The sequence below is a fragment of the Aphis gossypii genome, chromosome 1 (assembly GCF_020184175.1).
Source record: "Aphis gossypii isolate Hap1 chromosome 1, ASM2018417v2, whole genome shotgun sequence".
Classification (NCBI taxonomy): domain Eukaryota; kingdom Metazoa; phylum Arthropoda; class Insecta; order Hemiptera; family Aphididae; genus Aphis; species Aphis gossypii.
In genome coordinates this window covers 77,547,560-77,835,917 of record NC_065530.1, presented here as the reverse complement: position 1 = coordinate 77,835,917, position 288,358 = coordinate 77,547,560, and the positions used below count along the sequence as shown (strand labels likewise).

The window sequence follows — 288,358 nt, the reverse complement described above, 5'->3', positions numbered from 1 at the left end:
TCTGTCTATTGTGCTCATTATACTATATCTAGTGAGATTAATCTTTAGGCCCAATATATATTTTTAAAGACACATTTTAATATTTCTATACTTTTTTTTAAATTCATTTTGCCGGTTTTGACCTATATGTATTTTGAGTATTAATACTATTTCCTCAATTGATAGCATTAAACCTAAGTAGTGCGGGGTATTGTGTTACAATATTATATTTTAATGTTTTGTATTTGCATTTTTTGAGCGAAATTGTTGATTTAATAAAATAAAAACATTCACTCCTTCAATTATCAATACAGTAGTACCTATCGAGTTTATTGTTATCAAGCACAAAGAAGCACTCAGTTTTTAAACATTTTATAATAACAACGTTATCCCGAGACAGTATTACATAGCTGATCTTGACCATACTAACACGTCGCAATCAAATCAGTTTTAAATATTTAGACGCCGTTGTCTAAACAGTATCTTAATAATATTTCTCTTTAAAAATCCAGATCAGGGGCAAGTTAAAAAAAAAAAACTATTCGTTTAAGCTAATAGGTCTTACCTAAATTGTGAACTACATTATAGAACTGTGGTCTGTGAACATAAACACAATGATAGTTAGGAAATTGCTCAACGTATGTTTTTGTAACAATTTACAGACACCAATCATTGCTACAATGAATAAAAAGCGACGACTAAGAATATATAGATAGAAGTTAGATCCAATATTTATAATTTATATATTATATATATTTATCTATGATCTCATGGACGTCTTCAGCTCTTTAAGCGCTTCAATGTAAGAATAATTTTTACATTTACCCATTTACGTCCCTTTCTGTGATCAAATTCTAAATCATTCTCGTTACAATAAGAAATTATAAATTTACTCGTATTCTATCACCCAAAAAAGTGATAAATTAAAAAAACTGTAAAAAATTTAAATTTTCTTATGACATACAATTATGTAAATAAAACATTTTCAATAAAATTAAAACTTTTCAAAATTATGAATGTTGGCGCTTCAATAGATAACGTTATATTTTATAAATATAATATGTGGGAACACCGTACTAATAACATATGATGGTGCATTAATGAGGAAAAACCAAAGCGAGAAGTTTTCAAACAGCTGGGTAGATATTTTACGTACTTACATCAATTATACATTGAATAGACACTTTGAATTGTGCATATATACATTGGCGAGGGTGTAATTTTACCCTCGCTAAAGAAAAAGGTAAAATTACAATTTAAACAAATATTATAATAATAATAGGTATATATGTATAGCAGTTGACATCAACAGGGCCGGTATACTGAAAGAGTGAAAGCCAACAGAAAACACGTGTCTCTACCAAAATAATGTACGCTATGTTTTATTTTGGGAGTCAAAAATGTGGAAATCAACCTACCAATGTTTACAACAAACACGATAATGGTAGCGAAGTGAAGTAACTGTTTTTTTTTGCCGCGGAAGCCGAAACTGATCGTCAATAAAAGCGAAAACGAATGGTTTTATTTATTTATGCTACCCGTGGGCTGTGCTGTTAGTTATGATGAATAATCCGAAGACAGCCGTCAGCCACAATTCAGAATTATTAAAATATTTGATTAAATTAAACGTACGTATTATACGTCTTTATTAAGATATTTTGGGCTTAGGGTACGTTTTAATGAACATGTTACTTTTATTTTGAAGGTTGTTATATTGTCGATATAGTTAAGTCATTTCGACATGTCTAGGTACGTGTATTTTTTAGGCACAGAAAGTAACGGCCAAAGTCCAAACTATTGAGTTTTCATCACGTCATATATTATGATCTTATATTATAATTTTCAGTAGACACGATACTTCTTTAAATTGACACAGTGATACGTTTATTATACATGTTATTAGCGCGGACTTACAGATATCGATATAGGCCTCGCATTGTAACGAATCAACCGCAGCGCTTCGAGTCATTTGAGTACTAATTTTATGGAATGCACCGGGTATTTTTTTTTATCACAAAAATAGATATGCATTAAATATCTGATTATTTTATCGAATGTCCTTGAATATTGGTACCTACATAAAATATTTATACCTTTTTTAGTTGTTTTTTCGATATGGTAGATATTCTATATGAATTTCGACCGCTATGGTTTTGAAATATTATCATTTATCAAAGACTTTTAATTTATACGCTGAAATGTTCCGATATAAAATATGTTCTATACTTCGAAAATTAATCATCTATCGTAATATCATCACTTTACTGAATTTTGTAAGTCGATCCTAAAAGTATCTGCCACCGAAGCCCACAGGTGATCACTACGTTTCCAAGTGCGTAAAATGTTGTCGAGCATATTATCATTCTAAAAAAAATAAAATAAATAATTTCATATACAAAAACAATATATTACGACACTAATAATTACGATGTTTATGTCGAATCAATTCAAAATTAAACACAAATGACATACTTGAAATATTCTCCAAATAAAAGTCGGCTAAGGTTTCACCAGACAACGGCGTGATATTTGCTAAAAATACCAAGCTGTGATATATTATCGTTGAATCTTCACCATTAAACTTCAATATCTTCGCGTCAAGTACAAAACCAATGCGGATGTAAGTATGTTTAAGATAATTGTTGTATTTTAATGAAAGCACGATTTTGAATGAATTATAACCATAGTAATTTAATTAACTTACTTTTCAATCCGTGAGTGTTAAATCGTTCGTAAAATTCAACGAATACGATTAACTATAGGGCTTATCAAATCATTTTATTTTAAACTTACAGTAAGTCTATTACATGAAGAGGTAGTATTATATCATGGTTTAGCTAAATGCACGGATTGGATATTTTTTTAACTATAGCGTATATAAAAATGTATTATATTATTATTATTTTTTAGATATATTGTATATAGTTAATAAATTATATTTTGTATACATTGCATAGTATATTTTATTATTTTTACGTATTTTAAAATAGTATTCTTATATTATAATGTATAATTATGTTGAAAAATCATAAATGATAATATTATCAACTGTACGTGATGTGTAGAAATCATTTTTTTTTAAATTTTGTAATATGGTTTACTTTTGAAAAAAAAAGTTTCACTTATCTGTGAATAAATGTAAGTATTTTTTCATTTCAAATTCTGTAGTAATAATAGTATGTTATTATTTGATAAGGCGATTTCACGAGAAGAAAAATAACGCTATGTAGTTCAATTTTTTTTTTCAATTTATTTTGTTAAACGCAGATGTTGAATATCATATAAATTGATAAATTATGAAATTTAAGCCCCAAAGGAAGTCGTAAAGTAGGGTTTTAAAATAATTATATTGAAAAGAATATAAATGTAAAATATTGTGGATTCTATGTGGTTTAAGAAAGTAAATAACACTATGAGAATTGCTAAAATAAATTTAACTGTTTATAAACATCGCGATGAAGTGGCTTATAATACCTATTTTGTGTATCAGTTATCACTGTGTAAAATGGTAAAAATCATATTATTTACATAAATTACAACACACAAAACGTGTATTATTTAAGTGTTTGGTATATTATATAGTTTTTTTTATGGAAGACATTATCTCGAAATTCTCTGTAGTAAATTGAAACATTCCAACTAAAAATTTATTCATTGGGACGACAGATAGATATCATATTGTAGCATTGTTTATTTCTAACTGATTTGATAATTAATTTGAGCACTCCATACTTATATAACTAACACTAACATAACATAGGTATTTGTCTACCATTTGATCATGAACTCACTTGGTGTTGAATTACTAAACTGTGATAAACATTATTATTAAAAAGTGAATGTCACATATTAATATACGTAATTTATAAGCATTCATTATTATAAATTACTATCATGTTTTTGTAATGTAAATTGTACAATGTATACATTATATTAAATATATCTAAAACAGATAATATTCTCAATTGTATTAGTCTATGATAACTTTTTTTGTTTCATAAAATAATGGTAAATAAAATATGGGTTAAACAATTGAATGAGTTAGATATGTACCTAATAACTAACAATGTAGTATAATGATAAGTCAATTATAATTGTACAATATTTATTTGATAAATAAATGATTCCTAATCTTTCGTAGAATTTGAGCTCCTGAACTGCCGTCCTGTGATTTATTTTTATAAATATCTGTTTGAGTTATTCTTTTAAAAACTTGTAAAATAGAGAATATATATATAAATAATGTATTTATAATCAAAATTAAATGTAAAAGTTTAACTTTATTTACAAAAAAAAAAAAAAAAAAAAAAGAAAATGAAAATATATTTACAAAATGTACATTAAAGTAAGTAAATAACAACTTGTCTGCAACGGGTACATGTCAGCAACCACTATTGGTTATAGTTTATAATATAGATATTCCTGTGCCTATACCAGAATAAAAGTTGTTAATAAGTTAATAAATTAACAACACTAGTTTTGTGTTGACCAACCACAATAAGGTATCAATCTGTTTTTTAAATTATTTACTTTTTAAATAAAAATATTTGCAGATACTCGAAACTTTTATTCAAGTATATAATTATATTTTGGTATTTTACTATTAATACGAGTTACTACAAAGATATTTCAATATTTCAAAATATTTTGACTGTAATCTATTGGCTACATGTTATACTATAGATCTATTCACACTGTTTCACGATAAATTTAATACAATTAATAATATTTAGTTGCAAATTTAAATTAAATTTTAAATTTTATTCATTTTATGATAAAATTTGATTTAAACCATATAATAAATTATTTTAATAACATTTATTTGAGAATTTGATTATTATAATTATGTATTCTATTCATTGTCACGCGCCAAAATTACGCGTACGATACCACCCAAAAGCGACCCATTCACCCACCTAAAATTACCACGACTAATTTACCGCGAAGAATTCAAGCGACATTGCCTGTGGTAGTCGAAAGCGACGTCATATCATAATATAGATTGTGTCTTTATATTTATTGATGGTTGTGGTTAATAATGTATATTCTACCCTTACCATTTTTTCACTCAATTAGGTACTAAAATACTAGCAGGATATGCCGCAAATACGCGGATCACTTCAAGGACGGTCCTCATTTTCTAGACAGTTATACACAGAGTAGGAATGATCAGCTTAACCGTAAATTTGACAAGTCATCTTCAAGGAGTGCTTAAAAAACCAAACGTTATGTGACAATTTGTAAGTATATTTTTCATATTATACACTTTAGTTGGAGTATAGAAAAAATATATCCATAAATATATATTTATTTATTTATGTTAAGTTTGATGGATAAAATACGTATTTAAGATACTTTCAAACTATACAATGGCATTCAATTATTAATGACAATTAAATGAAAAAAAAAACAATAAACAATTTTATGAGTCGTGGTATTTTTAACAAAAAATTAAGTGTTATACAATACTGTAGTAAAGGTAGATTGGATTAGCATGATATCTTTTTGTATGTACTACTCTTTGTATGAATGTGTTTCTGTATAATATAATTAGAACAATTTGATGAGAATATGAGATAAAGATAAAACAATAATAAATAGCATATTGATTGAAACGAAAATCATTTTCGATAGATATATCAAGTAAATATTTAAGGTTTCTATAGGTATATTTAAAAGTATTAATATAGTGTATAATATATATTTATATAAATCAACTCACTAATTTTTTGTTTTGATCAGATATCATATCAAAATCAAATGGATTTACTAAATGCAATACTTTAATTGTATTTGCTGGCGTCAATGTTTAGATAGATTATATATCTGGTATGGACTTAATTATCAGTATTAAAAATAAATATTTTATTAATAGGACTTTTCCACCTCGATGGCATAAAATTGATCTCTCGAAACAAAGATGGAGGATACAAGGTTGACGAGTTTTTTGTTACATTGATCAACGTGATATTATTATCAACATCTAACACCAAATGTATATGTTTGATTAAAATTCTAAAATAAATTTTTTTCTTATTTTAATATAGGGACTATTGTAAAACAGTCTGTTTTAAACAGACATTATTTAGAAATGTAAATCAGTTCAAGGTTTCCACACTTAAGACACAAATGTCACCAACTATTTCAACACCCAAAACAATTTAACACTATTGTGCTGGATTTTATTTGACTAAATAATAATACATTTCCTACAATGATATATGACCAAATAATTTATCAGACAAAACATATTTTTATTTTTTTCTCACGAGTAGGTATGTTACTATAAATATAAAACTCAATTTTATAGAGGTATGAGTATAATTTTATGAATAAAACACTAAAATTATAGTTAATTTTTTTTGCAGCATATAAAAAGTATCAAAATCTGTAAGCGTACATTTTTATTAAAACGCATACTTGATGTTAAATTATTGTTATTATTTATACTTAAATAGGTAAATAATAATAATTTTTCCTGTAATATTTTTAGTTATTTATACTATAAAAGCAAATCCCGATTTTTTGTCACACATACAAATCCACACCGTTCAACTTATCGTCACCAATTTTTTTACCTACTGTTATAACTGACAGTTTGCTGGAGATTTTAGTACAACTTTTGTTAGGAAACATATTCGATATTTCGACATTATTAGATTTTTACAGGAATATGTTGTTTCTATAAAAACATACTATTTGGTGTAAAAACGAAACATATTTACGTGTTATTATAGTAACAGTAATTAGTATGTGTATCTTTATTTCGGAAAGGAAACATAATAGTTACACAAAATAAGTTTTGTGTCTCTCCTGGAAAATTATGAATTTCGACGTACATGTATTATATATTAAAATAATTGTCTAAAGCGTATAGTTAAGCAATCACGCACGACTCACCTCAGAATGTGAATAAATAGAATCGACGATGAATCAATTATTATTGTCGACGTATATGAGATGTGATAACGGCTCGGTGCTTTGAACGGTCCTGCGGGGTTTGAAAAATAGATCACTGCGTTCTTACTACGACTAAACTACTTAATCTCGAGTCATTAAGATAGGTTAAAACGCATCCAATAATAATAATAACCAATAGAGAAGTAATATAGTTAGTTAATAACGCGCTGATTGACTGTATGATGCGAAAACCCACAGAATGCCATGCCCCATGTTGTTGTTTAATAATAGTAATAATTATTGTTATGAATTTAACGACGTTATAATATTATTATATAATATATTACCTGAGTGTAAGAATAATGTGATTAATGTGAGAAAAAAATTGTTTTTATTATCTATAAGTAGGTATACTTTTTTCGTTTTGAACAAACGACCGGGAGGGGACCGCTTTCGCATTGCTTCATAAGTATACTTATGAGAATTTATAAACACCTTAAATTATTATTATTTTGTATAGGTATGAAGTATCTTAACCTTATGCTATACTTAATAGCATTTTGTGATCGAAATAACAATAAGACAAAGAAACAGCCCCACAATTTTCAAACAACTATCCACGGGGTTGAAGCACGCGGTTGACATGTTAGTTTTGTTACAGTTCAAAAAATATTAATCGTAAAGACTTTTTTCTATTATATGTTTTTTAATTTTTTTTTTATATAATATGACAAAACTCAAAATTCAAATTATTCTTGACTGATAAATGTAATGCTAATGAAACAATGAATCTATTCACAATATTCTGTGGTATGTTTGGTACATTAATATACTCTGTTATTGTCATGATTTGATAAAGAAATATCTTATTAAATTATATTTCAATTGAACATATTTATTTCAGTTGTCTACTCAATGCCGGGATTCAATCAGCATTGTGCAGACAGCGGGTTAGATTAGGTTAGCAGAGCTTCACGATTCGAAATTAAATTACAGGTAAATCAGCCTATTTTTATCAATCGCTTTATAATTTTTAAGTGGTATAAACTTTCAATAGAACATAATATTATAATAAAATTTTGTTTTAGATTTTAGTGAAATGATTGATTACAATAAAATCAAAACATTCACTTCTGCCTCGATTATTGTTACTGTGGTATAAAATCCGACACAAAAATGCACTCTGATTCTAATCCTAATAGAATACCAACGATGTCTCCTGAGACATTCTGAGACATGACTGCATGACTGATGTTGAATACTTTGGGGGGCCGATTTTATGCAATAAATAAAAGAATTATGAGACTTTTGTGAGTTAAAACTAAATGCATGTGTGAGTAACTCTATAGCAACCTATATAAGTTAAGCAAGTGAGCTATTATAGTACACCCCCATTTTAAACTATGATAATCGAAACTAATATTTTACACATAAATTTCATAACATATTATAATTTTATAATATTGCAGATTAAATAGAACTTAACAATTTTTTTTCTAAGTTATTACACATTAATGTACCTATATTGTCTATATGATACGCCGTTAACCACTAATCAGTAATCACTGTAGTAGATTACATTGAAATATAATATTCAGTTGGGAAATTTTTTTTTTCAATCATAGAAAGAGAACCTAGAGAGAAATTATTATAAAAATGTTAGATTACTTAATATTATAATAAAAAAAAAATTAACTTTAAAAAAAGTTTAACGGTAAATACATACATAAATACAAGACTAAACAAGCCAAAACATCTATAGCTTGTAGGTTGTTATTTGATGTATATATTTTGATATAAATATTCGACTAAAATCGGATCTATTAAATATAATTTTTATAAAGATTACAGTTTGACAGTTAATAATATATATTTAAATATTTATTTTTACGAGATTTCATAAAGAATATTGTATAAAAAAAAACCTCCAACAAGATTCACTAAATGCATAGAAATATTGTTCATTAATAACAATCCTTATAAATTATAATATAATAACATTTAAATTAAATAGTAAACTATAGGTGTAAATAATTTTAACTATTTGAAACAAATAAATTTCCAAAATAAAATAATTTTTTTGAATATATATTTTTTTATTTATTTAATGTGCTCTTTATAAAAAATATATATGTTATAATATAAAATTATTTAACGAATAAAATAATATACGAAAATCTTAAACTAAATTATATCCCCTATATTCACTAATTCTAAAGAACACAAACTAGAGTTCATAAATTACTATAAATTACATAAATTACTATCTTTGAGCTAAACATAACATAATACATTACTTAGGACCTTAAAGTTAAGTTTCAATATGCAAATATATTGTGTAATATTTACCCATTATGAAAATTCAATTTTAAACTGAATAATTTTTTTTGAATTTGGTAGTATTAAAGTATTGTCAAAATTGTTTAATACATCAATACCTATTCAGTTAAATGCAGTTATTTCTTCCATTTTATTTTCAATCGGCGTTATTGTTTCGGTTATGGTGGTATTTTTACTTCGATAAGTCACACTAAAATAAGCTAATAATAAAGTTCCAGCAAACATAAGACCAGAATATAGTAGAAATTCGTGTGCCTAAATCAAAAAAAAAAAAAATTGATTTCAAATAAATTTCATTATTAAAACAAAATAATAATTAGATACTTGATTTTTAATGGATATTGATGAAATTATAACGACCAACAAATTTCCAAGTGCTATTGTTGATAAACTAATAGCGGCTATAGACGATTTCATGCTTTTTGGCGCCTTTATTAAAAAATATATTTATTAAGCCATAAAAATATCATAAATCAACAAACATTTTATAAACTATTTATGAATTTTTTAATGAAATAAATATTACTCGTAACATGTAAACTCTTTTATTTAATATTTTTCATAGCATTCAAATTAAATGTGTGATAATAACATTTTATACACACATTTTTTTTTTTTTTTATTCAATATATTTAAAAAAATTATATGTTTCTATTAAAGCATGATAATCAGAAATTATTTTATTTTTAAATAAATTCAATATTCATATATATGTAAGGGCCATAAAAATATTATTCAAATAAAAAAATCATATTAAATTTAATATATTTATAACAGTATTATTTTAGATAGTTAAATAATAAAAAAAAAGTTATAGATCTATTACATAAAATGAAACCATAGGTACCTCGGTAAATGCAAATTTTAATGCGGTGACCTCGAATATGATGTCAGCTATACTTATAAACAAATATTGTGGAAGTTGCCATATTATGTGGATATAGTTTCCTTCGTCTTTATTAAATAATCGTACATCCTATATACATATATTTCATATTAATTATCTATAATACTTATAAAACCTGATATTTGCTTGTGTTTCACAAGAATACAAGATATAACAATCTATAGATAAATCACTCTATGATGTTACCATTTTATCGCCATTTCGTTGTAATGTCAGTGTATAAAACGTGGCTGGTATTATGTCCAAAGTTGGAGTGGGCAACATTTGTTCGTCGTAGAAAATATTATATCTATTTTAAATTTCATTATATTTGTTAAGATTAAGATACTTATTAATAATAAGTATTGGATACTCACTTCCCCACTTTAATGGTATTGAAATTCATCCCTCTAAATGAGGAGAGAGAGTATGATGTTAAAGAGTTGTGATCAGCCTTATTTAATGTAATATTATCGACAAAATCAAAAGTATAATCGAATAAAATTCTAAAAAAAAAAATTGTTTTAATTTTTAAATATAAAATTTATTGTATAACTCACAACAAACAGTATTTAGATACTAACCTAAAGTTAGGGTATCCAAACTTGTCTTTTACTAAACTATCAAAAATGCCAACACGATTTAATGCAATTGTATTCTTATTCAATCGGGCCAAGTGATATGATATCATCTGAAAGTATTTAAAAAACTATTACATTTAAATTCAAATTCCAAAAGCATATAAAATGTAATTAAATAAAATACAAGTTTCATAATTTTACAGTAGGTATATTTAACTTTTGAGAAAAATTTTCGATTAGATATTAAATTTCTCGAAGTTCAACGAATTACAACTTATTTTTAGGAGATAGCGTAACATTATATATTATATTATTGTATTTTTTATATAGGCAGTACAAATATTTACCTTTCCTTCAATTATTGTTACTGTGGTATTTAACTCGTAGTTTTTCGGCACAAAATTACAGTTCGATTCAAAACTTAATGTGATTTCGACAACGTCTTCTTTAGTGACATTCTGAGACACTACTGTATGACTGACATGAAACATTTCAAGTGGGCCGATGTATTCCTGTACTTGTAATGACTTTGACCGTAAAAACACGTTGCAATCAAATCCGTTATAAATGTTTATATGCCCTTGTCCGGACTTTATCTCAGTAGTATTTCCCTTAAACAAAAAAACCCAATCAAAAGTGAGTAAATAATAAAAGTTAGATGTCTGAGCTTAAGTCTTACGACTATTTTAAATTGCAGTAGTGAAGCTATTGAAAATGCTATGACTGCCAGACCACCGCAAAAAGTGAGACGTTATAACGGTTTCCGGATGCCTATTGCCACTAACATAGGATAAAAAACGACGTCTAAAAAGACTAGTACAATCATTCCAAATAATGGTCCTAGCATCTGCATTTGATCGGGTTTGATTGTCCAGTTTAAAAAGTCCACACGACCGTTCATCAGCATGGCTTGTAAAGTCCACCTTGAACCCTATGTCAAAACAGATGGCACATCAAAACGATATATTGATCCATCTTATCACATCTATCTTATATCATACATCCTTAAATAGGTGGATTTTCGATTGGTTTTCTATTTTTTGGCGAGGGAGTACGAAAGTGTAAAAAGACATATAATATTACCATAGATCGATTACTTTAACATGTTCCATGGTTATACGCATACAATTATATTTGGAGCGAATTACATTTTTCTCCAAAAACCTCTAGAGATATCTACATTTACAGTCTTCATAGTAATTAGTAATTGGTATAATAGCTAATAGGTACTGTACCGGTAGTTCGTACAGCGACCAAAATATCGGATATGCAGTGAATACGCAGAGTAAATCCAATATAGATCTCGTGTCTGATATCTCAGATTCGGTGTACTTCTCTTTTGCGTTCTCCAACCAATGGGTTTTAGTTGGAACAGTTGAAGTAATCTTTGTTCGCAGTGCGTACTTAATATACAAACGCAACAAAAAAAATGATGTGGTTACTTTCAAAAATATTTTCGGTCACTTAAAGAACTACATGATTAAACGACACTTACGAAAATACAACCAATCGTCCTGGTTAGTCCGTTTCGTTCCGGTTGTTTCTTTACGTAGATGTTTTTTCCAGCTATGAATATCGCTAAAGCATAATATAAACCAGTACTTTAGCTATAAAATTGAAAAATGAATCTATTTTATAAGCAAATTATGTGATTGAGAATGACTTATGAATGAGTTGTGAATTGTGGTTATGAGTCATTTGGGAAAGAGATAATAATATTAAGTAGATATTTTTCTTCTATTTTTAAATGAAATGGTAAAAAAAAACTTAAATTGTGGATATAGAACTCTCTTAATGATGACTGTTGACAAATATTAAAAATATCAATAATATAATATATAATATATACCTATGGAAGAAAACATCGTAACAGCAGTCACGCCGAAAACCAACGGATAACATGTATCTCTACCAAAGCAGTGTAGGCTTTGTCTCAATTCGGGCATCAAAAATGTTGAAACCAATCCTCCGGTCTTTACAGCAGACGCGAACTTAGTAGTAAAGTATTGTAGCTGTTTTTCTTGTTGAGGCAACTGAAATTGATCGCCGGAAAATGCAAAAATGCACGGTTTTATTCCACCCGTACCGATGGATATTAAAAAAAACGCTAAAAGTGCAATGATTCTAAAAATAAAATTTAGCATTAACATTTTGAGATAACGATTCAAAATCTGTTAGACACGTATAGCGTATAATTTTAAGAGATTATCTGATATATGTACTAGTCACTAAAGAATTTATCATCCACATAGGTACCAACAAATATTCATAATCGTATCCAGATTTATGAAAGTTTTAGATGTAAAGTATTATACAATTAAATAATAATAATATATTGTTGACCATAGCACAATAAATATAAAATAACTGAAATTGCATTATTACATGTAAACAAACAAAAAATATATTCATCCAAAGATCCTTTCCTGGATCGTCATTAACCATTTATTGTTATATGTTATTTAAATTGGTTTAAATCTATATTTTTGTTGTAAAAATAGAAATAATAGAATACATACGTATGTATAATTTAGAAAAACTCAATTTATTTTTAAATGATGTCAAAAGTATAATATACTTGTATGTACTTTGCTGAAACTACAGAGACAAGGGCATTATGTCAACATTTATACAAACATGATATAACAATACAATTCAATTTTTTCTAATTAAGAATTGAATTTATGTGGTTTTAATAAAATTGATATAAGTGAATAATCATATTTTTAACTTTTACAGATATTCAACTGACAATTACTTAAGAATAATTTGAAAATATGGGATGATTACCAAATTTATTTAAGGGTGATATGGCAGGCCAAGACCTCGTATGTTTACATATTTATGAACTGTGGTAAATTTATGTACTTTCTGTGATGTTTGCTGAGTACCACCTATTTAGATAAACATTTTAAAATGTTTCATTTTTTCATAATTAGATTTTGTACTACGTTATTCATGTATAAGAAAAGATTATTGTCGAAATAATTTTGAGATGCAGATAAATATCGATAGTAAATTTCGAATTTCATTATATCAAAAACAGTCGACCGTTTGTTTCCTGATGGAGGGGTAGTTGCTAATATGCAAATAACAAACCTAACCGAACAATTTACTAGGTCAATATATGAAATGAAATTTCCGAACCTATACGTGATTTCAATCGTGGTGATCGATCGCCTGTACTGGATACGTAGTCAAAGTTTAGTCAAAGTAACCAAAAGAAATGTGGTATACTTTTTTTTTTTTTGAAGGACCTAATATTTTGAGAGTTTAGTACTTACTATACATACTGGGTACTGATACAAATATAAATTCAATGAAAAATGAATTACATTTAAGAAATTAATTATTTATATGTTATACTGTAAAATAAATTTTCGACTAACTTTAGAACGTCCAGGCTGAACATAATATCTGCAATTGATGTGCCGTTGAGTACTATGCATCCCAGTACGTAGACTGATGAGAAATATATAATCGTTCTAAAAAAAAGATATTATGAAAACCTTAATTTTAAACAATCAGATAGGTACGTTATTTAAGCAGATTAAATTCGAAACCAAATGTTTAAAACGTACTTGAATTTTCCCCAATAAGAGTCTCCCAAAATCGCACACGGCAGAGGCATGAAGTACGCTAGAAATATGAAACTGTGATATATCACCGTGGACTCATCACCGTTGAACTTCAGTATTGTTGTCAGGTATACAACTAAAACGGCTGTGAATACATTGTTATTAGAATTTTATCAATGAAAAATGAACTTATAAATGTATAATCTCAGTTAAGCTTTTATCAAGCTATTTTATTCACTTACTTCTCAATCCAAAATAGGTAAATCGTTCGCAAAATTCACTGATTACAATTAACCATGTGGACTTGGGGTATTTCTAAAAATTGAATAACTTTTTTTAAAAATTTAGATCTAATATTTTTGAAGAGTAGTAAATTATGATAAAATATAATGATAAATGTAATAAGTATTATGAAAATCACTTAGGTTAATTGAAACAAACCTTTATCACCTATAGATAAATCAAATACATTTTTTAATTTATGCAAAAAAATGTTAAGTTATGTGTGCTTATTGCACTGGAACACATTTATTTGAATATTGCTCTTTAAACCGAATATTAAGACATTAATTTACTGTTAAAAAAACTAATTCACCTATGGAATTCTAGAAAATTATGGATTTTATTTCACTATGTATTTTTAACGATTGCTTGTAGATTTTACTAATTATATTATATATTTTTAAGTTTAGATTCCACCACTACAAATTTTTATCTGTAAAAAAACGAGTAAATTCTGATAAAATTAACATTTGAACTGATAAATAAACGTCAATTCGACAATTCCGATTAAATTATTTTTTGATTTATATCATTTTATTTTTTAAATTTGACGTTGAAAATTAATTTAATTATAATATCGAGTAATGACATACATTTTCCTTCCCAATTTAAAGATAACATTAATTATATAATGTGCTATAAGCCAATATTTTTATTATGTTGGTGTTTAATTTTGTTGTTTATCATCATGTAAATTATGATAGTAGTGCACTTGTAAAATTAATATTTTTTTTTCAATAAATAGTATATAGCGTAATACTAATTTTTTTAAATTAAATATATGTATATGCTCTTTCCGGAAGAACTCGCATAGATTTCGCCTACCTATTCTCAAACGACTACCTACTGTCGAGAACGGTTCCACTATGGAATGGTATCACTCGAGGAATAACCGAATTTCAGTTGAACCAATTTTTGTCTGGTTTTGGAATGTTTACTCATTGAATAGAGTATAATATATTATATAAAAGGGGTGACGAACCTATGGCACCTATGCCAGAAGTAGTAAAATTTCAATGACATGGAAAATGTATAATTACATGATTTTTCTTCAATTTTACTTAGTAAAAAGTCATTTTGACACACGAGCATATTTAAAAAAATATGACTTCAAATTTTAGCACTTGGTCCAAAAAAGGTTCAACACTATTCTATTATATAATATTGTCTATAAAAATTTGATATGGTTATTTTTTATAATATTGGACGAATTTATAACCTAACTTGATATAATTTTCTTTAAAAAATGTCTGAATTTATTTTAAATAATAATTTAAGTTTTTTTAAGCTATTTAGGTAACTGTCTTATATTAAAAAATAAATATTGGTAAAAATAAATAAAATCACTTATAAATAATAAATTGAACAAGTTAAAACAACAAGTAATACATTTTATTAGAACGAATAAACTATATGTGGTTTTTTAAATTGTATATAAATATTTATCAACTCACTGATTTTTCCTGTTGATCAGATATTAAATCATCCATCTTGCGCAGAAAAAAAAACGAACGAATTCGCTAACCAATACTTAATGAATTGATTATATTGCCGAACCGAAAAATTTAAATTTCTGCACTCAATGCGTGTGTTGTGCGTATAATGAACATTCCTAAAATCTGTAGTTTTTACAATTGCTTATTCACTTTGATGAGTTCGTATTTACTTAATATCAAAGCAGTGGAAAATTAAAGATATTATACGACGCCTTACTGAGTCAAAATGTACAATGTACATCTTGTACAAAGTTTTATCAAATGACCATAAAAATATTATAAGCCATTTATTATATAATATTCAAAATTTTAATTGATAATTAATCCAGTACTTGAAATAATCTTTTACTCTTTTATCGTCGAACACTCTTTCATGGACGTCTCATAGATATCTAACATCTCCACTTTTATAAATAATTGTATAGTTTAAATAGCAGTTTTCATACTAGTTGACATATTTTTAAATAATATGGTTTGAACATAATAACATAATTCTTGGTTCTTATGTTTGAATTTCCAAATATATACGTAAACCTTCTCAAGCCAGCATGCTTAATGATATGTTCATTACCGTAGGTCATCATATGTATATATATTTATAATACTTAGTAAATACTCACAGCTCGCTACACCTCCCACCAAAAAAAAAAAGGTTTTTGTTGAAGACAAAAAACCTTTAAATTCACAATTTCCAATATTCACTTAAGTTATACATTACAATATTTATATAATAGATTAATATTTTAAGCATGATATTATTATTTTTAAGTAAGTTATGACCTTTTTGAAACTCTATATTTTAAAATGCACATAACTTACTTAAAAGTAATAATATTAACAAAAGGCTACGTGGGGCCTAGATAATAATCTTTCCTTTAAATTATATAATAGGTTCACTCTAATATCAAAACTAACAGCATACTTTTGAATCTGGTGAACGAAAATTTGCTATGTCATACGTGTGCAAGACTGAGATAACGTATGCGGGTACGACGTCCTCTTAGTATAATGAATAACATACTATCCTTGTAAATAAAATGATTAGTTTTACATTTTAGATTCTGAACGGAGTGATGAATGTATTGATTTTACAATGGTGTATGTTTTTTTTTTTTTTGTGTCTGTGTACAGCATAACTAGTTGAAATAATACTTCAATTTCAAACTTCGGGGGTGGTTTCCGATGGAAAAGTGAATATCCTTGGTGCATTATAGAGGTAAAAAGTAAAGATTTTCCAACAGTTTTCAAAAAATTGAGAAAAACAAAAAAAAAATGACGGAAAAACGGGAATTTTTACGCAAAACCAGTTTTCGACCGAATCGATTTTTTTATATGGTTGTAATTTAAAAACTAATTACTGTAAATACTTGAAATTTTACCAAATGTTTATGTTAGATTTATCTATATACAGTTAAATTTTCAAAAATATTTGACTCTTTTTGAGTTATTTATAGACCACTGAAGTTTTTGATTTTTATGCGAATTTTTTTTTGAAGTGTCGATAAAATATTTTTGGCCCAATCAAAATACTTGAAAATTTTATACAATGTTCCTCATATTATGTTATTCTTATAGTGATTAAAAAATATTATAAGAATATATAGACACAATTTTTTTTTATTAGCATTTAAAGTTAAAATTTTGACAAAAATTCGTCAAAATCATGAATATTTGCAAATTATTTTGTAGTTCAAAATTCATAAAATTGTTTGTATTTATATCTAACGTTAAATATTCTAGACTGACAAATCATCTCCGTTCAGAATCGTTTTTCGTATACAATGATACATTCAAATTTAACCTACCCTAGTCCGAGGTTCACCCCACTCCTAATTTACAGCAGAGCGGTACCCACTTGCCAACCTTTTTTTTTTTGATTATTTAGTTACTTAAAATAAAATGTTGTTAGTTATAATTTCCAATATAATAAAAATTTAATTAAAGTTTTTTTTTTAAAGTTATATAAGTAGAATGTTTGATAAATAGTATTATAATAAATCTTAGTTCAGTATATATATATATATATATTTATCCTATATTAATATAAGCATGACTTCTAAAATTCTATATTTCCTTTCATTCATTCGATTGGTTTAGCTATCTTTTTAATTTAACATGCACACTTAGGCACACTAAGTCTTTTGTATTCATGTTACTTTAAATTGATTTCTACCATTCTACTTATCTGGAGTACTTTATTAAGTTGTCGTATTTAAATTTTCTCACGATACAATCAAACACGCATTTAGTTAATTTCACATCTGTCCTTGGATCATATAAAGATTCCACTCTATGTTTCCTTAGACAAATTAATTTATGTGTTTCCTCTAAATTTAGTAACCTTCTTAGTTTATTATAAGTTCCCAATTCTATCTCAAAAATGATTTGCCTCTTACTAAATTTCTCTAATTGTAAAGTAAAGTTTTGGTTAAAATTCTTATCATAACAAATAATATTTAACATCTGAAAATCTCTTATACCTAATCTCTCTAGTATATTTTTGTCTAATTGACCATTCCAAGTCACCAAAAAATGTACCTTATCCCCCTTTAAAATATAATTATAATATAATGTATTCTAGAGCTAAATTATTTATCTTAGAACTAATACTTCTATTTAATTGATTCAAACATGCATCTCTTAATTTTAATTTACATTTAAAAATTCTCTTAACCTTTCGCTCAGCTGTCCTTAGCTCTTGATCTTTAATTGGTCGCATTATTTCACCTTTAGGCAATAGTAAAGGTCGACCTTCCAGCTTCCTTATTCTGTATAACGATCAAGGCTGTTTGATAGTGCTCCAGATATTAAAACTATATTGGTACGGCTTATCATTGAAAATTCAAAATCTATGATTATGAACTTATGAGTATCGTGTCTATATACACAATGTATTAATTAATATTATAGTTATTTACAATGTTAATATTTTTTTTAGTCCCCAATAATTGTTGGCATACCAATCATCCCCAATCTATTAGGTATATCATTCCTTTGTACATTTCTTCTAACTCCTTCTGAAGGTCTTATTTCATAAAATTTATTTTTATTTCTGTTTCTTTTACCGGTTGTTTATATCCCGTTATTATATTAAATTTAAATCTGTAAATTACATACATTAGTATAATTAACACTAATGTTGATATCAATAGTCCTACAATAACATATACTAAATAATTTTCGTTTACCACTTAAATAGTTTTATTTCTATCCAACTCGTTATATTTACCATTATGACGTCTATGTCGTCTAACAAATGCACCATTTCATGAATATTTTTTAATTTCATTGAATCATTTTTATTTCTATACTTTGGTAGTTTAGTTTATACACTTCATATTCCTAACTTTGGTATAAAATTATTATAATATTTTGATTTCAATTCTCTTGTGGGATTTAATACTATATTATTAGCGTATGCTCTACATTCTTGTTTTAATTTAATAAGTCTTTGATCTTTGATCTTTAATATAAATATTTCACTTCCCCTTCACTTGTTATTGTTAATGTATTATTTATAATATAGTATATATCCATATATTGGCATATTTTAATTTATGATAAACATTTTTAATTATTATTATTATTCCTGCTTTGCATGAGGTCTCAGTAAATGTAGTGAACTGTCTTATATACAATATACATATGTAAATACTAGTAAACACTTAGTAAATACTCTCAGCTCGCTAAAATATATTATTGTTTTACACTTGGATATCATAAGCAAACTGTAGGTTATTATAAAACTGCTATGATCTAATCTAATCTGCGTTAGACAAAATATTATCATTGCCCATCGGTTTGCGCGACACTAGATCTAGACACTGTCTAATGTAGATAATATCACATACCTATAATATTTAATATATTACCTAATCATAGAGCTAGATAAAAACAGTCTAGGTGTCTCGTCAGCCGTTTAGACTTCATACTTATTTGAAATGAAATAAAAATAATTTCACATTTTCTAATAAGTAATGCTTTGTTTTTAAATAAAAATTTCCTACGATATTAATTATAATCGATAAGCATATCATACGTAACAATATTAAAATAGATATTATATTATAAGGTTTCTTAGAAAATATAATATACGAAATACTTAAACTAATATATATATATATTCTAAATCTTATGAACACAATATGGTGTTCATCAATAACGACAAATAATATACTCGTATCTTGGTATATTTTAATATTAAAAAAAATATTTTATTTTATGCGGTAATCTAGTTTAAATACTCCTATTTATTTATATTACTTTTCGTGAAAATGGAAAGGCTGTATGTACTTATGAATTATTAAATAATTATTTGAATTCGATAATATTTTCAAATGTATTTGTTACTTGAGAATCGTAAACAGTAATTTATTTCATTTTTTTTTCATTTTGTACCAGTGCATCAATAGTTATATTTGTGTTTTTATTCCAATTAAGCACATTTATGTGAGTCATTCATAAAAACGTGTTAGCAAGCACAAAAAAAAATAATTTGTCGACTGATATGGCTAGATTAAAATCAATATCAGCTATTGATACATAAAAGTACCATGTAAGAATTAATATCTATTTATTATTTTCCTTTTTTTATAATATGAACATAATAATTATGTAAACATGTAATCGACAAAAGTATATGTTCAATATAAAAGGCTATCCGTGTATTTCGCTAATGAGATTTATTTATTTATTTCCAAACAACGTCTAGTGAAATTTTATGTAAACATTGTAATCGAATAAATTTTAATAGGTAAGTATAGAATATAGATTGAACAATTTTTATTATTTTAGTATAGGAGTTTCATTTTTTAAGAGTATATTATGATTGAATATTGAAATTTATAAAGTAACTATAAAATAAAAATTATATAATATATAATACTTCAATCTGTTTTATTTATGGTGTTCTACTCAATCTACTCTAAAAATATTATTGTAGCATTAAAAGTTCCTGTATTACGACTGGAGTAAAATCAATATAATGTTTATAGGTGGTTATAAATACCAAACAATATAAACTGTATTTGACTTAAATGAATGTGAACTCTAACGAAAACAATTTAATCGACAAATAAATACCTATGAGTGTTGTTAAATAAAAAAAAACAGCTAAAATAATTAATTAATTAAATTATATTATATTCCTATGCTTGTAAATTTTATATTTAGGTAGCTACTGTAGTTTTTGTTAGATAATTTTATGTTATTTGTATCGATTTTCGTATAATGCTGTGTATTTGTTGGCTTTCATTACAAAAATGATAATTATAATAATAAGTTATAACTTCAAACCAAGTAGACATTTATATATTTTGTATGACGTACAAATTAATGTTTGAATATTTAACTGTAGAAATGTAGACCATTCGTTTTCTAAACTAACAGTGTTTACAGTCAACTACTTTTTGTTCTTGATTCATGTAAATTGGGTTCTTATAATTTCATTAAATATGACCGTTCAAAGGTCGACTTATAAATAAATTGTTTGCAATTATATTATCATAATATCTCGATCATACTTTACGGGAGTCAGTAAATTTTAAATGAAGGCCTAATAATTTACCCATTTTACCCTATGGCTATATTATATACACGTTCATTATAATTATACAGTATTATTCAAAGAAAGCAATTTTAGTCAATTAAAAAACATAAATTATACATAATGTATCAGTACTTGTATATGTAGACCCTATCATTTTAACAGAAAAGTTCTGTAGTTAGTATATATTATGTTACATATAATATTTGTATTCAAACATTTCAAACGGACAAACGGAATTCTGTACATAATGGTGAAAATATTGTACGTCGAAGATACCCTTCATCGTTGGAAATGTTCAACAATATTAAAATACATGTAAACTCATTATTTGAAAAGGAAAATGAAATTGAATGTGGAAAAATTGGAAATATTATATGTATATAAATGGAGTTAAGGGTGTATTAGTAAATACGCTTTCATCAAAAGAGGGTACGGCGGTGAAATAAAACTTTAGGAAATTTTACTATCGTGAATTGCCGAGAATTGAGATTGACAAAAATTGAGATTATACAAAATTATGATTAAGAGGCAATGATGGAACTTTATGACTAAAATTACGCTAATAATACGAACAAACCAATATTGAAAAATGGAACGAATGCAAAGATCGTTGGTTATAGTTGACCAAAAACACCAAACAATATTATAATAGTTACTTATTCAGTTTCGTATAACCTAGCATTTAACAATTAAGTTTTCTGTACCAATAAAATTCCACCAAAATATTATCTATGAAGAATGACAACTTATAACGTACTAAACTACTAAAAATTACATAGTATATTTCATATACTCATAGATATGTGCTACGTGCTCTGATTTTTCATATACTAAATTTAATACATGTAGGTAGCGAAAAGTAGACCATAATGGACTATTATTAGTTAAAGATTAAAATATGAATAATCGAATAGTTATTCGTGCACGAACTTATTGACAATAGTTTAAATGTGAGAAATCGTAATATTGTAAATAATTATGCAAAGACGCGTGGGTGAATCGTTATCCGTGACCCAATAAACCACAGTATCATCGCACGACGTGCGCTTATGATCTGACAGGAAGTCATAGATATATGATTGACACAGAGCATGGGCAGGCGAAGGCTGAATGTGCCACTGACCAGCAGGGACCTGTCAGCACCGCGGGGGTCTCTGAACTATATATAAGGGGGTCCCGAATAGGCACGTTTCAAACGTGATTTTCCAGAGTTAGAGCGACCACCTTCACGCCACCCAGTATAATATTTATGTCTCAGAGACTTAAAATATTTTCATCAGTTTAATAAATAAATTGTCAGACACTTAGAAAATATTTTGTAAATCTTTTTTATTTTCAACTATACAACCTCAATTCTACATCATTACTGTTGCTCAGCCGTGGAACGCTACATATGCAAAAATGTATATGATATAAAATTATACATATAAAGTTTTAATAAATAAAATATTGAAGAAGCTATAAAAACTGAACAATATATTTTGTTAAATGTATATAATTTATTTGTGTAACACACAAAAAATCATTTATTAATGACAATAAATGTATTATGAATCGTGACTTTCAATATATAGATACAATAATGTAGTTTGCTACAGTTTGGCTAATTTATATACACGTATTTATTTGCGTAATATACTTATAACTCTTTACACGAATGTATTTGAATAACAAAGAACAATTATTTTAATTTTTTATTGGTCTTATACAATAGTTTTTAATTTTTGTTCGAGGTAAAAACCGTTGTTTCAATAACTGTTATTTTGGTGTTTTTACTTAGGTAAGCTACATTAAAGTAACCCAATAACAATGCTTTGACAAAAATAAGACCAGAATATAATGGAAATGCATGTGTTTAAATTTAAAAATATTAACTATACACTAATTATTAAAACCAATCAATTTATAGGTATTTAATTTTTGATAGACAAAGATATACACGATCAATTAATGAAAGGTAAAAAGACTTTATTTTTATCGAAACCTGTATCGGGTAATCAATACAAACATTATACATTGTGTGCAAATAAAAATTTTTTGGATAAATATTTCAGCAATCAATTGATAATATAAAAATTTTATAATTCAAATACCTAGACATACGCTGAAATATAATTTTAAAAACGGTAATAATAATAAATAAGATTTATAATATTTTACTATAATCAAACTGAATTTTTTGGCGGTGATCACGAGTATTGGTTAATATTCCCATACATAAAATGTTATAGTAGCTTTGTCGCTTTGACATAATATGAATATTGAATATAGTTTCGTTTGTCTTTGGTAAATAATTGTACATTCAGTATAAATTAATTTTTAATTACTTAAAATATTTTATATTAGCTTATACATCACAAGGAAATATTTATAAAGGTTAATTACTTTATAATTTTACCATTATATAACCATGTTGTTGTAAAGTAAGTGCATGAGACATACATAGCTGGAATTATGTCTATATTTGGTGTGGTCAATAATTCTCAATTTTAAAATACACAATATCTATGGATAATTCATAATACATCTTAAAATTAAATTATTATTGTAAATTGAATATTGATGTATTTTAAATTTTATAAAAATATTTGATACCTGCTTATTTTTTTATTTTAATATCATGGTATACAAGGAGGACTAGTATTGTTCTGCACTGGTCAATGTAATATTATAGATAGAATCAAATGCGCGGTTAATCAAAATTCTATACCAAATTTGTTTCGTGTCTTAATATAAAAATTATTTTAAAATAGACAATATTATTTAAAGATGTTCAGATGTATCTCAATTTTTGATTTCCAAACTTTTCTTTAATAAGCTTGTTATGAATGCCAACACGATTTAATATCATTGTATTTGAATTTAATCAAACAAACTGATAAGAAATCTCTTGAAATAATTTAGTATATAATCAAAAAAAAAACAATGTTATCAATTTATAAAATATTTATTATTTAATAATAAATATTAAACTACTGAAGAGTGATTTTTTTTTTGCCAAATATCAAATTTCATGAAGTTTATGACGTAAGAAAGCAAGTAATTTGATAATTGATATTATATTAATACATACAGCGTATACTTATATTATACTCTGTATACGTTATTAAAATATCATTATTATTTATTTTATATAAAAAAATAGGTTTCAATTATATATTACTTATGATTTAAAAAAAATATTTGAACTATTTTAATTCTATTTAATTTGTTGTTAGATGACAATATTACATTGATATGACACATCAATGTTATAAAATTCAATAAAATAGTAAAATCAAAAAATTTCAAATTTATAAGTAGTGTTTTTACCATCGATGAAATATGATGTTAAAATATATGCATGCTATTTTCAAGATAAGTTAACCATAACAATGCACCACATTAATTATATGATTTCAATCGGTAGATGTGGATCACACTGCGTTTTGTTCTTTACCGATTCTAGGTAACCGACTGGTAATTATAACCACTACACTAAAAATAAAGTACAATATATACATGGAAAACACATTGATCAAATTAGACAGATTCTCCGCAATCGTAAAAATATATCGTGATTGTTGTTTCCTGATACTTATATCGGGTAATGTGTTAAAGCACACAAATTTCAATACAACTGATTCCATTATATGAAACTTCGGTCGTAAATTTATAAAAAAAATTTTAAATTTAAAAAAAAAATTAATTTTAAATATTTCGTTCAAAATAAAAAAAAAAATGTCTAACTGTACAATAACAATATAGAAAAAGAAACTTAGGAAGTTTAACATTATCTGTGTATTTGGAACTCGAGTTCAAATGAATATAGCAATGAAAATTTTAAAAAAACATGTTGAAATAAACTTACTGAAAATATGTAGGTACGCAGAAGAATAACCCAATTTTTCTGAAACTGAAAAAGAATCTAAACGTTATGGTGATTAATAACTTAAGTTATTTCGCCTTCTATAAAATCTTCTTCCTAATGAAAAAAAAATAATATTGAAATCAGATTAAACAGATTATACATAGTTTTGAAGATTTTTCTGTAAAACTTATTTTTATCATAAGTTAGTTCCACAACAAATATGTCAAATTCGTAAGTTATAAGTCGTTCTAAATATGTATTAGTATAGGTTAAAGTTATTAGTTTAGGTATTAGTTCTTATAATGTTGACACTAAAGTTCCGAATGTCATCAATGAAACGCTTACATTTTACCCCTTATTTCAGCGGTTCCCAACTCATGGGCCGCAAGCAGCACGGTACTGGGCCGTGAACCATATAATATTAAAAAATATGTATAATAGTATACATATTTAACCGTTGCCTTATTTAATAGACACAAACAAGATTTCTTAATCATTTTGATGATTTATTTTTACCTTAGAAAATATACCAAATACTGTTAATAATTAAATTCTGCAAGTAAATTTCATAATTAATACATCATGACAAACACAGTGAAAACTACACAATAAATCAAACGATTTATTAGATCAATGAATTTCTGTATTAGAAAATGACGGAAGATATTTAAGTTACTCAGGTTTATAGATCAAATAACACTTTTAATAATATATTCTTTGATTATTTAATTAACTGAAACATTTCACAACAGTGTACAGACAATGTATTATACTGTATAGTATATAGTTACACATTTGACATTTCCATAAATTTAATAAAATATTGAGTTAAACAAACATTTCCGAACTTCAAAGAAAGAAGAAATCTATAAATACCGATATAATTAGTATATAATTTAACTGAAGTAAAAGTAAAGGTATAATTGCATTATTTAAACAATACATTTATTCTATTGAAATATATCCTTTATTAAGGTTATTTAATTGTGTAACTAATAACTATAGTAACAAAAAGCAGTAAAATTATAATTTATATGTTGACCAATATAAATTATAGTAGCAAAAAGATTCCATAAGCATTATCTTAATTCTACTGTAATATTAATAATATTATATCCTTTATTAAAGTTAGTTTGTGTAACAATAGTAATATAGGGACATGTTTTGCAACTATAATTACAAAATAATTTCATTTTGGTTTTTTTCTAAAATAAACAACCATCAACAATTTATTTGTTATTTGATTTTCTAAATCTTTATCTATTATAGAATACATTATAGTAATTTTAAATTTTATTATTCATGTATTAAATTATTTGCAAATAATTATCATAATGAAAATATTAGATAATTATTTCCCTCTCTTAAAATGAAATTGAAATTTATTCTACAAAACAATGAGATAGAATGTCCTTTAAGAGGTTAACGAGTTTTAATCTATAGTAAATTTTTTTTGTATTTTAACTTGAGAAATATAAAATGTGTGTATTATTATTGGAAGATACAACTACTTATCTCAAATATGTGTTTCTAAATTTTGTTTAAACGTTACGATACGTTCAAATTTCATCAGGCCAGTAAATAAGAAATATATATTAAAACTATTTGAATTATTTAAGATACAATAAATTGTACAATTTTTAAAATTTAATAATATCTATTTACCTTTTAAAAATGTTATTTTGGTTGAATATCAAAATTCAAAAAGTATTTTAAGACATAGGTATTTTAAATTTATACGTAAACAATTATTAGACAGTGATCAAGATATGTATGATGATTTAAATATGACATATTATGTATCCACAGTAAGAGTCAATGGCTGAAATACGAAACTGAGATTATTTTAGAGTTATCACCGTTCAATTGTGTAAGTATGAAATAAAATCGGCTAAATTAAATCATTATTTAATAAAAATATTAGAAAACACTTAAAACTTTTACTCACTTTTCGTAACTAGTAAATTGTTTAAAAAATGCATCTAGCATGACTAATCCATTACATGGATTTAAGATATTTCTGAAAAGTAGTTTACCATTTTCATTGAATGTTAAGTAAATCAATACACAGAGTATAGTAAATTATTATTAATTTATTCAAATGAAAACCATTTATTTTGTTGTATGAATGAATTTAAAGCACGCTTTTTGTTTTTAAATTTGAATACTTATATATGTATACATTTTTTTAAAACATATTATACATTATAATATATACGATTTTGTCTATCAACCTTTTTGGGGTCGAAATCAAAAGTGTGCGGTTTTTGGATACAACAATTTTAAAAATTGCGCGGTTTTATCCTATAAAACAAGTGCGGTTTTAACCTACCAAAAATGTGCGGTTTTGTCCTGTATTTTATCGCAAGTGTGCGCCTTTAAGAGTCAAAGGTCTAATCATAGGTAATATAGATAAGTAGATTGTAATCGTGTTGTATTGCTGCGTAGGGAATTATACACGTCGATGTAGTTACATATTTGTAACCACTTACCTACTATGTTTCATGTGGGAACTCACCAAGCCCCGTTAGTCGCTACGGGCTACGGGATCTTAATATCAAGACGGAACTAGAACTAACAAATCCATAGCTATAAAAGCGTGTTTCTAAGATCAAAAGCAAAAACAAAGCCAACACTACAAGATCTAATTAGCACTGTTAATTTTGTAATCGTTTCTTCTCACGTTTATATAGAGTAAGTATCTATATTTAATTAATTTATATATAAGGAATATTATGATTAATTTATATTGTAATATTTTTGATTGATGTTCGAGGAAATGACGAATTATTTAAAATATGATTAGAAATGATTGGAAACAATATTACCAAATACAGTCGTTGTTTCATAGGTAACTGTATTAATTAGTAACTGGAATAATTAGTTAATTTTCCCGAATTCGAAACGGACGTTGAAAGTCGTATACATGATTATTAATTAAATCCATTAATACATTTCTATTTTAATATTATACTTATAACAGTGAGTAATTGTGGTAGATGTCATTTGTTTATATAGTTTTAATTACTTCGCCATTAGTGCGAGTAGGTACCTATAGGCTATAGTACTACGACTTACACTAACATGGTACGTGGTAATTAACTATTTAAAGTTTATTGAGTTTTTTCATTATAAAGTGAGTAAGTTATAAAATATGGAAAAATTTAAAATTTAAATTATTGGACTTCTCTGCATTATAAATATATATACACTGGATTATATCTTACAGATCATAAAACAATTTTACAAAACTCTAACCATATAATGATAATTGTTTGTTAATCTTGTTGATAAATTAAGACTGTGCAAGAATCATGCAGCAAGAACAAGACTAAATTCAAAATGAAGCGGAGTAACCAGGACGGTCTATTATTTTATATTTCTAAGAATGATTTTTTATCAGTTTAGCTAGTTTAGATATACTTTTGGCCTGTGAAAATAACACAGACTTTTAACATGGTCAAATAAATGGTTCTAAAGTAATGTTTTTCATGGCTGATGTTAAAATTGAGCATATTTTGTCACTGGTACTATAAATGCCTAATATTATTTGCTCAAGTTTTCAGAAACGGAAGTTAGATAAATAAAAATATATTTGCTAGCATCGTAGTGACGTAGTATACTCTATAAATTAAAAAAAAAAATCTTAACGATTAGATAAGCAGTTCCAAAGCTATCTTCTAGTGGTAAAAATATTCAATTAAATGATTGTTAAAATTTAGCCCCTAATTTCAAAGTTTTTAAATTTTAAGTAGGAAAAAAAAAATATAACTACAAAAGCAAAAATTGGTTGCAGGTGATAACCAAATTTAATAATTTTTAATTCCTATTTTTTCTTCACGAAAATTAACGAAAAAAAATTCTAAAAATTTACTAGATTTTGCACAATTAACGTATTAAATGTAATATAATGTACCTACTGAATGGAGTTAGAATGTAAAAAACAAATCAATTAATTTTTTTACCAATTATATGATTTTATATCTTAGTAATTTTAAAAGATTTTAATACCTGGCACAGATATTCGAATATTTAATTAACTTGTACAACCTCAACAAATATTAGATCATTTTTAGCAATCACTTATTCACACTTTATTTTCCACCAATACAATCAAAACATTGGGTTAATACTTTTTTTAAGACAATATAATAGTTATCATGATAGCAATTTCCATCAGATGCAGCAAAATTTTACAGATGACTATACTATTATCACGTAATTGACTATTTTTTATTATTAAGTACGTAATATAATATAGGTACCTAATTTAAATTTAATTAAATTATATTATTGTGTGTAGTATTTAATGCTGAAAGTTTTATGGTAAATAAAATATTATGCCTTATTAGGTCGATACTTGAATACGTAATCTTTTTTTGAACACCCAGTAAACGTATAATAATTAATTTTGAACATTTAATCAATCATAAAAAAAAAAAAAAAATGGATAATTTTACAAATATGTTGAACGTGTCAATGCATAAATGTTCTATAGGTATACAAAAAAAAATTATAACCGATTAAAATGAATTTTTTTTTTAATAGTTTATCATTATGGTTAAAATGTATTTTTTATATTATATTAAAATAATTGAATATTGATACTTTACTTTTTAGATGATATATATTTTATACCACTAAAATAAACGTCACGTAGGTGTTATTAATGACTTAGGTCTAAAATAATAGCAAACTAAGTCAATAGATTGGTAATAAACACGGTAAGCCGGTGTATATGTAACATAAGGGGCATATGAATAATGGCCTATTGCAAAATTTCAAGTTCAATTCAAATATTTTGACTGTTTTGGATACGGTTAAGCATTGCCCACAGTTTGTTATTTAATGATTTTTTATACAAAATTTTCCTGAGAGCGAGTAATATTAAAGTTGCCTACTAATAATTAATAAGTTTATAAATATAAAAATTTAAAAGTTGCGTTTTTTGGTTGTGGTTTCTTTCCACGAACTTCATATACTGTTTGTTTAGCTATATTATACTACGTATCATGATTTTAGTTGAATAAAAATTAGCTAAGTTTTTTTTTTTAAGTTGATTATACTTAGAGATGAACAAGAATTAATAGTCTGTAGCTAAATTACTAAATGTATATAAATATTTCATGGACATTAAAAAAAAAGTCGTAGTAATATTTTATGTGTCTATTGTCTATACTCTATATTATAGTTAGATATGTACACATTTTCTTATAATGTGTAACTTGTAAGTGTTAATACTACATACGGTAATTTTACATCTTAAGTATTAAATAGTATATTTTAGTGATTTCATTTTAAGAAATTTGTGCTCTTATAATTAACCAAGATTTATTTTTATTAGTTAACAATTTATGTCTCTTTGATAATCAATTTAGAGACACATTTGGCTGTAACATGATTGAGTACCAGTGTATAATATATATATATTACTCGTATATTTAATTAATACACAATAATATATAATATATACAACATACAATACATATCATCTACAATACTTTCTTATACACAATACACAATATGCACTCAATAACTATTAATTAATTTAAGAAACTATTTTTTTCTCAATTATAGCCTTAGGACTGACAACAAATTAATATCATCATTGGCATGGTTAAAAATTGTTTTTTTTTTTTAATTTTTGTTGTAAATGATAATATATTATTGAACTTTTATAAATTAAATTATAGTTCATACTGCATAGTCAATATTTTTTTGCTGATTTAAAAATAAAACGTATAAATCATGATTATAAATTTACTATTATATGTTATTGTATTTAGAAATTATATTTTGTGACTAGCACAAAAATGAAATCCCGTTGTCATTTATTGATATATTATTATTTTTGAATTTGTCGAACTTTAATTTAAATGAAGCACACATACCAGAATTCTGTACATTTTAAACATTTTTTTTTACAAAGTTGTGAGACTTGTTTTAAAATTGAAATGAAAAGTTGATTGATCTAAATAACCAATGATAGTTGTATTCATATATTTATTTCAGTAAATTTCAAACACAATTTTACAATAAATTATAAATTGTAATAAACTTTTAAGCCAGATATCTGAGTATATTAATTGTGTAAGTTGATTTTAAAGTTAAAAAATCAATACACTATAAGAACATAAAATCCATTTTGCATCGTATGAAAACTGAAAAGTATGATTTTATTCATAATGCTTGGGGGAATGTGAAAACGTTTCATCAGAAAATATACGAAAACATCGGCTTAGTGTTATGAGATTATTAGCACAAGTAAACATTAACGGTTTTGAAATTGTTTCAATAATATGACAAAATAACTCTTAGGATTTATTTTAATATTTTCTTGTTTATAAAATACTTGAGCTTTTAATTTTTTAGAATTTTTGGCATAAGTACTTTTATGATTAAAATTATACATACTTTTAATCTTAAGTCAGAATGCACAAGTTCGCTATCATTTTTAGTGTTTTGATTTCGGATTAAATTATATTATTTGGCTATAATAATAAATTATTTTCGCATTTGCTTTTAATATGAGAATTGATAATTTGCCTACTACCAAAGGGCATTTATCAGAAGTTACATCATGATTATGATTATTAGGCAATAGGCATATTAATAACTGTTTTAACATCATTATTGACGATACGTATATACCAAATGTACCAAATTTTAGCAGTATTTATCTTTTTTATTTAGAATTTTTTTTTTGTATTTTAAAGTTCATAGTAATACTTAACTCTCTATACACTTTATACTATACAATCACATGTAGCACCAACACGTTCATTATTGTATACAGTATACATAATACGAATATCCAACGGCCGATATTGCTTATTAAGAAAAGATTATCTTTATCAAATATTATAAATTATTGTCTAATACTGGGTTAACGATTAAATAAAATTTTAAAAATATGATATAAAAATAAATGCTTACTCGCTTACTTTCAAGTTGATTTATATAATTATATGTCATTTATATGTGTTACTATATATCATTTAGAACAAAAATGTAATTTTTTTGTCAGACTTAACACCACTTACACCTATAATTGGAAAAATAAATTGATATTTGAATAAATAATGAATTGTTGACTAATTAGTTAATAATTAATTATTTCATTTATAAGAAAATTATAAATATTTTTGTATACATTGTATAATATTGTATATAAATTATATTTATATAGTATAAACACTTATTATAATTTAGTGCGCAATTGTAAAAAGGTATCGGTGCGCAATAGTGTTACACCGTCAAAATTGTGTGTATTACTCTTACATAAAAAGTTAAGAATATATAGTACGATATTTTAAAGTGTTTTATTAGAGTTTAGACATTAATTAATTAAGTATTTAAAAAGAAAAATCATTAATAATATTTTATTTGAGCCCATTCTCCATTTAATCTAAATTTAATTTTCCAACTACTTAAATATTTGTGTGACAAAATCAATTAAATTTTAAGATTTTATAAAGTTGTGGTGAAATTGGCATTGAATATGCATTTAAATTCCAAAAAATGATCCTATTTATTTCATTATCACTTATTAGATCATTTAATTTTATGTTTTACGGATTTGGTTTTTATAAAACTATATTATAATAAACGAAAAGCTGAGCTTGGGTTTCTATACTTCAATATAATGAATACTGTAGAACAGAGATAATGGCGGTAAAGTACACCATCGCATATACCTACGGATATAATTACTAAGAAATTATAAAATGCTTACAGGAGTGAAAATATACTTATATAGCAACCTTTAAAAGTTTACAATATACAGCTATTTCAATTTCCTCAATTAAAAAAAAAAAAAAAAATACTAACAATATTTTAAAATTTCATAAAAATATTGTTTAATTTTAAATTATGATTGGAGAGATAATTATATAGATAGTAAAAAGAATGCGTGTATACGTTTTCTTTAATGTGTCTGTCGATTTTCCACTTTGAGGATGATTTTGGATAGAAAATTGGATGTAGTTTGTACATATTATGTTCAAAATTTCTAGTACTTTTTTTTACGGAAAAAATCAATAAAACCAATTTAGGTAAAAACATGTATTTTTACTATAAGCTAGTCTTCGATAAAATTGATTTCTTTATTTTGTTATTGTTTAAAAACGAATAATCGTAGAAGTTTGACTTTTTTACAACGTATTCATATTATTCTATGTCTGCTTAAATTTTCGAAATATTTTTATTTTTTTGAGCTATTTGTAAGTAATAAAGTCTTTTATAAAAGATAATTTAATACAAGTAGAAAAAATAAGTGGTGCATATCGGAATTTAAAAATATCGTACATTTATAGTCACAATATTTTTTACAAAAAAAGATGGAATTTTGACAAAATCATAAAATATACCTACACCATATTTTGTAGTTTATTTTGAAGTTAGAAATCAATACAAAAAATTCTATTTAACCTTAAGATTTGAAAATTTAATACTGAGTTTTTAATATATTTCAATTTTCATTAAAAAAAAATTCATTGGAAAGTCAAATTAATTTTTTATAACTGTTTTATGTTTGAATTTTTACAAAAATGGATATTTACCTGCAGTATAATAACTATTTCTTCTTAAATGAGTTTTGTTATTTGCTGTAAATCAAAATCAAATAACTATAGAAACTTATGATTTTCACCAAAATTTACATCATTGTAATAAAATATTCTTCATAAAAATATGTTAACTATACTCGAACTAAAAAATCTAAAAATATATAAACATAATTATTTTTTATAGACATTTAAAAAAAAATATTGTATCTAATGATGAATAATAACCATGACTATAACTATTTTGTTATGGTTCAAAAACATTATTTTTGAGAACTTAAAACTTGTGTATATTGTAAAATATTATGAATTTCACTATACACAATGATATTATTTTCGATTTATTTTAAGATATCATTTACTTATACCTTATACTATGAACCTATTTTTACTCTTTTACTGTATTTACCCAAAATTATTATTAAACTTTGAGTTATATGTTAAGTTATTATAATATGATATACAAATATATTATTATAACAATAATTTAATAAAATAATAAATAAAAATGTATTGCCTTCGAAAAAAAAATATGAACCTGCCCTAATACTAGAAATACAATAAAGTACTTTAATACTTATATCAAAAAACATTATGAAGTATACTTAGTAATAAAGGTTGACAGACTGTTTACGCCGCTAACCATCGTTTTTCGTATACAATGATATATCATTGAATTCAAATTTAACACACCCTCAACAGTGACCCACTTGACATAGCAGAGCGATACTCACTTACCTAGTTTTAGATTCTCAACGGAGTAACGGAGAGATGAATGTATTGATTTTACAATGATGTATGTTTTTTTTTTGTGTGTCTGTGTACAGCATAACTAGTCGAAATGATGCTTCTATTTCAAACTTCGGGGGGTGGTTTCCGATAGAAAAGTGAATATCTTTGGTGCATTATAAAGGTAAAAAGTAAACATTTTCAAATGTTTTCAAATAAAATCGAGAAAAAAAAAATGACGGAAAAACGGGAATTTTTACGCAAAACCAGTTTTTGACCGAATCAATTTTTTTTGTATGGTTGTAATTCAAAAACTAATCACTGTAAATACTTGAAATTTTCACAAAATGTTTATGTTAGTGTTACCTATATACAGTTAAATTTTCAAAAATTTTTTTGAGTTGTTTATAGACCATTGAAATTTTCGATTTTTATGCGAATTTTTTTTTGAAGTGTCGGTAAAAAAAATTTGGATGACCAAAAAAACTTGAAAATTTAATACAAGGTTTCTTATGAGTTGTTCTTATTGTAGCTAAAAAACATTAAAAATCGTTAGTCACAATTTTTTTTTTATAGGCGTTTATAGTTCAAATTTTTACGAAATCTGTCGAAAACGCGAAAATTTGCAAGTAATTTTGAAGTTGAAAAATCATAAAATTTTCTGTGTTAATAACTTAAAATTTAAAATACAACACTATGTTTTCCATAAGTTTTCCTTCAAGTATCTATAGAGAAAACTCGAAGCATCATTATAAGAAAAATTTTAAGTGCCTTTGAATTTTAAATTTTTACGAAATCGCGTAACGATAACGATTTATCCTCAAACGATTTTAAATATTTGTTATTATTCAAAAAGTATAAGTCGTGGATACTTGAAAATTTTACCAGTTATTTAGATTGGCATTTTCCTTACATGATTTAATTTTCAAAATATTTTGAGTTTTTTTGAGCTATTTATAGACAACTGAAATTTTCAATTTTTCTGAAAATTTTTTTGGTCCAATCAAAATACTTGAAAATTTTATACAAAGTTCCTCATATGTTATTCTTATAGTGATTAAAAAATTATAAGAATACATAGACACAATTTTTTTTTATTATCATTTGAAGTTCAAATTTTGACGAAAATTCATCAAAATTATGAATATTTGCAAATTGTTTTGTAGGTATAATTCATAAAAATGTTTGTAAAGGTAGCTAAGAGTTGAAAATTTAATACAAGATTTTTCATAAGTTTAGATTACAATAATTATAAAAGAACTTAAATTTTGGTGTATTCAGGCCATTAAAACATAAACCACCTTTTTCACCAACCACTGGAAATTATATCCTAGGCTGACAAATCATCTTCGTTCAGAATCGTTTTTCGTATACAATGATACCTATCATTGCATTCAAATTTAACCTATCCTAGTCCGAGGTCAACCCCACCCCCTAATGTACAGCTGAACGTTACCCACTTGCTCACTTTTTTAAAGTTGATTTTTGTCATAACTTATATTTATTAATTCAACCAAATGTATTAAAAAAATATATCATATTTTATAATTTTTTTATCAATACAATTTTATGTATTTTTATTATTGTTCTATTATTATTTGTTTCTAATTAATCTTATAATATATAACACTATGCAATAAATATTCTCATAATTTTAGTTATTAAAAAAAATATGTATTATATTATTTATCATATTGATATCTTTTTAGGTTTTTTATTTTATATATTATCAAATAATATTCTGTAAATATTAGAGATATTAAAAATATAATTTATGTAAATAATATTTAATGATTAAAATTGTACTAATAGTTTCTTATTTACAAGCACTTATAATATAAATTAATAACACTGCAGAGGATCAAAAATAAAGTCAATAACAGGAATATGCTGAACTCAATTATTAAAAAATGGTTTTAAATTTTTAGCAATAATAATTAAATTGTTATACCTGGGTATTAATATTTTGATTTATTAAACCGTTAATCAAAAAAATAAGTTAGAGTGTTTTCTAAATTAAATAAGAATTCAAAATAAAAAAACTATTATTACCAAAAGTATTTTAGTAAAATAATATTATAGAAAAATATTACAAGACAAGTTAATGCACTTAATTTATATATTCAATAGAATTTTGGTAATTTTTTTACATATTATATTGATGTATAAATGGATTATTTAAGGGTTTTCCTCTTTTTTTTTGTAAAAATATTATTTTGTCATTTTAAAAACGCTATGGAATTTTAAAAATGTTTACCTATACTTCAACTTCTGTGATCAAAGTGCAATTTATCTTTTAGGGCGTGTAAATTTTCTACCCCCTTATTTTCGACTGATTATTAATGAGTGAAGACCTATCACTACAATTGTTATCAATCAAACGTTTATAAAATGAACATTTAATTCCCAATTAACTAATTTACGTTTGTATTAAGATTTTATTTAAAAGTTAAGTTATATAGTTTTTAGAAGTTTATTGTTCAACTGCTTAAAAGTTTAAAACTTATTGGAGTACAATAATATATTATATCTGTTTTTTATGAATAAATACATGGTATTTTAAGGAGAAAAATATGAAAATGGACAACTTAGAAATTTAGAATTAGGAATTATACGGTCAAACATTTAACAGTCCCAAATTTTAGAAGTGTTAAATTTATATTATTCAATAAAATATTTGTATTTATAAAACGTTTACTCTTGTTTTAAACCAGTACATTTCTTGCTATGTAGAACAAAAATCACAAAAACCAAGAATGAACCAAGTTTACAATCAATAATTTTCCAGGGTCCGGAATTTATAATTAGATATTATAAAATTAAAATATAATTAGTGAAGTGTTAAACTTGTGTTTTTTGCAGAAATACAATAAAAATTCTTACATAACAATATAAAATATTAAACTCAATATATAATTAAATCCAATACAATCCCCAAGTTATTTAATTAATCAAATATAGAATTGTTATTAACTGAAAAATCAAATTAATGATTTGATGACTCGTTTTTGACTTAATAGTTAATACCACTTTTTAATTTAACTTTCAGAGTGAATAAATTGAAAATTTAACCAAAACTATACAATCATAATAAGCCATCGAATTTAAGATTTCATAACACCACTATAATACACTTGTGTTAGTATACATAACTATAGTAAGTTAAGCTCTTTGCATATAATTATCGCCGTAAAGATATTAAAAAGTCAACAATTTACATTTATTTAATTATGTTAATAATAATAATTATTATTATTATAAACAACAATTTTAATTAAAGACCTTTCTGTCAATCTTGACTATCACAGATTATGACTTTTTAGTTTATTCCAAAATTAAAGTTTTGTTTTTTTACTATAATTAGGAATAAAAAGTGTTTTTTAGCAATCATAAATAATAAATCGTTATAGTTCTTCTTCGTCTCGAATATTACAACAGAAAATGATTAACGGTCTGACCAAATTTTATTATTTTGAACGTGAATAAAAAGTTAGATCATAAGAATTGGCCCACTCACCAGGGTTTATAATAATATAATAATATAATTATTAAGTCGATTGTGAATGTTCGTTTATTTTGTGGCACTATAATATTATATAAGCAGTACGTGTGTCACAGCCGACCGATACACACGTGTGTTACCGTCAGTCGCTTATCGCATTTTTAGCTTCCGATAGCAACTACGAGAACTTCACCGCAATTAAGAAGGTATGCTCTTTAATTACGGCCCCCCTTAACCAATTAGGCATAGCACTCACGAGTCCATCCGACATGTCGGACGACCCTGATATCAACACACCTCTTTCCAAACCAAAATCATCACAGCCAGACACGCAAAAAACCTTCGCCGAAACAACCGCAAATGTCTCCTTCCCGAAAAAAGACCAAGCTATAATTTTCAACACAATCCAAGATGTACCACAGATAGAATACATCAAAGCTTTCAGCTCACTTACGCCACCAAACAATATAAAATTCGCATCTCGAGTGTCGAACAATAGGTTCTGTATATACTTCGCAAACAAAAACATCGTCGAGCAAATCATAGCAAAACAACATTACATAACAATAAACAACACCGAAATACCGTATCGCCGCCTTATCAACCCAGCCAAGCGCATAATACTATCCAATGTCCAACCGATAATCCCACACGACATAATCGCTAAAGCAATTAACAATCTTTCAATTAAAATGCTATCACCGATTACGTTCATGAAGGCCGGTTTTACTAACGACGAGTTCGGTCACATAGGCAGCTTCAGACGCCAACTATATATACACCCTGAGCACAGTGATAATTCCGAGCTCGATTCTATTACAATTTGATCAAACGGAATATCGTATATTTTTATCGGATGACACTGTGACATGCTTTTCGTGCAAACAAACGGGCCACACTTCAAACCACTGTAAAAATACACCAGAATATAATGCCGCACCAACTCTCGGCAACAATCCTAAAAATATCATGGACACCAACGATCAGACAACCCAAAACACAGATAGCTCCCCCACCTCCATGGATATACCACACAATGATGAAAACCTCAAGGAAACAACAACCAACCCACCAGTCACACAGGAACCACCCGCCCAGGAAAAAAAGATCCGCACCATCAACATCTAGCTCCAGCTGCCAGGATACCACGTCTATCGCAAAAACCCCAACCGATTCAACACCTCCCCAAACAGAAATCGTAAAGACACGGACCACAACGGTACACTCGAAACCAAATTAAAAGAATCAGCCAAAAACCCACAACCCCCTCATAAAAAACCAAAACGCACAAACTCGATCGAGCAGATAATAATGAACTAGATGAAGCGTTACTCCCTGCAAAAAAGACTTTTGAAAATATCCCAAACCTGAAAATCAACTACAATCAATTTAAATACATTATTGAAAACACACTTTCCGAGCCAAACCCCTCCCACATCGTAGAGAAATTCAACATCACAACCATGGAAATGATTGTAATTATCGACACGGTTCGCCCGAAAATTAATAACCTTAGCATCAAGAACAGACTCACGAGACTTGTTAATTCACTTCTCTCGTCTCTTTCAGCTGACCCCCCGACACTCCCATATCACAACAACAATAATCCACAAATAGCCAACCACCACTTTTATAATATAGTATCTACAATGAAGAACCTAAACATACTACAGTGGAATATAAATAGTTTTAACAAAAAACGTCACGATATACAATTAATTATACAAAAATATTCACCCATGTGCATTGGCCTCCAAGAAACAAACCTAAAAAACGACAAAATACCTAGCATTAAGAACTACAAAATCTTTTATGCTAACCGCCCAGACTGTACTCGGGCCAGCGGAGGCGTCGCCTCCCTAATACACTCCGACTACCCCAGCGTACAGATCCCAATCCAGTCAGACCTTGAAGTTATCGCGGTCCAGGTAACACTGGAATTCAAAATCACAATATGTAACATATACATTCCAAACCAAACACCCTTCAAAACATCCGACCTAGACAACATCATCACTCAACTACCCAAACCCTTCATTCTATTCGGGGACTTCAATAGCCATAGTGTCCTTTGGGGATCTGAAAAAACGGACACCCGAGGCAAATCAATCGAAAAAATTCTAGATAGTGACTCAATAGCACTCCTCAACAATGGCCAACCAACTAGGCTCAACCCTTCAAATGGCACTTTCTCTGCAATTGACCTGTCTATCTCAAGTTCATCGCTAGCCCAAAGAATTTCTTGGTCAGTTTTACAGGAGATATACGACAGCGACCACCTACCGATCCTTATGACTCTGCTCTCCACCAAGACTATATCTACATCCTCCACCCCCAGATGGTTGTTAAAAAACCCAGATTGGGGATTCTTTTCCAACCTAGTTGACACTTTCATGCTGGAGAACCCACAGTCGGATTCCACCTCAATTGACGATGATATCACGTTTATCTCCGACTCCATTACCAGGGCCGCAGAAATTTCAATAGGTAAATCCACAAACCCGCGTAAGAAGAACCAAGTACCCTGGTGGAGCGATGAAATAAGGGACTCAATTAAAAAAAAGAACTTAGCACTTAAAACATTCCAAATCTCAAAAAGCTCCTCTGACTATATAAAACTGAAACAGCTCAGAGCTAAAACCCGTTACCTGTTGTTAAAAGCGGCAAGGCCAAATCTTGGAAACTGTTCTCCTCCGGTCTGGGGCCCCAGGCGGACCCATCCACAATTTGGCGCAGAGTAAGGGCAATCCACGGTCACCCCAAGAATCATCGCATACAGATCATGAAAGACACAGAATTATGTACTGATCCCGACGAAATACCCAACCTCTTTGGTGAACTCTTCTATCTAAATAGTTCGGACGAAAACTACAATGCAACGTTCCTTAATAACAACATCCACATGAGAAACCAACACTATACATCCTGCATTAACCCCAATCTAGACGAGCAGATAAAACTCAACTCCCCAATCCAACTAGCTGAAATGGTCAGAGCTACATCAAAATGCACTAGTCTCGCTCCAGGACCAGATGGGATACCGTATTGCTTCATCCATAACCTACCCATTTCCGCCCTGGATTCAATTATCATGGTATTCAATAAAATATGGTCATCCGAGCAATACCAAAAAAATGGAAACACTCTATAGTCATCCCGATACCCAACCAAACAAAAACAAATTCGAAACCAAATCATATAGACCAATATCACTCCTCAATACCATGGTTAAAGTATTGGAAAAAATCATCGACTCCAGACTTAGATGGTTTCTGGAAAAAAACAATCTGCTAGATCCTCGCCAGAATGGCTTTCGTAGACATAGAAGTACAAGCAACACACTACATGATATACAAGCGGAAATCCATTCCACTCTCGAAACGAAACAAGTGATGGGCCTCATAGCCCTCGACATATCCAAAGCTTACGATACTGCATGGCGTCCTCGCATATTAAAAATCCTGTCAAATATCATATCTATCGACAAATTATTCAATTTCATAAAGAACTTCCTGACCGACAGAACCTTTCAAGTTAGGTGCAACGGTAAATCGTCCAAATTATACACACAACACAACGGCGTACCCCCAGGTTCCACTCTATCGGTATCTTTATTTCTTCTAGCAATCAACGATATACCACAAGCTATAGCACCCCCCGTAAAATGTACACTGTTCGCTGATGACTTCAACCTTTTCTGTAGAAGCATCAGTCCCAAGACAACTATAACACACTTGCAGGACACGCTAACGGCACTACAGGACTGGTCACTTGTATCTGGTTTCTCCTTTTCGGTTGAAAAATCCCAGTGCACTTTTTTCACCAATAAAAGAAACATTGGTACCACCACTATAACAATGAACAACATACCCATCCCCATCAAAAAGTCCATAAAAATATTAGGTATACTGTTCGACTCAAAAAACACATGGATACCTCATCTCAAGGCTATCCGAAGGAGTCGCTCATAAGAATCAACACGCTAAAATGCTTCGCTCACAAGTCATGGGGTAGCCACTCTTCCAGCCTACTACAAATATATAAGGCACTCATCCTATCCAAGCTCGAATACAATTCTTTTCTGTTCATAAAAGCTAAGACATCTGCACTCAAAATGTTAGACACCGTTCACAACACGGGCTTAAGACTAGTCACAGGAGCTTTTCGCTCCAGCCCAATTCCTAGCGTCCTCAACATAGCCGGAGTCGCACCACTCGACATCAGGAGGGTACAAAGCACCATGTTGCTTGCAGTTAGACGCACCCAAAACAATCTCAGAGTATCGAAACAAATCACGGACTTCCTAGATGATACCCATTTCCCGCACTCAGATGTTATTAAAAATGAAATCCCTCTGACGGCCCCTTGGCTATTCAACAACTATGTAAACAGCGAACTTAGCGAACTAGTTAAGAATGACACCCCACCCATAGTCTTTAACCAACACCTACAATCAATCACCTCCGATCTCTGTGACCACACTGAAATATTCACCGACGGCTCCAGAACTGATAACGGCGTTGGAGCCGCAGTAGTAGTTAAAGACCACGTATCAATGCTAAGACTCCCCAATTTCTGCTCAATATACTCAGCGGAAGCAACGGCAATTTCTTACGCCCTAGACCTCATCAAAACAAGACGCATACTCAAAGCAGCTATCCTAAGCGACTCGCTAAGTTCTTTAAGGAGCATCCAAAACCCCTTCACTCCGAATGAAATCGCCAGAAAAATTCAGAACCAACTGCATAACCTCACAAATTCCGGATACTCCATAATCTTGATATGGATACCCAGCCACAGTCAAATCACGGGAAACGAGAGAGCCGATGAAAATGCTCGCCAAGCAATAACATCCCCGGACGCTATAAAACTTAATGTCTTTACTCTACACGACGCTAAATCTCTAGCTAAAACAATCACAAGCAACATATGGCTTCGGGCTTGGAGACTAGGTTCTACAAAACTAAACGAGATCAAACACACCACCCTAACATGGCCCTTTCTCCTTCGAACACATCCAGGAAAATAGAAACGGCAATCAACAGATTGCGAATAGGGCACTCATCGTTAACCCACCAACATCTGATGAAGAAGGAAGACCCCCCTATTTGTACAAGCTGCGGCACACAGCTCACAATCAAGCATATTATATCTGAATGCCGCCAATTTGAGAGAGAAAAACGGGAAGCAGGAATTTCATACATTCTCGCCGAAGCACTTCAGCCAGCCAACATTCAAAACATGATATCATTTATAATCAATTCTAATTTAATTAACCTTCTGTAAAATAATATGTGTATTAATATTAAGCAATTATCTTCCAATATAACATTTCCAATGTAACCCCATAAATTTGTAGTAGCCAATGGCCCTAGATGCCGAGGCTTTATTAATAAAAAAAAAAAAAAAAAAATATTATATAAGCAAATAAATATGCAATTATTATAAGTAAATTAATGAAATTTATATTTTTAATATTATTAAAAATTAATTTGGTTGATAACAGGTGTGTATGGTTATAATCGGTTATTATTAGTTACTTTTACACAATATTATAACATTTTGAAGTAGGATGTATACAATTTTAATTCAAAAAATCAAAGATTAGAGTGCCAGAATTAAGTAATATCTGTAAAAAATTGCAAAAATGTTGGTAAATATTAAATCGTAATTATTTTCATGAACTATGTTAATAGTTTTAGTGAAGAAAGAGCGATTATTTTTTAAGTTATAGAACAACGTAGGTGGGTAATGTCGATAGGTTATTAAGTTTTATCTTTCTTTTGTGCTCTAACTGAACTAGTGAACAATTTTTTTTATAAACTAAAACTAATTATTATAAACAATCTTGTTATTAATATTTTCACAATTTTAATCAGCAACATTTTGAAATATTTAACATCATAAGAAAATTCATGAGTTTATAAAATAACATTAAAACTTAAACTTAAGATATTATTTAAAATGTAATATTTAAAAAATCTAATAAATTTTATTAATTAACTGGTTTAACTTATTAATTTCAGCTAAATAAATACATAAATATTATTGTAATTTACAATATTATCATTGACTTTATAATGACGTGTCACATCATTACAGTATTTATATATTACTATTATAATTTTATAAGATAGGTACATAAATATATAATATATATTCAAGGTGTCCCGTGAGGATTTATCCGTTGTGATATCTCCTAAAATAATGGAGATATTATAATTTTTTATTTTTTTCATAAGACTCAAATAGACAAAAACAAGAACTTCGAGAAAAATGGTGAATTATTTAATATAATAGTGGTAGTGATATCAAACATGTGGCCTGCGGGCTCGTGTGACCGTAAAATGCTTTCGGTGTAACGCACCATCCATAATACTATTCTCAAAATTAAAAAAAAATATTAATAACTGTGCAATTTATGAAAATAAAATGTTGAAAGTTAACATTTTCAGAAAGATAAACTCTATAGAATTGGTTATCTTCATTATTTGGTGACTTTTTTGCCAATACATTAAATCAAATTAAAATATAAAATTTTCGTAGTTCTTATATTTAAGAGTCTTATGAAAAAACAGAATTATGATATCTCCATTATTTTAGGAGATAGGTATCACAATGGATTAATTCTCACAGGATATCCTATAATATATCCTTTACCGACGTTTCTCAACCTATGATACGCGTACCACTAGAGTGATACGCAGAAAACTCTAAGGTGGTACGTGAAGAAAAATAAATATTATTATGTAATACATTGAAGTCAGATATAGACGTTTTTGAGAGTACAAAACAACACCAACCATCTCACTAAAATGTTAAATGTACCTATTTATAATAATTTAATTTGATTCAAATTTATTTTAATAATAAATTGTACATATTCATATTTAATTTTACTCTTATTCAATAAATGTTAAAATGTTAATATTCCATACAAAGCCGATAATGTATATACATTTTTTATAAGCAAAATGCAAAAACAAAGTTTCTATAGTTATGTGGTACGTGAAAATTTTAAAGATGTGTAGGCGTTACTTGAATATTAAAAAGTTGAAAATCGCTGAACATGGCTAGAGACATGTAATAGGTATCTTAAAATTAATTTTATATTATCACTAAGTCCTACCATATAGGTACCTATAACTATATAGTTGGATTGCTTACCAAAATGTATAATAATATAACCATTCGGTCTGCTACATATTCGTGAATACCGAATTAGTCTGTTCGTTTCATATCTTGTATTGGGTGTTGCTATCAATTAGTAAAGTAAAATTTATTATATTTACATTTTATTTCATGTACGTTAAATTTTATTCGGTATGACTAAGTGTCTTGTAAGTATTGGTTTTTTATGTGATACCATCACATATGAACATAATAATATTACGATGAATACCACCAATAGAAAATAAAATATATTGGTTTTACGTTCTCGGCAGAGCTAAAGAAAAGCCGTCTACTTCTTTTATTTATTTATTATTTGTTTTTTTTTTTCGTTTTGCGTATACTACGAAATTTCATCAGATAGACACGTTCTCTGTTATAAATCGAACCTAAATATTACTTTTTAAAGTAGGTACATCGTGCGGGCCGAAAAAAAGAAAGAAAGAAAATAAAGTAGTGACTGATGGTCGTACGCTGCCTATAAATAACGGTCTGTAATAACGACCGGGCGACAGGTGACCGACCGATGGTTATGGAAATTTATCAAACACGTGCGCGAGCCGACGGAATCGATGATAAACGATTTGTGAACGGCAGCAGCCACGGCCCAACATCCGTCAATTTTTTTTCCTGGATTGTAACCATATACCGTTACGGCCTGTAGTCTGAAAATGTTGATCAAGTGATATGATTATGTATACCATTATCATTATTACAGTAACAATGCGCACAAAATGCATCACAAGAGGCGCTTATTACATGTAAGTAAAAAATATGTACAATATCATTGCAGTGTCCGTAAAACGATGAAATGTTTAGGTATATCATTAATGTTATGTAAAAAATTGTCTTATACGACATACATACAGCAATTTCGAATTTTGCATTTATTGTAAAATAATATGTTGTGCACAAAAATCTCTTATTGCTGCGTTAAAGAGCGTTCTGAATCTAAATTTCAATACAATAATAATTAACAAACATATCATATTATTATAATAGGTATCAAGTAAAAACACATTATCAGTGATGTTCCTAAATCTATTTGTCGGAGTGAGGAAATATAAACTCGGTTATTTACCTATAATTTTAAATAATTTTAAATTGCATATTATAAAATATATAATAATATGACGTCATATTAGTTATTTTTTAAAGTAAGTATATTATGTTTTAATAAGACGTCGTATTCGCATGTGTTATCGGTCTCAACATAACTCTAAAACCTAGGTAACATATTAACAAATATGAATATATTTTATTAACAATACAGCGTTATTGTATCATTTTTACCAATTTGTTATTTATCGATGTGGTTTAAAAATAAATTATTTGAAAATTTATGGTAAAAAAAAATATTTTTGATTATGTATATTTTCAATAATTTTATAAAAAAATAAAAAAAAAAACTGTTACTTATTCAATAATAGTTTATAATGCATGAGAAATTTGTGAATATTTAGTCGCCATAGTTTCGAGAGCTGGAAGATATTCAATACTAGCATAAATTAGTTATAAGAACTGTCCAGCATATAATAATAATAATACACCAAATTCTACATTGTGTTCAAGAATTTTGACATATCTGACACGTCTAGCAAGATCATGTAATATGTTATTATCAAGAAATTCGACAATGACGTTTATTTTTCGTAAAAGAGATCTTTTGTATAAATAAACATGACTATTGAGAAAATATAGTAAAAGGTTGTGCAATCGAAAAATCATGATAATTTTGACCACATATCCACGTATTAAAACAATAAAATATAATCATTTATCTAGTATCACATTAAATATACATTACGATAATTTTAATGTGGTAAATTGGTCACAATTTGGGCGCTTGACGTTAAATACTTATAAAAAAAAATATTTTAAATAAATGTTTAGTATAATCAAAATACTTAACCATAATACATAATTATAATACGATGATGTTAATACTACTTAATACACGAGGGAGATGCCATAGTCAAAACACATTAAAACATTATTCGCTCAATGAGTTTTTTTATTTTTAGTTTTTCTATAGTAATATTATCGGGCAATTTGCGAAAAATTGGTATTTACTAAATGGAAATGCCTAATATGGAAAAGTCGTACTTTGAGTTGTAACTAACCGATTTTGAACGGTTTACGAGTCCATATGACCGTTGACCGTATAAATTATATTATTATACAACATTGTTAACATAAAAAATAACGTTATTCGTTGCTTTTCACCACGGATCTAAAAGCATTTCGAAAGAGGGTGTTATTTTGATTAAAATATTTATATGTATTATATACTGTACTGGCATTATTATAGTACGGTTTACGAATATGAATAAGCGTGTCGGGTCTCAAAGTGCAACGAGCACGACGTAAACGTATTTATTTCCGTCTCACTGAAATGAAAAAAAACCATCAAATATACATTTATATACGTACACAGTAATATATTACATGGATCAGTCTACGACTAATACAACCGACCGAAATATAAATAAATTTGTGATGTAAGGTATGTATTTGATTATACGAGTTTGAGAGGAATGCATTCAACAATTTGATTTTAAAAGAATAAACTCATTAAATAAAAAGAGGGCATGATTAAAAAATATATGTACATCAATTACAAACATTATTGAAGAAATTATTTTAGTAATTCAATTATGTGTTGCATGTTATAATATGAATTATTATACATATTATAAGGTATGTGGTAATTATTTGAAAAGTAAACATTAATTTTTCAAAATTCATAATCAGTGTGTTAGTGTTTTTGGATATTAGGTATATCTTTTTTTTAAGTTTTTAATTTTTTACTTTTTCTGAGAATTTTAATATTCAGCTGATAGATAATTAATTACTAGTATTTAAAGTATACTAGATGAATAGATGTGTGGAGTGGTATGACTCAGGGGTGAATACCTCGCTAAATGTTCATCATACATTTTAAATAATTAATTAACAACTCGTTCTAAATTCGATTTTTATACATTATTCATTTAGAATAAATCCTGCTTAGAAATATGAAATTAAAAATACATGCTGTTATTAGATTGAGTAGAAAATGTAGCAAATTATCACAATAAAAACAAAATTTAATATGAATAATGTGATAGGTATAAAATATGTTTTATAATGGTTTCAAATTAATAAATATTTTTTAAATCATTTACTAAATCTCACATAACTTACTGTATCTAGTGATTGATGAAATTGAAATATCTAAGAGTTTGTTGTCGATGTTCGATGTCCTATTTATTTCTCACTTTAAATTAAACAATTTATACATGTTTTGTACTATCAGCTTGAATGATTGACAAGGTTTTTACAAAAGGCTTTACAGGAAAAGACACCCCGCTGAAGACGTCCTTCAATGAATCTTATTGCAATTTGTATACGATATTTAGCTAATACATCTTCCATGGACGCTAATTGGAAAATTAGTATTTTCCACTCTTACAATGTTATACTAATATGCATACCACTAATAATATTGCCGATTTTTTTAACATTTATTCTACAGTTGACTTGATTTAAGACATAGCAAATAACTTTAAACGCTCTTGAATGTAAATTGACGAGAACATTAATACGACTTTTGATGGAACTGCATGCACCTATTTATCTATAATTGGCTACCTATTGAGTATCCGACCTCCAATCAAACCAATTATGATAAAAATTGTGAGGTTGATATTGTTTAAGTAGTAGAATTCGATGTACAATTTTGTGTTGAAGTTATTTAAATGTCACGATATTGGAGTTTAAAAATTTTTAAGTTTGATATTTTATATAATATATGGCTGATTGCGGCGCTTTGCGTACGACCCAAACCAAAGTTTGTCGACATGATGCTTGCGCAGGGGAGGTAGTTTTGATTCTCTCATGGCTATTTTTTTTATATATATAGGGCATTATAAATTCCTAAAACGCATTTTTTCGATATCATAGAAAACCAGTGAGAGAGAAATGTGCAAGTCCAAGCTGGTGTTACAAGAAGGGTTAACTGAGAATAATAATCATAAAAAGAGAAAATTGCGTTATAATATAATAACATAATATATTATTATATTGACAACGTCAGATGAAAAATCGTTCGAAATCGCGTTTTTCATCCCGTACGACATTATAATATAATATATATGTGTGTGCGTAATTTACGACATCGACATGTATAAATAAATATTTATACCTCTGCGTGTGCGCATTATATATTTTTTGAGCTTGCGAAAATTGTCTACAGCGAACAATACCAACACACATACACACTTATATATAAGTGTGCGTATATAATAATATTGTGCCACCCATATGACAATAAATTATAATATTTTACTCATCTATATATTGTGTACATTATACAGGGAGGCTGCGAATGTGTGTTTGCTCGGCTGTACAAATATTCGGCCTCTACTAATGCGTACACTTTGCGTGACCCACCATAATACAATACTTGTACGCGTTTACGCGATTATTCGCCATATAATATTATTATAATTTATATAATAATTGTTCGGTCGTGTATGAACACGTCACGTGTTGTTGAAACGCGTGGTCGGCATATCAATTTATTACGAAACCGTGCCAAACGCAGACCGATTTATCTCCTTTGCGAGTCGTTTAAAAAAAACCCCACGTTTCACACCGTAATGTTCACACGTGTTGTTGTACCTGCAGTATGTACGTTAAAAGTCTAAAAATATGGTATCCAATAGTTGCGTTCCAAAGTCGAACTCTGTGAATAACAAAACATTTTAGTGACGTTATATTTTGGAATATTTTTTTTTTTGTTTTGTTCTTATTTTAAGTGTACACAAGATGACGTGTCCATATTAAATAGTTTACAATAATCATAATAAATGTGTGAATGGGGAAAACAGTGATTGTAGACTTTTGGGAAAAATCCATTCAATGGTAGAGTTTCACGGTAGTGAGGAATGGTTATTAAAGAGTTTTTTTAAGAATTCTTTATTAACCAGATCTCAACACCATTTGACACTATTTGCGTTTTAAACGTCTTCTGTGGTCACCTGAGATGTCGAGTATGTATGAATTTAATATAATAAGTTTATGATGGGTGGATAGATTCAAGTGGAAGTATCTATAAAGAGTTTTAGCTACGTATTGAACTGTCAAAATGAAGAGGTCATTATGGAGTTTATTGTTTGATATATGGAAGGAAACTTTGAATATTTATTGGAGGCATTTGGATTGGAAAGTTTAGATTTTGTTTATATTTAATAGCTTGGCTGCACTCTAGATATTCACTCTCAGATTTTTCTGTTATGATATATGTGTTTAGAGAATAGCAGAAGTCGTAGCTGAATAGATTCAGTTTCGATCGGTATAAATATGGTGCGTCCAGGTTAGTCGATAATCTAGATAACGAATATTTTGTTTTAGGGACGGGTCTGTAAAGTTATTGAAGGTTATAGAAATTCCTTATGTAAAAGTAAATGTACAACTAGCCGATTCATTTTGATCCACTATTTTTTATACTTGTTTTGTAATATTTTTAGGTGTGATTTTGGATTGAGTTTGATGCTATGTCAGGTTTTAAGTGGAGTGCCATCATAGTTTTATTGTCTGCTAAGTCACCAGTGATTTTATGTTAGTTGTGGATTGATTTGAAGTATATAAAATAAATAAAAGTGGTGCCTTGAGAGACTCCATCATGGACGAGATTTATTCCATATATGGAAAAGACCAGAGCGTAGAATAAAGTATTCGTCTTCAAGGTATGATTTGAATAATAGGTAGTTATAAGACAGGAATATAGATTTTTGTTTGAAAAAGAGATCCTTTACGACCCTAGGTTAGAAAAAACATGAAGTCTTTATAAGATGCCTTCCATCAAAAAATACAAATACAACTCTACACATATATATCATTTATCTCACCCATCTCATGAGGTTCGGAAGGATCTAACATGTCCAAATCACAATGTTACCACAACTCCACCTGTTGGACCAAGCAGCGAGCAGAATATCGCGCTGTGCTTTTCAGACTTCAACCTCCGAACTCTTTTTCGTTCCAGTGCGAGGAGATCTCGGAGAAGTTTTAGCCAGGAATAACTTATTTAATGCATATTTATAGTTTGTTTATATGGTTCCCACTTGCTATACAAAATAAAATAGTTATTATATTACCAATGGATCAGAAATAAATAAATCAAATGGAGAGGAGACTTTTTTTAAAATATAAAGATACACTTATATTATAGCATCATATTTTATATGACTGTTGGCAACAAAATATTCTCTCTTTTCATTTTATAATCTCAACTGCAATTATTATTTATATCGACTATGCAATATACTTTTCAAATGGCTAAAAATTTTATTGAAATAATTGTAAGTTTACGATATACAGGATGTCCCGTGAGGATTTACTCGTTGCGCTATCTCTTTAAATAATGGAAATACATTCGTAATAATTCTGTTGGTTTTTTTTTATATAAGATTTACAAAGACAAGGGCTTCAATTATTTCATATTTTAATTTAATTTCATGTTTTGGTAAAAAGTTAATTTATATAATCATTTAAAAAAAAATTAAAAATAATCATTTTGTAAAGTTTGTTTTTCTGAAAATGTTGGCATTTAAACATTTTATTTTCATTCACATCGTGATTTTTAATATTTTTTTTTAGTTCACTGAAAGTATTCCCGGCTGCACGAGCCCTCTTCAGCGGGCCATATGTGTGATATAACTGGTACATATTATGGTAAATAATTCACAATTTTTTTCGAAACTAGAAAAAATATTTAAAATGTGAAATTAATAAACATAAAATGTAGAAATGTCAATTCTTCAGAAAAACAAACTACATAATGACTAACTTTATTCTTTTTTGAAAATAATTTAATAAAATATTATTTTTATATTAACTTTATTTATTACCAAAACATTAAATTTAATTAAAATATGAAATTATTGTCGTCTTTGTCCCTGTAAGTTTCATAAAAGAAATAGAATTATGATTTCTCCATTATTACAGGAGATATCATAATGGGTAAATCTTCACGCGACTCTTTTATATAAGTGATTGAAGCAATCAATTGGTTTGTATATTATATTTTTGAGGTGCAGGATGTAACATTATTTATTTTGAACAAAAATTGTTTTTAATCTTCACAGAGATGGGTTATTTTGTCAACACCACTTACAAAACGCATACGTCATAAAATTAATGTCAAATTATGTAATATCATTTGCAATCATTTGTAACCGAAAAAAAATTGTAACCCACCTCCTTTACAGTTGCCTAACTAAACAGAAACAAAGAACAAATATTTTATAACGACATAATTTTTTGATATAATTATAGTACCTAAGTACCTATAAAAAATTAGATAATATTAAGTAGTATTAGTATAGGTACTATACAGTTTAATATATTATTTTTTTGTGACCCTGACCAATTTTTTTTTAACAGAATTTTTTCTAACCACGCATTACAGTTGCCGTGAAACCAAAGAATACCTTTAATTATATCGATTAATCTTATTCAGTCTATCGTTGAATATGCAATGGCAAGTGGTAACCAAATATTAATAAATACAATATTGTTAACCGATTTTGTATTATGCACAATAAGCGTTTTTTTTTTTTTTTTACATAGGTATTAAAAGTTTTTCCACGCTATATAATTTATTACATTATAACAGATACTGCTAAAAACATAAAAATGACTTAATTTTTTTCCATGTGACGTAGAAAATATCAAATTAATTTTCATAGAAAATAATGCTAAATGCTAATAAAGTTTTAAACAGTAGAAGATACACCCACGAATTTGAAATTATTAATACCAATAGTAAATATAAGTAGGTATTATTATTGTTTTAAAATTCATTATATTTATATTTTACAAACTTAAATAATTTTTTTACACTAATGATTTATAACATAAATACAAAAAATTATTCGTAACGGTAAATATTGTTTTCTGTGTAATGCATACATTTAGTTTACAAATCATAAATAATGATTATATACAGCGTGAATGTTTATTTTATGCGTGAAACTGTTTCTCTATTTATTAGATTCTCGTAATAATTTCGCCCCAACCAACAACGTTACTGACATTATAACCACTTGTAAGATAGTTTGAGTTAGTATTAAAATATACACTAGGGCTTAAGTTTTAAAATACTAATTTTTAACAAATAGTATTAGTAAAAATATCTACTTATATTTATATAAAATCCATTAAAAAGCGCATGTAGTGCAAAAATCCAACGCACTATGTTTTACCAAGTTTCATATTAAATACGCGTAAGCTATACCATCTATTTATCCAAGCGATGTATTTTATTCTATTCTATGCCTAATTTACATATCGCATTATAATTTTATATTTTTAAGAAGCTCTAACTTGTTGCATGTATGTAAGTACACACATACTGTTGTTTTGTTTTATTGTAATTGGAATTAATTTCCATGAATAAAGAGATATATATTAATGTCGAAACTGTAAGAAAAAAAATAATATTAAACTAATACTCTATTTAATTATGTAAAACAATTCAGCACCTTCTACTCTGTCAAATGCTAAGGGCCGTTCTTACAATGTTCGGTTAGTGCCTGATAAACGTTAACCGGGAGAATTTATCATGAGTCAACCGATAGAATTCTTCCGGTTAGTCTTAACCAACACTTAATCGGACATTGTAAGAACGGCCCTAAGAAAATTATTATACGTTATAATTATATATTTGTATTATTATGGCGCTTACTCGTTAATTAACCTCTGTGGCAAAACCGATTCTGGAAGAATGACTTTCATGCGATGTAACAGTCTTCAGACTTATCGTTGACTTATGTTATAGTGCTGATCAGTAAAATATCTGCAGTAGTTATTCATAATTATTCGAATTTATTTTTTTCTGTTATTATTGCATCAATGCCGTAAAACATTATAATAATATTATGATGTTTCGAAGTAGGTACTTGAATTTTAAGTATTGTACTGTCGAGCAAAAAAAAAAAAAACAAATAAATTTCAGCACCAATTCGCCAACAAATCTTTTTAAAAAGATCACCTGCTTGGATGTTCAGTTAAAAAAAAAATTATATTTACGTTTTATTGTGTATATACACTGTAGTTTACCTTCCTATATACATTATGTGAAAAAAAAATATGAAACACACTTAAAACTTTCGTGGGTCCTTCTTGAATAGTTATTATGATGTTATATACTGGGCAGTGCTGCAGGTAAACTTAACCTATATAATAATATATAATATTTCGTGGTATATATACCGCGAGTATGCGCGTATATTAATGCGCGAACCGGCTACGCATAATTTATGCGGCTCCCAAATCGCACAGTGTATCGCGAATCATCGTCGCGGTACAAAGACGGGATCGATATGATAGCGGCAGCAGTAAAACCGTGTATATTGGCTTAGAGGTTGGGCGGTGAGTAGATCGTTGTACTCGAAAGCCCGAGATATTCTTACGGAATGCCGCGAAGTCCTCCTGTACATTCGCTATTGTATGTACCACCTATACAAAACGCAAAAACATAATACGTAAATTACGTATTTACCTAGTATATAATATGTTTATATATATATAGAATAGGGTAGGCTCGACGAAAAAAAGGAAACGCGAAACTATGCATTTTAAGGATAGGGTCCCGCGAGCGTTTAGTATTACGACGTTGTACGCGCAATCGTCCACACTAACACAATACGGAATATGCTAAATTTACTAGATATATGTAGTATGAAAATACAAATGGAAATAAGAGACAATAAAGAAATACAAACTGATTAAAAATTTAAAGCGATGGGACCGCGCCGAGGGGCTTTGTAACCAGTGCTGCCTAACCGTTGAGTGCGTATAGCTGCGCAGCATTTAAATCCTCGTCGGGATAATCCAGCCCGGTTGCAGATTCGTTTTTCAGCAGAATTGATCGTACCAACCGTGATATTATATACAGCATAATAGCATTATTGTATACGTGTATGTAGAACAATTATTATGTATATCAATATCACCATACAACCATAATGTTCGAAAGTTTGAAAAGTTTTAGTGGTTACAGGAAAGTCTTATTTTCATAAAACAATGTCGAGAGGATATTATTATAGGTATTATAGGTAACAGGACCACTGATTTGTAATAAATTGTTATAAATATTATATCTAATAACATAAAATGAGGAATATTGCAATGGTTAGAATATGTGACTAAACTGAAGAAAAAAAATTACAGTAGTCAAACAATATTATGTGACCAAAAAAAAATATGTACTCAGTTATAAAATATGAAGTTCTGGAGTTTCACACATAAGATAAAGTAGTTGATTTAAAAAATGTTATCATAGCTATTCGTTAAAAAATAACAACTATACGTCTACTAATGCGAAATTTGTATTTCAGCAGTACATGGTATATAATAAATCAAAAATATATTTTCAATTTATAAAACATAGGAAGATGCTGCCACAAAGAACAAGTTTGTATACAGTTATTCTAAAAAAAAAAACGATTTGTTTTGTTTATAAACCACTTCCATGTAAATACAATCGGAAATAGGGAAAATTATTTAAGTAATATCTAATATACTTGTGTACGGTAATTAGTAATTATTATTCATGAGCAATTAAAATGTTTTCTTAAAGGGGAGAGGGTGTATAGTGTACATGTTTATGACAAATAGATTCGTAGTAGCGCGAGGCCCACCTACTCCCCTTTAATTTACCTTAAATAATTTTTTTTAACTTAACAAGATTTTCACGTCATCAACTCGCGTAATTACAAAGCTAGAGAGCTAATTGCGGGGGTGGACTAAAAACCGGGACGTGTTTCATACTACTAGCGCTTATACATATTATACTTATTATATTAAATCGTTGGGACGTATAATCGATACCCACTTGAATGGACCGTAGAGCGACATTCGTGATGGTATTGTAAGGTATGTGTGTGTGGGTGTAAGTGTGAGTGAGAGAGTAGTTTGGAAATAGGTAGGGGCATTAAGGGGAAGGGAAACTCACTTACGCGTCTCTATGCCCTGAGTAATTTTCACAACCACTTAAAATCAGCCTCAATTATAACAGTCACTGGAGCTATATATATTTATACACATTATATTGCGTAATAACGTTATAAAACTTAACCCGACTAAACCGTTTATTCCGTATTCGTTCCAAACAAAACCGATATGCTAGCTATGACTATATAGACAAAACAGCTAATAATAACGATAATAATAATAATAAATAACAAATAGTCCGAGCTGTGAGTTTAATAATATGAAATAAATCAGCGTACACCATACGGGATCAGACAGTAGCTGAAAACATGTACGATGAATTGTTTTGATACAATATTGATTACTGTTCAATGTTTATTCTACGACATCGATTATCAGATTTTAAATGAATGAATAAACGCGTCAAAATATTATAATTCAAAAAACTGAAGCTATAAACACACGGAAATATAAGATATTTCGTCGACGTATAGACTATAGGCACATCCAAAACCATAATGTAATTTTCTATTATAAAATTATTACAGTTGTACCACACATCCTTTATTACGTGAAATATAATACCTAATACATTTATAAAATAATTATTTAATAACACAATGATTTATTATTGACATTAAACTAATTTCTACAAAATGTCATGTGTTAACCTACTTAACCTTTGAGTTACGAATTTACTACACAGAATTTATAATCAAAAGCAAATTATATTTTAAAATATGAGATCGTAATTATACGACGGCTGAGATCATATTAACATATTACATATTATAATATAATAACTATAAAATAATTATGTAATTATTAAAGTATGAATTTTATGTAGTTTTATTAACCAAAAATTGTATGTTATGATATTATAATCATTGATGAATTATTTAGCTCGGTTTAAAGAAGATAATATCAAAAAAAGTTATGGTATTAAAATAACAGGTGTATTAAAATAAATGGTTGGAATCAATAAGGTCAACGGTTATTATTATTCTTTAGGTTTAAATGATAATAGCAGAATGTAAAAAAGGATTTGTTGAACATTATTTTTTTAGATATTACTATATTTCTTAACCTATAAATTTCCGGATTTGAAACACCGACTTGGTTTATCCATCCACTCCTTACATACACAATAATAATGGATTGGCAGTTTCACGGTATGTATACTTTACGATTCCAACAACGTGGTTATTTCCTTCGGGTCCTTTTTATAAAAGTAAACTTATTTTTGTATTTCTTTTATGCTGGTTTAGGAAGATGGCAGTATATTTCCTTAAACAATTGCGTGCTTAGGTCTCCATGTACAATAATAATACATTGGGCGTAAAAAGTTCTAAGAATGGAACTATAATTTCAAAAATATCTTGAAAAAATAATATGCTTTTAAAAAAATCGATGATTTTTTAGCTAAGTTAAGTAACTTAACTTAATTTATACAAACTGAAACTTAACGAGTAAAAAGAAATAATTTAACTTGGTAAGCCTTAAACATAATATGCAACCACGTATTTTAACTACACATAGGTAATTACCTACCATACGTTTTGAGTTTATGAATTTCTATTAAAATGATTGTATACTTATTATTATTTTCTAATATATTTTCTAATATATTTTTTATTATTATTATTATTTTTAAATGATTACTATTTAGAACATAGTATACTACCGTAAACTTTTGTTTTTATTATTTTTTTTATTTAAAATATTTTATGAATAAATTTCTCTCGAGTTTGTAAACATAAAGCTGAAACAAACAAGTGCCCATAGAACAGGTACCTATATTTTATGGTATATTCGCTATATTATATAAGGCATGTTTATAATTATATAAATTATTATTATTTGCCAGGTTACGGTACGTAATGGTGGTTTTTTATTTCCCCAGTGTATACAAAATATTTATGGTCCCGGTATTGTGTTTTTGGTATTTATAATGGACGTTCATTAATTCCGAAAATAAAAATAATTACGGAAACTCGATTGTATTTTTTACCGACTAAAATGTTTCGTAAATATTTGAAATACTTTTACTTAGATCCTCTGCTTTATACGCAAACATTTTATCATCAGGCAAAACAGTTTTAACACGAGCTTCAGTGCATCTAGTATAATAGCCAGCTGCCAACTAATATTATACTGAGAACATAATATTACTGGTATTTATCGATGACACAAGTTCAAGCAGTAACAAGGAATCGTCCATATTATCTGAAAATAATATAAATACATAAAATATTAATCTTACCTGCATATGACAAGTAGTTAGGTAAATGTAACTATGTTACATATTATGTTACTTACATAGTTTCATAGTTAATTATAAATATGTATTTAACTTGTTATAATATTCACAACATGCATGTATTTATGCATTTACAAAGTTAATTCATCTAACATTATTAAATGTGATGTAAATATTTTAATTAAATATACTCACTTCAACATATTTACATTATTTTAATTACGATCAGCCGTGGATCTAAAAATCTGAAATGTGGGAGGCTATACATTTTTTTAGATAAAAATACAATTATAATATTTTTGTACACAATAGATTATAAATAACACTGTAAGTATTGTATGAAAATAATTTTATCTATATTTTGAATTTATAGATTTAAAGTTATATGAAAAATAAATATATATGTATATATGTATGTATAAATTTCAAAGAATAAGCCGATTGATAAAATGTTGCTAGATTATTATTTTTAGTACTTACATTTCTCACACATTGATCTTTTATATTATTATGCATTATATTTTATAGGATCGATATTTGAATTATGTTTTATAATATAAAATTTTAAATTTTAATTTCAAAGACCTGGTAATTTAATATAAAATAAATGGTAACTATTAAAAAATATCTTAAGGAATGTTAAACATATTTTTTCGACGATCATTTATAGTTTGAAGTATTCATCCCTTGAATCAAAGAATATTATAATAAGATAAAATGTGATGTATAAATACCTTTTTATTTTTTTTTTGTCTTGTGACACTCAACTACCCACTCTTGATGTCTAATGAATAAATTGACGTTTTTGTCCTCGCGATCCTCTAGGAATTTGCACTCGTGAGCGCCTTTGTGCGCTGTAATCAACGCTGAAATGGTTTAACATCTAATTTGAACAGCTAATAGAGGCGAAAAATGTTAAAGGACGATGAAAATATCGTTTGAACAAAGTCAACAATTACATTATGCCAATATGATATATATATATTAAAATATAGATTATAGATTGACGGGTAAGGTTTAATTAATGTATAAATTCATAATAATATATTATACTTATTATATTATTAAAGTCGTATATTATGTAGATATATATCTACATAATCCATGAATTACGCATTTGCAAATAAATAATTTTATTTACCTACATTTAAATTGATAAAAAAGTGTTGTAACTTTAAGTTGCACATATTTTATTGATTGTTTATCTGATTAAATTATAATGGAATTTTTTTTTGTCACTTATTCGAGTAAAATGTTATCGACTCAAAACAAATGCAATTCATTTCATAACTTTTTTTATGTACACAATGATGTAAAGGTTAATAACAATATAAATTTATAATATAACTAATCACTATAAACAGTAAGACAATAATACGAATACAATTATTATACTTGTGATAAGGCATTAAGTATTGGTCACGTTGGAACTTATACATTTAATTGTAAATACAAATAAATATACATAACTACCTAAATTGCAAACGTAAATTGTAGCTAATTATTATTAGAATGTACTAGAACAATAGTAATTCAAGACTCTTAATTGAAATTTCCCATTATTTGTTCACGAAAATCAAAATGCGTTAAAATTGTATTATATATCTACCTCGAGTGATTTATTATGTTACTGTACATAATATAATTTATTATTCATACTTCATCCATCATCGTTCGGTTTTTCGGTTAATGATGTCTGCTTAGTCAGAAATAATAATAATTACATAAATACTACTAACAATGTCTAATTGTATCAAATAGACAATTAACTGTGTACTTACGTCTATTTATTAAGAATTTTGTCTGATACTCTGGTTCACGTAATTTGTAAATTCAAGTCTTCCAGTATTATACAAATACTTTTTCTAAACATTCAAATATATACATATTTTGAAATACATTTTTTATAAAACAAAATTGTACACCATATAATTTAGCGCGATTAGAAGTTACTCATTTTTTTTTTAAGGCATTTGAATTTTAGATTGGTATGATTTTCACTTTTCAGTAAAACAAAAAAAAAAATGAAGTGATATTGATTAAAAAATTATAATATACGATTATTATATTTTTATTCAACAATCGGTATAACATTTTTAACAAATTTTTATCCGCCAATCGTTTGGATTCGTTCGAATATTTGTATATATCAATCACCAAAATATGACGTATTAGGAATATATACGAGAAACCATATTTTTTTTTTGCAACCGAAAGAATAAATTATTGTTGATACCGATTGGTGTATTACCTACCTACATACACGTATATTTAGACATAATCATTACCATTGTGTAGAGTACTTTTTGTATAGTACCCTGTATATAATTGATTAATAAAAAGCCTATTAGCGAACAAATAAAACGTTAAATTTACTTGACAATTATTAATTTGTTAGTAAAACAATTAAATTATTGATCGATTATTCTGTGTATTTGAATACTTGAAAATGATTTTATACTTACTATTGAAGCTCGAGTATTGTATATTTGTATGTTTTGAGCACTTTTGGACATGGGAATTTTCAAATTTTAAGCTGGAATATCCAACTAAAAAGACATAATGTATTTTCACGGCACTTTTTGACAAGAAGATAATACAAATTTAAAATGGTATTATATACACCCCTCAACATCTTTTTTTCCATGTAACACAAAATTATAGTCAATTCTAAATTAAATTATCGTGAAAACCTTTTTTTTCAAAAATGATTTATTTTTATTTATTTTGCTATTTACTTATTATTATATCAGAACATGGATTACAGTAGAAGTCATACTTGCAAAATAATTATATGGTTCAAATTATTATGAAAAAAAAAAAAATCAAATGGGAAAGCGAAATTTAATGTTTAAATTCTCGGTTTCAACTTTTGGTCCGTCGTACAAGCATTTTATTGAATCGACAAAGTTGGGTATCTAAAACGGTAAGTAATAACCAAGTCGTGGGTCGTATATACTTGTATACAATATATCATTATTATCATAAAATTATACGTAAACATAAACGTATCGACGATTACTATAAAACGCTGCGTGCTAGGCAATTTAGCGGGTATATAAAAAAAATTACCAAACGTCAAATAATATTTGATGGATGGCACGCCAAAAATACACTTACGTATATTATACGGGGTGATTCACCGACCATGCACATCACCATGTTTTCATTTAATAATGAATTTATTCGAATCTTTTAGGTACAATTTAAGAAATGTTCTTTGGCGATAAAAATATATTTTTAAATGAGAATCGGCTTTTTCTGTTACTTGTTAAGTAGATGATTTATTTAAATAAAAATTTAAACTATTAGTTTTTAAATTATTCAACTTCATAGACCAGATATATTTGTTATAATTGTTATATGATAATAGGTTTAGATGATATATGGTAGTTAATACTATGGTTAATTGAAAGTTATAGTAATTAATATTAATCCATTAACATTTTATGTTTTTATAAAACTATTTTTAAAAACTATATTATTTTCAGTAAAATCAATTAATTCAATGACTGTTTATTAGAATTTTGATTTAATTACCTCAACATTTTCAAAAACATCATCTGTTTCATTATATAGAGTAAAAAAATGGTCGATTATCATATTGAAAAAAAATTAGTTTATATCGCCATAGGGTACTAATTTGAATAAATTAATTAGGTACTTATTAACTATTAATAATAGAGAAGCCACACGAATTAAAAACGAAATTAAAGAAAAATTGGGAATAAGCACGGTTGGCGAATCGCTCTGTATAGTGCATGTGAGCTGGAAGTTTGCAGTGACTATATTATTATTTAACACGTCCGTTATATGATTAGGTATAACAGTGCAGAGGATAGTATTATGATAACGCGCATGTCGCCTATAAACAATATATATATATATATATATTTATAGAGCTTACATTTAAAACAATACACCTGCCCATTAAATTACCAGTCGTTGTAAGTAGGAAGGTAATATATTATATCGTGCAGTAAGAATCGTGGGTAATTCATTGTTCATTTGTGGTCTTCAAACTTTTTACTAGAATCCGAGCAACATTGCACACGCCGATGGAAATAATAATAATAATGTTATTATTTAGACTTACTTAGTAGGTACTTACTGTGTTGTGATACGAAGGTCAGAAGGGATTAAAATTATTAAAAATCAAAATCAAACGATAAACTTAACTAGACACATTCTCAACGAATGTCAATTACTTATTACTAAGCCATGATATTGAATACATATAATACGCTCACCACCGTATTAAACGAATAAAATGAACCGCTCAAATAAAGAATTAAAGCATTTCATCGTATTCCGACCCATGTAATTTCGTAATAAATTATCCAAACAGTGTAAAATCGCATCCGCCTCAAGAGCGTTATACGTTAATAACTGGTAAAGAGCTGATTGTCACGAATAATTATAATTTATCGGTAATGAGCTCGCGTAAACATTGGACGCAAACAACGCTGATCCGCGGCGTACACGTTATAATGTTATATATATTTTACTGCTCGCTGAGTTATATTTTGTTAATTTCCCCTAAGTAGAGATGGTTGGGAGAGTCAGGGTAAGTATAAAAGACGCATACAAATAACTTTTATGCATAGGTATGATATAAAAGCTCAAACAAAATAGCTATGAAGTGAAACGTTTTGATACGATGTTTCATTAAGTAGGCCAAATTCGTTATCAACGTTTAGACCAACAATCACCTCGCACTATTTAAACGACACCTCGACCGGAACTGCAGACTGCACTGAAATGAAATGAATTTTTAATAGTCTGTATACTAAAACAAGCTACTCAGCAATCGCATGTATAAATGAGTATAATAATCTTTAATTGAAAAAAAAAACAAATAAAATACAACGTATTACATTTTAAAACTATTAGTTATATTATTATAATTTATTTTAAAATGAATTAAAATCTAAACAATTGTTAAAATCTATATAGGTGTAATTTATTCAACAAAACTGAGAGAAACTTTGGCACATTAATAAAATGTATTAAAGAAGAAGATAAAATATTGTGACAGAAATTACTAAGTGATATTTGATTGTCAGTATTATAAACAATTAATAATATATTTATTATTTTCAAATGGTGTATAATTTTTTAATTTAATGGTGTGTTTAACACAATTTTAGCCTATTGACTAACTTGTGTCTAAAATTATTTAAAATATGAAAAGTGTAATGATAAGAAATTAAAAAAATTAAATTAAAATAACCATGGATTCGGTAAAATTAAACATAGTATTTATAGCTGAATATTTAGAAGCTGACAAGAATACTTAGTAATTGTTTATCAAACTATAAAATAATAATGGTAGAAGTTTATAAAATAGCAACAAATTATTAATACGTAAATTGACTACAATGACAATAATAATGATTGAATGGTGTACCAATTTTAATATTTATAAATATGAGAGGGAAAATAATACGACCGAAAACAATAAAACAATTAAGTAAAAAAAAAGTGCACAAAATGTAAGTTACAATAATAATAACATTAAAAATTATCAACAATAAATACGAATAAAATTCCCCCAAGCCCGTATTATTAGATACATAATTAATTATTTTTTTAACAAAATTGTTGTACATTAAAAGACTTTTTTAACAATAAAATGTGATTACATAAATATAATGATAAAAGAATAATTAGGCGTACAAAGTACAACACTTATATACAAACTAGACAACACAAAATAAACTAAACATTTATAGTAAATACAATTTTGATCGTTGAATATTTTTTTTTAGAAATTTAACACCAGATCCTACTTTAAACTTAAATACAAATAGACTTAAGTTGTGAGCAAGTTAAAGTTAGCTAGAAGTAAATAATACATAGTTACTACCAATTTGATTTACTATAATATAGTTTAGTAAAATATCACTTAAAATGTTGTTAATCCCAAAATCACCTAAATATTATATCATAATATTATTTAAAATATGCAAACACATAATATGAATAAATGAGAAATATAGATCGTTTGACAAAAATGTACGTTGTATTATTTAAAAAATTGTTAAGTACATTGCGTCTTACTGTTATCACGGTGTTTTGAATTATCATCCATAAATCTCAGACACTAAAAAATATTCATTTAATTTACTTTTATTTCAAACGATCGATATAAATTAATGTCTTTTACGAATAATAAACATTAATAATGTTTCAAAATTATAATCTCGAAATATTTAAACGAGAGTGACTAATAATATATTAATATATGTAATTTAATAATAATTTAAATAATAACGTAAATATTTAAGCAATAATAATAATAATTATTATATTATATATAGGTACGAATAAGTTTTCACTAAAATAATTTTTAAACGAGAAAAAAATATTTAGACACAATCTATCGTTTCTACACAAAAACACGTTTGTTCGTATTTATCATAAAGGGAATAAACGGAAACAAGGTAACTATGTTTGTTTAGGATATTCTAACGTTGAATATTATGTAATATAAAACGAGAGAAATAATATTTAAATTTAATGACATCTTGTGTCTATTGCACTTGTTTAGATCACAGATAAAACTTGTATTTAATTTTGAAAGATTTTTTTTTTTAGAATGTCAAATTTATTTCTAAAAACTACTTTACTTTGGATTAAATCTATGCAAAACAATTAAAGCCACACATCATATCAATAGGCGTAATGGTCCCAATTTTATCCTATTACATGGAACGATGTTCTTTGGTTAACGTCTATACAGTATACACCCTTGAAGTACCACGTTAAATTAAAGAGCTATAGGACACATTCGAATTGCCTTCAGTGATTTTTTTTTTTGTTTTAAGGTAACTTAAACTAGTTCCTGATTTAAAAATCACTTAAATAATTGCCTCCTAGCACCCTAGGTTAGAACTTCTACCAATACAAAAAAAAAGTTGGGAAAATTATTAAATATGTTTTATAGAGAAAAAATATTTTTTTTCAACATACTTTTCATTATATAAGTATAAAAATGCACAACCTTAACTTCCCCCCTTCCTTGAAATATTTTTTGTATAGACGATTAACAGAGCAATAATAAGTAAAAAATAATGTGTGTATTAATTCATAAAAATAATATTTTTGAACATTACAATCGGCTATTGGTACTTGAAATACTTCCGAAAACACCCCGATGATTCAAATGAAAAGAGGTCATTTAACTAGATTTGGAAGGCAATTCATGTGCGCCCAAATTAAAATGCGTACACTTCAGTTCTGAAATACAGACGTTTGCTGAATAATTATTCTTCATCACTACTACGAAATATATGACAATACTCTAAACTTACGATAGACAATACTGTGAATGGTATGACAACAAAGGTCAGACATGCGGAAAACATTCCGTAGAAATTCCGTGTACTACTTAAGTAAATTAGTTAATTCATGATAACAAGGTTGGCCGAAATGGTAATAAATATAGTAGTAGTAGTAGTAATAGTAGTATAATACTGAATTGTAAAACAGAAAATGTGTGTTTCTTTTTTTTGTTTTGATAACGTGATTAGGGATTATGATCAAAAAGTATATCAGTTGAAAACACTGAAAGAAATTCGATGGGTGTTGTGTAATGTCCAATTGACTATAGTGAATTCGGAATTGGTAGACAAAGACGGGATAAGATAACAGCGAAGGAGTGTAAAGGAAAACCCTGTAATAAAATTGAAAAAAGGATACTTATAAAGGAAATAAATAAATTATACATGCTGAATGAATTCTGGGTTGAGAAATGAGAAACCCATGAACTCTGTTTGGTCTAGATTCATCATGAACAGTTTATCGGTGGGGGTAAGATCTGTTTTTTCACCAGTGAATTGCTTATCGAAATTGCTCACGTCCTTACGGTGTTTCTATAACATAAATATAATATTAATTTTTTACGGATTCTAATGCCATGTTGTGAGGAATACTTACGATTTTTGGTTTAAACGGCGGTTGCACTTCCCGGTTTTCAATTTTTGCCCAATCGATACGTCTGAAAAATACATGTCCCCGAATGTCTTCTTCGCCCCTGGGACCTCCTCCCAATCTTTTCATAGGATTTTTAGTTAAAAACTAGAGTTTTCAAAAAATAGAAATATTTCAAATGAAATAAAATAATAAATAATATATTTCTATTAGGTTTCTAGTATTAGCGATTATAATAACTTTACCCCTTTGCATATTTCTTTAGCTTCTTTTGACATTCCTTTTGGGTAACTAACGCTGTGATCAGTGATAGCCGCAAAAAGTTCTTCTTCGTCTTCTCCATCAAATGGTGGCTGTCCAACCAACATTTCATACAGGAGAACCCCGTAAGCCCACCAATCGACAGACTTGCCATACGGTTGGTATAAAATTATCTGAAAATCAATATTAAGTGTTTGTATTGTATACTTCAAAGTCCTAGCCTATGTGTTTTTGAGTAAAAATATAACAATTAAACAACAGTGAGAATACGTTAATAGAATATTTATGACATATCTGATATTGCCGAGTTGTAACATTTATAATATTATTGGATTATAATTTGCGTATGGTTTAATTATGTCATAGGTGTACTATATATAGATATGCAATACGGATGTGTATTGTGTATTATTAACTATAACACATATATAACCGTCAGTTTGTAATAGCAGTGGAAGTTGATTAGGGCTTAATGGTAAACCGTCAATTGTTTGTATTGATAATAGACGATATTATGTATATGATAGTAAGGTAAAGATACAAGTTGTAGGGTGTTGTTGATTAATAATAGTCCTAATTAACTGCAGGTATGTGAATAATATTAAAACGACAAGGTTTATTATTAATCGAAACATAATGTTCATAGAATAATAATATAATATGGTACGCAAGCTCTTACAGTGGACTTTGATATTTTTGATGTCCTATTAACACTTTTATAACAAGTATAATTATTTATAATTATTTAAATCTGTAGTAACTCATCAATGTACATTGTACACATCAAAGCTTTTAAAAACAATCAACTCAACTATTAAATGTGACTGATGTGTGATTGAAATGAACGAAATTATAATCATAAATATACGCATGATTCTATTATAAGATTGTGTTATTTCTTAATTTACTAAGCGAGTAAGATGTATGGTATGGAATTTGGAACTACCGACAATTGTAATTTAATAGGTATGCACATTACACATACAGTTGTTGTGTAGTTGAAGTTTCGAATGCTATTAATTTTGAAATGTAAAAATTAAGGAAATTTATACATCATAATATGATTCGTGAGTCACGATAAGAAAATGTCTGTACAATATTTGAAAGATCGAGTACTACTAGTTACTAATAGACACATGTAAAAATAAAAAAAAACGGTGTAAAATTCAATAGGTAGTTAACAGAAATCACAAAAAATAATAGAAGTTCTAATGCAAATTTAAAAATAAATTGTTACACTATGGCTTACAAAAAAAGGCTGTCGAGTGAAAGTAAGATTAATATATTTTTATTATTTATTAATCTTTGCATTATTATTTGATTATGCGAATTTGGTAAATCGCGTACTAAACTTTTAGCAAATATTCATGTATAGCATATGCATGGTATATTGGTTTCGTTACATAAATTTAGCGCTAAAAATGTTTTAAATAGGTACATAAGTGCATTTAGGTAAACAAGCGTAGGTGACATCTATAGAATTGAATAGAACCAATTAAATAATTTTTTCTTCGTAGTACAGCAATGCAATTGATTTTCACTTATAAATTCAGATAATATACACAAAAAAAAATCATCTTAATAACGAGAGCTTGTTTAAAAGACAATATCGTGTTTTTTAAAAGTCATATGGTTTACAAGCATAATTAACAATATTTTTTGTTCTTTTTAAAATTTAAAAATGTTAGTTGATGTAAAACGAAATAATAATTAGGGTACATTCAAGATTGTGAATGAATACAGTTAATGAACTTCAAAAATGTAAATACTATTGAATATCGACATAAAATTAAATTTATACGAAGCTGAGAATTAAAATAATATTATTTTTTCAAATTCTGTTTTAGAAAATAATGGAATATTTATTATAATGATGATACAGGACAGATGATCGTTTATATCGCTTTACTTTCAATGACTAAAAGTCTATAATAAATAATAATAGTCTATACTCTGTTGAGTATAGCGTTTTTAATGGGTCACTATACTATAAGCGGATAATATAAAGAAGTTTTGTTTCATATTCAACTAAAAACGAATAATTGGATGTTTGGAGTAATTAATCTGTAAGGGTGGTTTTATCGTAAAACTCGCATTAGTTTGAGAAAAACTCAAACAAAACAACAAAAAACAGTTCTTGCAAAGTAATAAATAAACTAAAAAACAAAAAGGATATACCTACTATCAAATTATTTACAAAAATCTATAATAATATTATGAAGGTTTGAAAAAAGTATTTTCAATGTAGTTATACCATTTTTACACACCTATAATGCTTGTATTTTTTATAAAACTTTCTAAAAAAATAAATTTTACTACGAATGTAATAAAAAATTTGAAGAAAATAATGAAATTTCACGTTTTTTCAATATTTCGTAGTTAACACTGTATTATAATAGTTAAATAAATTAAGGAATTTATATTTTTATTGTTAATAACTACCTCTAGAATATAATATATTAAATTAAATATACAAACAATCATTCTAATAATATTTTACTACGTGAATTACACGAAAATCCCCAGAAAGTAGAGACTAGTGTTACTTATAGTAAGTCTAACGGTGTATTGGAAATATCTTAGAAGCAATGAATTTGGCTACGCGTTACACGTGAGTTATAAAAAAAAGCATAAAAACAATCAAATCTACTTTCGCGATATATATAAAAGAGGTATATATATATATATACATCGAAACTTTACAGTAGCAATAATAAAATCTGATACCAAAATAATAAGGTAATCAAGCGCATTATCAGCCATAAACATAAATATTTTACCTCTGGGGCAATATAATCCGGTGTACCGCAAAATGTCTTTGTAGTCTTATCGCCCATAATACCTTCTTTGCACATACCAAAATCAGCGATTTTTATGTGACCATCTTGATCCAATAGTACGTTGTCTAATTTCAAGTCTCTATATATAATACCATTGAGATGCAAATAAAAAAGTCCAATGGCTATTTCTGCGGAATAAAATCTAAAAAAAAAATAAATATATTTATGAGTTAATATTATACGAATAAACTTTACAGGAAAAATGACGTACACGGCGACAGGTTCTTTAAATTTTCCACATTGTTGGATTTGAAACATTAAATCTCCGCCATTTATATACTCCATTACAAAATATAGACGATCCTGAGAAAAAAATATTTTTTATTTACATGATCTAGTTTCTCAAATCGTTATTTACAATAAACGCATTAATTTAAAAATAATGTATAACATAGTCAGGTTTCAAGTTCAAACAGATATTTATTATTATTAACACTAAATGGCTTGAGTAAAATACGAACAATTGTTTTTAAATAGTAGATAATGTTTTATTAATTATTGTTGAAAACATTTCTATTGTTAATTGTTATTATAATAGTATTTATTATACATACCCAATATATTATTAATCAATGATAATAATATACAAGCAAAACAATTGAGCATTAATCAATTGCCACAGTATAATGGAAATTTAACAATTATAAGGAATTAAACGTTTTACGTTGAGAAGAAATTCTATATCTACGTTATAAATCATAACATAAAAGTTTAATTCAAATTCCCCGACATCAAAAATAAAACTCATAGTGCGTTTAAAACTCTAAAATCAATATAATTAAAGTTGTCTTAAATTGCATTACCTCTATGATTATAAACATTAACCCTAGCTTTACCAAGAGTGGATAATAATGTATCAAGAATAATTTTATATTGATTACACTAAGTAGTTAATTAAACATAGAAAAAAAAATTATACCGAAAATGGTAATAAAAAAATGCCAACATAAATGAAAGAACGGAATGTAAAAATATTTTGATCTTATTCGTATTTATTTTTATGATATAATTTAATTGAAAAAAATAAACCATAAAACATAGAAAATGCTTATTGACATAATAATATTGATAACCATATAAAAATGACTACAAACAATGTAAGATAATAATTATTTTTCAACAAAAGCCAATATTCAAATAAAACCAATACATAATAAATCGGTAGAAAATATGAATACGAATAAAAATGAAAATAATTACAACAATCGAATAACATAGTAGTATTATAAAAATAAGTAAATGTTTAAATAAGTTCAAAATACTTTAAACAAATCATTGGTTAAAGTACCAATACATTTTATGTATTAATACGAACCTAATCGTATATTTTTAAATATTAACATCATCTTATTAATTGTTTTACTAGGATCTAGTGAGCATCAAATATCGTATACAATTTTATGTATATAGCAAAAATCTAATCTTTTCAGTGAGATAATTTCCGCGAAAATGAAAAAAAATTACTTGTGTTCCAATGATGCTTTTTTCCGGCTATGCTTTAAAGAGCAATAGTTTTTCATATAGTAATATTTTTTCAAGATGTAAAAAATATATTGTTGGTCTCGGGAAAATATAAAAACGAACCCTTCTTAGGTCTTAGAATTATTCATAGTGTAAGCAGAGTAGTTTTATTTAATGCTTTGTACTCAAAGTTTGTGTTGAAATTGTATACATTATAATAAAAAAGTAAGAAAAACATTTTATGACAACAAAAAGTATGAAACATATGATTTATTGAAAACGTTCATAAATTCCATTAAATTTTGTATAATATTAATAAAAATCATGGCTATATTGTTTATTTAGTTTTCATTCGTAATAATATCAAAATAGGATACATTTCAAAACCCATACAAATATATGAAATTTTTTAATGAGTAAAAACATCTATCAAAATATATGTAAAAACTCTTTAAAAAGTTTTCTTTGAAAATAAAAACAATTACGTATACAACATAAAAAAGTGAACAAGAGAGTACCGCTTTACTGTATGATAGTGTTGAGTGGATCACTACGATGGATAAGTTAAATTTGAACTCAATTATATAACATTATGATTTATACTTCATACTATGCTTTATTGGACAAAGTAATTTATTTTACTGTTTAATATAATAGGATGAATTAATTTTGAACAAAAATATTGAATTTGAAATTATCATTGTGTGTATAAAATATAATAATATAGGTAAGAGTTTTATATCCACTCGAATGTTTTTGAACTCTTATGAAATAATTAATATCGTATTCGTAGTTTAAATATGTAATTTCAAATAAATTTTAACTTCAAGTGTATAAAAAAAAATTATGCTAATATATTTTTTAGATTTTTTGTTTCAGTATATTCTACATAAAAATAACTTTGTATTACATTTTCAAGCTTTTGATATAAAAATATATTTCACTTTCTATAAATTTTCATCTTCAAGATAATGTAATAAATTTACAATCTATATGTTCGTGATTTTTACGAATTTTGTCAAAAATTGAACTTCAAATTATTATAAATAAATATATAATTAAATAAATTAAATATATTATTATTATCGCTATAAATAGTGACTATTTAAATTTTTTTGATATATCTTTAGAAACAACTTATAAAGAATATTTTAATAAAATTATTTAACTTTTTTAACTAGACAAAAAATGTTAATCGACATATATTTTATGAACAATTCAAATTTGTACGGTTATTTATTTTTGAATTACAAAAATAAACAAAATCGTTTGTAAACAGTTTGTGAATAAATTCCTGATTATTTCGAAAGGTGGATACTGAGAATATTCAACTTTTGACCACTGAAGTACAAATTATATCCAATTTTCTATTCAAAACCACTTTCAACGTTGAAAATAAAATTTTTTGACTACTATTATTTTGTGTAAACAAAAAAAAAACACACACACACACACACACACACACAAATATCATTGTAAAATTAATATACTCTTTGTTCCGATCAGAATCTAAGTTGATTATATTATATAGAATATAGATAAACATTTATAATCATATTAATATGTTTATAAGTAAATATATTTTTATCTATTTAATAAACAGAAGTATAAACCTCAAAATAAAATTTAAAACAAAAATAAATTGTTAATTGTAAAAAATTTTAATGTTAGTGCATTCATTACAAAACAATTTGAAGGTGACATTACTTTATGAAATTGGCCTAACTGTTTTATTCACTTTTACTTATTATAATATGTTTAAAAAAACTATTTTTGCTTGTTTCCGTATCACATACGTATTACCTACACTGTACTCGAAAATAATGAAATTTACATTTGACATAATAATTGATTCAGATTTGTTATTTTTATATAATAAAAATAATATTGATCAGCAGAAATTACCTATAAATCAACTAGATCATAAAACTCCAAGTACTCAAAATGAAACATAATAATATTTAATCACTAGTGGGATTTATGATATTTATATCAACGACATAGGGTAAAACTATTTTTAAACTGTTATATTTTTTTTTATCACTATGACTTAAAACTAAAAATTGGAAAAAAAAATAATGGAAGAATATAGATAATATTCTTCTATTTTTTTTTCAATTATGTTAGACTTGTTGAAGTCTCGATTAGTTGAGATAAATGATGATTAATATGTTATTATCTTCAAGTTGGTTAATAGGTCAATTTACCGTTATATTAAAACGATATCAATCATGTTGAACGTGCATTTTTCATGTTTGGTTGTTAGGTATAATATGCGTATTTAAAAAAGAGATAAAAAAACGAGTAATACATCCTTTAGGGGAGACAGATAAAATGTTTTATAGCAAAAAAAAAAATAGGAAATGATGAGTTCTTATTTAAGATAATACGAGTACTTAACTTCTGATATTAATACTTTGGGATTTTTTATTTGAAAACTATTTTTAAAACATTTTTATAGTAAACAATTAACATAATAATGCATCTTAAGAATAAAGACGGTATTTTTTTTAAATATTACAGAGTTAAATTTTAAAATAAGTTGAATTAATAATAATACAAACATAACTTCTACTTTACTTCCTAATCATTGGAATAATTCGAATTATTTAAAATGTTTATTTGTGATGATAATTTTTATTATTACGCGTTTATATAACCATTTGTGAATACTTACCATAGTCTGAAAACAAGAGTGTAGTTGTACGAGGAATGGTGGTTTACTTGACAACGCTAATACACGTTTTTCTACCATGGTGCATTCGACATCATCGTCTTGAATAATTATATCTTTTTTCAAAATTTTTATCGCATATAACTCATCAGTTCCCTTACGCTCAGCCAGCATTACCTTAATAATTAAAATTAATTAATTAATGAACGATAATAATAAACAAAACAGCAATTGTGTTGCTAATAATTACTTTTCCAAAACTGCCTTTTCCGAGCACTTGTAAAAAGTTGAAGTCCGACGCTCTTATTACATCTTTTTTCCCCATATTATGAGGTACATCCTTGTCAGGCACCATTGGTTTTCTACTGGTTAATGATGTCTTCTAAATGTGTCAATATAATTTGTAATATATAAAATAGTTACAATAATAATAAAAATATTTTAAGATTTTACTAGCAGAATAATCTACTTCTAAAGCTCATATTGAAAAGAAAACCAACCAATGTGCAACTACAGTTTAAGATAAGCCAGAAAAAAAAACACAAAAGTCATTTACTAGCAAAATATTTTTTTTAATATATTGTTCAATATATTTTATTGTACAAAAGCATTTAAAAGTATTGGAAATTCGATATAAATTCTGAATAAATGTCATTAAATAAATATAATTATAATAAATTGTTTTAAAAATAAGCACTATAAATTGTAGAAATTATATGAGTTTACTTTTAATAGTAATAATAAGTACTATAGTAGTATGTTATTATGTAAAATATTCAATTTATAAAATGTATAAAAATGATTTAAAATTTTTATTGCGATTATTGCATTATATGTTATAACATATTCATAGATAATAAAGAAATGGATGGGCCATGCTATTGTATTTATCTGTGACAGAAGAGAACTTTTGTTACTAATATGGTTACAAAATGTAGCACAGGTTAATGAATATTAGTATCATAGGTTTTATCAGCTTATCACCATAAATAATATATATAATAATACCTAACCCGGCAACCACTGTCTAACCACTGTGGTAACATAAGTTCTCTACGATCACAGAACGCTCCGTGTATAAAGTATAGGGATGGCCCATCCATTTCTTTATTATCTATGAAAATATTAAATTTAAATTAATAAATGTAAGTACATAAAAACATTTCAAAATTAATCATAACATATTTTTTTTGGATATTGAAATCTTAAAATTCTTATAATCTATTAGTACCGAAGTTGAAGCATACATCATATTAGTTTACGAGTATACTTCAAGTTAATACTGACGAAGAATTGTCAAATATTTTACATTATTATTAAATTAAACTTGTATTCAACTACATAATAAAGAACAAACAAAGCATTAAATATATTCAAACTTATCAGTACTCAGAAAAAACATATTGAGTTTACACTTCTTGACTTGTTGTTAAAGAGATTTAAAAAACTTCTAAACTTGCTCTCCTAATTTCATTACAAATGTATAAAGACATTTTTATGAGTATTACAATTTTATAAAATTCATATGTTGTATCATGTATTTCTTTATCGTAAAAATCATTTTAAACACTTGATGGTACAGAATAAGTTAATCTAAATCAATAGTATATTAAATAAAATAAATTCATAACATTATAGCTGTCTAGTATATTTAAAAACATAATATTGAATTTACTATATCATAATTTATAAAAGATATTTCTAAGAAATATAATCATACAATATGAAAAACGTTTTGTTTTAAAATCGTAATTACACAAATAAAAACACTTATTTATGAAAATATTACAATAATTTAAGAACCTTAAATATTTAAAATAACTGTAATATGGAAAATGTTATTAAAATATGGTTTTCAAATTAAGTGAAAATAACTCGATAATTTGAGTAGAATATGTTTAACTGTTTTATTGTTATCATCAATTAATCGAATTGTATTACATACCTATCTAAGTACATAAAACAGTTAAATTAATTAATTTATTGGAAAAAAAATCATTTATTTGTATTAGGTAGGTATACAAAATAAAAAACAAATAATATAGATATATATTTAAACTTGAGTCTTTCATGTCCTTATAATTATGTTTACTCAAATATTCACGTTTAAAACAACTTTTCGATTAAAAATGTTTGTGAAACTAAAACCACATTTAAAATTTAATGAAAAAAAAAAACATAAGCAGTTTTGATTGACGGTAAAGTGAGTTGATGAATAATTTATTACACAGTTTTCTTCGTAGTTTACTTCTTTCATTTCAATGAAGGTTTAAAACTATTACCAAAAACAAATTTAACGTATTGTTAGTTGGCCTTCTTTTGTTTTCTCAGGTTGATAAATAATAATAATAATAATAAAACAACTAACATAAATGTCTGTATAAAGACTAGAAATTAACAAAATAATATTATCATCTACCTAAATTTTTAGTTTTTAATTATAAATAATGGAACATGTATATTATTTATCATAATAATAATAAGTATTATAAAACGCAGTAACTAAAAGCAATATTTAAATATTCAAGGTATGCTAATTTATATTACACGGACAAAATATATGTACGTATATGTATGTACTTTTCAACGATTAAAAAAATAAAGTAAAATAGCCAATATAGAAGGATTAAAAAATACTAATTTTCTTTATAACTAAGTTTTTTAGCATGTCTGTATAATTTTTAAGAAATTTAATAATACAACAATGAAAAATTTATACTATGATTTTTTATATTTATTTTGTAATACATAAAGTTATCTTTTTTTATATTTTATGTTTTAAAGTACAGCATATGTTAAAATTATAATCAAAACTGTTTTATTAATGGGATTAATATGATTAATTAAATTATTAATTTACTGGTATTTGATGTATACGAGTACTAGCATTAAATTTAACATCATACATTTAGAATGATTAATTGATTTTACTTTTTACTTAAACATGTTTACCAAACATAAATATACGTATCTACCTACTCTTTTTTTGATTGTTCATTAAACGAAAACAATAGATACTTATAAGAAACAAAATAATTTACAAAAATCAATAACTAGAGTTATGAATACAACACAACAAAGGATATTCTGTAGATTTAAACTATAATTTATTTTATTTCTAGATAATATTTTGTATTATTATAGCATTTTGCAATGAATAAGAAATTATTTTCTAAGATAATATAAAGGCAATATTAAAAAATATAAGACGTGCTACTAGGAAAATATTAGGTCATAACTCATGAGTATTTACTCTATTTAATTAGCATTAATTATATTAATTACTAATATTAAAATTCTGTTAAAATGTCCTAAAATGAAACCAGAAATATTATTAAATTTTGAAATAATTTTAAAATTGATATCCTTCGAATAGAAATTTAACCTGGTAAATACCTATTTATAGTAATATTCTAGTAGAAAACTTGAAGTAAAACTGTACCGTACATACATGTTATCTGCAGTGAACGGATAAAGTTTGATAAAGTTTATGTTTAATTAGGAATTTAATTAAAATACATTTTACAGCTATACAAATATTCTCTAAAATATATACATGCTATTTGCTAATACCATATACCAAATAAAACTACATAGTATTTTATTAAATTTGAAACGAACCAAATTTCGACTTTGCGTTTTTGAGCCCTGTGTTAAGAGAGATATAAATACAAATTAATAAATGTGCAATGCTAACATAAACGTGAATGACATTGATTGTTTAACAAACACACAAAATTAAAAATACTAAAAAAGACATTTTTCAGTAGCAAAAAAAGAAGGAAGATAGGAGAAGAAAATAGAAGTACAAAAGTGTCATCATGCTGCTCAAAGTTAAAAGATTTTAGTTCAACATTTTGTATAGCATTATTATCAAGAAGAACCAATTTCATATGCCATAATCATATTTTGCATGAATGTTCTCAAAATTGAACTGCAAACGTTTAAATATAGATTTACAACACGCAAACGTACACCCGCAGATAGAATTAAATGAAGGATAAATCAAAATAGGTACCATCATGTTATTTAAAAGAACGCTTTACTTACAAGTGTGTCTCCGTCTTACAAACTTAAAACATATTAAAAATCGTTTTACGTGAGCAAGAACCACTCAAGCTGTAGTTCAGCTGTGATATCAAAAAATTTTATTCTTTTTATAGTGTGAAAATTTGGTTGCTAATTTGGACGATGACCCGAGTGGTTCTTGTACGCATGAAACGATTTCTACTTTATAGAGATGTTATACATTTGTAAGACGAAGACAACCTATGCGGGTAAGGCGTCTTCTTAAAAGAATTACTTATAATTTCCTTACCCGCATTTGATATTTTAGTGCAGCTAGATCGGCACCTTCTTCGGGCACGGGTACATTATAGAATTCCCCTTCTTCTTGAGTCAATAGTTTGAACCAACCTTCTACTGGCGATTTGATCAATTCTGATATCCCAAACGACAAAGATCCCATGAAATCGTTTCTTGACGTTCTGTCCCAATCCCACACCTCAATCAATAATCTGCGATCTTTATCTTCAGGCTTCAGCTCACTGCACAAATCAATACCATAGTTTTATCTTTGCTGTGACGTTTTTACCGGAACAATAGAAAGTAAGTTTTGCGATTGAATTTCAAGATCCATAAGTTTCGTATGTCAACTTTGATGTCAAGTAAAGACAGAGTTTATAAATTGATTTGATTCGCATTCCTTAAACACTCATATCTCCTAAATTATTTATTGTCTCTCAATTTATTTTACATTTATTTTTCAACTTTAAAAAATAATTTTTATGTTAAACATTTAATGTAATAAACAATTCTAAAACTAGAAAATTATAAACTAAAAAACCATTTAACATTACATTATAAATTACATTGAAACTATTCTAGTTAACACACATTTTTTATCATTAATAAGTTATATTAATGAAAAACAATAATTTTCACGTAAGTAAAGAAAAAAAATGATTTGAGTATTTTCCAGAGAAAAGAAATCATTTATTTATTATTAAGATCAACATTTTTTTTTAAGTTTCTAAGTAACCTTCGTTATTGAGTAGCTCACTGTAATAGATATTAGAATGTTTTAAATTTAAATTCAATGATAAATAAATAAATCTTTGCATAAGTACGAAAAATGGTTTTGAGTAACTTCTATATTTTTAGGATATTTTATAATTTATTTTTCTAATCAGTAAAATCAACTAAACTTTGACTAAACATCACAAATACCTATTATAGAATTAATATTTATATTATATCATATAAGATAATAAACTAACCGTACATAATCGTATTAATAGGTTAGTGCAGGTAGAATATCTAAAAATTAGTTTAAATATTTTTTAAATTGCATTTCGCATAAAAAAAAATAATTTACATAAACACGATAAGCTTCTATTCCCAAAATTCCATAATTAAATTTTAAATCGAAAGAGAAAAATCATTATTTCTACTAATCAAAAAAAGAAATTTACATTTGTATTTTTAAAATGGTTTAATTGCTGTAAGAATTACTTATGAAGAACCTTGTATTAAATGTTTATTATGTTAACAAAAACTTTAAACACTTATATAAAAAATTTTAACTATGTACATTCAATACTTTCAAAATTATATCATGTCTAGAAAATGCTAATATAAATATTTGATGAAAATGTCAAGTGTCTACCGTTATTTATTTTGTATTACAACAAAAAAAGCAAAATCGATTGGAAACTATTTTGCGTATAAGTATTATCGTTTTCCATAACTTTTTTTTAGTTTTTCCCGATTATAATGAAAGGTATATAGGAATATTTAACTTTTGACCTCCCGATGTACTAACTAGATCCAATTTACTACCAGAAACCACCCTCAAAGTTTAAAACTGAAGCTTTTTTTACTGATTCTAAAGGCGACGTCAGATAAAAAAAAACAGACATCATTGTAAAATCAATACGTTCATCGTTCTTTTCAGAATCAAAAACTGTTTGCCATTACGTCTTGAGTTTGCATTTTATGCAAAAATCTATATTAACGTTAAAAATTATGCGCAAACAATAATATAAAGATTATTTATCTAAAAAACGTACTTTAAATATAACTAAATTAAATATAAATACAATAAAAATAAATGTTTATAAATATGTTTATTAACTTGATTTAGCCAATGAAATAATTGAAACATGTAATAGTTCAATCGCATTGCTGTGTTAACATTCAATTGTTCGATAAAACTGAATGTAGCGTGATACCTCATTAACATAGAACCTGACACGCGGAGAATCTGATTTTATTAACTAAGTATAGCTACCAGTGTATCAATTTTACATTTATATATTTAAAACTCCAGTCACACTTTGATTTATATTGAAATTCAATAAGCCACAAAATGATTTGGCAATTTGAATTCTCGTTTATTATACTCATTATCATAAACTCACAAATTCAAAGGGATATTCGTATATTTTTTCCTTAATCTCAAAACATTCAATAGCAAAGTAAAATTTTTAATACTCACAAATATATATGTATGTGTTTTTATATATGTATGCGAGAAGTAAAAATCAAAGAAAGAACATAATAATAATCCTAGTATTTATGACGGACTGAGGGTCTTTTAAGGACACCATCAATACGTCGGAACAGATGAGCACGTTACAGTACAGTAATACATGGTACTATATATGTTTTAGTGCACACCGAACACCGATGACAAAAGAAAAAACCGCAGTGACATCGTCAGTCGTTCGGATTAAGTGGATTAGATATTTTAAGTTCCTGGAAGATGGGTACTTAGATTTTATGTTAACAATGAATTGACGGATGTTCCGCATACGACACATTTATTATCAGGTTAAAGAGCGCCTCAACGTATGTGTAATAGGTAGATAGTTGGATGTATGTACGTACTCAGCGCTGTAATTTGTAGGATGATTGCAGGTAAATTACCTGGACGTTTCTAGTTAAGAGATAACGTAATTCTACCGTATACGTGTTACGTGCAATAACAACGCTCATGAATGAGAGTCCAGTTTGATTGACAAGTAAACACAATTAAGGCATTTTAAAGTTTTCAGAAGTTTATCATACTCACACAGTGACACCAGTACATTGTGGCAGATATAATATATTATTTTGACATTTAAAGAAAAAATAGTAAAAAATAATCATAAATCAAAATAATATAAAATTCTTATTTCACAGTGCACGTATATTGGCTGCAAGACAGTGGGAGTGGTCTTTTGAAGAGTTCACATGCCAGTGGTTGGACACTTGTTAAGGTTTTGCGGCAAAATTGGTGGGAGTTCTGATGGTGTATATCGAAAAAAATAAACAAATACCACAGTATTTCATATATATTAAAGTATCAATATAATATCGAGCGAGCCGAACAGCGTTTTTTAAATTGGAATTTGAGTAAAAACTATATTTTTATTTGATTTCGTTGTATAATTCGACACCGTGAAATCACAACAACAGGGAAATAAAAAATAATCAGTTACCAATGCTGCTGGTAATTTATTTAGCAACTAAATATTCTTGTAATATAGTCATTATTAAAAAAAAAAGTAAAAATGAAAAACTATATTTGATGGTTTTACTAAAAAAGAACTAAGGAAGTCTGTTTATATTGAAAACAAAGGTGATTGGTTTTATTCATTGCATGTTTTTTTGACGAGATAAATATAAAGTGGATAAAACCAAAAATTAACAAATTTACTAAGACACAATATTGAATGGAGTTTGAAGATGCAAAATATGCTGCATGATATCCTTATTATAATTAATAAATATCAATAGTTACATATTTTTTTCTCTTTAGAGTTTTCTTTTGATGTTTGAATATTTAAATTTAAATTAGCATAAATAACATTTTGAATTAATGTAGTTTATTGTCCAAGATTAAATAGATTGTTAAATAAGTAAGTCTGAAAACAAATATATAAATATAATATAATTAAGAGAAGTGAAGATTAATTCGTCTTGTGTATTTTTCAAATTATAAATATTGCATTGAGTGTATAAGAATTCCCTAGGAACCAAAAAAACTTTGAGTTATCGAGACTCGACTGTATACACAATTCAAGAACATATAATAAATATATTTTTTGTTGTATCTTCATTGAGATAAAAAAAATTATTTCAAACGGCATATTAAATTTAAGACAGTATGAGCTTCCGTATAGAGCAAAGAATAATTGATTTTAACGGTAAGTATATTTTTTTAGAAATACATTTCTTAGTTTCAATAATTAATGAGTGAGTAATATTATGAACACTGTATTAAAATAATATGAACTATGAATTGAAAATCGTAAAATAACAATAAAATTACAAAATTCAACAAAATTTGTTTTTTTTTTATAAATATGTAATTTAAAAATATTGCAAAAAAAAAATTAACCTTTAATCAAATTATTTTTATTTGAAACAGAGTAAAAATATAATTTGTAACACTAATTTATAATCACTTATAAAAATAATTAAATAATTTAGTTTTACAAGTAATACTGAATTTATTATTTATAACTCATATTATAATTTCTTAACTTTCTATTTTGTAGCTTATTAGACATCAATTTTAACCTCGGAGATACCTAACTAATTAAACTTATGAAAAAATAAATTAATAAACATAATATTAGATTATCATTTTTTAATAAAATAATAAAAGTATATTATAACCATTTTTTTTTTCAGAAATTGTGAACTACAAAAATTGGATCAATAAGCGGTAAATTGTATGAAATAGAAACACAAAATAAAAAATATAATATATCCCGATAAAAACTTCTCTTCGATACAAATAATTTTATTTAAATATATAAATAATACGCATTACACAAGATATCAAATTATTTTTTCTATTTAATTCTTATAAAACATAAATTTAGAAAGTTTTATCGAAAGATTTACAGTTATTATAATTTATAGTTTATTTTTTAGTTCTACGTTATTTCTAGAAACGTAAAAATTTAATTTTTACGTTTCTAGACAATTTTAGATAGCCAATTTATGAAGTTAGTATATATAAATATTTTAAAAGTTAAATTACTGATTTTCATTATATATTCAAATAATTATGTAAATTTTAAGTTTAAGCAGAGGGTTGATTTATAGAAGGCGGCTATGTACGAGGACTAAGTCTACCTTCTGTATATTATAATTTATTATATTGATATAACCGCGGCATTTTAAATACTTTTCAAAAAAAAAAAATATTTAAAACGAGATTGTTTAATATATAATAAGTGAATACAGTTATTAACAAAATATTTATAATGTGCTAATCAGCCGTAATAAATAAATAAAAAAAACATACAAATAAAACATAACACGTCAATTATATAATATTATTAAGATAAGCAAAATTTTAATATTTATACATTAAATACGAATGCAATCAGGTTAATTTTATATGATTTCAAGTTAATTTAAATATTATTTATTTAAAATTATATTATTCAAAAAATTAAGTGAATGAATAATAAATTCTGAATGAAAATATATATTAGGATATTTTTAATCATCTATATATTCATATAAATATAAAAATAAAAATCGTCTCAAAAACATTGTGAATAGTAAAATTAATTATAAAATTACTATTTCAGTAAATAATCACTGTAATAATTTATGACATCAATTATTTAAAAAAAAACACGTGAATTTGTTTTTAAACGCATTAAGATTATACTTTCCTAATATTTCAACAATATATTTCATCGTTATATAATCAAAAACTTTAAAATATTTACATATAAGCACAGAAATTAATTTTCAAACAAGTTTGTACACTTCAACTTTATACCTAGTCCTTTATTGTTTGTTATTTTGATAGGATTATAATAATATACTCGTATATTCACAAATCAAAATCCCCAGAGACTAGTCCCAAAACGTATACTATTGTATTTTAACCCAAGATATCAAATCTATTTGTTTCCGCAAGTTTCATTCATTTCATCGAACAAATAATATAAACGCTAATAGAATTCCAAGAGAACAAATGAAATGAAAATATTTAGGTTGTCTCGGCTTTTTTGGGCGTTAGGGGATGGAGGTTTAGGATAAAATAGCAAGATACGATCTAAAATGGAACCCATAGACATCAAACAAATTAATAATACTCCACCACACTCCGAACACAAAAACTCATGTGACATTCTTAATCAATCAACATCGCAGCAGGTATCTTTTATCCTAATCTCATACACAGTGGATAGAAGTGTTATTGGAATTTTGAAGCAAGGAAGATTAACTACGAAAATAAATTGTTATTACACTTTTTGTTTGTATCCACAAAACCTAAGTGTTGTATGTAGGAATAATTATATATAACATTGTTTAAAAAAAGCCATCATCGCAAATCAAAATAGCTTGGCATTAAAATAAAAGTAAGATCGTACTCACAACGTAATTGTCTCATTCCATACGGGATTTAACGATGATTTGATTGTCTTGGTTTTCTTCTTTATGTTGTCTGTATCTGGTATAAGTTTCAACTTTACATAGGGGTCTGATGACCCGTTAGGATCCATGGGAATGAGATTTTTTCCTTGGCGAACTAGAAACATAAAAGTAAACAATAGTACATTGTCAAATAAAATATATGATACACACCAAAAATTATTATTTGTAAAAATTAATGTATAGAAGATGGGCATCGGGAGGAAATAGGCGTAGTATTTGGGTAGAAGACCATTAATATTATTACATCAAACTGATGGTCTTGTACTTATTTTTTCCTTCAGTCTCATAAATAAATTCACATCATACAAACTACGAATCTTTTTCGAATCAAGAATCGTAATCGAGAATTCATTGAACCGCCAGACCACTATTCTTAAATGTAATTTATTACGCGTCCACGAGTCACTTATAAATTACTACTTTAATATCAATATAATAATAAAGTAAATATAATAATATAAGTGAATTAAATATAACATAAATGTATATAGAAATTAATGTTTTAAAACAGCTGAGCAATATCGTTGAAAAATATGTATCAAACACAGGCACCACTGCTACAGTAGATGTGGTTGTTTAGCACGTATAAGATTGGCAATTAAGAGACAACATAGTAAAATTTCAATATAATAGTTTTGTATACAACTCGTGGTCTATAGCGATTATCAGACAATATAAATAAACAAATCACATACAATTACTTTGTTATTAAAAAAAAAAAAAATTATAGAATAAAATAAATGTACAAAATGACTAATTGATAAATGGACCACATGTTATGCATAATTGATAATATTCAATGCGACTGCCGACTGTTGTACCTACATTAATAACAGAAATATGTATAGATAACACAGGCTAAACATTTAATATTTGCTGTATAAAGATACACGCTATTGTAATTATTAATAACGTTTAAAACGTATTTATTACAAATTTGAAATGGATTATATAATATTCTTGAGTACAATATATATTATGTATTATACATACTACATAGATATTATGGCTCTTCAAAGTTTTGAACCCTTAAATTTATGGATAAATCATAAATAATCCGTAACCAATAATTTTTACACTAATATTTAGCTATTTAGGTATACGATTTACATGGCTATCAAATTATTACTTACTATAGAACATAAAATTATTTAATTCTAATATTATATTATGATAAAAAAAAAATAATAATAAATAATAAAAATGATTTTCAAATATATATATACGAATATATTATTTTTTTACTTAACATCATGTTGTTTAATCGCGATCCTGGTAGTCCCAAGATTTATTAAAATCATAATTTTAAAACAGTTTAAATTTTCATTAATTGATAAATAAGTTATTCTCACTTAGATAATTCATTAATTAAAACAAAAAATATAATTGTAATTTATAGTTGAAAACTCACACAACCGAAAATCGTTCACAAATATATATAAATGTGAAAATGAAAACCAATATATATATAAATCGGTAATCAGTGTTCATTATTCATATTAAAATAAATCTAAGAGATTGTTTTGATAAATTCAAATAAAATTAATTTAATTGTTTTTCCCAACCCTTTTGTCAACATTGTTAACACACCGTCATTATCACGCTCACTGGTATAACGAAGCTAAACAATTACTGTCACTCTAACCAGTAAATGCCTTATTCACGTTTTGGCAGGCACAACAAAAGGGTCTCCTTCAAATATATGGATATAAAGTGGGTGCTAGCAAAAAAAGGACTTGTCTAAAGAATCCCCATAAGGATTTGGTTGAAACATTCAGTGAACACCGTGCCAGCAAGTCGTGGTATCGTGAGCCAACAACCTTTTTTTTGCATGACTGTCGAATAGCTTATAGTCAACCAAATTCATTAGAGACGAGAAGTCATAAAAAATTAGAAAAAATACGCTACTTAGTTTTGTCTAACTTAACTGTTTACTATTGTGAAAATATCAGTGTGTCAACTATGTATGTGATAACATATATAATACATAACTAACTAAACGTACTAATGAACAGAACATTATATACAAGAAAGTTCTGACTTGCTGTCATAAATTTTAATTTTAATCTAATCTGATTATTTCAAACAATTTTTTTTTATTAAATTAGCATAAAATATCTTTTTTTATCAGAACCGTGTTTTTATATTGTTTTAAATTGAATATGTTTATAAAGTTTTAATAAATTTTAGATTCATTAAAACAATCTAGAAAATATAAGCTATAAAATATACATCTTGTAATAAAATTTTATTTTCAGGCAGAATGCAACCAATCTCGTCGTAATTAAAATGAAAACAATCAAAATGCCATTCTACAATAGTTTAATGAACTAATAAAAATAAAAATGTGTATCTATTATATAAATAGTAAAAACAAATAATTTCACAGTTAACAAACAAAATTTAAACAAATCATTTTTGAAAATCTTAAATCATATAATAATAAACTGTTTGTTTTTATATTAAACTTAACTTTGGTTATGCATTGAGCTTAAACGAAAATACTCTTCATTGATTCATAGAATATGGTTTAATTCTACACCTCCCATAGTCTCTGTATCCTATCTATCAATTTCTTCTTCAGTTTTCCCATCTCTCTCTATGACCTATATTTACCTCAATACCACTTTCAATACACATATTAAAAATGTTAAAATAAACATATTACAGTATAAACCCTAATAAACCCTTATTTTAAAAATGGCAATCCATCAAATCGTAATTAAAAGTAAAACTTGCGGTATAAATAACCTTTAACAGCTTGTTTTGAAATGTCATATTAGTTTTTACACTATATACCTAAAATATCTAAGAACATACATTTTCATCAAAAAATCTGTTTCCTGGGTATCATACATACAATCGTTTATTTTCAACAAAAAAAAAAAAACAAATATTATAAAACTATTTTTCTAAAAATTTTGTTAGCTTTGAAATATTTGTTTTAAGACATAAGTAATATTAAAAAAAAAAAAAACAATATTTATGTGTTAAATATTCTTTAAACTATTTTAACAATTTTAATAAATTTCTGTTAGTTAAGCCATAAAACATTTCTTATTTTTTATATTTTAGATATAAATTATGATTAGTTGTACATTTCAAATTAAAAACATGTAGATCAACGAGTTAATCATATCTTATTTATATTTATTATATATATAATACGTACGTTAAATTATTTATAATATGTTTAAAATTAAACGTTACCTAATAAATAACTAATAATTGTATAAAACTCATCAATAAAATATTACAACATGTAAATATAGCAACGACGTGAACATTTAATATTCAAACTAAAAATGTTATAAAGTGTGAACCAATATTGAATGAACAAGTATAAAAAATGTATAAGATTCAAGATTTTCCTACACCAATTTTATAATTCTGAATAACTTCTAAAACACGTTTGCTGAGTTTCAATGTTAGCACAATTATGCGATTTACAACGATAAACCAAAAGATATATATGTACAACGACATCATTTGAACGAAGATAAATTTATAGAACCAATTTACTGTATTTACTTTAAATCAAATCGAGTTGAAATAGGTCTTAGATTTATTAGTGTCAATTAATTAAACAATTAATAATTCTAAAGGGATAGAAAGAAGAAGTTGTATACGTATTTGTAAGACTGTTAAGAATTGCACATTTCCATGGAACATAGATGAAAATCAATTACTCGTGTCACATTGAATGCAGACAAAACAAAATTGATCCAGTTTGTTCGTCTTCACTTATACCAAATCCTAAATAAATATTTATGAACAGCTTTACGATTTTAAGTTTCCATTTATTTAATTAATTTTAAGGGCAAAACATTCAACATTTTCCTAATTGTTTTAATCTTTCTGTAATCATAAATATTAAAAAAAGTATCACAAGTTTAAATATTAATATTACATTTTCTAAAAAAAAAAGCGATTCTTATTAGCAACGTATTCATTGGGAATTGCTACATATTACATTTTAGATTAGTTTTATTTTCATAAAAAGAGAATCAATGGGGGAATGAAATACATGTTACATAGGTAGCATGTAAGAATTATTATAGATAGAAAAAATAATAATATATTTTTTACAAATGACTAATTAATAAGTAAATAAAATGTAGAAAAAGAATATTATAGAAGTTAGTTTATTATTATAGTAATATAAATCCAAAAATAGTATTAATCAGTATACACGTATTATAAAAATTGTATTGTATTACTGAAATAAAAATAAAAATAATATTTCAATATAATATATAAACTATTCACAGCTGAGAAATACAGCAAACGACAAATTCATATGGCTATCATGACAAGGCACAGCCTTTAGATGATGGTAATGATAGTATAAATTATATATATATTATAAAAATTATACTATTTTAAAAAGTTTTACACTTTAAGAATATTATCAAAAATATTAGGAAATCAATAAATATAATAATAAATATATTAATTTGCGATTTTTATTTATGTGTATTAACACATATAGTCTATTATATTATGAAAGAGAATATAAATTATTTTTAATCATATTTTACGTTTAACAAAAGATTGATAAGAAAAACTCTTAAAAATAAAACATGTGTTAAAATACAATAAATAAATAGCTACATATTATATAAGTATTACAAGTATAAATTATAAATCTTAAGATAACTTACAGATGTACTGTGCAGTATCGAATAGCGTACAATTAATCAATAAAGTAAAATAAAATTGTAATTAAGCAGCTGTGAAATTTAAAGTATCATATTATTACTTTTATTAAAAGTATAAAAGGTGTACCTACTATGCTACCTTTGTTATAACGTATTGGAGTTATACCGAAAACCCTAATGGTTAAATTCTACATAATATAAGGGTGTAGTTTAAAATCACGTTTCCATTATGCAACAAATATTTAATTATTTAGAAACATAATACAGTTGAAACATATATTTGACAATAGCTATGCAAACTCTAAAAATAATAAAATACTTTTTTTCGGTTAGCTATTTTATTCAAATTAGTCCTTTAAAATCCATTAAAAATTTCTAATAAATATATTATATATATGTTACGGGTAATGTTAAAATTTGGATAATTTCAACATTAGAAAACTGTTATCGTTGCCCACTATGAATATCATTAAATGTTGACTAATGTTAACATTAACTGTATAATATAATATTAGTCGAGAACTTTTTGATAATGTCTTAACAACCATAAAAAATGTATCATGCATGGAAAAAAATCATTTAAAAATATTAACAATATAAAATGTATTTAAGATACAATTAATAATTACCATTGAGTTTATTTTTCATTTTTAATAACCTAACCTACTAATGATACAATATTACATTTTATTTTATATTTCAAATTATTTCTTGAAATATTATTTTAAATATAGAATTAAAGTGTTAATGTGTTATCCTTTATTATTACAAGGCATACTTCCATGAAATTTTGAATTGCATAAAATGCTAGATGATTTACACTACTATCAATTGGTGTCATATTTCACCTTACATGAACACCTTTTTGTATCCATGACCCCCACCGTCTGTTATTAAACTAGTAATTTCGCAAAAATTTGAATCAATCAAACAGCAAGTTATGGCAAATAATATAATTGTACCAATTACATTTTTTTCAGTATTACAAAAATTGGAAGCCTACCTAGTACCTACCAACTTGCCCATCTTTTTATTCTTGTCTCATAAGATTTTGATCTGTAGAGTACCTACTAATTTACTGTTTAATTAAATCATTATTTATTAGTAACAACAAATTCAAACGAAATAGTTAATTAATAGTAAAAATTAGTAGTTTAAGAGAAAATTATACTTGCGAGAATTCTGATTAGTTACTTCTGAATTAACAATACGAGGTATTTTTCAATCGTGAACAGGACAAACATTATTGCCCTATTATACAATATAAGTTAAGTTAACAAATTTTAAATAACTACTTTAGCCGAAATAAATTATTTAAATTATTTACTATAAAATAAAATCTGATATCAAGCGCAAAATTAATTTAATACATTTGAAGTCAAGAGAAATAGCAATATAATACATACACATTTCTGTGAAGCTTCACGATCAAAATATTGACATATATATATTTTTTTTTTTTGAAATTGGACAATGTGCCGATGCTGACACAACAAATTAGAAACTTCCCTCGGAGACGATAGGGGTCTTAGTAAAACCTTAAAATTTCAAATCAAAAACTAGCGAATTCAGTAGAATAATTCGATAGTACTCTTTTTTTATTAGAATCGGACAATGTGCCGGAAAGCCCATAAAGATAAAACCAGCATGTTTGTAGATTTGCAAAGTTTAGGACCTCTTGAAAAATTTAACGAATTCCTAACAAATTTTTGAAACTAACTATAAAGCCCTAGTGTAATGTTCAGGTACCAATTTGATAAACATGAAAAAATTTTGTAATTTCCGTAATTCTAATAGTTATCTATATTCTAGCACCTATACTGGCTAACAGTAACGCGTTTATAACACAAAGATTAAATGACTAAGATAAAGTGTGTCACTAATTAAGTTAAATGAAAAGATATATTTTTAAAAAAACACTTATAATTTTATTATGAAAATATTTAAATAAAATGTTAAGAGTATACATATTATGAATTGAATGTGTTTTTTAAAAATGTATTCATCCGGTTTATCCAATCCACACTATTTTAATTAAAAACATTAACTTTACAGACAAAGTTATTGAATGCATTTGTAAACAAGAAAATATACTCATTAGAAAAGTATTTAAATTGAATGTTTAATTATTTAAATCATGATTTATTTTTTATTACACACAATGTACACATATATATTATATACAGAATAAACTACTAAATTTTATAGTTTTTATAAATAGTTTGTTTGGAAAAATTCAAAAATACTGGTCTCGTTCGCTTTTTAAAAAATATAATTATTTTTATTTTTATCTAGAAATTATAAAAAAAAATAACGTTAACTACAGGTACAAAGCCAATTGATAATTTAAAGTTGACAGTATTTTAATAAGATATAAATATTTTAATAATTAAAAGATTAGAAAAGATACAGGATCGTGTACTCTTTTGATCTGATTATCTCAGCACAGGAATAGTTAAGTATTTTTTTATAATAAAAATTTCAACTATAAAATATTTAATTTTCAATTAATATAGCTAAGATATACACAATTAATACAATGTTCTTTATAAGTAGTTCACATTAGGACTAAAACTTCTAAATAAAATTAGACAAATACAATTATTTTTTATACAACGTATAATTGGACGAAATTACATATTTTAACGATTAATAACGATATTAATTATTTTATTTTACTTCTCAAAAACACAATTATAAGAAATATCAAATATTATATAATTTATGAACTTTATGCAATGAAAAAAATATGTACATTAATTTTAAGATATTATATATTATTTATATTATGCCCTAATTCATACTATCTTACGGTTTTTACAGTAAGATATTATTAAATTTTTAATTATTACATATCATGATGTCTCTATTCACAATCGTTTTTCATATACAATAATATATAATTGAGTTTAAATTTAATAAATTCATTACAGTGACCAACTTGACTCCTAATGTACATCAAACTGTGGAACTCACTTACTTATCTTTTTAAATTATTATTTATGATAGAGCTTCAATTTCAAAGATTTAACCTTAATATTTTAAAGAACTTAATTTATGCACCGATAGTCTTAGATTTTTTTTAAGTTCAGATACAACTCAAAATAATATTATTAATATAAAGAAAAACAGATTGGCATAAAAAAAACGAAAAACAGCATGAACGATATTTACACTTTCATATTTTTAAAAATATTTGTATGTATTCAACTTATATCAAGAAAAAAAATAAGTAATCACTTTTACTCTCAAATTAATTTACGACATATTTTGGCATAATCTATTGTCACATCATTAATAGTTATAAAAAAAACATCATAATTATGTAAATTTTTTTGAAAAAACTATAACGTTTTAAGTTGTTGAATGTCTCTAATGTACTGCAATGAATATGGAACAAAAATTAACATTAAGCCTGACATCCTGATGAATTCCCACAAAGTACCTATGAGTATATATAAATACATAATAATAATTACCATGAATAAATCTGTAGACAATACGCATTAATAATTTAAAACGTAAAAAAATAATAATTATATTATATATGGGTTATTTAAAAATGGCATAGTAAAATGTACTAGAAGTAAATTAATAAATATATGAACACAAATTGGTTAAATAAGAATTAATAATATTTTAGAATTTTTAATTTATAAAAATATCGATTGATATAATTACATAGCTCAATAAGAAAATAGAAAATAAATACTTAATAGTGACGATTATACAGAGATCCGTGTATGAACGACAACTCCTCTCATCAGTAAAAACCAAGATCGAAAGTCTATTCTTGATTATCAATAATGTTGGTTAATATACATAAAGACTAAAAAGACTAAATAGGAACAGAATGCAACAAACAAAGAAAATTTCACTGCAACAAACAAATGTAAAAGTTTAAAGAGAATGAATAAAGGAGAACAAATAAAAGAAAGAAAATACTTTTTATATTGAAGCATAAAATAAAATGCATGTTCAACAAAATTTACATTTAATTCAAAAACTTTAAATCAAATTACTAGATTTTGTTTATGGGTTCATATTAACCTTAAGGGTAATAAATAATTTGAGATTTAATCACATAAAAATGTATAAATAAAACAATAAAAATAAAATAAAATAATTTAGAATTAAAATTAAAATTAAAATAATGGCGTTATAATTCAAATTATAAAAATATTATTATTGAAAACTTATCATTATAATAATTTTATATTTTTTATGAAATATTAATCATTGAGTAGTAAAAATAAAACTCCTAATTAAATAAATAACAAATTTTTAAATTAAAATTACATACAAATTTAAGGCAGTTGTAAAAATATTTGAAAAATGGTCAATTCGGTATACAAGTTAAGGAAATAAAACTATAAAAATTTAGACAGTTATGTATAAAATAATTATAGAATATTGTATACCACTGAAATGTGGATATTTTTATAAATAAGATCTACCTATAATTCACAAATAAAAAATGTTATGCAAATGATTCTTACAAATAGTAATCAAAAATTCTTTTTTTGATTTTATAGTTTCAATATTTATAATTAATAAGTCATACTGTAAAAGCATAAGCAATAGAATTGAGTAGTGAATTCTAAATGTTATATTAAATTAATAAGAAAAAAACTGATGAACGATGAGGAGAATACTGGTACTATTAACTATAGGACATATATATGTATACAACGCGATTAAGGTCACAGAGCAGTAGTCAGCAGATAAATTTGCAGAATATTATGCCAACTTATGATAGCAAATAAATGAAACAGAGAAATGGGAAGTAAAGTAAAGAGAATAAGTAAAATATTGATGCAAGAATATACTGATAAAAACTATAATATGTATTATAGTAACTATGTATAACTATTATATGTTAACTATTATATAATCAATAATTTAATTTTTATTTATAGTACAGTATAGTAGTTATAAGTTATTGATGAGCTAAATAATTGTGAAAATTTAAAATTAAATATAAAATAGGTATGCATATATATTTTCATAAATTAAACATTAAGTAGTAATAGTTTACATGATAATTAAGTTAGTGAGTACAAATAGTCAGTTAAAATAATTAATTTATAAATAAACAATATTCTACTGAAAAGTGTTCACTATCGGGAAAAAATATTTAAATGTTAAATATAATATTACAATTTTTTTTATAAATTATCTATAGTTTTTGCTTGTTTCTAAAAAAACAATTAAATATACTAATAATTTATCAATATTATTTAGTTATATTATATATATATTTTTTTTTTGTTTATTAATATAATTAAAATATAATTTCTTTTCTTATAAATGTAATTATTTTTCCTGGTTGTGGTTTAATATAAAAACCTACAAACACATTTAGGCAATCTATTATGCCCCTTATAATAAACGTTAAATTTAAAACGAATATTTTCATTACATCATTATTGTTTATTGAATAAAAACTCTGTTAAGATAAATTCGTTTTTCTTTTGTACCCCTCTCCATTTCGATGGTACAAAACATAAAGAGAAACTAATTTTTATATGCTTTTCATATATGTGTACTATGTTCATTGTCCAATAATAGGAAGTAAATACATTTTAAAGTTTGTATCGATTTTATTACACCTACATGTTTACAGTCTACAATAAAGATTTTATAACTATTATATTATATGAGTATTTGTTTCGGAAATTTAAAGTATTCACTTTTTGGAAGTGTTCATATAGGACATTATATTCAATAAAAGTTTTATAATATAACTAACTATTATTCTATTACTTAAAATACAACTATGTTATTATAGTTAGCCACAACAATTTAATGTTTCAATGAAAAATCACTATAAATACAATTTTTATATTTATTTAACTTAAAAAAAATTATATATTTTTTAATATAAAATACCTAATTCTAACATTCTAAAAAACAATTCAATATATTATGAATTTTAGTGTATATATTTAGCTAGGAAAAAATCTTATCAATGTAAAACAACAGTAACTGATTCAATAGGTATATATTGTCAAAATTTTCCCTAAAGACTAAACTAAGATAATTTTTGAAAATAGTTTGTTTTTACATAAATTTATTAAAATCAAAATTTCATAGCATAAAAAAGAACTAAGATATTTAATTCATGCCTATAATGTACAAACACAGTTTTAACAGTTTCGATATATTCAATAAATTAAAACAAAAAGTATCACCGTCCATCATTCATTAATCCTTAGTAACTATAGCAGAGCTGAAACGAACTATAAAAGTAAAACTGTAGGTATATACATTTATGAACAGTAATTGAATTCGCTCAGAGGAAATATAATATAGACGTTAGGTTTTACAATTTCAAAGCCTCGAGGGTAAGTGAGTGAAATAAAAAACAACAAAAATACACAAAGGTTGTAAGCAAAAATTATACAGGTTAGGTTTTTATACTCACTATACAGTATACACTACCACTATACATAGTCAAAATGTTTTGCATTGTGAGTTTTTATTTAAAACAATAAATTATGCAATCGCTTTCGTTTTCGTCGGTTTTGCTGAGGGAATGCCATATACCCCAAAAAACATAAATACCCGTTCACTACCTAAGACCGAGCATGTGGGTACACACTACATCTATAAGGTATTATTATAGTTTAATGTCTAACATGATTACTACGAGTATATAGTACACAACATGTTGTAATCAGAATATAGAAATTTTCGTTTTATTTTCTAAATTGATTTTGAAAATTCTCAATGTGATGAATAATTTAAAAGAATGTAATATATTTATTTTCAATTTCATATTGATAATCACATTGAGTATTTTTTAAATCAATACAGAAAAATAAAACGAAAATTTCTATACATTCTGATTACAACAAGTATAATAAAAGCATTAAGAGCGTAACTCTATTAAGTCATCAATAATATACAAAGTAAATTCAATAAACATTGTTAATTTGAAAGTACGTTGGTAGTTATTTATCTATACATCGTTTTTATAGTAAAAAAAGTAATAATAACATTTAGATTTATTTAAAAACTAATTTATTTAGAGAAGAAATAATTCAAATTATTAAGTATTTCATAATGTAATATGAATTTGTTTAAAAACGCAATAAGTTGAATACAACTATAATATAATAATATATATTAGACAATCTACATGGATATTATTAGTATTACGAGATTAAACATAAGTAATATGTAATACAAAATTCCTCGAAACGAAATATATAATAGATAATTAAACTTTTAAAGGAAAAAAATAATCTAAACAATATGAGTAAATAAACTAAATATATATATATATATATAAATGTATGGAGTATGAAATTCAAATCCAAGAGTTTTTGTATCATAAACTTTAGAATGGCCAATTCCGTAAAATAGAAAGAATGCTATAAAATAAACTAAAAATTAATATAAAAAAGTTAGGAAGTGGATACCGTTGTGATGTACATTAGGTTTCGATTGGTTTACTATTATGGGTGTGTTAAATTTGAATTTAATAATATATCATTATAAACGACAAACGATTCTGAGTGAAGAAAGTCTATCAGTGTGTCAGAATATATCACTAAGTAAATTCCATGATCTATTAAAGTTACTTGTTTTATTTCTAGTATTACAGAGTAAATTGATACATTTTTTACTGAATATATTGCATTTATTATATTACTTCCACACATTTGCAATACTTTTTAATCAACAAGATGTCAACTAAAAACAATAGTCAGAAAAATATATAACTCAACATAAACCTTATACTCTTTTACACCAAAATCAAAGTCAAACAATTAAAAAAAAAAACCATACCAAGTCTCGTGCAGTCAACTACCAAGCTTACTGTCATGCTTGAAACATTTGCGGCTAGTACCCGTAATGCATGAAATCATATCCCAACAGGGAGGATTGTATTAGGGATTTTATTCATTCATCTTCCCTTTATGACTACATAAAACTCTTAAATACCAAGTTATAATGCGCGCATGATGTACCTTAGCTTGTCCAAAATTTAATAAAATATATTTTCTGTTGCTAAAAAAACACTCAGTCATGTATTCCAAACTTCTATTCAAATACTAAAATTATAATATGTCAATTCAATAATATTTTTATATTATTTTTAGTCCCATTTGCTAGCCGATTTCTCGGAATTTAAACAGCTCGAAAAATAGAAATCAATAAAAACTATTACAGTATTCCTTGCATTTGTTTTTTGTTAATTTAGAATTTAGGTTATGGATCTCTGTGAATATTTCATAGTTAACAAAACATCGTCTCATGTTATGAATGTCAAACTATTTTATAAACAATAAGTAAAATTTATATTCGAACTTGTATTTTCAAAAAGTATAATATCTAAAAAAAAAAAAAAGCTAGAGTTTATATTAACGAATGCTGTTTTTGCATTTATTAATATTAATAGATATGAATTTAAAACTGCTCACAGTAAACTGATAAATATAATCAAAACAATTTATTATAACATTTATTTGATAGTCAAAACACAATTTTGTATAGAAATTTAAATTTAAACAACCATAAAATTCCACGTAAATTAATTATCAAAACAAAATTATTTGGAACCTAGAATAAATTTACTTTGTATAATAATAATAATTTATTATAAAATATATAAATTGTTCGTGAAAACATTAACTGATTAGTATAATAAAAAAATAAATACACTTTTATAAATACTTATTTACAAAAGAATAAAGTGAACTAATAAAAATAAAAATATTTGATTTTTATTAAAATTATCAGAGAAAAAATGTGTTGTTAAAGTTAAAATATACGAACAATTAATAAATAAATGTATACGATTCATATTATCTAATAATTAATAGTGTCAATTTTATTTTTCTATAAAAGCTAAATAAATTAAATTTTATTCAAATTAGTTTTCAGAGATTTAAAGTATAGAGTTAGGCTGAATTTTTATCTATTACACATATATTCTTATTAACTCCCACAGGATCTAGAATAAATCAGAGATAAAATATTTTTTATCTACCAAACTTCACAAGAAATAAATAATTTTTGTATTATGACAATAATACATGCTTTTTTCAGAAATAATACCTCCAATTATCAACTGGATAACAAAGCTTTTTTGCACTGGTTATGACCGGCGTTATTTTTAATCAATTTTGGATAGATTGACAGGTATAAAAAGAAAAAAACGGTATTATAATATCAATATTTTTCGTGTCAATAATTAATGAAAATTATTTATTTAATCAAGTATCAATTTGCACGTTAAACATATTTATATAACAATATCAAAATATTACGTGTGATATTTTTAGATGTTAATATTCAAAATTTTCCATTTTTTAGTTAATATGTCAACAACTCAATGTAAAACAATCATCAAAATTAATTTAATAGATTTACTTACTTATAAATCACTAATATTTATAGGCAGCATATATAATTTAATTTAATACTATTGTCTATTTTCTACAGAAATAGATATAAATTTTATTTTTTCTAAAAATGATGCTACTGGCTGTTTCTAATTAACATTTAATATTATTGATGCAATTTCAATAATATATTATAATAATAATCACATACTTCAATAAATTGAATTAAAAGCAAGTTATAGGTAGGTATAATACTTGAGCGTATTTTAATTGAACATAAAACGATTTAATGAGATACTAATTTTTTATTAATAAAATAAATTAGAAATATTTAGAACTTTCATCTACCATTAATTTTTATCAACCATTAAATATGAATTTATCAAGCTATCATCAAACAAACTGCAGCATATTCATATTGTATTCAAATATGGGGTAAAACTTTCTTAAGAACAATATTCAGTCAATATTTTGTCAAATCGTCAATGTTGCTTAGTTCATCAATAACTATAATCTTCAAGCTCACTTAAAAATGTTAACATTAACACAATAAACCAAATCCTACTAACTTTTATACAAAAGTTAATCCATCATCAAAACCCACTAATTAATGGACTTTCCTCCTGCACAATTATCTCCAATGACATCTAAAACGAACATAGCTTAGAGTTTTTAATTTAAACCGTAGAGTGACACTGGTTTCAAGCTCTGGTTATTCCGTATAATAGTCATTCAATTTATCATGACGTAACAAAAATCACTTATTACACTTTTTGATTCTCAGTGAAATGATGAAGGTATTGGTTTTACAAAAATAAATGTCTTTTTTTTGTCTTAAAACATTTTTTCATTAGAAAAAATTATTTTATCTTAAATTGTGAGAATGATTTCTGACACAACATCAGAAATATTTCTAGTTTCTACTTTGGGGGATAAAAAATAAAAAATTGTAAGAATATTTAAAAATAATCGGGAAAAACAAAAAAAATAAACTAAGAAAAAAAGGTATTCTTTTATTACATTGAGGACCACTTTGCAGTAATTATTATAAGTATAATAAAAACTATAAATGAATAAACTTTATTCTATTTTATTACCTAACCACAATTGTAACATAATAATAAAATAACGTGCACAGACTTGTGTCTCTTGAATTGTGACTTATAACAAAAGGTAATAGTATAATACATATAACACAACCTTAAAAAAATATAATAAAGGAACATTAAATAAGTCTGACCACCTGCGCTACACGCAAAACCAGATTTTAAGAAAATTTATTTCGCTATTTTTGTACATTAAAAATAAACAACTGCAGTTGTTCTACATGTAAAAAATTCAAATTTACAACTATTTATTTAAAAGTTTTAAAATATTTTATCTATTTTAATAGCTATAACCATTTTTAATATTCTATATTTTTAGTTTTATTTTGATAAATTCAACATTTTTGTAGTCCAAAGGCTTCAGAATATAAAACAAAATGTATCTTAAGTTGTACGGATAAAAGCTTAAAAATATTAAAGCTGCATAGGCACGATCTATTTTTATAGACGTTTCAAGTTCAAATTTTGAAAATACAAATTGTATATCCAAACGGAAAAAAAATAGGCATGTGGGTACCATTCTGCTATACAGTAGTAGTCGAATAGGTCACTGCTATGGATGTAATAAATTTAAATTCAATGATGTATCATTGTGTACGGAAAATGATTGTGAGTGGAAACGTTCCATAAACCTGTATCATTAATTATATTTCATGATATGTTTTTGGATATTGCTGTCAAAGTAATTTATTTTACTATTAGTAAAATGCTACTTGGTATAATACTAGGTTACTATAGAACATAAAATGTACCTATAATCTATTCAATTATTTTAACAAATATAAAAATGTATAGGTACGTAATACGTTTTATAAACTTAAAATTTTGAAACATAAACATGTATATTAATTTAAATTTTTTTTAAATTCTTATTAACATTAAATACCGAAAACGTTCATAATTAACATATTTTATCAGATTAAATGCGTTTTATATGCATTGCCTATATTATATTTCCATAAATATACTTCTAGATTACTGATTAAATTTACAAACATCAATACACTACCCACAGATATTTTTATGTCAAATAAAAAATCACTTTAAATTTACGTGATTTAAATTTTGTAGAACCAGAACAATCAAACTTCGATATCAAATATAATATAAATACATGGAAAAATACAAATTACCTATATCTTTAAGCCACTGGTAATAAAAATACTCAAACTGCGTACTCATAATTTACACATAGAAAGTCATAATGATAGTTTATTAAATTAATATTTAATAAAAGAATTACTACAATTAAATATTTAAGGCGACAAACATTGCAATAGCTAGCTAACAAATATAAAATTATTCATGTCTACACAATTATAATACAAGCTAAAACTTGTCTATATAATTAATTAATTAATTAAGGTGTTTTTGTTTATTCATATAAAGTATAATATTGTAGTTTCAAAACAATATTAAAACCAATACCTCCAAATTATTGAGTTGTCTAAAGAAAAGATTAAAATATGTCAACCTAGTATATAGATTATAAAAAATTCGCACAATGCACATATACAAGTTCAGGACTTATTTTTACCATATAACAGCAATACAGTTTTAATAAATATGTATCATTTTTTATATATATTTATTTTCTTACAAAATGCAAAATATTCTTATGGTGTAATAACTAAGTTTGAATTAAACTAATATTACTTACTTTCTATGATAAGTTTCGTTCCGTGGCACGTGACTTTCACTTCTATTCGTCCACGTCGTTCTGTATGATCGCAACCGCATAAATTCGGAACACTCTCTTGACACCGCTTATGTACATTCATATCACATGCTAATTTGTTTAAGTATAATATAAAATATTTAATTAAAACAGACATTTTTTAATTTTAAAATATGTTTACTTTAAACAAATCGTGTTAAAATACAGTTAAAGCTCAAAAATATAGTAAATAAAATGTGAAAATGTCATGCATAAAATATTATAAAAAACTGCCATGCAGAGGTATGTATTAATACTGAATCATTAAATAAAATTTTAAAAGTTGTTAATAATATTGACAGTACCTAAATCTATAAATCAGTATGGAAAAATTTAAGAGCCATATCAATAAGGCTAATAATATTTTCGTGAAATAAATATCTAAAATAAATGAATAATTGGAGATTTGAATACATGTAGATGATTTAAAATTATTCAAGTACAAAACTTAATTAGTTTCTATTCGTGTTGATTAATTCTATTACGTGGCATGTTTCATTTAAACACTAAAATAAAGCAAAATAAAAATGAAAACAAAAACAAATTATAACTATACCTTTTGAACAAAAATTAAACTTATTAGATAAATCTAATTTTGTTTAAAGTCGATTATAAAGTATGTGTTTTATTGGTTTATTTTTTCTAACCTGTACACTTGAGACCCTGGTGGGTAATGCCGTGCAACATAGATCCACAATGGTCGCAAAAAGAAGGTGTGATATACGTATGAAGATCCCATTGATGTTTCGCCGTTTCGGCCTAGATATATCCGTTCATCAGGATAACATAATTGGATAGTTTAAGGACGTGTTGTGTTTGGTCAATAATTTTTTTTTTGTTTTTTTTTCATTATAATAAAGTTACGTTGGGAAATTAATCGTTAACCAAATGTTTCATACAAATAATAGCAAAAAGAATATCGTGCCATACGTCAGGATGACCACATACAAAAATAAAATAAAAATTGAATAATAATAGTTATAGTACAGTATTATAAATCAAACAAAAGATAAAACCAAATAAACTAGTGTAATACTACTGTAATATTATTGATCTACAAAAATAATTTAATTTTACCGAGAGGAAGTGTAGTTAAGATTTTTTCAGTTAGTACAAATGATTACTAAAAAACAAAAATAAAAGAGAAGTACAATAATTTTAGGCATGATGAAAAACGTAAAATGTGTCCAAATGTATAGTTTTTGGTTATCGTTAGTAATGATAAATAACCAATCATAATTTTCTTGTATTAAAATTTTATATATTATACATTAATATATAATAATAAAAATTACTTATTTAGTTTCAAAAAAATAAATTATTGATAACTACAACTAATACAAGGAAATTGTTTTGTGAAAAAATTTGAAGTGATATTATTACTTTCTATAAAATCTATATTATGACTTTAGGAGTGTTATTTTATAAATTAAAAAAGTTCTTCAAGATATCCAATAAATATAAAAATAAGGAATATAATGGTTGAGTTGACAAAGACGGTTGAGAGTTAAGAGTTACTAAAGGAAGTGACTTATTATTAAGAAAAAGAGATCGTAATTTCCTTTAATATATCAAAAACCTATATGCGCCTCTAAAAACTTAGCCATTAAGTGACCGATTTAAACCATAATAGGTCTACTCCTAGATCAACAGAAAATAAATATATTAAATGTATAGGATATTTGAGATTTTGGGAGTATCTTAAAAGAACTAGGGAAACTTATTACGGCTATAAATTAAAATACTGTCATTGTTGAATATAAAAGTTTTATCTTATCTTATTTTAAAGTGGAATAAGCTTAAATTTTATACCACGTAGTGTTATATTCAAATAAACATTTATATTATGAATATTTTAATTTTAATTTAATATTAGATAGTTATCGTAAAACAACCGAATTTAAAAATAAAGTATAAAGTTGTAAAATTACATTTAACAATATGTACTATAAATTATAACTTATAATAAACCACATGAATTGTTATTGTAAATAAAATAATTAAAATCATAATTTGTTAAGATAATATCAAGCATAAAGAACTTGTAATAAAACATTTATTGGTGTTAAGATAAAGCATAAACAATCTAACATGTATCTAGTGCATATTTTAAGAATTTTATTATAACAAGACAATTGTGTTTTAGTTAATAATTAATCCAAAAGTACACTTCCTCTAATAAAAAAAAAAAAAATTAAAAATTAAAAATCGTAAAAATATATTTTTAAAGAAAAATGTTTAAATGAGGTCATAGACTATAATAATAAGCTAATGTTATACATTGTTTAGGTTAAAATTGTTTAAACATTAAATGGTTTAAATCGTTTATCGAGTGTGGGTGTAAAGCCCACACTTGATACGTGTTTAATAAAATATATTTTTCAAATATCAAAAACATTAATCAAGTTTGTAACAATATATCGATAAATTCAATGCAATTACCTATTATAGTGCTATTTAATATAGTTTATTTACAGTCATCATCAAATATCTTAGCCCAGTCCGGGCGGCGTTATTCAACAAAAGTTCCCAAAATGGTATTGTCCCTATACTACCACTGTATTACCAATTAATCCCATACTCACCACCACAACATGATTTTCTACTATACTTTGCGTATGGCTATGTGATATTAATATAACTCAATAATAAATTCAAAAATAGACCGGAAAATAAATGTTACGATATTATTTAATGCTATATTAGCCATAGTTAATTGTATAAGATGTCGAAAAGCTGCACTGTATCACTGGCTATCATACCGCCCAGACGGTGTCTAGATACGACGATGACTACGCCTAAATGTAATAAATACCAAATAAAATATATTATTATTTATTTATAAACTGCGTATATTATATCCTAAACAATTGAGAAAAATTGGCTTAAAGAATAAATTATGCGATTTTAGGTGTCAAATGAAACGATAAGTAACATTTATATTAAATTAAATTGATATAGGTACAATACATAACCTACCCTTAAACCAATTAAAGTAATTATTACACTATAATTCCGCTAATATGATATTATGTTTAAATTTGATATGCTATCAGAACAATTTATAATTTGCACATTTAACCGTTAAGGAAATTAAGCAAACTTGTGTCAGACGAAACGAGATATTTTTTAATTTAAAACAAAAAAATAAAGTAAACCTATTATAATAACGTACTATCAAAAAAAAAACATAATAATAATAATAATAAATAGGAGTATCATTATTAAGTATAATAATAGAATAAATATTAAACACATATCTTGAATATATATCGGTTAGGTTAGTTAATAATATATCGGTATTTATCGAATTAAAAAAATATCGTAATATAATAAGTTAAGTTAAACCGTTTAAAATATAATTAAAACCACTGTTATTTTTTTTATTTTGCTTAAACCTTACGATACCTACCCAATTTAAAAAACAATGTTTTATTATTTTCATTTCACCAAGTTCTACTTAACAGTAATTCTGTACATCAACCATTAGTTATATAGTATATAATACATATATACTTCGAAACTTGAATCCGAGGCTAACCGCCATGACAATGTTATATCCTCAAAGATGATTCAAACCGGGAAAAATGAACATCTCCCAAACTGTATTGTATATATATATATGTATATATACATATAAAATGTACACGCAAAGTGTATACAAAATGTATTAGTAGTTAATTAGGGCTGTTGGCTGTTGGTTACGCAGAAATGGTGGTTACTGGTATCTCTCTATACACTACACCACCGTTTTTGTTAATGCATCGCGATTATTATTTTGAAAACTCTCGTGCAAGCTTTAAGAAGAGTATGTATAGTGGTTTTAAATAGCAAGTCTATGCTTAAATGCTCATTGTAATTAAAAATTAAAATTAAAATAATGTTATAAAAAGTAATGTAGAGAACACAGGCAGGCATTCAGGTAGAATTCAGAACAAACAAAATAATAAGAATACAAACACATGAGTATTTTTTTCAAAAAATGAAGAAATTAAAAATAATATAAATATATATTAATATAGGTAAAAGATAAAAAAAAATGTATGTTTCGGATTTGCTGACCTTCGCATTTCATTCCCTGATGTATGATACCGTACAATAATGAGCCACAATGGTCGCAAAATGCTGGGCTAGCGTAGGTATGCACTTTGAACCTGTGCTTGGTCCTGGAAGACTAGCCAGAGAAAATATTTGTTACAAAATAAACAAAATATATTTATCGAAGAAGAAAATAAAATACACCAAAACGATTTAAAATCTTCAAACCCTGCTGCCCTAACTAATACAACCATATTAGCAGAAAAGTAATATTTTTACCATACCTTTTAATATATATTTAAAGTCATCGATCTTTTATTAACTCTTAGATTGTCTTTTATTCGACTAATTGAAACATTATAAAAAGTTATCTATTTAAACGAACATATTTTTAATTAAGTTATGATATCAAAAATAAAAAAATGAATATACCTATACGAGTAATATTTATATACATACATATAAATGTATTTTTATATTAACATAAATAATACGAGTATTCTAGTTCCTAAATATTATTGTTATTTGAATTAACTATTTCGTACGGTATTTAAAAACAATATGACAATATTTAGCATTTATCAATGAATTATGTAAATAATTATGTTTGGTGACCAGCTATTAATAAAATTAAAAATTATAACAAAAAGGGTTATTTTGATTTTACGTGAAAAACGTATATTTAATTAATCAATTTATGTAACAAATACGTCACGATTCATACTAAAAAAAAAAAAAAAATTGAATTAAATGTTCTATAAAAATGTCGAAGATAAGACATTAAATTTACAAGAAAATAGCATATCTAAAACTTACTTAATTTCAGTATTAGTATACAATATACATAAATGACACATGCATTTATTTATATAAATAATAAATACCTGCGTCCTGCATATATTGGATATTATTAAAAAATTGAATGTGACTATTACAGTAATAAGTTTATTTTTATAAACAAGTATTAACTCAAACTGCATTTGAGTTATTTTAATCAAGTAATTTTAAAAAATAATAATTAATCACAAAATTAATACAAAATACGATATAGTAATTGTATACAAAATTATATAATACTGTTTACATATTTTATTTTATTTGAAAAATACTAAGTCTATGCTCTCATTTAAAAAAAAAATTATTTACGGTCCGGAGTATTTTACACTTTAAATAATTTCCCAACAAAACGTATTTATTTATTTACAAATAATATTATACTATTTTTAACCGAATTACAAATATAAATAAATGTCACCTTTCTTTATTTAATTGTAATTTAACTACATACAAATGATTAAATTATTATTCTAAAATTAGGTTGACTTAAGAATTATTCATATAACTCAAGTACATAGATTGTAAAATTTATTAGTTGTAATATGCCTTAATTACTTTAATTTAAATATCATCTCATAAATTAATATAAACTTCAATTATTTATTTTTCAATTTGTTCATCTTACAAACATAATATGACACGATATTATAAAATAATTAAGTTAAATACATTTAACACTGAGAAACGTTTAAAAATATATAATATAATGTTGTATCTGTAAAGTGAAATTAGGGAAATGACTCTATTTATAAACTGAATGTCAAGATAGTGAAATTCGTGCAGATCGTGAATTTTGACGAAAATACATTATATGGACATCCATTTCATGAAATAGACAATACCAATATTTCACATTTTATGTACCTAACTGCCATAAAACAAATTATTGTAAATTATTAAACAATTAAATAACATATTTTATTTTAAACTATAATTGTCTATATTATTGTATGTATAAAAAATAAAAATATAACAATAAATAATACTATATTATATTTTACTAAATCATAAGTATTATTTATAAGTGATACTGATATAAACCATATTTATTATTTATCTATACCAATAAAAATACCTATACTCTATTTTATATGAAAAAAATGCTACCGTGTATGGTCACCCGAAAGCGTCTATTCAGTCGGTGAAGAATTGACAAGTCTAACCAGGATATAGAACACATATTACGAGCATAAATAGCTGATAATAAATAAAATAAAATTAAACGTTCAATTCCATCAAATTGAAAGTAGTCCTTATAAAAATGTATTAAGGAATGATCCAAAAATTGGACTAGGTATCAAATTTACCATCTGATCTGTTAAAGAAATTAACAACGAAAGATCTTAAAATATATCTCAGTTAACGGAAATTAAAAAATATTCAATTGCCTGCAATATTTTTAAAGTTAAAATTAATCTATTGATTCAAATAAAAAAATACAAATTCAACATTAACGTAGACACGAAGGACAAATTAAAGCTGCAGAGAAAATTATCAAAGTAGATAAAATAAAACAGTTATAATGTGTTTTAATAAAAAAAAAAAGACAAATTTTTAAACTAATCATTGAGTTGTATTAGGAGTACCAAAAGTTGATATGGGACCTACAAAAAAGATAACATTAACTTGAAACGAAGTATAATTTACCTAAAGAAAGGTTCAGAATGAAGTGAATGTTTGAACTAATTAACAACTTAATTTGTCGCTAACTAAAAATCCTTGAAATCAAGTAGATGTGCACATTTTAAAAATAATATGCTATTTAACAATCAATATCATTATCAATCATTAAAAAAATAAATTATGAGATAGAAATATACAAAGCTCATAACTTAAAATTAATTTATTATTACCATATTATTATTTATCAATTTCATTTATAAATAATACGTATAGCTTAATATAATATAAAATAATATCATTTGTTGTTGAATAACTTACAACTATTTACCTTATAATAATTATACTAACTACTAAGTGTATAATACAAGTATTGTTCAAATTCATGAAATGAATGTCCATAAAATGTATTTTCGTTAAAATTCCTTCTACAAGAATTTCATTATCTGAAATTCTGATTTATAAAATTAGCAATTTCACCATATGGATGCGATATAATATATAATAAATAATTAATACAAAAAACTATTTTAAACAAAAATGTATAATATATTTTTTTTTAATTTAGGACTGCAGTGTCAAGATAGACAATATTATTAAAAGCTATTCAAATATAATACATGGCAATTTCCATAAACTTTAAAAATCCTAAACATTTTTCAAAATATTTATCAATAATAAACAAAAATACTATGATCATAAGTAGTTATAGATATTTGATTTTTTTTTTATCTACTCCAAGAAAAAATTATGAAAAATCTAGTATTACATTTATAAGCATTAAGACCATAAAAAAATAAAAAAATAACATAAATTGGAAAAATCAAGTATCTATTCATAGCTTAAAATGCTAAGATATTTTGGAAATTAATTTCTAGATAATTCTTTCATAAATTATTTGAAGAAAATGTAATATTCAATAAAACCTATAACAAATTACAAACACATATCTTTTTTGAATAAATTTCATTAAAAACCCATTAGCATTTATTTATTTTCCAGTGTTTTATGAATTAATAACACTACTATAAAATTATATTTTCAAAGACTAAGCAAAAGATAAAAGTAATTTTTTTTTTTTTTTAATTAAACATCTAACATTAATAATTCAACTTTTGATCATTAATAAAGCTCTAAGTTCGAACTTGTATTACTATATAAATGGGTTAACTCAAATTGTATTCTAAAAATCGAAATAAACTAAAAATGTATATTAATAAATATTTTATATCTTTTATGTCTATCATAAAACCAGTTTTTTGATGAATGACAACAGATAATATGTATATCACATTATCACATTCATATAGGGACTATGTAACATTTGCATACATCAATGATAAAAATATGAAATAAATTTATTTTAAATTATTAATATTTTAAGCTATTATATAATTAAATATGTATACTGAATAAAATATACACGTTAAATGTGTAATAATTTTAATCATTTGATAATCTTTGCATTCAAATAAAAAACAATCAAATAACGTGGTAACAACTAAGTAACAACATAAATTAAGAATAAAAAATGTCTAAAGCATCATTTAAAAAAATAAAGTATATAGTAAGATATTTATATCATCAACATTTATACATTAGCATACACTTTAAAATACGGTTAATGTTTTAAGAGCATTAAATAATAATTAATTCGACTTTATTATTTAAATGGCAAAACTTAACTTAAAATTTGTATAATTAGTGAAAAAGCTAGTATATGTTAACAGAACAACATAAAATTGAATAATATAATTATAATAATAACTAATAAGACTAAACTAAAAAAATATTAATTTGTATGAAAAAAAAACTGTTAATAACTATTAAAATTAAAAGCATTGTAAAAATCCTTGAAGAAAAACACTGAATTTTTTTCCTTTAAAATGTAATATTCTGTATACACATAAAAAACAAATAATATTAAAATTTTAAAAATATCTTATTTACTTCCAAAACAAAAATATAATTTATGTAAAAAAAAATAAGTACCCACATTTTAAAAAAAAACTTCTATGAATTATAATTTAAATCTATTAACAATATTTTGAAAAATTATTGTTAATAATTATTAACTCAAATAAATTTATAAGTCATATTTTTAAAATATATCTTAAATCTTACAACATAATGTTGTTAAACTTCAAATAATGCATGAAAAATCTCATGTAAAGAAAATCACATATGTAATTTGCGGCTATTTGCATAGGACATGTAGGAGATGTGTCCATTTTTATTACATAAAATCCTAAAATTTATAAGAATGATAGGACAACACGTCAAATTATGTAATAAATAAATAAAATAAAAAATAAAAATGAACAAGAGTTTGATTGCATTTAATGAATAATTTCAATAAATATTTAAACTACATTTAGAGGTGAATAAATAATTATAATATGAAATAAATAGATGGTATTTTCCATATATAAACAAAAATATAAATTTCATATAATATATGAGACGAAAAATGTTAGGCATTTTTGTTTATTTTTAGGACATATTTTGTGATATTTTAGGGTACAGGCATGCTTATTTTATGATTTTTTTTTGAATACAAAATGTTTAGCTTTAGTCATAAGGTATACTAAAACATAAAAAATAATTGAAAAATCTATCACTAAAATTACACGTTGAATTTAAATCTAAGATAATCATAATTGGGTTCGTTTACATTAAAAAAAAATTCCGTAACTCAGCATTTAATCATACGCATTTTAACAAAAACAACCTTTAGATGAAGTTCATCACAAGACAAATTAAATAGTTCATTACACACAGATAATAAATTGAACTTAACTAAAATTTTGGATACTTAACAAATAATACGCTACAACAATACTATACACTATATTATAATATTGTAGGTCGCACATATTGCACGCATGTTGCCATCTGTTGAGCTCGGTCATCGATCGCCGTTTTACAACAAGGCGTGCTTGTATGTGGTCGCTAGCGAGCTTACACCTTTTTAATGTGCGTACTTTCACCACCAAAGACATGACCCAATTCTAACCCTATGATCTCAAAAAGCTGTAGCATACATATTTAATAACGACATAATTGCTTCAGAGGGCATTATAATATTAAAACACAAAAATTGTATAAATTAAATTTTATAACTGTATGATCTTCAGTACATTGCGGCATAAAAATATACACCAAAGTAATTTGTTCAGCAAAACACAATAAAAACAATTTTACAATTTTAAAATAAATGATCATATTAATCGAAAAATCTTAAAAACCGAAAAATGTAGAAACTTTTATAACTTTTTTTTTTACTAATGAAATTTTCTTGTAAGAAATAAAAATTGAATAATATGAATTAAAACGAAGTCAAAAATATTTTTATCTACACACCAAATAGGAATTTCAAAAACTCTTAAATAATTTTAGTATTAATTAAAATTTATAAATAAAAATTAGACAAAAAACAATTTAAGATAAAAAATATAGCTAAATAAATACAATATTCATGTTTTATTATACTAATGCTACCTATTATATTTATTTATATCACAGAACTCACTTTAAGAAACATATTATGGTTCTCTCTAAATAAAATGATAATATTCACTTACTTAATATTTAAAAAAATAAAAATAAATTGTAAAAGGATTTTATATTTTAGAACACAATTAATAATTTAAATTAAAAAAAAGAAGTGGTTAAGAAGGTCACGCTCAGCTATTAAGTATCGAGTGGACCTCTGTTATAGAGGAAGTCACTATAATGGATGTGTTTAATTTGAATGCAATGATATATTGCATTGATCATTGTATACGAAAAACGATTCCGAACAGAGATGATTTGTCAGCCAAGATATATTTTTCACTAGGTGGTGAAAAAGATAGATAATGTTTTAATGACCTGAATATCACAAAATTAAATCATGTACCTACAGAAAATTCCAATTTAAAAAACTGGTGTATGTTTCATGTTTCTACGACTAGTAATTTTTAACTATAACAAAGTCCTAAAATTATTTGATAGTAAATCGTTATTTCACGCATGAATTTTTGATTTCAAAAAATTTTTATGATTTAAACTTAAGATAAAATTATTTTAATTGACCAACGCTCAACTTTTTTTATAATTATTGTAAGCCAAACTTATGAAAACCTTGTTTTAAATTTTCAATGCTTAGCTACTTATACAAAACATTTTATAAATTTTTAACTAGGTACAAAACAGTTTGCAAATATTCATGATTATGATGAATTTTGTCAATATTTGAAATTCAAATAACGCTAATAAAAAAAAAATTGAACCAATATATTTTAATAATTTTTGAATCACTATAAGACTACCTTATGAGGAACATTGTAATACATTTTTAAATATTTTGACTGAGTCAAAAAATATACATACATCGATATTTATAAAAAAAAAAAAACAAATCGAATATTTTAAATCCCTAGAAATAGCCTTAAAATAAGCAAAATATTTAAAAAATTAAATTATGTAAAGAAAATGCCAACTTAAATAACTAGTGAAAGTTTCAAGTATTTACGACTTATACTTTTTGAATAATAACAAATATTTAAAATCGTTTGTGGATAAATCGTTATCGTTACTCGAGATTAAGTAAAAATTTAAAATTCAGACGCTTATAACATTTTTTCCTATAATAATAAGGCAGGAGTTTTCTTCATAATTATTTAAAACGAAACTTATGGAAAACTTTGTGTTGAATAATTTAACCTTTTATTTAACCTTAGATATGAATACAAACAATTTATAAATTTTCTACTAGAAAATTACTAGTGAATTTTCGCGATGTTGATATATTTCATAACAATTTGAACTTTAAATGCTTATAAAAAATTTGTGACTAACGATTTTTGATTTTTTTTTTAACTACAATAAGAAAATAAGAACAACTTATATGAAACCTTGTATTAAATTATCAAATATTTTGGGTACCAATCATTTTTTATCAATATTTCATTTGTCTATAAATAGCTCAAAAAAGCCATAATATTTTGAAAATTTAACTATATATAGATAATTATAATATAAATATTTGATAAAAATTTAAAGTATTTAGTGTTTCGTTATTGAGTTACAACTATATAAAAAATCGATTTTGTCAAAAACCAGTATTGCGTAAAAATTCCCGTTTTCCGTCACTTTTTTATGGTTTCCCCGATGCTTTTGAAAAAAATATACACACACACATTGTAAAATCATTAAATTCATCCTTCCGTTCAGAATCTATATATTAATTAATGTATATATTAATCAATATATCTAATATTGGTGTAATAAGTTTGGAACAAACCTAGTAGTTAGTTTAAAATAGAATTTAAAGTATAAAATAATTTTAATTTAAACAAATCATTGAGTTAAATCCAAAAAAAATAGGTTTATATATTTTAAATACATTATTTAATACAGGTTTGAATTCATTATTCGAAACATTTAACTCAAGTTTAAAAAATACATACTACATAATATTGCACTTACGATTAAACATAAATTAAAGTAATACTAAGAACCATTTTATCAAGTTAACATTAAAAATGTAAAAAAAAATACTACTGATAGTATCAACTATTTATTTTTTTGTATTTTTAGTACATAATTATTCACTAATAAATACGTTTTGTTGGATCGACTACATTAATGTATCAATATTGCCTATACTAGCCGCCGTTATAAAATATATGAAAAAAAAAATACTAAATGCAAGAAATGTTTTTTAGATTGCTACATAACATGACATAACGTAATATATTTTATTCTATAATATAATATCAATTACAATATTAGCCCATTATATTAGCAGTCTAAATAATCTGATCTAAACGTATAGTGGTCGTCCTGCACATTATGTTTGTAAAAAATTGTCAATTTAGAAAAAAAATAATGTTAAGTTTATTTAAGAAAAATCATAATAATTGGATTACTTACATCAGAATCAGGTCCTTTATCGGCTCCAGGGCAAGTAAAAGAAACAAATTCATGACATCGTTTGTGCACAACAAAACTGCATACTATAAAAATAAAATAAAATTAGTAAAATATTTATTATTTAAAAATGTATTTATTATATCCACGAAGTTTTCAGTTTTACAATTTAAAGTTTAAATTTTTAATTAAAATAATATATTTAAGTCTTATACATTATATAGCTTAATATTCAATTTAAACTGATTCAGAACATTTATAAAATTAAGGTAAATATTTGTTTGCTTTCTCGTGAAAAAATGTTTTAAGTTATTAATTAAAAAAATTATTATATCTTTTATTCAATAAAATAACATTAACTATTAGTTTTTCAAAACAGTAACTTTTCTATTAAATAATCAAAAAGAAAGTTAATTTTAGTAAATTATTATGAAGTGTATTAATCAAATAATAACATAATTTTTAATACAATTTATAAGTTTCTCTAAATATTCTAAAATCTATAAAACCAAACATATTATTATAGTAATTAAATTATTTAAACACAAAAATTATTGAGTTTTTAGTTTGAAACAAATAAAAATATTTCTTGTTTATTATATGATTATCTCTTTTAAAAATATGTTAATTTATATGGCTAAGAAATAGCCCATGAACTGTTCATGAACACTGATCAGGTGGTTATAAGATAGACCAAGCGCATTATCTATAAAAAAATATATTTCTCAGCAAGATTAAAGTTATGCAAATAAATACAGAATATAAATTTAATAATTATAAAATATTTTTTTTTTTAATCACGAAATAAGTTTAAAAAAAATAAATCATAATACCTATATACTTTGGAAGATAAAAAACCAACATTTTGCAAACCTTAATATTTCGTCTCTTACAAATTAATCATAGATCTATTCAAATATTAATTAAGTTTTCAATAAGAATGAACACAAACTTGAATTGTTTTTTAATATTTAAATGTTATCCTTTAAAACTACAAAACTATAAAAATTAACAGCAAATTATGGAGAAAAAACTAAATTAAGAAATTTCATTATATATTATAGTTATATATCAAAAACGTGTAAAATGTGAATAATATAAAGTTATAATATTTAAATTCACGACGGCTCAATAATCAGCAGTAATAATAATTCGAAGTATTCAATTATGTAAAGTGAATATTATTATATGTACTGTTTTCATAAATAATAGATTATACTCGTTAAGAAAATAAATCTAACAATCGATACAAACATATAAACGATAGTGGATCAAACAGTAGATACATATTTAAAACAAACTTTAAATATTTTCAAAAATAACACAATGTAGATTTTACATGCAGGTATAAAATGAATGGGGAGATGAATCAAGAAATAAACGATGGTAATTAAAAAAAGAGCATTCTCCGTATAGGAATATCAGATATATGATAGTTTGAATGGTGTTGACAGTTGATGTTAAATAGCTATTGGTTGTCAGTTCCTCATATTTAAGTGGCCAAAAAAAAAAAAAAAACCTGCGTAAAAATATTACAGACAATTTATTAAATAATACGGATCAGTTTAATAGTAGTGATTTACCTGTAGATATTATAATTAATACAACCAGGATAATTTTTGTTCCCATACTAATGAGAGGTAATCGTCTTATCTGATAAATTATCCATTTATAAATTATTTGATTAATATTAAACTATCATGAAACTGATAATACAACGTTATGCCTTAAACAAAATGGCGAATTGCAGTAGGAGAAAAAGAGAAATTTGGTAGTTTTGTTACTAAACAGATGAATTATTTGACATATTGAATACAATACATTTCAACGCCTGACTGAGCAATTCATGTATTGACATTCGGGATTTTTCCAAAATATATGATCGGCTTAAAATGACGTAGAATGAAAATATATTTCAATATTGTGCAGTTTTTGTATTTTAATCCCGGCTATTTATCATTCTTTAACTCTTTACATAGTTTTTAGTTATCAATATCCAGGGTACACGATAATAATTACAATTAATAGTTTCAAGTGCATTTATAAATATATTATATATATATATTAAAATACTTAATAAAATACATTAATCTACATTATGTATACATGAATAAAATGAATATTAAATAAGATTGTTATGCTGTCAGGTAAGATATAAATCTTACCATACATTTATTATAATTTATAATTTATTAAAATTCATGACTGTTATTTCCATAATTAAATTTTAGAATCACATGTTTACAAATAATTGTTGTATCGGATATTCACATTTAAGTGTACTTAATTTTTCTTTTTTTTATGTGATTTTTTCTTAATATAATTTATACGTCTAAGTTTTAAATAACGATTTATTCAAAAAGTATTAACTTCATTCTAGTTGATAAAAATAAAAGAGGAAACAATAATTTAATGTTAAATATAATTTGATAGTCTATTAAATTAAACAGCTTTCTAAAATACAATGCACGTCTTTGCAAAAATTATATAATATAATAACTAATAAGATTATCTGATTATTACTCCTATCACGTGCCTATTATGTATATATGGGTATGGCACAAACTCTTAACACTTTAAACAAAATTTAAAAACAATCGAACTTCATTGTGACATTTTGACAATTAAAATAATATTATAAAATTAATAGTCTTAAAAATTATACAAAGAAAACACATCAACTAAAAGAATAATTGACTACTATATAATTTTTGTATTTTATTTTTAACAATCTAATATATAATATATTTATGCAATAGCTAATTTTAAGAATAGTAACAATTTTTATAACTTGTAAGTAGAAGACGAAATATAACACTATATTTAACTTTATGTTTAAAATATACATAACATAGAACATTATAAGTTTTATGCTTTAAGTAAGGTAGTATTAGTTGTATACCTAGTTATATATGTAATATGTATATTGTATAAATAGGTACTCTCATTTACGAATATCAGCAGTTTTTTGGAAAAAAAAATTAGCGATAAATAACTTATAAGTATTTGAACAAGTATAGTTAATACACTAAAATATTAATTTTGAACGTTTTCTTTTAATGTAAAATTGGAAATTTTAACTTTGGAACATTAAGTATAAAAATTCATTCCCAGTAAAATTTAAAATATCAGTTAAACATTTTTTTTCCATTAAAAAAAGTAAAAATACATTACGATTTCAATAGCTTTGAAGTTTTAAATTATTCAGAAAAATGACGATTTGTTATAAATGATTAGATAAAACATATCCTTAACCATGTATCAAATTTATTTATTATCGATTATCAAAGGCTATATCCATAACTATTCAGTAATTAATTGAAATAACTAAAGAAAAAAAAACTGTACTATTATAACCCTTAAAAAACTAAAAACACAAAAACTATACAACTAAAATTAATATATAATTATAAAATAATTCGATAATTATTATATTGGTAAGAAGTTATTTTTCTCAAACATACTCCAAAAAATGTTCTGCATCAAATCATAAAATTAAAAATATATGTTATCATACAAAAAAGTAAAAAACTTAGAAAATTATAACGATAAAAAATATTTTCAAAAACGTTTAAAAAATTTTAAATAGTGAGAGTAAGTAATGAGTAATCTAAAGAACTGGTGAAATTTTCAAATAATTTTTGAATAATAACAAATAATAAAAAATTTTAGAGGATTACGTATATCGTAATTCGCGATTTCGTAAAAATTGAAAATTCAAACGCTTATAACATTTTACCTATAATGAGACTTCGAAATTTCTCTACAGCTATTTGAAGGAAAACTCAGTGTTAAATTTTTTAACCTTAGATATAAATACCTAAAATTGTATAATTTTTTACTAGAAAATAATTTGTAAATTTTCGGGATTGTGACATATTTCATAAAAATTTAACTATAAATGCTTAATATATTTTAAAACGCTTTATTAATTAATATAAAAATAAAATTGTAATTAACGATTTTTTATTTTTTTTTTTTTTTTTACACAGTACGTTTTACGAAACTAGCGTCTCTGCAGTGGCGAAATTTCGGTTTTCTGCGGTTTCTCAAACTTCCGCACAATGCGCGGGAATGAAGCTATTTTTTTTTAATCCCACACATTAGGAACCCCTTACGAAAATCTGCCACCGGAAGCGCTACTGCGGAGTCGCTAGTTTCGTGAAACGTACAGTACAATAAGAAAGACATAAGAAATCTTGTATTAAATTTTCAAGTTTTTTTAGGCGCCCAAAATTTATTTATCAAAATTTCATTTGTTATAAATATCCCAAAAAAATCCATAATATTTTGAAAATTTAACTCTATATAGGTAACACTAGGTAGTATAAATATTTTATAAAAACTTCAAGTAGGTATTTACATTTTCATTTTTCAATTACAAACTGTACAAAAAAAAAAATAATCGATTTTGACAAAAACTGGTTTTGTGTAAAAATTACCGTTCTCCGTCACATTTTTGTGGTTTTCACAAATTGTTTTAAAAACTACTAGAAAATTTTTACTTTTGACCTCTATAATGCACTAAGGATATTCACTTTGCCATCGGAAACAACCCCTGAAGCTTTAAATTGAAACAATATTTCAACAATTTATGATATACACAGACACAAAAAAAACATATCATTGTAAAATCAATACATTCATCACAACTTCGTTCAGAATCTAAAAAATATTTAAATATTTTAAACAAAATTAGAATGTAACGATATTATTTTTTGATAATGTTTCAATAAAAGTTTGTTATTTTGCTTCCACCACATAATCATTTTTTATCAACTAATATCGTTTTATATAAATAAAATAGTAACAAAATATTTCGAAATTCAAATGCGTATATACAAATAAGTACAAAAGTAAAATGTCCTATCAAAATATATGACAACGTGATCTTCATGATTTACAAAATTTATTAGACATTTAATTTAAATTTTACATAAAAATGATTACCATAAAATTAACCAGAATTAAATTAAGCTTAACATAACTTTTAATTTAATCATAATCATTATAGTAGAGTTTATTTTTCAAGAATCTTATAAAAATTAGTATTACAGTTTTCTTAAAAAAGAAAAAAATTAAATACAAAAGCGTTTTTATTTCATTATTTTCCATTAAGTAATTTTAAATTGAAAGGTGAACTATAAAGTAATATTTCATTCAATCGATATTTTTTCAAAATTTACTCTAATTTTTGTCACTATTAAACAATTCGAACGATAATGACAAAGTCAAGATGAACGATGATTAAATGGAATCCGTATTTTCCTACACCGCGGTAATATCTAAGAATGTGTGAAATTTATAAAATTTTATAAACTAGAAATACATTCTTCTTCATCCATTAATCATCATAAAGTAATAAAAAAAAGGAATTTTTAGATTTTTCTCAACTCATGAGGTAAAAATTATTTTTAAATAAAAAATAACGGCAGCTATAAAATAGAATTTATAGTTAGCACAAAGAATGCAATAACTACGTAAAATAAATTATAAACTAATAATATAATAATAAATAAACGAAACAATAATAAGTTATTATCTTAGTAATACATTTCATTTATAGGAAATTAGAATAAATGATTAAATATCATAGTTCCATTTGTATTAATAAAATATCATATTGTATTAAATTAGAAAAATATATAAATATAAAAAATAAATCTATATCTACTGCTTAGAGGTTAAATTTATTTTAATTTTATTATACTTAAGATTAATTTTTAAGTAATTACATTTGATCAACCTTTCGCTCAAATAATAAGCAATATTGTAATATACTGTCTTCGACCTCAAGACTAAAAATTCGCAATTGTGTTACTAAAGAAATTATTAAGTTAGTACGTATTTTGGAATTGGTAAAAGAATTAACCATCTGGGTTCCTTTTTCAATATATAATAATACTCAATTTCATACTACACAATATACTATATTATAGTATAATAAAATTGTGTTACTAACATATTGTTAGTAAATTTCATTATTTAGAAAGAAAGGTTGGATATTTTTTTAACATTTTATTTTCATTAATGTTTAATATTTATTTAAAGATTATTTTTATAACAAAATATTATAAAACTAATTTTTACAGAAAATAATTCTAGTGAAGTTAACATTTTTAAAATAAATGACACCTCTACACCTTTATAAATTATAAATTAATTTAAAGTTATAGTTTTTTGAAATTTCATTAATAACCCTCCCCTCCCATCCGACAATCTACTGTTAGTGTTAAACCAGAATCTTTCGAAAACTATTTTAATAACTCTTTTCAAAAATTAAAGAAGTCGATATAGATGCATATTATTATTTCAAACCCATTTAATGTTGTAATACTACATGAATATTTTTTATTAGCTTTGAATAATTCTAGCTTTAAAAATTAAATGTTAACACCTTTCATTATTTTGGCAGTACTCAATCATTTTAACTCATAATTTTTGTATGAACCTTGCACCATTAAATTAACACTGCAATATAACTGTCTATATCTATCTATATGTACATAAGCTCGGTAACTATTTTGTCCAAAAGTATAATATTCCAAGTTAGAATAAGACTCACGTTTGTTTAAACAATATCGTTTATTTTTGCATTACTTTTTCTGTTACTTAAGCAAATAGTGCAATAAAAGAAGCATTGAAGTTGAAAATAATAGTACACTACTGTAAAAAATAAGGGAAACTCCTTCATTTTTACATGCATAATATATGATATTATATACCAATACATTTTATCTGAATAAACTTATTTTTAAATTTGGTTGTTATTAACAGAACATTTATTCCAACCTTTTATAATAAAGAATATACTACGAAATGCATACTTAGTCATAAATAGAAAATATATTTCTATAAGCTTAACTAAATTCATAATAAATTATAGTGTTTGCGTTGTTATGAATAAAAAAAGTAACAGTAATCAATCATTAGTATATGTTTGACTTCCTTGGTTTTTTTTTTAAGTAAAATTCGTTTTGATATTTACATTATTTTCATATAAAAATAACAAAAATACTTAATCAACATGTATATTTTAAATCAAATTGTAAAATCCATTAAAAAGTACAATATTTTCTATACATAATAAATTATTATCGAAGTCACGTCATACATACTTCAAAGAATTGTAAAGCAAATTATAAATGTTTATATTTCTATTAAATATTGAATAGAATATGTCGAAACAAAACAAAATAAAATAAGACAAAAATAATACAAAGAGTTATTTTATATAGGTATAAATATATATATCAAACACTGATAAATAGTGAACATAGATTTTATTTAAATGGAGGGGAATTACTTACTTTAACTGTTTTACAAAAGGTGGTTTATTTACAAATTTTTAATTTATTTAATAAAACAAATTTCACAAATCATGTTAATTAGAACTTCAATTTCATGGAATAAAAATAACAAAAATTTATTTTAATTAAAAATGACATTCTTAAAAATTAAATTATTAATTATTTAAACCAATAATAACTTTATTTTATACAATTTACAAGTACTTAATTTAAAATGTTAATAATTTCAATCTACAAATAAAAGAGTACAATCATTTGAAACAGGATTGTTTTAAAATATATTAAAACGAATTTATTCATATATGTATAATGTATATATTATATATATACTAACTACTAAGTCAGAATATTTTAAAGTATAAATAAACTGATTACTTATTAAATATACATAAATAAGTGAGAAACTATTAATCAATACAATAAAATTTCACATATTATTTATAATTCATAGGTTTCAAATTAATACTAACTAAAAAATGTGTTATGATAACAAAGTTGAATTTATGAGAAACAGTTAAATAAAAAATAAGTATCATAAACATGTTAAAACAAATAATAAATTAACGCTCAAATATTAATAAATAATAACTTTAAAAAATTAAAAATGTCTAAAACAGATAAAATGAAATAAATAATATTTAATTAAAATGAATCCGTTTTAAATAACTTCATTATACTTTATTAAAATACTATTATATTTATTTTATTGTTGTCTATGATAAGCTATTCTAAATGTCCATTCAATTAGAATTAATGAATTATTTTATTACATGAATAATTAATTAATTTTATATTTATATTAAAAAAATTCTAATAAACTTTCTAAAATATTACTCACACCAGATATAATCTATACCAATAAACAATAAATATATGTACAACGAATGCCAAAATAAAATTTAATTGAACAACAATGCTGCTGCGTTGGAATATTTTTGTTGTCTATTTTCTCACCGCGAGATTTTTTTACTATATATACAGCATCCAACGAAGCAGAATACATTATATACCAATGCATACATAACAGTTAGGGTATAACGAGCGTCATTACGTTTTCCCCAACATAATGGACCACCGAAGTTGTGGCGGAGTAGTGTCAAAATCAATTTCTAGGGTCACCCCATGCACAACTGAGTCAGTACTAACGATTTAAAAAAAATGAAGGACACGTTTGGGATGGAGGCAAATTATTTTTCACAGGAAATAAATCACAGTGTATTATGTCAATAATATATAGGGTAATATCCATTTTATATTGGTACACAAAAAAGAAAAACCTATTTAATATTCTCTAACGCTTATAATTCGATCAGTAAAATATCAAGATAGATGATTTAGATGGGAAAAATATAAAACAAACTTCAGAGACTGATTACTGAATATTAAGCAAACATCGCTCACTTTAGCACTAGGTATATTTAAGAGTAAAAATTTAAATTAAAGTTAAAATGATTTCATATTGTTTCCAATAATAAATTTCATAGTTACTTAAAAAAACAATGATTTAAAATAATCTTAGATAATAAAACATAACCATCCAGTATTGGTGTATAATTTATCATCACATTTCAAATACGCATTATATCATACATGTATAATAAACCAACTATAATTTAATGTAGGATATGTTGACAATACTTAATTATACACTCGAGATTTTAGATAACGAATTTTAAGTAAAAGAAAAATAATTACATTTTAAGCTCATGTCATTAAAATATACCCTCAAAAAGTAATTTAAATGCAGTTTATATGAATCATACTATATACTCGTATTCTCGTTACTATAATTTTAGTTTCGAATAACACCTATACTATATTATATACTTAAGGACTTTATTATTGTAAGTGTTAAATCAGTTGTAATATTTTTAAATCTAAATGAGAAAAATAATAATAATAATAATAAAGAGTATTTTTTTTTTTTTATTATTATTATAATTCAATAATAAAGTAACGACAATAACTCAATATGAATACACTATTGTACAATATCTAATCAATACAAATTTACTAGTATTTCATATAAAAAATGAATGGTTTTAAATTATAATTTTCTTTCTAGAAACCCTAATTCGACCATTGATGAAGTTCAAAATATTTTATATAACCCACAACTAGAAATCAAATATAGTTGATACTATCAAAATGTCGGTATAGTAGAATTTCCCAATCTTCAATGCCATAAGAAAAACTATGAAAACCGTCGAAAAATCTTGAAGAAATGTCAACAAATAAAATTCAACCTAACCCCGCTTTGAATCGTTTTTGAACGCAATGATTTATTATTGTTTTCAAATTTAATATATATGGACATACGGAATACAACTACCATTGATCGGCCAAAAATCAAACTTCGGCGAAATTCAAGTATTCCATAATATTATACTCTGCAAAATCACAAACGCTCTACCCTTTGTCTCTTACTTAACTCTTCACAAAAACCTTGGCATTAAATCAATTGAAGAAAAAGCTGCGCCATTTTATAAACGAGTTTTTTCTAGACTATAGAAAACAACCATGAATCCACTCATAAATAGCTTACATACCCATTAACTTCCTGAAAATTCTCATCACTGACTCAAAAGAAAGTGGTGCCGTAATCTTTTGATTTAATTTTCTTATAACCTTATAAATCTAAAGCTAAGTGTTACTATTGAGTGGCGGCTTCTTAATCATATAACTCTCATTTATATTTTTTTTCCTTTTATCGCAATAGTCGTATGCAGACACTAAAAATAGGTAGTGTCCATATATTATTATCGGCCCTCTATATTTTAAAACTATTAGACTTTTTTAAACTTAATATACTTTTAATAAACATATAAATATGTGATAGGAAAATACAAATTTCACTCATCAAATATCGTTTCCGAAAGAGCAGTTATGGGGATGAACATTAAAATTAAAATACAATCAAAAATCAAAATAATAAATAATGATAATAATAATAAAAAAATCACAAGTAAAATATAGAATAGTTGGTTTTTTAGCTCATAACCATTTTTAATATACAATACTAGCCACTACCCATGTATAAGTTAAACTATATACTCACGTTCAAAAATAGAGGGTACACATTGAATTACTTGTATTCTAATTTTTCAAATTCGCTTTAAAAATGTAATCTAAACTTAAAATAAGTAAACTATAGTAATTTAGGTATATTTATAACGATTAATATATGATCTGAAATATTGGGCGCATAGGTTCATACAATTTAGCAAGACATGTTACCTAGGCACACGCTACACGCCTATGTCACATAAACTTACTGTGTAGAATCTGCATAGATTATAAATATTGATATGCAATTATTTAAAAAAAAAATAATTTAATATATTTTGCTAATACTGTCAAAAAAAGAGAATACAAAATTTTCCATACACAATATATCTTTATCCGCTGTTATTAGTGCTTACTATTATTCTTTAACCTAGTATCTGCAGCTTTTATGTCCCTGTTGGTGGTGTTCTTTTAACTAATTTATATTCAAATAATATCTTTGAACTATAAAATAGCCCCACATTACTACAATTATTTAGTATAATTAATTCAAAAAATGAGGTTAAACAGTTCGTAAAAAATTTATTTATTTATTATTTGAACATAATATGAGGCAAGTGTTGCATAATTAAAATCCAGGTTTAATATTTCTAAATATAAACTTTCAATTAACATACTAATTTCTATTAAATATTAATAAAATAACGCGTTTTTCTGTTTTCAAAAAGAATGAGGGAAAAACAAAATTATTAGTGTTTTGTAAATATTTTTTTTATTTAGTCAAAAATACTAGTAATAATTTTTTTTTTAAAAATAGCACGATTTATAAAAATAACAAAGCATATGTATATTTCTTAACAGTTATGTTTTATCGTTTATTTTAATTTAATTAAGTTCCTACAGTACCAAACCTAGAGATAATAAATAATAATGTACCTAAATCGTATTCAAATGATTAAAAAAAAGTCCAAATTTAAACTTGATTAAATTAAGATTAAATAGTGGTGATCAACATACATTTAATAATAGAATATTGAAATGATTATTGAAACACGTATAATTTTATTGTTATAACACAAATAATGCCAAACTATATAATAAAAGAAGACACCTGGTAATCTAATTCTAAACCATCTGAAAACAAACACAAATTATCCAAATATTATTTAATATGCATATGTAAATTAACGCACAGATGTACTTAGATACTTTAAAAAAAAATTTTCAATGACATTAATGAACCTCATACAAAAAATATGTAGATATGCTTATTTATATGACAAAAATATATATTACATTAAATGCAATTGTTGCTTTTTTCTTATTTTTTTTTACTCTAAAGTTAGTAATATTTTATTTTATTTTTACAAATTTATATTAATATTATGCACGATAATTATAATATCTTGCTAATAACTTGTCAAAACAATATTAAAGATTGACAGTAAATATAATTAATTCAAACCAATGTAAAATTATAAAACAATATAAAATAAAATAAATATGTGAAATAAGGTTAAATACAAATTAAGTTAAGCAACATATTTCTACAAATACAACTCACCTTACTATAATCAAAAATTAAAAACACTACATATTTACTACAGAATATCTAATTATTCTAGTCATATGCATGGTATACAATAGAAAATTGTTACAATACTAATGAGATACATACAGTACATTTTAACAGTATAACCGTTTAACTTTTCCAATATTTATAAGTGATCTAACAAAAAATATTTCATACGTACTTCATGCACATAATATATTGTACATGTATACTATAATTTAGTCAAATCTATAATTCATATTGTATTCATAAAGTACTACTGGACAATACATATGCATTTTTAAGTCAGACTTGGTTCTTATCAATATAATCTCTAATTCATAAATTGCTTTTCCACTTTGATTTAAATGTAATTATAATTAAATAACAATATCTTGCTTCATTAGAGACAACTAGGAACAATAATAAATCGTCCATAAAGGTAAAATTACATTAAAATTAATGCTTATGGTCATAAAAATATTAATATCTAATGTATAAATAATATAATGTTTTTATCTTTACTCATTAATGGATTTAAGGGGATAGGGGAGGGAAGAGTATTGTCCAAGGGCGAAATATTTATAGAGGTTACTATTTTTATATGAACATTTTTGTATTTATATATTTCAACTAAAAAGTAAATTTATAAATATGCAATACAATCGAATTATTATTAAATCCTTATTATATATTATTTTTTAATCATTAAGATCAGTCGTAGAAGCGTATCTGAAGAATTTAACTATCTTTTATCTAATGAGTACAAGGAATCTATGAACAATATAAGTTAATGTATCCACAATATCCACACCTTACCTTAACGCTAAATGACGCGTAAACCTCAATTCCTAATCCTAGGAAAACAGGCGACACGGTTCGTCAGACTAAAAATAATGAAGCTCACCTACACTGAAATATCATCTCACTAAACACCATCAATTTCTTACATAAATATGCACTTCTAAACTACGTAAACTAAAAGATTGGCAACAACCACGTTTTCTAAGAACGACTGATCAACTAAGGAAAATATCGCAGTTACCCATATATGTGAACTTATGAACATTAAGTAAACTGTAATTTAAAACTTTAAAATATTAATTACATATTCTAAATAATAATAATTATTTATATCTTTTTTTTTTTTGTTATTTTATATGCTTGTAAAAAAAAATTTTCGTTTGATTCATAAAAGTTATCTATACATATAATATACTTGTAGTTTAATACTCTAAAATTAAAGGCAAAACCAAACAATCTAATGTCTACATATTTAGTTTGTCCATAATGCAGTACCAACCAACATTAATTACTGTAATTAAATTATATGTGAGGGGTATTTGAGAGAAGGCAAATCCCACAAGTCATAAAAAAACTTATTGGTGGATATCTGTATAAAATTCATATTTTTTCAGCTTAGAATAAACCTTTAGACCGCCATTTATGTTACAGTTAATGTTATTTACAAACGGATAAACATAGTGTTTTAAGTTGGTCAGTCATACGTAGAAATTTATTTATTTTTTATAAACAATGAAATCTCAGATAACGGATACCTCTAAATAGCGGACGATTTTAGGAAACAAATTATTATCAACTTTCTACAAACTGAACATTTTAAATTGTAAACCAAAATTTATCGACCGAGAGTGTTTGGTAATCAAAAGCTTCACTGCTGTAAGTATATGTAGTCATAATGGAAAACAGTAGCTGCCTAAAGTTTTCTCCATAACCACCACGTTACGATTCTCAATTAAACCGTATCTGTTCGAAAATGCTTAAGTATTGTACAGTATGACAAGTGACGATATTTTGACAAACGAGTCTATTGTATACGTATATTAAATTTGAGAGCCTCATCACTTCCAATTGGAAGAAATGCATCATCAGTATTCCGAGGATTACGAACTTGGTCGTAGAAAAACACATCCGTCATCTATGCATCTATGTATACCTCAAACATTGCTATTTAAAATTGATTATAGTTGCAAAAAATTACATAATATATCGTAATCTTTATATTGATCTCTAAAATCTGAAATTAACTTCATAAAATAAACGTGTAATTAATTTCTTAAAATTCCATAGTATATCTATATATATATACTTAAAAATAATTAAGAGTGCTTAAAAAATTACTCTGCATGCCTTAATATTCTACGTGGAAACTTGTGGCATATTTAATGGAGGAATCACTATGGACATCATTTATAATATAACGTAATATAAAAAACATTTAATCATAAAATTCTTGTATTTTAGATAGTAAATTTAATTTAATTTTGATACTTTGATTAAAATATCATTTAATAATATAAAATTTATATTTTTAGGTTGAGTGTGATTACTAAATAATTACAGCACTTAAACGCATAATCAGAAAATGTATAAAAAACTAAAACAATCATCATTACCCGAATATTTATTAAAAACAGCTCACTAGTTTTGAGTACTACCATTGTCTAATTTACAATTAATACATTGAAGTAAATTAATATATTGATTTATTATAACATTACTTTTAAAATAAAAAAATTACAACAAATATGATTAAATAAAATATATATATATATCGCTAAACACTGTTCAGAATTTTCCAAATAGGTGTACACTCAATAGCATTTAAAATCATAAGACGCCCTTATTTTAGGCTATAAACTCTAGTTTATATTCGATCTCCAATAAATCCAATACGAATTTATGTATACACTATGTATATTAGTAATGGACAAATAATTCAGAATTCCAAGAAAAAAATATAAATGTGTTATATATTATATAATATTATAATAATAAATAATAATATACTACTGTCTAAAAAAATATTCAATAACTCTTAATACATAAATAATTATTTATTTAACTACAGTTTGATTTACTGTATAGCAAACTATACCCCAAATTTATTTTACAGCCTAAAATATTAGAGGACATCACACCTGCATGGTGTAGTCTCAAAGTCGTGGAATATCACATTTTTATCTCTCTGACTTATACACTTATATACCTAACCTAACCTATACATAGTTAGGTAATATTGTTAAAAAACTGTTTTGAACGGGATGACTCACTCCCTCGATATTTTTATTAAAATTACCAAAATTTTAAATTTCATTGGTAAAAACTTTATCTGTGTTGTAGCGTTTTGATTTTTTTAATAACATGTATACAATTAAAGTTATAGGTTTGAGAACTTGAAGAATTTTTGATTTTTAATTTAATTGTAAAAAAGTCATAATTACTACTAACAAAACAATTAAGACACTACAACACATAAATTTCTTCCAATGCGATTTAAAATTTTAGTAATTCTGATATAAATATTGAGGGAGTCATCTAACGCAAAACAGTTTTTAACTAAATTACACGTGTATACGACAGAGACATCGTAAGCAAGTATACAACGTCCTCTTAAAAATATTATGTGTACTTTTTGGTTGATTTTTTGTGATATCTTAATTTTGATGCAAGTTATAAACAAATAAAATATTACAACTAAAAAATTCTTATAACTCCATAACTTTCTAAGATCAAAATATCGTAAAACCATAAGTTATTTGTAAAAACTTAACTTTAAGTTTAGTAAAAAATCAATTGACTAATTATTAAAGCCTACTACATAAAATTGTAACTGCTGAATATAAATTTGTTGTCTATGCATTCTAAAACAGAGACAAAAATAATGCGATATAGTATCCACTTAACGCTTAAAAAAGTGTAATAAATTGAATTAATCAATCAATCCTTTAGTTGATGAATGTATTCTAAATAAGAATTGTAGAAGGCAAAAAAATAAAAATTCATATCATCGATCAAAATTGTCAAACACGCATTTAAACATATATTTTTTCAATAATGAATTTTAAAAAATGTGTTGTATTTTATAGCTAACTTATTTAAAATAATATTACTATTTAAATACAATACAATTGAATAATCCAACACAGACTATTAGAAATGTAATCATACGAAGTAAAGTAATATTGGATGTTGGAAAACAACCAATAATATGTATATTATAATTATAAGTGTAAAAAGATAGGTAAGTGGGTACCACTCTGCTGTAAATTAAATGTCGAGTGAGTAACTATTATGGGTGTGTTAAAATTGAATTAAATGATACATCATTGTACGCAAAAAACGAATCTGAACGGAAACGGTCTATCAGCCTATATTATTAATTGGTATGTTTTTTTGATATACATATTAAAGTCATTTATTTTATTTTTAGTATTATTATAGGTAGTAAGTTAATATATTTTTTTCGAAATTATTGCATTTATTACAATGTTAATATTTATTAATATTATAATATATACCTATATATTTATTATTTACACTACGTCACTACATTGTATCAACGGATATTACTCAAAATTTGATAACACCTTTCTTTAAACACCTTTAAACAGAAAAATAGATAATATTTTAAAATAAACCAAATATGTTATTATGTATAGTAAAATTCATAATAACATAAAATACACATAAGTTTAAGTATTCTCAAATAACGTTTTAAAATTATAACAAAATAATAAACATATCGTTAATTGCCTTTAATTTTTTCCAAATTAGAACTTAAAATGCCTATAAAAATGAATTTTCTTTAAACGTTTTTTTAAGTTTTTCTTTCAGTGTAAACTACTTAAGAAATATCATATAATACATTTTTTTTTTCATAAGAATAGAAGTATTTTTATGAATTTCATCAAAATTCTAACACTTAACCGCTTATAAAAAATATTGTAACTACTGACTTTTAATATTTTTTAATTAAGAAATTAATAACTTATAAGGAACTTAAAACTAATTTTTAAACAACATTTTTATAAAATAAACTAAAAATATTGATAACTCCTTATTACTATAAATAATTAAGAGTCAAAATATTTTTAAAATGTTATCTTAAATAGAAAATTATTACAAAAAACTTTGGTGAAAATTTCAAGTATTTATAGTTATTTGTTTTCGAGTTACATCAAAAAAACAAAACCAATATTGTCGAAAATTGAATTTGAAAAAAAATTCCAGTTTTTTTTTTTAATTTTTTGTTAGCTTTTCCTAATTATGAAAATGAGTACTGTGAATTTTTAAGTTTGACTTTTCCGAAATAAAAACTAGATCTAATTTGATATATCCGAATTCACTCCCTTTTTTGAAAATCAAAAAATGTTATGGACAACTAATCGTATATATTCATTCATAAAAACAAAAAACACATCATTGTAAAATCAATATATTTATTATTTATCGCTTCACTTTGTATCTAAAAAGTAACTTTATTTTTAGAATGCATTGCGTTTAAATTTGTTTATTTTATATTTTTTGATAAAAATTCGTTTAACTATGTATGCAACATTATTTAATTTATACCAATTTTTCTTACCTTGACATTGAAATCCTTGTTTTCCAAAACCCCTAAAACAAAAAAAACGATAAAATTAGATTCATTATACTAAATTAATAAATATAATGAATAATGATATATAAGTGTTAACATTTTCAAAATGAACAAACAATTTTTTTGATAAAGGAGCTTGCATATATGTTATATATAGAATAATTTATTTATTTAAAATTAAAAATGTATTTAATTAATATTTTAATACGTAATTAATTTACTGTTACTAAACTTTACTTCATCGACTACATTTAGTGATATATATAATTTATTTAGTTTATAAATCATATATAATATGTAGGTATATAGCAAGTTGATAATTAATAAAATAAATGTAACACTATTAAAAAATAAATAAAAATGTATCATAAGAATATGTTTTTAAAAAATATATAAGACGCTTCTGTTATCAATTCCAAAAAAAAAAATTATATTAATATAGAATATTAATATATTTTATGTAAATTCCTCAGTTTAGACAAAATTAAATTTTAACCAATTTTTGTGGCAAACATATTAGATCAAAAATTAATCCATTTAGTTAGTTCAAAGAATTTATTATACATAAATACAGTAGTATTTTGTGTTAAACATCTGTATTTCAGAATATTATGTTTACCACCTACGTCAACATTAGATGTAGCCACAGTTCAAAAAAATAATTTATAAGATATATCTACTTAAAATTAAATTGAAAAATTAACAAATTTCAAATTATTACCTATTTAAATATTTATAATCTTAAATTATAACTAACAATACAATATTAATATACAATTACCATTGATTATATATACATAATATATACTATTATTATCACTTGCCTAAATAATAATAATATAGGTTTAATCTATCATACTTCTATTGCCTAGTTATATAAATAAAAAAAATAATCAACTTTCCAAAAACCACCAATACTTTAACCGAAGTTCACCACAATTAGCCTTGCCGACACTTAATTAAGCCAGTAATATTATAGATTAACTAAGCCAACAGTTGAACTTAAGCATAAATTATCACATAGGTTAGAAAACATAAATAGATAGTCTGATAACAGTTATACTAAAAAAAACGTAAAAACATAAAAAAAAAATTTAGAATATAACCTATAGTGATTACAAACATACAGAAATAACTAATAATAATAAAAGATACATAGAAATAAAATGAAGAACACAAAAAATTGGAATACGAAATAAATAATTATTTTAAATTACTTATTCAAAAGTATCATATTTGTATTTAAAATAAAATTATTGTTTATTATTACAACTTTAATACTAATAATAATACTATAAATATATAAATATATTCATTATCATAATATGTTAAATTTAAAGATCTGTTTTGGTATCACTATATCACTATAGATCTAAATAAAAAAAAAATCAGATATGAAAAAATATTTCAAAACAGGATTAGTCAAGTACCTATATATTTATTTACATTTATTGTAGTACAAAGATACTTAAAAAAACAACTGATTTTTAGTACTAGTAATAATCAAAACATAATATTTATAAATATTGTAAATTTAATGATTTAAATTTAAATAAAACAGTATAGATACAAAGGACAATTCATTGTCGTAATATCGTTTATAAACACTTAATCACACATACATTCATACATTTATTAAATACATAATTAAATTACAAACATTACATACATCAATTATCATTTTAAAATCTCATATAGTAGTAAAAAAATAATCAAATCATTATAAAGTATAAATTGTGTATGATATTAATAAAAAAATCTATATTTTTCAATAATCAGAAATTTTTTAATTGGAAAATATGACCTTGTTGAAGTAGATTAAATAGCATAATATAATATTATTTTATTTTTGATATTTGATAAGTACATAATGTATACAAAGATTTAGTATTATATCAATTATTTATAATACGTCAATATATAAAAATATAACTAATTACACAATTGAACATACTTGCTAGATTTAAATTAAAATACTGAGCACAAATCAAAAAAATGTCGTTAAATACCCATATACATTAACATTAAAGTATTAATAGAAATGCTTATCCTTAAATCAAAACCAATCGGCCTTGAGGTCGACAAAATATATACAAAGCAGTTAATCATCAAAATGCTCTTTTGCTATTGTTAGTTTAAAAGGAATATTTCAAACTACAAATTTATTTTTAATTATTAAAAAAGTGTTAAGAAAGTGGTAAAAAATATTATAATTTAATAGAAATTAAAAACTGATCATAGTTTATAACATATCATTTCTAAAAGATACAAAACTTTTCTGCAAATTAAAATTAGGAATATTGTAAAATTGTATGACAACAAAATAAGTCGTTTTATTTTATCAAATTTATAATTTTTTTTTTAATTCTAAAATGTATAAGATTCTGCGTTATATTATTATAAATGATAAACAATTAAATATTTATTTAGATTAACTACATAATTTTGGGTTATAATAATTCATAATTATACACAAGATTCATTCTATTATATTTATTAATGTATAAAATATCTTATGAACCTTAAACTAATATTTTTTTAAAGCACTTAATACTTTTGAATTAGAATACAATATTGCTTATATTGGCATTACTGGAAGTATAACTTAAAATTATTTTTTCAACATACGAATTCTATAATATATTGTAGATTTATCTATTAAAATAGTACAATCTAAGTTAAATAAAACTAGCTCTCGGATTGGGTAAATTACTGTTATGTGTATGATAAAATTATTGATTTGGAAGTAGAAAAAAAATTATACAACATTGTTACAACAATTTTGAATCCTATGTAGAGCTTAATTGGTTTAAAGTAAAAACTAAATAACTGTAAATCTAAAGAGGAATTACAAATGAAAAAAAGTTCACTACACAGCTTTTATTCACAAAACACCACATTTTTTCTTGAAATTGTCTGAACAAACATTATAATAGTAAACACTTAATTATTATACACATACAAACCATAAAATAAAGTAAAAATCAAAAGATACTAATTTTTATTTCATAATTTGATATAAAAAAATTCATAATATTTGAGAAAAAATTATTTAAAATAAGAAATATCAATGAGTCAATGATGTCGCATATCTTAATAAAAAAGTATAGAATATTTCAAAACTGATTTTTTTACCAAAATAAATGTGTTTATTGTTATTAGTAAAAGGTTTTAAAATATATGCTAACGAATATTTCATTACCTACATAAACGTGCTGATAAAATCATACCACTTTTTACAAGAAAATATTTTTTTTTGACTGAGAAAATTTAAAATAACAATTTGTTATGCAACGATAATATAATGCTTACTGATTTCAAATTATTATGAACGTCATAATCTAAGTTCATAATTTATAAATAACTCATATGTTTCTATTTATGAAGATAAATGAAGAATAATCTGATATACTTACCCAGATTTATATACAAAACAAACCCGGGTGCATTAATTTTATACATCACAAAATTTAAACATTATATTTAAACAACATCAACAAAGGTTTTATTTTCCCTGATATTTCCTTGACCTATTTTCTAAATTACCTACCCCTACTATCACAAAATAGGGTAATTAAATAAACTAAAAGCCCAGAAATAAAAATTAAATAACGAAAAATCATTTATTAGATTCGATTAATGGTTTTCTAATCACATAAGCTTTTCTACAAAATATTATGTTGTTATTTTAATATATATCATTATAACGTTAATATAATAATATATATATCACAAATAAAATTCATTGAATAAATTACTACAAATCTATTTCAAAACCTCTTTTTTTATTAACATATTCTATGAACTATATCAAGCTTCAAAAATGATAAAAATATGATTATTATAACGTTTGATAATAAATATTTTTAGAAAAAAATAAATACTAGGTTCAAATCTCTTAAAATTAATTTAATATTTTACAAAAACTTGTAAAATGCTCTTACATATAATATACTTAAATGACTACAAATTCATCTCACTTATTACAAATACCGCCATACTAGTATACATATGTATAATATAATTGACTCTATTATACAAATTTAAGGAATAAGTTTTTCTTAAAACATATTAAGAGCAATTTGTTCTAGGCGTATTTTTATACATAGTTTACTCTTTAGTTAACCTATTATAACAAAATTAATTAATTCATACAAAACATAATTTATGCAAATTTTTTTATTGATTAAGTTGTCTTAGAAAACTAGTTAATAGTTATAATACTTAATCCTTATTGGTAGGTTAAGTGAAAAATAGTATAAAAATACAAATAATAAAAAATACATGTAATACTATTATATTAAATATTGCTTTTAAATAATTATTTTGTAACCATACTATTCAAGATATAATGTTCAAAATAAAAATAAATGTTTCAAGGCAGAGCAAGATAACACGCCCTTTACCGCGTAATAATCGATTATATTCAATATTTTATAATAAATAAATACTTAAGGTAATTTTCTATATTCGTTGATGTTACATTAATTTTTACTTACAAAACAAAAGGTTTTTTTTTTATTTAATATACCTTAAATTGATTTATTCAAGGTTATGGTTGGTATCCGCTGCTTTCCCGGATGATATTTTACTCGAAAGTCCAGAACCTTTTTTTCTGAACTCCTTTTTTCTAACAGTAATTGTTCCCAAAATAAAAAATACAAGAAACTTAGTTTTTTTCTTTTATAAGTAAAATACAACAATTACTATAGGTACTTTAAATCTATCAATAATCGCATTTATTTCGTGCGATAAAGATAGTTTTTACAAAAAAGTACAGGTATCATGCCTTTATAGCACTTTCCGATATTATAACGACATAAAAATTATGTTCTTGGTGTAATAACTCGAGGAAGAAGACGAGGGATTCTTCCACGTTATCAACCAGAAATTCGGAATCAGCACCAAGCCGTTCTGGCTGGTTCACATAAAACAAATAATCTCGCAAATAATGTAAGGGATGGGTAGCACAATAGCTTCCAGCTCGTTATTGGAAAACATCATCCCGACCTATACTCTATTCTCAGTGAGTTCCAAAAATAACAAGCTGATGCAATGATAATAATCGCAGAGCTGAGTCTAGGAAGAAAGTAAGAGCCTAAAAGAAAATAGTAGGATTTTCAAATGCGATTTATGTCCATACTCCTGATTTTAATACATTCCAAGGCCCAAGAGTTACAATTTCTAAGGGCAATCGTGCTTGAAATTATTTTGTAAAAGTGTTTTGTAAGCAATAAATATTATATTATTAATATAATTATTATTTTAAATAAAAAGCCTAGACAACATAGGTTATTGGTCATTTATATGTATTATAATATTTTATCAATTTTAAAATATTTAATTATTACACTACATTATTTATTATGTTATTATTAATTTTATTAATTTATTTTTTATACCAACATATTATAATTTATCGACTTTAATATCGATCCGGATAAAAAGTATTCGAGAAAAAAGGTTAGGGGTCTACAAACTTTCGGGTAAAATATCATTCGGGAAAATTACCGATAACCATTATGGTTATTTGTTTACATTACCAACCTATTATGCGATAATTAATACAGTTTTAATACTAAATAATATTTGTATTGCTTATTTTTAGAATTTGAACAAGATTACAAACTCCAAGAAATGATGAAGAAATCTCAACAAGCGAATGTCTAAAATTCTCATTTGATAACTATCTTTATTTTTTAAATAAGTAGTAATATAATGTAATAAGATTAGAAGTTTGAATTTAATAAAATGTATCTATATAATATAATATGTAATGATAACTATTGTTTAATGAAGTCAGCAGTATCTAAATAATACGAGCTAAATAAACAAATAGAATATAAACTGATATTTGAACACAAACGCTTATTGCTAAGTAATGACTTACAAGTATATTCAAAAACTATTTATAATTTTTAAACAATAACTCATTCAACATATCAACAGCTATTATTTGAATAATTAGTCGTTAGTAAAATCTAGGTAATAATTATGCGGTTTTAAAACGAATAGATTTTCGATTGATTGTTATTAGAAGATAACTCTAACACAAAAAACGTTTGAAACGCTTTTTAAAACACAATCATACATGGAATACTGATCTGTTTTAACAATACGTTAGTATAATATTACAACTGTTTAACGTAAGCCCGTAGATCACAGCAGCACGCCAGCAAATAATACATTAATTAATTTAAAAATTAGTATTAAAATTAAAGCAAAATAATTTTATAATAATATACACACGTATCTGAGTATAAAAACCATTATTAATATAATATATTATATGCATATAAACTAATTAAAATTTAATAAAGAACTTGGGAAATATTGGAACAATTGTCGGTAACTGGTTAGTAAATTCGATTTAACTACAGTTGAATATGTTTACCGTGATATTTTTGGAATAGGCATTATCTACTGTAAGTAGCTGTAGTAAGCGTTTGCTTCTGAAAATCGTTTTTCATATAATAGTATTTTATCGAATCTTTTTTAGTTTATTTCTACTGCATCAAATTGCACGACAGATGTCAACTTACGAATGAGCATTATATAAGTATTATATTCTACGTTGGTTGTGATGTGGAAAATTTAAAAATATTCTTTCCTAGGTACTAGAATTTTTCTAAGCAACAATATTGTGGAATCATACACGAGTTAAGTTTTATTAATTTAATATTATTTACTAAAAATATCAACATAGCTTTGATAAAGAAAAGACAAATCATTAAAATAATATTATATATTTTTTATGATTATTCTTAGATTATTTCAAATCAACTATTTTTAAAATACTGTGATGTGTGATAAAAATCAAATTATGTAATTATTTTATTTTTATTAGATATTATAGTTTCCGTAACATAATATTATATTTTTTTATAATTATTTTTATTAAGTATAAGTTTATTTGTCTATTCTATTATTAAAATAGAGATAGATTATTTTTCATATGATTAGTAATATGTTTTTCAAAAATATTAGAAATATATATTATATACCTAGCTGAAGAAACTGTGTATACTTGAGTTTTTGATTCTACGTATATAAATATTTTAAATCTACCGAAAAATTGATCGTTTATTAGTCATAACTTATAAACGTTAGGTATATATAATGGTTAATTTCCCTAGAGGGACAATTGTTATATAATACTCTCAAAAGTTTGTGTTTCTTATAGAACCCTTAAAAGTTCCACGGTTGTCGGTTGTATTTAGGTCACCTCAGTTAAAGCCATATAAGTGAACATTTTTTCCATAAGTCTTTTCAACATTAAACATATTTGGATTAGTAACTCACTTCAATAAAGTTCAAAATTCCATAATACTATAATAGTATATAGTTTAAATTATTATTGATACTAATATTATTGTCTTTAGAATATAGGTTAAATATAATTTTTAGGTATTTAATATTAATTATTATAATTTTAATCATTGTTTGAATAAAAATAATTACTTAATTATTTAATAAAAATAAAACAAGAAATAATGTACCCATTTTTTATATTTAACATACCTACTAATCAATAAGTTTCTAATAAATAGTAGATACCTAATAAACAATAGTGCAGTTGGAAAGTAACTTTATTTACCTACAAATCTACTTATCTTATTATTGTAAATAGAAAATTAAAATAATAAATGTTTTAATTATAAGTTGAGTATGATATAGAATCAATGATTATCTCTAATGTATAATTTCTAAAAGAAACAATACATAAATGTAATAATTGCAAAAGAAAACAAAAATATATTTTATATATTTCACTGTAGGCCAAATCTTATACATACTAGACTTTTGTCTACAAGGTCCACAATGATTGAAAAAGAATGGAAATTCGTCACACACATTTTATTTTTGCCAGAGGGCAATGTAACGTAAATGATGAAACCCAATTAAAGTTATTTTATACCCAAAAGGTTAACACATATAATTAGAATTTGTAACAAATTAAAAGTGTCAATAAGATATTACATATTGTAGATTACTACAGATAATTAATTGTTAAATACAAAAATAAAAAATACTAAACATGTGAACTACAATGCTACAAAATATAAAATTAACATTAGGTATATTAATTATTGTATTAAAATTAATTAATACGAAATTTACCATACTACCAAATGAATATAAGCCCAAGACTTAATAAGGAACGGATTTTAAACTATTGTACATTTTTAAGAAAGCATTCAATACAAAATATGTTTTAATTTCAGATTCTAAGCGAAAATTTAATATATTGGTTTTACTCGTACAACTACGTGTTTTTTATTTATTGTCTGTCATTACTTTTTAGAACGTAATAAATATTTAAATCATCAACTTGAAGGTAAACTAGGTAGCAAATTGTATCTAGTAGTTTTGGAGTCAAAATTAAAAATTCCCAATTTAAAAATAATACGGAACAACCAAAAAAAATTACGGGGAAACTATTTACGCAAAACCAATTGTTGGTAAAAATCTATTAAAATTTTTTTTATAATATAATATATGCAACATTTATTTTTAAATTAGTTAACATAAGCTACCTAATAAAATATTAAATACATAAAAAATAACGAGATATAATTTAACTTAAGCAAGCACGTATCCAAGAGGGTTCATAGTACATGGGATCTGACCCACCCACGGAAATTTTTAAAATTTAAAAATATAAGGCTTTGTTTATGAATCATGAAAAAAAATTTAAATAAAAATCATATTCAAAATTATTTAGATTTCTCCTTCCGCTCACAAAAATATTCTAGCGACGTGCTTTAATTCGAATTATACTTTTTTTTAAATAAAGTATATTTTTAAATTTCTTAAACATTGAAATATATTAAAATAATCTGATCAATACATAAATATTTTAAAACTCAATCACGAAAAAAAATGTAATACCTCAAACCTTGAGGCATAGTGCAAAAAGCGAAAGTTTAGAATATGTTATTAGTTATTAATATTCTTAAATGAAAGCTAATTTGCAAACATTTTATTATTGCTAACAGGCTACACGACTGAATTGTAATTAATTCACATGTGCTATAACAGAATTCACGTAGAAATCAACCTGTAATAGTTTTATATCAATTAGAGACAATTATATACGTACGTTTTAAATTTATTATACATTTGTTTTTAGAAAAACTAATAAAATTATAAATTTATTAAATTAATTACAAGTTCTATTCTAGCATTTCTAACCTCTTAGTAAAAATTATAAGGTATTATAATATCCTAACAAATAAAGCATATACCTAAAAATAATAAATATATTATTAATTACAATTATTTTATTTATATAAAATAAGTTAACGTCTAATTCATGTTTATTCTCGCCTTTAGAGTAAGGATAAAACTATAAAAGTAGGGTTTTCGGAAGGCCCTAGAGAACTAAAATCCACATTTTAAGAAAAAAATTTTTTTTTCCAGAATTTTCGGTACACACACACGCAATACAAATTGATTTTTAGATTCTGAACGGAGTAATGAATGTATTGATTTTACGATGATGTGTTTTTTTTTTTTGTGTCTATGTACAGCATATCTAGTCGAAATAATGCTTTAATTTCAAACTTCGAGGGTGATTTCCGATGGAAAAATATAAAAAAGTAAACATTTTCCAACAGTTTTCATAAAAATTAAGAAAAATAAAAAAAAAGTAACGGAAAAGCGGGAATTTTTACGCAAAACACGAGTTTTGACCAAATCGATTTTTTTATATGATTGTAATTCAAAAACTAATCACTGTAAATATTTGAAATTTTCACCAAATGTATATGTTAGTATTATTTATACATAGTTAAATTTTCTTAACATTTTGACTCTTTTTGAGTTATTTATAGACAACTTAAATTTTCGATTTTTCTGAAAAAAAAATTTTTAAGTGTCAATAAAATTTTTTTGGCCCAGTCAAAATACTTGAAAATTTAATAAAAAATTGCTTATAAGTTATTCTTATAGTGGTTAAAAAATTATAAAAATACATAGACACATTTTTTTTTATTAGCATTTGAAATTCAAATATTGACAACAATTCGTCAAAATCATGAAAATTTGCAAATTATTTTATAGGTATAATTCATAAAAAATTTTGCATAAGTAGCTAAGAGTATAAAATTGAATACAAGATTTTTCATAAGTTTAGCTTTCAATAATTATAAAAAACTTAAATTTTGGTGTATTCAGGCCATTAAAACATAAACCACCTTTTTCACCAACTACTGAAAATTATATCCTAGGCTGACAAATTATCTTCGTTCAAAATCGTTTTTCGTATACAATGATACCTATCATTGGATTCAAATTTAACACTCCTATAATATATAATAGTGATCCACGCGGCACCTAATGTACAGCAGAGCGGTACCCACTTACCCGCTTTTTTTAATATGAAATATAAATAAATAACAATTTTTAAACGATTTCAGTATAAAATAGTCTTTTTGATTAAAAAATTGACAAGCAAAGTTGAAATGTATAAATAATTTAATAATTAGTTACAACATTTCTTCGTTTTCGTAATTTACACATATCACAATTAGGTATTTATGCTTACAAAAAAAGATATAATATAATACCTACAAGATAATTAAAGTTATAAAAATCAACACATTGCAAATTTATTTATTTATTTTTTGTTATTCAATAAATATTAATATTTATATAAAGTATTTACATCATACCTATTATTATATAAAAAAAAAATCGTATTTATAAAAAAACTAAAAAACAATATTTGTAATTATTTTTCCTAAATTTAGTAACGGAAACGATAAATATCTATTTTAATCACTATTTACAGTGATAGTACATACCTAATATTAGCTTCTTCTACTTAGTGTAATTATTGATATTTTATAAAAATAAGAATTTAGATTAGTTTTTAAAATATTTTTTTTAAATCAACAAATGAAAATTATTTTTAGTTATTTTTAATTCTATCTAACTTATTTGTCTATATTTATTTCAATATTTTATCATTAACATAGTAAAATCATAATTATGAAAATAATTATCTAATTGTACAATAATTTTTCGTCAGATATATGTATATATTTATATAAGCAAGTAATAAGAAGAGCGGTAGTAGTCGATGTCAACAGGCGGTATTTCGCTGCAGTGACACGATATATATCCACTCTGATAATAGATTGTGACATTTAATAATTGTAGGTATATTTGCTTGGAGTTCAATATAAGCTTGAATACATTGTGACAGTTTGAATAAAATATGAAAAAAAATGTACTTATATTTAACTATATTAAAAATTATTATAAAAAACGAATCACAACGTATTAATTGTATAAACACGGGTAAGTTTTTCTATAACATTCAAAATATACAAATTTTAATTGCTAATATTTTTTTTGTCGAGAGAGGGGAGTAATTTTAAAATATTTTGACCCAGCCATTTACAAATGTCTAGTTTTACGTATAAAAATAGTTAAAAATTTAACTGACAAAAATGTTGTTTATAAAATAATAAAATACCTATACGTAATGACTAATGACGAAAAGCTTCAACTCTTTAAGATTAATATTTTTTGAATAAAAACAAAATTTACTAAAATCATAATAGAGAAATATCGTTATTTTTTAAATAAATATCCAATTTCGTAAACATTAGTTCCTTTAAAAATAATTTGTCTTTATATTTATGATAATTTTAAATTGCTGTAAGAAACTTAAGAGAAATTGTCTTTCAACTTGTATTACTTTTTAAAGTCTAAGGTATCAAAATTAAATTTTTTATAAATTTTAACTACTTGAAAAATAATTTTTAAACTGTAGTAACTTTTTGACAAATCTTATCAACATTTGAACTTCAAACGCTTTTAAAAAAAAAGTTGTAACTATGTATTTTGAATAATTTTAAACTACCAAAAGAAACAGTTATCGGGAACTTTGAATAACATTTTCAAGACTTTTGATTAAATAAAATATATTTGAAAATAGATAGAAAGTTGTTTAATAAACAATTAATCAATAATATATATTAACAAAATACTCCACTCACAAAACATAAACAACCTAAACATTGTTTATAACTGGGTTCCATAGACTTTTATGCTAAAATTCCGTATGTTTTTATGTTTAACATATTTCAAAAGTTAAAATAAAATACTGAAATTTAAATTAAATAGCAAATTAAACACAAATTGAAGAATTGATCATACGTAAAATCCTTTTAACTTTTTTTTAAACTCAAATAGATACATTTAGGGGTTTAAAACAATATATTATTAATCTTATCTACTTATTAACCATAACAAACTGTATGTTTCATTAAAACTTCGAAGTGTATACTTTATAAAATTAAAGAACTAATGTTTTAAAAACAAATTAAATGTAGGTATACCTAATAAAATCCTAAAAGTAATAAAATTTTTAAAAAAAGTAAAAGAGTTCATCAGGTTAAAAAAAGTATTCAACCAAAGTTTGAGCTATTTTTGTCATCACTGTATAATCACATCGTAATTAGAATAAATTATGCAATTTTAGTATTGTAGATACTATAGTGGTACTGTACTCTTTAACAGTGTTTTATTCAATTTTCTCGTAAAAATATGACACAAATGAAATACAATTAATATACAATATGCTTTCCTAAACAAATTTTATGAATCTCATAGGTATCTTTTAAGTACAAAATAAGAGAAAACTGATGATTAAATAAAATAATAAGGATTTTTTAGGTTTTCTCCGCCCACCACCATAACAAAAATAGGTAGGTTTGACTTCAGATTTATAATTATAGGTATTTATAATATATAACACATAGGTAGGTAATTTATATTTAACTAAAACTATAACTATAACTTTAAAAGATATTCCAAAACTTTCCTCGAGATCTATAAAAATCAAATCTAAAAACGGGAGCTCTTAATTTTTCAAAAATACCATTTCAGTTGTTTTCCCGCGTTTATATTTGAATATTACGTATATTTAAATAAATAAGTACAACAAACACAAATTAATAAAAAAAAACGATAATGTAAAAATATATTTCTAAATAAATTGAATAATTTTTATAACAAATAAAAATATACTATTTACTACTTTGAAAATATACATACATTTTTTCATCAGACCTATTAATGAAAAATGTAATAATCTCTAAACTCTATAGTATTGAAAAAATTTTATTCACAATAACATAAATATTTTGACTTAAAATTTATAACAACTAAAATTATTTGTACAGTGTACAACTCAGTGCATCGCATAACACTCGCCTACATAGTTTTCACACGGTTAATTAACATGACAATAACATTTAAATATTCGTACAATTAAGTACAAAACATAATACTACTAAATAAAAATATTCGGAATACCTACTCAAACGATTAGTTTGATTGGCAAGCTCAAAAGGCGTAATAATTAAAATATATTATATAAAAATTTGCATAATTTACCATAATATTACCTATGTCAACCACGAAATTTATAAAAATTATTTGAGACAAACACCTATGATATTTTTGTTACTTATCACAGTGTAATAACATAACAGTTCCATAATACTACATTTTACTAGCTTCACACAATTTTTTTAAGTCTGACTAAAGATCAGAGGTGAGTTTTTTATATGGTCTTTGTTATATTTTTCTAAGTAACGAGTAAATCGAAAGAGCTTACAGAAATAGAATGACATTAAAAATAAATATGTTTTAATATTTACCATATAAAGTCCTTGCAATGGCTACAGAAAGTCGGCTGCTTAAAGAATCTCGGTATAAATTTGTGATCTTTGACGTTATAGACATTCTTCTTTTTTAAAGCTCCTTTGCGCCCACGCAATCGCAGCCCAAATTTGGTGTTCATATCACCAGAATTGTCCTCCATACTTCCGTAGTCGTCAGCCATAATTTTCCCAATTTACCACTATTATCCTCCCGGACGATTATTTAAAAACAACAATGATCGTTAGAGTATCAATATAACTAAATATTTATATATAATATAATGATGTCGAACAATCAGTGCGCTGCAATACTGATAAGAAAGTGAAAGAGAGAACGAGGGATACACACAAGCCTCGACGCATAGTGTAGTAACTGGCGACTGGCGAGCACCCGACAGAAATTATTATACTAGCGACTGCCCGCGGCATAAAGCGTCAGAGCTTGCTGCGGAAAAATATTTTGATGAGCGCTATCATCCAGACTTAGCCGAGGTCGCCAACCTAGTCACACAGTGTGACACGTCCATAATACAAGCCGTGATACGAAATTATATGGTATTATAGCAACTTACTGGTTATACGCATACCTTAGTTTATCATGACGTTGTAAGCAAAGAACGTTTGTAGGACCAGGATCACGGTCTTAGAAGATAACGCCGTGCTAGTATTTAATAATATTCTGAGTTATCAATTTTTTATAAATTATAATATAAAATATCCAAATTCCAGTCAATTGTATTTTATAATTACTGATTTTTACATTTTAAAAGTATTTATACAATGCTTCACTATTTTTAAACTCGTAATAAAAACTGAATCTTAAATAATTATTATTTTAATAAGTAGTACCTAGATATTCTTTAAATACTAAAATTAATTTTAATAGTTGAACAATGTCTATGCCTGTATTTCCATCAAATACACCTCAAGTTCCTCAAGCCATGCAACAAGTACAACAGCAGCAACAGCAACAACAACAACAACAACAACAGCAACAACAACAACAGCAGCAGCAACAACAACAGCAGCAGCAGCAACAGCAACAACAACAAGAAAAGTTGGACAATATATCAAAAGTGAAAACTCAAGTGATTCAACTCAAAGAATCATTAAGTTGTGTTTTACGTGCAGCTTCGTATACTCTTCAACAAAATCATTACATAGACACAGGATTATTAAAAACAGTAGAAATTCCCGGTCCCCGATTTGAGAAAACCATTGAAGAATTTTTTTCTATTTGTGATCAAATTGAGTACAATCTTAAGACTGCCATTGAGTGTCAACAACAAGGTATACTACTAAGTTATCTTAATTAAACTATACATTATTAGAAAGAAAGTTATTTTTACCTAACATTTTGAAATAAAACTAGATTAGAATGTCTTTTTTGATAGATATTTGATAGTAGGTAGATTCCTATTTAATATAATATACAAATCCTTTCATTGCATAATTCATACATAAAATAATATTTAAACTAAATTAAAGATTTGTTTAAAAAACTTAACTTAATAAATTTTATATGAAAACCATACTAAGATTTTCTATTCATCTACTATTAGCTATATTTACTATAAAACCTTGCTTCTACCTTTTACAGTATGTCAGTTCTCAGTATAATTCATTTTCTAAAAATATATTATTTAAATCTTATAACTTTTCAAGCTCTTTTACAAACTTAATCGTTTACTTAAAACTGACCTATATTGCCAATATCGAGTGGTGTATTTCAGGGGATGTCCTGACTCCTGGCATTACTTTCTCTCCTCAAATATCATGATTTGTATCTGTTTATAATACACCTTTAAAGTCATAGTTTCCTTGTAGAAAAATCTTTGAATTTCTTCTTTAAATTTGTTGATTATAATTATTACAGGAATAAAGTATTATTTTAGTTTAATTAATTTTGTATACTCGTATATTGTTATCAATATATTAAAAAAAAAAAAAAAACACTCATTTTAAAAACCTTAATCAAACAGTATTTTGAGGTATATGTCTTTTTTTAATGCCAATTCATCTATTACTTGATTTCATTTATGATATCCTTCCAATTAATTGATAACATGGATAATCTATTTAGCCTTTTCTTAAGGAAACAATACATTATTTTATTTTCAGCCTTTTTAAAATATTTTGTCATTCGTCAACAATATTTTAAGATATCTCGGCAATGAAAAAAAACTAAAAAAATAATTGAAAAGGATTTTATAACTCGTGCAGTTCGTCTTAGCCATTGGCGACCTTTACAATTAATATCTTATAATGTAAAATAATACCAACTATAATGGTAGTTTGTGACGTTAGCCAATGGCCTAGATGAACTTGACAGGTTATAACTCCCTAGATTTCCCAAAATATTCCATTAGCTATATCTATCTGAATTTAGTCACTTTGTTTATCATGATACATTCATACACATTACATTAGAATTATCGAATCCACGAAATGTCCTCCAAATTGGGTTTTAGAGTCTTAAACATTACTTAGGTTATCACAATGAAAACAAACATTTTTTTTATCGAATTAACTAACTTGAACTTAAATAATAAACTCTATTAATATGTTCATCAAAAATATTAATCTAAATAATTATTAATTAGTACTAGGTAGTAGGTACCTACTAATCAATGAAAATTTTATATGATGTTAATTATTTATTTTTAATAGTAAATTGTACCAATTCATACAAAATGTATCTCTAACAAAAAAACATTCTTTTAAACCTGTATATTATACTTCCTTATTCAACATTTAAAGTATAAAATATCTTTTTAATTTTTTGAAATATTAACCATTTTAAAGAAATGTATATTGAATAATTGTATAACAAAACAAAAAAGTTAGGCAAATGGGTACTGCACTTCTGTACATTAGGTATTAGTTGAAACTTGTTGAGTAAATCACTATAATCGATTTTGTTAAATTTGATTTAAATGATAATCAATAATTTTATTTTGTATATGATGAAAACAATTATTTTAATAATAATGAATTTGTGTAAAAATTACTGTTGTTCCTTTATTTTTTGTTCGTTTTTCCCAATTATAAAAAAAGGATAGGAAATATGTAATTTTAACCTCTCTAATACACAAACTAAATCCAATTTTCTGTCCAAAAACACCTTTAAAGTGAAAAAAAATTGATGAATTTTATCAACTACTTATTGTGTTCACAGACACATTATATAGAAATATTTATACTTATTTCAAACAAACTAATTTTAATCAAATTATTTTAAAATCTTTCTTACTGAAAACTGGACTCAGATTTGTGTAAAATAGTTTTGGCATTACTCTATTACTAATTATAATATTATCTTAAAATATTTATTTTATTGAACTTAAATTATACTTCCAATACTTTCTCTACTCAACCATTTTGATAATTAATAAATATTTTCTATTTTTTGATAATCTTCAAATAAAAACAAAACCTCAAAAATATTATATATTTATATATATATAATTTATTTTATACTATAAAATAAATAATTGATAAATTAATAACAATTTTACAAAAATGTTTAGCAATATTATGTTAATAACAATATTGAGTGATTTGAAGTTCATACCACTTTTCCTCTCCCCTATTTGAAAATTAATAACATTGTTAAAGTAATATAATTTATTTATTTATATCTATAATACATTTGTTATTTAATATTTATTAGCTTACTTTAAAAATGTATATATTTTTATGAAAATAATATTTCAATGTATTTTATAGGACTAAGCAGTCAACGCTATATACCATTAATGGTGTATCCTACAAGAACAGAACCATTACCAGCTCAGGAGTTAAGTTCACTCACATATCCTCAATATTTAAGTACAGTTCGATCACAGATTTCTTATTTAAAAGAAATTCAAGAATTATTGTTATCTGCGACTCAAAATAATTCTAATGAATAATAAAGAAAAAATGTATATTTAAACAGCATAATGTTATAATGTTTATGTATAATATATTATATAAGAATTTTTAATAATAATAAAATAACTAATAAGTGTTCATAAAAGATATATTCTTAATGTTCAAACTATTTCATAATTTCCTGTGTATAAAGATGTCTCAGATGTAAATTTTACCGGTGTATTATCATCAATAAGTCTAATTTCCAATGGCTTAATTTTATTGTATGATGATTTTGACACAAAATCAACCTTAATTGGGAAGAAATCAGAGGCAATCGATTTAGGTGCTTCAAATTCAATTGATCCTGTTGGATTAGAAGAATCAACTACAGCAACTGACCATATCAAAACATTCTTTTTAGGTTCATAACTATAAACTCCACTGCACTCTTGAATAACAGGAGCATTGCCAAATGGCAATGGTACTGTAACAGTAACATTATTCAATTCCAGGTCAGCATGTTCCAAATTATATTCAATGTTTACATCACAACCACCGTAACCATTTTCACTAGGCCAGCAGTTAATTGAAAGCGGTATTGCTGATTCTTCTTGTGACTGAAGTGTCCATTTTAATAATCCTACTTCAGAGTCTAATGGAAATGGTTTTGTTGGATTTTTCAAACCTATCAAACGGTTAGTCTTGAAAAGTTCCTTATCAATATTAGGATGAGTTTGCAATGGAATGTTTCCAGATTCAAAATTAAACTGTAAAACAATTTTTTGATAGAGTTCATTTGAAATTCTTAAGGATATCAATCCATGTAATTCAAAATTTCGGACACCTCCATCACGACCAACAATAGCAATTAAACGTTCTTCTTTTTTAATATGAATGTCTTTTTGAACAGTTGAAGAAGTAGATGTAATAGTTGATGTCTTGTTATTTGTAACAACTTTTTCACCTTCTGATTTTAATTGATCAACAAACAAATCAACATCTTTCGATTTAGCTCCTAATTTCAAAGCTTTATTGCTTGTTGTGTATTTTGGTGTTTCTGGCTTGGATACTTTTATTTCATAAATTGAATCTGCAACTGGTGTCATTGACATATAAGAACCTGAAGATGTTGGCATACGAACACCCTTTTTGACAGCATCAATTCTTTGACGTTGTAATTCTTTTGCTTTCTCACGCATTTTAACCTTAGCATCGCGCTCTTGTGATTGACGTACTGCTTGGTACATTTTTTCTTCATGAGAATCCATTTCAACAAATGTTCTTACTTGTGCTAAATTAACACTCTCTCTATAACCAAGGGCAACGATTTCATCAAAAGCAAATATTAAATCAAAAGATTTTTTTGATACTTCACTCTCATCAACTAATCTAGAACAAAAATTATTTATAAAATTGTTAATATAAGATACAACACTTTCAAATAAAATTTTCAATTACTAACTTGCAACAATCCAAAACTACTTTTGAAAATAGTCTTAAGGTTTCCAAATCTTCTAATATATTACTGGTCTTTGTAGTGATTAATAACATGTATAATTTTTCCAATGGTTGATATACATATCGTACAGAATCTGTTTCAACAAATGTATGTTGTATATGACGTTTTTCTGTCGACATCAGCTTAGGAAATGCCGCCAGTAAACCTTCAATCCGCGCTTTAGTCATTTCTACAAACTGTCGTGAGACTATGGTTTTTCCTGTTTTTGTGCATACGGCAGATGCCAACAGCACCATTTTGGCAGTGTATTTACGCAAACTAAAAAAAAATTTATACATATTATTTTATTAAAAAAAAATTGATTTGTTCAGTAAGTAACAAGTAACAAATTATTACGTACCTTAAACGTAAAATTCAATCAGTAATAAAGTTTTTACGGAATAAATTGAAAAACCTTACCAGTCGCAATTTACTTTATGAACTTAAAAAAAAATTTGTACACACTACACAATTGTTAATGATCAAGCATCTATCATCAATCAACATGCCCCCGTGGTACGAATAACTGGGTATACTGATTCCACAAATCCACTAAAAACACTGAATATCATGGAATAAAAAACAATTATTCGACGTGTATTCGGCCCATAATACAATTCGGTGATTCGGCAGATGTGAGATAAAAAGATAATATCTACCGCGATAACGGACAAACGAGTAACGACGAGGTTGATAGACGTCACAGACCAAACCAAGCGACTAACAAACCTACCTCAAACCTAAATTTTGTTAACATTTTTTCTCCAGAATTCGTATATTATTGCAATTTCTTATCACAATTTAAATTATCAATCTGACATGTGGCATGGTATACGGGTTATGGTTGGTAGCTAAACCAAACCTAACAAAAAATAAATAGAGAAGTTACGTAAAACGCCTTTAAAAGGGAGACGACTGGGCGCCGAATTTTAGTCGGAAAAAAATAAAATTTTCACCATGCTCTCTACAATAGAAAACAGAGATCAATATAAACTATTATAATATAACATTATTATATTTACACTTAACAATTATTTTTTTTTTTTTTTTTTAATCAATTGAGTGTGATTATTTAAATGCGAAGACAATATGCAAAAATATGTACGAAAACAGGTAATTTAAAAGTTACAGCATTAAAATGTACGACTAATATTATGCATTTATATGGGTGCTTATATAGGTGCGTATATAAGTATACTCTTGGTGGCCATGAACTATATGACTATAACCTTTGTCATACTAGGACAATTTTTACAAATTATAAAATTTAATGTTTATAAATCGATATAAATAAAAGAAAATTCAAAAAAATGTTAAACCATTTATGACTCAAAAACGACTTGACCGATTTCGATAACCTTTGATTTGCTGAAATCGTCTCCGCCTCGAATACCAGAATAACTATAAAAATATAGAGAAAATTCAACCCGAAAAGGTACTCAAACAGGAATTTTGAGTTTTATGATTGAAATGTTTGTTTATTAACGGTCGCTTTGGTTTCTATCTATACATTTGTATATTTGTTCATTTATTTATTTATTTTCCGCCACGCACCTATTTAAGTTAATGATCTTTTATTTTTTTTTCAATAATTAGTTATTAAATGATTAAATAATAATTTGTCTGATATTTTTTCAATGGATATCCTTTGAATTCGTCTTTTTCTTGAAATCACTGTATAATTATTGATAACATTAATTGCTGAGTTTTTAAAAGTGCGTCCATGTCACTGTATGTTGGACGCATAATAATATGGCATGTGCATCTATCATAGATGATCTATGGCACTCAAAGTTATAAATAAGTTAATAAAGTTAAGCTTATGCTTAATAGTTAATATGCTTTATCTTAACGACAGTTCGTATGTTTTTGGTGTTTTCTTTTCTTTTTTTTTTTGCAATAAATAGCATCAATCGAAAAGTTATTAATATAAAGCTGTAATTTTTAATGGACAACGAAGTGCACGGAATAAGCTAATAAGTTAATATTAAATACTTTAAATTTTAAATCATATAGCTCAGCCCCATATTTCTCTAAATCTATTATAACTATGGACCTTAGTACATAAAGTTATGAAAGACTCAATAAATTTACTCTTTTTAAATACATCAACATTTCCAAACAATTATCAACTTAATAATTTATAGAAAAAAAGGTTAGATCACAATTCAAATAGAAATTTTGTCACATGTCAAATGGTATGAAAATTAAAATATGAATAAATACATACCTATTATTTAAGCCACTCAATGGAAAATAGGGAGTGTACGCTACACTCCCTGCACACGCTGTGCACTGTATACAATATACATGCTTATTGAATTATCCTCTTATACTTTATCAACTATAACAAAATAGTTATTATTTTTGAAAATTTACAAATATTAAATAACTTTTATTCATGAGTCATGCAAGAAATAATTTTATCAATTTTATTATTGTTAAATAAAGTATAAATTGTATTGTATTCCTTCGTCAATATGGATATTCTATATCTAAAATAAAAATGATTCAATTTTCGTTGTATCGTAATAATAAAGTAATAACGATTTTATTGATTTAATTTTATAAATTGACTATATTGTCAAACATATTATAATAATATATTAGTATGATAAATTTAAAAAAACCTTATTTATATACTCCAAAATTAATATTGGGAGTGTAGTCCGAAAGGTCCAATAAATCACAACAAGGTAACAACTAACAGCATCGTATTTTATATTTATTTGCATTACGTATGTATATTAGGTGTCTATATTATAATACCTTTTAAATAATCCAAATCATAATATTATATTATTAATTATTACCTACTATGAGGGTTAGTGATAATAATTTTTAAATTATTTAAAAATAATTATCTTGAAATATTATTTTATAATCGTTTGTATACAATATGATTGGAATTTTTAAATTTGACCATGACCAACAAATAAGGTCAAATAATAAATTGATTGAAAATTAGTTTCACTTTCTTGAATTACATCAATAAGTTAACTTATTGAGACTCACTCTCTACGTACGTTCTTAGTAGGTTGCTTGATAACAATTAATCATTTAAAAAACAGACAGTTAAATCATTTTTATTTTATCTTGTGTATTACGTCTGCAACATTACACTCACAACACAGATTCGGAAGTTTACTAAGTACGTTTTTAACCAATAATTTAATTACATTTATAAATAGTTATTTATTTTGCTCAAATATAACAATAAATTAAAGTCTGTCTATAATTTTGATCTGGTTAAATAATTATATTACTAGTTATAAAAAAAAATATTGATAAACTATATATCTATTTTATGAATACACAATTGCTTAGCAGATAGGTATAGGTAGGTATATATAAATTCTTTTTCGAATCTATTATAATTGATGTAGATGGCATTTGTGAATTCTGTTAAACCTAATGTTTTTTAATATGTATATTATTGTACTAAGGAATTATTAAATTATAGGTGTAATTTTTTTTTACTCAAACATAATCTAAAGGTAATAAAAATTGAATTTTGGGTAAGTAAGTACTTGCCATATGGTAATCTTAACAATTATTATTGCTCAGTGATATCGCATCAATTTTTAGTTCATAAATGACATACAATTAAAAATAACATCACGTTGAGACTTCATCAATAAATTAAATTAAATAATATCCTTATAGTAAAATTATGATAAAAAATATTGCAAATTTGCAGATAAATCACTGGCATAAAAATTACCTACATGCTTACCAATTGGCAATTACTGCAGTAATTATCTAACCAGCGATTTAACATTTTCTCTAATAATTAACATATTAGGTATTAACATCAAATTGACAAATTATCGATTTTTTATTTTAACTTATTCACAAATATATGCTAGGTATAGCAACTTGGTTTATTATCTATATATTTATATTTTTTTTTTTTATCGAGTGTATATAACAATTTAAATTTAACTTAATCTTAAATCCGAAAGGTATGTACGAGTATATTATGTCACAATACATAGTGAATTAACATACCTAATTTATTAGGTATAATATACAAATAAACGAAAACATACCTATGACATATTTACCTATTTTGATTTAACCTGCAAAAATTTAAATTGTAAAACCATTAAGCGGTAAAGCACGATTCCATACGATTTTGATCAAACAATAGATTATCAAAAACACCCCAAAAACAACACGATTACGTACGAATGTACGATTGTCTGTGCAATGCTGCCATTTAATATATATTGCCAATTTGTATAAAGTATAAAAAATTTTAAAATTTTAAAAATGTAAAAAAATAATTATAATTTAATACCTTGATATTTGTTACAAATTGTTGACCAATATTTTATACGTCGTTATTTAATATTTTAAGTCAATTCGTTTAAAAAATATAAAAAAAATTGTAAAATAATAATTAGGTATATAATACTTGATAATACTTGATAAATACTTATATACTTATGATATACAACAAAAACTTATCTGATAGGTATATATCATTGTTGTACGTCAAGTATAGAAATGTTATTAAACAGACGACCGGATTTACAGTCCGATTTTTTATATGTATAGAGTTAGATTGTGGTAAATTGACTGCAGTGCCGTTTTTCGCTGGTATCAGTAAGTTCACCCAGTACGCTGGATGCCGGATCCAGCACACTGTACTTGGAGGAACAGGGCGATCGGCCGGCAAAATATAATCGTGTGTTTGGACCCTTACTTATAGTTAAGTATAAGCGAAACGTATGTAAAACGCTCTAATTAAGGCCGGAGCTGTACACGGCGTTTTCCGTCGCGGATTACAACGCGGATTAGCTACTCCGATATAAACTTCCAATTGGACGGAAAGCGACGTGGAATACGCAGCGTACGAAACGCGGCGGAAAACGACGTGTCTGGCCCCGGCCTAAGTCAAATAGACTAATACCATATGAAAATCTGGCAACATTGCATCAAAATCTTGGGTACAAAACGTACGGAATCGTGTGTCTCAAAATGTGCACGATTCCGTACGCTGATAAGGACCGTACGGAATCGTGTTCTTATTACGTCTTATAAGACTATTTACTTAAAGGTGTTACATAGGTCAGTGTTTCCCAATATTTTTGTAATGGTAACCCACAAGATAACTGCTTGTTAGTTGGTGATCCCCCCCCCCCCCACACACACACAAATTTTACTATAGAGGTATCAAATAAAATACAATTTAAGGCTACAATTATTTTTATATATTTATTTATGGATCGCGGCTGGCGACTTATAAGATAAATTTCGTGACCCATAAGTTGGGAAACACTGACATAGTTGGTATATAAGGGTAGGTATGGCAAAAACATGTTTAATGGCATTTATTGGTGGATATAATTACAATAAATATACACAATTTCCTATAACATCTAGTTTAACAGGTTTATTCTTTACATAATATAATATTATATAATCATTTATTTTCATCATTTTAAAAACAATAATATAGATAGCTAATTTTATCGGATCAAACATGATACCAATAATGAAATGGATGTTTCTACTTGTTTTGGCGGCCGTCCCCATTGCAACAATCATAACAATTATGATCAATCAAACAATGGAATTGGAAAGGATTCCAGAAAACGAAAAGCTTACAGACATTACATCAGCTGGTTATTTAATGACCCATTACAATTCGGTAAGTGTATAATATATGAAAAAATACAAACAATAATTAAACATATTATACGAACATGAATACACGATAATTATAATTGTTTAAATCTGTTGATTCGCAACGTTATAAATGGAGCTACTGAAAAAAAGCTAGCCTATTTAATTTATTATATACTGAAAAAAGCTAGCCTTTTTCATTTATTATATTATAGTTTATAATAATATATTTTGGGCAATATGAAGAAGTTTTTTTCAAATTTTTCATAGGTACTGTACAAGTGCTTGTTATCGTATATTATAACTTCACATATCACTATATCCACTGGCCGTCTGACCATATCAAAAGAAATATACAAAATACAAATAATACAAAAATAATATTTATAATATATGATTATAGCTTATTAAAATTATTTTATTTTATATTATTTCTTACTTATAATTATACTTATATTACCTATCAAATTATAATTGATAATTAGTTTCTATCAGTATATGATACTATCTAAATCTAAGTACTCAAACTATATGCCTACCTACCATTTTTGAACATCATAGCTTATAAGTCATTCTTGAATTGTAAAATGTATATAATACACCTTACCTATGATCGCAAAGTTTGAAGAAAAAACAGTAGATAAATGGAAATAAGAGAAGGAGGGGTTATTCAAATTGACGAATCGTTGTTTCAAGGAAAAATAAATTATGATATAGGCGGTCTTTATTGTGAACTGTGACAATAAATAAATTTCTAATTTTATCTCAGAGAAAACTACAGACCTAAAATACAAATTAAAAGAGTGTAACCACTAACAGACTAATTAGCCAATAACTTATATTATGTTAAAAAGTATATTCAAGGCCTTTTATACAGGCGCTGAAGCGCGGATCTAAAAATCACAAATGGGGGGAGGGGCTTGTTATCAAAAAATGATAAATAAAGAATTTGTAATAAATATTTTTTAAAGTAACTTCATTGAAAGACCCTTCAGCCCCCCTCAGATCCACGCCTGCTTATATACTGGATCGTCTGGTTCCATAAGCCCTAGTCATTATTATAGTACAGTTAGACTATGACGTCTTCACACTGATGACATTTTAGAAAGATTTTATTTTGTATTTATTGAATTAGATCTGTATAAAATTCCAATGTTTGAAAAAAAATACAATTAAATATTTAAATCCACCTGATAATTTTGGAACATTTTGAACATTTTTAAATTTATATTAATTATATATGTTTCATTCATGACTAATAGACTACACGGTAGGTATATAAAATGGTGCAACTAAGTATTATAAACTATTAAAGGAATTTGAAATTTCGTAAATAAAAAATCCTTAGGTACCCACAAGATATTATTCAAGCCAAGAGTAAGAAAATAGGCATTAGGCACTATCATATAATTATTACGTAATTAATATCAGAAGTTAATTAATCAAAGTATGGTATTCACTATCAATCATTAAACTCTTCAAAAATATTTGAATATAAAAATACATAACTACTAGTATACCTATATATCACATAATATAGTATATATACACATGTGGGTATTTGATGTTTATCGTTAAATATGTGACAATACTATACATAATATATTGATACCTATATTGTAGGTTTTCCTGTTGTTAAAAATAATGAGGTGGGTAAGATTGTAAGAATACTTAAATCTTCAAAAATTATAAATATTATTATAGGTTATAACTTTATAAGCACTTAATAAATATAGACAAGTTTGTATGATAATAATAAATACATCTATACCTTTCGGCTTTCGTGACGTTTTGAATGACAGCAAAAGAATAATAAATATCTACGCAATTTAACTCAATTTAACATTCTATTCTATTTATTGACGAACTATTAAACCATTCATAAACTTATAATTTTAATAAGTACACCACTTTACTCGTCGTGTGTATTATTTATACGGGTTAGGGGTGACAATATATAACCAATGGTAACAAACTAAAATACAGTGCAAACACTTAAACATCACATTTTTTTCGGTTTATTACATTGAAGATCAAATTGTACGTAGGCACCTAAATCAATTGTAAATAATATTATAATTTATTATAATGTTCAGACTTCAGTTTTTATCAATTGCCGTGTGAATTACCTACATTATACCTTTAACTATATACTATAATATATTAATATGTTATCTACCTATAGGCTATAGGCTATAACTTTATTTACCTAATATTGAATTATAACTTATAAGTCATAAAGATAACGTCACGTGGGATATTTACTCATTGTCAAATTATCATAGCTACTAACTATAAAGTTGATATTTAAACATTTAATACTATATAGTACTTACAATACATTAATTAGGTATATAAGTTTGAAATAAAAATTACCAAATCAATAATATTAGTATTAGAGAAGTTGTAATGGGTATTAGTCACAAATATTTGGAAAGTGCGACGAAAGATCTTAAGTAGGTATAATAAAATCCATAATATATTACAACGATCGAAGACGATATAAGTAACTATATTATAATGGACATTCTGGCTGTGAAAAAATATTTTAATAAGCTAAAAATGTTTTACCGACCTTTTTTGCTAAAAATAATTTGTAGAAAAATTAACAGCTCGAAGTTATAACAAACTTTGGACCCATAATCCGACAGCCAGCTGGTTAGGTGGTTTTTACTGTAGTTGTAATTATGAACATTATAAAATTACTTACAAAAATTTATAATATGTACTATACAGGGTGATTTTTTTATCGTTGAACACTTTGCATACAAAGTGTATACAAAGTGTTCAACGATAAAAAAATCACCTAGTATACATATAACTCGTCCCAGATACCTGATACATAATATTTACATAGTATTAATATGTGCTATATATATATATATATATTTAGTTTAAGATCATAGGCGTGCGCAGGCTTTGACCGCAGGGGGGGAGGCCTTAAAAAGGTCCGAACCAAAGATTCTTGTGTGATGATAACTGATTAATTAATAACTTTATCACATTTATTTCATATTTATACTATTATAGATTAAAACTGGCTTCACTTTTTTCATGTAAAAATGTTCACTATCTAGTATAATATAGATATCTATACATTTATTAAAGAAAAAACCAGCGAACGCAGGGGGGCCGTGACCCACCCGGCCTACCCCGTGCGCACGCCTACGTTTAAGACTTAATATCCTCTAAACGTATACATAATAGGTAATTGTAAATCATAAAGTTTTATTTAATTTCATTGTTCTAGACACAATTAAATTGTAGTACGTACCTATAAGTACTACGAGTAGGTATAAGTACTCATAAACTAGAAATGGAATAATTTAATTATATGATTTAACAATTAACCCATATAATATATGTATAGAACTATACTATATAAGTACCCTATGCCCCTAACCTTATAAATATATTTATTATACTATATTATAATATAGTATAAATCATATATTATGATGTAAGGTACCATCAGTGACATAGGTAATTATTACGTGTGGCAAGAGGATGGGCGAGACCACTTTCGACCAAAAACGTACCCTTCCCCTTTCGGCCGATTCACTTTTCGACCAAATTTAAAAAAGACTGATTTCATTTTCGACCAAAACAACATTTTTTGTAAAATTATGGCAATTATACGAGTATAATTATGTAGTTTTGAAAAATTATTAAGTATAAGTTGCATAAAATATTGTAAAATAAAATGTAGAAAATTATTCAAAATTTAAGACTATCCATATCAACATTATTTTATATTAATATATCACTATATGTATAATATTATATAAAATAATAATTTATAGGTAATTAATTTGTTAAAAGATACAAGCTACTTTTATTGTAAATATTTGTAATGAATAGTACCAAGAGTGTCAAAGACATTTGAATTTGATTTTCAGAACCTTTAAAATTTAAATATATGAAACAATAGTGATAATTTTTATTGTGTGTGTATTATTAATATTGTTTTGTAAATAATTTCGTCAAGAATTGTATTTTTACAAATAATAATTCTCCAGATGCAATTGTAAGATAAATGGAAAACCTAAAATTAAAATTTATACTATTTTTAAAATTTTTTTGTATAATATTATACATATATTGTGGCATATTAATATAAAAATACTGTTAATATTATATTAATATTTTAATATTTTAAAAATGTTCTAAGTATATATTATTTTACAACATTTTATGCAACTTATAAAAAATTATACAACGCAATTATTTTATTTTCTATATGTATTATATACATTTTTGTTTTGGCCGAAAAGGGAAGGGTACGTTTTTGATCGAAATCGACTATGCCCAAGAGGATATTAATATTATAAAATAATAATAATAATATTATAATTTTAATATTAGGATATTTTGTCTCCCTGATATTTTTGTAGGGGGGGGGGGCAAAGGTATCTTTTCACCTAATTAATTTTGGATTATTTTGCTCCCCTTTTATTTTTTATCCAGTTACGCCAATAGGTAACATTCATTATATCATAATTTATAGGTAGGTACCACTTTTCTTCTATACCACTGTATGCTATGATGAAATTCGTCCAATGAAAGTTTTGAATAAACAAAATTAAACTTACTTGTTTACCAATATAACTGTTATACCAACTTAATTAGACTTTAGACAAAAAAACAAAATCTTATACCTAGTATTATAGTAAATACAACAGCTGTCATTATTCATCAGTTGTATTAAGTAAGTTCCATTAGGTATGATTTTATAATACATAAATAAGGAGTAGTCCGTAATTTGTTACTTTGAGGAGTGGTAAACTTCTACAAAGATAGGTAATTTTCTACACTATAGATTTAAGATTGGTAGTTTTTTTTATTTATTTAGCATCGACATCGATGCCATTAGCTTAGCGTATTTACAACAATTACTTTAAATTATAGCTTAAATTATATACATGCACACTTCACACATGGTTTATAATCATTTATCTAATTTTGAGCTTATTCGGTTTTGATATAATACTGAAAATTTGAGTTTCTTATCTCTCATTTATCCGCTATTCGATTAAAATGTATGTCCTGTTGAATGTAAGGATACCGAAACTAGTAATAGTATGTAGGGGGAAGGTTCCTTCATCATGATTATGTATTGGCGAGTTACCAAAACTTGGTCGATTATCTTTCTGTCAATGGAGATTTCTAATTTTTTAAAGATTTTAGATGGAGAATGAAGATAGCAATTTTTGTGTGTGCATTTAAATTTTATTGAAGTTCCTTGGATCAATAACTGTTACTAATTTGCCATATACCTATTTTTAAAAAATGAAGATTACTCTGATAAACTCTGATACTCTTTAGCGTTGTGTAAGATAAAGTTGGTTAAAATAAGAGCCACCGATAATGTGATTATCTCACGTGATTTTTTGTCAGCTCGTTCGTTGCCCAAAATTTGATTATGGCTAGGTAGGATATTGGTAGGAATAAAAATTCCCGACAAAAAAAACCCGACGAAAAACCTTGGAAAAAAATCCCCGACCCTATAGGCTATAGCAGGGGTCTCCAAACTATTCAAGGCCCACAAAAAATATTATCATCTCTTAGCGGGCCAAAAGTTTATACACATACATTATAATACATTAACACATACAATTTTAATTTTTAAATGTTAGATATATCATCTTGTATATTTATTATCCTATAAGGGCCGCGGGCCGGTTAAAATTTGTTCGAGGGCCGTAGTTTGGAGATCCCTGGGCTATAGGATAAAAAATCCCTATACTTCAATATTACTCTCAATCACATGAAAATAATTGAATAAATATTTTTTAACGCTAATAGCAAAATTGTTAATAATTAATAAAAATTAAAAACATACAGGTTTTAACAAAACAAAATATATATAGGTAAGTTATCTGTATCAATATAATCGACTATCGAGTATTCGAAATTAGATAAATTATATCGGCAGATTGTTATTTTTTATTTTTCTATACATTTCAAGCTAAATTATTATCAAACTATAGGTACCTAGATAATGATAATTTTTAAAAACCCTAAACCACAGAATAGATGAAATTTATTGAATAATATATAATATTAAATTATTAAATATTATCTATTATGTGCCTAAACTAGGCATAATCATAACTCCAATATACATTTTTATTTATTATTAGTCTTATATTTAAGATTTATTCATTAAGGTATTATATGTTTTAATGTTTATAACCAATTTAACTAGAAAAATAAAAAAATAATTTAAAAACTATTCTGGCAACATAACTTATATTTTCTATATTTTTTGTTGCTGTGAAAAAATATTATCTTAGCTGTTTACTAAGACCTAAGAGTTAAGACTTAAGAGAAAACATTTTATCATAATACACTATAAAATTAAACTTTTTTATAAATAGTACAAGAACTCCAAAAAATTTTGAAAATGATATAATTTTTTAAAAAATAAATAGTACATTATAAAAAAAAATACACATCTATGGTTTTCTTTTTTAAATAGGTAATCAATGTATAATTATGACAACTCAGACAATTATTGTGTTTACTAAAATATGTTAGGTATTTACTTATTTAGTTTCTCAATTAGCCAATAGGTATTTAATTACTCTAAAATATCATCAAAATTTAATATTAAAAATTGTAAAAGAATTGTATTTTTTCCACGATTTGTGAGAAGTAAGACCAATTATTTAAAAGAGATAATATAAAGGTCGTTCGTGTAAGAGATTAAACTTTCTTTTATTTTGCGATAAAAATAATTCATTCAATCCTATCCGTTATTTTTAATAAAACAACTGAACAATATATAATAATATATTATAGAACATAACATATACATTATAAACTGTAAAGTACCAAAGTTGTTAATTGTTATGATAAACACTAAATTTAGTAGATGATATTTTAATAATATGAAATAAAATGAATAAACAATATTATTAAACCTTGCTTTTCAATTAATATTATTTTGATATGTTATCAAAAGTTTCTAAAGATCAGTTTTTTTGTGATTGTTTAGGTAACGCCCATTTGTGATTTGTCCTAGATATCATATTTGATAATTGATACCATTCTTTTAATCTTTTATTTATTAATCATTTGAATCTGTTTCTGTTCGTTGTTCGAGTTGGTACTTCAGTACTTGTACAACATAACATTTTTTACAGATTTTAATAAATATTCTACTTTCCAGAGTTGAAAAGTGCTACCTATCTAGTGCTTAAAAGTTTAGATTTTAGTGAATTTACTTTGATTTCTGTAGTTTATAGACAATAAGCAATTTACATACCTAACTAGGTACTTTTTATTTTCACTACATGATTCGTAAAACCATGGCAGTAAGTTTTGAATTTACTACCCACATTAATTTTTTTTATACTTTAAATTATAACTTTTACAATTATATAATATTACCATACCTATATTTAGTGTATATAAATAATATATAATAACAAAGTATAATTTATGGCTTATTGCTGTAATTCTGTAATATTATTTTATTATACTTAAGTATTTTATTCGTTTATTGTTTAGACTATTATGGCAGCTAAACCATGGGAATCTACACATCGCTTATCACAGTATATTCGTCCTCAACAGTACTTTATTAATTTGTTCCCAAATCTTGAACAAGGTTCATTTGTTGGTTCCGTTGATATTTCAATAGTATTGGACACTCCTCAAAGTTATATTAAGCTACATTCAAAAGGATTAAATATCAAGGAAACCAAACTAAATTCCAGTTCTGTAACAGCGTTTTCATATCCAGAACATGAATTCTTGGTTATAGTACCTAATGAAGAACTAAATGCTGGGGAATATAAATTACATTTATCATTTGAAGGTAGTTTATTAAACAAAATAGTTGGATTTTATCGAAGCGTTTATACAGATTCAAAAAGCCATGAACAACATTATATTGCTACTTCAAAGTTTGAACCAACCTATGCCCGTTTAGCATTTCCATGTTTTGATGAGCCTCAGCTTAAATCAAAATTTAAAATAAGTTTGACTAGACCATCTGGAAACAACTACATAGCATTATCCAATATGAACCAAGAGGTCAATATAACAATTAATTATGTCAAATTTTGAATAGTAATAATAATAATTTTTTAGTCTGAAGAGCTCAATGTACCTTCAAATGGATTAACTACTGTTCATTTTGCAAACACTGTGCCAATGTCTACATATTTAGCTTGTTTCATAGTGTGTGATTTTCAATCACTTGAATCTGTTAAAGCAGATCAAGGATTTCCGTTAACAGTTTATGCCAGAAATGGTCAGTCTGAAAATATGAAGTATGCTCAACAAGTAGGTCTCAAGGCAATTAACTTTTATGTTAATTATTTTGGAATTCAATACCCACTACCAAAATTAGGTATGTGTTAATATAATATTTGCAGTATTCAATTTTATATTATATTGCTCATATAATGATAATTTATTTAACTGTTTAGATTTGATAGCAATACCAGATTTTGTATCTGGTGCCATGGAGCATTGGGGACTTATAACTTTTCGCGAAACTAGTGTTTTATTTAAAGAAGGTGTAAGTTCTAGTACAAACCAAGAGCGAGTAGCTTTAACTGTTGCTCATGAATTAGCTCATATGTGGTTTGGAAATCTTGGTTTGTAAATACATAATATATTTCCAATAAAAAAAGTAAATCCAAATTGTGACTAATTATACCGAAATACATTTTATAGCTACTATGAAGTGGTGGAATGACTTATGGCTTAATGAAGGATTTGCTTCCTATATGGAATTTAAAGCTTTAGAAGTTGTCCATCCAGATTGGGATGTTGTATGTATTTAATATATTAATTTTTTTAAAGCTATTATTCTTTGTTATTATTAATTTTTTCTATTAGGACACATTGTTTTTAATTCATAGTCTTCAATCCGTACAATATCTAGATAATAAACTTAGTTCTCATGCTATAGTGCAAGATGTTTCTCATCCAGATCAAATAACAGAAATTTTTGATGTTATATCATACAATAAAGTAAGTTTATTAAGTTTCAGTGTATCATATTTTTTCTGTAATATTGTTTAATTTCTTAGGGTTCTTCTGTAATACGAATGTTAGAAGGAATGTTAGGTGAAGAAGTATTCAGAATTGGTGTAAGTGCTTATTTAAAACGTTTTGCATTTAACAATGCAGAAACTGATGATTTATGGGCAGAATTACAAATAGCGACTCAAAATACAGTTGATGTTAAAAAGGTAAAAAATTATTACTTATTATTTTATATAGATTTATAATTTTTAACTTATAAATCTAGTTATAATTATTTTACATAAATTAAATAGCTTATGGATACATGGACGCGACAAGCAGGGTTTCCAGTAGTATCGGCAATAAGAAATGGAACTAAACTTAACTTAAAGCAGCAAAGATTTTTATCCAATCCAAGTGTTGATTCTTCAGCCAACCCATCTCCATATAATTACAAATGGGAAATACCTATCACTTATATCACTTCAAACAATAATACTGTGTATAAGTTTTGGTTGACCAAAGACGTGGATTCGAGTAAGTATTCAAGTTTGTTGAATGATTAAATTGATATTAATTTAAATGTTTATTTATAAGTTACGATAGATATACCTGATGTTGAATGGATAAAACTAAATCATAGACAAGTTGGATATTACATTATTAACTATTCAGAAAATGATTGGAATTTACTTAACAAATTATTAGAAAAAAATGTTGATGTAAGTGTTTGAATTAAAATATTTTTAATCATTAAATTATTATAAAAAAAAAAAAATGTACATTTAAAGGCATTAAGTGCAGCTGACCGTTCAAATCTTATTCACGATGCCTTTAGTTTAGCAAATGCTAATTACTTACCATATGGCATAGCGTTAAACATGACCAAATATTTATCTTTGGAACATCATTATGTTCCTTGGGATGTAGCTGCTACTAACTTAGATGCATTAAGGAATAATTTATATCAGCGCCCGGCATACCAAAATCTTGAAGTAAGAGTATTGAAAAACTAATATTTTCAATAATATTGTGGTATTATCCATTTATACATTATACAACAATATAAATAGGTTATGTTAAGCTAAATATTCATGAAATTTATTACACAGCTACAAAATACATAATCTTAATTTGGTTATCTATAATAGGTAAATATATTTTCTGCTAAAAGCATAATTTTTGCAGTATATTATCCAATAATGTTGCAATTCTGTACATTTCAGTGCTGATACCAAATCAAAATTAGTAATTAATACAATCAATATAATAAACTTAAAAATATTTTATGCCAAAAACATTGTTTTTATACATTTACCTAATAAAATGAAATTATGTTTTAACAATGGTAAAATGTGGGAATTAAACATTGAACATTTTTTCATATTGATATCATTTCTTAAAACCTTTAAAATTTAATAAAAAAAAAGGCCTACTAAAGCATTTTTTATAATAGTTAAACAATTTTAAAATCACACTTTCATAATTTGTTGATATATATTTATAATCTTGATAATGTAAGATTCACTTAAATTTAAAATTATTTTTTATTTACAAATTCTTAAGATAATAGCAATGCATTAGTATAGAAATTGTTATTTTTAATTTTTTTATAAACAATTACATTATTCAAACTTATAATTTTAAGTTATTTAACATCAAATAGAAATAAAAATTTTTTTGACGCATCATCAATCATATTTTAATATTTAATTATTGTATCTTAAGAAAATAATCGATTTCATGAATTTAGCAATTTCACTAATTTGGCTCAAAATTTTATTTATTGTTTATTTAAGAAATATGTACAAAATTTATTGGGAAATCTAAAAGAAAATTTTTGGAATGATTCAAACAATAGAAACTTTTTGCAACGTAGACTTCGAGGTGTTATTCTTAATATGGGATGTTTATATGGTTTACCAAATTATCAAACAACAGTATATGAGTTATTCAAACGGTTTTTGGTTGATAAAATCCAACCAAATCCAGATATTAGATATACAGTTTATTACTATGGTTAGTATAATTTTAAAATTGTAATTAAAATAAATAATTCATTAACTATATTTCAAATATTAATAACTTATTTATTCAGGAATGTCTCAGGGTAATGCTAGTGAATGGGATAAGTTATGGGAATTATTCTTAAGTGAACAAGAACCTCAAGAAAAAATCAAACTTATGGTAGCATTGACTGCTATAAAAGAAACAGAAATATTAACTAGGTAAATTACTCATTTAATTGAATTTGTATGGAATAAAAGATATTTTATTATTTTCTAGACTTTTGCAATATGCAAAAAATGAGAGCTACGTTCGTTCCCAAGATTATTTCATAATCATATCACAGATAAGCCGTAATCCTGTTGGAACTCAACTGGTATGGGACTTTTTAAGGTATACATTACATATATATTTTATAAAATTAAATTTAGAATATTATCTTATATTATAAACTTGTGTTATTTAGGGATGAATGGCAGTACTTGGTTGATCGTTTTTCTCTAAATGATCGGGCATTTGGAAGACTCATTCCTTCAGTTTGTTCTAATTTCAATACAAATGAACGCCTTGAAGAAGTAAATGTTATTTGTTTTAAATCAGAATTCAACTCTTAAATAATGTAGTTTTATTAAACTACCATTTAAGGGTTTTTATTTTTTAACATAATTAATATTTACACATGAATGTATTTTTTTAAAGATGAAAGTATTTTTTGATAAATATCCAGAAGCTGGAGCTGGAAAAGCCGGACGAAAAACTGCACTAGAAGTTGTATCTAACAATATTAAATGGTTAGAAAATCACGAAGCTGCTATTAGTAATTGGTTAATTAATTCCATCTAATTTTTAAAAATTGATCGATTTGATTGTCAATACTTAAAATATCAACATTCAATTTTACAGGGTCTTATTTTTATTATTATATGTTTACCCTTTATATTGTTTCCATGGCTAAATAACTAAAATAAAAGGTTGATAAGCCATGATTGTTCCTATTTTATTTCATTGTTTATAATTCAAGAAAACAATTCTTTATAAAAATTTTAACTTGAAAGTTACAAGGTTATGTTGCTGTTATCAAAAGCTAATTTACTTACTTTTTTGTGTGAAATAATTATAAGCATTTTGTGTATTTAAACTAGTATAATATTTATTTTTTTGATAAAAACCTTCTAATATATTTATTTTTAATATGTTAAAAATATGTTCAATAATAAAATCAAATAACAGATAAATGCTTAGAATTAAAAAAATAAATAAGTAATTTTGAGTCATGGGTAGTAGAAAAATTTCTCTCACAAATTTGTGGACATAGTATTCTATTTATTTATCAGTGGCGTACTTGCTTTTTTTTTTTTAATAAATTATATTTAATACAAGAATTAAATGTAATATTAGTGACTGAAACAAGAGTTAAAATAAATTGTATGTCACCATTTACAAAACGTAACATTTTTATATTGCAATATCATGTTATTTTTTTAAATTAAGCTCAATAGGCAGTGGTTGAAGTGGGGGGGGGATATGAAGGGATGGAATCCCACCACTATTATAATCTACATTTGTCATCCCTCCACTTATAGGTATAGGTATAATATAGGCGTGATATAAACAATAGTATAAAAGTTGAAGCATCCCTCCACTTATTTTGAGCCACTTTCGATCACTGTCAATAGGGTAACACTAGACTTTAATCCTTACCAAAATAATTTGACACATATTTATAGATACATTTTATATTTTTATTAGAACAATCCAAAAATGTTATGCCTTATCATTAATATAAATTTCAATAGTAAAAATAATAATAACTTAATTTTTATTTTTAGAATCTAAATATAATGTTTTACAAACTTCTGAAAGATCAAGGTCCGAAACTGTTGGTATACCTCCAGGACGGACTTCATTAATTGTTTCTCGAGCAAATGAGTCTGTTAATATACGTGGATCATTCATAGGTGGAACAAGCAGCATATTAATAGCTGGATATAAAAGAGTAATGACCACAATGACAAAACATACCCATACAGGTATAGTTATTGCCCAGTACTTTTGTGGTAGGTATGTTAGACCAATATATTCCAACCAATGACTTGGTATAAATGCCCATGCTAAGTATACAACAAATGCAGTCTTAGAAGCTAAGTATAAGGCGAAACCATAATTGGCTCGACTTTCGGTTGGTGATGGAGTATTTTGACGAGGAGTTTCAGAAGTGATCATAATCAGCTGATGAAGATTTAAGATCAAATTTTTGTATTACTTCAGATAAAATTTTAAGTATATCTAATAAACCATTAGAACTTGCACGTAAGGAACTAAGTTCTGCAGATTCAAGTTTTCTGAAAAAAAAAAGAAAATGTTTTCACTACCTATAAGTTTATAATGTAAGGAGTATAAACTATATACTTACACATTTAAAAATTTATCAGCGGTATCACAAATTCTTTTAACAGAACTATTTGGCTCTTTTTCTACTCTAATAGCATGATAGATAGCTCTAGCTCGATGGGGAGTTCCAGCATCAAATTTAAGAGTTCTGAGGTATTATTATTTAGGAAAAATTTATTTTTAAAAGATGATTAGATAGTAACATTTACATATAATACAGCCAGTTAAATTTCATACAAACATAACTATATTGGATTTTATGACAATTTAATCAAAAAATATTTCTTTTCAAAGGATGTTCAAAGAAATAATTTTTTTCAACAAAACAATTTTGGCCAATAACTTTATAATGTGGATCCACAACATTGTGTGGAGCATCTAGTATTTCGTCTACACTTTGACTGCACTTTTCACGGATGCTGTTGCAAAATACATTGGCGAAAATTAGTTCTGTAGGATATGGTTGTGTATTTGAATTATAAAGTTTTTGTGATACTCTATGTAACACAGCTGCTAAAGCAAACAAATCCATAGCAACACTGTTAGCTCTTTCGAGTATCATTTGATAATAGCAAGTGTCTGGGCCAAGATTGATAAACATGTTCTGAATACCAAATTGCAATCTACTTAAGCAATACTCTAGGTCCAATGCTTGTTTCTGAAGTGATGGATGCAAGTGCTTCTCAATGTAATGATTCAATTTTGGTTTATTTTTCAACGAACGTTGGATTTTCATAATATGACTTAATGTATACTTTGGAAACATAAGTGGATTTCTTAGTTGTTTTACATCTTCTGCCATAAACTGCCCAGCATACTGAATACCAAGTAGTGCACCAACAACTGGTAATAAATTTGATCTACCTTCAAATAATAACGAATTTTCAATATATTTAAATGACTTCTTGGATAGACCTAAGTCATTCAACAAATTTAAGCAACTACGTGTAGTTTCACTCACAAACAAACGAGCAAGAATCAGCTCATAGTCACTTTTAGGGTCGTAAGTATCTAATATTTGACTAGTAAATTCCAAAACACAGTCCATAGTGTACAAATGGCTATTAAGCTTTCCTAGTTTAATCAAACTAGACCGATCGTGGGTATGGAAATGTTTAGAAGTTCTTTGAACAATATTTTTTACTTCACCTAATGTAGCAGAAGAAGACTCCAAAAAATCACTATTGAACAACATTGTATAACAGTTTAGGCCTTCATTTTCTGATCCTAATATACAATCAGCTTCAACATTATTGAATGTCACATTATAGTGATTTCCTTCAGCAGTAATTTTAATACCACTATTTTGTGACTTCTTAACCAAAAAGGTAGTGAAAAAATTGTGTTCACTCTCTGGACGATTGCATTCATCCATGGTTTTAGCGAGTACCAGAAACATATTGGCTCGTTCTCCATTCATAACCCATTGTTTTGAGCCATTTATTATCCATTTTCCATTTTTTTGAGTGGCTTTAGTTTCATTGTTTTGAATATCATATCCATGTTTGTTTTCATAAATACAAAATGATGCTACGCACTCACCAGAAGCTAGTTGTGGTAAAATTTTTCTTTTTTGTTCATCAGTTCCGGTCATATTAATGCACTTCACAACACTACCATGAGCAATGTTTTCTCTTAAGTCAGCGAAATTAATTCGCTTATAAGCTTCCGAAACTGAAGCTGAAGACAGTTCTAAACCTCCAAATTCTTTAGATACACAGATGCCGAATAATTTATTCAACTTTGGTAAACTGACTTCTTTGGTATTTTTGGTAAATGCTGCATGTACAAAATTTCCTACGTATAAACTTTTTGCAAAAGAAGGATTTTTTTTATCAACGGCTTCCCCATAATTATGGGGCTGGTTAGAAACCGCAGCGGCGGCTTGCGAGTAATTGCGATACAGAGAAATAATCTTAAATCTATACAACGACATGATAAATATAGGTACTTATTATATAATTATAATTTAAAGCAACTTATACTACTGAATTAAGGATACACGGTGTGTAGTTTTGCTTCGACTGGTTCAACCGGAGTTCCTGAAGACATCTCAAATCAGGCACAATTGTAAATAATCTGAAATTCAGAATTCTAAATACTAAAATCATATCATTTTTTATTTCGGTTTTGTTAGGTTAGAAGCATGTTCAACTTACTGGCAACAAGAACATTCTTGCAGAACATTTTTTATAACATTCCACGATGTAGAGAAGATAAGGTGATACCACTTCCCTATCTCACAATGTAAAAAAATGGATGCCAAATTGTACGGCAAACCAGGAGTTCGGAAATCTCTCAACAGAGTACGCCACTATTCGCCCGGAGGCCTATTTTATTTTAAGTTGTTATACGAAAATATATTATTAGGTATTTAAAAACATATTTAAATGTAAATATTATGTTTATAATATGAATATAAAATAGGTGGAATATAGTTTTATTTTAAAGGTATGAAACAAGCTAATATGCTATTACGTTAAATAGGTATAAATACTGTTATTGAACATTAATTTAAATAAAATAAATACAATTTTCTAATATTAGTTTATTTATTTGTAAATACTAGTAATAAAATTAGTTACAAAGTAATTGAATGATCATGATTCATGGTTTAGATAAGATAACTTACTATAACATTGAAGATTTTAAACAACATTAAAATTTGAAACCTTGTTTCTATATTCAGTTGTTAAAATAAAAATAATTTAACAATGCCGAAAAAATGTTATGTACCTGGGTGTAAAACAGGTTATGCTAGTGAGTCAAAAAAATTAAAATTGAGTAATGAAAAAACCTCAACATTATTTAGTTCACCAAAGGTATTTAAATTTTATTTATTTTTCAAGTTGATAATTTATTAGTCCTTCTAAATATGTGTGTGTGGCTGTGTTATTACTTATATAGATTTTTATAAATTGAATTCATAGAGATTTCCATTTTAAATAGGTATACAATAATATTAATATACCAAAAAATTATACTTATTATTGTGTTGATAAAATCATTTAATATAAATTATAAATCATAGGATTGTCATAGGATGATAAAACTCGAGAAGTTTGGAATAACAGTATTCTTTTAGATAATAGAAAATTAACACAAAAAGACCTCGTAGTTCTCTATATGTTGACCCTGACAGTATTATTAAATATGATGAGTTTATAATAAGTGAAGGTGTAATAAAAAAATTAGAAAGAACTACTCCAATTTTAAAATCTGAGGCAGTTTCAACAATTGTTCCGGGTCTTCCAAAATATTTGACCAAAACTATTGCAAAACGTCTAGCACCAAAATTACAACCACAAAATTCTGGGAAAATGAAAAAATAAATGAATTAAATATATTTAATAATGATACTCCTGAGGATTTACTAGTTTTATAATTTAATTAGTTTATAATTTTTAAAAAAATCTAGCCAAGGAATCAAAATTATAATATAATATATAATAATGATGTACCTGACCAATAAAAAAGAATATTTTTAATTTTATAATACTACATTTTACTTACACTTTATAGTTTTATTTTTAGATAACTATTTATACTTATTTAATAATTGTTAGTTTTTCATTATTTTATTAATTATACAAGGAACATGTAAAAAAATGTTTATTTATTAGTTAATAAGTTATTGATATATTTTAATATTACTAATTTAATGTATCATGACTCCTGACTGACTTATTAATAAATATAAATATTAATGAAATGTAAATAGTAGGTAGGATATAGGTAAGAATAATAGGAATAGATATTCCTATTCCATTATTTTAATTATTGAAAATAGTTCTTACTCAATAAACATATTGAAATATGAATTATAAAACAATTATTAGTCAGTGAGTCAGGTTCAACACTTGATAAATTTTAACTTCAAAATCTTACGTTATTTTATAAAGAAAATCCTAAATCCTACATAAACCTCATGATTTTATATGTAACAAAAAGGAAAAACAGGCCTCCGGGCGAATGGTGGCGCTTCCTATCGCGCTCCCGCGGTACTATCAAACTGCCGTCCAAATTGGCATCCGGAATGTTTACGAGTGGTATCACCTTATCTTCTCTACATCGTGTAACATTCATTGATTGTGGTCAGGTTTATAGATAATGTTATCTAGAATATCGTTATATTATCACAGAATAATATTATTCTGTGATATTATGTTATGTTATTATCATAGATAGGGTTGCCAGATTTTAAAATTACCAAACCAGGACATTATTAAATTACCTTTTTATTTTTTTTTAGTATAATTATATGGAAATAATACCCGTTATTTTATTTAAAATTAAAATTAATAAACAAATACAATTTTTTTTTATATAAACTATATTTAATATTTATTTCATTTACATTTATTAGGTAGTTATAAGCTTATTTTGATATTATTTTGTTTAATGGATTTTTAAATTTTTTTTTAATACAACTATATTATTCTTAATTTTTTAATAAAATTCATTACAATTTAGACCAAAATTGTTTCGTTCTTAAATAATACAATATTTAAATTATTTTCGCTCAGCTTCCATTAATCGGGACAAAATAAATGACCGGCCGGGACACCGGGACATGATGTTATAAAACAAACGGTAAGCCTAATCATAGACCTTATATCTATCTATTAATAGTAATAATAATATTACGGCCCTTTTTGGTCCAATAAAATAAAATATATGTAATTGGCACAACCAATAATAATAATATAGACAATAATAATTACTAGTTCAATTATATAACATGTTTGTATTAATGTATTATAATATATTATATATTTATATAAAAGCATATACATGTGTTTTTATATAATATGTACCTACTAATTTAAGTGACTTAACAACCGACGAAGTGCTTCAAGATATTGTGCACAATTTAAAATTTTATAATTGGTAAATTATGTGTTTAAAAAATTATTATAAGTTACTCTATATGTATTATAATTTATATTATTATTATTATGCTTATATAGTTATATATAGGATGTGTCGTGTCTTAAGTCGTTGTACCTACGCGGGATTTTTAACGATTATCGATCGATGACATGGAATTTAAAAAAAAAGGAAAAATAAGTGTTTCTTTATTTTAAACGGCCAATTGCTTTATATCAATTTTAAAATTTTTAATCAAGCAATTTTATCAACATCAAAATCAACTTTTTTTTCAAATGGTAACAACCATATTTTTTAATGGATTCTTACAGCTTTTCGGAAAAAAATTTTAGTGTGAAAATCATACATTTTGGTTCACTGGTTTATTTACTACGTTGACACTAAACGTTAATAAATTGATTTAAATGAATTGTATTTCTAGAGCTAAATAATTTTTTTAACCATCTTTTAATGCAATTTTACACTTTTTTATAAACTTAAATTGAAAATCTTATCAGACACGGAAAAAAATGTTAGGAATAATTGCCTACAAAACCGTTGAAGGAGTTTAAACATACAATTATAAAATAGGTAGATATACTTATTAATTATTATTATTGTATGATCATAATTCATAATAAATCGATTAATTTAGATTTTTCTCCGTAGTAATTTTGTTTATTTAAAATATTTTAAATTTGGATACTTAATAAGGTAGATAGCTATGTAGATAGTGATTAGATTATCACAGTATTCAATTATTATAATAACATTGGAAATCTTTAATTAACATAGGTTATTCATGCAAAAAATCCGTGTACCATGTTTTTTCAAAAATTGAATTATTTTAAATTTTCAAAAATCTGTTGGCCTGTAGATCTTGTCAAAAAACTATTTGCAAGAAATTTGTGTACTTAGTATTTAAGCGAGAAACCAAGGAAAAATTGGAGGACGTGGTAAAATTGTTGAAATAGACGAAAGCTTATTTTCCAAGCGCAAAAATAATGCAGGCAGAATGGCACAGCGCGTCGTCATCTAAAATCATACTTGGCGGAATTCATGTGGAGACAAAACATAAAAGAAAATCAAGGAAGTAAATTTACAAAAATTTTAAAAACAATAAAAACTCAATTTCCACCATTACACTAATATTATTTCATTTTTTTTTTATACATAAATATAATATATAATTTGTATACCTATATGTGGTCATAATTTTTAATTATTTATTTTTTTTTTTTTGTATTTATAATTTATAGTCTGGCTGTAGCACCTCTGGCGTGTGCCGTGAAAAATATATTACAAATGATTTCAATATTTTCATTTAAATACAATTCAAATGTGGCCATCTCCACATTACCTACAGATTAAAAAAAAAATTAATTAAGATCGCCTCCACATGTACGACGTTCTCTTAATAAAAATAAGGTAGTCTTAGATATCAGGATTGTGATGTTTTACAAAAAAATAGCGGTAGTTGCGATAACAGAGGTAGTCTCGTATAACAGGAAAGTACCCTTCCTTATATATAAACATGCAGAAGCATATGATTGTTACATGTTAATCATACATTCATACCGTTATAATATGTTCCAGGATATGGCATTAGATAAAAAATATTTATGCAAGACAAATATTTGAAAAAAAGTAGGCATTTAAAATCTAAAAATCCAGGTGTAAAAATACTGTTTCTTTATACTATTAAAATGTTAATATAAATAAAAAGAAAAAACAGAAATTAATTTATTTTAAATGATTAATAACTTAATAGCATGCATATTAATTTAAAAAAAAATCTTTATACATTTCTCGAAATAATATTATCGATTCTATTTCAAAACTATGTTATTAAAATATATTTTACTGTTTTATGAAAGTATATCTGCGAATAAACTAAATATAGTTAAATGAGTAAAAAAACCTCCAATGATAAATGACAAATTTTTAACTATTTTTAAACTATGTTTAAAATAAAAATATTATATTAGGTATACTAAAATATCTATAAAATTATTTATATAGAACTCATTAAAAAATCGCAGGTGTTGCGTCCTCTAAACTATATTAAAATTATATTTAATTACCTTTGAAGAAATCTCTACTAATAAACTTCGTGTAGGCGTAATAATTATTGCCGTGATGGCATTTTCTTTAATTTTATTGATAGTTTTTTCTTACTTCGATTTTTGTCTTATTTTGTACATGGTTATTGGTGATGTTCCTTGTATTTTATGACGCTATCTATTTAATAAATAATCAATTAGAATACCAATACTAAGAAATTAAAATTTTACCTTGTATTGTATGAGCATGGCCAGTACAATTTTTAAACCTGTTACATCTCCAAATAATTTTATCTCCAATAGTTCTTTTTCATTTATGAATAAAACCATCATGAATTTTAAACCATGCCCTCGTTGACTTTTCATAAATTGTGAAGACATAATTTTTATAATTTGTAAAATATAATTGTAAAGGTAGTAAAATACTTACCTAATCGCATTAAGATAAATAAGATAATGAAATTAATGAACACCTTAATACCCTTTATTATAATACAAAATTCCAAGTATAACCTTCACAAAATTATAATTTCAAATGGCAGGGGACTGCATCAATAACAAATATGTACCACCAATATTATATTCTTGTTGACCATTATATTTTTAATTTTGTTATGTTTTGACTTGTGGCAGCTGATGGTTTATTGTCTTTTTACTTTTTAGTAGTATGAGATGTGTAGATAATTTACTTATATAGACATTTGAGCAAATATCTCAGCGATTATGAATGAAAATAAATCATTATTTACAATTCCATCGTATTTTGCTGTGTAAAAATGAAATGTTTTGCCCTTCGATGGTGGGGCCGTGGCCCGTGGGGGTAACTTCAAACGCGACAGCTCGTTTTTACGGGACTTTTTACGAGTCCGAGCTTTAGTATATCTTAATTCTTAATATCTATCTCAGCGCCTCTAATCGTCTACAATCCCGTAGTTTTTGTGCGCATGTGCGGTATATTATCAATCCACCTTGCGCTAATCATTGTAAGAGATAATATCACAGTTATTCTGTGATAATATTATAGCAGTTATTCTTTTTTATGGCAGTACTTCACGACACGAACTCATAAATAATATCATGACGAAAATTCTTATATTATCTATGCACGAACTATAGTCTAGGGACTATATAGGATGCTTATTACTTCACGTCTTCACTAGTTCCGAGTTCGCTGTATGCTGCTGCTGTGTGTTGAGTATTGAGTTTACTGTTCAATCAGAATCAAGATGTAACTCTCATTACTTAGAATAAATTACATGGCATATTTCTCTATTATAATTTCGTTTTCTGTAGGTCTGTACTGTTTTTTATTCTTTAGGATATAGGCATTCGGCATTTCAGTATTACATCTTATTAATTACTCTCTAAAATATGGAACAATTGATCTTAAATGATAGATGCTTTACAAGTAAAATATCAATATGATCTACTTGATTATATTATTGTATAATTTTTATTTTTATTAGATCATAATAGTATTGTTATTTGTATCCAATGTTTGAATGAAGTGAATAAAAAACTGTATAGACAATTATTTTAGTCTAAAAATTTGGTGTATGTGTTATTATTTTTGATGATATATAATGTACTTAGCCAAGCTTTAATAATCAGACTATAAAACAATACACTAATAAATATGCATCGATTTCAAAAAGACTTTAGTGCTATTATTTTGGATGAAATAGCTCTTGAAGGTTTAGATGGAATTACTATTGAAGGTAAAAGCTTTTACTAAATAATACCTTGTCTTATTTGACTGTTCTTATGTCTTATTCTGTTTAATAGCTTTGTGCAAGAGATTATCAAACAATTGTAATTGGCCCTTAAAACCAGTTGATGATTCAATTAAAAAGATTATTTGGTCGTTTGTAATTTGTCTGAAGAATGTAGATTTTTATAGACTTGATAAACCTAGAGATCCTTTGATAATATTTAATCGATATGAATATATTCATAGTGAATTTGGTTCAATTTATGAGCCGGTATGTATTTTAGTAATTTTTATACTTGAACTTTAACTTTCTATTCAAATTGATCCTCAGGATAATGTACCACAAGATATTTATCCAAATTTTCCTGTTGAAGATGGTACAATTATGGGATCGTGTAAAGAATATTTTACAAGATTCAATCTAGCATCATTCCCGAGGAAAATATCAGTTGAAGAAGCAGAAAAACGGTTTGTACATTATTAAATACTATTCAACTTAAAAGAAATTATTAACAGCTATATTATTTCTCAGATGGGGTAGGTGTTTGGTTATAGTGGCCAATCAAGAAGTACGCACAAAAGCTTTAATTCCAGAAGATAAACAGTGTACCTTAAATATATCAGTTCGTTATTATTTAGTATTAGAGAGAATTGGACGCTCACGTTATTTAGGAGAAGCATCCTATGGTACTCATTCATTAAGAGCTATTTTTCCTGATTCTAAAGCATTATCTTATATACGAAACCGATTAACTGATGATGGTTTGATAAAAAATCAGGTATCTTCTGATCTCTTCACATTAATTTTAAATGTATAGTTTTTAGTTTTATATTTTATATGATTTAAAGGCACTTGCTTTTTCTGGAAGCAGTACACAAGTAGCTAATCGTATTGTTATTTCAAGTTTGAATCGATTTTTTGTTAAACGACAATCTATGATTGATGCAATGGTTTCAAGAATTGTAGAGTATTTGAAATCACAACCTAATTCATTGGCATCATATGATCAAGTAAAATCTGAATGCAATATTAGTTTATCTAAAACATTTAAACAACCTCAGATCAAAAAAATATGTGATACCAACTTAGTAAGATAAATATTTTTTCTTAAATTTATATTAAAAATTGTAATTCTATGAAAAAAAAACTATTATTTCAGATGCTCAAGTATCGTGAGTTATATCCAAATGCTACTGAAAGTGAATATTTGTATAAGAAAGAACCTAAAAATGAAAAGGTTATTAGATGTATTAAATTAAAGAATAGTGTAGAAACAGAACATGAAAACAAAACTGCTGTTGAAGGTAGTAATAAAAAAATTAATATAATTATTCACATACATTTAATCAAACATAATTTTTTTTTTCATTTACAGGACGTGAGTTTAAACAAGATTGTACATTTGAACGCCAGATTCTTAGATGGATTGAAAAACATGGTGACTTAGGCGTAACACTTTCTGACATATCTCGTGCTTTTAGATTTACTACTGATGGTAATTTAGAAGGGGTTTTGAAGAAGCTTACTAATTTAAATTATTTAACTAAAAGTTATTGTGATCGAGGTAGAACAAAAGTTTTTAGGTAATTATCTTTTTTAATTTAGTAAAATAAATTTAAAATCTACTTATGTATACATTTTTTTTTTAGTTATATTGCTAATACTTATAAATCGATATATGTGGATGATAATGTTGAAATAGAAAATTTACTTGTAACAAAAACTCAAGAACCAAAGTCAGAAAATGTAATAAATGATTTTTTGATCAATACTTCTGAAGATAACACAAGAAATATATCTTTTAATACAGCACATGAACAAACTTCAATAAAAATTGAGTGTTGTGATGAGTCTAGTCAGAATTTGTATAGCTATAATAATCTAGATACAGACAATGATAATACATTAATTAACATTTCAGCCCAAGTATGTATTTTACTCATTACTTAATTTCTATATTTTTAATAATCTATTAAAAAAAGTGCTAGAAGTTTAAAAAATGTTCAATTGTATTTATATGTATTTAAAAATTAAAATTATTACTATTGTACGAGAAAAAAAATATAATTATACAAAAATTAATAGAAATTAGAACTGTGAAAAAATTAAATTGTATTTATGTTTATTAAAAAAAAATTATGTTTAATTTAACGCATGACTATATCAACCATAAATCTTTTTTTTTTAATTTTAATAAATAATTAAGATTAATATTATATAAAATTATTTTTTAATATATAAATTAACTTTGTTATTGTTTTTTGAATAGGATGAAAATACTAAACAAAGTGACGTAGAACAAACGATTACACGAATAATGGAACATGGATATTGCAAAACAGTATATGAAAGATCAAAGTAAACAAATTAATATATATTGTTACATTTTACAAAACAAATTAAATAATATTCTATGCTAATTATTTTATTTTACTTTTAGGCAGACTGTGAGTTTGACTGATAGGTTTTATTTTCGACAAAATATCATATTCAATATGTTATCTGCAGATAATATAATAAGCTTGCTTAACCTGAAAAAAGTAAATACAAAATAAATCAATTGTATTATTAAATATTCCTAGAAACAATAGTACAAATTGTATTGAAACAGATATTGATAATTTTAAGTTAAATTACTTTTTTTAGAGCATAATAGAAACTGAAAAAGAAAATCCAAAGTTTATTGGAACCCTTGATATTAAAACATTAATTAAAATTATTGGTTATTTTGAAAAACTGGGTAAACTTAAATCTGTTCAATATCAAGTTACTTATGATACAAAAACTGTGAATCAATCATTTATAGGAACTCCTAGTGTTGATTTTAGTGAGTATAATGATTTAATTACTATTATTAATTTGTTTTTATTTAGATAAATTTCTTTAAATTTAAATATTATTTAAACATTTATATATATTTATTACTTTATTAGTAGATACTTAAAGTTATATCTTATTACCTGGCTTGTCACAGCCCTAATTGATAATTTACATGGTGCAACTACAAAATAAATTTGTTATAACTTCGAAAAAAATTTGCTAATCAATACTACAAACAATTTTGTAACAAATAATGACCATATATAAATCTATTGAAGGGCATTATACCCCCTTTGTTGTCTGTATGTTACAAGTATATAACATAGTAAATTTATGTTTAACAATAATATTCATAGTTAGTTTCAATATTTTATATTTTTAAGTCAATTATAAGTATTTTTATTTGCATGTTTATCATATTTACAATTTGGTTTTAAATATAAAAAGTTTTCTATTAACATACAAATAATGTTGCAATTAATTTAATTTAATATTAAAATATATTACCAAAAATAAATGTTAGCTGTTAAATATAAATTTTTTATGCTACGTGAGTGTGGTGTACTTGAGATCTATCTTTGTGGTATCTCTTTTAAATAATACACTATGTAGATACTATAAAAATTGCCAAAATAAACCATAATTTGTTCAATATATTATACTAGGGAACAAAATTTTAATTTGCATGAATTAAAATATTTTATATTCAAAAAAATAATTGATACCTATAATTATTGCATATCGTAATATTGTAATGAGCTATTTATTCTTATTTAAATATTAATTATATTTTGTTATAAAATATAATCGTTCTAAATAGTTTTATTTTTTTATTATTTAGCGACCCCAGAAGCCATTTCATACATGAATAGTTTCTTAAATAGATTTAATAACACTATGAAAGCAACTAGAGCTGACAAAAAATGGAACCTAATAGTATACAAATCCCCAGAGCCAAAAATTGTATGTTTAATTAATGGTTTTCAAATCAATCAATCATTGAAAGATATTTTATTTTATTTTTAGAATATATCAGAACTTAAGCTTCCAAGGTTTATGAAAATGAGATCATTGCATGAGTATCTATATTATTTAGTTTATGATCATCCAGGTGAAAGTTTATTAAATACATGTAATGAAACTGAGGCAACTGTCACAAGCTATAGAAATGATATTATTCAAGGAGAAAAAGCTCAACTACCAAAAGTTTACTTTCCCACGGTCGGTTGGAAAATGTTTGTTCCGCCCTTACCAAAATATCCAAGTAAAAATTAAAATAAATAGAACAAAATCATTTATTTATTTTGGTCTATCTTTTGGTCAACCTTCATTTGTGTACTACCTAACTATAAATATTAGTATAGTATGCAGTCTACTAATTTTTTGTGTTCTACCATAGATAAAATTCTCACATTGGTATTTTATACAATTTTATTAATTGTATCTTTGTACTTCCCAATTTCTATTTTCTATATGATTAATAATTAAAAGTAATCTAAATCTAATTTCGCCAATCATAAGCAAGTCGTATTTAGGTGAGAGTTTACTGCCAGCATTAAAATAATTTAAATGATTTAATGTCATTTATGGTGTATAAAACTGAATACTATGGTAAATTATAAATATAGTTAATAATTTTTTTTTTTTTTTAATGCATTCATGATTTTTTACAAATATTATTAATAAATAAACTGAACACATATTTTTTTTCTTCTATAAATCAGTTATTTATATATTTTTTCATAAAATACATACTTTTTTTTTTTATAAAATGTAGGTAGATTGCATACTATACTGTAGTTTTTCTTGCTTAAGGAAAATTATCATTTTAATGTATTGTGTTAAATATTCTAGAATATCCTGATGGTTGGTTTTTTGTGAGTGACATTATTCATCATATGCCCTTAGATCTGATGTTAAAAATTGTAAATTTTAACAAATCTAAGGTAAATCTTGACAAACTTGTCACATATGCCACACATCCTGTGTTCAAATACTTACCTTTGATGACACTTTCATCTGAAGTACGTAGTACTTTATCTCAAGGATTAAAAAAGTAATATTTATAAATTAAATTCAATGTTCAAGAAATAATTTTATCATTTAAAATTGCAGACACATTCGACATACTTTAAATGTATTACGCCTACTTTGTACAATTGGCTTAATACAGTTTGGTCAAAAAACATACAAAGATACTGAATTGGTAAATAAAAAATACTGTAATGTTAGAAAATAAATAAAAGTTTATCAGCAAATTAATGATATTTTTGCTATTAATTTAGATTTATGCATACTTGAATAGACGAGCAAGTTTGTTGAATACTGTGAAAAGTAGCCCCAGCTATTATAGAATATCTGATATGGACTATGAAAAACGTTCTTATGAATTTTTCAGCAATTATGAATTAGAAACATTTTGGTTAGATACTTGGTACTTTTGTACAAATACGCCATTAGGTATAATGTACAAGTCATGACTAATTTACCAATACTCTTATGAATAAATTTTAACCATTTAGTATTTTATTATTTTAGGGTATAGGATTTCAAATGCTTTGAATAAACCTAAACGAAGGGAAATTATTGAAAGAAGTAAAATAGCCATAGATCTAGCTTGTTCTCCTATAGGTCCATTAGAAGCTGTGTCCCAAGATGATGGTACAATACCTGGTGACAGTAAAGGAGCAGCTGGATTTGACAGTCATTTATTTGCGTAAATTTTATATTTTTAATTATAATTTATGAATCTAAAAGGGGTTTTTACTTTTTTCTTTATAGTTTCTCATATTTTATATTTATTCTATAACTGTATAAAATAATTTTATGTTAGATTTATTAAAAATTAAATATCATGACTAATCCTAAGTGGGATAATTTAATTAAGTTCATGTAGAATTGCTATTTTTCTAGTATTAAAATTATAATATTTTAACAAATTAATTAAAATTATCTTAATATTAAAAAAAAAAAAAAAAAAGATGAAAACTAATTGTATAATATTATTGAACAGTTTATTTTTATAGTATTAATATCAAACATAATATTATTCTTCTGGAAAAGTTTAAATATCTACTTATTCAAAATAAATACTATGCTGAACGAATGTGATGTCATACTGTGTTAACTAATAACTTTTTTTGTAAATTGCTAAGTCATTTAATAGGATGGTCATATTTATTTATTTTATTGAGTTTAAGTATACCAAAAAATATTTAGTCAATAAACATTTAACATAAATATTCAAAAACACAAATAGGACTTATATAGAAATATAATTTACATCTGTTATAATTATAGGCATTAGGTAGTATATAAATAAACTAACAAACCATAATATTCATTTAATATATTTTTTTTCTTTTTTTTTAATATCAAATTTCTTTTGTATATAATTCCTGAATATTGTTTAATTTAGGCACCTTGCTCGCAATTGGAGCTTAAAAAAAAAATCTATAATGTCAGCATCTAGAAGAAAAACCAAACTTAATCTTTTATTAATGCAGAGAACAAAAAAACATAGAGCAAAAGAAAAGAAAAAATCAGAAATGACTAAAAATCAGTTGTATACAATGTGAGTATTTATGAAGTTAAACAACCTTATAAAATTTAATTGTCAATAATTTAATAACAGGAGATTTAAGTGGACAGCAGTTGAGGATCAAGTACTTTTATTTTGGAAATTGGGTGCAATGCTCATAAAACAAGTTAAATCACATGCGTTTCTTTCTTATGGTATTAAAGATGTGTTCAAATCAATATTTGGAAAAGTATGTAAAGATAAATACTTGATTTATATTCATTATTTGTTAATTTAACTTTAAAATAACAAATTTTTCTAATATGAAGTACACACAGCTTTAAAAATATTTGATTTGATTTTAAATTTTACATAGGAATTTTGTTAGCTTAAAACTTATTATTTTTTAAAATTATTATTAATATATTATTTTATTTTCAGTATTATCGTTCTAAAAGTATTGATAACTATTTGAGACGAATACGGTATTTAATGCGACATTCGTCTATAGAAACTAATGTAAATACTTTGTACAAGGAATTGAAGAATGATGAAGAAATACAAGAATTATTCAAAGTATTTATTGTTTATAATATTAATATTTTGAATAAAAATTGTTTCTTAACCATTCATATTATTTTATTCACAGAGGGATATTGAGAAACAACATGAACTGTACAATACAAAAAAATATAAAGCAATGAGGGATCTTATTGTTTCTAACATTAAACAGTTTATAGTGTTATTACGTGAACGTGGTACTACTATAGACACTACAAGCGTAATCAATAAAAGTAAGAAATCAGCTATCATACAACCAGTAGATGTGGTACAAGAATCAGATATCTATGTTGCGAAAATTAGCCAATTTACACCAGACGTCCTAGAGATGGAATTCAATTATTCCGAACCTATTTGCAACCAACTGGACTGTGTACAAGAAATTGATTATATATTCACTGTGAATGAAATCGCCACATCAATTGTCAGTTCACTCATACACGTAAGTTTATTAAACATTAGTTTAGAACTATGTTGAAAAATAACAATTTATAAAGAAATGATATGTACATTTGTCAATTTATCTTAGAATCTTTGAAAGAGTATGTTTTTTATTATTTAAGTCTACACCTAGAGGTATAAATGAGAAGATTAGAAAGCTTAACCATAACTTGTTTCAAATAAAAAATGTTTTATATATTTATCTGCTTTAAAAATATTTATTATTCCTATAACAAAGTTTTTTACTAGATTTAAAATGTCATCTTCTTTAAGATATTATAATAATAACAATTGTTATGAAAAAAAATTGTATCAATTTATAATATTCACAAAATGCAATTGAATTAAACAGGTATTTTAAATTTTGAGTGGAATAATTAATGTATTGGTTCTATAATAATTCATATTTTTTGTTATTTATTTGTAATCATATTTTGTAACAGAACATTTTTTTCAGTCTATTTTTGTTTGTTATAATTAAAAATAAACTACATTTTAAAAAGTTTAATCTAATATGAAGCTATTTAAACCATACCATTCTATGATATGTCAGTATTGACTTATGTATAGATATGCAATGTTTTAGGTGAATATGAGTTCATCATACAGAGTTAATAAAATGATAATAATATAAAATTAACTATTGTTAAGAACAGATGCTGTGATTTATTTGTATCTTCAAACAAAATCGTTTTTTGTGTATAATTTTTAGTTCAAATTGAATTTATTATTTTTTTTTATTTTGGGAGCAAGGAAAACACCTTTCTTTTCAATGATTCTGTTTGATATTAATTATATTAGCATTTTCTAAATTTACAATTAATGTGCATTCAATGGATTAAAAAAAGCAATTAATTAAAATCTGTGTTAGGATTTTTTTTCAGTCACATTTCTAGTTGTTATTAAATCATTTTATAATTATATAATTAATTACATATTATCTTATTTTTGTATTTTGTTTTCCCATTTAACTCGTCATATTATGAACAAAAATGTCAAAAAATTACAAAACATAAAAAAAAATATATATAATGATAGGTACATCAACATCTGAGTACTTTGGTTATTGTTGATGATATTATTGAAAGTATTTGTTGTAATGATATTTCCAGAGTTCATTGAACAACAAGACTGCGGACCCGAGGATCTCATTATGCTACTTGCAGGCATTTAAACAGTACCCGGAAGACATTTTGAGACAGTCCTTTAGCACCCTCAAGGACTCCAGTATAATAACATGCAGCCAATACCACAAGGAGTCACTACAGATTTTACTATCAACTCCACATATTATCCAGTCAAGAACTTATAATTATGGTCCAAAGTATGCATTCTAGTAGACAAGCTTTGTTTGTTATCATTAAGTTTAGAAAGATTAAGAGATGTTTGTATTCATAAAATTGATCACTTTCACAAATTATGACAATTTTACAAAACTACATTCAAAAATAATTTAATCAGTAACCTTAGTTTCTATTAAATATTATTCACTTGAGCAAAGTGGCAGATTTATCTTAAATTTTTGTTACCAATTGTTTATTTTCAAGAACGGATGAAAATCATTTTTATTTATTGTACAGAAAGAAGTATTTTCAAATAGCATTAATTGTCTTTGACTTCTAAAACATGGTATTTTCTTAAACTATAAATATCAATGAATTATTGCAGTAAAATGTATGAAATACTAAATATTTAACAAAATTACACTTAACAAATCAATGAAGAATTTCTCATCTGTTGCTTACTTAGCAATAAAATGGATTATATATAAACATAAAAACTAAATAATTATAACTTCAGTCTTAGTTATTATTATTTATTGTCATTAATCAATAAATTCTTTTAAACTGTATCTTACAATTTTAGGTTTTATTCAACATTAATTGGCACCAAAGATGTAGAACGTTACAGAAGTGCGTTTATTGCATATTCAAATATCAAAGAAGACCTTTCTGAGCGCAAGATTTTACTGCTGTATCCTTCATGTGGTTTATGTACAGCTCTTACCAGTATGTCATTGACAAATACTATAGATATTTCCATCGAGTTTGATAAAAAGGTAAGTGAACTTATTTCTTATTTTATATATTATTATTGTATACAAATTATATATAAAAAAAAAAAATTATAATGACAATAATTCAAATCATCAATTTTCTATATTATACTCTGAATTTTAGAGTGTAAAACTAAACAACAGCTTTTTCTTCAGATTAACCTCAATATAAATTTATTTAAAACATTAAAAGAAAATTAAAACTGATTTAAAAAGGAGTAATTATGTGTCGATATATATTTGTAAGATATATCAAGTAAATTATTATAATAAAAATATTGGTAAAACCTAAAATATATGTATCTAGTTAAGAAGACATTATACCCACATGTGATAAGATGTCTAAATAATATTGTTACCTTTAAGTTAAAATAAAAAATAAAATAAAATTGTCTCTAATATTAAAGCTAACAGCATAACATTGATTCCGCTGTATGTAAATTGGTATATTTTAGGTTTTAGCAATATTTCTATTATAATAATTTACTTGATGTATTTTACAAATGTATATTGACATAAAATAATAACTCTTTTATAAATCGGTTATAATGTCCTCTTGTAGGATGTTACCAAATATTTATAATAGTAATTTATGTACATTTCTGTAAATATAAATTTTTATTATGTTATTATGGTGATAAAAAAAAGAGAACAATATAAAAATTATATCTAGGGAGTAGGGACTAGGTTATTATTTTTTTCTCCCATTTGGATATCTTGAAAAATTTTCTATTTTTTTTTTCTATTTACAGTACTTAGAATATATGCCTGATGAAAATTTAGATAAAGCATCTAAGTGCTTGAAAAACACTCTAAAACGGTAATTATTATTTACTCTATTTTTACTAATGATATATTTAATTTTGCATTTATACTATTGTTTTAATAACTAGATTTTTATAAATACATTCGAGTTTCAATAACTCGAATTTCAAAAGATGTAAAAATTAATTCGACTTAGGTATTTTTTGAGTTACAAATATTGCATTGAGTTTATAGGAATTCCCTAGGAACAAAAAAAATTTGAGTTATCAAGATTCGACTGTATTTTATATGTATGTAATATTATTGAATATTTTTTTTTCCTATAGTATGAGAAGTCGTCATTTTGATTTACTATCAACCAGTAATGATTCAGTTGAATACATCAAAATAATAACTTCTGTCACTAAACAGTTAAAAAATTATGAGGTTAAGTGTTATTGTATAAATATATAATATATAAATATTATTAGTATCATGGACGTAGGTAGGAAATATTTTCAGAGGGGATTTGGTCTAGATATCCATTAAATTTAATTCACAATATTTATCATAAAATTGATTTATCTTAAATTTTGGGGGGTGTTTGAACACTCAGCCCCCCTTACCTACGCTCATGATTAATATTATGCTATACAAATTTACGAACCTCTTACAACTCATAATAATTAACTCTTTGTGTTACTTATTTTAGGTTATTTGTAAACTAAAGCAATCTATACAAAATATAGAAGAAGAAATTGATTTAGTAGCGCAAAGTATTTTCTGGTATGTGATTTATTTTGATATTAACACGACTTGTACTAAGATATAATATTATTTACATTATGTTTTTCAGTCGACCAACATTCACACCACAACTTGAATATCTCACAACCGGACTAAGTGAATTATGCATGCAAATTCTCAAATTTTGTCATACCAAGGGACAATGTGGTGCTTCGCAACTAGAAATCAAAGTAAGTGATTGTTAAATTTGTACATAATATATACAACTAAAGTAATACATTTTTATACTATTCTGTCTAAATATAAATTTTCTATTTATATATTAATAGAAAAACTTTGAAGATTTATCTCTGTTTGTTCTTACAACGTCTGTGCGATATCTGACGGATAAAGATCTTTTATTGAGAGCTGGCATCGAAACACCAGTATATGTGCATCATGAATACTCAGATTTGTGGCTGGTGAAAATACCCAGTGAAAATTGGTCAAGTGCTGTTAATTATGATTCAATAATTATGGAAGATGAAAATGTATCACATTTAGAGTTAGTTGTATAATATTTGCTATGTAAAAATATATAAATTAAATTATTTAATACATTTTTTTAATAATTATTTTTAGGTCAGATTCTGAAGATGCAGATTCAATACTTCCACCATTAAAGAGAATGCGTGAAGAGCATCCAACAGAGTAAGTATATAGTACTCATGTTCTGATTATTATTATTTTTGCTTATTTATCATCAAATACAACATTTAGAACAAATACTAATACCTTTGATCGCATTAAAATTCGTCCTTGGACCCGATTGAATTTAACTATCAACAAAGAACTTTTGGAGAAGTTTTTGAACTCTGTTCTAACTAAAATAATTGTCAAACCCGGCATTTACTTGAAAACCCTGAAAAAAGATTATTGCACCATTTTACAGCCAATGGTCGTTAGGGAACTTGTAGAAGTATGTATACTGTTTGTGTATATTATTTATGTTTTTACTCATTATTTAATATGAAAAATTTTTTTTATTAAAATAGATGCTTGAAGCTATGAAGTGTATAAAAATGATTCACGTAAAAAATATATGCAGACCTTCATTTTTTTCTAATCCGTCACCTTTAAACCATAACTTGGTGTTTAGTAAGTAAAAATTATTTATTGAATCAATTTCAATAATTAAAAGATAAAAGGTTCTTACGAGAATATTTCGGGAGCCATTTTATACTGTCTGTACATTTAGAAGTAGAAAACTTTTTTTATTATTATGATTATTTATTTAGAATCTGTACAATTAGCACATTTTATGGAAGTAAGGAACCAAGTTCCAGGATTATGAGTGATGTCAGTCCAATAGCGACATCCTACAAAATATTTTAAAAACATTTTACTTACTACTCGTCACATAATCATAATATAATACATAATAACTAATATTATTTTCATCATTTTGTTGTTATGAAATGAAAATTTTTAAATGCAAATCCCAAAAACTTCTTCAGATTTAATGCTTTTTGTGGCTTTAACACAAATAAATAGAAATATTCTCTTGCCTACATTTAACGATTAAATACATTCTAAGCAAATTAATGAATAATCAAAAACTAAATTTTCTTCTTTTCTAAATGAAAATATATGATAACAATGATCTTAGTGTCGGATGTTAATAAAAGTATTTATTGTGATAATTGTTCAAGCTATACATTTCTCTCTCTATGGTTTCAATCCGTAGATTGGTTTGCAGCCATCTTCCAGTCTTCTCTCCTGTCTGCCTTCCTTTTCATTTCCACATACGAGTTACATCCTTGGTCCTTTATTATCTGTTGAATGAATTCCAATCTTGGTCTACCCCTACGGTTATTTCCCTCTATTGTTCCTTCTATTATCGATTTCAACAATCCTTCGTGTCTTATGATATGGCCTATCCATTCATTTCGCCTTCTGACTATGTTATTCCATAGTGACTTTCCATCTGATAGTCTTTCCAGTACTTCTACATTGGTTACTCTATCCACCCAGCTTATCCTTAGCATCCTTCTATAGCACCACATTTCAAACGCCTCAAGTCTTCTTTTTTCCTCCGCTGTTATTGTCCAGGTTTCACACCCGTACAGGGCAATGCTCCATACATACGTCTTTAACATATTCTTTCTTATTTTCAGACTCATGTTTCTTGATGTAAATATATTTTACATTTAACTATACATTAAACTGTCAATAATTCTATTTTAGAAAAAAAATTTTAAACTTAGTTTGTGTTGACAATTTCAGTACAACAATTGTGTGGTTGACACATTATTAAACAGTCTTTCAGTTTCATTAACAAACATATTAATGAAGGATAATCTAAAAAGTTTTTTTTTTTAATCTAATGGGTAGTATAATCAAAAATAAACTCGTATTACATTTTGTATGTAGAACTCATTTATTATATTATTTAGTGAGTGAATTTTTATAACTTATATAATATAATTTCAAGTTTTAATATACCTCTATAATATAATTGTTTTATATACTGACATAACATAATGTAAATATAATTTTTTTTTAACTAGAATTAATTACAAATATTGTTTTACAGCTGATGTGAAGGGATTGGAAGATGACTCATTAATAATACTGGAACCAACTCTTGATTGCGAAATCAGATTTGGATATTTTTCAAATAAATTTGGTGATTATGTTAAGTAGATTAATATTAAATATTTTTCTTATCTTAATAATAGTTATTCTTAATAAAACCCAAAAACAGCATTTTTTTAAATGTTTTTTATTTATTGACTACTTTTATATAATGTACAATTTTTTTAGTAATTAATAAGAGATTAGTTTAAGACATAAAATAGTTAAATACATTTTATTGTAGAACATATTTTATAAATAACAAAATGTAAAGTAATAACTAATAACGATTAATTAATCTGTAACTAAAATTGTATTTTCTGTGTATCTTCATTACTGTTAGGATATCCTTTACACATAAAACTCGAGTCCAATTAAGTTTATTTCAAAGGTAAAAGTATTTATAATACATATAAAATTGCTTTAAAAGACTAAGATTTAGTTACAAAATAATGACAAACTCAAATAAACATTATCAAATTACTAAAATAATATTTTAACATAGATCTATTTACATTTATGGAGAATTTATAATAAAATATACTTATTAAAAACAAATGGTCAACACTATAGTACAATATTATGTCTTGACACTAGAAGGAGAGTCTATAAGTTCTGTTTTTTTTTCACTTTCATTATATGTTTTCATATACCTTTTCAATTCTGCTGTAGCTTTGTTAATCCTAGAACAAAGTGTTATAATTTATAAATATTAAGACAATTGGATACATTTACTATAAAAATTGCAATGCCTAGTGGATATGCTGGCTCAACCCGTTGTTTATAGCCTAGAACATAATATATATATGTTTATAGTAAACATTATGCAAGAATTTTATGTTGTGACCCTCACTGGTTTGTTTTTTAAATATATTTTCTTCAAAATCATAGAACCTTATCATGAATTATTTAATAAAACACTGATATTTTATTTCAGTATATTTAAGAAACCATATTGTTTAAAAATTCAACAAAAAAATATGTATTAATATACTATAAAACCATTAAAATATATTACGATACATGAAAATTTAAATAAAAAAAAAAACAATTCATGTAATATATTAAAATTTATATTCTTATTATTTTATTTTATTTTGCTGGAAGAATTTTGCTGACACAGTTGCCAAAACCAATTTTGTATCCATTTCCTTGACAAAATCCAGATATTGTTACTTCGTCGCCATCTTCGAAAAATTTCAACTTTCTATCACCCAGATCTATTAATTTTTTCCCTAATAGATTTCTTTCTACCAAACAAGCACGCTGATTCTCTTCAGGACCACTAATTGTTCCAGATGACAATAAATCACCCGGTTTCAAATCGCAGCCAGTAACGGTGTGATGAGCAATTTGTTGTATTGGAGTCCAGTACATATATTTATAGTTGGAATTACAGATGACGTGAGTTTGCGGTGATTTTGGACCATAAATACTTGCATTTAAATGTATATCAAAATTGTACTTAATATCATGCTGTAAATACTTTAATGGAGCTGGATCTTGTTTAAAGTTGTCTGTTTTGAATTCTTCTAAAGCTTCCATTGTTACTACCCAGGGTGAAATAGTCGTAATAAAATTTTTGGAAAGGAACGGTCCAAGAAAAGGTGATTCCCACAACTGTACGTCTCTGGCGCTCCAATCATTCAACAGCACCATACCAAATATATAATCTGAAGCTTTGCTGATCGGTATCGGTTCATTTAAAGAATTCAATGTACCACCCACAAAAAATGCCACTTCAAGTTCATAATCTAACATTTCTGTAGGGCCAAATGTCACTTCACCATCTTTTAAATACTGTCCACTTGGTCGAACAACTGGCGTACCAGAAATTCTAAATGATGATGTTCGACCATGATATGCAACTGGCATGTTTCTCCAATTATCTGCTATAGGTTTATTAGGTGACAGGAGAGTACCACAGTTGTAAGCATGATAATAAGATGAAAAAAAATCAGTATAACCACCTATTGAAGTGGGCAAATGCATTTGAACTTCATTTTGATCCCAAAATACACCGTTTTTCAAATTTTCAGAGTGTTCGATACTTAAATAAGATTGAATCGACTTACGAGCTTGAGACCATGTTTCCTTATTTGAAGCCATTAAACTTTGAAGTGATGGTTGTTGAAATATTTCACACAAAGGATAATCAAAAACATTTTTGGAATATTTCAAATCCAAAATTTTATCACCAATAGCAACTCCTATTCGATGTGTTGAATCATCAACAGTTGAGAATACACCATATGGGAGATTTTCTAGTGGAAAATGTGATTCACTAGAGTATGATATATAACTTTTCAAAGGCATCTTAACACAATTTTGTAATATTATAAATTAAAATTATAACACTCTAAACACTGTCAACTGAATACTAATTAGTGATAATTAATTTCCTTTTTATATAAATGAAGTTTCTTATCATTATATAACCTGATTGGTTAACAACTGAAAAAACTGAACCTAAGGTCAATATTAACAACCAATGTAATCACATTTTTTTTTTTTAATAAAAACGGAAAAAAGTTTGAATAATTTTTTTTTTTTTTAGTATATTATACATTAAATAAAAGGCGTTTTGAAGTGTTTAATTTCAAAATAACATCAGAAACTAAGATAGTTGTTTTTATAAATGTCTGCAACCTCTAATGAAGGTTAAATAAATAAATTTAATTGATCAGAAGTGTGGCATGATCATACATAATACATATAATTATATAAAAATATATATTATGTTCAACCAATTTTTTGCATATTTATTGACCTAGAGGGTGGTGTGGAATTTATGCAATTTTTATGCATGCCCTTAAAATATTTGACATTTTCCCTAAAAAAAGGGTCTATCCTGCCTTGATTAAATAATTCATATTTTTATTATAAAAATGTTTAATACTTAAGATGAATTTTTTCAACCTATGTCCTTTTCTAATACCTAATTTTTATCTTGGCATCATTTAATGAATTCTTTAATACTTACAAAAGTATGTCCTTGCCAAATTCTTCTAGGAATTCAACTTTGCGTTGAGCAAAAATAACTTGTTGTTCGACATCAATGGACTTCATAACTAAGATGCTATCAATCAATTGGACTACCGCAGAAATATTTATTGGATTGTCGCTCATTTTAATTTCAATTAATTGTAACAGCAGACGACTACTTTTTTGAACATTCTATAATACAAAGAAAAATGTTTTATAAAAGAAATAATATTCAATAACTATGATATACTAACATTTATTTTTTCTACTCCAGCCAACAAAATTTCAGAAGCTCGAATACTGTTGTGTAACATCTAAACAGATACATTTTAAACAAATATTTTATGTAGTTTATTAAGGTTTTTATAAAATTCTTACTTTCCAAACAAATCGAGCATATTTAACTGTCAAAAGAATAGAAGTTAATGAAGAGTTTGCTGTACTAATGTAATGTTCATATAACTCGCATACTCTATCATTACAATTTCTTCGTCTTTCCAAATTAATCCTTCTTTGTATTATTAACTTTTTATCTGGAGATACACTGTCTAACATGTCTAAAATTTGAGCAGCCTTATCATATTGTCCTAAAAAAATACAAATTGTTTATATATATATTATATATATGAAATTTTAATATTAACAATATTTTACAAAACTTATTTACCATTATTTTCTAAATGCAAAGCCCATGTTAAGTTAATACCAGGTTTATTCTTATGATGAACGGTGCATGCTCTAATGTATATATCTTCAATACGGTCTTTAACTTCCTGGTCATCAGATTCAAGACTTTCCAAATAACTTACATACTATAGGGAAAATCATTAATTATATTTATAAATAGAAATTAGTAGTCATTAAATGATTTATTTAGTTCATTAAATAATAAATTATTTATTACCTTAGTCCAAAATTCTTCATATAAAGCACAAGCAATTAAGCACCTTTCAAATAACACTACAATACGTTTGTAATTACCATGACTAATTTCAAATTCCAAATATTCTTTCCAATTTCTAATCTGAGATCTTTCTAAAGGTTTTACATGGAAGTATGGTCGTTTAATCTAAACCACAAAAAAATTAAACTAGTGTTCTTAAATAATTTAAGTAAAATTAATCTAAAACTGACCATTTCTTCATAGGGTAATCGTAATGCAACCATTTCTGCTGTGTTCTTATGTATTACCATACGTGATGATATCATTCTCTCTTTCATTAAATTTTCTTCTTTAGTTCGCTAAAAAAAAAAAAAAAAAACCAATATATAAAATTATTTATTTTAAAAACTTAAAAATTTATTTTTGATTACTTGTTCTATAGGATCAGCCATGTCATCAGAATCAGAACCTGAATCAATTTTTCTACCATGTGATTTTTTAGCTTCAGCTTCCTTAATCTCAGCTAATACTTCTTTTCTTAACTCCAAAAATTTAACAGCTTCTAATATTTTGTTTTTAGGATACTTTTTTACATAGTCTTTGAAACTAGAAAAAAAATAAATAAAAAAATCTTTGTTAATTTCAAATACTGCATAAATACTACCATTCAAAATTATTTAAAAATCCATGAGTGGGAGTAGCAATTAGGCGTTCGTAAATATCTGTAACTCTTGAATATTGTTTACATTCCAATTCAAACTTAATATAATGATCCCATAAACGATCCGATCTTAAACAATTAATTTCTAGCATTATTACATTCATTTAAAAAAATTTAATTTAAAATATAATATATTTACCGAAATTCAATTCCACAAGCTTCCACTGCTCTTTCAAATTGTTCCCTTATCATGTCTTCATCATCTGGATATGCTGATTTCATATAACCCATATAATGAATCCATAAGTCAACACTCAATGGTATAGCTTTTAAACCACGATCAAATACCTGTGCACAATTTATAATGAACAAATCATTTAAGCCAAGTATAATATTAATGATCTAGAATTCACTTAAATATTATATAATCATGCCTTTAACAAAAGGATTTAAAATCTGTGTTTATCTAATACATATACAAATAACCTTATGACTAATTTTATAAATCACCGCTTACCCAAAATATATCCAAAACAGCTCTTGGCGTGTGTCGAAATGCCGGATTATGTTTTCTTATCATTAAATTAAATTTAACAAATATTTAACTTAATTAATAAAAAAATAAATAAATAGTTATTATAATAATAATACCTAATAATAATAACAATAATCACAATGATCTATCTTAATTACTTAATTGTAATATAAAATATATAAGCTTAATACACAATTATTTGTATTACACCTAATAATTATTTATAACCACGCCATATCATTTAATTAACAAATACAGTATACAAATTAATGATATTTAAGATTCAAATAAACATATTTTTCACACTTTAAGTGGAATTCGTGCTTTTTTGGGCCACGGTGGAGCGTGCAGTGTTTTGTGCTTTATCCAGCAGCAACCTGATGAAAAATATCTAGACTAAAATCATGTTAAATAGTTATAAAGAAATCTTTGATGAGTTTTTACTAAGAGGGAAATATATTTTGGGCAAAGGATAAAATCAATCACAACACCTGAAAAGTTGAGATATTTTAAGTATTATACAAAAACATTAACAATAATAATTTAAAAAAACAATACAAAAAAACAAGTATCACTATAATATTTTATTAGCAAAATTATTAATACTAAAGTTATGTTATTGAACTGTTAGCTTGGTTTGGATTAAATGTGTAATGTATGTTTGAATAGTGTTGATGTTTTTGAAAATAAAACTTCATTGAGAACAATATTAAGATGTAGAAACTTCAGCCAACTTCATAATTGTATCTTCGTCATCATATCAGAAAATGTATTTAATTTGAATTTATAATTTATTAACTTATATTATAATTATAATAAAAATATTTATTTCAACACAATTTTTAGCAAATTGAATAGTTATAACAATGCTCAATAACTATATAAAAAATACAATATAAGGTTTATAAAATAACTACCTTTATAATAATTCATATTCAGAAATACATAGCAAACAATTGATTGTGTTTTAAACAGTAATAAATAATAATTATATAATTAAAAGATAAAAATGTTAACAATACAATTATTAACTACTAACATAAAAATAAATACTTTTCTCTTTATGGTGCTTAAAATAAATAAACAATAGTACAATTAAAAAAATATAATCTATAGGTACATTGATTTATGTAATAATTACCATTAATAATCATGTATGATATATTTACTTATTAGTTATTATTGTTATCATTAATCTTATATATTTCTTACATTAAAAATATATATATATGTAATTATAAAACTATACAATAATATTAATAGTTTAAATTAATTTAAAAATCAGTATGATTTTAAATCTTCTTCTTAGTTGTACTTTTTTTTATTCATATAGGTATTATCAATCACAACACAAACGTGTAAAAAAAATGAATAATACAAAATTATTCAAAATAATATTGTCGTATAACTGGCAGTAATAATACTGAAGATAACAATATTATAAATATAAATTTAGTTATGCATCCCATACTAGTCCCAAACAGTATTTAACATTTTAATACCATTTCAGTTATTAATTTTCGGATTTAATTTAAGAATATGGAATTATCTGTCATCCATTCAATTGATGAAAAAAAAAAAAAAAATTTAACTCACTTTTTCACAGTTTTCTTTGGTTCCATTTTTTCTCTCGTAGTCTGCATATTTTCTCCAGTAACCATAACAATATGGATATAAATCTAAAAACGCATCATAAGCTTCACGAGCTGCTTCAATATTTTTCTGAAAACAATAAAAATTGCATAAGTAACTTGATTGAACTTAAAAGATAAACTTTATAATAGTACCGCTCCATCAACATATTGTAATAAATAGGTCCAACCAATAAAGTCAGATGGATCATCACGTACAGTTTGCCAAAACTTATCAAGTTCTCTAAGTTTTTTGGATTCCTTTTCTTTATCACTCTAATAAAATAAATTAATATTAAAGTTTACAAATCATACAAAAGAATAAAATAATAATTTAATTAATTAATAAACATACAACTTTTGATCTTTTCTTCAATGAACTGTCCTTGCTTGATCTATCTTTGCTTGGTGTTCTTGAACGTTTTTTATCAACTCTTTTTGAATCTTCTTTTCTTGATCGATCTTTAGACTTAGAATCTAGAAAATAATAAAATGTTAAAATATATAAAAAATTAATAACAAAATTTTAAGACCTTTAATATTAGAATTTCATATTGTAATTCATGTTTAGTCCTTTAGAGGTATTGGGTTGTTAAGAATAAAAAATTTAACAATTCTTAAACTGTGTATATTATGGTACACATTAATATTTAAAACTTTTACTTATGTATATTATAAAATTATGAATTTTACAATAGGTATGATGACATTTTTGATTTATTTTTAGATAAAAGTAACTATTTCTACTATTAACCTATTTTTACTTTTTTACAATATTTACAGAAACATAAAATTAATTTTTGAGTTTTATAAATTAATATAATGGCATAAATATATAATATTATTACAGCAATCAAATACTAATTACATAATAAAAAGCAATATTTTCAGAAAAAATTCCATCGACCTACTATAATACTAAATATAAAATAAATGACTTTAATAGCTACATCAAAAACATATCACAAAACATACTTAGTAGTATTTAGTAATAAAGACTGACAGACCATCTCCATTCAGAATCGTTTTTTGTATGGAATGATACATTATTGAATTCAAATTTAACACTACAATGACCTACTGAATAGAAAAGTATACAACAATGTCTGGTTTTTTGTTTTTAATATTTTATAATTTAAATGTTACTAGTCCACTACAAAATTATTTAAATAATCTACTTAATATTTAAATATGATCATTAAATCGACTAGTTTCTTTATATCGGAGGCTTAAGAGCCAAACATATTAAGTCTCAAGTATGTTTGGGTATCTAGTCTCCACATTATAATATTAATTATTATACATATTGATCAAAATTAAATAACATACTACTAAGTATTAGATTACTTGACTTAAACTTAAGTACTTGATAATAATTAACATCAATAGAGCAGTAATATTATACTTAGTTGAAAGTTAATAATTCAAAAAAGTATTGATAATATATCATAGACCTATATTAACAAACGATTTTTGTCTATAAGACAGCTATATTAATCAGTGGTGTAGATACAATTTTTTCTGGAGGGGGGGGGGGCTAAAATATATTTATGATACAAATTACATATTATAGTTAAGCTAAAAGTAATTTTTATTTTATTCTAACCAATAAAAAAATGATTTTTGTTTTGGGGACGGAAACCTCTTACCCTCCCACCATAACTATGCAACTGTTGTTAATCACTGGTTAAAGGTAAATCAGAGGTATAATATACATTATAATAGGTCGATGTATAATATCATTGACAATAAAAATTAAATAACTACAAAATAATTATGATACAATAATAAATTTATAATAAAAAATAATTTCTCATAATATATTTTTAAAATATTAATATTTAATAACTATTTCATCCATTTATTAATGTTAAATTATTTTATCCCAATGATCTATCAAACAGAAATAGATAGTAAATATATGGATTAATTTTTTAAATTCTTAATAGTTTTAAATGTTTTAATAAATGTAGCTAACTTGTAAAAAAAAAAGAATATTTGTCAAATATTGTTATCATTAACAAAAAAAATACATGTTCTAGTAACACATTCAACTCCTATAAACCACTTTTATCTTTGATTGACCTGTAATTAAATTCAACAATAAACATATATATTAAGTATGAAAATTACCTGATTTCTTATCATATTTTTTCTTGTTGCTTTCTTTTTCTTTTGAATCTTTTTTTATTTTTTTAGTATCTCTTTCGTACTTATCTTTATCATTAGTAATTGTTGCTTCAATTTCTATCTTATTATCATCCTACATAAGTATTAATAATTTTAATTGTATTTTAAAGTAAATAAAATGTAATCAATAATAAACATACTTCATCACTATCACCAGCTACTTCGTCACATACAATCATTTCAGATAATTCCAGTTCTTCTTTACCATCTTCAGAATTGTTTTGACTATCCTTAGACTCCAGATGATTATCATCTTCGTTAATTCTTTTCTCTTCATTTCCATTTTCATTTTTCATTGTTACTGTTTTATCTTCTAATTCATTTTTATTTTTTAACTAAAACATTTTATATATTAGTTAAATTGACTTATATATTTTACAAAACATACACACATTAATTTTGTACCAAACATACATCTAAAAAAACCAAAACTTAAAGTTTAAATCTAATTTATAAAATAGGCTAAGATAATTTTATTTTTAGAATATGCACAAAGTAAAAAAATAAAAAGATTTTACTAGTTTAATTTCACTCAAAAAAATTTAGTATTTTTAAATATTAAACTGGTATACATAACATAATGTTACCTCATTTTCATTTTTTAGATCAGCTAAACCATTTGATTCTTTTATTTTGTTTTCTTTTCCATTTGATTTTTTTTTCTCCATTTTCATCTAGTTATTTCACAACAAAATAAAAAAGGTAAATTATCAAATTAATGCATACAAATTAATTTATATTTAATAATATACATTTTGATATTTAAAACATAACACTAAATATCTATAGATAACTAATGATTTTTTTTTTTAAATAACAAAATATTATTATTCTAGAATAAAATAACTGAATAATTTTACTGAGGCTCTTAAAATATAGTTTTAAAATTAGGATACATCATATAATTATTTTAAAATTGCCATATTATATAAATAAATATCTTTCAATTAAAAATCTGAGGTATGGTAATGAATTGTTTTATATTAATATTGAAATAATTATTTTTTTAAATTGTAAGCAGGCTTAATTTTTGACATAAACCACCATTCATTTAAACCTTATTTTTTCTCATAAACAAGAATCAATTTTTTCATGCATTTTAGAATTTAGTTAATGAATATAAAATACAGAGAAATTCTTTATGGCTAGTATATACCTAATGCTTCTTATTGTTCAAGTGTTAGTAAAAGTTTTACATTAATTAACAATTTAACACAAATTAGTAATTACTATTATAAAAAAATGTATAGCATAATATTATTATTTTAATTAATAGTAAATTAAAACTATAAAAACAATTTCATGTGATTTTTGGACTTGCGTTCCCAACAAAGATTAATAAATTAATTTAATTAATATAAAAAAAAACTAAAATATATTATTAAATTTTGTAGATATGGTTCACGAAGCAGCATACGGTGTCTCGAGGACCATAGGTTGTGAACATTTAATTTAAAGTAACAAAAGTAGCATGAAATAATTCGGTATAAGACTACTTTACTGGACGACCCTATTTTTCCAATTTTTTTTTTTCTAAAAAGGGGTTTTTAACGAGTTAAGAACGATGGTGCTAAAATAAATTAATGGAAATAATTAGTTTTTAAGTTATGATGATTTACAATTATTACTGTATATTGAATACACGTATACCTCAATACCAGCGACTTCAACACCGCGATTAATAATTTTAGTTTTTGCATTTTTTTTTTATGTTTTGAATTGTAAAAATAATACCCTAAGATGTATTTAACCCAATGCCTACTTGAGGTGGCGTTGCATAGCAAGTTGAGGGATATTTTTGATTTGCGAAGTGCTCGGCGAAGTGCCTAGCGACGAGTGCCAATACACGTGCACAATTTAAAAACTAATTATTTCCGCCAATTTATATTAGCACCATCATTCTTAACTTGTTAAAACACCTCTTTTCTAAAAAAAATTTGAAAAAATAAGGTTGCCCGATAAAGTATTCTTATTTCAATAATTCTATGGATAGTTAATATAACAGAAACAAATAATAACTTATGATGTAACTCTTCAAATGAATAGTTTTTAAGAAAATTACACCAACATAAACATAACTTTAAAATGTATTAATATTCATCCCAATGGTTCACCCAAATTCTAAATACACTCATTTAAGTAATATATTTTTATAATATGTATAATTTTTATCTTATAAAAAATTATGGTATATTTTTACATATAAAATACAAAAATTTTATTTTATTAAAACTAAATAATTTAATATCAGGGTACAATGCTTAATTATATTAAAAGTATAAAACTTAATATTTTCAATAATTCATACTATGATGAAACAATTGGCTATAGTCCTTAAATAACTTAATTTTGTCTAAAAACGTGAGCAACAACTGAAGTATAATAGAGAATAATCATATCTTATGATAAAAATATATTTTTTACTACTAATTTAAAAATAAAAAAAATGTATGTAATAAGTATATGTTAATTACAAACCTTTAGTTCTTTTTCATCAGCATCCACGGAAGAAATTAATTTCTCCAATTCATCATAAACTGTCTCAGATTTCCTTGCATGATTAGTGTTTTCCGAGTCGGATGACATTATACTTCAATTTAAATATAATTCTTCAATATCCTTAAATAATTTTTAGCTGTTTTAAATTCTTATATTTGCAGCTTACTATTTTGGGACGTATTATTACTTCATTCAAATTATTATGAGTCGTTAGGATGGAAGGTAATCAATAATTATTGTATTTGTACTTTTAACACTTGTATTACAAAATTGAAAATACTAATACAGAAAACTATAACATAATATATTTTATAACAATACACAATGTTAACAAATTTGCATGTACATTAACTCTTCATTTGGTTAAAAAATGTAAAATTACATCTGTAGACACTGTACAGTATTAGTAAAATTTTCTTATAGGTACAGTTGAAAACTACAGGCTAGTTGCTAGTGTCTACAAAATTATTAACTATAAATATTGAGAGAATATAAGAATGCAAAATTATTAACAATTTAAAATTAAAACATTAAAAGTACCTAAAACTTATGTAAAAATTGTAAATTTGTAATAGCAATTGGCATATAATTGGCGTAAATACTCATTAGTCCATTGATAAGCAGTAAGCAGTATAAAGTTGATAATAATCGCCATTTAAAGAGTATACAACACAATATTTTCTCCAAGAAATTCATTTTCTCCATGAATTGTACATTTTTCAATTTACATTGGTAATTTTATAATTTTTATTTATACATTAGAATATTTTACAGCAGGTTCCAATGGCGGCTATCATGTATCTTGTATTTAAATAGTAAATATCTAAAATATCGCTCTAACACCCTTTTCATGGGTAATTAAAATAAATGTAATCACACATGCTTAGGCCTTAGATTTGGTACATAATATTATGTGTGAAGTAAATGCATTTTAAAACTCAAGGTTGTATGTGGCCAATTCTAAAAAAAATTAGAAACTACATTATAATAAATTTTAAATGTTGGTAGATTAAAAAGTTTTTTTTGAAATAAATATAATTTGCGTTACCCGAAAGTGGAATTACTGATAGTTCTTTTAAATGAGCATCTGTATAATTTTTTGAAATAGCCTCAATTAGAGAGCCTATATAGGCTTATATTGTGCTTATATAGGCTCTCTAGCCTCAACTAATAGATACCGCTCTACTGTACATAGATGATAGATGTCGAGTGTATTAAATTTGAATACAGTAATATAACATCGCAAGTATACGAAAAACGGTCTGTTAGCATTTAGTTTAAAAAATGTTACCCATTTATTTTTAATATTTTTTTAGAGATGTTAGAAAAACTTTTATGAGATAGGTATTGTATTCAATTTTCAAAAATTTCTACGCGATGAAAAATTTTAATTGACTATTAATATAAAAAAAGCGAAATATTTAAAAATATTTTATGTCTATAAATAGCTTTAAAATAGTCCAAATATTTTGATAATCTTATAGTTAATAAAAAACAATAATAAGTAGATAGTCTAAACATTTTGTGAAAATTTCAAGTATCCACGATTATTTGTTAACGAGTTAAGTACATTAAAAATAAACAATAGTTAGGTACCTAAACCTATCAATTTTGTTGAAAATTGTATTCTGCATAAAAATTCTTATTTCTTCTTAATTTTTTGTTTGTTTTTCTTGATTTTAAAAATAAATAATTGGAATTTTTAAATTTAACCTTTCTAAAGCACTAACTAGTTTTTATATAATTAAATTATTGTAATCTTTTTTTGTATAATTTGTTTAGTTAGGTTGATTGTCGTTTGGATTATCGATTAGACGTCTTGATTGTCTTAAACATTTACCTAATGCAAAGTTTCTCATAAGTTGTTATTATAGTTATTTAAACATATTCAAACTACATATTAAGCTGAATTATTGTATAAGCACGAAAATTCGGAAAATTTAAAAATTATTTTGAAATGAATTATTTATAAAATGTTCAGTTTGTGTTTATAATTTATATACCAAAGCCTTGAAAATTAAATATTTACAAAATTCCTCACAAATATTATATAGGTACTAAAACTAAAGTTTAAAAAAATATTTTAACAGTTTTTTTCATATACATTTGAAATTCTATTTGGACAGTACTACATACTTAAACAATTAATTAACGATGTTAATTATTATTTTTTTATAATTAAAAATATTATTTTTGAAAACTTAAAAAGTTAAAACTTAAACGTAGTTTACCTATTATATTATTATCAATTGACCCCAGTTGTAAATTGTTTAGTTTTCCCACATACCACAGTCAGCTATGAAATAATATAATAATATAATATTAATATTTGTCATTACTCATCAGCAGTATTGATTATATTATAAGTTTAACATGAATATGAATAATATGATCATTATGATCTAACACAGCATTCAGAATAATAATTTACGAACAATAGGAATTATTTATACTTTATATTTGTAGTTCTGTCACTTCTGTCACTATAAGACATGACAAATAAGATTATTTGTCAATTTGTCATGCTATAAGATATCACATGTAAGTAATCACAAAAAGCAAACAGCTGAGTATGAATGATAATACTTTATCAACATAATATTCCTATAATAAGTATAATATTATATTGAATTAAGATTGGAAAATGGTAATTGGCATTTAAAAGAAAGACTACGAACCAAGATTATTATATTACAACACCTTAGTCCGTGTTAAAAACAAAATATCTATTGCTATTATACCTATTATAATACTAAAATACTACTAAATTTTCAGTTTTTTTGAAGTTGAACTTTAAGTATTGATACATAATAGATTATAATAATTTATATAATTCTCATATTGAAGTATTCAATGAATTAAAATGAGTAGTAGTTCATTTGATTATAATTCACTGTCATTTGGACGAATAGCATCAATACCAGAAAAATCAGACGTAAGATATTATTTTATTTTATTAGTTTCTTAGTAATGTATAAGTTTTAGGACATATCTATTATGCTAATAATTGTATGCCATTAAAAAAGTACAGGCCTATTTAGTTGTATGCCCATTACACGTCTTATACCTTTAAGTGCAATCATGTATTTTAAGTCACACAAATAGATTGTATTTTGTATTAAGTATTTTTGTTTTTTTTTTTTTTTAATATGCAGTACCTATTTTTATTTATATTTTATTATTTGTAGGTTTTGGAATGTCGTGTTTGTGAAGATGTATTCACTCTTCAAGGAGACAAGGTTCCACGTTTACTCTATTGTGGACATACAATTTGTCATTCATGTTTGATACGTTTATATCAACAATGTTCTTCAGTTCAATGTCCATTTGACAGACAAATAACCCCTATAGGACCCTCTGGAGTTTGGGGCTTAAAAAAGAATTTTGCATTATTAGAATTGCTTGAACGTTTACAAAGAAACAATAAAGCAGAAATGAATATTAACTCATACTTTAATGCTGAAGCAATGGAAAAAGAAAAACAAGTAATATACCTACTGTAACAAGCAAAAATATATTAATTTGAAATTTTTTATAACTTTAGTATATTGTTTAATTTACAGTTGCATATTATTTGCGATGAAAATGAAAATCATATTGCTGTTCTGTATTGCACTATATGCTGTACAAATTTATGTTTTTATTGTTCTGAAGAAACTCATAGTACTCGAACATTAGCTAAACACCGCCGTGTTCCATTATCAGAAAAACCACAAGAAAGACCTCGATGCCCATTACATCCTTCTCATGTAGCTGAGTTTACTTGTTTGCAAGATAATTGTCATCAACCATCACCTCCCTTAATGTGTTTTGTGTGTAAAGATTATGGGACACATAAAAATCATAAGGTATTATTGTATTAAGAAAATACCATAGTCATGTGTTTTATCTCTATCTTACAAACATACAACATATCGATTCATTAAACTCTAAAGTACCAATTTTGTGTTGTCAACATTAGTTTTTTAATATAATAAAATGTATATATACAAACGTCCATTAATTTCATATCAAATTTAAAGCCTAGAATACATCAAAGGTTTATATTGATATTTTATTTTTAAATTAAGTTAATAACTATATTAAGTATTACAATTTTAAAATGTTTATAACTCTTCAAGATAAAAAAAAACCTGTGATGCACTTATATCGTATTCCAACCATTAAATTTAATAATTGGTCAATTCGTTTAAATATTAAAGTTAATGATAAAAAATTGATTCTGCTAAACGCAAATTTGATATGCTATATGTTTGTAAAATGGGTACATCACATACAATTACACCTAACTCTTAAGAAATGTCTGATCAAATATTAATTGTTATGCTTATACATATACTATGCATATTTTAGCATACACTAGTAGAAACTGAAGCTGAAAATATACGATCAAAAGTAAAAAGTGCTGGACCTTTGATGCGTAATTTAATGGAAGAAATGAATGACACTATTCAAAGATTAGGTAAGCGTATGTAATGTTCTAATATTAGGAACAAAGAACTATTTGTATACATTTTTTTTTTTTCAAATTTGTAATAAATAATAATTGGAATATAGTAACATTAAATTAAAATTATTTATTATTAATATTATAAATAATTAAATTTTTCAGATCAAGTAATGATACGTTTAGAAGGTTTGGATTCAAATGGTTCAGTTGATGAAGAAAGTAATCCGGGCACATGTTCTTTAGCTCGCGCTAGAGTTCAATTGTATTTCCAACATCTTCGCGAAACATTACAAGTACAAGAAGCTGCTGCTTTAAGTGCTGTTGATACACATGTAAGAGAAAGATTAGGCTCACTGAGAAGTTTACAAGAAGATTTAGCATCATCGTTATCACAAGTGGCTGTCATATGTGTGCAATGTGAGCAAGCTGTTCGGCAGGATGATTTCCGTGTCATATCTGCTAGTGCAGATATTAATCAAGCTCTAAATGTTATTGAAAAACATAAACAGATGTTTACTGAACTTGGTCCAGAACAATTACAACCTGATCCCAGTATACCTATAACTTTTACAAAAGTGAGTACTTAATAATTTATAATTTATAATACCAATTAATTGTTTAATTGCTGTAGGATAATAGAGTGCATATTGGACCAAAAATGGAAATTCGTGTAGTTACTTTAGGATTAGATGGAGCAGGAAAAACTAGTGTACTTTTCAAATTGAAGCAAAATGAATTTATGACTATGATTCCTACCCTTGGATTTAATGTTGAAACAGTTGATTATAAAAACATGAAGTTTACAATATGGGATGTAGGTGGACAACCTAAATTGAGACCATTATGGAAGCATTACTATCTGAATACACAGGTTTGGTTTATTAAGATCATAATATTCTATTATTAAATTAATAATACCACATAGAGCATCAACATTGATCTTTATCTTGTATTATTAAATATAAAATAAACATTGACTGTAGAGTATTGACTTTTACATTTTTGTAATGTTTAGGCAGTTGTTTTTGTGATTGACTCCAGTGACCAACAGAGATTGTTAGAATCATCTAATGAGTTATCTAAGCTGATGACAGAAAAAGAATTGAAAGATGCTGCATTATTAATTTTAGCCAACAAACAAGTATGATATTATTTTTCTTCAAATTAATCTATTAATTATTTAATCTTTTTTTGTTTGTATTATTAAGGATATTCATGGATGTGTTTCAATTGAAACCATTACTGAATTATTTGGTTTGTATAAATTGTGCTGTGGACGTAGCTGGCATATACAAGCTTGTGACGCACAGAGTGGTGCTGGTCTTCATGATGGTCTTGATTGGCTTGCTAGACAGCTGGTTGCTTCTGGTGTCCATGATCTCAACTAATAATATGATGTTTAAAAAATATATTTCTAAAATCATATAGTTTGCTTTAAATTTTATACATCAACTATTTATTTTCCAAAGTTTTTAATACAAGTATTTATATTATATCTGAAAATATATTTTACTTTTTGTTGAGGTTGCCTGTACAATTCAACTTTTATTGTTATTGTTATTTTGTTTTTCCATTGATTTGAGAATATCATGCTGTAAATTATTTAAAAATATTCTTTTAAATATTATTATTTTATATTATTGCCATGTAAATTGAATACTATTTGAAACCAAAAAACTACTTACTGTATACTTAATATAAGAAAGAAAAGTATCATACATAATAGAAACCATATTTGTAAACAGGAGTCTGTATTTTGGGTCTAAAAACTTGAAGTTAATGTATTGTGTTGGAACAAAAACAGCACAGTCAACCTAAAAGTATCCAATAATAATTAATTAATTTATACTTATAGAAATTTAAGAAAGATATTTATTAATTATAAATAAAAACTATTTTTTAAGTAAATAACAATTAAAAATGTATTGGTAATTATTTTAATAATCAATTATACATTTTTGATTACTAATAGTTCGTAAATAAATGTTTGACTTATTTATTGTGTAAAAAAAAATCGTTGGCACTTATTTTTACTACGAGGCTACAATGTTAACAACTATTTTAGTACCATATTTGAATGTTAGCCAAATAGGTAGTGCAACTTAAATTAACATAAAAACATGTGCGTTTTTAAATAAAAACATTTAACGTAATATTTTTAGTTTTTTTTTATCAATAATATGTTATGCAAAATAATTATTAATATTTTAAATAAAATAGGTACCCATTTTTAATTCAAATGCATTATGATTTGTTATAGTATAATATTTTTAATCAATGATTATAAATAATATTAACAACATTTATCTTCAAATCACTTGAGGAAAATAAAAAAATATTTCCAAATAACACTGTCCTAACTCCTAGTGATGATTTAATCTATTATTAGTATTTATGATTGATCAAACCTCATAATGTATTATTTTGAAACCAATTTAGGGGATTTAATGAATCCAAATGAATATTCACTGTGACACTGTATGTAGTGTCGCTCAGGTTATCATAGTCAACGGCTGCAGCTTACCAAAAATATCATTGCACATTTGTCTTTAAACTCTTCGTTGATCTTCTCCAAAGTCTTGTTTTCCAGGAAACCTAGCCCGTAGATGAACACGGCGATTATAAGTGGTGTGCACAGCGTTTGGTCGATGAATAACTTTTTGGATATCGTGAGTGAGTCCCTGGCTGGATATCGGTTGTCCAGTGACCGGTAAAATATATGCTGTACCGAACCCAGAATGCTGCCTATCACAGCGATTCGCGCTAAATACGTTCGGAAGCATATCAACACAAACGGTACATTCATTAAAATCTTCAAAAACACCTAATGACAAAAAATCGTCTTCGCCGGACGCCGATTGTAATTAGTTTATTAAAGTAGGGAAGGGAGAAAAGCTTATCCACATAACGTAGATTTAGCTTTCTAACATTTTTACGGTTTTAAAGAATTGCTAGGAAAAAACATCCCCAGAAATCCACCCCCAACCGGTAACAAAAAAATTATGCGCTGTAAACAATGAAGAATGCAGATAGTAGCCATACATTTATTATATTACTTGTATACAAACAATAATAAGATAAAACGTTGGTAAAGAATGCTATTGAATCATTTTTAATTTGTATATAATATTTCTAAAATGATTTGTTTTATTTTTTATTATATTTTACTATAGTACTTATTTACGTTTGTCTATAAATGATAATAATAATAATTTCAGCTTTAGTTTAACTTAATTTATGTACCTACAGTGCCGGATTTAGAAGAAGTACCCCAAGAAAAAAAAAAGTAATAAATATTTAAATGATTTTTTTTTTGCAATTTCTTACAAAATTTGCCGGCCTAGGTCTAGGCGTAAATACGGCCCTGTGTACCTAATTAATAAATTATTTTATTAAGAGTTTTTTCCTACTGCAGGGCTATTTTTCCTAAATCCATAATATTACATCATAAGTAATTATTATTTTGCCAGCCCTCCTCCCTCCAAAATATTGACCATAATTATCATGATCATATGCATATAGGTACTTGCCGGTTCTCGACCAGTCGTAACCCTCGGACAACCCGTGGTAACGTTCTACGTTCTGTTGCGCGACGTCGCCAACACACATCATCGCGGATCCGCTGAACGTGTTGACGGAGTAGTGATATTTGTCGAACACGTACACCGCCGTCCGCGTCATTACCGCCCACACTTTTCTCCCCGCAGACATTATTATATGAATATAAATATATATATATAATATTATTAGTTTATTTAAAATATTTTATGCCGGGAAACGTGCCCGGTAACGAATAGAGACAAAATGAAAAATGTTCCGATCGGCGCGCGAATTTCTGTTTATCGACTACCGATAAATTAATAATAATATATATATACGGCAGTCTGCAGTAGTTCACTACAAGGTTTATTATTTTTAAGTAGTTTTTCATTTTGTGTGCATACATCGTCAAACAATTTTGGCTAAATGCCGGCCGTTTTAAATAATAAAATACCTACAGTAAATACCGCGTAAGTAGTTACCTATTTAGGAAACGCTGCGTATTGAAATCAATGAAATCGATGTGTTATTGTTCTATACACCTACGTGTTAATTGTTGTACCTTTGTATTTGATCACGATGATTATGACTTCAAGTCTATTGCATGTAAACAACGAACAATAAAATATGAACACACGTCTAATTTTAAAACTGAACTATTTATTTTGTTGGTTAATCGTTATAATTACTTTAAGCAATAGGTACCTACCGACTTCCAAATATTATAGGTAGTATGAGTACCTATGTTAGTAGGTATACTCGCTTAAAAAATTTTCGCGTTTTTTTTGTTAGAATTTGTTATTTATTTTTGAATTTATCAATTTGTTGTAATATACTAATATATAAGTTGTTTACCGCCAATTTTAATACAACAACAATCATCAGCTATTATATGTACATAGTAGTTAATATATTTACCTATATAAGTCACCAAATAGTAGTACTGGTGTAGGTCTAAGCATAGGTGCAAAAAGTCTAAATTATTTAGGGAGGGGACTATGGGAGGTTCTGCAGGAGAACCGAAGTAATAAATTATAATACAATTAATATGCCGACGAACAGTATTCAAGACGTTAAATTTGGTATAAGTGTATAACGATGTAATAATATAATTTCGGGAAGGAGAGCTAATGATTTTTTAAAAACTATATTATGTACTTGTAGGTATATTCCTAAGGTACCCTATAATAAATTATATCCATTAATTTAGATGTATAGGTACGTAAAGTGTATTCTTGCGTTATTTTAATATTAATCTGTTTAAAATCAATGAAAATCAAACTTTAAAAAATAATAACAATATGTATTGTTACCTATCTAATTGTTTCATAGTATAGTGTCGGTGGTTATTAAAACTTCCATTCGCTTTTATATAATATGGCTCATAAATCATAAATATGGTAATAACTTTACAATCGCATAAATAATCTTGTATACGTTTTATTTACAAGTTATTAATTAGGTACTCAATACTTAATAGTATTATTTAATATTATTACACATATTTAGCTGATATGTACCTACTATAGGTATACAGTAGGCAGCTGCGACTTCGTGTCTGTATTATGTTTATTGTTGTTTCATGTTTGTTGATAATAGGTACATATTAAATAATGAATACTGTCATGATGAATAAGTTACCTGATATTATTGATTTTATGGTTTTTATGCTGTTATATAAACACATTAATAGAATAGATGGTAATATTTGCTATTTTAAATTATGTTTAGGTATTTAATTTGAAATAACTTCGTTTTTATTTTTTATATACCTATATACCTAACCTACATGGCTATACATATGTACATATATCATTTTGATCAAATGTTTAATGTTTATAATATATTTACTTCCTAAATAACTATTACCAATGATATACTACATAGGTACCAACGACATGTTTTTTTTTTATTTAAAGACAGTTTACAATCTATACACAACAATTAGTAATTACAATAAGCAAATCTGATATGTATACCTACAAGTCTTAGAAGATTAATATCGTATTGAGGAAGAAACCCATTGACAACAAAACTCTTTTATTTACTATAATGACATGTATAAATGGTTGATATGTTGCAGCCTTGTAGGTAAATCTATTACTTTTTATTTTTTAAAAATGTATTTTTCTTGCAATCTTGCATTATAAATAGTGCCGTAAAATTTAGGTTACCTAGGTCAGTTAGAATGTTAATACTTATAACTTATAAGTTATAATTGATTTTAGTTTTAGATGGCATTAGGCCATTAGGATGTTTTTTTTAACAAGTTCTCAAAGTCAAAGGAGATAGGGAGAGAAAAACATTTTGCTTAGAATTTAAATTTAAAATTTAAACTGCGCTGTACTAGATTATAGGTATCTACCTAACTAATAACTAATAAGTAATATTTACAGTTTTATTTCATGTCAGAGTATTTGTATACGTTTCATCATCTACGACTAAACTTAGGCAATTAATTTAATTACGTTTATACTGTTGTAGCTATTTTATACTATGTAAATTATGTAATGCTACATTATAATATACGTATTCTATCGTAGGTATATTGGTACCTAGGAACATATCACGATTCACGGTTAACACTTTACGTACCATATGTTACATGTAAATAGTATTTAATATTAAACATATTAATCAGACATTTCACTACATCATAATTATTATACCTGTTCTATAATATTGTCCTCTTAATTTGTTGTAATTTATTACTATATTGTGTCTACTATATATATTATACGACTATACTTCAATACTTGTTTATTACTTGTACAAAATTATCAAAAAATCGTGGTTTTCAAATGGTAGATATTATTATACAGAAACTAGGGCTTAAATAAAAGTTTTAGTTTTTTAAAATTTTCATATTCCCTGTCTCACTTTAAATGGGAAATGAATATAAGTTCCTATTTGCTAATTTTAAATTCTTAATAATTTACTGTATAAACATTGACATTGTTACCCATCTACATATTATATTATAATAATTAATACCAAATTCTCGTGGTAGGTATTATTTACGAGAATATGAATATTATTTTAAATAAACACTGTTAAATTATTTTATATAATTGTTAGATAATTTACGTTTATGTAGGTATAATAGCATAATATTATTATTGATTTAATATAATATATGATGGTGGGTAGGTAATTATACCGTATACTTACCTATTCGTGTATGCAATATTGCAAACCTATATAACTTAAGGATTAGGAAGAATTAACGATACTCTATAGTAAAAATTAATAAATAGGTAAATACCTACGCATTAAATGTTCATATAATATATATATATATATATATATATATTATGCTATAGCCAATAAAGTGCCTAAAACTGTAATGATTTTTAAGTATAAGACGATTTTTATTACTTATAACTTAAGTGAATATTATATATTGTCATCAAAACACGTACAAATATATATTAGGTATATTAATAATTACTTGTAAGTTACACTTACATTAGCTGATACATGAACTGTATTAAACTATAAAATTAAACTCTGTGGAAGTCTTCGCTCTGTTGTATATTGTAAATTTAGGTTCCACGTAATTGAGTAACTAATACAGCGTATAGGTTATTGATATGTTGAATTTTAATTCAATAATAAATAATGATTTATGGCTCATCTCTCGGGACTACAGAGGTTAAGTGTTGAGCTGCAGTTAGCTTAGGCGGTACATTAAACCTTTGACTCGTGTCTAAAATATCACATTCGATGTAAGCCACGTTATTCCCGTGATACTTGAATAATTCTTATATGCTACTAAGCCTACCTGAGCCAACGAGCCGTGATTCTAGTGACTGAACTAATTTACTAATTTTTCTAAAAATTTTACATTGCATATTAAATTGTATAATAATAATTGTTATATTATATCATGATTATTATTGCTATAAAATTATTTAAATCAATATACTGATTGATACTGATGTACATCATAGAATGCTATAAATAATTATCAAGTAGGTATGTGTTACAAATAATTTAGAAGTATATAGGCTTATGCCCTATAGCTAGTATAGGATAAATATTTTGAAAATTTACCTTTGGAACAATAATAATAAATTTAATGATGTAAAAAAATTCCAATTACTTTCAAAAATCTACGGATAATATTTTTTAACAAAGTTGATAAAATCCAAAAAATTGTCAATTTTGAAAATGTTTGTTTAAATGTACAATTTAATAATATTTAACGTTTAACTTCATATTATGATTAAAAAAAAAAAATCAAAAGATTAGTAGTGTATGTGTATTTTCCATAATTTTTAATTACTGTAAGAACACTGATTTTATCAACATAACTTAAAAAATAATTTCAAAAAATTCGTCAATTTAATTTCAAATGTTTTTCCAAGTCTTAAACAATAATAATTATTGAATGTATTCACAACACTCACAACCCATTATACCGGTTATTTGGTGCGTAATCGTAGTAGTTCAATCAATTTGTTGAGTGTTACTGGTCAGTAAATCTGTGACATTGTGGTACTAACATATATATAAGTAATAAGTATATAGTAATATATATTATATATATTAAATTATTTCTAGTTATTACTTATTATAATATATAGTGTAACTTTAACAGTAATCAAATAGTCTATATAAATATATAATATAAAATAAAATATAGTCTCAATATATATTTTAGTCATATAATATGTTTTTTTATGGCTTCACGCATTATAGGTTAGCTATATAATGTTTATCATCTAAGGTCACGTAATAATATAATATGTTAACATGCGCGTATTTATATCGATGTATTATTTATATTTTATACATATACCTACGTGTATGATAAAATTAAAATGATATAAATCTGTATATTTTGTACAATGCATATTATAAACCTGTAGGATGTGACCACGTATGCGTATAGCTCAGCTATAGCCACGTACATAATATATACATAATATAAGCGAAACTTTATAAACTTATAATTGGAGAGGTTAAAGTATCGTCACTATTTTTTTTTATAAGCGTTCTTATTTAAATGACTGAAGTAGTCTATATTAAAATAATTTGGATTAACTCGCTTAAGTACCTATAATATTTCCATAAAGTACGTTTATCTAAGTATAAATAGGTTATATTATAATTTATATAAGATTTGATAATTGTTTTAGTCCCCCCCTCATCAGATCCGTCAATAACCACGTATCTATTATATATAATATACAGCTATAGCTATATATTGTTTATGTGTATTAGCTAGGACAGAGGTATTCAAACTTTTTCATCCCAAGGCTCCCTCAAGTCTTCACAAAATATTGACGGCTCCCTAATTAAAATTGACAAAAAAAATCAATGTTTGTATGAATGTAATTTATACTTTATAATTTAAACTAATTATTTACCATTGATGGTTACAAACGTACAACATGGGCTATTATTATTATAACAATTTAGCCGCTATATTGCTATAATAATAATAACTGGTTGTAATATTAAAGTACTATAAATGTAAAACTTCAATTTATCGCTATCGCTATAACATTATGGAAACAAATTAAAGCTATATTTTGTGAATTATTTTTGTGGACAATTCAACGTTTCCCTACCGGTGTGCCTTAATGATAATAATAAACGTTTTTCATAAAAATATTTATTGGTTTTCAATTATATGACGTGGCTCCCTTTGACAACTCCCTCAACGCCCCTGGTAGCCGCGACACACATGCAGTTTGAATACCTCTGAGCTAGGATAAATAAATTGTTTTTATTCTTTTAAATTATTATAAATAAAATAAGAAGAAATATTTTTATAAATTGGAATGGTTTATTTCCTCATTTTCATTTTTGTTAACAATTGACTTAATAAGTACTTTATAAAACTTTTAAATACATAAACTAGCAGTACCCGTTGGAGTGAAAACGAGGAGTGCAGGCTACATAGTTTGCAACTACTTTTTATTTACCTAAACGCTACTAGTACTCATTAGCTTTATTGTTGAACAAATCAATACAACTCAATGTTTATAAAAATATTTTTTTCTGTATGAGAATAAAACCTACATACATATTATATTTTTTGAAAATATCCTCGAATTTTTCTGCCGCTCATTCATATAATATATTATAATTTTATAACCCATACTATAATACAACTTCAAAATTGATCATACTGACATACTGTTACCATCTGATCTGCCCATATATTTATTAATATATTTGCGATTTGCCTACATATTTATTAATTATTATATAAATCTAAAACAATTATTATTTATTTTGTATTTTGCTTATAGTCATAAAACGAGCTCTTAAATAAAACTGTACCTATACATTTAAAAAACTCTAAGTTGCCCTAGAAATACAACAATATAGTTTTATATACCCACCATATAATTGTTATTGATTATGATTTTATGAAATACAATTTAGTATAAATTAGATATTTTTCAGTAAACTGGCTAAATAATAAAAAGATTATAAAAAATACAAAACCATAAAAATCTCTGGCCTATAACTATATTAAATACTTATAGGTACTTCTAATTTATAAAAATTACAAGGAATTATACATAGAAGTATAGAACTTTTATAATTTGTATTTGATTATAATCAAATTAAAAAGTAGAAAAATGCAGTCACCTACCAAAGATTACCATAACTTATAAATCACAGTTTAACTGGGTCTACTCTCGTTTTGAATATAATATGGTCCTAGTATCCCAATAATTATATGTTTTGGGACTGCAAATTATCTCAGAATTAAATTTCGTTATATTTTGCTTTTTATTAGAAATTATTTTTAGTAGCAAAACAATATTGTTTTGTTCAATTATATATAAAATAAAAAGTTATTTACTTGGTTGTCTTCAGTCTTGATAGACCAAAGATATGTATTTTAAATTGTTTTTCTATCTTGGTGACGACTATTTCGATGAATATGTTTATGTTTTTTCGTTCATTTATCGGCTAGCGTTAATTGTAATTGATTGTTTTAATTGTTGGTTAGTCAAAAGTTATTCCAATTTATTACATTGAGTACCTTTTTACTTTATAACCATATATGTTGTAGAGAATTATACTTTATAGCAACACAGAACACTATCTAAAGGCGGAGTTTTATATAAGTGCCCCGTGGCCCTTGGTATCAAATTTATAAATTTGGTTATGAAGTAGGTAGCCAGGTAGGTACCTACATTCATATCTTTCCATGGTATCAAAACATTCAGAACTGATTTAACCACGATTATAGGTACCTATATCTATCTATGAGGTAGGACTGTATAGGTCGTAAGAATTTACAAATTACAATTAACAGCTTGACAGACTAAGTTACCTAATTTCTGAGTTTTTTTAAAATAATTATTATTTATTAACTTTAATTGGTATTAGTTAATTAATCTCATACTATTTTCGAATACCTAATTTAGATGTTTTATTGGAGTATTACCAGAAATGACATTACTCAATATAAGCTATAGATCAAATTTCAATAAGGTATTTTAATTATATATTATTTTTTATTTCTATTCTTTATACAGTTGTATTAATTTGGTGTGTAATGATTTATCATTGTACCTAAAACTTGCATCCAAAGAGTAAATATTTACGTTTTATTTTATAACAAATCGAAAAAACAAACAAAATGGTTTTCCCATTTAAACTGAATATCTTGATAAAATGGAATAATACACGAATGATTTATTTATTATTAATAGCTTAGTATAAATGAAGGGCGAACACTTGAATGAATGTTTTAATATATTATTTTAAATACGATGCGTTCAAATTTTGGCGGTATTTATCGTCAGAGGTGATAGTTTCGTCGGCGGTCGCGGTTGTGTCGTATTTATTTTTTAGGTTATTTGCGGCGTCGGCGGTCGACCGTCACGGCGTGTTGTGCGCCGGTTGGCTGAACGACCCGGCCAATCGTCGGTGTCCATCTGTCTTGACTTCAAATATCCGAAGTGCGATATCCCGGTTGCCCGCCGTCGTCATCACTACTCACTAGTGTTCGCGTACGCATTACTCTTCGATCCCCTGGAACGTACCTGAACCCGCTCGTCACTGGCGGTCTCGTCTATTTTCCTTTGGTCGTTGACGTTGACACCGTCGGTAGAAGATTTGGTTAAGTTTGTATTTATTTAAAATACAGTAAAATATACGTTCAGAATGCGAGCATCGACGAAGTTGCCGCTATGCGCAGTTTTCTGTCTGGCTTCCGCCCTAGCTGTCAGTGCGGAAGTTTACTTTGAAGAGAACTTCCCCGACGGTATGTATTATTATTGTTATGGCTAATGTTAGACAAACTCTCCGCCAACTAGAATGTTAATTTGATGATTTTATCATACCATAGATTCGTTTGAGAGCGAATGGACGTACTCGGAACATCCCGGCAAAGAGTTCGGTAAGTTTGTACACAGCTCGGGCGCTTTCTACAATGATGTCGAGGCTGACAAGGGTATACAAACCTCGCAGGATGCTAGGTTTTATGCCTTGTCCAAAAAATTCCCGCCCTTCAGTAATGAAGGCAAAGACCTCGTCATCCAGTACACAGTCAAACATGAGCAAAATATTGATTGTGGTGGTGGATACGTTAAGCTGTTCAATTGTGATTTGGAACCAAAGAAAATGCACGGTGAAACTCCGTACGAAATTATGTTCGGTAAATATGTTTTTACAGTATTTTTAATTGGTTGTAGATATTAGATTTTAACAGAACTTTTCAAAACTGTAATTTGTCCATATGTATGTAAAAATTGAATTGAATATTCATAACAACACAATATAATATATATAATATATACCATACCTACATTCAAGTACAAAGTTAGTTTATCAAGTAACTAAATAATATACTTACAATAAAATTTCTTAAAATGTGTTTATTGTAGGTACCTATGTGGCTATATGTTATTTATTATAAAAAATATCAACATTAAATTCCTTACTTGAAATAATATTACAGAAATACCTATTGATTTTTTGAATTTACATTACTCCAATTTATTAAAATAGGTTATTGTTTAAAATACTTGATTAAATTATAACTATGTTTGTGGTTTATTAGTATCTGCTATAGATTAGAGAAAGTTACTTGTTGTAATGAAAGTAGTATTTGAAATAGAAAAATGTATGAAAGTAAATAATTGATTAAATTCAAGATAACATTACACGTTTAATTTTCTTTTCCAATATTAAAAAAAATAACAATAAATTAATTGCTAATTTATCTATTTAAATAAGTGACATATCTACAAATATGACAATTAAAGCAAAAAGTGTTACCTAAGTAAACCTTAAATTAAATAAATAATTTTTGATTTGTAGGTATTGTTGTTTAAAATTTGTTTATTTAATCAAATTGTAAACAATAACTTTTTTATTTCCTTTTGTTACTGATGAGTAAACATTATGATTTTATACATGGTTTTTTTATTGAATTGATTTCTGTCAATTTGCAACATGCAATTAATCTAATTCAAATGTATTAATTTTTTTTAGAAAACTAAAAAGAAATGTGCTGTAGGTATTTTTTTTAAGTATTAAATTATTGTTAATATTTGTATTATAAATTTAATCACTTTTTTTTTTTTTGTATTAAAATAGGAAAATAAATAATGGTGTAAAAGGTGAGATAAAATGTTGAGTAACTATTAATTATTCAATTTTAGTTTATTTTATTGCAAAGACTATATTTTATAAAATTAATAACTTTTATTTGATGGATGGTATTATCTAATAAGGTGTATACATTTCTTTTAACTACAATCTTCAATATTTTAGTTTTATTAGTTTAATTGCTACTGCATACTACAATTTCTTATACACCTTAATTTGTTTGGTAATTATTTGATTTCTTCATAAATTTACCCAATCTAACATGATTTGAGTTTAAAATACATATTGATGATTTAGTTAAATATAAATTACATTTAAATTGTGTTTTAATAGGTTAGGGTACTTAACACTTGAAAATCAAAATTCCTTATAAACCCTTATGCTTTGTAATCTTAAAACTGAAGCACTTTTATAACTATTTAAAATGACTCATTGATTGATCACAATCGTGTTCAAGTATTCTACATAATGAGTTTTAAACATTGTATTATAAAATAGTCTTATACAATTATACATAAGTGTTAATTTTTGGAATATGTTTAATGTTTATGTACTTAATGGTAGATTTCTGTTATGTTACGCACATACATTCTACAAATAAATGTTTTTTATAGTAACTAAAATAGTTTGAATACTTCATACCCCGATAATTGTTTCTTAAAGATAGTTAATATTATCTGTTTATTTGAATACTATACACAGTATACATTAAGTACCTTTAATATTGAGTAATTACATTAATTTGAGTACCTATTTCTAGAAAATTATTATTGACAAATAACAAAATTGTTATTTGATTATGAATAAAATCAAGAGTTAATATAATATATGAGTACATAATATAATACATATTAAATGATAAAAATCAATTTTTAAATAGTAAATATTTTTCCCTACTAAGATGTTATATTTCATCAAAAAAAATCATAGTTTTTACTAATTGTTTTAATTTTCAATTTTTTAATCAAAAGTTTTATTTATTTCTAGGACCTGACATTTGTGGACCTGGTACAAAGAAAGTGCATGTTATCTTCAGCTATAATGGCAAAAACTTATTGATCAATAAAGACATTCGTTGTCGTGATGATGTTTATACTCATGTTTACACACTTATTGTAAAATCTGATAATACTTATGAAGTATTAATTGACAATGAAAAGGTAGAATCTGGTGAATTAGAAGCTGATTGGGACTTTTTACCACCCAAGAAGATTAAGGACCCTGAAGCTAAGAAACCTGAAGATTGGGATGAAAAGCCTACTATTGATGATCCTACTGATGAAAAACCAGAAGATTGGGATAAGCCAGAACACATTCCTGATCCAGCTGCCACTAAACCAGAAGATTGGGACGATGAAATGGATGGTGAATGGGAACCAGCAATGATTGATAATCCAGATTTCAAGGGTGAATGGAAACCAAAACAGATTGATAATCCAAATTACAAGGTATGAATTATATACAAGTTATTCTATTTGTATGTATTGTTGTTAAAAATACCGTGTAAAAGATTTTAAATTAATGAATTACATTATAAATTATTTATGATATTTATAGGGAGTATGGGTACATCCTGAAATTGACAACCCAGAATACAAACAAGATGATAAACTATACGCAAGAAAAGAAATTTGTGCTCTTGGTTTTGATTTGTGGCAAGTAAAATCTGGTACTATTTTCAACAATGTTTTGATCACAGACGACATTGAATTAGCTAAAGAAAAGGCAGATGCCATTTGGAAATCAAGATATGTAAGTACAATCAATCAAATTTTTTAATGTTGAGTGCAATTTTTAAATTATGTTTATTTTTTAGGAGGGTGAAAAGAAAATGAAGGAAGCACTTGATGAAGAAGAAAGAAAGAAAGAAGAACAAGAAGCAAAGAAATCTGATGATGTTCAACCTGATGAAGAGGATGAAGAAGAAGATGAAGAACTTGCATCCAAATCTGAAGAACCCCACGATGAATTGTAAAAAAAAGACTGTGTGTATAATGTCATTGTTTAAGTTGATATTTGATTATAATTTTACTGTATTATTTATTTTAAATTTTATCCGACCAGTTTAGGACTGCCACATATTGTTTTTCATTGAGCACTCACTCACACCTATATTTTTTTTAACATAGTGTGCGATTAATGTTAATTTTTTCTAACCCTCATATATATCTTCTAAGGAGCTCCTTGTTAATTTGTAATAATTCAAATCATGTGAAAAACAAAATAATTTCAGTCGTATTGTACATTGTAATTTTGATGTTTCAATGTTTGTATACATATATTTGTTTACATTTGTAATTAACTTCCTAGGTAAATTCATCCTACTTAAAACATTGTTTTTCTTAAGGTCATATATGTTTAAATTATCTTCTTTTTCTATATATTTATTTGTCAACAATATGAAATATAATATTTGGCTTGTACATTTGTAGTACTACAGTAACAGAAGAAAACCACTCTACTTAAGGTTTATACTATTTTATAAAAAAAATTGTGTATAAAATAAAAATTAAATAGGATAAAAATAAAGTTGTAAGAATGTCTTTATTTGTTTTCCCTTTAATCTAATCCCCTACATATGGATTGTGTACATATTATTTTGTATGGTTGCAATGAAATTATATAATATAATTGTGTATAATATTGTGTTATTTATTTTAATGTACATGTCTATGTTTGTATGCGGTTATTGAAAACTTAAAAAAAAAAAATTATTAGTTTCACCAGAATATGAAATCAATTATTTTTTTGAGCTAGACTTTTAGCTCTTTTATCAAACAATAATTATTTGATCTTTATATTATATATTAATATTCTAAAAAAAATGTAAAACTATCTTTTGTTATGGTTAGGTGGCACATAATATATTATATTTCTAAGTGGTATAATCAATAAACCACATTGATAGAGAAATTTGTGGTCATATCATTTCTTAATGCAAATAATGTTATACCTGAATTGAATGTTACTGTTATTCTTGTCACATGGCAGTTTGAGTTGATTGGTGGGTGCTTAGATGTTTTGTCAATCACAACCAATGTTTGTGCAGATTTATAATAATTGTTTTAATAACTTTGATAGGTAATAGCTGAGTAAAACATGTATCAAATATGTTATAATATAGTGTATGTTAACATGATAAGAACTGGTATAGTACAGTTAAATTGGATAACACTGACTTGCCAGTGGAGTAGCACATCGAAGATGATTTGTTAGTTTTGCGTCTGATCCCTTCTAACCGTTTGTGAGACGCTACCGAGCTGCTACATTTTATAGTTATCTTAACCTGTTCAAGTTACTGTGCCACAAATATAAATCATCAATGTTTACAAATATCATAAAACACCAGTAATGAGAATACTAAAAAAAAAAAGTGGGCAAGTGAGTACCGCTCTGCTGTACATTAGGTGCCGTATGGATCATTATTATATATTATAGGAGTGTTAAATTTGAATCCAATGATAGTTATCATTGTATACGAAAAACGATTCTGAACGAAGATGATTTGTCAGCCTAGGATATAATTTCTAGTGGTTGGTAAAAAAGGTGGTTTAAAAAAACCAGCTTATATTAAAAAATATTTTGAAAATTAAATCACGTAAAGAAAACGCGAATCTTAATAACTGGTAAAATTTTCAGGTATCTACGACTTATACTTTTTGAATAATAACAAATATTTAAAATCGTTTGAGGATAAATCGTTATCGTTACGCTATTTCGTTAAAATTTAAAATTCAAACGCACTTAAAATTTTTCCTATAATGATGCTTCGAGTTTTCTCTATAGATACTTGAAGGTAAACTTATGGAAAACTTAGTGTTGTATTTTTAATCCTTAGTTATAAACACAAAAAATTTTATGATTTTTCAACTTCAAATATTTCGCAAATATTCATAATTTTGACGAATTTTCGTCAAAATTTGAACTTCAAATGCTAATAAAAAAAAATTGTGCCTATGTATTCTTATAATTTTTTAATCACTATAAGAATAACATATGAGGAACTTTGTATTAAATTTTCAAGTATTTTGATAGGGCCAAAAAAATTTTATCGACACTTCAAAAATATTTTTTCAGAAAAATTGAAAATTTCAGTTGTCTATAAATAGCTCAAAAAAAGTCAAAATATTTTGAAATTTAAATCAAGTAAAGAAAACGCGAATCTTAATAACTGGTAAAATTTTCAAGTATCTACGACTTATACTTTTTGAATAATAACAAATATCAAAAATCGTTTGAGGCTAAACTGTTATTTAACGCGGTTTTTGTAAAAATTTAAATTTCAAACACTCATAAAAATTTTTTGCCTGAATCCGGTAGAGTTTTTTTTACAGATATTTGAAGAAAAATGTATGGAGAACCTTGTACCAAATTTTCAAAACTTAGTTATAAAAGAAAAAAATTTTATGATTTTTCAACTTCAAAATTACTTGCAAATTTTCGCGTTTTCGACAGATTTCGTAAAAATTTGAACTAAAAACGCTTATAAAAAAAAATTGTGACTAACGATTTTTAATTTTTTTTAGCTACATTAAAAACAACTCATAAGGAACCTTGTATTAAATTTTCAAAACTTTTTGGTCATCCAAAAATTTTTTATCGACACTTTAAAAAAAATTTTTCAAAAAAATCGAAAATTTCAGTGGTCTATAAATAACTAAAAAAAAGTCAAAATTTTTTGAAAATTTAACTATATACGGATACCACTGACATTAACATTTGGTGAAAATTTCAAGTATTTTCAGTGATTAGTTTTTGAATTACAACCATAAAAAAAAATCGATTTGATCGAAAACTGGTTTTGCTTAAAAATTGCCGTTTTTCCGTCATTTTTTTTTGTTTTTCTCGATTTTTTTGAAAACTGTTGGAAAATGTTAACTTTTTACCTCTATAATGCACCAAGGATATTCACTTTTACATCGGAAACCACCCCCATAGTTTGAAATTGGAGCATTATTTCGACTAGTTATGCTGTACACAGACACAAAAAAAAAAAAAAAAAAAAAAAAAAAAACACACACATCATTGTAAAATCAATACATTCATCACTTCGTTCAGAATCTAAAAAAGCGATCAAGTGAGTAACGCTTTGCTGTACAGTAGGTCACTATTTTCAATGTGTTAAATTTGAATCTAATGATAGGTATCATTGTATATAAAAAACGATTCTGAACGGAGATGATTTGTCAGCCTAGGACATACCTATTTTCTTGTGGGTGATGAAAAAGGTGGTTTATGTTTAAATGACCTGAATACCCCAAGGTTAAGTTAGGTTATGTATTTTAGTAACCTTAAAAAAATCACTTATTACAACAAATATAGAGAATAATATTTTCGAAGGTTTGATGTATCTTATTTCATATTTGTCTAAATAATTAACAATGTACCTAATGTTCGTTTAAATTTTAAAATTTAAATTTAAAATGTTTTTAAATCAAATATAGTCAAATCATTATAAAATATTATTCGCTACAATTTATGCAATAAGTAATTTTGTTCTAAAATTCCTCAAATCGTAAAAAACAATTTTATGGCAATGCCTTTATTCTATATAGCGCGACATCTCCTTAAAAACTAACCCTTAACTTTGTTCCTTATAGAATTAGTTTTTTTTTTTTAGATTTACGTGAGATATAATTGTATTAATAAGTTCACAAATGCATAACTCTTCCCCTCCACAAAAAAAGCTGATTCCTATTAATCCATCGACGTACTATATTCACAATATTCAAACACAATTATTTGTGTGGAGTACATTTTACGTAATATGTTTAAATAACATTGAACATGGCGTTTCATGTAGCACTATTGCCTATATGCTACGCCGTCATACGGACCACAAACGCATGATCGAAGATGGATCTTGCATTCTTGCTCGCTTATAAGTTTTAGTGTTGATTGATTTGAGTATTTTACAAGTAAGCGTTAGTACATTTAACATGAATCGGTGTAACTTTTACCTTTTAATAGGTATCAGCTCATGAAAAATGATTTTTCAAGCTATACAAACAATGTGACAAAAATAACAGGTGTCGATAATTTTTTTAGATGAATTTTTAAAATTTTGAATTGAACTTAAAAAATTTAAAAACTGATTACAACATTGAAGTTAGTTTATTGTATTTCTTGTTCTTGCTAAATATTATAAATATTTAAAGTATGTATAATAATATGATCATATAAATTTTCTTAAATTTAATTTCTAAATATAGGAATAATTTAATAAAAATCATATATTCATATACATACTACATTTTTAACCAAACGCTGACGCGAATATCATTCAAATTAATTAAGTGATTATCAGTATTGTACTAACCTATTTGCCATTTAAAAATATAGTCTTGATTAACTATTAAAAATATAATTTCATACATTATAATTTTGTATAAGTATAATTAACGTACCTATGGATTTTTAATTTAATTTATATCATAGATAGTATCTTTATGAAATCATATTTGATCCTCTGTAGAGTTTTTTGTAATTAATTTAAAGTTTAAAGCATTTATTGAAAATAAATCCACGATACTCAAGAGTCAAGACCCACAGCTTTCAATAATATCAGCTTAAATAATTTCAAAAAATTCCAAAACGATATCAGCATTAAATATTTATTAAAAATTAAAATATCAGAATCGTATTAAGTATTTTAATTTCAATACTTAACAATTTCTCTTTAAAAAAATGTTTGTTATTTAGTTCTAGTTCAAAAAAATATTAATCGTAGAAACTTACAATTGATTTAAATTATCTTTTTTTTTATAGTATATGCAATTTTCCATATATCTATGTACATTAATCGTAGGTTTATATAATTCAAATATTTTTTATTTTATTAATGTTAAAAAATATTATGCTCGGGAAAAAGGTTGCAAAGTTAACAAGGTTTCTTGTACATTTTTTTTTATTTCTTACTTTTTCTTTCTGCAGTATTCAATAATTTCAATCTAATGATTGGTTTGCAGCAACTTCCATGATTTTCTACCAGTAGCATTTATCTTCAACTCTTGATATGAATTACATCTTTGATCTCTATTGTCTGACATATGTATTACAATCTTGGTCTTCCTCAATTATTATTCCTTCTAAGATTAGTCCTTACAACCTAACAACCTATCGTGTTTTATAATGTCACATATTAAATATTAATTCATTTCACCTTTTTATGTTCCATATTGATTTCCTCTCCAATATCTTTTCTAAAACTTCTTCATAAGTAATTCCAAATTTTTCAGTCCAACTTATCTTTTCCGTCCTCCTGTAGCATCATAACAAATACCTATATTCATCTCATTTCTTTCTTACAGTAGTCCATATTTCACATCTACATAACATAATGCTCCAGATGTATATTTTAGTAATCCTTTTTGACATTAAGGTCAATATTAAATGCCGCCTTAGCTTGAAATTGACAGCAATTTAAAAGCATAATAATTTTAAGAAAAATTTGAAAGTATAAGTTTAAAAAATAAATACATTTTTTAGTTATTTTGGTTTAATTCTAAAAGTATTAATCATACAGAAACTTGTAATTTTTGCAACTACAAATATTTTATCAACATTTGCCAAATTTTTTCAACTTATGATTCCTATTTGCAATTGAGATTTCCTCCATGGCACCCTTTTTCTGTTGTTTATCAAATATATGATCTTTAGACCAGATAACAATCAGTAACACACGATCCTGCAAATAAATATAGCACACATTTTGAGAACCACTATCAATATTGACTTATTTAATGATGACATGGGTGTGTTCAAGGTTCAACACTTATTGTACAAAAAAGTAGTCATCTACATTCGCCCTTTCTTAGAAGTTAAAACTCCATAATGAGTAGAAATTAATAAACAATATTTATATATCAAAAATATTTATTTCGACTACTTAAAAATATTATAAGATCTATGATAGTTACGAAAGAAACATTTATCACAACATTGAAAAAGATATTGTAGATATGATATTATAGTACAATAGTTTAATATTGATCGTTGTTAAATAAGATGACAAATCATTTAAAAAACCAACTTCTATAAAAAAAAAGGTTAAATATTTCCAAAATTATCTACTAATCGTTTCCTGTATATTTTCTTTAGGATCACACGGTCTTCTAAACTCTTGCCCTACTTCATGTAACCATTTATTACACACTAGAAAAAAAAACAAAATATTAATATCAATTGTATTTAAAATTTGTTAAGTAAAATACCCCATTTTGAGCCTTGAAGTACAGGACATGCAGCGTGCCTAGTTCTAAGATCCCCATTTCCGCTTGGATATAGATTAAACCATACAGCAGCTGTTCCTTTGACAGGTTGTAATGCTACGCCTAGCCAAGGAAATACGGTAGCACCTCCTTGAGCTACATCACTCATCTATAATTAAATGGTAATTAAAATAACATTCACATGACTATATATTATAATTCATAGTTTTTAATGTAAATTCCTTACATAAAATAAAACAGTAGCAATTCTATTTCCAGTTCCTAATGACTTGAATGCATTGGTTTCTTCAGACTAAATAATTTAAATAAAATACAAAATTACTAAATATTTAAAATGTATTTTTATTCATAATTTAAAATACATATTGTTAAAAATGAATAATCAATAATAAACATTGTACATACTCTAGCGAAATCATAATGTGGATCATAATGTCCACCAACTCCATAGTTAACAACTTGAAGTTCCTCAGCTGTTTCTGTAGTAAGACCTGTCATCACTTCAACTCTTTTGGCAACAGTTGCTACCACAACATCTTCGTGTTCTTTTAACCAAGCCGATTTGCTTATTCGGTAATCAGCGAATTCTAATTCACCAGTCTTATAATTTTGAACTGTAGCTCTTTTGAGCTACAATATAAATATAAATTAATACTTTAAATTTTAAATTAAATTAAAAAAAAACTTACTCGAGGCTGAGCCATGCGCTTGATAACTTCTATTTCATTGTCATACAGGACATCTCGATAAAGAATTATTCGCGGACTGAAATAAGCTTCTTCTTCTTTGAGTGGAGCGATTAATAAATGAGGATCTCTATTGTTGTTTGAGTAGCGACATCGAAGTTGAGAACTAATTTGGACTGGCATTAAATTTTCATTTCTACACAGCATGTGATATCGCTCTCGTTCTTCGGGGTCTAACATTGCAGAAGCAGCTTTTGGAGTTTGTTCACTTTTATCGATTTCAGTTGTTCCATTTTTTATTGCAGCTTCGTAATATGCCAAATTGCCCAATGCACGTTCGTGATTTGGAAGTATCGATAATAATTCAATAGTTAAATCTAATGCTTTTTTTAAATTTCCTGCAATAAATTAAACAGTTAAAATTGTGTACATGAATTATAAAAAAAATATTTTATTATTTACCTTGCATAAAAGTGGAATATGCAAGATATTCCAAGATTTCCCAACGAACTGTAACATTAGATCTCTCTTGTTCGTGCCTTTTTAAAGCTTCGTTCATCCATAATTCTGTATGATAAAAATCATAGCCATTATATGACTGGCGGCCGAGTTCAAAACAATCACCAGCTAAAACAAAGCAATAATGAATGATTTTTAAATATCTATAAATGTTGTTTTGGGAAATCGAGTAGATCATTTACCTGATAGTTGAGTACTGTATTGGATGCCATTCAACTCTCCCCTGGCAACTGATGCCGTATCGAGTTTATACGTGTCTTGTAATCTAATAAGTGCTGTTGCCGCACCAGTTAAATCTTCATCTGTAGGGAACTTGAGGAGTTCACGATATTGAGTCAGATTTTTCATAGCAGCTAAACGTGTACAGTTTAAAAAAAAAATATATATATATATATATATAAGTATACATTTTTAATGTTAACAGTTTATAATCGTTTATTTGCACCGTACTACACTTATGAGCTTACTTTCATAGTATGGATCTTGCATCAATTTTTCTGTTTTATGCCAGTCGCTAGTTAATCGTTTCACCAATAAATAATCATTGATCGGATTTGAAAGATAATTAGTTACGTCTCTGGCTGCAATTGAATGTTCTTTTTCGTAATCCACAGCATGTCTAAGAACAAGAAATCATTGAAATAGTTAATCGTAATCAGTTCTACTTTTTAATATTTAACTATCAACATAATTAGAGGAAATTTTCAATACTTTTTTAATACTGCTATTCTATGTTCTTGGTCGGAAATATATTGATGCAGAGTTTTTAAAAGAACAGATTCGGTGTCCAACAACTCCTCCAGTTCTGAGAGTGCTGTGTACACTTCGCCTTGTAGAGGTGTGCATAGGGCCAAACATAATGGCAAAGCCACCCATATAGGGGGCATTCCTAAAAAAATATTAAAAAGTACAATTTTAACAATGCGTATTAATTGCGGAAATTTGAATACACAGTTTAAATCATTAAAATTTAAAAATAAAATCTATCGAAATAATAACCCGCAGTATAGTTCTAGAACTAATAAAATGAATATGCTGTAATTGGTATAAGTAAGTCATAAGTACGTATAGGTACACAATTATACAGAAAAACCGGACTTAATATTAGCGAGGATCCAAAGGTGACCCTCAAGCTTAAAATATAAATTACAACATAATTTTATTACACGTTAAATATAATACAATGAACCGGTTAGAAATTTAATTTGTATCTACATTTTGAATAACCTAAAATACATTATCAGAAATTTTAATAATTTCATCAAGTATATCATAAAAGAAGAAGTGTTTTTTCATTATTTAGTCGAATTTAGAATTTGAGCCATATTAATGGTGTTTTTTTTTAACGAACACCACTCACATGTTAGAATTTTCATAAATAATTCCCTTTTTAGGGTTCCGTACTTCAAAAGAAAAAAACGGAACCCTTATAACATCACTTTGTTGTCCGTCCGTCCGTCCGTCTGTCAAGAGCGTTTTTCTCAGGAACGCGTGGAGGTATCAAACTGAAATTTGTATATGATACTCAGGTCTACTGTCCCTGGAAGTTGTAGAAAAATCAACCTTCTAAGCCAACGCAATCAAAAGATACAGCCATTTAGGCCGCAAATTTCCGCAAATTTTCGAAACTCGCACGGGAATCAAAACCTACAGGGTACTTCCCGTGAACTTAGAATCTTGAAATTTCGTACGAAGTCACGTCATATAGTACAGATATAGGAAAAATTACGAAAACCGTAAATTTTTAGTTTCATCATATAAAAAAAAAATATTTTTGAAAAATATTTTTGACAATTTTGAAAATTTCAAGTTACTACTCCTTATCTCATGAACGCGTTGAGGTATTAAATTAAAATTCATATTAAATACTTAAGTCTATAATACCTTTAAACTGTAACAAAATCAAACTTTTATGTCAACGCAATCGAAAAAAATAATAACAATTTAAGCCGCATATCGTCCGTCCGTCTGTCAAATTTTCGAAACTCGCACGGGAATCAAAACCTACAGGGTACTTCCTGTGAACTTAGAATCTTGAAGTTTCGTACGAAGTCACGTCTTATAGTACAGATATAGGAAAAATTACGAAAACCGTAAATTTTTAGTTTCATCATATAAAAAAAAAATATTTTTGAAAAATATTTTTGACAATTTTGAAAATTTCAAGTTACTACTCCTTATCTCATGAACGCGATGAGGTATTAAATTAAAATTCATACTAAATACTTAAGTCTATAATACCTTTAAACTGTAACAAAATCAAACTTTTATGTCAACGCAATCGAAAGAAATAATAACAATTTAAGCCGCATATTTTCAAACTCGCGACTACTTGCGAGGGAATTAAAACCTTCTCTGTAAACGATATTTGATGTTTATTGAAAAAATACAGCCGTGAAATTTCATTTTGCAATAAAAATAAAAAAAACTTTTACTTATATACCTACAGGTTTGTACGGAACCCTCGGTGCGTGAGTCCAACTCGCACTTGCCCGGTTTTTTTTTAATGTTAATCATCATAGTTGAAAAAATCTGTGATTATACTAATACGAGTACAACGATTATTATGCGACAATATACAAGTGATATGAATAGTGATAATTGACCATCACATTCGTCATTTTCGTATTTATTATGGTTATTCATCGTCATAAATATCAACTTTACTTACTAGATACATAACGTTATTAAGAAATAAATAAAATTGTACCTACATATAAAAAAAATTTGAGTGTCTATTAGGATGTGAAATAAACCAGTCATTGGGTAAAGTTACCTATAATTTATGGTTAAATGTTTTAAGACAATAGTATACTACTATATTTCATGTTATATTGTGATAAAATTATGGAAAACATTTAAATATACCTACAGAAACTAGATAATCGGTCAGTTAGTACACCGTCACAGTCATCAATTTTATTTCTATTGTTAATTGAACTAAAAAATAAAAGTATATAACACATATTATTAAAAATAGGGGCAATGGTTGAAAGGATGTGGCATTACTTCCTAGTTCCTATAGATAAAACACATGTGTAGAGAGTGAGAGATAAACGTTTTATATAACATCAGTATTTTATTAAAACTAACATTATAATAGATGAACACATATCTAAAAATAATAAATATGTATTAACATATATTAATATATATTCACAAAGATAAGAAAAAAACATATATACCAAGTGTTTAATATGAACTTATATCATGAACATTTATTATTGATATATGTGGATGAATATTGTTAACATCTGATGATTATAATAAAAAAAAGATTAATACTTCCAAATGCAATAAACCATTATCAATATTTAGTTATTTTACTTTCTATAGGAATATTTATCAATAGCCTATGTACAATCGTATAGGTGCGAGTAGTAAATAATACGTACATTTAAATAATTAAATATAATACAATAAATAATAAATATATATGTATTACACCATACATTTTATAGACAAATAGAATAAGTGGTAGGTACACTAACATATTACACCAAGCGGTAATTCATAATAGGGAACAGCGTGTTGTCGTTCAAGTACAGATATTAACATAGTTAAATAGATTTAAATATTAATACATAATAATTATTTTTTTCTAAGTGTGTAAACTGTAAATAAATATTTCTCTTGAACTTATTTTCACCAATTAACTGTTTAATCAATACATACGACATAAAATGTGATAGTTGATTTTAATAAAAATAAAAATTGAATTTTCATACTATAACACAAAAAAAAAAGATCGACTATAATTAAATATAACTACCTACAAATAAATAGAAATTTAAAATTTTACTGGTGTAATGGAAACGTTAATCGATATTGAATAAAAAATAGGATCGATCGTAGAGCTATTAAAGTGCAGCTTATCTAAATTAATGTACATAAAAAAACAGAACAAGTCTATAAACAATAATCTTAAAGCGTATAGGTACGAGTACATTATAATAACTATGATATATCAATAAAGGTAGATTCTTAATTTCTCCATATTTTCATAGCCTCCAGGTATATTTGGAATCCATCTGGATGGATTAACTACATATTTTACTAGTCGTGAAAAGAGTAAAAAAAAAATTCTATGTGTTCCGATTGAGAACAAAATTTTAATTAATTGTACTATTTAAATGTAGTATATTTTATGTAATTTATTTTAAAAATTAAACATTATCATAAAGCAATAATTTTTTTAAATATAAACCGTTATTACTTGTTCACGAATCACTATAAAAGACAATAATATCACGTTGGAACTTGTTAGCATACGCCATACTACATTGTTATTCGCCTAACCTCATGCAATACCTGGATGACCTTACATCGCGATCGTGACATCTTGTGCCTGTGGCTATAATAGAGATTATATTTTCACTTTTTACACGTTAGTAAACCATTACTTATATTATTCACCGAATAAATTCGATAAAATGTTTATTAAGAAAGATGATTGTACAAAAAAGTTGGTATATTCTATTTGAAAAAAAATCCATGCTTAACTTAAAAAGAATAAATACGAAACTATCGCTAAACTAGATTTATATTAGATACAACTTTACGAGTTTAAATATATTTTTATATAATCTTATTATAGATCAATCATAATTCAATTATTTATTCGTGATATATTTTATTGTCCTCACAGTTTTTTTCATCAGATAGAATTATAATTACCAAAATTTGGTAACTCCGTTAATATTATTTTATGATAAAAAAATGTATAACTTTATACTAAGTATATATACTTAAAAAATTATTCTATTTTTGTACATAACTTATTCAATAGCTATACATTTTGATATGTTATTTAGATAATATTTATTAAAAGTTACAATAATAAGTGTATATAATGCGTTACTATCATTGATGAAAAACAGTTATTGAAGACCTATATTATTAATTATTAACAATATATAATTTGTTCAGACAATTGCTGAATAATATAATTTATTATTATCAATTATCATTAACAATATAATCTGACCTTAGCAGACAAATTTATAAAAATAATGTTAATTATTAAGTTTAGCTAGACATATTATTGACTAACCGTTTTCAGGTAGCATCGAAATTATTTAAGAGCATGTCGACAGTAATCACTAATCAGATAACAATTTTTCAACTTTAAACTTTTTAACTCCTTGAAATACTACTTCTCTTGAATTAAAAAGTTGTTGTTTTACTTTTAGTTTTTTATGACTAGTATTCTTTTTTTCAAATAATACACTAATTTTTGAAATTCCATTTTATTAATTAATATTTTATAAAAATAATAAAGTAATATTAAATGTTAATATCACCTTAAGACCTACGGTTAATGTTAATAGCATTTCATTTGATGCTTACAATTCTATATATTAATGTTTTTTATGTCCATAAAATCTATAAAATACGTAAATGTTTTAGAAAATAATACATTTTAACATAATTGGCTACCAATGTGAAACTTTATCAACAACGGCTATTTAGTATCATAGTTTTCTTCGTTTTTATGATAACTGGGCCAGAATTAAGACGTAAGCAGTGTAGGTCAAAGCTTATGGAATGGCAGTGAATAACCACGGGTTTAGTAGCACCTTTTAATTATTTTTTTTTGATTGAACACCAACAACAGTTTATGGTAGTAATAGATTAGATTCTATCTTTACCAAAAGTGTCTAAAGCAGTATAGTACTATTATAGGCACTAGTATACTACAACGTTGTAGTACTTTCATTTAATTGTAATTGTTTAGGTACATTATACGTCGAACCACAGTACAGCGGTGCGTGGTTTTAAATTTATTATGACATCAGTATTAAAAATCCTTTGTAATTTTATTTCACTGTTATCGTTTTACTTTTTGTATGTATTATTTATTTCTTTATCTATTTTGTATTATTGGTTTAATTTCAACAATGATGAAGTTTTGTATATTGATTGGATAATGAAAAAAGTTTGTACTATAAATTGATAAATATAAATAAAATATTAGAAAAAAATTGTTTAGAATGGCCCAGAAAAATTAGCGCCAAATTTTCAGTAGCAAAAGTCTTAATCCGGGAATAAAATAACATTAACATTAAATGAATACCAACAAATCTGGATACTGATAATTGGTAAACATATACCGCGAGAAATAAGCGTAAATAAAATTAGGTATTATGTCATTATACTATTTATTTTTATATTTTACAACTTAACTCATTTCCTATATTTTTTTACAAATATGCAAAACATCTGAATAATTATAGTTTGCTCAATAAGTACCTACAACGCAAGCATAAATAAAATATATTATGACTAAATTTTTATTCTGTAACTAAACTGTTTTTTTTAACTTTTAAATATAGAATACAAATACAATGATAAGAATTTAAATAATTAAATTTTTAAAATCAAGTCAAATGTTAATTATAATTAAAACGATAAGATTTTATATGATACTGTTCCATCTTACATAACACATGTATCTACCTACAATCTATTATTATCTGATATTCTAGTTTTTTATTATATATTAAGTATATAGTAAAAACTATAATGGTGTAGAAGGCACATAAATATACAGTATATGTATTTAATCTACAATTTAATCAACCATAATAAGGATCCACACATTTGAGGACCAATGAGTTTAGAAAATTTAATATTTATATATGCTGAAGAATCCGCCGGCTTAAGGTCCCACCCATTTCAATTAACATAATATACAGTATTGTTCTGGCCAATTGCCACTGGGTAAAAAAATAATCACTGGTAGTTGACAACATGTACGGACCATTTATTAATATCAAATTAGATGTATATTTACGTACTTAATCTTTATGTCATATTGTCCAGTGTCCGTTCGTACAAATTGTTTTAATAAAACTAGTGTTATACACGTCTAACAAAATCGATTAAACAAAAGTAAAATTTGTATTCTGCAGTTAATAAATATTTACATTTATATGTATTCCATGTTTGTGTTTATGCGCGGTATGATAGTTAACTAAAATTCAAAAATAATCTGGTTGAAATTCTTAAATGTATAGCAACGTATACAACGTAAAATATCAAGTTAAATAAAATAATATCATTGTGTTATATACATTTAACTATTTAAAAAAATATATTTATGTATACTTTATTATCTTATTTAATCCGGATGATGAGTGGGTTAAAAACTAATCTGTAAAGAAAATGTCAACATACTATTTGTTTTCTCTGTTTGACCTACACAGAAAATATTAAATTTTCGTTCAAGTAGAACCAATCTTGAATTTAAAAAAATCAATAAAAGAGTGAATATTGATTTATTATCAAATTTATAGTAAAGAGTATTCTCTGTGTTCGTATGTTTGTTTTTTTCGATACTTCAATTTTTAACGATATACGAGTATCTTTAAACCGTAATATTGTACATACTCATAAGTTATGAGTCATAACTAGCGTAATAATTTAATATCTTAAAAATCCAACGTATATATTGAAAGATAATATTCGTAATTTTAAATTTGATAATAGGTCAATAAAATTCACTTTAATATTGCTTAAATTAAACGTAAATTTGCTACGTAATGTAAGGGTCAGGGAGAGAAAACAAATAGTGCGCTGTCATAATCTTTAGTATAGTAAAAGTAATATTTTATCCATCTTAGTTTTTTTACAAACACATTTTAAGAAAGTGTAGGCAGGAACATTATTTATTACTTTACTAGGTATAATATTTTTTCTTCTAAATCTTAAATTGATTAAATTAAAATTTATCTACATTGGTAGTTAATAGTTATATGCTAATACAACATGCGAGTGCACTGTGCAGGTTATCCTAGTAAGCCTATCACATATTCACATTCATATTAAGTAATCCCGAATTGGCATTTATAAAATATACACAAGTTGACCATGAAAAAAATATCATCTTGAACGAGTTACATAGGGAAAACCGGTACGTCACGCAGCGAACTGGAATGTGTACTTTTTATTCGTGAGTAGTGAGTTCATAACCCCTGAAGTATGAAAGCATGTGACTTATTCATCCCTCAGACAATTAAATAATAATATAATTAATTGACAAAAACACATTAAAGATGTTATTATTCATAATCATAAAATGCCACTTAAAAACAAATAGGTAATATTTAACTAACCATATAAATGTATTATTATTACAGACAAATAATTGATAAATCGTATTAAAATGTATATAATTGATACCTACAAGCTACAGTATTAGATAGGTTAGGTTAGGTGAGGTTAGTATTTTTAAACCATAATGGGTAAACTTATATCTCTTACAGTGGTATACAGATTAAACGTATCTAAAATATCATTATTTATTAGTTATTACAATACAATTGTAAAAGCGAAATTCATCATGAGCCATGATGTATAATTACATTAACATTTCAATCATTTTAGAACAAATGTCAAATACGTTACACGAATCATATTATGAAGTATACATCTGTTTGTATTCATATTCTTAGGGTGTCGACTATTGATATAAATATATATAGTATAGGTATTAGTGTATTACTAATAATATATTCACATATTATATTATCGTAATACCTACTGTTACAAGAGAAAGTTGTACTACTATAATATACATATGATATTATGTTGTTATTAGTATCAATGATAATAAAATGTAGTTACTCATCCGAAGTCAACATTTTTCGTATTTACTATTCGACATAATGTATATGCATTTAAAAATTTGCTAAACAATACAGAAGCCTTGTCCCACATATAGCACTAGAAAAGATATACAAGAGCTAGATGAAAGTAATTCCTCTAAATAGCACGGCAATAATTGAATGGTATCGGAATAATTATACTTTTAAGGTGGTACATTAACGAATATTAATGTGATTATGAACCGTAGTAAATACTATATATTATTGTGACATGCATACAAATTTATGGATTTCAATTTAGTAAAGATCAAATCGAATTAATTAAATTTCAATCTGCATCAATAAAATTTAAAAATAATTAAAATTTAAGACTGCCATAAATTCAATCTTCGATGCATATAACATTATAACATAGTAAAATAAATAGGACTAGATAATTTTTTTAATATTTTAAAATACATAATAATACAAGCAAATCCTAAAAATACATTTTTTACAAAGATATTTTCATGCATTATACATGTATTTTGGAATTATGCAATTAAATTTTTTGTGGGAACGTGAAGAGCACAACGTCCTATTACCATCCTGTGAGATGTGAAATTCGCAACACACGATAACCGTGTTAGCAGCCAAATGCCTTTCTATCATTATAATAAAAAACCTATCGTTTTTCAGGATATTCTCTTTGGATATCACGATTCTTTTGAAAATTTTACTTTTAATGTTTAGTTTTCCTGATTATATACAATTTAACTTATCGTTCAGCACGTTTATAAAATGTCCAGTATATCTTCATTACTTTATGAATTTAAAAACAATACATTTTTTTTTTTTTTTTTGTAACACTATCATTACTTTGAGGATAAATAATATCAAACAAAATAATATAAGAAAAAATTTCAAAACAAACTACGACTTAGGAAATTATATTTTGTTAGATGATTAACTATTATTTATTACTAAGATTATCTATACATATACTGATATGTCTACATCAACTTAACTATTACTATTAATTTTTAACAAAAAATTTTTTTTTTATATTTAGTAATTTAAAAATTATAGAATTAAGCCATAGTGTTTCCTATAATTATTATTCTGAGAAAAAAATACGTGCGGTATTAATTTACAACATAAATCATTTTACAAAATACATGAAAGAAAACAGTTTAATAATTGTAATCAATACTTACGTATTCTTTTAATTTAAAGTAATATAAAATTTATAATATAACCATAGTTTAATAAATAGTAAATTTGATTGAAATTTATAAAAGAGTATGTAATGTATCTCTATATATATATTTTGGTCTCTAGACCATTATATTTTTAGTTTTCTACACTACTGGGAAGCTAAGAAGTGAAACGGAGAATAATTATTTAATTAGTGGATTATTAGTATGAGAACTTAAATTTGAATAAAAAATAGATTTTTGGATTGTAAAATGTAACAGGTACCTTTTATAAATAAAAATATCTTAGTAAAAAAGTTACTTGGATAGATATAAATTCATTTATTTGAATTTCCCTGCGCCTATTATAGTCCACAAACTTATATTTAAATGGTTTAAATTATTGACCGGCTATTATGGAATTTTTTGTTATATTTATATTCATGGTTTAAAAACAATATCCAGATTTCGAAAGGTGTTTATGTACCTAACTATAATAATAACATAGGGTTTCATTGTAGTAAATTATGTTTCTTTTAAAGATATTGCAAGTTATTTTTAATTAGTATTTGTTCATTATACTTATTGTTATTTCTAATAATTACAATGAATTACTCTAGTTTTATATGTCAGTTAATCTGAAGTAATAAGTGCCAAGTGGTTAGAGCTGTTAGAGGATATGATTGATGAGACAAATAAGTATTATTGTATAGGTACATTATGTACCTACCTATTGTGTATTTGTGGTTTACCAGTGGGTATTAATTTAAAAATTTAACTTGTATTACGAGATCTGTACGAACCGAATTATATTTTATCCTTCTAAAACTAGAATGTCACTATAAATCATAGAACATAATAATACAATGTATGTTTATTTCATACAAAAACGATTACGTTCTAAATTAACTATAAAAAACAATATCGTACATGTAAATTGTTATTATAATATAACACATTTTGCTTAATAATAATCGTTCAGTTAAAACATAAGTAGGTATATTCTAAATAATTGGGTACATTTAGCATATTTTTCGAGGAAATAATGTTAAGTAGACTATAAAACTATAAAATTATTCATAGCTAAGTATACTTTTAAGTTATAGGGTCAATTCTTATTTAATACAGCTATAAAAATATATTATAAAGACTGGACGTGTCACATTATTTATCCAAATTTAAACACTCAGATTCTAATTCAAGCTACATCGAACCGCATTAAGGATTATGTTTAAATTTGTCTATGAACATATATGGAGGGGAGTGTAGTTCCACAATAACACTACGCATCGTGTCGTGTCGCATCGTTAAACAAAGTTACAATAATATATTATTTAATTATTTTGAATTGGAGGCATGGAATTAAGTGACATATTACCTACCTATTATAGCATTGGATATTGTAATACTCATATGGTCATATACATGCAACACCACGGCAGAGCAAGCTGAACACGTTTTATCGTTACGGACCAATCATTTAACAGTCATTTGCCAGAAAATAGTAATATTTATAGTTTATACATAATATAAACGCATTATTACGCAAATTCACGCATAAATAAATGGGCGAGAAAATGAGAATATTAATAACACTATAAAATGGAAACACTAACAAATGTGGTACTTTATACTTGTTTATATAAAATATAAAATTATTTTTCGTAATTTTTTAAAAAAATAAGATTCAACCCTTCTTGATAGTTAATATTGCCAATTTACACCTAAACTAATTTTCCTTAGCCTATTTATCTCCAATTACCTTTACACGTTCCATTTCCATATTTCTTTTTTTATAGCCTTATAGGAGTAAATCAAATTTGTATAAATACATGTAACATGTTATAACCAATCAATAAATAGGTCCGGACAAATTGTTTGAGCCATACAATAATAAATCCAAAAACAATTGAAAATTGTAAAAAATGCAAAAAGATAGTAACAGACAATAAGGAAACTTTTTATTTTGTGAATTTGACTTTATTTTTTTAATGTTTATATAAAATTTGAATTTTGTATGAGCCGAAAAATTTGTATTTTTGGGCTTATTGTCCGATTCGAAAAAAATTTATCAGGACTTTTTCAAATTGAACTTTTCGTTCGGGATTTATAAATCTAACTGAGAGTATTATTTTAGGCATATAATTTTAAAAATATTTAGTTGAGAACGTTTTTATAAAATTTTAAGAATTCTGAGCAAAGTAATGAATTAATTAATCTTACAATAACACGTTTTTCTTTGTTTAGTGGGTGTGTGTACACGATAGATAAGTAATCGGAATAATACTGTGGTTTTTAACTTAGAGGGCGATTTTGGTAAGCAAAAGAAGTCTGGTTTCCGAGTATTTTTCATATTTTTCAAAACAACCGTGAAAAACTAATTTTTACACAAATCCTAACTCGAAAACAAATAACCGTAGATACTTGAAAATTGAAATTTTATCCAAATGTCAATAAAATCAAAATATTAGTCATCAAATGTTTATAATCATTTTTATAAAATCAATTTCTATATTCTAAACATTTTAAATTTTTAACCATTTTAAAATATTTTGACTATTTTAAAGTTATTTATAGACATTTGGGATTTTACATTTTTTTAGTTTTTATACAAATGTTTTTTTCATTTGTTTTACTTAGATAACAAGTTTGAAAATTTAATACAAAGTACCTTTTAAGAAGTTCATAGGTAAACTAAAAAATCTAAAAATATAAAGTATTTTTAGTTCATGTTAGCATCACATAATTAAAGTTTGAACTACAAATAAAGATATTCATTCATTTTTTTAAAGTTCAATAACATTATATGCGAGGACATAAAACGTTTAGGTATATTATTATAATTTATATATTTATACACACGATAGTATTTTCAAATGCAATGTTTTTCAGTAAAAATTAATTCAACCAACTTTTTAACTAATAATAAAAAATGTCTTTACTTAATAACAAAATCAAAAAACATAATATGAAATATACTTATAGGTATATGTGATATTGGCTATAAGACCGTTTCCATTCAAATAATTTTTCGTAAACAATGATATTATAATTTATAATCCTCATTATATCATCAAATTTAAATTTAACATATCCATCACAGTGACCCACTCGGTACTATTGTGCTGAGTACAACCAAGTGGTATTCACTTGACCATATTTTTTTTTTACCTCAAAATTTTTTAATAAAATGCTTTAATTATACTAGATAAAATAAAATAAACGAAAGCTTGTAATTTTAAAATTTAAAATATGTATAACAAAAAATGAATATAAAAACATTATTTTCAGTACTGTAACTATAGATGGTTTGGATAAAACATTTTAGTATTTTTAGATTAGGTACATTAAATATTATTATTTATGTACTTAATTAAATTAATCGAATTTAAATAATATATATACAATGTATAAAAAAACAATATTTCACTGTAGGTATCTATCATGCAAAAGCGCAACAACTTTTTTTCTACGGCGTAAAATTTTTCTCGACATCACTAACTATGATCAACAGCGCATTATAACAGGTGAAATAATATTGGCGTGTGAGAACATACGAGTATGAGTAAAAGGCATTTTCACCAGTGGCTCTGAACTTTCGTAAAAGTATTATAATATGCTCGGGGACATTCACTATAGTACCGTACAACGGTCCTAAACCCGCGATTCGTATAACTGTACCTACCAACCAGCCTATCGAGGTGATCTCAGTAGTACTTAAATGGAGTCGGTGGCGGGCGTTTTCCTAGGAGAGCAATCAGCCCGATCATCCACAACTGTGATTTCGTTTAAGCGTACTTACCGCAAAGACGTGACGTTAAACTTTCGGACGACGGAGATATTCCGAAAAGCGTCTGGTGACAGCGGAGCGGGTGAGCGTGAGCCGGACGCGACCCAAGATTAAACTGATTGGTGATGCACTGGAGTCTGGAGTCTGTGGCCGGATGTCGAAGGAGGAGAATAACCGAATCGGAAATGATATACGTCGACGGGGGAAAAACGCTGTGCACGGACCGCGTAATCAACACCACACTGTGACAACGACTGATCAATTTTACGATTGTTAGTGGTTATCGCCGAATGTGTATTATTATTATTATTTTTTAAGTGAGCTTCATTTATATTGTCGTCGATAGTCGATACCATAAATTATCGAACGATACGGATAAAAACTAAGAAGACTGATGTTTTCGCGGTTTGGCGATACACCGAGACAGTCACATGAAATAATGCATCAATCAAAAAAATCAAAAAAATGACCATCGCAATGGTTTGCATATATTTCCTACTCGTAAGTCAAAAAACGACGATAATATCAATAAATGAATATTATGTAATTTTTCTAAGCTGCGATTTTTTACCGAATACACTATTGCTATCGATATTATTTTCGATCCAAGCATGGTTCGTTATCACTGAAAAGATAAAATGTCGTGATAACGTTTAAATCCAAAGCATTAAGCAACACGTTTTCGACTTGTCCCCTAGAATTCGACCAAAAATATTTAAATAATATTATTTTGTGTAGTTATAATTTGTAAATTGTAATTATTTTACTCATCACTAATCGTCAACTATCAATGTTTCCCTACTAGCTGTGGTGACAGAATTGTGTTGTTCATTGTTGTAATACTTCAGTTTTTAAGTCGTTCACATGAAGCGTGTTCAATATTTACTTTGGTTCGCTCATGAGCATGTATCTTTTCGGTTACACGTAAGATTTTTAAAATATTACAAAAAACCACAACAAAATAATAATTTCTTTGTAGATTCAAGTTTTAAATAGGTATATTTAATTTGTAACTGGTTACTTATAGGAAATTGAATCTATTGCTTCTGTACTGAAAATACCAATAAAATGGCTTGAACCTCCAACTGATAAAGTAAGAGCGACTCCTGATCATTTATTAACTAACCCACTTGATTATTCAATTGACATTTTCGTTTTCAATTCTAAGAAGTTAAATCTACTTTTATCAATATTAAGGTTCTAAAATTGTTTTGTTTTTTCATTATTAGCCATGGTATTTGGTTGAACTACCATCAGAGGAGGATGTACAAAAATTGTCTGCTCGTTCAGTAACTATGAGGCGTGCTATACAGTTATGGGCTGATGAACCAACTGTGCCAAGACTTCATGCATCACTAAAAGAAAAATGTTTAAATGGTTTACTTGAACCATATAAATTAAAATCATTCAAAGTAGATGTAGATTTATTTTGTAATTCACAAACGCAGGAAGAAAAACTTGAACGTATAGAAGTAAACCAATATAAATATTGTACGTTTAATCTAGGTGGTTTGATGATGTTATATTGTTCCACTAGTCTTTCAGTTATATGCCATTTCAAGGACACGTAGATCTTAAAAATCCAGATGTTACATTTCAATTTATTGAGTATTATGGTTTAGATCCAAAAATTATACCTGAAAATCCTATACGCACATTTTTTGGACGAGTAGTAAGTATATTATATTTCACAGTATGACTTTATTTAATTTTTTAAATTAATTAATATTATTATTGTAGGTATCAGAAAGTGGACGCCCATTAATACACGAGTTGTCATTAAAAAAGCGCAAATTTATTGGCAATACTAGTATGGATCCACAACTTTCTTTATTGATGGCAAATTTGGGAAAAGTTTCTAACGGTGATTTAGTATTGGACCCATTTGTTGGAAGTGGTATGTATCTGAAGTCAGGTTAAAGATTCTTAACATTTAGTATATATATTTTGTATTTATGCAATTAAGTATATTGTTAGGTTATATAATACAAAATAACTATTTTATTTTTAGTTCATAAAAGAATTATTTACAAATTTACTCTATGTATAATGTAAACAATATGTATATTTATATGGCTTATTAAACTTTTTTTTATTATTAATTTATGATAGTGCATGTTAAAACATTTAATAATAATAAATAAGTTAATATTGTACTTACATGAATGTAAATACTTTGTTAAATCACATATTGTATTAAGAAGACATCGTACCTGCATGTGTTGTCTCCGTTTTACACAGAAACAACATTTTAAAATGTATAGTTCAAAAAAATCATAACTTAATTAAAAATAATAATATCAATTAAAGCCTAGTGGGATATTACATGGTAATTTAACCTTAAATTTTATAATAGGTAAATCAAAACTAACAACATATTATTGAAACTGTTGAAGGAAAATTTGGTTTATCGTACATATGTAAGACGGATACAACATATATGGGTACGACATCCTTTTAAACAACTGGCAATATATCACATATTACACTTGTTTTACACAAATGTAAGGATAATATTGATAAAATATATAAAATGTGTATATGTATCAATGTATAAATAATCAATGAGGATGTTTAATTTTTTAGGTTCATTGTTGGTTGCTGCTGCAAAATTTGGCGGCCATGTAATTGGAACAGATATTGACTTTTTAATGCTTCATGGGCGTACAAGGCCTACAAGAAAGCAGACAAGAGTAATAAATGTTTAACATTATACATTTTTACATATTTTATAGTTAGATTTTTTAAATGTATTATTATTAGTATGTTTCTTGTAGAAAATTTATATCTTCTCTATTTAATATTTATACAATATGGCTATAACTGGCCATATAATTAATACATACTTTTATTAATATTTAGATTTATTTTGTTCTCTAACTTAAAATTTTCAAACTGTTTAAAATTCAACAAAACTATAACCTATGATAGTTAAACCATTATCAAGTTTAAAATGTTCAAGTATGACAACAGAATCAATTTATTTTTTTTAACACTTACTTCTATTGTACGATACATTTTGTTATGGTTATACTTTTAAAAGTTTGAAAGTTCAAATTATTTGAGGAAAGTTAAAACTTGATCCAACCATACTAATATAAAATAGTATACTTAATTAATTTGTATTTTTATTTTCAGCATATAGCTAGAAAAGATGAAAGTATTGAAGCAAATATGATACAATATTCTTGTCTTGATAAATATATTGATGTAATTGTTGCTGATTCAGCTTTACCATTTTGGCGCAGCGACGTAGAATTTGATTGTATCTTAGCAGATCGTAATATAAAATTTAATCAAATAATTAATAATACAATAAAAACAGTAATTTTTTTTTTTTGTGTCTATAGCCCCATATGGTATTAGAGAACCAACTGAACGAATTGGTTCTAAAGAATCTTTACCTATTCTTAAGAAGGAAGGATCTCCTGTACATTTCCCATCTAAAGTAGAATATGGATTAAATGAAATTATCAAAGATCTTATGTGGTTTTCTTCCAAACATCTTAAGTTACATGGAAGATTGTTATTTTGGGTACCAATATTTAGACAAGATTACAATGATGATCAGATGGCTAGACATAGTTGTTTTAAATTAATAGGAAACTGTGAGCAGGTGTTGACCACATTCACAGCTAGACGGCTTTTGATTTATGAAAAAATTAAAATACCTCAAGTAAAATCAACATACCTACTTAGCAAAAACAAATAAATATTTATTTTTATTTTTATTTCAGGATACTGATGAATGTAGTTCTGCAATACCATCTGCAAGTACTTTTAGAGAAAAATATTTTACTCATGGAGATGAGTATCGTCTTACACGAAAGCAAAAAAAAGCAGAGGCAGCAAAGAATAAAGAAATTTGGTTTGCAAAATTAAATAATGTTAATGTGAAATAAGATTAAATTGTAAGTTCAATGATCACTAAATAAAGAGTAACATCAGGTCCATAAGGATAATACTTTTATTAGTTATTATATTTTAAAACTTAATTTACAATGATTGACATTTGATCAAAATGTATTCAAATATAGTTATTACTTATTACTATATATTATTTTAGTCAACCAGACTATTTTTTTTTTATCGAGAGTCTGAAAATAGTACTATTATTATTAAAATAATATTTTATTATATATAGACATTATTTTTTTCGTGTTTTAAATTAGTATGGTTCCACATCATTAAATCATGTAAAATAACTATTGACAAATGAACCTGAACTAAATATTATAAATACTTCATAAAATACAACTCAATATTTTTTTAAAATTATTTTCTATGTATACACAAGTTACATGCATTAAATAAATACAATTATTTTATCGCGTATTATATAAATAGAAGAGAATTGAAAAAGTATTTGCATTAAAACCTTTATAGATGCATCATATCAATATCATGTTAAGTTGTTTTTATATTTTACATTCTTAAGATGATAACCAATCATGATCACTCCAATTTTTCCAAAAATAAAATTTTAATAAAGAATTTACACAAATTCTTGACATTTTTTGTATTTCTTTAGGTATGTCCAGTAGTGGTATAAACTTTTGTTTGATCTCCATTGGAGACTTCTTATGTAGTATATAACATTTTAAAATATGGTCTTAAAATGTATTCAAAAAGTCCAAAAATTATATTTAGATTTTTAATAACCATATTAAAAAAAAAAAAAAAGCACGCTTAGTGAATTATATAATATATAATATATTATAGTAGAAATAATTTAAAAAGTTATTCGTTTAAAAAAAAGATTTTTGAATTATTTTCGTATAACATTTTATAATTATTTTAAAAAAAATATATCACAATTCAGTTACAGAAAAAATAATAAAATAAAATAATTATAATGTATAATTCTATTTATATTTAAAATTTAATAAAAAAGGCAATAAGATACCTAATATAAACTAATCTTTTTTTATAGACATTTAAAATCCAAATTTGGTGGTCGTTAGATGTTTAAATGAAAAATAACAGTTAGTTATTTTATTTTAATTCAGAAATATTATTTTTGAGGACTTGAAACTTGCATGTATATATTATTATTATTATTAAATCATATATACATAGTAGGATTTTAAAAACATTTAAATAATCAATTGTGAAACAGAGCAACTATTTACATTATCCTATTTTTATTTTACTAGCTTAGTAATATTATTTAACTAAGTGATTCAAGCGATAAGTTAGGAGACTGCCATAGTAAAAAAAGGTGGTATTTTTAATAGTATTCAGCACTCAGTGATTGTAGAAACATATTGTGTTTTCAAAATAAACACAAAACATTGTACTATATAATCGTTAAACATAATTATTGAAATTAAGCTTTATACAAATTTGATTTGAATTTTAAGTTAGTAAAAAATAATTATAAAATGTAGTTATTAAAAAAGTCTAGTGCAAGATTTTTTTGTAGAAATTCTCAAATTAATGTTGTTTCAAAATTATATTACATGACTAAGACATTTTATTATTTGGATATTTAATAATTTATTTTAAACCATTTTTATTCTTTAAATTTATAACTATAATTTCGACTCATTACTACACATTATACATTTATACCTATTAGTTTTGTTATGGGAGATTTTAATATTGGATATTTGGTCATGGATCGCTTGGTGCAAATCATCATTTAACGGATCAAAGAACATATCACCACAATTAATTATTTAAATTGTCCAAAACCAATTGATTAAAATCCAACCGGCAATCATATAACCATATTATATACCTACACATATATAATTTGTAAAAGTGTAGTACACTAGTACCTGTTGGCTGTTATACTGTTATAGTATAGTTGATAGGTCAATTTGTCATTTGAGTTTGGATATTAAACCTCAAAGATAAAAAGTAATAAAAAAGTACAAGTTTAAAATAACATCTCAAAAGTACCTAAAATTTATCCGGTTTCACAAACTAACAACTAGGTCAGGAAGATACAAGCAAATTTTAATAATTTTATGCAACCTATTCAAAATTTAAGTTTTAAACAATCAGTTTGGTAGGTATAAAAAATGCTCTTCAACACAGTTAACTATACACTACATGTTAGTATATTAAATAATAATACACTATAGACTTCAAAAGGGCGCTCCAGACTTACCCATGGGATCCTGATGGCACGAAAGGAACCACACTATGTCCATCTTGAGGTGTCAATCTATCAATTAAACTCATCATGACTGAGTGTAACACATTCTGCTGTGCAAGGGTTCGCAACCAACTATCAAAAAATATATTTGAAAACCTTAGACCAAACCTGCCAGTCCCCAACAAACTCAACTGTTCAAACTAATTTAAGTTTCATGTACATTGGTATATACAAAATTATAACTTAAACATTATTTATCACTTAATACATAACATGTTGAAATATATATATATATTGCTCAATGGCCTTGATGCTGAGCGTTTATTTTTATATTAGCAATAAAAAAAATAAATACGCTATATTAAAAATTGAATTGATTACTCTGCAAAGATTTAAATGGTGCATTGCATCTCAAAACCCACTGTTTATTGCAGGACTGAACCAAACATATGTCTATATGTAAAAAATATATAATAGCATTATACATTTTATCACAATCTGTAATTATCAAGTAAAAATTAAAAAATTGTATTACTACGTTTAATGTTAACTTCTCCTAAAATAATGTTATTTTTCTTGCATCGGATCGTTATTACATTTGTAAGTAATTTGAAGAAAAAATTTAGTTAGGTACTCCTTTAAAATGAAATTTAGGGTAGGCTTTGAATGAAAAATAATACAGCAATTAATTTAACTATCTTGTATTTACTTATTTAAACTAAATTATGAAAAATACAAGGATAGTAATGTAAATTAACAAAATATTAATTTGAGTGCGTAAAACAACATTATAATAAGATCAATTTTATAAAAGAATATATTAATATATAATTGAAAACAAAATAATGAAATAGTGAAGTTATTTCATTGCATGTTAATAGTTGGTCTAGATCATTTTTCAATGAGATTCTCACATAACAATAAAACTATTTAGTTTGAGTGCTATAAATTAATAATTTTCATAAACAATGTGATGAATAAAAACAATATTTTAGGAACAAAAAAATAAATAAGTATACATCAATAATAATAATATATTAGAACAATATTTCAACATGGTGGATCCTTAGGTAATTTCTTTTCTTCTCGCTAGTTTATAAATCAGATCGACTAAATTAGTACGTTTATTTTGCAGATCATCCACATCCACTGGATCTACTTCACGTATGTCTAAATTTGCACAGACATATTGTGCGACATTTTCTGCATTACATATCAGGTGTATTCCACAGTCATAACTATTCTGTTGCTGTCTGGTCACCAACGGAGTGATGATATCTACAATATCTTTAAAATAGAATTTCAGTTTTAGTGCCAATTTTCTCGCTTGTTTTTCATTGGAATCAAATATCGAATCCATATGGAAGAGACGTCTGTCTTGCGCTCCATACACTACCAGTGACCAATGCGTACCACCGACAGTTTGCAATTGTTCCTGGTCGTTTAGCGGGAAGAAAATGTATGAATAGTTTTTGTCTTTGACCAGTGGATCAAGAAATACGGCAATGTCATCAACATTACACTCTTTAATGCATTGTACTATTTCCGGGCTAATAAAATACACTTTGGGATTATTCTTGAACACTTCGGTGTTTAGGTATTCCATGTAGAAACCAATAACGGAATCGTTTAGCCATTGGTCGTCGACGAGCAGACGGACGTCGGATTCGTGTAGAAGAAAATTTTCGTAACTCAACACCACTGGATCTTTTTCTTTAGACGATGTACGATTGTTACTCATGGTGGAGGTGGTTTTCCGCGAGAACCACAATTGTAAATATATAAATATTGGGCGATGGCAGGATATACGCTATATACGAATTGCAATAATGATCATTGCATTACATTTTCTCACTTGTTTTTTCGCGTGAGTAAGTTTACGTAAGAAAACGAACGACTATTAACGTTAAATAATAATAATATAATAAAGGTACCTATTACAGTATTATTATTATTTATTATTACATTTTACAACAATGAATGAATAATGATAAATTGATTTTATGATAAACGCAAAACGAAAAGTAAACAAGGAAAAAATAACAGTGTGTTCGGATTAGAGAATGAAAACTATGTTAAACTGTTGAAAATGTAGAAATCGTTGACTATAAAACAGATTTATTTTATAATCGATAGTGAAATATTTATTTTTACTTTTTTATTATATGACATTTTTCATCATAGAATTACCATTAGTTGTTTAAACTTAATTTGCATAGTCTATTTGAGTGTCGATTTTTATCGATTAGGTAGTGTAAGACGAGGATTATTTTTTAATGGAAAAATAAAGATTAAATCATATTTTTCACTCATTTCTATAAATAAGTATAATATTATAAATGATATTTTTTAAATAATTATACAATAAAACTATTGTTAATAAAACGTATTGTTACATTTATGTATTAATAAAATAATTCCAAATCATTAACACTATTCGTTCAATTAAATATTTTTTAAAACACTGTTATTAAATATTAAAAAGTATTTTTTCACTTTCAGTATGAACATGATTAGTAGCTAATAGTATGAGGTACTCGTGATTGTCGTGAACTTTAGAAGCTGTAACAACAAACAGTTACCTATTAAAAAGTACTGGAAATTAAAGGCTACAAATAAAAATAGATTCAAACATTTTTCGATCGTATTTATCGTGTTCAACAGAATTTATTTACCTATTAGGTCTTAATAGTAGAAGAGAAGTAAATTTATGGGCATAAAATACTTTAAAGCCATTGATTATTTTATTTTTAATCTATGTTTATAAAATGTATAAATAATATTATGTATGCCATATTGGATAATTATTTGACATATTATCATTTTTAAAAAACCACAATTATTCATTTTACATAATTTTGTGTTTTAAACAATAAGTAGTTATCGTCATAATTTATAATGTTAGTATTATTTTAATCTCCGTCTTAACCCCGTGGATAAAACGTCATTATAAACGTCCTAATAATTAAATTTACTCATTAAAAAATGTAGTTACGTATATTTGATTGCCTATCTTTGGTGCCGTGTATTTATTGCGGATTTTACTGATATATTACATCATTTCAATAATATTGTTATAGTATTGAATTAAAATATATTATTAGTTATTACCATTTTGAATAATAGACATGTTAACATTATTATCGAAATTCTCATATAGAATATTGAATTTCGTATAAAAAGTGAAAATGATCATGAAAGTATATATTATTTTCATTAACCACAGAACCGTGTTATTATAACCTATATGAAATATGAATATAATGTTCTTATATTGTTGGTCTACAAACCTAATATATTATTAAAAAAACGATTCCATCGTATCGATGATAAATTTAAAGAGAAATGTCCGTATTCCGTAACGTAGTGGGGCAAATATGGCTATTCTGTCGATTTGCCGGATTTTATCAGTTTCACCGATGATGTGTTGATAACGTTTTGATAACTACTGTGACTGCTGTTACTGGGTGTCTGGGTAGGACGTCCTTCGAGGTTATTTGAAGTTCATTTTTGCCTTTTGGGCGCTGATTTTACTGTCACTTTTTAACGTACAATTTCATTACCAATTTAGTCTATAATCGTAGAATATGTCTGGATCCAACACCATCATGAACAACGTGCGTCTGTTACGGAATTTAAACAGGAATACAGTGAAAACAGTTGCCACTAAATGTCCCATCAAAGTTATTCAAGCATATAGGTAATTAATTGATTATTTAACTTAGGTACTGTAGTGGATAATAATTTTTTTTTCTTGGGGCTATTTAGGTGCCAAAGTTCCATTCACTGGCGCACTGGCAGACGTCCGTCAGTGAAAAATGTCGGCTATCGTTTCTATGCCACTGATTTCCCAAGCCATATTAAAGTTTCTCTTCCAGCTTTGTCTCCTACAATGGAAAGCGGCACCATTATTAACTGGTCTAAAAAAGAAGGTAAACTCTATTAGAACTTCTTAAAAGAATATCAAACTTTTCACGAGCATTTTGTAGGAGAAAGGTTAAACGAAGGAGACAAACTAGCTGAAATTGAAACAGACAAAGCTATTATGGATTTTGAAACTCCTGAAGAAGGATATCTTGCCAAGATCCTGGTGCCTGCTGGTCAAAAAGATGTTACAGTTGGAAAGGTATATTATTTTTTAAGTATTTTATGTTTTTATTAATTATGCAATAGGGTCATCTTAGGATATAGTAAAAATTGTGACCTTGCATAAGGGTCAAAGATGTTATTAATTGGTATATTAAAAATAAATTGCAGATTTATTTTTATCACCTATCAGACTTTAAAAATTATAGCTTCAAGAACGCTTTATTTTAAATTAAATGTTTGTTAATAATTATTAGAATTAACAGCATATTTCTAATTTAATGTTGATGACTCTAAGGTTAAATAATACATAACATTTTTTTAAAAATAAGACATTAAATTTAATGTTGTACTTCATGAATTTAAAAATTTTGATTTTGATTTCAGCTTGTGTGTATTATTGTAGAAAATGAATCTGATGTTGCTGCTTTTAAAGACTTTGTAGATAATACTCCAGCAGGTGCTCCTGCTGCTGCAGCACCATCACCCAAGCCATCTACTTCTGCACCTGCTCCTCCACCACCTCCCACCCCTGTAGCTCCCAAAGCTCCAGCACCAGCAACAGTACAAATTCCAATTGGATCTCGTATACTTGCTAGTCCTTTAGCCAAACGTTTAGCTGTTGAGAAAGGATTGGATTTAAGTGTAAGAATTACTGCATTCATATAAAAAATTTAAAATAATTATATATCTATAAGATATTTAAATTTTAGACAATCGCTCAAGGTTCTGGGTTGTTTGGTTCGATAAAATCTACAGATCTGGACAAAGCTTCAATCGCCAGTAGTACGAAAACGGCTGTTGCTGATGGAACTCGCGGTGATGGATTTGTTGATAAACCTGTGACAAATGTTCGAAAGATCATTGCAAAACGTTTACTTGAGTCAAAACAAGTAATAGAAAAATTACTCATTTGTTTATCACCAATATAACTTTTATATTTTATACTTATTTTTCAGACTATACCCCATTATTACCTTACAGTTGATTTGGGCTTAGATAATATTGTTTCATTGAGAAAGCGTATGAACGAACTTTTGGAAAAAGAAGGAGTCAAATTATCTATAAATGATTTCATTATTAAAGCTGCAGCTTTAGCTTGTAAAAAAGTCCCAGAAGCCAATTCATCTTGGATGGATAGTTTCATTAGACAGTAAATTAAATTAAGAATTATCTAAACTTAAATCAAAAAAATTATATACAAATATTGTTAACTATAGATATGACGCAGTTGATGTAAGTGTGGCTGTGAGTACTGATACAGGACTGATAACACCAATTGTATTTAATGCAGATACTAAAGGATTAATAGCAATAAGCACTGATGTTAAAGAACTTGCAGCTAAAGCCCGTCAAGGAAAACTACAGCCTCAAGAATATCAGGTATTTATTATTTCTTGGTCAATTTTAGAACTTGTATAATTATCTTGTAACATAATTTAACTCAAAATTTTCTATCATAGGGAGGTACATTTAGCGTTTCAAATTTGGGAATGTTTGGTGTTAAGAGTGTATCATCGATTATTAATCCTCCTCAATCGTGTATACTTGGCATTGGTGCCATGACTCAACGACTAGTACCAGATAAAACTAATGGAACCCGTGCACAAGATACTTTACAAGTTACATTAAGTTGTGATCACAGAGTTGTAGATGGTGCTGTGGGAGCGCAATGGTTACAAGCATTTAGGCGATATGTAGAAGAACCACATAATATGCTTCTTTAATATTGACTCATTTGTCATAAGAGCAATTCAGTCATAAAATGCTTTCCGTAATATTTTCTCGTTTCTGTATTTTTTTTTTTTTTTATGTTATTTGTTATAAATAGTTTAAATGTTAAATTTATCAGCATATACTCTATCTGATTTGTAAGTACACTCTTAGTTGTTTAAATGCAATAAGAGTATATTAATACGGGTAGACATAGCTCTAGTGAATTATAAAAACTAAAAAAACACATAAAAAGAAAAGAAATATCTTGATGTTTCTTGGATGTACAATTTTTATCAATTTGCAAATGTTCACAGAGTGGTACCAAATGGTATTTGTCTCCAATTCATCTGACCTGAAAATTAAAAAAAAAAAAAAACAATATAATATAAATTAATTAAAAAATTATTAACTTTCCTATTCTTAATAATTGATGTCAAAAAAAATATGTACAGAAAACTACTTGAATCCTAATTACATAAGTAATTTATTGAATTGTATATCACAGCTTATTTTTGTGTCAATGGCTCAAACAAAAAAACTAATGAGTACTATTGTTTGTTATGTCTATTGTAGATCATATTAACACCTTTACTAGAAAGTTATACATTAAAACAACTATTGTAAGACCTTATAAAAAACACATTCCATGTTAAGCGTAAGCCTACATAATTCTTTCTAGTTGCAAGGAATATTGATGAGAATAAATAATTTGTTTGAAAAAAATATTAATTTATATGAAAGAAGTCTTTCATTTTCATATAAAATATCTATAAAAACCTATTTTTCTAAATCATTGGCAAAATTACAGTTACTCCTCACAATAATCATTGAAATAATACTCTATTAAGAGGATGTCATACACACTTGGGTTGTCTGTCTTATTAACGTTAAACTTAGCAAATTTACATTCAGCAGAATACATTTTATGTTGATAGCATAAATAGAGTAAATTTACTTATTATTAAATTTAAAGGTAAGAATATTATTTAAGATATCTCATAAATAATTATTTATATTGTAATTTTAAAATAAGTTATAGCTATATAATAATAAAATTTTAAAACAAAAAAAATTTACACATTATTAAAGCCGACATAAAATTTTTTTGCTGAATTTGAATTTGTTGTGATGCACATTAGTATGATGGAGACAATTTATTACATGGATATGACATCCTGTTGTGAACAAAATGGTATCTTATGTATTACATTAAAATAGTACATTTGTAAATATTTAATTGGTTCAATTTTACAAAAAACATTTTGAAAACATAAGATTTATGACAATATTTGGTTAATGTAATAATAAAGTCAAATAAAATAGCTAGCTAATGAATTGAGTACCTCTGACAAGTATTAAGTTAAGAAAATATATTATACTCGTAGATGTATTGTATTTCAGTCTAATAAAAATACTCTAATAAGAACATTAAGCATAAATAAATTAAAATAACTATTTAAATATCAACTTACCAATAATTCTTGACCAGTGAGATTGATGATCACCTTTGCTAATTAAATCATTAACTGTAAATATATTATGATCAATATTTTTAGAGCTAACCTTCACTTTGCCTGTATACAATGATACTAATTTGACAATGTTGAACTGTTGTTTTATGTTCAATGGATTCAATTGTATTTGTAACAACCTAAAATGCAATAAACACATTAAAATGTTACTAAAAGCCGATTTGATATTTAGTATAAAATCACCATTTTAAAAATATAATTGTGTGTGGATGTGGTGATTGCAATGCAGTTCTTAAAACAAGATTTGTATCCCAATTCAAAGGCTTACAGTTCATACAGTTGTTTTGATTATTTTTGAAATCAATTTTTTTGCTGCTTTTATATGCAATTATACACAGTTCCAAAACCCACAAAGCTGCAATTCGTGAATGCTGAGTAACCAAACACTGTAATACATTTGTCATCAAACCACAGTTATTTAATGTTTTTAGTAAAACATTCCACAGTGTTTTATCAGTCTTGGAAATTCTACCTATTTTAATATTAAATGATTATCTTAAATAAATTAACCACTTACATTGGCAATAGCTTAAAAAACAAAATTAGAAAACTACCTTTAGAAACATTGCATTCGCGAGCTTGAAGTAAATACTTTGTAGTAAATATATTGACTAAATCTGAAGACCAACTCTTATTTGCTAAAAGGTCTTTCATTTTCTTTGTACATTCTTTGTTTGAATAACAGTCCGACAGTGTTAACTTCTCTCTAAAATATTGTAAATTTGAAAAACTTGTTCTGTTTATATTCTTAATTATAATTTGATTTATTTTTACCTCAAAACATTTAATTGTTTTTCTTTAAGGTCAGAACTAATTTGACTTTTGCTTAACATATAGAATTCCAATAACTCAATAAATTCTTCAACAACATTCATGTTTGATTTTTTCCCAACAATTAAAAAATTAGCATCTACGTTCCAATATTTTATCTGAAATGATTACATAATGAAAGTAACATTTAGGATAACTATATTTCTTCAATTGTTTCTTACAAATATCCATTCTAGTATATATCCTACAGCTGATCTTAAAGATTCTAGATTAGGTAAATCTTGGGCATGAGAAACTGTATGACGCATATCAACTAACCATTTAGGAATATCTAAACGAGCCGCTCTATAATACATAGACCTCTGTGGACCTGGTATCATTACATCAGATGTCAAATTGATAAACCTGGTTTGTCATGAATATTAGAAAAATCTTTTATTTATTAAATACATATCAAATTTTCTATCTTACTTCATTATAGCTATAGAATATGATTGAATTAAATCATGATCGTCGGTGGGTTCAGCATCTTCATTAAAACTAACATCTTTAATGATGGCTTGTAAAAGCATTTCAGTGATAACTAGACCTCGAAATAATGTTTTTCTTCTACAACAGTATGTTATTCTTAGTGTTTGAAAAACCGAAAAGGCATCTTTCTACTTACCTAGATTTCCAAAGTGAAAGTTTTCTTAAAGCTTGTTTGTAGTTTTTATTGCCAAATATGTCTTCCCTAAGCGATTGCCACTCTGAACTAGAATTTAAAATAATACATTTATGAATTAAACCTAGATAATATTCAATACATTGTTATATCAAATAAAACTATAAATGTATGAATCACGCTTAATTAGAACAGTGTTTAATATTTAACTTTAGAATTAATGAATTTAAAGTTATTTAAAATAAATAACTGATACCTGTTTATAAAACAGTGTTTACAATTAAGTCAGTAGTAAAACTAATTAGTAATTACCAATAACTTTGACTAATCATGATAACTTTTATTAGATTGTGCTTTGTTAAGTAATAACAGTTAAAATAAAAATAAAAATCTAAAAAATTTCTGGACATATTACATAACAGAATTGAGTATTAAATTACACTGTAACTAATATTGGTTATTATTAATTATACTTCCTCCAAAAATGATTCAATAAGTATTTAGATTTTAGACTGGAGTGGTTCTCAACTTTTTTTGGTTCATGGCACACTATTATACATCACAAATTTTCACGCACACTCACACACTTGACAACCACAACTTTGACAATTTCACCGAAAATACTGTTTTTAAAATTTAATAACATTTCTCGCGGTAAACGGTTAAGAACCACTAATTTAGAGGTTTGTAATTAATTGACTGTTGTAACCAAGTACAAACTCATATAATATATACTTCACTTACTCGGAAGCCCACATAGTCACTATTATTTCATCCTTTACTTCCATTATGTTGAGGTAATGAATTTCGTCTGAAAACAATAAAATTAAATTAAAACCAATTGAATCAATAACATTTTAATCATCAAAAACAGTACAAAATACTATTTAGGGTTAGATAATTTTTTTAATTTGAATATTCAATTATAAATTGAGTGATTTACTTACATAAAATAATAAATGAAATGAACCGTTTCAATTGCTCCTTTCCAATTCAGTTATCTCTGGTCTCAACTCTCAGATGAGTCTTGGCTTAGCAAAATATACTTAACGTCTATACTCTATACGACAACGACAATATGGAACGCATACTTACTATTGTAGTACTTGTAAAACCTGGCGACCGGCGATCAAAACCTTATCAATCCCCCCCCCCGATATTGCAATTAAAATTGCCTAATCTTACTCCTTAAAAATGTTGATAATTCCCGCCGTTTTGAAATAACTACAAATTAATACTATAAAATATTATTTATATAGATAATTATATCCTAGAACAATAATTATATCGTAAGTAATATCATAGAACACATACATGGTAATACACATATTCATATTAGTACATTACTATAAATATTAGGTTTATACTACATATATTGTCAATTTGTTATCAATTAACAAGACTCATAAGTTAAAACTGTTTAGTTATTACTTTATAACTTAATTTTATAATATAGGTCTAGTAAGTAATAGTTACTAGTTAATTGTATTAGTTTTAAATGTTTTAAATGCTTAAAAATGATGTCTAAAAAAGAGTATGCGTTATAAGAAATTGTAAATATAATTTACGGGTCAACAGAGGTTGTCTTTTCATTTGTTTCCTAAAGACGTTTATAATAATATAATACCTATGTAAGTATTGCATATAGCTGTTTATTATGAAAATCACTAATAAATCATTAAACATTAGAATTATTGTTTTTAAAAATATAAATTATGGTTCTCAAGAATGGGTTAATTTTGCAAACAAATCAAAATTAAATGAAGTTATGAGAACTTTTGATTTTTTACATCTGAATCTAAGATTTTGTACCCAACAGGAGTCCTAATAGGAAATTGTAAGTTTCATTTAACCGTTTGAATAACTATGCAATATATACTACAACATTTATAAAAATTTAAAATTACTTATTTGACTACTTTAATAGTATTAAAATTTGTGAAAAAGTTGAGGTCAAAAGACCATTAACAAAAAAATTCAAAACATGATCATTTTTAGAAAAAGCTCAAATATTTCTCTCAACGCTTAAAGTTAATAACAAGCGAAAAAATATTCTCATTTGTATAATTGGTTGGCAAGAAAATATTAATAGTATTAAACTCTTATACAATGAATTGAAAGTAAACTATGAAATTGATTATTTGTTAAATAGATGCCTAACCCAAGATTGCATTGAATTTTTGTTTTCAACTTTAAGATCCAAAAGAGAAAATAATGTAACTCTGGATGCATCAACAAATTTTTCTGCAATTCAAATATCTATGTACAACATGCTAATTAATTCATCTTATAATGCCAATTGTGAAAAAGATGCATCACAGTTTTTAGCATTATTTTTATTATTTTTAGCATTTTCCAAAGACTTAAGATTAAAGAATAGAGTACAATTATTACATAGCTTGGAATAGTGAATATGATTTTTCAAATAATTATGAAGATTTTTTTAGTAATATGAATAATATTAACTACATTCTTATGAATAACGAGACAGCAAATAGTGTAGCATATTATGGAACATGATGGGTTTGTTCTCAATTAAATCATAAGTCTTGATAGTCTTGTATTGAAAAATTAGCATCCAGTAACAAATTTGACAATAGTGCTCTATTCAACATTAATAATACTTTAATTAACATGAAGGAATATGATGGTTGTAACTTAATGTACAAAAACACTTGAATTTACAAAGCATATAGCTAACTGCATTATTTAATTCATTAATTGAAGAATTGTTTTTTAGGAACATTGAACATGGTAATGGCTGTGGGCTGTAGTACTGTAATAAACAATAATCGCCAACAGGCAACAACTGAACGATAAAGTTTGTATGAAATTATATTATAATTAATATATAAATATGTTAACGGGCGTTGTGAAAAGCCACTAAAGATACATTCTTCGGTTAATTTTTCTTGTCAGAAGAACACAAACATACTTAAACGTATAAAATATGGTAATGCATTATAAAATGATGTGTTTTTATTATTATCAAAAAATGTGGCAATAAAGTAAGAGTACGGATCTCGATTTCCTTGCATGAACTATAATAGTAAAATCAACTGTACCTGCAATGGTATAAAATACTGTTAAACACGCTTTAATTTTTATTTACACGATTTATAAAATACTATATTTATAGTAATAGATTCAAATGATTGTGAATGGTTGAGGACTTCTATTAACGGCACTTTGACGTTAAAAAATTGAAAGTATTTTTCTGGAAACATTGGTATTTTTGAAAAAGCTTCCGGCTTTATTTCAATAATCCTATCCCTCAATCGCTTATTTGCAAACGTATACTGGTTTAAAGCTAATAATAGTTTATTCAGAGACAGCTAATGAAATACTGAAACCGTTAAATTATTAATAATCGTGACGGCATTGTAACAATCCAAGCAGTTTTCGGTTCGTTAGTAATAACTCCGAACACTAAACACGGGAGATAATTAAATTATTTAAATTCATTATCGACAATTTACCTAATTTTGTAATTCAAATATAAATGTATAATCAACGGACAATAAGATATGAGAATATAAAAATGAAATATAATTAATATCGTTTTACGCCGTTGTCCGTTATTTAGACCCTAATATAAACCGGTTTCAAAAAATGCATTGTTATTTTTTGACTTTACTCGGGCCCGATTATAATGTATAGTCTTTTCGTGCATTAAATAATGAATATTATCAGAACATTAAAAATGGTCACGGTTGACTACACGTCCGGTATCATAACAATATTATAATATTATATATTATATGTATACAATATGTAATAAGATGGTCGGTACTCTGCTCAGACGTTTTAAAATAAGGTTTATAAATAATATTACATTATATAAATAATTAAAAAGTATAGAACCAATATGGATTATCGTACCTATAATATAATGTCTCGTGCACTGCCACCCTGTACGCCTAAATATTTGGTAATTTAAACCTATCGCATATTAGTATAATGTATACGTAAATCGTTATTACATAATATATTATTGTATCGTTAATATTATTATGAACTGTTTCAGTGCCCAGTGACCAGTGGTACTGTGACGGCTGTTAGTAACCCTGCAACGCACGGATGTGTGCGCGCTAGTCGTATAACATCTGCACAGTAACATCATCATTCTTCTCTTTAGTATGTTATATTTATATTGTAATCGTGTTATTAGTATAGGTAGGTAATTGAATTTAAATATTTTTTAGTCGGCTGTTGGACAACCGATCGCGTACGCCGCCATATACCGCCGAAATCATAGAACTACGTTATACGTATAATAATAAATAATAATGTTCGAGATGAAAAAAGTGAGTGTTCGGAGCGCAATGGAAGCGCGAATGTTTTTCGGCTTTTGATTTTCGATAACCCGGTTATCATCATCGAATAATATTAACAGTGTATAATACTATATTATGAATATTATAATCTTGTTTTTGCGGTTTTCAAATTACACGAATCCATCCTTTGTTCGTTATAGATGAAATCGTTAAACTTGCGGTATAACGAGATGTGTAACGACTGGGACGGCTTACACGAATATCTAGATCCTAAGAAATACGATCACGGTCAGTTGGTGTTGTCTTGGAAAAGACTGAACGTGTCTGTGGAAAATACCACACAGAATTTTTTTATTTCGTCAAAAGTCACTCGCCAACAAATATTGTACAACGGTTAGTAAGGAAACAGGGCCGGGGATTAAACCGAGACAAGATAAAAAAAATCGGCTCGAAAATCTAAATTAATAAACATTATTAGAGCAGTGTTATTACTGTTTCTTTTGAGTAAATATATACAGCTACTATATTTATTTATATTAAAAAAAAAAAATTTTCCCCAAAAAATATTAAAGCATGCGTAAAAAAAAATATTATGTTATTATTGATAATTAATAATTATATTATTTGTAACTAGGTATCTAAATCATTTTCAGTAATTGGTTTCAAAATAATTATATTCTTAATTAAATATCTAAATTGTCATAGAGTATAATAATATTCAAATATTTATTCTACCAGTTATTAATTATTATTGTGGCAAAAATCTTTATTTCAAAATTATCGGTTATTTTCGAATTTTCTCAATTTTTTAATCCTACATAAATTGTATTTTATATAATCCACGTAAAAATAAAATGTCTGTAATCGGGTGAGGGATATCAGGATTATAAAAAAATCATTAATGGGATAGATTTCGTTTTTGGTAAGTATGTATTTTATATTTTGACGTGTCTTTTTTCAGTTAGTGGAAACGTGCAATGTGGAAATCTCCTAGGAATAATGGGCCCAAGGTAAGATTATATTGTGTTCTTGAATATTTTTTATTTTAAAACTGTAACATATAATTTGTCATTTAGTGGTTCGGGAAAAACTACTTTGATGGCCACTATAAGTCATCGGACTAAAGGTTCGTGGGGTGTATATTTTTCTAGATATAAATTTTTCTCAATTATTACTAATCAGCAGTGTTTCCACACATACATATCTTAGGAAATTTTGGTGGAGAACTATTATTGAACGGTCGTCCGGTGTCCGAAGAAGTCATGATTAAAATATCCGGTTTCGTCCCACAACAAGACGTCACCTTTGATCAGTTGACGACTTTTGAACACTTGTATTTAATGGTATTAATAAAAATAATTTATTTTTTATGTGTCTATTATGTATAAGATACGCTACATGTACTTAAACGATCTGAGGCAATATGACAATCATTACAGCACGATTACGCTCCATGAAATATTGATATTTTAACAAATTCATAATACATTAAACAATATTTAAATTTTAGAAATTCATAATGTCATTAGTACATAGCATAATAAACAATTGTATTTTGTAGAACGACCATGGGGCAAAAATCATTTTACCGACATTATAACTTAATTTTACACTTTATATTATCCTACTATTCGCATAGAGTTCTTAATATATTAGACACCTAGAGTGAAAGTTACTTAAAAATTAATATTATCTATTTAAAAAAATAATATTAGCAAATCTCGAAAAATAAAATTTTAATTTGTAATGGAAACTTGGATATAATTAGAACAAATTAAAATATTTACACGAGAATATTTTAGAGTGATGAGACCACGATTTTGTGCTACAAAATTGTAATTCTTAATTTTTAAAATAAATTAAATAGAAAATAAATACTATTTATTAAGTTATTTTATACATCATTATTATTATTATTATATGGAAAATATTATTTAAAAAAAAAATGTTTACATAAAGTATGTTAAAAATACAACACTTATATACCTCATGACATAGACTACAATCGTGCTATTTGGTAGATTTAATCATTAAAATAATGGGATTAAGTACGCTTTTACGAATCACCCTGTGTATATAAAGTTTCGTTGATTTTAGGCGAATCTAAAAATGGATCGCCGCACTAGCAAAACCGCACTGAAGGATCGCGTCGACTACACTGTTACTGCGTTGGGTATGCGCGAATTTCTGGACACCAGACTGTCGGTGTTGTCCGGTGGTGAACGTAAGAAAATCGCTTTAGCCGTCCAGCTCCTGAACGACCCACCGATACTGTTTTGCGACGAGGTAACCACAGGCCTAGACAGCTATACAGCCACACACATTGTCAACACCCTAAAACGTATCGCGCGAACCGGTAAAATTGTAATTTGCACAATCCACCAGCCCGCTTCCGGCGTGTTCGACAAGTTCGACGAGGTCATATTGTTGTCGAACGGACGGTTGGCGTACCAGGGACCTGTCCCAATGATCAATCAATTGTTTCAAAGGTAAATACATATTTGTTCTTCGTATCATTTTATTATTATTATGTTTAAAGAAAGATTTATAAATCGCTCGTCAGTGTACAACCCCATTATACCATTTAATAATGGTTTTTTGTATCAAATAATTCAAATATAAAAATAGGTATAATATTATATAATATTTTATTAAGTCTAGTACTTCTGTACTCTATAAAAGTTGTCATGTATATTTTATAATATTATATCAGTAGATTAATATTACTATAATTTCCAAGTTATAATTGTATTTAATTATCATCCTTAGTATATAGGTAATTTTAATAACAGAATAACTACTCATTCGAATTTTAAATTAAGTACATCAACGTATTCAAAAAAAAAAAAAAAATGTTTGGGTAATAAATAATTTACTGTAAAAAAGGAGTTTGTAAATGTTAGTAAAGTTTGTATCGTTAAGGATCTTCCTTATGTATTACAAAAAATCTTAAATAAGACTTTAAAAACATGGTATTTAATTATACTTAAAAATTCCTAAAAACAGAATTTAAATTAATTCATTATAAAGTAGGTATATTATATATTTTTTAACTTGAATATATTATAACTTTTTATTTAGATTTAATTACAAATGCCCAGATTTGTACAACAAGGCAGATTTCGTGATTTCTATTATGAATGCCGATAATGAGCAAATAAAAAGAGATGTTGATGAAATGTGTAAGTTATCTTCAACGGACAAACAAACGGATCTCAATTATGATTTATTTAATGACCAAGTAAAATAATCATTATTTAATTCGTTATAGTAATTATCTCATAAATTCAATATCCTCTTTTCCAGGTACTTTTGGATTATACACAACATTTACAAATGTGAGTGATAGCTTGTATAAGCATACTTGATTTTATTGTATTATTTTTCATATTTCAATGAAACAATATATATCTAGGTATAATAAAATATTTACTATAATTATTTCTAAATATATTTCATATTTCATAACATAAATATTATTTTAAAGGTAATAAATATTAGAAGGTAGTGTGTACAATAAAAATATAGGTAGTTACTAATAATAAATTCACGAATACAATTAATGTATGTAATATGTATACATATATAATAATAGGAGTAATCCTTATTCTGAAAAAATAACATTTATTGTTTAAAGGAGATAAAATCTCTTAGTTTTTACAATTTACTAGAATACCTAACTTTGAATAATATAATATTTAATTAACCATTTTCCGATTAACATTTGATCGCTTATATTTCTGGTTTATTCTTTTGAACTCTAAACTCCAAATTTGATACGTAATTGAACATTAATATTTTTCTTTTGTCTAGACAAAAACCATTATGGATTATACAGTTAATATTCATTTTAAAGAGATCTGTCATATGTCTTCTAAGAAATTACAAAATAAAGCTACTGGAATTGGGAACTATAACGGTAATTACATTTCTTAATAATTTATTTAACTAAATTAAATGCTTAACGCTCAACATAAAATAATTATATTTTTGTATATTTTAACTTTCACATGAATGATACATTGGCTGATGCTTGCCATAACCATAAATCATAAGTAGGTATGCAATCAAATATTATGAAAATCAATACAGTATTCACATGGACATAGCTAGGATTTCAATCAGGAAGGGAAAATTAAAACTCGATTTTTTTTTTTTAGTATTTATTTATATTATTATTAAATCTACAGTTTTGAGTCTAAAGTCTTTCCAAAATCAAGCTATTATACCAATCGCTTAAGTGATTTTAATGTCAAATTTACACGTTTTGTATAAAGAAATAGAATTAAATTTGAGACATAAGGGGAGAGACAAGTTCCCCCTGCTCCACCTTCGCTACCCCCATGAGTATTTATATATTATCTATGGTGGCTTGTGGTGCTTGTGTATACAATTTACTATTTAGTCTGTATTATGGGAAAACAAATCGATACACTTAACATAGGTACCTAATAGATATGTTGTACTTAGTTTCTTGGTGTCATATTGTCAACGCCATACATGGACCTGAAGTTTGATACCAAAGCCGTACAAAATTGGCAAGGATTTTGGTTCAGTTTGACAACGAATTCTATTTTCCAGTATTGTTATACGTCTATTATAACCTACCAAGTTGAATTCCCAGTTGTCCATCGAGAAGTCAGCAACAATATTTATACATTGAGTGTATATTATACTTCTCAAATTGTGATAACGGTATGTGTTAGAAAAATAAATATTATCATAAACTTTAACAGATATTTTCAATTATTTACAGTTCATTTGGACAGTTCTAGAAACGATGTTGTATACATATATAGTGTTTTGGGTAGTAGGTATTAACTGGGAGCTATTGGTGGTGACAACGTTCGTGATAAACATGTTGATATGTAGATCATATGGTAATTGTTCACTTGTTAATAGAAATAGAATACTTGAATACATTATAATAAAATAAACTAAAAAGTATATTATTTAATTCCGACTGCTATATGATTATAGGGAGTGTTCTATCAGCTTTTTTTGAAAAATTCGAAAATATTGTTATATTTTCATTGGTATATGATTATCTTGCCGTAGCACTTTCTGGCGTCTACATTTCACTTGGGTAAGTTCATACAAAATAAATACACATTGGTAAATAGGTAATAAATTCATGATGAATAGATTATTAATAATACTAAATGGTATGCACTTAATCATTAACCTTGAATTAGTTATAAAATAAAGTACCTAATATTTTATTTTTATTTTAGAACATTACCATTTATATTGTATTATTTAAAATATTTATCAATATTTTTTCTTGGCTGTGAAACATTATCTATATTACAATGGAAAAACATCACATTCATACGTATGTCAAATAATAATTTACATTGCATCAATACCAATTATTTCGGGGACGTCATTTCGGTATGCAAGTATACTTGTATTTGTATCCCAAAGATAGATTCCCCTTTTTATATACTTTACAGATACAGATTAGTTATTAAAATTAATTGACGATTTTTTGACACAAATAATGTAATTGATGGTTCTAGATAATTTTTTAAATTTCGATTCTCTTTTGTTGTATAAATTATAAATAGGTATATATTTTTATTAAATATTTTAAGTACCTATTTATCAAAAGCGCAGTTTAATATTAACTATCTTAAATTATCTTCTGAATTTTATTTTTCATAATTATTTTTTAATTGAATAGCATATTAATTATCTTCTTGCATTAGGTATATAGAAAGCACATTATTATTTTCATTTTTAATAAAGAAAAGACGATCAGTTATTAAAAATGCGTTATGTGTAAAAATAATTTTTTAATCTGAGAGTGTCTGTATTTATTTTCCGAGTAGGTATAGCTTAAATAATGATTACAGACTGCTGCCTGTATTGGTACTTGGTACTTAGGTAGTTTGTTTCCATTCCATACATACCTCAAAAATGACGTCCCTGTACCAATAATTGATTAGAATACACGTTACGATTTTAACTATTGATTATTTAATATAACATGTATATTGTATGTGTATACTATAGCGTGCCTAGATGTTAATAACTGCCTGCGCAACGGCAAAGAAGTTTTGTTAAGTTATGGCTACGACATTGATCGATTCAACACGGATATCATCATTTTAGGAGTATTTTACATTGTTTGCTATATGCTTGGATATTACGGATTACTTAGGAGAATAAAAAAACAACCAGCTTATTGAATCAAGACTGAAATAAATAATTTTGTTTTTATTGATGAGTATAAGTATACAATAGATGCATTCATTCTTAGCCTATAATTTATTATATCCTGTTTTATTATTAATCATATAAATCACCAATCATTTTTAATATTATAATATATAATGTACAATCATACTATAAATAGTTATAAGATAAATGGTTTTATTACAAACTCACAAACACGAAAAAATACTTTTAAAACATAATGATATTATGTTATTGTATTGGCGAGATTTTATTATTATTGTTATTATTTATTATTATTTTATTATTATTTAACATTGCTCGTGTTTATTATAAAATATATAATAAGTAATAATAATTAGATAATATTTATTTTGTATTATTATTTATTATTTATTTGGTGTATATTATTAAAATTAAAATTGTTTACCTATAAGTTTATGAATTAATTTTTCATTGATTATTTAACTGATTTATGGTGGTTTGTACGTATTTATGTTATATATAATATTCAAACTATTTCAATATGTACTATTACATTATGTCTATTAAAATATTCTTACAATCTTACCTACTTAATTGTATATACTTATAAGTTATAGCTATATTTATAAATGATACATGATAATATATTTATTATTATATTCTACACATTACACAAATATGGATGTAGTTATCGTACAAACGACATTAATTAGTTATTATACCAATACTATTATTTCTAATTTAAATTAAAAACTCAATTTAGCTATCATAATTATATGTTGATTAACATTTATTTAACTGTTCAAAACACTTATTAGACTGTAAATAGTTTATAATATAATTGTATTTTATTCCAGATCTCACTAAAAAGTAAAAACACTTGTTAAACGATGCATCTATAAATCATAATTTTATAAAATATAATATCGATCTCTTAATGTAGATCCCTATTTACTATCATAAAAATATACATTATGTTAATAAAATCAACTATAATAGATATTCAATAAATTTTAGGTTGATTGGTAGTGTTGGTACCTACATAAATACATGTGACAAATGTATTGAAAAAATTAAAATTATTAGATAAGAACAGTTTCATAAAGCTATATATTATATACATTATATTTAGATTCATAATCATAATATGTTTATATATACAGGGTGATTTTTTTATCAAACAACACTCATTATTTCCAAAAATATTCATGTTTTTGAAAATATTTTTTTTCATAGTTTCTAATTGTTAAAAAAACAATGTTTTTATAAAAAAATTATATTTTTATCCTTATAATTTTTTAAGTTTTTTACTTTTTTGAATGACAACATAGATTTTTAATTTCATATTCCAAAGCAGAATAATTTTCTGAGTAATTCGATACATAAAAATCGAATTTAGGGCGAGTAGTTTATGAGTTATACGTAATTAAAGTTTAGCTGCGCGGAGTGGAGTGGTACGGTTACCCCGCAAAATGTTTGTCCACTACTCCGCTTGTTTAAACTTTGAATAAGTATAACTCATAAACTACTCACCCTAAATTCGATTTTTATGTATCAAAATACTCAAAAAATTATTCTGCTTTGGAATATGAAATTAAAAATCTATGTTTTCATTCAAAAAAGTAAAAAACTTAAAATATTATAAGGATAAAAAATATTTAAAAATATAATTTTTTTATAAAAATGTTGTTTTTTTAACAATTTGAAACTATGTAAAATAATATTTTCAAAAACATGAATACTTTTGGAACTAATGAGTGTTGTTTGATAAAAGAATCACCCTGTATATATATATATATATCAGGATGTATAATTTTATATATTTTATATAATGATTAAGTAATAATAATTTATAACCTTTGAGCTAATCTACATTATAGATTTACAGATTACATAATATTATGTGTATACAGACATACAGAATATTATTGTAATAATCACTAAGGTACTTCTTGAAGAGTGAACAACATAATAAATAAAATTAATCAATAAACAAATGGTATCTACGTTTCTTTTTACAATATACAATAATTTTCTTAAGTTTTTGAAAACATTTTCTTTTACATGATTCAAAGTCATTACGAAAACCGTTTTTGAAAATCAAATCATATTAATTTCTAAATACGTATTAATTTTTTAATTATCATTATAGAATTATTTTATAAAATATGATTTTTAATTATATTATATTATTTATACTCATAAGTTTATACAGTCGTACAGACGTATAACTGAAGGTGTTCATAGGATAAATAAATAGCTTAATCAAAATTATGAAAATATTTTGATAAACCCTATTGTTAAGTAAAACTTTCTCATTTTCCCTAAATTTTTTTCTATCAGTTTTAATAAGTACAGAGATTACAAACTAGATTTAATTTACTACTTGTAAAAACTATCAGTAATTTAAAAAAAACTATAATATCTTTTTCGGCAATTAGCTTTGAGTTTAAATTGTAGTTGTTTTTACAAAACATTGTGCAAATAAGAATCAAAATTTAATAGATTATATACATGAAAAATCATTTTTGAAAAATTGATTTTTAAAATTTAAAGTTTCATACTTTTATTTTATAATATACTATTACAATACTATTACGTAACATAATATACACAACAATCGAAATATCGTAATCTAAAGTTGTCTTGTTGGCCATAATTCTTAAGCGTTTGCAAGAAGACATTTGTGAATTTTAGTATTATTTAATAAAAAAGAAAAAAAAAATTAATACTCTACAAGTAACTTATTAGTATAATATACTATAATAATCAAACATACTTATGCCTATCTCACATAATTGTACATAATTATTATTTATTAGATTGTTAAAATGCTTCTACAAGTAATAAGTAGAATAAAATATTATTTAGATATATAATCGATGTTTATATAAGTTTAATTATTTTAACCCAATAAAAAAAAATTGTACCTATACTTAATATTATATACCTCTACCTATAATTATTATTTCGTAGTCAAATAAGTATGTATAATAAACATTTAAAAAAATTATCAAATGACCAATAAATTATAATGTGTAAAGTGTATCTATAATCTATATCAACTTGTTTTGTTACGTATTGTCACCTAACTAGATAAAAATATTTTTTCTTATATATGTTACGTAATAAGAACGAAGATTACTCTTGAACATGATCTAACTATTACAGATTGACATAGACATAACTTGAAGTGTAGAATTAAAGCAGAAAAGTTGTCACGTCATATTATGTGAAATGGATCACTTAAAAGGACGTGTTGCTGTGGTCACAGGAGCTAGCGCCGGTATCGGCGCAGCTACAGCTATTAAACTAGTTAAGGCTGGCCTTACGGTTGTGGGAATAGCTAGAAGGCTACAAAGACTTCAGGTATCTAAATTTTAATATAATTTCTTCATTAGCGATTTAATTGCAAAATCCTTAAATGTTTATTTAAAATACCGTTCTGTAATATATTGCAAAAATAAATTTGGTATGGGGGTATCAATTATAAAATGTGTGCCCTAGGATCATTTGATTTTTTCTAACGTCAAAGAATTTTTGTGAAATCTATAGACTATAGGTATTTGTTATATATATATATTTTTTATTTTGGTATTACATCACTTTTTAACTTATTTTTTCTAGTAGAAAAAATCCTTAGACTTTCAACTTTGAGAATGATTTCTAATATCAAATTGGATCTAGTTGGTCCTTCAAGGAATTGAAAATAAAAATTCTCAATATTTTTCAAAACAATTAAAATAAAAGACTAGGGAATACTTGAAACATTACGTAAAATCAGTTCTTGAAAACATCGATTTTGTTTGTTTTTTATTTTATTCAAAAACGAATAACTATAGATTGGTACTTGAAATTTTTGCTAGAAAGTTTTTATTAGCATTTTCTATGCATGGTATAATTTTCAAAATATTTCAAACCTCTATTTATAAATTTAAAATTTTCATTATTTTTTTTTTTTTATTTTCTTCTATAATATTCGTTTAAAAGTTGTTTATTTGATAAAAAAAAACTCCACAATTGGATACAAAGTTTTTTATGAAATGTTCATACTGAAATCCAAAAATTGTAAAATGTATGTAATCATTTTTTTTAAAAGATATTAATAAAATTCATATTTGGACAAAATTATAAATATTCAAACAAAAATAACGATGTAGTTAGTTATTTTCAATATTTTGCAGTAATAAAAAATTATTTTTCGTGGAAACTTAAAAATTTTGACTTATAATTATCATATTTGTTTTGCACAATGACATTTTTAATATAATGTTTTCGTTAAAAATTTATAAAAGCCTACTATATTAGTTAATGTACTAATAAAAAAGTTAATTTCTCTTATAGTTATAGCAATATACATATATTATAAATTTAAATATTAAATATACTTAGTAGTATGGGCTAACAGACCGTATTCGCTCAGAATCGTCTTTTGAATGTAATTATTTATCTCCGCATTCAAATTTAAAATTTATATCATAGTGATTTACTCTAACGAGGTACACTAGACACCTTTTGTAAAATAGAGCGCTTATACCTATTTTCCTCCATTTTACATAATAAACACTAAACAGTAAACATATCATAAATTGTGCATTTTACCATCCCTTTAATACTATATATTATAATATTATATGTACTATATACTGTATAGTTTTGCTTACGTGCACAATGAATAATAATAAGTATTCTTTAAAATTGTTAGGATTTAAAAAAAATGATGGAAGAAAAAAACTTCAGTGGTCGGTTTTTTACAGTAGCATGTGATTTGACGAACGAAACAGACATATTGAATGCTTTTAAATGGATTGATGACAATATTGGTGGTATTCATTTTATGATTAACAATGCCGGAATAATAAGGATATCTAAAATTTTAGGTAAGATAATAATTACGACTTAATACAAGAGAAAAAATGATTTATTTGTTATATCTCAAATTCAATTATCTGTTTCAAAATGTTTCACGAGTCTGTTGAGTCTGCGATCCGTTCTGAAAAAAAGTCCCATTTACTATCACCCGCATTTAATGGGGCCAGTGGGCAGTGGCACAACTATGAGGAGGGGGTTAAGGGGTTGTACCCCCCGGAAATTTCTGCAAGGCCACCGTACTACCTCTCGTCGGTATAAATGACGATATATATTGTAATAATGCAACCCTCCCCCTCCCGAAATTTTTTTCTAGTTGAGGTACTGAATGGGGGCACAATAACTAATATTTCCTACTCCCATCTCAATAAAAACATAAAACGTCAAGTAAGGTCTCCATAAATTAGTATTTTTATATTTCAATTACACCATGATAATTATTACTACATGTCTATATGAGTCCAAATTATAATATTTCTAACAAATTATTCATGCACAATTATATTTTATAGACGGTTTGGCCGAACATTGGCAAGAATTAATCGACTGTAATGTAATGGCACCAACAATCTGTTCAAGGGAAGCTTATAAATTGATGAAGAAGCATAACGTTAGTCATGGGCATATTATACAAATCAATAGGTGATGGATAGCATAAAACATATACCTATTTTGAACAATTTACGCATTTACATGCTCTATACGTATAATCATTTTAAATAGGTGTTATTTATTTGTATTAAATAATGTGTCCACGGACATAGTTTTGCAAGATGTGGGCTGCATAATGAAAACAATTTATTTGATTTCTAGATAAATTTTCATGAGATTAATTATGCATACTTATTTGATTTATTGTATATATTTTAACAAATTTGAATTATCGATAAAATAATATTATTTTACAATTATTCTTGGTCATTATTTATTTCACATATTATGAACAGGCCCGGCTCAAGGGGTAGGAGACATAGGCCCACGCCTAGGGCGGCATTTATTATGTTTGTATTATAAATAAAAAAAAATTATTTGATGTAGTATGTAAGGGGCGGCAAAACTCAAGTTTGCCTAGGTGTGTTTAAACACTTGAGCCGGTCCTGATTATGAATACACTATTATTATAATAACATATTATATTTACAAGAGAATTTTTTTTCACATATATTCACTTATTATTTTTACTTGTACCTATTATATATTTATATGTAAACTAAATTGTTCATAGTTTTATAGTTAATATAAACAAAAATCAATATATCTCATACGTCCCAAATTCCGAGTACCGACCATTTTCTGGCCCTATACTGCATATTTATAATACATTATACATTTTATGATTATATCTGTCTTTCAATTCTGTATTACACAACGTCACATTAGTATAATATAATAATACATATAATTGCAACATTTTAAACAATTTAAAAATTTTTAAGAAACTCAAATAAATGTTGAACTATTTACACTTGATTATAGATAACTTAAACCTAAGTTTATCCGTTTTTCTGTATATTAATTTTATATTTTAATTGGTTTCAGCATTACGGGCCATTCGTATTCAATTAATCCTGGAAACAAGATGTACAATGCGTCTAAACAAGCTCTTAGAGTACTGACCGAAGGCCTTCGTCACGAATTGGCTGTGGCCGGTGATGGCCATATAAAAGCTTCCGTAAGTTTATTCACCCATGTGCAGTGGTATACTTTTATATATTATTTGAATGAACTTGTAGAACTGACCCAGGCTGTAACTTTGCAATTATGGAAGATATGAAAACCAAACTTATAAGGTATTCTAGGTATTATTCAGTAAAATAATACACAAACAATTCTAACTTTTGATAAAAAATGTTTACTTTTTTAAATTTATTATAATAATTATTTCTGACTTAATTGCTATTGCGTATGTTTGATGATAGAATAATTAAATAGCTTTAAAATTAAAAAAACCATGTTAAAATATTGAAAACTTTTGGAGAAACATAAACAATGCGTGGTAGATTTTGTTTTGTTTTAAAAAGTTAAATTGTCCATAACTGAAAAAATAAAAAAGTTAGACCCCCTCTTTAAAGGGTATTTCTTCATCATTTTAGGTATACTTTTATATGACGCCAGCCGGTCACTTCCTCCCGGAACACATTGTATATAGGGTGATTATTTATCAAACAACACTCTTTATCTCAAAATCTTTTCATGTTTTTTTTTTATAATTTCCATTCAAAACAAAAAAAAAATATTATATTTTTAATTTAAAATTTTGAAGCAAAATATTTTTCGGAGTATTTCAATATATAATAAAATCAAAATGTTGACGAGTTATGTTTATGAGTTTTAACTAATAACTAATAAGTAGCCGTTCACCTAAATTTTTAATAGCTAATTAGAACTTATTAACTATTCGTCCAAATTTCTTTTTATGTATCAAAATACACCAAAAAATATTCTACTTCAAAACATGAAATAGAAAAATGTGTGTTGTCATTCAAAAAAACAGAAATTTATAACGATAAAAATGTATTATATTTCTTAAACGTTATTTTATTTCAATTAAAAACTATGAAAAGTGTGATTAAATTTATAAAATGTGATTTTTTCTAAATACAATATTTTTTTAAAACAATTATTTTATTAATAACATAATAAATTTGGTTTTCCGTAGAGCATCAGTCCTGGTTTCGTCGACACAGAAATATTCGATGCAGCTAAAATGTCGCACAATAAAATGAAAGCGTCTGATATCTTGAGCGCAGAAGAAATGGCCGATATGATCTGTTTCGTCATGTCAACCGGACCAAATATATTGGTAAGTATAAATTAAAACTATTGATCACAGAATTCGTCATCTCGTTATTTAAACATCGTCTTGAAATTAATTATTTATTTTAACTTCGCATTAAATCAAATATTTTTTTTACAGATTGCTGAAATGATTGTTCTAAGCCAAGGTCGTTGTATCCAATCGTATCCTCGTGCATAACATGTATAGCCAACAGGCCAAAAAGTTATTTTTCTCTGCATGTATGAATAAACTATGATCACGTCATAATAATGTAGTTAGTGTAAAATTCACTGTTAACATTCTAATGATATTAAATATGAACACGAAAGAATAAATGTATAATATGGAAAATATTGAACAGAGCATATAAATCTAATATAAACCTATATAAATTAAAACGACAATATGATATACTAGTTAATCCTGTGCACTCCGTTGCCCATTAAAAATGCCAACTCTATAGTAAAAAATTTTAGATAGAATATTGAAAAAAAATATCGGACAAATTATTATTTAATTATTTAATAACGTATTATTAGATTCAGCGATATCGTTTTAATAATAATAAAATTAAAACCAATAGCAACCATTTAAAAACAAAAATGTCCATCATAAATCTCAAAATCCCTGTTTGAGCACCTCTTCCTTTTTAAATTAGCCTATCTTCTTCCCAGAGATCTTAAATCTATCTCTGCACTAAATTCGGATGAACGGTTTAGGAATGCATTGATTCCTGTGAATTCCTTATTAGCTTTTAGCAACTCTTCTTCCTCTTTTGCCGTTTGCTAAAAAAATTTTCCACATTCCAAAGTACCTAACATTACCCAATTACTCCCACCTAACGTTTAAATTTATTATACTGTTTGACTTATAGACTATCCAACACTCTACAGAGCAATGCCATCAGACGACTCGGTCTATAAGCAGCATTGAATTTCGATGAACTAGAAAAGATAAAAGGTTAATATGAGAACTTGGACCCACAATTATTATAAAACGAAAATTGCATATAACTTATATCACTTATACCTTATAACAATATTGTTAACTTCGCACTTCGAATAATTATTTTGTTTTATGTTTAGTGCGCAGACTTTAATCGCATATGCTACATACAGCATAAAGCATCATCTCATTTTTTTACTATAGGCCGAATAAATTTTGAACAGCAATAAATATTAATAATTGTATGATACACAGATAGGCTACTTAGTACTATTGTTAGTACAGTGCATAATTTTGACTAAGTAACTTATTTGATGTAACTAAGTACAATTGTTCAAAGTACTATTTATTTAATGAAAAAATTGGTTTAGAAGTTAGAACCATTTTATCTACTTCTATTAAACAATGAATTGACTCGACCGATCTACTACTAATTTTTTAATGAACGACTATAGTCTATAACTTACCTATACTATCAATCGGTCTAAAAAATGTCGCAGATGCAGCACACGAACCCGTACACGCGTAAATTATGGTTTTATGATATATTTTGAAATTTTTAATATTTAGCTATAACTTATAGCACAGAATAGAGCCAAAGAATAGATATAACAGTCGTAGAATGACTAGAATGTTTTAAATTTTATATTTTATGACATCTACCTACCTACTATAATGTCCGTTTGCCATTTGCTGAAAAAATTTTCCAGCCAGTAATAATAATATGGATAAACCTTAGATTTTATTAACTATTAACGGTTTCTATAAATGTAATTGATTTATTTATGAGTCCAGAAATCATAAATTATAATAAATAATAATAATTAGGTATACAATGATGTATTATACAGTTTAAGGTCCAGTATCACTGCGGCCTATAATGGCAGCGACATCTACCGCCGAGTTAAAGTCACTCATTAACCGCTAGCTAGCGCCGCCGCTTACAATCTTTTCGTTTTTAAATGTAAAAAAAATGTATTTTATTTTATTGCAGAATCATTCTCATCATTTTTAATCAGACATTTATTTTTAAATAACATAATATTCCAAAAGACATTTATTTTTATTGAATTTCTAAAAGACTGTTTTTTTTTTTTTACTTTGACTATAACTCTAAATGTTTTGGTTTATTCAATGGTTCAGTCATCGTTTTTTGGATAAACACCTTATCATTAACATAGCAATTTGAAGGTGATTGTTGATAGCATTTTCTATATAGTTGCAAATTATAAATTGTAATCCAATAAGGAATGGCCGTAGATTTCCATCAATATAATTTTTGTAAATACGATTCGTATTTGGAACATTATTTTTTAACATAATATAATTTGCAAATTACCAAATTAATTTTTTTTTTTTGAGACTGATTTTTAGCTATAGACACTTAAAATGTACTCATTTTTAATGGTTTTTTTTTTAAATTTTATGTTGGTAAAATATTTATATTACGATAAAAATTGTAAAACATATTAATAGGTACACGGTTCCTCACAAGTTATTTTTGTTTTACAGAAATTTAAAAATGTTGATAATCAATTAATTTGAAAGCTATCATTCAAAAGGTGGGGAATATCGACATTTGACATATTATCGTATAGTATAATCAATATTATGTATTTGTGTATAGGAAATTCTCTATATCAAATATTGGTTAGAATTCAATTTTGAAAATATTCAATTGTTTTAACCTAAGCGATGTTTAAGTGTTTAACATCAATTATTTTTTTTTAACTGAAATATCTATATGAATGTGAAAATTCTATTCTTACAGTTTAATTGTTTTATACTTGTATTATAATATTTTAAATTATAATTATAATTTTTAAGCTTTAAATCATTTCAAAATAATTAAAATTCACACAAATGTAAACATAACATATTTATATTTAGTAGACACACTTTGGTTTTAATGACCATTAAACTTTAGAATTTTTAGGCAATTGTGCAGTTTTTAATAATTAGTGTAGTAGATAGTAAATTATAATTTAATATATTGTATTACAAAGTAGTTTGGGATTTGGATTCCAAAAAATTTTTATCAATAAAAAAATTGGTTTCGTCTAAGGTCCAAGATATTAACACGAATTTTTGACTATTAGAGGTATCTTTAGACTTCATTATGTGAAATGTGAATGTGAATGTACTTAAGTACTTCGGTCCCTAGTAGGTAATTAATGGTAATATTATCAACAAGAAAAAATAAAGAATATCTGGTGGTCAACCAATTAGATTAAGGTAGTAATATAAACATGATTCATGAATCATGAGTCATAACAATTATTTTTGTGGTCGTGAATTAATATTAATAATTAATAATAAAATTGTGAATTTAGGTTTTCATAAATATATTATAAATCATGATCACTAGGCTAAGGCACTTTCAAAATTAATCTTGAGTATTTCATACTAATTGAAGGGTGTAAAGTTTTTCAATCATCCCAAGAATAATAATGAAATTATTTGTTTGTAATAATAATTGTATTATAATATTATTAGTTATAATATTTATCGATTTGAATTTTTTTAAATTATAAAAACTTGAATTTTAACCATTACTTACTTCATTGATTAAATAATAAATTTACATTACCAAAGGCGATTGTAAACTCTCTCCAGAGTCTAATCCAGTACTACCTGGCGGAAACATGTTAACTCTCCCGGGTCTTCAATACTACTAATTTAATTTAATAAAAATCATAAAATAAATCTAATATACATTAGGTTTCATTTAAAAATAGTCAATCATGTAATAATAATATAAACTTATGCTATGAGCACTCAAAATACAATAAAAATTTAAAATTCATAAAATTAATCTAATATACATTTAACTTTCATTTAAAAATGAAAAGATGTGTTTGAAAATCATAGTTTAGTAATAACATTTAAAACAACACAGAAGAGTTAACATATTTCCTATAAAGTATAAGTAAACATAATATTAATAATAAGAGCTTACTATTTTTAAAAATCGGTTGAGTTTACCACCGCCCCATTACCAATGTTCGGATCATAATTTTCAATTATTTAATGATATTTCAAAATATTTTAACTTCCTATACAATTTTATGCTATAAAAACAGGTAAAAACCTATTCCATTTTATGAAACAACTTTTGTAAGTTAGATAAAAACCTAGTTAATTTTTAAACAATTATTACATCACAAGATTAAGGTATATCTCTTATTCACAACTTCTCAAGTACATTTGAAACTTTAGATAGAATATGTTATATACATATGGTCAATAATGACCAATCAGCATTTTCAAAGTAATACAAATATGAAACCAATCCTTTTTTTCATTATGCTCAGTAATAGGAAATTTAAAATAATTAGATAAAATTAAGCTCATGTTTCTAAGTTTTATGAAATTATAACGAACAATAATAATACAGAATATTAAAATTCAATGATTCCAATGTCGTATAAATCGATTGGTTTATTTTTATCATTGGAAGTTTTGTTACTAGCACTTAAAAATCGTATGTGTAGCAATTGAGGAGTGTTTAGTGAATTTGGTCATCCAAAATTAAATAGGTAGTTGTTTTATTTCTCTGTTTTCGATATTATTGATTGATTCATTTGGACAGAAAAATTTTAGACTCTCCTCACTAAAATTTAACACAATAATATCCGTCTATGAGTCTCTACTAAAATTGTCTTTGCTAATGTTAGAGTGTTAGATCTATAATAGACTTTAATTGTGTTTACGTTTCTGGCTCTGACCACTAGCAATGACGAGACTTGTGAATTTTAATTTACTAAATAATTGATCTTATACAAAGACTTCTTGAAAATGTACACTTGGCATGGCCTGGAGATCTGCAAGATTGTTCTAAACACGTTATGGATAGATTGATAGAACGTTTAATTTGCTTCTTCAGATTGAAAGATACATATCAAAACGACAAAACAGTTTAAATAATATATTAGAATTAGAATTAGATAACAATACAACATTGGATAATGGACATTCCACTAAATTATTATTCAAATAATAAATTAATTTAAATCGTCATATTTTTTGTCACTATAAATAATTTTATCGACAATTTATTTTTATTTTTTTAATAACTATTGAACGTAAGCTATGCAAAGAAAAAAAATAGTTTTTAATGAAAAACACATTTAACGTTAGTATCAACTATCATTCTGTTCTGTTATAAACACACTTTAATTCGTTTTAGTAGTTTAGGTACACGTTCAATCTCTATCGTTTATTAAAAATTAAATTATAAGATTTAATAAGTTATAAAACTATTTCATAGTTAACAAAATATTACACTACACACGTGATCACACTTATAAAGCAACTAATAATTGTTTGTCGCAGTGCAAAGAAAAAACAAGTCTCAGATATTATGATTATTGATATGGGTAAAAAACAATTTTAATCGTGGCATTATTTGAATGGACTACCTAGTCCAGAGGTAGTCAAACTTTTTCATCCCAAGACTCCTTTGAGTCTTCACAAAATATTGACGGCTGTCGGCTCCCAAATTAAAAATGACAAAAAAATCAATGTCTGTATGAATGTAATTTATATTTTATAATTTATACTAATTATTTATTTACCGTATTACATATTATATAAAAAAAAATACAACATGGGCTATTATTATTATAACAATTTAGCCGCTATATTGCTATAATAATAATAACTGGTTGTAATAATTAAGTAGGTACCTACTATATATTATGTAAAACTTCAATTTATCGCTATCGCTATAACATTATAGAAACAAATTAAAGCAATATTTAGCGAATGATTATTGTAGACAATTCAACGTTTCCCAACCAGTGTGCCTCAATGATAATAATAAACGTTTTTCGTAAAAATATTTATTGGTTTTCAATTATATGACGTGGCTCCCTTCGACAACTCCCGCGACGCCCGCCCCTGGGAGCCGCGACGCACAGTTTGAATAGCTCTGGACTAGTCAACTAATTCAACTATTGACAAAAACATACATTGGCATTAGCTCGTAGAGTCTACGACGTAGACCACCCATGTAGGATAAAGTGGATAAACACTAAATATAAAAATCATATTACTGCTAAATTATATTATTATCTCTTTTCTGTAAAATAAACCGCGACGACATATTACTAAATAGGTTCACCGCACGTGGACGTCGTTAAGATAACGACGAAATGTCGATAACGCGATACGCCTCGTGTAATAATAAATAATATAAAATTAATAATAGAGAAAAATAGTAGAATGTACAAAAATAAGAAATGAATAATAGCTACCAAGGTGTGTACTGTGTATGTTCTTATGTTGTGAGAGGGGGTAGTACTCATGTACACCCACGTCCGACAAAATATGCCACTGGATAATATACACAGTATACCTACCCGTTCATTAATATATTATGGGTCTATATCTTTGTAATTTTAATAGTTAAATACAATAAATACAAACACCAAAGTCGGAGAATCCTCTACGGCATCTTTCATTTTAATTACCTGATTAAAACGAACTATTCCATTATTTATCTACGTTCCACGTCACTTAATTACTAGGGTACCTATTCGAAAGTGGTACATGACTATTATATTAAGAGGTACAAAAAATTAAATATTTTAGAAATAGCCAATAGGGATGACATTTCAAAAAATACATTAGATATGACAACATTTCAATGAAATATTGGTACACTAGCACTTGATGGTAGTTACTATAGATGGACCATTCATTTTCCTTTTTATAATAATATATATTTATATATAATAAGTAATAACTTTATTTCAGAAACATTAAACACATTAAGAATTTCAACAAAATACTTTCTACCTAATCTCTAGGCATACTTGTTTTAGGTTGGGTAAATCTTAACTTCTGTCACCTCATATCCTGTTTTCTGCTGTTAGGAGAAAAAGTAGTTTTGCCACTTCAAATAATACAAGGGGGCAATTGCACCCCCATGCCATATATAAATGAGCATATAATTTATTTGTTAAATATTATCGGATACCGTGGTCTAAACCATATTATATCCACAACCGATGATTAACTAATTAACCAAATAATTTTGCTCCAATGCTACAGTAGTTCAATAAAAATTTGTCAAACAACAAAGAAAACCATATTATTAGGTTTAAGAGCAGTATTCAATATCTAAATAGGTGACTTAACTTGGAAATCAGAAGTATTATTATAAAATAATGGGATTTGAAAAAAAACAAAAAAAGAATTAGGATAAAGAAGTAACAATATTTTAGATCAAAATGAAGAAAAAACATAATCATAATATAAAAAGGCTTAAATCATTTTTTATTTTATAATAATATAGGTATTTCATAAAATATTTAATAACAAAATAAGCATATAAATTACATTCAATATCAAATAATATTTAATTTTTTTTTACATATGCAAACAGAAAATATGTATGTAATAAGTTTAGCATAACCTAACTTTTTTGAAATTTCAATAATACGTTTAAAACAATAACAATTCATATATATGATTAAATTTCATTAAAATAAATGTAACTTTACAAAACATTGTCTTCTTTTTATAAAAATATACACATAATGTAATACATCTACAAATTAACATTTACAAAATAAATTATAGTATTCATATAGTATATAATCTTATTCATAATATATAAACATTAGTAAAGATTCAATTGAGCAAGAAGTCGGTCCTTAGGAGACTTCATATATTATTTTTTATTGACAACATATCATGATAAATTATTATAAGGCACATAATACAGAAAAACCTGACAGCACCAAAAAAAAAAAAAATAATAATTTAGTTTACGGAAGACAAACAAATTTTGAGCAATTTTTTTGAACTTAATTTTTTGGCACATGTTTTAATTGCTCCATTGAGCCATTTCAAATGAATTCAAAAGCTTTATTTGATACATCTAGCCTTAATATAGGAACTCTAACAAATAAATCTTAACATGTTATTATATTTATATTTGTTTATATATATATATGTATATATAAATATCATTTTTTAGAATAATTATATAATGTTTTAATATATATTAAAAAAAAAAAATAAAATTTAAATGAATGAATTTTTTACAATTTAAAATAATTTATAGTATCAAGTCTTTTGAAAATGGTTTATTGCAAAATTTTATATGGTTAATAAATAAGTTTTTGCTCCAATCCTATACTATTTAAGTAGTTAAATACATATCTTAAGTGTTCTAAACTTCAAACAATACATTCTTAATTGATATGGTATAATGTCATAGCCTTAACATTTTAAAGAACATACTACAATACAGAGTGATTCTGTACAATATTTTAATGTCATTTTTTATATGCATTTGTCATATTAAATTGAATAGAAAAAATAGATTCATATTCATAATATAAATAAACATAAATATATTTTGTTCTTTTTCAACAATTTATATAATTTAAATTCCCTATACAATTGTAGGTATTAAAGATATTGATATTAAACTAAAATTTTAATAAAATGGTACTAATATTAAATAACACTTCAATTATCTTTTCTTTCAATTCAATTCAAACAGTTGCAAAGATCATCCGAAAAGTTCTTCATATTTATTTCATACTTACAGTGCAAAAATAACAAGCGTAATCCATGTGAACACATTGGTATTTCATACCGAACTTGGAAACCTGTAGTCCTGCTGTTTGTTCCAATGTTGAGGGTACGATATATCCAAAAGAGAAGGTTCTTTTGGCTCATAAGCGCACACTTTCAAATCCAATGAACAAGTCAGTCTTTGGGGTACAGGTCGCTCTACATAGCACGGCGGCCTGTAACAACATGGTGGCCAACAATAGAATAGGGGATAATCGATGTAAGGATATCTGATGGGGCTGACATATAAGGGTCGCTCAGTAGACGTGACTGGAACCAAAGGTCGTCTCTTGCATGGATCGAGATCTTCTTCTTCGCGTTTGCGCTTGGTCAGATCTAAGCAAGTGGTGGATAAATCCAGAGCAGAGTCTTCGGTGTCAGATAAGTCTTCCACATTTACATCACTATCTGAACCAGACGTAGTGTCCGCAATAGCTGCAGCAACAGCAACTGTCGTTACAGCATTAGCAGTAATTTTTTGAGGTTTGGGAGCGCCTGAAGCTTGTTGCACAGCCAACCGCAAGCTGGTCTCTGTCTGCAGCCATTTCTGGATCTGACGGCGATGAATACCGTACTTGCGAGCCGTGGCTCGCTGATTCCCCTGGCAATCGGAGTCTTGTCGATATGAATCCAACACCTGTACATACAAAAAAAACGATTAATTGAAGATAAATAACACACAATTCGACGACGGGTATTTAAAGAACACACACTGAGGAGAGGGGTTTGCGTACAACACAAGCTCAGTGTGTTTTGAGCTTTAAAGTGGTGTCAACCAAGTTTTGCGCGGCATTACAGAGAGGCATCACGTAAAGACGGACAGACGCAGACAGGACAAGGCGGATTGACCGGCGGCGGGAACGACGATAACACCGATGGACGAACGCTGCGTCGTATTTTTATTTCGTTTTGGCACGGGACCCGGACGACGACGACGACAACGACATGAGCGCGTAAAATCCGGTGAAATCGAACGGTCCTAATCGGCGGCGACCAGACGGACGGTCGTGTTGATGACCGTACGGGAACGATGGGTGGTAGGTGGGGGGAAGGGTAAGTGCTGTAGAACGTGTGAAATACGAATGTCGCGCGAGTGACGATGAAAAAAATAATACAAAAACAAACAACGATTTACCTGCAACTTGAACTGCGGAGGAAATATGCGCCTGGATCCAACTGGCGCCTTGGGTCGCTTCTCTTCCACCTTGCCGACGGGTTCGTCCGGAGCGCCATGGGCCATCTTGTCGGAGAACACAGCGACGTTACACGTTACGAAACGATATTATAGATGATATAATAACGCGATGCGATTTGTAACGGAATCGCGACGGTTATAGTTGTGCGAACAGAACGCAAAAATAATTATAATAATATTTATATTATGTAAAAATATCAAAAAACGCGTGTATAATAACGTAGCGTTATTATTCGTAACAGGAATACGCGATAATCGTATAATTTGTATACAAAAAAATATAATTATCACGATATAGTATTTTTATACTTCAACCGAAACACAACACACGATTACCGCGGCGGAAACGACGATGACGACGACGTACAAAAACGGCAAAAACCCGACAAAACTGAGCAGTTTTACAATATTATTGTTGTCGACGTTATTGGTGTTGTTTTATTAATCACATTACATATTATAATATATTATAATAATAAAATATAAATAGTGTTTTTAAAAACGGAAAATCAAACAAAATAATAACCGAGAGAGTCTGGCGGACGCTACGGACTGCGTGCGTGTGAGTGAGTGAGCCAGCGAGTGCGAGTGTGTGGCGGCGGCGGCGGCAACAACAGCAGCAGCAGCAGCAGCAGCAACACCAGCGGCAGGAGCGGCAGCAGCAGGCAGCAGCGTTGTAGGTTTTTCGAGTAGTGTGTTGTAGTAGACGCGGTGGCGCTTGCTGGTACAAAAATCAGTGCCAAGCTGTCTGTGTGCGTGCGCGCGCGTCGTCGTGCCGTGCGTGCGCGTGCGTGCGCCGGCGTGCGTGTGCGGCGTTGCATTCACACAAGTCACCCCCCCGCGACCGCCCGCCCGCCAGGGGCCCGCAACCGAACGGTCGTCGCCACCACTGCCGGCCGCCCGCCCGCCAGCCCGCCCGCCCATCCCCGCCGGACGAGAACCGATTCTTGACTCGCTCGCCGTCGTCGCCGTCGCGGTGTGTGCGCCTCGTCGGCACGGACCATCCAGCCGTGTTGGCGACAAAATACGCGAGACTGAAGAGTCGTCACCGCCGCCCCGCGCGCCGCGCCGCTCGACGGCCTCTCCGTTTTGGTCGCCGGCACCGCGTCCGCCCGAAAAGGGCGACGGCGGACGTGCTCTCCGGCCGTCCGTCTTGCGGCGAACCTTTGAGCCGACCGTTTGACGAGAAAAAAACGCCGCGGGCGTATGAAATGCCGTCGACAACGCGGTATTCGGGCCCCGGCGACCGGCAACCGGGTACCGGGTCGTCGTGGAACGCGGAGAAAACGCGATGCCCCGTCGGCGGCAACTGGTTCGGGGACGCGGAGACTCGGCAGTCTGACGTACCGAAAGAATTCGACGGGCCGCCGGCGGATCAGATTGCCGGTCGGCCCCGCCGCGTTGCCGCGCTCCCGTGAAATCCGGTCGGCAGCGCCACACCACCGCGCCTGCATGTATACGGAACGGAACGATAACCGTGTCGTCGTCGACGGGACGTGTGGCCGCGCCAACAGATAATAAATAACAATATAACGATATCCGCGGTCGCGGTACCGGTGGTCCCGTTTTTTTACCGGAAATACACATTATTATTGTGCTTCGGATGTTTTTCACGTCCGTTTATGTTATGATGACGATGATGTTCCACGATGATATCAGCTATCGTTTTCGTCACATGGTCGTTACTCACGAGTTATAACCGCGGCCATCGGACGAATGAGTGTGGCCGAAGAGTGTTTTTTTGAGGCGATCGTGAGGGGGTCCGTTATTGAGTTTTGGCGTGTCGAGCCGAGTTCGTGGACCATAGTTTCACCATAGACCCCGAACGCTGCATTGTATTTAGTGTTATTTCCACGATCAAACCAGTCCGGTTTAATATTTTCCGTTTGGGATCACCGACCACCGTGATGGCGGCTTGGCGTACTTAAATACTTCACACACCACAGTTTTGAACTGCAATCTGATCGGGCGGTTCATAGCTAAAACGATGTATCCACTTTAATATGATCGTGTGATAAATGTACAAAAAATATAACAATGTGGTTTTATTTCTGAAGAATAAGTTATTTACAGGACTATACATATTTTGGTTATAGTTAAGGGTCCAAAAGATTTTGTACTAATCTTAAGGTTAAAAATTGTTTAGTACGACACTGAAGATACATGGCCGGTGACATGTACGATTCGTTTGTAAGGTTTCCTCGATGGACGATCCGAAAATTTTGCGATTATCGTAAATCGTCGGTATATTATATCTCTGTCTCACATACACTCTCACTCAATCCAGCTTGTCCATTGTCCATCTCTCTTTTTCAAATGAGCAAACTGTTTGCATCGTTCGTACGAACCGATTTCTATTACGTAGATACGCTTTCGTCGTTGCTCTACCTGTACTACATTGCAACGTTAGTTTTTTGGACTAGTTGTAATTTTTTATTTCGATGCTGCCCACTTCGACTTTATAAGTAGAAATTTCGTACACTAGCAATAATTAAAAACAACAATTCAAATTCAACTGAGTAAAAATATATTTTGATGACAACCGACCACGTTATTATACTTGAAAATTGAAATAATATTATTCAGGCCCTGATTTACGCATGTAAAGGCGGTGCACTAGCACAGGGCCCCCGAATTTAAAGGGCCCCTTCCCATTCTATACTTTGCTACCATAAATAAAAGAT

General features: G+C 25.9%; 20 protein-coding genes, 2 long non-coding RNA genes and 1 pseudogene across 35 annotated transcripts; 10 read left to right on the top strand and 13 right to left on the bottom strand.

Annotated features, from left to right (window-relative positions):
• Positions 1 to 8,980: 8,980 nt before the first annotated feature.
• Positions 8,981 to 16,284, bottom strand: LOC114127960 (peptide transporter family 1-like; annotated as a pseudogene).
• A 37,051-nt stretch (positions 16,285 to 53,335) lies between these two features.
• LOC126549296 (uncharacterized) lies at positions 53,336 to 59,608 on the bottom strand. The gene is made up of 3 exons (XR_007603445.1): positions 59,383 to 59,608; positions 58,432 to 58,614; positions 53,336 to 54,912 (listed from the first exon to the last, which is right to left on the bottom strand). It is a non-coding gene; the product is annotated as an uncharacterized LOC126549296 (long non-coding RNA).
• A 3,850-nt stretch (positions 59,609 to 63,458) lies between these two features.
• Positions 63,459 to 144,920, bottom strand: LOC114127969 (protein kinase C, brain isozyme). 5 transcript variants are annotated; one of them, XM_027992354.2, is made up of 15 exons: positions 144,477 to 144,920; positions 130,783 to 130,814; positions 113,529 to 113,611; positions 105,177 to 105,288; positions 101,058 to 101,186; positions 84,215 to 84,368; positions 78,138 to 78,366; positions 77,441 to 77,467; positions 74,070 to 74,201; positions 73,823 to 73,996; positions 69,896 to 69,987; positions 69,625 to 69,826; positions 66,829 to 67,017; positions 66,590 to 66,730; positions 63,459 to 66,525 (listed from the first exon to the last, which is right to left on the bottom strand). In XM_027992354.2, exons 1-15 carry the CDS (start codon positions 144,659 to 144,661, stop codon positions 66,373 to 66,375), a joined length of 2,034 nt encoding a protein of 677 aa, XP_027848155.1. In that variant the 5' UTR covers positions 144,662 to 144,920; the 3' UTR covers positions 63,459 to 66,372. The 5 variants fall into 5 exon arrangements, with proteins under 5 accessions (XP_027848155.1, XP_027848156.1, XP_027848157.1 ...); XM_027992355.2 differs by lacking the exon at positions 105,177 to 105,288 and adding an exon at positions 101,762 to 101,873; XM_027992356.2 differs by lacking the exon at positions 77,441 to 77,467 and having other exon boundaries at positions 144,477 to 144,919.
• A 167-nt stretch (positions 144,921 to 145,087) lies between these two features.
• LOC114127972 (mediator of RNA polymerase II transcription subunit 29-like) lies at positions 145,088 to 148,504 on the top strand. 2 transcript variants are annotated; one of them, XM_027992359.2, is made up of 3 exons: positions 145,088 to 145,281; positions 145,366 to 145,769; positions 148,209 to 148,504. In XM_027992359.2, exons 2-3 carry the CDS (start codon positions 145,373 to 145,375, stop codon positions 148,391 to 148,393), a joined length of 582 nt encoding a protein of 193 aa, XP_027848160.1. In that variant the 5' UTR covers positions 145,088 to 145,281; positions 145,366 to 145,372; the 3' UTR covers positions 148,394 to 148,504. The 2 variants fall into 2 exon arrangements, with proteins under 2 accessions (XP_027848160.1, XP_050053994.1); XM_050198037.1 differs by having other exon boundaries at positions 145,089 to 145,769.
• Positions 148,391 to 150,368, bottom strand: LOC114127970 (coatomer subunit delta). Its single transcript, XM_027992358.2, has 3 exons — positions 150,197 to 150,368; positions 149,800 to 150,114; positions 148,391 to 149,726 (listed from the first exon to the last, which is right to left on the bottom strand). The coding sequence occupies exons 2-3, from the start codon at positions 150,090 to 150,092 to the stop codon at positions 148,517 to 148,519; spliced, it is 1,503 nt and encodes a 500-aa protein (XP_027848159.1). The 5' UTR covers positions 150,093 to 150,114; positions 150,197 to 150,368; the 3' UTR covers positions 148,391 to 148,516.
• Positions 150,369 to 152,831: 2,463 nt separating this feature from the next.
• Positions 152,832 to 167,461, top strand: LOC114127949 (glutamyl aminopeptidase-like). Of its 3 annotated transcripts, XM_050202068.1 has the most exons (16): positions 152,832 to 152,986; positions 155,303 to 155,494; positions 162,985 to 163,512; positions 163,570 to 163,831; positions 163,911 to 164,081; positions 164,161 to 164,258; positions 164,326 to 164,460; positions 164,520 to 164,681; positions 164,769 to 164,991; positions 165,052 to 165,176; positions 165,246 to 165,449; positions 166,254 to 166,473; positions 166,553 to 166,682; positions 166,741 to 166,854; positions 166,928 to 167,036; positions 167,161 to 167,461. In XM_050202068.1, exons 2-16 carry the CDS (start codon positions 155,327 to 155,329, stop codon positions 167,302 to 167,304), a joined length of 2,793 nt encoding a protein of 930 aa, XP_050058025.1. In that variant the 5' UTR covers positions 152,832 to 152,986; positions 155,303 to 155,326; the 3' UTR covers positions 167,305 to 167,461. The 3 variants fall into 3 exon arrangements, with proteins under 3 accessions (XP_050058025.1, XP_027848131.2, XP_050058037.1); XM_027992330.2 differs by lacking the exon at positions 152,832 to 152,986 and having other exon boundaries at positions 155,290 to 155,494; XM_050202080.1 differs by lacking the exons at positions 152,832 to 152,986; positions 155,303 to 155,494 and adding an exon at positions 162,534 to 162,788.
• Positions 167,462 to 168,104: 643 nt separating this feature from the next.
• On the bottom strand, positions 168,105 to 168,684 carry LOC114127959 (phosphatidylinositol N-acetylglucosaminyltransferase subunit P). Its single transcript, XM_050210355.1, has 2 exons — positions 168,316 to 168,684; positions 168,105 to 168,149 (listed from the first exon to the last, which is right to left on the bottom strand). Exons 1-2 carry the CDS (start codon positions 168,682 to 168,684, stop codon positions 168,105 to 168,107), a joined length of 414 nt encoding a protein of 137 aa, XP_050066312.1.
• Positions 168,649 to 170,848, bottom strand: LOC114127947 (complex I assembly factor ACAD9, mitochondrial-like). The gene is made up of 2 exons (XM_027992325.2): positions 168,875 to 170,848; positions 168,649 to 168,803 (listed from the first exon to the last, which is right to left on the bottom strand). Exon 1 carries the CDS (start codon positions 170,786 to 170,788, stop codon positions 169,124 to 169,126), a length of 1,665 nt encoding a protein of 554 aa, XP_027848126.2. The 5' UTR covers positions 170,789 to 170,848; the 3' UTR covers positions 168,649 to 168,803; positions 168,875 to 169,123.
• A 1,736-nt stretch (positions 170,849 to 172,584) lies between these two features.
• Positions 172,585 to 175,490, top strand: LOC126548886 (uncharacterized). Its single transcript, XR_007603028.1, has 3 exons — positions 172,585 to 173,445; positions 174,599 to 174,814; positions 174,981 to 175,490. It is a non-coding gene; the product is annotated as an uncharacterized LOC126548886 (long non-coding RNA).
• Positions 175,491 to 176,844: 1,354 nt separating this feature from the next.
• On the top strand, positions 176,845 to 191,684 carry LOC114127981 (general transcription factor 3C polypeptide 1). 3 transcript variants are annotated; one of them, XM_027992372.2, is made up of 34 exons: positions 176,845 to 177,012; positions 177,078 to 177,192; positions 177,251 to 177,502; positions 177,570 to 177,766; positions 177,827 to 177,963; positions 178,028 to 178,274; positions 178,345 to 178,584; positions 178,656 to 178,800; positions 178,872 to 179,079; positions 179,146 to 179,422; positions 179,766 to 179,854; positions 179,937 to 180,036; positions 180,143 to 180,323; positions 181,158 to 181,279; positions 181,343 to 181,580; positions 182,171 to 182,372; positions 182,432 to 182,522; positions 182,602 to 182,776; positions 182,855 to 183,032; positions 183,735 to 183,890; positions 183,951 to 184,086; positions 184,278 to 184,412; positions 184,486 to 184,839; positions 185,951 to 186,162; positions 186,705 to 186,897; positions 187,647 to 187,714; positions 187,986 to 188,085; positions 188,351 to 188,424; positions 188,495 to 188,615; positions 188,715 to 188,929; positions 189,007 to 189,075; positions 189,145 to 189,343; positions 189,420 to 189,522; positions 190,961 to 191,684. In XM_027992372.2, exons 3-34 carry the CDS (start codon positions 177,421 to 177,423, stop codon positions 191,068 to 191,070), a joined length of 5,154 nt encoding a protein of 1,717 aa, XP_027848173.1. In that variant the 5' UTR covers positions 176,845 to 177,012; positions 177,078 to 177,192; positions 177,251 to 177,420; the 3' UTR covers positions 191,071 to 191,684. The 3 variants fall into 3 exon arrangements, with proteins under 3 accessions (XP_027848173.1, XP_027848174.1, XP_050054214.1); XM_027992373.2 differs by having other exon boundaries at positions 176,889 to 177,502; XM_050198257.1 differs by lacking the exons at positions 176,845 to 177,012; positions 177,078 to 177,192; positions 177,251 to 177,502 and having other exon boundaries at positions 177,642 to 177,766; positions 177,870 to 177,963.
• Positions 191,218 to 202,981, bottom strand: LOC114127982 (pre-mRNA-processing factor 39-like). The gene is made up of 18 exons (XM_027992374.2): positions 202,573 to 202,981; positions 202,365 to 202,505; positions 200,474 to 200,560; positions 200,027 to 200,221; positions 199,830 to 199,959; positions 198,052 to 198,173; positions 197,853 to 197,972; positions 197,662 to 197,787; positions 195,730 to 195,878; positions 195,534 to 195,659; positions 195,301 to 195,475; positions 195,121 to 195,228; positions 194,891 to 195,055; positions 194,654 to 194,798; positions 194,365 to 194,573; positions 194,241 to 194,300; positions 193,985 to 194,178; positions 191,218 to 191,684 (listed from the first exon to the last, which is right to left on the bottom strand). The coding sequence occupies exons 2-18, from the start codon at positions 202,470 to 202,472 to the stop codon at positions 191,582 to 191,584; spliced, it is 2,322 nt and encodes a 773-aa protein (XP_027848175.2). The 5' UTR covers positions 202,473 to 202,505; positions 202,573 to 202,981; the 3' UTR covers positions 191,218 to 191,581.
• On the bottom strand, positions 191,923 to 193,398 carry LOC114127985 (fumarylacetoacetase). The gene has a single exon (XM_027992378.2). It carries the CDS (start codon positions 193,315 to 193,317, stop codon positions 192,094 to 192,096), a length of 1,224 nt encoding a protein of 407 aa, XP_027848179.1. The 5' UTR covers positions 193,318 to 193,398; the 3' UTR covers positions 191,923 to 192,093.
• A 2,029-nt stretch (positions 202,982 to 205,010) lies between the features above and the next one.
• LOC114127983 (E3 ubiquitin-protein ligase TRIM23-like) lies at positions 205,011 to 208,988 on the top strand. Its single transcript, XM_027992376.2, has 8 exons — positions 205,011 to 205,320; positions 205,574 to 205,870; positions 205,949 to 206,233; positions 206,739 to 206,847; positions 206,998 to 207,410; positions 207,467 to 207,706; positions 207,851 to 207,976; positions 208,044 to 208,988. The coding sequence occupies exons 1-8, from the start codon at positions 205,249 to 205,251 to the stop codon at positions 208,221 to 208,223; spliced, it is 1,722 nt and encodes a 573-aa protein (XP_027848177.2). The 5' UTR covers positions 205,011 to 205,248; the 3' UTR covers positions 208,224 to 208,988.
• Positions 208,086 to 210,697, bottom strand: LOC114127986 (mpv17-like protein 2). 3 transcript variants are annotated; one of them, XM_050198259.1, is made up of 5 exons: positions 210,366 to 210,696; positions 209,360 to 209,598; positions 208,521 to 208,649; positions 208,349 to 208,427; positions 208,086 to 208,219 (listed from the first exon to the last, which is right to left on the bottom strand). In XM_050198259.1, the coding sequence occupies exons 1-4, from the start codon at positions 210,544 to 210,546 to the stop codon at positions 208,374 to 208,376; spliced, it is 603 nt and encodes a 200-aa protein (XP_050054216.1). In that variant the 5' UTR covers positions 210,547 to 210,696; the 3' UTR covers positions 208,086 to 208,219; positions 208,349 to 208,373. The 3 variants fall into 3 exon arrangements, with proteins under 3 accessions (XP_050054216.1, XP_050054215.1, XP_027848180.1); XM_050198258.1 differs by having other exon boundaries at positions 208,103 to 208,249; positions 210,366 to 210,697; XM_027992379.2 differs by lacking the exon at positions 208,086 to 208,219 and having other exon boundaries at positions 208,261 to 208,427; positions 210,366 to 210,697.
• Positions 210,698 to 218,279: 7,582 nt separating this feature from the next.
• LOC114127984 (calreticulin) lies at positions 218,280 to 222,607 on the top strand. Its single transcript, XM_027992377.2, has 5 exons — positions 218,280 to 218,617; positions 218,702 to 219,010; positions 220,954 to 221,414; positions 221,524 to 221,718; positions 221,783 to 222,607. Exons 1-5 carry the CDS (start codon positions 218,518 to 218,520, stop codon positions 221,939 to 221,941), a joined length of 1,224 nt encoding a protein of 407 aa, XP_027848178.1. The 5' UTR covers positions 218,280 to 218,517; the 3' UTR covers positions 221,942 to 222,607.
• Positions 222,608 to 227,823: 5,216 nt separating this feature from the next.
• On the bottom strand, positions 227,824 to 243,248 carry LOC114127935 (prolyl 4-hydroxylase subunit alpha-1-like). Its single transcript, XM_027992307.2, has 10 exons — positions 242,989 to 243,248; positions 230,114 to 230,291; positions 229,870 to 230,021; positions 229,585 to 229,755; positions 229,346 to 229,510; positions 228,887 to 229,281; positions 228,603 to 228,827; positions 228,424 to 228,489; positions 228,180 to 228,345; positions 227,824 to 228,120 (listed from the first exon to the last, which is right to left on the bottom strand). Exons 2-10 carry the CDS (start codon positions 230,287 to 230,289, stop codon positions 228,032 to 228,034), a joined length of 1,605 nt encoding a protein of 534 aa, XP_027848108.2. The 5' UTR covers positions 230,290 to 230,291; positions 242,989 to 243,248; the 3' UTR covers positions 227,824 to 228,031.
• Positions 243,249 to 243,625: 377 nt separating this feature from the next.
• LOC114127934 (tRNA (guanine(10)-N2)-methyltransferase homolog) lies at positions 243,626 to 246,932 on the top strand. Its single transcript, XM_027992306.2, has 9 exons — positions 243,626 to 243,900; positions 244,004 to 244,069; positions 244,206 to 244,448; positions 244,514 to 244,648; positions 244,717 to 244,873; positions 245,563 to 245,669; positions 246,115 to 246,256; positions 246,327 to 246,652; positions 246,714 to 246,932. The coding sequence occupies exons 1-9, from the start codon at positions 243,841 to 243,843 to the stop codon at positions 246,876 to 246,878; spliced, it is 1,401 nt and encodes a 466-aa protein (XP_027848107.1). The 5' UTR covers positions 243,626 to 243,840; the 3' UTR covers positions 246,879 to 246,932.
• A 3,164-nt stretch (positions 246,933 to 250,096) lies between these two features.
• Positions 250,097 to 251,068, bottom strand: LOC114127988 (sentrin-specific protease 8-like). The gene has a single exon (XM_027992381.2). The coding sequence runs from the start codon at positions 250,821 to 250,823 to the stop codon at positions 250,149 to 250,151; it is 675 nt and encodes a 224-aa protein (XP_027848182.1). The 5' UTR covers positions 250,824 to 251,068; the 3' UTR covers positions 250,097 to 250,148.
• A 1,467-nt stretch (positions 251,069 to 252,535) lies between these two features.
• Positions 252,536 to 255,381, top strand: LOC114127936 (dihydrolipoyllysine-residue acetyltransferase component of pyruvate dehydrogenase complex, mitochondrial-like). The gene is made up of 8 exons (XM_027992308.2): positions 252,536 to 252,782; positions 252,851 to 253,014; positions 253,072 to 253,208; positions 253,556 to 253,813; positions 253,882 to 254,061; positions 254,128 to 254,321; positions 254,389 to 254,551; positions 254,632 to 255,381. Exons 1-8 carry the CDS (start codon positions 252,670 to 252,672, stop codon positions 254,893 to 254,895), a joined length of 1,473 nt encoding a protein of 490 aa, XP_027848109.1. The 5' UTR covers positions 252,536 to 252,669; the 3' UTR covers positions 254,896 to 255,381.
• LOC114127937 (uncharacterized) lies at positions 255,056 to 258,970 on the bottom strand. The gene is made up of 10 exons (XM_027992309.2): positions 258,799 to 258,970; positions 258,596 to 258,662; positions 257,855 to 257,941; positions 257,659 to 257,796; positions 257,409 to 257,592; positions 257,191 to 257,345; positions 256,971 to 257,122; positions 256,600 to 256,888; positions 256,357 to 256,535; positions 255,056 to 255,236 (listed from the first exon to the last, which is right to left on the bottom strand). Exons 2-10 carry the CDS (start codon positions 258,637 to 258,639, stop codon positions 255,193 to 255,195), a joined length of 1,272 nt encoding a protein of 423 aa, XP_027848110.1. The 5' UTR covers positions 258,640 to 258,662; positions 258,799 to 258,970; the 3' UTR covers positions 255,056 to 255,192.
• Positions 258,971 to 259,325: 355 nt separating this feature from the next.
• On the top strand, positions 259,326 to 268,572 carry LOC114127993 (protein scarlet-like). Of its 3 annotated transcripts, XM_027992387.2 has the most exons (17): positions 259,326 to 259,482; positions 260,592 to 260,672; positions 261,879 to 261,988; positions 262,057 to 262,158; positions 262,329 to 262,521; positions 263,090 to 263,138; positions 263,205 to 263,254; positions 263,338 to 263,471; positions 264,226 to 264,617; positions 265,210 to 265,369; positions 265,435 to 265,466; positions 265,942 to 266,047; positions 266,599 to 266,823; positions 266,885 to 267,008; positions 267,109 to 267,214; positions 267,363 to 267,463; positions 268,147 to 268,572. In XM_027992387.2, the coding sequence occupies exons 4-17, from the start codon at positions 262,141 to 262,143 to the stop codon at positions 268,320 to 268,322; spliced, it is 1,866 nt and encodes a 621-aa protein (XP_027848188.1). In that variant the 5' UTR covers positions 259,326 to 259,482; positions 260,592 to 260,672; positions 261,879 to 261,988; positions 262,057 to 262,140; the 3' UTR covers positions 268,323 to 268,572. The 3 variants fall into 3 exon arrangements, with proteins under 3 accessions (XP_027848188.1, XP_027848190.1, XP_050054505.1); XM_027992389.2 differs by lacking the exons at positions 259,326 to 259,482; positions 260,592 to 260,672 and having other exon boundaries at positions 261,658 to 261,988; XM_050198548.1 differs by lacking the exons at positions 259,326 to 259,482; positions 260,592 to 260,672; positions 261,879 to 261,988 and having other exon boundaries at positions 262,057 to 262,248.
• A 2,889-nt stretch (positions 268,573 to 271,461) lies between these two features.
• Positions 271,462 to 276,294, top strand: LOC114127987 (farnesol dehydrogenase-like). Its single transcript, XM_027992380.2, has 6 exons — positions 271,462 to 271,662; positions 272,999 to 273,173; positions 273,675 to 273,804; positions 274,702 to 274,834; positions 275,822 to 275,965; positions 276,080 to 276,294. Exons 1-6 carry the CDS (start codon positions 271,531 to 271,533, stop codon positions 276,137 to 276,139), a joined length of 774 nt encoding a protein of 257 aa, XP_027848181.2. The 5' UTR covers positions 271,462 to 271,530; the 3' UTR covers positions 276,140 to 276,294.
• A 6,853-nt stretch (positions 276,295 to 283,147) lies between these two features.
• LOC114127974 (uncharacterized) lies at positions 283,148 to 286,284 on the bottom strand. The gene is made up of 2 exons (XM_027992361.2): positions 285,615 to 286,284; positions 283,148 to 285,116 (listed from the first exon to the last, which is right to left on the bottom strand). The coding sequence occupies exons 1-2, from the start codon at positions 285,717 to 285,719 to the stop codon at positions 284,496 to 284,498; spliced, it is 726 nt and encodes a 241-aa protein (XP_027848162.2). The 5' UTR covers positions 285,720 to 286,284; the 3' UTR covers positions 283,148 to 284,495.
• Positions 286,285 to 288,358: the final 2,074 nt, after the last annotated feature.

Coding starts and splice junctions, on each gene's coding strand:
- LOC114127935 (XM_027992307.2), bottom strand. CDS start 230,289: ATGCCCCCTATATGGGTGGCTTTGCCATTATGTTTGGCCCTATGCACA. Junction 230,022..230,113: donor AGAATAGCAGTATTAAAAAA/GTATTGAAAATT, acceptor TCTTGTTCTTAG/ACATGCTGTGGATTACGAAA. Junction 228,490..228,602: donor CACATTATGATTTCGCTAGA/GTATGTACAATG, acceptor TAAATTATTTAG/TCTGAAGAAACCAATGCATT.
- LOC114127974 (XM_027992361.2), bottom strand. CDS start 285,719: ATGGCCCATGGCGCTCCGGACGAACCCGTCGGCAAGGTGGAAGAGAAG. Junction 285,117..285,614: donor CTCCGCAGTTCAAGTTGCAG/GTAAATCGTTGT, acceptor TTGTATGTACAG/GTGTTGGATTCATATCGACA.
- LOC114127947 (XM_027992325.2), bottom strand. CDS start 170,788: ATGTCGTTGTATAGATTTAAGATTATTTCTCTGTATCGCAATTACTCG.
- LOC114127949 (XM_050202068.1), top strand. CDS start 155,327: ATGATACCAATAATGAAATGGATGTTTCTACTTGTTTTGGCGGCCGTC. Junction 155,495..162,984: donor TAATGACCCATTACAATTCG/GTAAGTGTATAA, acceptor TTTATTGTTTAG/ACTATTATGGCAGCTAAACC. Junction 166,474..166,552: donor ATATACAGTTTATTACTATG/GTTAGTATAATT, acceptor TTATTTATTCAG/GAATGTCTCAGGGTAATGCT.
- LOC114127934 (XM_027992306.2), top strand. CDS start 243,841: ATGAAGCGTGTTCAATATTTACTTTGGTTCGCTCATGAGCATGTATCT. Junction 243,901..244,003: donor ATGTATCTTTTCGGTTACAC/GTAAGATTTTTA, acceptor GGTTACTTATAG/GAAATTGAATCTATTGCTTC. Junction 246,653..246,713: donor AAAAAATTAAAATACCTCAA/GTAAAATCAACA, acceptor TTTTTATTTCAG/GATACTGATGAATGTAGTTC.
- LOC114127987 (XM_027992380.2), top strand. CDS start 271,531: ATGGATCACTTAAAAGGACGTGTTGCTGTGGTCACAGGAGCTAGCGCC. Junction 271,663..272,998: donor GAAGGCTACAAAGACTTCAG/GTATCTAAATTT, acceptor TAAAATTGTTAG/GATTTAAAAAAAATGATGGA. Junction 274,835..275,821: donor ATGGCCATATAAAAGCTTCC/GTAAGTTTATTC, acceptor GGTTTTCCGTAG/AGCATCAGTCCTGGTTTCGT.
- LOC114127988 (XM_027992381.2), bottom strand. CDS start 250,823: ATGAGTAACAATCGTACATCGTCTAAAGAAAAAGATCCAGTGGTGTTG.
- LOC114127936 (XM_027992308.2), top strand. CDS start 252,670: ATGTCTGGATCCAACACCATCATGAACAACGTGCGTCTGTTACGGAAT. Junction 252,783..252,850: donor AAAGTTATTCAAGCATATAG/GTAATTAATTGA, acceptor GGGGCTATTTAG/GTGCCAAAGTTCCATTCACT. Junction 254,322..254,388: donor ATGGATAGTTTCATTAGACA/GTAAATTAAATT, acceptor TGTTAACTATAG/ATATGACGCAGTTGATGTAA.
- LOC114127972 (XM_027992359.2), top strand. CDS start 145,373: ATGTCTATGCCTGTATTTCCATCAAATACACCTCAAGTTCCTCAAGCC. Junction 145,770..148,208: donor CATTGAGTGTCAACAACAAG/GTATACTACTAA, acceptor TGTATTTTATAG/GACTAAGCAGTCAACGCTAT.
- LOC114127959 (XM_050210355.1), bottom strand. CDS start 168,684: ATGATCACTTCTGAAACTCCTCGTCAAAATACTCCATCACCAACCGAA. Junction 168,150..168,315: donor CGGACCTTGATCTTTCAGAA/GTTTGTAAAACA, acceptor TAAGGATTAAAG/TCTAGTGTTACCCTATTGAC.
- LOC114127981 (XM_027992372.2), top strand. CDS start 177,421: ATGCATCGATTTCAAAAAGACTTTAGTGCTATTATTTTGGATGAAATA. Junction 179,423..179,765: donor TAATTAACATTTCAGCCCAA/GTATGTATTTTA, acceptor TTTTTTGAATAG/GATGAAAATACTAAACAAAG. Junction 189,344..189,419: donor TCGTTAGGGAACTTGTAGAA/GTATGTATACTG, acceptor TTATTAAAATAG/ATGCTTGAAGCTATGAAGTG.
- LOC114127982 (XM_027992374.2), bottom strand. CDS start 202,472: ATGTCATCCGACTCGGAAAACACTAATCATGCAAGGAAATCTGAGACA. Junction 200,561..202,364: donor CTGATGAAAAAGAACTAAAG/GTTTGTAATTAA, acceptor TGAAATAACTAG/ATGAAAATGGAGAAAAAAAA. Junction 195,660..195,729: donor GCTTGTGGAATTGAATTTCG/GTAAATATATTA, acceptor TAATTGTTTAAG/ATCGGATCGTTTATGGGATC.
- LOC114127985 (XM_027992378.2), bottom strand. CDS start 193,317: ATGCCTTTGAAAAGTTATATATCATACTCTAGTGAATCACATTTTCCA.
- LOC114127969 (XM_027992354.2), bottom strand. CDS start 144,661: ATGGCTGACGACTACGGAAGTATGGAGGACAATTCTGGTGATATGAAC. Junction 84,369..101,057: donor AACGAAACTTATCATAGAAA/GTAAGTAATATT, acceptor TTATGTTTCTAG/TTCGCCAAGGAAAAAATCTC. Junction 69,827..69,895: donor TTTAAAGAACCTGTCGCCGT/GTACGTCATTTT, acceptor TTTTTTTTTTAG/ATTTTATTCCGCAGAAATAG.
- LOC114127937 (XM_027992309.2), bottom strand. CDS start 258,639: ATGGAAGTAAAGGATGAAATAATAGTGACTATGTGGGCTTCCGA. Junction 257,797..257,854: donor CTTTCACTTTGGAAATCTAG/GTAAGTAGAAAG, acceptor ATACTGTTGTAG/AAGAAAAACATTATTTCGAG. Junction 255,237..256,356: donor TCACTGGTCAAGAATTATTG/GTAAGTTGATAT, acceptor TTTAATTTTCAG/GTCAGATGAATTGGAGACAA.
- LOC114127970 (XM_027992358.2), bottom strand. CDS start 150,092: ATGGTGCTGTTGGCATCTGCCGTATGCACAAAAACAGGAAAAACCATA. Junction 149,727..149,799: donor GTAGTTTTGGATTGTTGCAA/GTTAGTAATTGA, acceptor TTTTTGTTCTAG/ATTAGTTGATGAGAGTGAAG.
- LOC114127983 (XM_027992376.2), top strand. CDS start 205,249: ATGAGTAGTAGTTCATTTGATTATAATTCACTGTCATTTGGACGAATA. Junction 205,871..205,948: donor CAATGGAAAAAGAAAAACAA/GTAATATACCTA, acceptor TTTAATTTACAG/TTGCATATTATTTGCGATGA. Junction 207,411..207,466: donor TACCTATAACTTTTACAAAA/GTGAGTACTTAA, acceptor TAATTGCTGTAG/GATAATAGAGTGCATATTGG.
- LOC114127984 (XM_027992377.2), top strand. CDS start 218,518: ATGCGAGCATCGACGAAGTTGCCGCTATGCGCAGTTTTCTGTCTGGCT. Junction 218,618..218,701: donor TGAAGAGAACTTCCCCGACG/GTATGTATTATT, acceptor ATCATACCATAG/ATTCGTTTGAGAGCGAATGG. Junction 221,719..221,782: donor CCATTTGGAAATCAAGATAT/GTAAGTACAATC, acceptor TTTATTTTTTAG/GAGGGTGAAAAGAAAATGAA.
- LOC114127986 (XM_050198258.1), bottom strand. CDS start 210,546: ATGTCTGCGGGGAGAAAAGTGTGGGCGGTAATGACGCGGACGGCGGTG. Junction 209,599..210,365: donor TTACGACTGGTCGAGAACCG/GCAAGTACCTAT, acceptor GAACGTATTTAG/CGCGAATCGCTGTGATAGGC. Junction 208,650..209,359: donor AATGTGCAATGATATTTTTG/GTAAGCTGCAGC, acceptor GGATACTTTTAG/GTTGACTGTGCTGTTTTTGT.
- LOC114127993 (XM_027992387.2), top strand. Junction 264,618..265,209: donor ATCAATCAATTGTTTCAAAG/GTAAATACATAT, acceptor CTTTTTATTTAG/ATTTAATTACAAATGCCCAG. Junction 265,370..265,434: donor ATGATTTATTTAATGACCAA/GTAAAATAATCA, acceptor CCTCTTTTCCAG/GTACTTTTGGATTATACACA.